We start from the raw sequence: 262,390 nt of genomic DNA on the forward strand, positions 1-262,390 counted from the left end.
CCACGTAGTTGTGCATCAATTGATTGCTTCTCATATGTGCCTTGACTAGGAATCAAACCAATGACCCTGGGCTCAAGCTGGCAACCTTGGCAACCCTTGGCTACTTTGGGCTCAAGCAGACTAACCTGGGTCTCAAATTGGAAACTTCAGCAGTTCTGGGTTGAGGCTCTACCATTACACCATCACTGGTCAGGCACATTGTGATTGTTTTCTGAGTCACACATGCAACCCATTTATTACAAACCCTCATGGACGTCCCGCCTCAAATTTGACTGATAACAATCTCATCTGTAAGGTGTTCTGGAGGTTTGCAAAGTACTTCCTTTTTTTTTTTTATTTCTTCATTTGAGAGGGGGTTGGGGAGGAGTGGGCCAGGGACAGGAAGCATCAACTCCCATATGTGCCTTGACCAGGCAAACCCAGGGTTTTGAACCAGTGACCTCAGCATTCCAGATCGATGCTTTATCCACTGTGCCAGCACAGGTCAGGTGCAAAGTACTCCTTACATAGAATATTTAATGGTAACCAATACCTAATGATCAGTTCAGCATATTCAAACAAGTTGGCAGAGCCTGACCAGATGGTGGCACAGTGGATAGAGTGTCGGACTTGGACACAGAAGACCCAGATTTGAAACCCCGAGGTAACTGGCTTGAGCACAGGCTCATCTGGTTTGAGCAAGGCTCACCAGCTTGAGCCCAGGGTCGCTGGCTTGAGCAAGGGGTCACTTGGTCTCCTGTAGCCCCCTGGCCAAGGCACATATGAGAAAGCAATCAATGAACCACTAAGGTGTTGCTTAGAATTGATGCTTCTCATCTCTCTCCCTTCCTGTCTGTCCCTACCTGTCCCTCTCTCTGTCTCTCTCTGTCACACACACACACAAAAAGAAGTTGGAAGAATTGTTAAGTAATCTGTGGTTTAAGGATATGGTCCTTTCCACTCATTGTGCTTGTGACCACATGGCCACTTTGGCACCACAAGGCCCTTCCATAGACACAGGATTACTCCTGAAACCTCTAGCACTAGGTGCTGGCCACTTGATGGTCCAGAGCCATGCTGGGTGTCCTGGGCCTGCGAAAGGCACTCTGCCATCCCATGGCTGCACTGAAGGGGAGAGAATCACTCTCTTCTTTCGGGCCACTCTACACATGTGTGTGCGCACACACACACACACACACACATGCACGCACACTCTAGTGCCATTCTCTGCATTTATTTTCTTCATAGAGCTTATCAATACCTGCAATCATATTAAGGCTTTGTGCATTGTCTCTCCCTCCATAAAGGCAGGGAATTTCATCTGTCCCTTTCCTCAGTGTATCTCCAGCACTTGGCACAGTGCCTGCTACATACCAGGTACTCAATAAATATTTGTTAAAAAAATAAAATAACCCTTTTGCAGGAGAGAACAAAATTAGCAAAATAGGAAAGACCATTCAGAAAGACTTAACCCACAATGATATGTCAGACTCCCAAAATTAATTTATTTTAAATTACTGGCTGTTCGCTAAACAGCCAGTAGTGTATACAGAACACCAGACATCTACTCTGCAATATTTAAAGATATCACACTCGTATGAAGTAGAAAAAAAAAAGTAAAAAATATTGGCAATGTACTTAACGATGCTATTTAATGTTCCATCATAGTTTTAACAAAGAAAATCAGACTAAGGTTTCTACCTGTTGGTAATTTTCCATCTTGAAACTGACCAATGCTTTAGTGTTATGATTGGTTCACCATCCAGATTACCAGAACATTTAACTCCGCCTTATTTCTCTACTCAGCAAACATTTCAACAAGTCAATACTTATTACATACCAGGCATGTGCCAAGAGTTAAGGAGATAATAAAACAAGATTCTTGATCATACACACTATTGCTGAATAACAGAGCTCACAGTTGGATAAACACTAAAAATTAGTTTTTCTTCTGGAAAGGAAGGAGACTTTAAATTGACCTCTGACGTACTTGCTGGTTATCTTCAGTGGACAGCTGAACAAGGGTAGTCTTTGGAATCCTTAGGAACCCTGGGCAAGTAAGCCAGTATACATTTGCTTGGAGTTCTGAGTGACCATCAGAATTCAGAAATATGTTAAATAATAACAGCTAAACAATCTCAGGAAAAAAATTAAGATGCTATTTTCTTAATGCAGTTTAGGTATTTAAAATTGAATCCCAACTTTGTGAATACACACACACACACACACACACACACACAGAGTTCTCACTACACTAGATAGTTATCAGCGGTTATCCAAAGGATATTAGAAAAGAGCTCTTATTTTCTTTTATATAACCTTATCTCTTCTCCAAAATTTCTACAGGGAACATGTTTAACATTTGCAATGAGAAAAAGAAAGATTACTTTTAAAATAGTACTTTGAATCTATCAATTAACTATGAAGCTATTTTTATTGCTGTGTGAGTTATTGAAATTCAATCCAACAGGTCAAGCAAGTTCATGTTAAATGTGTCTGGTTCTCATGATAATGATCACTGTGTTTAATGTAGGAAATAGAGAAGTAAAGTAAAAAGTCCATTATTGGCATCTCCTCAGGTTTCCATTTTTCTTAGGCTGGCTACTATGTATTTCCTCAATAACACTCTCCCAGGAGTTTGTTTGGGAGACAAGAAACATTATGTAAGTGTCCCAAGGACTAAAGCCTGTTATGCATTTAATGAACATGTTTCCTTGGTGTACTTTTATGCGAACAATGGGATCCCTTATATCCCATAACAGAAAACTATCTATTTGCAAATCATAATATATAAGGAGACAAATTACATTTTAGAAAATAATAAGAGCTGACAACAATCACAGGTGCCCCTGGCATCCCATGCCAGCACCCACAGTTCCCTTTCTCATAGACTTGGTCTTCTTGCCCTCCACACCCTCCAGACAGAATGGTAACCAAGGAGCATGTGCCCCGTGGTTTAGTTACATTGCTGGACATTAATATCTAGATAATACCCTACGATCTTGATAGTATTATCCGTATTTTAAGGACAGGAAACTATTTTAGGTCAGGTTAAGTAATTTTCCATAAGACACATATCTATTAACCCAGGTCTTTCTGACTCCAGAGCCCAACTAACTACACAGACCCAGTTCTGACTAAGCACTGAGCAGGGTCAGAGGAAGTTCACTTGCTTTTTCACATGTGGTTTCCAGCGTAAGAAGTCACGCCAAATCAGTCAATAGCATTCATTGCATTAAATGTAATGTATTATTAAATCTAGACAATAAAAATTAACATATGGAAGTCATATCCATCTTTTACATTGTTGTGTATCAAATATTTTTTAGTCATTATGAGGAACCTCTAGGCTTATATGTGTTTAAAAATGTATTTAGCTCACAGGTACTAGTATAAATTTTCAGAAGAAAAGTAAAAAGGAAAGCCTTTTTAGAATCAGAAGATGTCTCAAAGAAGAAGAAAGCACCCTGGCGCAGGGGAGGCAGACTGGAGGGCAGGGACTGGGAGCCGGGAACGAGATACGAACGAGAACTTCACAGACAGCTCAAGACTGGAGGAAGGTGAGTCGGGGATATGGAAGGCTTCTTTCCAATTCTTCTACACTGAGTACTTTGTTTACTTTATTAGTTTGATTTTCATTGAGAAACGTAATTTATTGTATCTTGTGTTATGTACCTCACTCAAGTAATTTATGGCTAGAGAAACTGATCAAACACCCAGACAGACAGACCCAATTCACATGAAAACACACCCGTTTTTAGGCATTTTGTATCCTGTCAAATTTGATGGGGACACACAACACTTTTGTCTAGGAAGAGGAAGATTGGGGCTCAGTGACCCAAACATTTTGCCTTTTTAATCTCAAGAGCAGCAGGATGGAGAGGAGACAGCTCAGCGGGATAGCAACCGCCCTCTACAGGCACGGAGTCTGCTAGCAGAGAGCGGACTACACATTCATTTGAAATCTTCTGGTCATCTGTGCTATTTTCTAATGAAGTAAACCATTTGCTACAGATAATTCAGATATCAGCAATGGACTTAGATCATGATTATCTCCTAGAATAAAGAAAAACCATTTTTCAAAAAATCCGGGCTCTGGCCTGACCTGTGGTGGCGCAGTGGATAAAGCATGGCCTTGGAACGTAGAAGTTGCCGGTTCAAATCCCTGGGTTTGCCTGGTCAAGGCACATACAGGAAGCAACTACTACAAGCAGATGCTTTCCACTTCTCCCCCCCCTTTCTCATTCACCCTCTATTTTTTCCTCTCTCTGTCCCTTCTCTCCAAAAATCAATAAATAAATTTTAAAAATCTAAAAAGAAAATTAATCTGGGTTCTAGGTTCAGCAGTAGAGTGTCAGCTTGGCGTGTGGATGTCCTGGATTAAATCCTCAGTCAGGGCACACAGGAGTAATGATTATCTGCCTCTCCCCCTCCCTCTCCCTTTCTCTCCCTTTTTCCCTCCTACAGCCTGTGGCTAACTGGTTCGAGCATGCCCTGGGGCTCTGATGATGTATTATTAAACCTAGATAATAAAAATGAACATACAGTATTAGTATCCATCTTTTACATTATTGTGTATCAAATATTTTGGAGATTATCAGTCTCAGGCACTGAAAATAGCTCGGTACTTGAGCATCATCTCCAGACTGGGTTCCTGGGTGGATCCCAATCAGGGTGAAAGCAGGAGTCTGCCTCACTATCTCTCCTCCCCTCAAAGAAAAAAATAATCTGGTAGAAGTTTTTATAAAACAAGACTCTAGAGTGACGTCATGGAAATGGCGCCGTGAGCAGCGCGTCCGACAGATCTTCCCAAAATCACAACAAATTTATCAACTAGAAACAGAAAAATTTATCCTCAGAGCATTCCGCAGTTCCACACAAACTGAAAGCGAAAGGACTGTTATCACTTGAATCTGAGAGACGAGGGTGTGGAGGAAGCTACCGCAGGGACGTTCATTCAAGCCGCGAGGGAGTGCACCTGTGGTGAGTCAGCCCACACTCGGGAGGCGAGCAGCCGCCGGCGCGCGCCCGGTCCGGTTGCAGAGCGAGCACCGCTAACGTTCCCAGCGGCCCGCGCACTGCGAGTGAGAGTCGCCAGCCACCGAGGCGGGGGCCCGGAGCACCCCATTCGCGCGCGTGCCCTGGGCATTCCACACGCCCAGAGCACCCTACTGGCCCGCACACCCAGGGTGCCCCATTATCCTGCGCCCAGTGCGCACCAGCCGCCAGCGGCGGGGCGAGCAGGAGAGGCACCAGGGCGGTCTTCCCTACTTGGGAGATTCTCTCCGTGGGCGGGGCACCTCACCCAGCCATTCAAGCTAACAATCAAGCGTTGGGGGAGGGGCGCGTGCAGGCAGCCTGAAATACCTTCGGGAGCACAGCTGCGACCCAATCACTGAAATTAGCTTAACCCATGAAATCTGCGCACCCACGGGTTCTAATTGATAAGATGTCTCTCAGTTCAGTGATCCAAGACAAGAGGCGTGATATTTTTTAGTGCCTCTCGCTAAAGGGGCGGGGGCAACTTCTGATTGATAGAGCCTCCATATTCAGGGATAAACGCTAACAAGAGGGTCTTGGCAGATAATAAGGTCTATACTACACTAGTCGCAAGCAGAGACTACTGCCTCTTCTTCCCAGCCAAAACAGGCTACAAAGTGTGGAAAGCCTGGGTTGAGAGGTCCAACTGAATGCTAGGCGCTGAACAGTCACCTTGACAACAATTGACTCCCACCCCCGCCTGATTACACTGGAGGCTCTGACTGCCAGAGCCTTTCCCAAAGCCTTGCGCTGAGTGGGGATAGAGGGGGGATTTCCTAGCTCTTTGAGCCTCTTACTCCCCAGGCAGAAGCAGTTGCAGCCTTATAGCTGGATCACCAGGCTGCTAATTCAGAAAGGGGGGACTAGGAGAGAGAATCCAGGAAAGCAAACTCTCTCATCGTTGGACCCTGCAAACGCCAACAAGCCTTTACTTCCAGCAAGACTAAAGCCAATTATATGACATTGCCATAGAATCCCATCAACTGCAAATCCCTACCTAAGTGTGACACAGGGGCAGAGCCTGGGGTACAGAGTCACCGACCAGGAAGAGGGAGAGAAAAGAAAAAGGAAGAAGTTAACCTCTAAAAATCAAGAAAAATCCACAGACTTTACAACTTGTTCCACTAATTTTTTTGTTGTTGTTGTTTGTTTCTTCTATCTTATTGCCTTTATTTCCTCCACCTCGGTCCTTCTATTCTCTGCCCATCTTATGCTTCCCTTTTCTTGAACTACACTACCCATAAGTGTTACATTTTATTTCTCTTCTTCATCCTCACCCTCCTTTAAGGTTATACTCCAAAACACTTAACTCTCACTCTCTCCTCTTTTGTTGTTTTTTTTTGTTTTGCTTTATTTTGTTTTTTTCTCTTCCTTTTTTTTTCTTCCTTCGTTTTTCTCTTTTTCTTATTTTTTCCTTTCTATTCGTTTTTTCTTTTCTTGTTTTACTTTCCTCCCATTTAATCCTCAATCACGAACAAATTAGTTAATTTGGGACTCAAGGCTTTTTTTGGCTTTATTTTTCTTTTTCGCTTTTGTTTTTGTTTTTTTCTTGTTTGTTTGTTTATTTTTGTGGCATTTTGGGTCCTCCCAACCCAAGGTCTCCATTGTATTTAGTCTTCGCTCCACTTAATACAACAGATTTTTACTTATTATTTTTTTTTCTTCTTTATTATTCTTTTTTTTCGTCCTTTTTTCTGGTTCCCTCTTATCCCTCTCATTATACCTCTTAGTCGACCATCACTTACAAGCAAATCATCTTATGCTTGTCTAAGATTTTCTTCCTTTTTTTTTTTTTTTTTTTTTTTTGCATTTAGTAGGTCCCTACTCCCTTTTTTTGCCCCTTGAACTCTTCACCCCAAATCAGGCCCTCCATTATAGGCACGATATTTCCCTGAGGAGGGAAGAGGAGGGAAAGAGAAGAAAGAAAAAAGGGGGAAATAATAAATTATTACTGGTTTTTTTTTTGTGGGGTGTTTTACCTTTTTGTTGTTGTTGTTTTTGTGTTTTTTTTTGTTGTTGTTTTTGGGTTTTTTTTTACTTTTTACTCTTTATTAATTCTAATTAGTGCTATCAACAAGACCACCCTCAGATGCCAATAAGAAAGAGGAAATCAAATATTATGGATACAAAAGAAAGAGAGGTAACACAAATAGATGTGGAAAAATCTATGGAGAAAAGACTTAACATATTGGAAGCCTTGGAGCTAAATGACAGAGAATTTAAAATAGAAATCTTAAAAATACTCAGAGATATACAAGAAAACACAGAAAGGCAATATAGGGAGATCAGAAAACAACTCAATGAACACAAAGAATATATTACCAAGGAAATTGAAACTATAAAAACAAATCAAACAGAAATGAAAAACTCAATTCACGAGCTGAAAAATGAGGTAACAAGCTTAGCTAACAGAACAGCCCAGATTGAAGATAGGATTAGTGAAATAGAAGACAAACAACTTGGCCTGACCTGTGGTGGCACAGTGGATAAAGCGTCGACCTGGAAATGCTGAGGTCGCCAGTTCGAAACCCTGGGCTTGCCTGGTCAAGGCACATATGGGAGTTGATGCTTCCTGCTCCTCCCCCCCTTCTCTCTCTGTCTGTCTCTCCTCTCTCTCCCTCTCTGTCTCTCTCTCCTCTCTAAAAATGAATAAATTAAACAAAAAAAAAAAAAAAAAAAGAAGACAAACAACTTGAGGCACAACAGAGAGAAGAAGAAAGAGACTCAAAAATAATAAAAAACGAGAAAGCCCTACAGGAATTGTCTGACTCCATCAGAAAGAATAACATAAGAATAATAGGTATATCAGAGGGAGAAGAGAAAGAAAATGGAATGGAGAATATACTCAAACAAATAATAGACGAGAACTTCCCAAGCCTGTGGAAAGAACTAAAGCCTCAAATTCAAGAAGCAAACAGAACACCGAGTTTTCTTAACCCCAACAAACCCACTCCAAGGCACATCATAATAAAGATGACACAAACCAATGACAAAGAAAAAATTCTCAAGGCAGCCAGGGAAAAGAAGAGTACAACATATAAAGGAAAACCTATTAGATTATCATCAGATTTCTCAGCAGAAACTCTACAAGCTAGAAGAGAGTGGACCCCAATATTTAAAGCCCTGAAAGAGAGGAACTTTCAGCCAAGAATACTATACCCATCAAAGCTATCCTTCAAGTATGAAGGAGATATAAAAACATTCACAAATACAGAAAAGATGAGAGAATTTATCAACAGAAAGCCCCCACTCCAGGAAATACTAAAGGGGGTTTTCCAACCAGATTCAAAGAACAAAGAAAACAACACCACAAGTAACAGCTCCACCAAGAACACAATAAAACCAAACTTAAACTGTGACAACAAAGGAAAAAAAGGGGGGAGAGGATGGAGATTAACAGTAGCAAAGGACGATGAAGTGCAGAAATACTCATAAGATAGGGTACTACAATGAATATGGTAGGTACCCTTTTCATTACTTAATGGTAACCACCCTTGAAAAAACCACCACAAAAACACTTGACTTAAAAAAGGTAGCAACAGAGGAAAGAAGTATGGAACACAAACAAACAAAAACAAATGATAGAAAAACAAAAGAGAAGAATCAAACTAGATACAAAACTAACAGAAAGCAATTTATAAAATGGCAGTAGGGAACCCACAAGTGTCAATAATTACACTAAATGTAAATGGATTAAACTTACCAATAAAAAGACACAGAGTAGCAGAATGGATTAAAAAAGAAAATCCAACTATATGCTGCCTACAAGAAACACATCTAAGCAACAAGGATAAAACAAATTCAAAGTGAAAGGCTGGAAAACAATAATCCAAGCAAACAACACCCAAAAAAAAGCAGGCGTAGCAATACTCATATCTAATAATGCTGACTACAAGACAGAAAAAGTACTCAGAGACAAAAATGGTCATTTCATAATGATTAAGGGGAAGTTGAATCAAGAAGACATAACAATCCTTAATATATATGCACCAAACCAAGGAGCACCAAAATATATAAGACAGCTACTTATTGACCTTAAAACAAAAACTAACAAAAATACAATCATACTTGGAGACCTCAATACACCGCTGACGGCTCTAGATCGGTCATCCAAACAGAGAATCAATAAAGATATAGTGGCCTTAAACGAAATACTAGAACACCTGGATATGATAGACATCTACAGGACACTTCATCCCAAAGCGACAGAGTATACATTTTTCTCTAGTGTACACGGAACATTCTCAAGAATTGACCATATGTTGGGCCACAAAGACAATATCAGCAAATTTAGAAAAACTGAAATTGTACCAAGCATATTTTCTGATCATAAAGCCTTGAAACTAGAATTCAACTGTAAAAAAGAGGGGGAAAAACCCACAAAAATGTGGAAACTAAACAACATACTTCTAAAAAATGAATGGGTCAAAGAAGAAATAAGCGCAGAGATCAAAAGATATATACAGACAAATGAAAATGAAAATACGACATACCAGAATCTCTGGGATGCAGCAAAAGCAGTAATAAGAGGAAAGTTCATATCACTTCAGGCCTATATGAACAAACAAAAGAGAGCCCAAGTAAACCACTTAACTTCACACCTTAAGGAACTAGAAAAAGAAGAACAAAGACAACCCAAAACCAGCCGAAGAAAGGAGATAATAAAAATCAGAGCAGAAATAAATGAAATAGAAAACAGAAAAACTATAGAAAAAATCAATAAAACAAGGAGGTGGTTCTTTGAAAAGATCAACAAAATTGACAAACCCTTGGCAAGACTCACCAAGGAAAAAAGGCACAGGACTCAAATAAATAAAATCCAAAATGAAAGAGGAGAGATCACCACAGACATCATGGATATACAAAGAGTTATTGTAGAATACTATGAAAAATTATATGCCACCAAATACAACAATCTAGAAGAAATGGATAAATTCCTAGAACAATACAACCTTCCTAGACTGAGTCATGAAGAAGCAGAAAGCCTAAACAGACCAATCAGCAGGGAGGAAATAGAAAAAACTATTAAAAACCTCCCCAAAAATAAAAGTCCAGGCCCAGATGGTTATACTAGTGAATTCTATCAAACATTCAAAGAAGACTTGGTTCCTATTCTACTCAAAGTCTTCCAAAAAATTGAAGAAGAAGCAATACTTCCAAACACATTTTATGAGGCCAACATAACCCTCATACCAAAACCTGGCAAGGATGGCACAAAGAAAGAAAACTACAGACCAATATCTCTAATGAATACAGATGCTAAAATACTAAACAAAATACTGGCAAACCGAATACAACAACATATTAAAAAAATAATACATCATGATCAAGTGGGATTCATCCCAGAATCTCAAGGATGGTTCAACATACACAAAACGGTTAACGTAATACACCATATCAACAAAACAAAGAACAAAAACCACATGATCTTATCAATAGATGCAGAAAAGGCTTTTGATAAAGTACAACACAATTTTATGTTTAAGACTCTCAACAAAATGGGTATAGAAGGAAAATATCTCAACATGATAAAGGCCATATATGATAAACCATCAGCCAACATCCTATTAAACGGCATAAAACTGAGGACTTTCTACCTTAAATCAGGAACAAGACAGGGTTGTCCACTCTCTCCACTCTTATTTAACGTGGTGCTAGAAGTTCTGGCCAGAGCAATCAGACAAGACAAAGAAATAAAAGGCATCCATATCGGAAAAGAAGAAGTAAAGGTATCACTTTTTGCTGATGATATGATCCTATACATCGAAAATCCGAAGGACTCCACAAAAAGATTATTAGAAACAATAAACCAATACAGTAAGGTCGCAGGATACAAAATTAACATACAAAAGTCCATAGCCTTTCTATATGCCAACAATGAAATTTTAGAAAACGAACTCAAAAAAATAATCCCCTTCACGATTGCAACAAAAAAAATAAAATACCTAGGAATAAACATAACAAAGAACGTAAAGGACCTATATAATGAAAATTACAAAGCATTGTTAAGGGAAATCGAAAAAGATACAATGAGATGGAAAAATATTCCTTGTTCTTGGATAGGAAGAATAAATATAATCAAAATGGCCATATTACCCAAAGCAATATACAAATTTAATGCAATTCCCATCAAAATCCCTATGAGATTTTTTAAAGAAATGGAACAAAAAATCATCAGATTTATATGGAACTATAAAAAACCCCGAATAGCCAAAACAATCCTAAGGAAAAAGAATGAAGCTGGGGGCATTACAATACCTGACTTTAAACTATATTATAGGGCCACGATAATCAAAACAGCATGGTATTGGCAGAAAAATAGACACTCAGACCAATGGAACAGAATAGAAAGCCCAGAAATAAAACCACATATATATGGTCAAATAATCTTTGATAAAGGGGCCAACAACACACAATGGAGAAAAGAAAGCCTCTTCAACAAATAGTGTTGGGAAAACTGGAAAGCCACATGCAAAAGAATGAAACTCGACTACAGCCTGTCCCCGTGTACTAAAATTAATTCAAAATGGATCAAAGACCTAAATATAAGACCTGAAACAATAAAGTACATAGAAGAAGACATAGGTACTAAAATCATGGACCTGGGTTTTAAAGAACATTTTATGAACTTGACTCCAATGGCAAGAGAAGTGAAGGCAAAGATAAATGAATGGGACTACATCAGAATTAAAAGTTTTTGCTCAGCAAGAGAAACTGATATCAAAATAAACAGACAGCCAACTAAATGGGAAATGATATTTTCAAATAACAGCTCAGATAAGGGCCTAATATCCAAAATTTACAAAGAACTCATAAAACTCAACAACAAACATACAAACAATCCAATAAAAAAATGGGAAGAGGACATGAACAGACACTTCTCCCAGGAAGAGATACAAATGGCCAACAGATATATGAAAAGATGCTCAGCTTCATTAGTTATTAGAGAAATGCAAATCAAAACTACAATGAGATACCACCTCACTCCTGTTAGATTAGCTATTATCAACAAGACGGGTAATAGCAAATGTTGGAGAGGCTGTGGAGAAAAAGGAACCCTCATTCACTGTTGGTGGGACTGTAAAGTAGTACAACCATTATGGAGGAAAGTATGGTGGTTCCTCAAAAAACTGCAAATAGAACTACCTTATGACCCAGCAATCCCTCTACTGGGTATATACCCCAAAACCTCAGAAACATTGATACGTGAAGACACATGTAGCCCCATGTTCATTGCAGCACTGTTCACAGTGGCCAAGACATGGAAACAACCAAAAAGCCCTTCAATAGAAGACTGGATAAAGAAGATGTGGCACATATACACTATGGAATACTACTCAGCCATAAGAAATGATGACATCAGATCATTTACAGCAAAATGGTGGGATCTTGATAACATTATAAGGAGTGAAATAAGTAAATCAGAAAAAAACAAGAACTACATGATTCCATACATTGGTGGAACATAAAAACGAGACTAAGAGACATGGACAAGAGTGTGGTGGTTACCAGGGGTGGGGGGAGGGAGGACATGGGAGGGAGGGAGGGAGAGAGTTAGGGGGAGGGGGAGGGGCACAGAGAACTAGATAGAGGGTGGCGGAGGACAATCTGACTTAGGGCGAGGGGTATGCAACATAATTTAATGACAAAATAACCTAGACATGTTTTCTTTGAATATATGTACCCTGATTTATTAATGTCATCCCATTACCATTAATAAAAATATATTAAAAAAAAAAAAAAACAAGACTCTAGATAAAACTTGAACAGTTTTAGTAAGCAAGCCCTTACATGGTTTACATATACTTGGGTCAGAATGGACTTAGTTACAACTAATGATAGAAAGACCACCACCAGACCAAGACAGACCTTTAGTGAAGGAACCTAGGACTTTATTGCAGTTCTCAAATTTAACCAAAACCCTTCGTGCTGCGTTTCATCAGCAGGCCACTCCAGGTAGGTCCTGGTGTTCATGATCTTCCTCAGCTTACAGAAACGCTGAGGGATGGCCCTCTTCTCAATGGGCTCCAGGAGAATGAGAATGGCAGCATCGTTGTTCTCATCAAAGAGACGGAAATGGGAGAAGTCCAGTTCGTACTTGCACCACTCGCTCTTCACAAAGTTTTCAGAAAGCACAAAGATGGTCTTGTGGCTCTTTTCGATGGAGTCGATGATATTGTCAATAATCCACTTGCCAGGAACAAAGTCCCGCTTATGAAGACACAACTTAAAGGGAGGGTCGAAGTGCTCCAGCTCCTGGACCATAAGGTTTTCCACCCAGTGGGAGTCCAGTTCACTGTAAGACACAAAGGCGTCATAACAGAGGTCCCTCTGAGGAGCTCTCTTGGGCTTCCGTTTGGCCTGGAGCCAGGCCCACATCATTTTCATGTACCACAGTCCATGGAAATGATGGCACAGAACCCCAGTGAGCAGGATCAACAGGAAAAGGACACAACACATGGCAGACACTAGCGCCACCTTGTGGCACTCGAAAACCGAGAGACGAGTGTCCTGAACCCTCTGGCCCCGCACGTGGGATGGAGAATCACAGAGGTAATTTTCTGGCCAGTCGATCAGGATCTGGGACAGTGCTTGCTGCTTCTGAGTGAAAGACAGGAATTCACAGGAACAAATGAAATTGTTCCTACCAGCTTCCAAAGTCTTCAGTTTTTGAAAAGAATCAAGCTGCTCCTTAGAGAAAGTAGTTATTGTATTTCTGCTGATTCTCATGACTAGCAACGAGGGTAAGCAGGAGGCATCTGGTAGCGTCTTCAATTTATTTCTGGAAATATAAAGTTCTTTGAGTTGTGGCATAGTCAAAGAAAAGGAATTGAGATTGTTGTTGCTAATATCTAAAATTTCCAGCGTCTGAGGAATGCATTCAGTTAAACTATCTATTCTCGTGCTGGATAAGTTCAAATATTTCATCTTTACTGGCCACTGACAGGTCTTCGATATAGGATGGAAATTATTCTTACTGATATCAAGGTTAGTCAGATTTTTCAGAGTAAGCAAAATTCTTCCAGTTTCTTCTAACGATTTCAAATGATTTTGCCTTAAAATTAAGGTGTGTAAGGAGGGCCAGGCATACTCACAGGCTGAGTTTTTCAGTAAGTTTTCAACTAGTATATTGCCAGTGAGATCCAAATATTCTAATGATTTTAAATGTTGTGAAAGTGAACAAGGAACCAGAAAAACCTTACTGTTTTCTATTGTGATTCTTTTAACTCTTCCTACAAAAGGATAAAAATTACTCAGATCATAAAATGAGTAAAACTGTGGGACCATCAACCTCCGTACTGTTAATGTCTCGACATTACTTATGTCTTCAAGTATTTGAAAATCACCAACCCCGTTGAACGTACAGTCGTCAAACGCCACGTCTAACGTTCCAGAAACATAGTCCAACAGTTTCATAACTTCACTGAAGCTTTTATCCGTGACTTCCACATTTTTAAATGTCAACTTTTTAATTGTCTTGGTTTCATTGATGAGTACTTTTGAAAAATGGAAAGTGTTCAAGTAAGTATCCCTCAGTTCCAAATATCCCAGGGAACTTACAACATCTACAAAAATCTCCGGCAGGAAAACAGGCTGCCTCATATGAAGGATCAGATGACTGATGTTCTCCATTGACTTCAAACTCTTCGGCCCATACCTCTGGAGACTTGAAGCATCAATTTCAAGTTCCTCAAGAAAAGTCAGCCCAGCAAAATCCTTATCCTGAATTTCAGTGAAGTCGTTCTTGCTTCCTACTCTCAGGATTCGCAAGTTGGTGAGATGAGAAAAAAGAGGTGTTTTCCCAAGTGTTTTATAAGGATTTCCCAGTAAGTTTAAGGATTTCAAGGAAGCCAGGGGCCTGAACCAGGAGGGTGATAAATTAGCTAAGTTATTATAAGATAAGTTCAAATGTTCAAGACTCCCCAGGGAGTCCAAGGACTCTTCCTCTATTGTGTTAATTTGGTTGGATCCCAGGCTCAGAGCTTGCAGGCTCGCACACAGCTGCAGGTCACTGTTGCTGATATAGGTGATCTTGTTGTTGGACAGGTCAAGGCTTTTCACAGTTGCCGGGATCCCTGAGGGGATGGAGTTTAAAGATCTGGAGTGGCCATCGCAGACACCAGTGTGGTCACAAGTCAGAGATGACTGATCAGGGGCCCCTTCCTTGGTCAGGCTGATTATGGCCCCCAGGACCCACACTGTCCACAAAGCATGTGGCATCATCCTGTGAGTCAACCTACAAATAAAAGAGGCTCAAATGAGTGATTGTGGTGGACAGCATATTGCAATTCCAGTTCTTGAGAAACGTTTTTGGCAAGTGTAACATGCACGTGCGCACGCGTGAGCGCACATAGGGCTACCAGAGAATAACCAAGAGGCAAATGGAATATGTGAATTAAAATGAATTCATTTATAATGAATTAATTAATTTCCTGACACACTCAGCAACACTAACAGAGATACACTATCACTGTTCAATGAGTGAAAAGCACAATACCAACTGGGAGTGCAGGGCAGGACTCAATCAACATGGGTTAAAAGAATGAGTAAGTGAATAAATGCAAGAATGAACGAGCAAGCAGCTTAAGGAAAGGGCTAAGCAGCCCTGCATGGGTAGCTCAGTTGGTTAGAGCATCACTGTGATACACCAAGGATGCAGGTTTGATCCCTGGTCAGGGCACATACAAGAATCAACCACTGAGTGCATAAATAAGTGGAACAACAAATTGATGTTTCTCTTATCTCTGTCTCCCTTCCTCTCTCTAAAATCAATTAACAGAAAAAAAAGGGGCTAAGCTTAACCAAACCAATTTACCAGCACCTGTTTTTGCACTTCTTATATTTAAGCAGGCCTCTTCCCTGCCTGATGTCCCTTAGGAGTTAGAGACCTCAGCACCAAACCAAGGCTCTTATTGGAAAGCTATTCACTGCATGCAGCTGCAGGAAAACACCAAAAGAAAAAAGTCCCATTCTTTGTCACTCCTGACTGGCACCTACTCCTAGCAGCAGGACAGATGCTGGGAATGCCAGACAGAGCAAGGTGGTTTGCTGGGCTCAGGGACAATCAGACCATCGGAACCTTCTCTTCCTGCAGAGCAGTAAGGCAGAAAGTGGCGCTGTATCTGGATGAGCTGTTTAGAGGAATGGGGGGCGCTGTTTGCACACTCCACAACTGCTAATCCTTTCGCCCATGAATTCGACCCTTTCTGCCCATGTTCTGGACCCTGGGTCCTCCTCCAGCTCTATTCGCCCCCCCCCCCCCGTTCCTTGCCTCCATACTCTTTTATCTGTGTTTGATTGCTGCCTTAAATGTACCCATTGTTTAAATTTAACCCCAAGAATAAAACTTTTAATAGGTAAAAGTAATTTCCCGCCTCCCCAGGTTCCCAAGAATATGGGAGATTATAAAGCTCTCTAGGCTACATAAACAGAGAATTAAAATTAAATAATGTTAATACATACTTGGTCTTGGAATGTAATTGATGTTGCAGCCAGATTTTAAAAAAACAAAAAACTTTTATTGATTGAGAGAGAGAGGAAGAAAAAGAGAGAAAGAGAGAGAGACATCAATTTGTTGTTTCACTTATTTATGCACTCATTAGTTGATTCTTGTATGTGCCCTGACCAGGGATTGAACCTACAACCTTAGCGTATCAGGACGACACTCTAACCAACTCAGCTATCTGGTCAGGGCCAGATTTTTTTATGGCCACACTAATGTGACTGTTTTGCATCTCCTCCTATCTTTTTTAGATAACTGAGGTTACACCATACATATTTATTCTGGATTTTCATTTCTCATCTGAAAACATAGTTTGACATCTTTCTATGTCAGTTTATAAAAGACATTTCTGATTTTTTCCAACATACCACAGCATTTTATAGTACAGATAAACTATAAGTTCATCATCATCATTAGGCAATTTCATCATTGTACAAACATCATAGAGTATACTTACACAATTCTAGATGGTATAGCCTACTACACATCCAGGCCACGTGATCTAGCCTATTGCTCCTAGACTACAAGCCTGTACAGCATGTTACTGTACAAAACAATGTAAGATTAAATCAAGCACAAGAGAAAATGATGCCATAAGATGGGGGTATGGCCATGGTCAGTTAGTGTCAACCCAGTGTGTGGAAGTCTTGGGTTTGTTTTCCAGTCAGGGCACACAGGAAAAGCAACCATCTGCTTCTCTTCCCCCTCCCCTCTGCCTCTCCCTTCGCCCCCTTCCCCCCCCCCCCACTCTTCCCCTCCTGCAGCCATGGCTTGATTGATTGAACCATGGTCGACTCTGGGTGCTTAGAGTGGCTCCTTTCAGCCTCTGGCACTAAAAATAGCTCAGTTAAGAGCATGGCCCCAGATGAGTAGAGCACTGGCCCCAGATGAGGGTTGCCAGGTGGATCACGGTAGAGGCACATGCGGGAGTCTATCTCCCCTCCTCTCATTTAAAAAAAAAAAGACGAGGCTAAACACAAGATTTATGAGGCTGCTACTGGGATAACACAGCCTACTGTTTTACTGCAAAGTTGTTTTTTTTAATAACTAGAAAGAGTACACTCTCAAATAACAATAAAAAGTATAGTATACTAAATACAACAATCAGGAACATCGTTGTTTATCATAATCATCAAGTATTATGTACTGGAAATAACTGTATGTGCTGTACTTTTATACAGTTGGCAGTGCAGGTTTGTTTACATAAGCGTCACCACAAATACACAAGGTACATGTTGCATTATGACATTACAACAGCTACGATGTCTCTAAGTGACAGGAATTTTTCAGCTCCATTATAATCTTATGGGACCACCATCGTATATGCAGTCCGTGGTTGACTGAAATGTTATGCAGCATAAGGCTTTAGTTATCATTACAATTATTAAGCTATAGGGGCTCTTTACATACTGTGGAAATGGAGGACAGACAGATGTGTTACAAATATCTCCCTCTACTCTGTGGTTTGCCTTTTCACTTTCTTAGTGGAATCTTTTGATGAACACATGTCCTTAAATTTTCTACTTTATTAAAAATCTTTCCTACATTGTCACAAGGATGTTCTTTTTATTATTTTACAAAATTTTTATTGCTTTACCTTTTGCTTTTAGGCCTACAGTCTACCTGGGATTCATATTTGAGGAAGCAGACAGAATTCTTCTCCCCACCTCCAATAAGGATATCCAGTTGACACAGCACCATTTAAAAAAGATCATTTAGGCCCTGGCCAGTTGGCTCAGCGGTAGAGTGTCGGTCTGGCGTGCGGGGGACCCGGGTTCGATTCCCGGCCAGGGCACATAGGAGAAGCGCCCATTTGCTTCTCCACTCCCCACCCCCTCCTTCCTCTCTGTCTCTCTCTTCCCCTCCCGCAGCCAAGGCTCCATTGGAGCAAAGATAGCCCGGGTGCTGGGGATGGCTCCTTGGCCTCTGCCCCAGGTGCTAGAGTGGCTCTGGTCGTGGCACAGCGACGCCCCGGAGGGGCAGAGCATCGCCCCCTGGTGGGCAGAGCATCGCCCCTGGTGGGCGTGCGGGGTGGATCCCGGTCGGGCGCATGCGGGAGTCTGTCTGACTGTCTCTCCCCGTTTCCAGCTTCAGAAAAATAAAAAAAATAAAAATAAAAATAAATAAAAAAAAGATCATTTAGGGCAGTGATAGTCAACCTGGTCCCTAGCGCCCACTAGTGGACGTTCCAGCTTTCATGGTGGGTGATGGCAGAGCAACCAAAGTATAAATAAAAAGATAGATTTAACTATAGTAAGTTGTTTTATAAAGATTTATTCTGCCAAACTTAGCAAAAATCCGACATAAAGTACTTGGTAAGTAATTATTATTATATGCTTTAACTTGCTGTAACTCTACTTTATAAATTTTATAAAGTAAAGTTACTTCCCTACTTTATAAATCACCATTACTGTGGAACCGGTAGGCGGTTAGAAAATTTTACTACTAACAGAGATACAAAAGTGGGCGGTAGGTATAAAAAGGTTGACTATCCCTGATTTAGGAGAACCAATCTACACTATTACCTTTGCCTACAGCCTCATGTCCTCAGAGGGGTGGGTCTGTTTCAGTGCTCTCCATTCTGATGCAATGTCTACCTATCTATCCTTGTACCGGTAACACACTACATTCAATGTACAACATCTCCTAATATCCAGGAGAGGACATCTTTCCTTCTTGTTTTCTCCAGGTGAGTCTTGGTTAGTCTGGGCTCTTTGCATATTCTTATAAATTGCAGAATCAGCTTATCAGCTTTGAAAACAACACCTGTTTGTTTGAATTGACAATGCCATGAATCTGCAAATCAGTTTTGGAATTGTTGACATCATTAGTGTATTAAATCTCCCAATCCCTTAGCATGATCTATCTTTTCACTTATTTAAGATTTCTTTAATTTACCACAATAATATCTTATGATTTTCTACACAGAGGTCTTTGTGAGATTTATACCTAGGCATTTGATACTTTCGAGCTTTGAAAACAGTATTATGTGTTTAAATGTGACATATACATCTATATATATAAATTTAATTAAATGTTATATATTTACCATACATTGAGTAACCTTGCTGAACTTAGTAATTCCACAGCTTGCAGATTTTTTAAACAAATTTTTATATACTCAACCATATCACCATCCAGGTGATGGTTTTATTTCTATTTTCCAGTCCTTCTACCTTTATTTCATTTTCTTAATTACTGAATGTTGAATTTATCAAATTCTTTTTTCTTCCTGTATATACTGAGATAATAACATTAATTTCCTCCTTTTCCCTGTTAACTACTGGTGATTATATTATTCAATTTTAGTGTAAAGACAATCTTACACCTTTAGAATATACCCAAATTAATCTGGATGTATTAAACTTTTTATATATTGCTGGGTTTTATTTATCAATGTTTTCTTTAGAATTTCTGCACCTACATTCAGAAATTAAATTGCCCTATAAATTTTCTTTCTTTTGGTAGAATTCACTAATGCCACCTCCTGAGCCTGCAGTTTCTGTTGTTATTGTTTGTTCTTTTATCTTGTTCTTGTGAAATACATTAAATATATTTAACAATTGTGGAATTATTCTAATTTTCTTTTTCTTTTGTCCGGCTTTGGTAAACTTTGCTTTTCAAGAAAGTCATTGAGTTTTTCTAATTTTCAAATTCATTGTCACAATGACTTATCCTCTCATTATTTTAACGTCTGCAGAATCCATAGTAAATTCCCCTATTTTATTTCTTAGATGAGTTATTTGTGCCTGCTTTTTTAAATTATCTTGCAAGAGGTTTATCATTTTATTGGCATTTTCAGAAAAATTAACTTTTCATTTTATAAATCTTTTTTCAATTTCATTAATTTCTATTCTTTTATTGTTTCCTTCCTTCTATTTCTCAAGATTTTACTCTTCTTATTCTAGTTTCTTGAGGTACATATTTGCTTATTAAATTACAGCCATTTTTCATTTCTAACATACCCACTTAAGGTCATACATTTTCATCTAAGCACTGGTTTAGCTGTATCTCTCAGGCCTCTCTCTCCTCTGTTCTTTCCATATTTTAGTCTTTTCAGGTTTCAATCTAAATATTTTCTCCTGGGTGTTTTCTATATAGTTTATTATTCTTTTTTTGTCAGTGTTTAATCTACTGTTAAATCCATCCACTGCTTTGAACTATATTGGTTATTGCAGTTTTCATCTTTATAATTTCTATTTGGTTCTTTTTTCACATCTGCTATGCTACTTTTTTATAGTTTATGATTCTCTGCCAAAACTTTCCCTTTTTGTCTTTTATCACCTTGAACACAGTAAACACACTCTGTACTTTTGTCATCCCTGAGGAGGGGGACAGCGAGCTAAAGATTCCATCTGGGGCAGCCATGGATGAAGCAGGTAAGGCTGAACTAGAGGAAAACAAATTCTCACAGATTTCAGCACAGCTTTGATTGATTTGGATGGCTCAAATAACCTGAACTCCTGAAAATCGATTAACATGATTTTTGGAATGCTAGAGCTCATAGTTACCTGAAGTTATCAGAGGAAATTTTTCTCTGGAAGATAGTATCATTGTAGGCCTCAAATGTCTCTCTATAATTTTTTGAATGGAATGTTCAGTGTACAATAAGAAAAACCACAAGGTAATAAAGAAAGAAAGATGATGATGATAAGTATGAGAAGAGCAGAAATAGAAGACAATGGAAACAAACCCATAAAGATTACTGATGTACTACTATTGTACCTACCTCTAAAATCAGTAGGATTTGGCCTGACCTGTGGTGGTGCAGTGGGATAAAGCGTTGACCTGGAACACTGAGGTTGCCGGTTCAAAACCCTGGGCTTGCCTGGTCAAGGCACATATGGGAGTTGATGCTTCCTGCTCCTCCCCCTTCTCTCTCTCTCTCTCTTTCTCTCTATCCCCTCTCTCTAAAAATCAATAAATAAAATATTTTTAAAATAATAATATAAATAAATAATTAATAAATAAATAAAATCAATAGGATTAAGATGAGATGATTATTACTGTTTGGTACTATATTTATTCCACTGTCTTTCTGGTTAATTAGTTGTGGGGGAAAAAATTCTCTTAGTATAACTGTAATGGGAAACCAAATTTACCTGATTTTTTTCCACTTTGAAATACATAGCACAGATTTTAAGAAATATAAATTAGTTTTTGGCTAAGACTTTTGGCTAAGATCTATTCTTAATTTTTCCTATCCTTTTCTCTTTAAAATGTACAATTTCTAATAACATAGGTCTTGGGCTATATTCACACAAATATCACATGGTACCTATAGCATGGCAAGTTTTCAACAATAATAATTATCAATGATGCTAAAACTACAATTAACAACTTGATACTTACTTAAGGTCAGAGTTCTCTCTCCTTTCAGTTCCTCAATACATTACAGCATGGGGCAGAGAACTCCTCAATGGAGGATACTGAGAAATAGAAGGGTGATGGCTAAAGTTAGATTGCATGAAGTCATATCTAAATGAGGGGTGGAGGTCTGGACAAAGTATAACAATCATCTGCTTGAAGAATTCACAAAGTAGGCAGGATAGAGAGAAATTATTCATCCAAGACCCAGGAAGGATGGAAGTCTGAGAAAGAAACCTGGCATTAGAGGCGAATTGTGCTGCAGACATCTGCGGATCCAGAATAGGGAGAAAGTGGAAACCACAGCAACACCACAGCCTGACACCCACGTTCTGGTGAGGGCGGAGGTGCCTGGGTGAAGCAGGAGTGGAGAAGAGACTCATGGGCCAGAGCATAGCAGACAACTGAAAGTGCACTCTCCATAAAGCCATGTGCGGGGAAAAAGGCTACACCTTATGTGAACAGGGACATAAAGAAGTCTCAACCTGGCTGGAGGCCAGCCTACAGGGAATCTCTTATAAGGAAGCAGAACCACAGGCTTGCCATATATGCTGGTGTGGACCCAAATATTAGAAGATATAACTAAAAATTTTTTAGAATTGAAGAAGAATGTAAGTCCCCAGATTACAAATGTATATTGAATCCCAAGGGGAAAAATGATAGAATAATATCTTGAAAGGGCTGAGAAAACATACCTGCCAACTTAGAGATCTATACCCATTTACTGTATTTCCCCATGTATAAGATGTCCCAATGTATAAGATGCACCTTAATTTTAGGGCCCTAAATTTGAAAAAAAAAATGTATTACATAAAGTTATTGAACTCATTTTATTCATCATAAAATTCATACAACTCCTCATTCATGCAAAAAAGGCAGGAAACACAAGTAAAAAAAATATACAACCACTGCATAAGACGTACAAAGTTTTTAGACCCCACATTTTTCAAAAAAAGGTGTGTCTTATACATGGGGAATACGGTAAATAGTCATTCAAGAACAAGAACAAATGTGAAGTAGACATTCTCAAACATTCAAAAACTAAAAGAGAAATTTTATCCAGAGACTCTCCTTGAAAGAAGTCCCCAAAACCATGGTCTTCAGCAATATGGGAAATGGACCTGGTAAGAGTAGGCTGCAAGGACAAAACTTGCATTATGCACTTAAAACATGCACTCAGAGACTCAGGTGTGGCTTTTAGTATGAGGAAAAAATAATGTAATTTTAAGTGATATTATGGGGGGAAAAACAACTCTAACCTGACCAGGACCAGGCGGTGGCACAGTGCATAGAGCTTCAAACTGGGATGCTGGGGACCCAGGTTTGAAACCCCAAGGTCACCAGCTCAAGTGTGGGATCATAGACATGACCCCATGGTCACTGGCTTGAGCCCAAGGTTGCTAGCTTGAGCATGGTGTCACTGGCTTGCCTGGAGCCCCCCACCCCAGTCAAGGCACATACGAGAAAGCAATCAATGAACAAATCAAGTGCCGCAATACGAGTTGATGCTTCTCATTTCTCTCCCTTACTGTCTGTCCCTCTCCTCTCTCTTGCTTGCTCTCTCTCGGGGGTGGGGTGGGGGACACTCTGACAAACAAGCCTACTATTTGGAAAGAATAAATACAACTCATATTTATTAAAAAGATCTTTCGAGGAGGTAACACCCAAGATGCCATATACAATAAATCCCATGCTCAATCACTAAAATAAAAACAACATATTTAACTAGCCAAGCCAAATTCTTAAAAAATATATAATGCAAAAATTAAATGATAGCTTGGAAACTTTCAAATCATGTTATCAACTTCTGACACTATAAAAGTTTAAATATGCAAATGCTCTCTCTCTGCTTAAAACAGGAAGAAACTTAAAATATTGGTGAATAAGTCAGTTTCAAATAGTCCGATGTTTGCCATTTCCCTTTATATTTTCGGTTTCTACTTCCAAGTCAGGGCACCCTACCTACCGGTTGCTTTTTGATAAAGATCTGAGTTGGTAAAGCGCAGATAAAACCTTCTGCAAGATTTGAATCATCTCCCCCCCACACACACACTCTGCCCCCTGGCCCGGGAAAAACATTACCCTGGCTTGCACCTCAGTTCCAAATTCAAACATAAAATCTCATTTACAGAAGTTGAAAAAGTTATGAGGAACTTCAAAGCATTCTTATTTTAAAAACTCGACTCTGCGTACATGCTCTAACTGATTAGATATAATCATATCTGACATATCTCAGACACTCTAAGGATGAAAGAACGTGAGAGACCATCCGAAGCAGAGGTCAGGTTCGGGTTAGGGACCGAGAGACCTGAACCATTCCCACTTCTAAGCCCCATTGACCAAAATCCAACCTTTCGCTTTTGGTTCCAGCGGTAACCTCTAAGCGGACACACCCGCAGCGGAACGCACAGATGCAGTCCCGAAAGCCTTTTACCCGTTCGGAGCAAAGGGTGCCGAGGCAGTGGGGAGGGCAGCCGGGGACCGTGGCCACCCGCAGCCCAGAGCCCGGCGGGAGCTCCCCGCGGCGACCCCCAGGGGCCTCCGAGGCTGGACGGGCGTTCGGCTCGTCCCCTTCTGCGCCCCGGACCCTGCCTTGGTGGCCCCTGATTCTCCCGTGGGCGCGCCCACCTCCCCGCGTAGGGGCGCACGCACGGGGGTCCGGGGCGCTCCCTGCCCGCGCCTGCCCGCGTCCCCCTCGGCCTGGACCTGAGCCACACGGCAGGGATCCCGATCGCCGTGAAACGGGAAGCAGTCTCACCCCCAACCCCCGCAGAGCCCACATCGGGGCCGCGGCCCGGTCCGCCCCTGTCCGGCCCCGCGCCCGCGAGACCGGCCAGACGCACCCGGGGGACGGCCTCTAGCTGCTCCGGCCCGGCCCGCCGGCCCCAGGAAGAGTGAGCGGAAAGCGTGAGCCGCTGGCGCCCCGCTCCCAGGGCGCGGACACCGGCCGTCCCGCCCAGCGCGGGCGTGCCAACCTCGGCTGCGCGCCGGGGGCGGGCCCGGGTCAACGCGCGTGGGTCCTGCCCCGACCCCCGCCTGGTTTGTGGCCCGGCTCAGAGAGGGGCGCTGGGGACTGGCTGAGGGCTGGCTGTGGGTCCTGGGGCAAGAAAAAGAACTGAGATGCCAGAAGCACCCTCGTGGGATTTCCCGAAGCACAGGGCAGATTTCGCAATTTAAGAGAAAAGAAACAGAATTTTCTTGAAGCTCCGAGCATCCAAGCCTCCCATTACCCTGAGACACACCGTCATTAAACTCTCCTTCTTCTTTTTATTCCATCCTTGGAATACGAGCCGGAAATCAGGCTCGTAAATCGTATTTCTCATTCTTTCCCGCCTTTTCCGACACCTATTCTCTGGCCAATATATATTTATATATCTCCGGGGTCCACTTCCACCCGCAAGTCTCTGCTCTCCTGTGTTAAAATAGTTCACCAATCCCTGTCGAAGTCAATACAGCAACATTTTGCCTGAGGAGCGGTAAAGACAGCCCTAGGTGTTGTTTTGCTTTGTTTTGTTTTGCATTTCTGGTCCTGTGGCAGTCCCTAGTGCTGCACATCCCATCTCTGCTGTCTCCGTAAAGGGATGTGAGGAGCCACAGATAGCGGAGATTCTGAAGGAGTCCTTCTATCCTTCCATTGTTCCATCCCATCCCTATTTCTCAGGGTAACTCCAAAAACATCCCTAGATTGGCTTTCTCCATTGCCACAGAACTCGTCTATTTCAGGCTGTGAGAAATATTTTATAAGGGAAACAAACCAGTCCCTTTTTTAAAAATTTTAATTTAACTGCCTTAATATGCATAAAGTATATTTTACCTTCATAATTACATTTGATCTTCCCAAACTGAGATCCAAGGGTGAGGAAGCATTCTTGCTCCTATTACACACACACACACACACACACACACAGGGAAATGCCATGCAAATTGTCAATGGCAGAACTGAGATTTGAAACCAAAACTTGCCCCAAATCCAAGGCCTTTCTCTTTTCCTATTCCACTTCCCTAATTCTTTTTAAAGGTTCAGACCTCAGGCAAACTTAACCAATAGGCATGAATGTGAACTTGTGAGGGAGAAGTGTGATTTTCCACAGTTTACTGAATATGTGGATATTTCTACCCCTGCCCCTCCACGCTCTCTAGTTCCTGAAAAGACATTTATATTAGTTTAAAACCTCCACCTCTCTTCCTCATGTGCTTAAGAAAACTTCCTTCCCACTTTGTCCCCTGAAACTGAAAACACCTATTCTTTCTCTATATATTTTCTCTAGTTGAACTGAATGGGTTGACTTTTGGTGTTATTGTAATTGTTATTGTTTTGTAATCCCAAAGTCAATTAGAATATTCTGGCCAAGCCAGGTGGAAATCATTTACCTACCCACAAGTTATTAGCAGCGTCATCTGTATACAGTGAAGGTTATTCTACATTCGCAGCAAAATTATAAGCATGTTCTCATGTTCTACTCAGGGACAGTCCTTATTTATACTTGTTCAATTCTTAATGTTTTCCAAGCACTTTCACATATATTTTTAAACACATGAAATAAATAGTTCTGATATTACAACACCTTTAGTACAAGCTCAGTTCATATGAAGAGCAGTGTTTCTCACTTATAAACATTTGGAAACTTGAAAAATCAACCAAAAACCCTCAGAGCAAAATAGACTGCTTCATACAAACTTCCAATTATAAGATAAACAAGTTCCGGGGATGGGCAGCTTGGTGACTCTAGTTAACAACTCTGTCTTGTATATTTAAAAGTTGCTATGACAGTAGTCTTAAAGGGTCTCATCACAAAAATTTAACAATGTACTGTGATGTTAACTTATTGGGGTAATTATTTCATAATATATACATATACCAAATCATTGTTATATACCTTAATACAATATTATATGTCAATTATATCTTAACAAAACTAGGAAAAACTCAACTGAGAGGAACTCTAGAAGGATTCACTAGAATGGCTAAAATTAAAAACTGGTAGTCCAGATGTCGGTAAAGATGTGGAACAACTGGGTTTTTCATACATTTCTGGTGGGAGTGCAAAATGCTCCACCCAAATTGGGAGAGTTTGACAATTTCTTATCAAATTAAACATGTACTACCTCTATGACCCAGCAATGCCACTCCTTGATATTTGCCTTCAAGGTATGAAAACATGGGTGCACAGAAAGGAAGGCACTTCATTCAGAGCTAGAAACAACCCAAATATCAACTGGTGAATAGATCATGTTATATCTTCACCACTGAATACTGCTGCTCCATGCCATAACGTGGATGGCTCGCAAAAACATAATGCTAAGTGAAAGAAGTCAGACACAAACAAATACATACAGTAGAATCCGTCTATATGAAATTCTATGCAAAGCAAAACTATGGCAGAAAGCAGAGACACCAGGGAACTGGGGGAGGTGGGAACTGACTGCAACAGGCAGTGACCTTGAGGGGTGATGAAAATGCTGTCTTACGATTGTGGTGGTGGTTACACCACTGTGTGTCTTTGTCATGTTGTATATTTTAGGTTGATAAATTTTATTGTATAGAAATTATCTCTATAAAACTGCCTTTAAAAAATCCTCTTCTCTCTAAGAGCAAAGGATAGCTACTTCTGGCCTCCAAAATAGAGGAGCTAGCCTTTCGCTAGCCTTTTGAGGGAAGGAAAGAGAAAACACCTATTTCTCTAACAGGTCAGCCTGCCTTACCTCTAAAACACCCTCCCTTACCTTAACAAGTTTACCTTGACTTCTCACTTGCAACCAATAAAATATTTCTTGATGGCAAAAAAAAAAAAATTAAGATTCTTAAGTAACTCAGGAAGTCCAAACTACTTGAGTTTGAAATGTATGTCATAAAATCTTCTTAGATCGTGTTTGGACGGCTGTATCGCTTCGGGAATGCTAATTTGCAGCTTGCTGTCTTTCTAATGTCACTTGCTCCATGGCATTTGGAGCCACACTCCACAAGTCCATTTGAGGACTAAACTCATCATACTATAATGATTTTAGAAATGGTGTACTGGCACAATGGTTTTAATATTTGCTCTGAGAGAGAGAGGGAGAGAGAGAAGGAGAGATAGATACTAACCAAAACTTCTCGGAGTAAAATTGTTTTACATGTCAGCCCAAGTGATTGACATTCTACATTGCTTTTAGGCCTCTTAATACATATCTCTGGGTATTTGAGGCATCAATCTTAATTCAGAATAGAATGTCCCTAAAGTCATCTTTAAAAAAGAGAGAGAATCTGTAAATACTTCAGGAATCTAAAATTTGGAAAAGTGGAAAAAGAAAGAGACTTTTCCTCAAGTTCTTTGATGAACTGTCCCCGAAGCAAAGGGCCAAAGCATGAGCATGATGTATGGAAAAGTGGTTATAGGATAGGTCTGAACACACGAGACTCTCAAGGACAGGGCAAATCACTCCCATCTGTTGCAAGAATTCTACTAGACAATAGAAAGGGAACTTCCAAATTTCCACACACCTGCTGACTGTGGCTGGATGTAAATTTCAGGAGGGCAGGGGCTTCGTTCTCCTTCTCGCAGGCATGTATTCCCGTTCCCTAAAGCATAGTCGGCACCAACCAACTACTGCTTGTTGAGGGGTGAATTTCCAAACATCCTTTCAGAATACCAGTTAGGTCTGAAGGAATAGAGTATAAACATCTGACGTGGCCATTGCAGACACACAGTGGGACAACATGGGAGAGAAGTCTGACCAGTGGCTCATTGCCCCGACTTCCTGCCCTTGCCACACAATAGCTAATGCCAGTTAAATATGAGAATGAAAAAATAATAGTGCATGATCTCCAACCAGGTAGTCAGACAAAACCAGGAGTGAGCAACTCGGTACCATTTTAATATCTGTAAGGATTTAATGGCCTCTTCAAACAGCAAGAATATGAAAAGAGGGCAGAAGTTTATCAAGTCCACATTCTTTGGAGCTCCTGAGATGGGAAGTTTATTGAAATATCTTAGGAATCAAATAACCACTAAATCCAGTCATGGGGTGTGGCTATGTAGGTAGGGGTTGCCAACATCATTGTAGATAGAAAAACTGAAGTCATAATATGACAAACCCAGGAACATGAGCTATGTGACCACTGCCTTCTTTAGGTTCATTCCCTGTTACAAAGTATAACTAGGGTTCAGTGTGTACCAGTCAGGGTCACAGACAAGAATACTGCCACCTTTCTGGCAAGTATCACTGGTCAACTATCTAAGAAGTGATTCCCTAATTATATATTATGATATAATGGTTTCCTACATGTGTGTAAGTACCTTTTAAAGCCCAGAGGTTGCTGTTCTCTTGGCAATTGTATGGACAGTCATACTTGGCTCAAAAAGTTTCTGGATGTAATCTCTGGGAAGACTTACAGTTTAGTATTTACATTAATATTTTGTGGTAAGGGGTCTGTTAATACTTGGTTTTTAAAGACTTGTCACGTTTAAAAGAATTCGGCCTAATATAGTCAAGGTCAAGCTTATAATTCCAATTTAAAATGTATAGTGTATTTATACTTATAATTTTAAGTTGAAATTTTTCTATTATTGTAGAAACATTCATTGAAACATTTGTTACATATTGAAACATTTAAGAAAGCTTAAAGTTCACCATATTTATATGTGTATTAGTTATAAAATTTCTTTAAAAACTCAGGAAAGTTTTATTATATCAAACAACTGAGACACTTTAAGAGGATATCAAACATATTACATTTATAAATGCAGCTTAAACTATTTTAAAGTGTTGTTAGCTATGTTTGTAAATAGAAGTAAATGTAAGACAAAGTCCCTTTTAAAGTGATGTTTAAATTTGGTAGCTCTATAAATAGCTAGTGGATCCTAAAAGCTTAAGAAAGAACAAAGTTTTTAACTTTGCAAATTTAGTAATTTAGATATTAAATCATATAGCCAAAGGAAATCCTGCAAGACAGAATTTTTTGAGAACATTAAAAAAATAAAATAAAATAAAAAGCCAACATTAACAAAATGAAATTTGAGTTACTTCAGAAAAAAATGTCCAAGTCCTCCCTTGCTCCCCGAGGTAACTGCTGCTCTTCCCGTTTGCTGCCTGTCACCAGCACCTCCTCCAGGCTCAGCTATATCTTCCAGTCTGCTCCTGTGTGTCCTGCCAGTGTCCCCTCCCCTCCTTCAGCAATGGCTTCTTGGAGCTTTCCAGCACAGGTAGAGATCAGACTGTGGATACTTTGTTTAACATGCAACAGTTGCAGTGCACTTAGATTTCTAGAAGCCAATTTGTGCTAGATGGCAGTTGCTATGACGGGGTGAAATCTCTTGCTCCACAGTGTTCCATCAAGAGCATCGCAGAGTCAGGTGTGCTCTCCCTGATCAGGTGTGAGAATCTGTGACTGTTGCTTTCCTAATCTCTTGAAGAAAACACAGTTGCTCTGAGGCTCTGGGCTCACATCTCGCCATTTGACCTCATGCCCTGCTATGTCTGCCACCATCTGCTGACCTCCTTGTCCCTTCCTTGTGTACTTGGCTTTCCTTTCCAACTCTCCTTTTCAAGCTTACCCTTCCCTAGCCTGTTTCCCCAGATCCTAGGCCACTCCTCACTCCCCACATTCTTCCTAAGGAATCTTAGTAAGGTCCTAAGGACCATGTGTATGCCAGTACCTTTCACACTTAAGTCTCCTGCCCAGGCATTTCTTTCGAGCTCCAGCCCTAGATTGGCAACTTCCTGCTTGAGCTGTATTTCCACTTGGGTGTCTCAGGGCATGTCCACTCAACATGTCCAACTCTTAGGTCATGATATATCTTGCCAAGGCTGGGCCTCTTCTAGTGTTTGTTTTGTTTAGTTTGTTTTTACATGTGGCACCACTATTCATCCAAATGCTAATTTCACCATAAATCCACCCAGGTCTTTTTATTCTTACTATAGCAAGGGCCTGAATTACAAACATCCGACTTAGTACAACTTGTACTCACTAACAAAGTGCTGTAAGGGCTATTGATAATCAACTGCAGTTCTACATCAGTGAAAATGATATCATAGAGTTACTCAACTTCCCATGGCAAAGAACTGAGCAATAACACCTTATGGAACTAGAGCAGCAGATGATAGCATTCAGGGAAGAAAACAGGGACCTAGATACCCCAGAACCAAAACTGTTTTCTACAAAAGAGCTAACTGATGCTTTTTATCTCATTGAAGCAGGAATGGCAAAGTTAGAGGAGCAAGATACTGACGCCGAGAGGTCCATCAGAGTATACCGCACAGTTACCGAATGTGTGGCATCACCGCACAGCCTGAGATGCCACAGGGCCATCTATGAAGAGAAAAAGGAAAGCTCTATACAAACCTCCCTTGATGGCTTCAAGACACTGACTCCAGCAGCAGAATCAAACCCTGACTCTCTAACAGCAGTCCCATCCTCTCCAACAAGTCCATCTCCTTCTGCATCATCCAAGACTGTTTATGGTTGTATTTGAAAATGTTTAAGTATTTATATGCACAGAAAGGTAAAAATAAATTCTACATTAAGACAAACATTTGTCGAAGTTGCATTTAATAGGTAAATGTACCTGTTCCAAGTTACATACAAATTCAACTTAAGAACAAACCTATAGAACCTGTCATGTTCATAACCATGGGTCTGCCTGTACCATCATCCTAGTTCAGGCTACCCTCCCCTCTTGCCTGGACTCCTAAAACAATCTCAGAATTGGTTTCACCTACTTTGCCTTCTCTGCAGCTCCTTCTTCACACTGCATCTAGAGCTGCCCTCATTTTTTAAAAGATGGCGGGGGTGTGGGGGGGAGAAAGGAGGTGGTGGCAGACCACAGGTGCAAGCTACTTACATAATTTTAAATTTCCTAGTAGCTACATTTAAAAAGGTTAGCAGCCCTGGCCAGATAGCTCCATCTGAAACAAGGTTGCAGGTTCTATCCCCAGTCAGGGCACACATGAGAAGCAACCAAAAAATGCACGATTGAGTGGAATAACAAAGAGTTCCCTTCCCCCTTCCCCCTTCCCCCTCTCTCCCTTCCTCTCTCTGTCTCTCTCAAAAAATAAAATAAAAATAAAAAAAATCAACTGGCCAGATAGCTCGGCTGGCTGGAGTGTCATCCCAGAGTGCAGAGGGTGCCAGGTTCAATTCCCCTGTCAAGGTACATACAGGAGCAGCTCGGTGTGCCTATCTCTCTCTCTCTCTCAAAAAAAAAAAAAAAAGAGTTTAACAAGAAATAGATAAAATGCATTTACATTTCATTTAACCCAAAATATTATCATTTCAATATGTAATCAATATTTTATTTCATTTACTTATTTATTTTTTATTCAGTGAGAGGAGGAGAGGCAGAGACAGACTCTCACATGCACCCTGACCAGGACCCACCCAGCAAGCCTAGTAGGGGGCAATGCTCTGTCCATCTGGGATGTTGCCCCATTGCCCAGCAACTAAGCTCTTCTTAGCACCTGAGGTGGAGGCCATAGAGCCATCCTCAGCACGTGAGGCCAACTTGCTCCAATCAAGCCATGGCTACAGGAGGAGAAAAGAGAGAAAGAGAGAAAGAGAGAGAGAGAGAGAGAGAGAGAGAGAGAGAGAGAGGTGAGAGGGGGAGAGGTAGAGAAACAAATGGGTACTTCTCCTGTGTGCCCTGACTGGGAATCGAACACAGGACATCCACGCACCAGGCCAATGCTCTACCACTGAGCCAACCATCCAGGGCTATATGTAATCAATAGTTTAAAAATTAGATATTGTACGTTCTTTTTTTCTTATTAAGCATTTGAAATCCAGTGTGTGTTTCAGCCTTTACAGCACATCTCAACTAAAACTAGCAACAGTTCAAGGATTCAGTAGCCATGTGTAGCTAGTAGCTACCTTTTTTGGACAGTAGAAATCTAGAATGACCTTTTTACAATGCAAATCAGATCATTTCATCCCACCCAAAGTTTAAAATCCTTCTGTGGTTTCCAGATTGTTTTTCATATTAGTATCTAAATACTTAATAGCCTACAAGGCCCTGCAGGATCTGTGGTGTGCTTCTGCTTAAACTTCCAGTCTCTCCTTTTTGCCCCCTCATTTCAGGTTTTCAGGCACACAGAATTTCCACCCACCACAGGTCCTTTGCTTATGCTGTTCCCCACTGTTGTCCATGCCATCCTCTACTACCATCCCCTCCATCATCACAAGCACCTTCATCACCAACATCAATTCCAGTATTATCACCACTACAGTACCTTCACCAGCACTATCACCCCTGCTGTAGACACTCTCGCTTCTCCTTCAGGTTGCTACTCATCTGCACTCCCCTTACTCACTAGCCTAGATATGTGTTCTTTTCCTTCATAGCATTAAGTCCAGTTTGTAATTATATAATCCCATTAATGTAATTAATGCATGTCTCCCTCACTAGGCCGTAAAAAGGAATTGTTTGGTTTAGCTCACTGTTGTATCCTCAATGTTTACCCAGTAACTTGTACATAGTAGATTTCAATAAAAACTTTAGAATAAAAAAATGAATAAATCAAGATGTCAGGACATAAAGAACTATAAAATGGGGCATAGAATTGAGTTTAAAGAAAGAAGCCAATGAACACTGTCAAGTTCAGTGGGTAGAATCCAAAATGGGGAAGGAGATATGGGAGGTGATTACTTCTGTTGAGACACTTCCAGTGCTAAAATCTCTGTTGTTGTTTTATGTGTTTTTGTTAATCCTGTAACAAGTCAATAAGCCAGGTTTTATCTGAGCTTTAAATTCAAGGAGGCTCAGAGGAGCTCAGGAACTTCCTGAGTAATTGGAATCTCTCTGATTTCAAAGCCTCCGTGCCATACATTTCAGTAGACCCTTATAGACAACTTCCAAAGCTTTATAATCTTGCTAGACTTGTTATTCAGTGAGAATGTGGCTAAACATTCAAATAATTTTTAAAAAGCTGAATTGTTTATAGCATGTGTGTGTATCTGTACCCATTTTGTTGCAAGCTTTTTTAACACAAATGTTGCCCAAAATGCATTGCACAATTCAAGTATGATTGCCTCATATGAAAATTTTAAGCACAAACAGCCTTGCCTGTTTTAAGTTCAAGAAGGAAGTTAATGATTGAATAATGACTCAAGTATGAAACATTCTCAAATACCAGTTGGTTTTTCTTCCTGTTTACGTGAGGTTACGTATTCCCTGTGCCTAACAAAATTCTTAGTATACAGAAAGAGCTCAATAATTGTAAGCTATTATTATCATTATCATTTTCATTCCTAGTTCAATGCAGCTTTTCATTTATTTCTTGCAAACACACTAAAATATAAATTCATCAACATATACATACTCTGCTGGCTCTACAGGTTATGCTGAATCCCTGCTATAAAGCAGCGTCTGGATTGACACAGGGCAGCCATCAACTTTGCCCTATGTGCCACGGATTCAGAGCTGAGATGACTGATTTCCAGGGCTCACCACAATCCAGCTGTGCCCATCCACCATGTCGCTGTGGGAAGAATAGAGCATGGCTCATAAGCACAAATGCTTTGCCATTAGAGCAGCTTGGTTCAAATCTTGCCTCCTCCACATGCTAGCTTTATGTCTGAGCAAATCACAAGATGCAGTTCTGATGTCTGGTACATGGGAATGATCATTTTTATCCAGAGTATAGAGCCCACAACCTGGTAACTGCTCACTGTTAGTTGTTATTTTTAAGAAAGGCTCTAGGATTTAAACTATGGGAACTTAGTTCTATTTCTATTTTTGCCATGGGACCAGCCAGGTTAATCAAACTTTTGATGGATCAGGGTGAAAATAATGAGAACATCTGTCCTGGTGAAAAGGAACATCACATAGTCACTTGCTCTATTCACAGTCACCCTTCTATTTCTTGATTCAAGCAGCCACGACCACCGCCAAGTCCCCAGAATCTCATTAAGAGTAGGGATGGCAACATCGGTAACTAGGGAACATCACCTTGCCAACCAGGAACACCCTGTGGATACAAGGTCTAGTCCTACCTTAACTGTTTACTTGTCAAACATCCAGACTGCCTTTTAGAAAGTTACAATACTATAACTCATGTTTGTCGTGAGAAGTAACATGACAAAAACTGATTCAAAACCATTTATGACAACATGAAGTTAAATGTAGAGGCAGTGTTGTTCAGTCATTATGAATAGAGATCTGGGCCCTCTTGCTCATTGGATGATCCTGATCAAGTTATCTTCTTTGTAAAATGAACGTAAGGGAGTACTGTAGTTGTGAAAATTAGGCAAGGTACCAGTGCAAAGCACAAAGAGTGCCTGACATGTGTGAATGCTGAGTATCAGCTGGTTTGTAAGTAGGGTTGAATGAATAAATGTATTTATTTTAGAAACCCAAGTGAAGAAACAAAGCTGCCTGTCAGTAGAGGTGCAAAAACTGTAGGCACACAGATGATAACAGCAGGTTGACAAAAGAATGTAGTGATAGGGTGACTGAGAAGAGGAAGGGGAATTTAAGTCAGCTGACAGAGAAACACTCAGACACAGGAAATTGCAGAGCTTGGTTGGCAAAGAATAAAAATTCAGAGAGAAAATTAAACAATGGGAATGGAGCAGATATCTGGGTAGATATTCCCCCCACACACTTTTTCCTAAAAAGCAGGAGTTTCTAATATTAAACCACTTGCCAGGAAAATAACCAGATTACATTTGCCACTTAAATAATCAGACCCCACACCTGTGCTGTTTCTGGCCCACCAAGAGCAAAACACGCAAGGGGTATAGAGATGTAGACCAAATATAAGATCCCCATCCCTTCCCATCTTTTCACTGCTGAAGAGCCAGATGTTATTAAGAAAGAATTGTTTCTTGAGGACCTGGAAAAAAACTAACTGGCCAAAAATTCTCAACAGAAATTATGCCATAGAAAATGTTCACTTGGATTAATGAGCCCCTTGGATAAAAGGTAATGTCTCTGATAGGCTCTTGGAAAACTGCAACTTTAAGCAAAATGACATATAACAAAACCAGTTTTACCACAAGCTGATTGACATAACCACGAGTTAAGTTCCTATGGCATATTTCTGGTCAGAAAAATGACCACAAATTTCTAAATAAAGACCCAAAACAGTTCTACTAAAAAACGCTGGCCCTGGCCAGTTGGCTCAGCAGTAGAGTGTCGGTCTGGCGTGCAGGAGTCCTGGGTTCGATTCCCGGCCAGGGCACACAGGAGAAGCGCCCATCTGCTTCTCCACCCCTCCCCCTCTCCTTCCTCTCTGTCTCTCTCTTCCCCTCCCGCAGCCAAGGCTCCACTGGAGCAAGGATGGCCTGGGCGCTGGGGATAGCTCTGTGGCCTCTGCCTCAGGCACTAGAATGGCTCTGGTCACAACAGAGCGACACCCCGGATGGGCAGAGCATCGCACTCTGGTGGGCAGAGCATCGCCCCCTGGTGGGCATGCTGGGTGGATCCCAGTCGGGCACCTGCGGGAGTCTGTCTGACTGCCTCCCCGTTTCCAGCTTTGGAAAAATGAAAAAAAAACAAAAACAAGAAAAAAGCAAAAAAAAAAAAAAAAAAAAAACAATGCTGAAATAAATGTGAGATAGACAATTAAGAAAGATGAATAAAAATAAGAGAATTATTTCCCAACCTGCTTATTCTAGTTCAAAGTTGCAGGTGGCTGGAGCCTCTCCTGACAGGCAGCTTAGGGCACAAGCAGGACCCATCTGGACAGGACACCGTCCACCGTCCTCCATGGGATGCCTCGCACACAGCCACACCCAGACTGGGACAATGCAGACATGCCAATTCACCTCACGTGCACATGTGCACATCTTTGGGATGTGAGTTAAAAAAAAACACAAAAAACAAAAACCGACCCCCCAGACAGAAGCCACACAGATGTGGAGAGAGCACACACGCTCCACACAGACAGGGGCCCCAGCCGGGGATCCGTTCTTTTCTCCTCAACATCATAATAAAATGACGTTGAATAAAACAGCGTTCTTCGAGCACCCACTATACACTAAGAAATGTAAATATTATTGGGCCTTTTACGTTAATATAAATATTATTTCCTTCTTACCAACTCAAAGAGTTCAGTTTCAGAAGACGAGTGTTGACGGTGTAGGACGGTGCAGGAGCAAATCCGGGGCAGAGGGCATTGCGGGGGCAGGTTCACCTGGGACAGGGAAGGAGAAGTATTTGAAAGAAGGGGTCCCCTCTGAAATAGAGAATAGAGTCCAGGCAAAAGGAGGGGGTAGAGAAAGGAGTTGGAGAGGAACCCTCTTAGTGAAAATTCTATTTGTAGAAGTGTTTCTCCTCTTTATCAAGGGAGGTCCCCAAGCCTAATCTGCAGGCCCAACAATAACTTACTTGTTACTGTCCTGGCTGAGAGCGAGACATGGGACTTGGCTTTGGGAAGGAAAGGGACATTGCTGTTTTCTCCACGATTGAGGGACAATTCTACTGAGCAAGTTTTCAAAGGGGCATTGCTGTCTTTTCTAAGAATGAGGAACAACTCTGCTGAGCAAGTTTTCCCTGGCACCCACAGAAACACGTGGAGAGGTGCCATGTTTTTCAGCCTCAGAAACTTACATAACTGGGCAGCCAGGAACGGGCGCAGGACATGCTGTCTCACTCCAGACTGTCCGATGAGTAGCCATATGAAAATTCCGCTTTTGCGTAATGTTTCAAGGAAACTGCAATTTTTAGGAAATGAAAGTGACTTGTCGCAGAGGACCTGACCTTGTGATACTGAAACTTCCCCAGGTCATCTGTCCAGGAAGCCAGTTAGCAAGGCAGGGGTTGGAAAATGAGGATGAAAAAAGAACAACAGCTATCAAGCACCTACGGTGAGCCAGACATATGTATTCTGTCAACAAATGTTATTCAGCAGTTTCTGTTGCCAGGCAGGGTGTTAGTTGCTGGGTGAACGGCACACAAGTCATGGTCCCTGTCCTCACAAAGCTCACAGTCTTTTGGGGAAGAGATAAACTGAGTGAATAATTCCAAGAGGGGTAACATTACACAAGAGGCAGAAGTCTCTTAGCATCCCTATGGCAAAGATTGTGACCCTGTTTGCAGATAGGCACCCTGAGGACCAGAGAGATTAGAAAAGCTCGTGAGAAGCACAGTCAGGCTTTGAACTGCAGACACCTAAATCCATAGCCCCCATTCTTTCTTTCTCTTTTTTCTTTTTAGAAAATTTTTACATTTAATATTATTTTGTATTAATTTCAGACGTACAGCATTGTGGCTAGAAAATCATATATCGAACAAAGTGATTCCCTGATATATTTGGTATCTACCTAGCACTATATGTAATTATTACACAATGTTATTGGCTATATTTCCCTGGCTGTCCTTTATGCCCCTGTGACTATTCTGTAACTACCATCTGTACTTCTCAATCCCTTCACTGTGTTCTTTCAGCTGAACGCCGTATCTACCATTTGCGTGTCACCAGGGTGACGGCTTGAATAATAAATTTATTCTTTTCAAAGAGTTTCAGGCCCTGGCCGGTTGGCTCAGTGGTAGAGTGTTGGCCTGGCGTGCAGAAGTCCCGGGTTCGATTCCCAGCCAGGGCACACAGGAGAGGCGCCCATCTGCTTCTCTACCCCTCCCCCTCTCCTTCCTCTCTGTCTCTCTCTTCCCCTCCCGCAGCTGAGGCTCCATTGGAGCAAAGATGGCCCGGGCGCTGGGGATGGCTCTGTGGCCTCTGCCCCAGGCACTGGAGTGGCTCTGGTCGCAACAGAGTGATGCCCCGGAGGAGCAGAGCATCGCCCCCTGGTGGGCGTGCCGGGTGGATCCTGGTTGGGCGCATGCGGGAGTCTGTCTGACTGTCCCCGTTTCTAGCTCCAGAAAAATACAAAAAAGAAAAAAAAAAGTTTCATACTTTCAAAGGATGAAGAGCAGCACCAAGACATTTCTACCGAGACTCATAGAATGAAAAGCCACAGGAAAGTGCGGCCCCACCCTTACTGGGTGGGGTGATCTTGAGTGTGTCATTCAATATTGCTGGGCCTCCATTTCCTTGGAATGTTACCTTTTTAAGGGGCTGTTAAAAGATTAAATTAGGTGGTAGAGGTCAAAAGTAGTCTGCAAACTAAAACCACTTACTCTTCTTATGCAATATTATTATCATTACGACTTGTCAGCATTGTAAGATAGTGTCTTGTTAGCCAGTCTTCACCTGGCTGACTCGTGGCTGTTGGCTCAGCCTGGGTTTAATATCACATCAAAGAGCATGGTGGTCATGTTTTTATTTTACGGTGACCAAGTGTCTCGATGTTCTAGAACTATCCTGGTTTTAGCTCTGAAAGTCTCATGTTAAGACAACTCCTCAGTCCTGGGCCATTGGGGTGTCCAGATGACTCAATATCACTCTCTTCTAGTGGATTCTGCAATGAGTCACTAGGCACTGGTGAGGCAAATACATCAGATAGACCCCAGTTTAAGTACTTGTATGTACTACGTCACTTCTAAGCTGTTTGATCTAAGGGACGTTACTCATTATTTGAAAACATAGATAATACTTACCTCAGATAATTTGTTATAAGGTGCTCACCTCAGTGGGCACCCCCCCCCCTCATTCACTGTGTTCACGTTATTGGCCTCCATTCTCTTCCTCAAACATGCCAAGCTCACTCTCCCACTTGGCTCATTCTGTTCCCTCTGTCTGGAAGGCCTGGATATTCCCAGAAGGGCTCTTTCTTGTCATTGGCTCTCTGCTTACCTGTTACTTCCTCATGAGGTCTTCCCTGGCCATTCACTTGGGAGCACCTCCCCCAATACTCCCAGGCGCTCTTTGTTTTATCCCTATTTTATTTCCTTCCCAACATTACATATGATCAGGAACTGTCTTATTTATTAATGACCGAAGTAGGCAGCCTTCTAAACGGGCGCCCAAAGATTCCCCCAACTTCCTGATATTCATGCTCTTGTGTGAGCCTCTCCCTTGAATGTGGGTAGAACCTAGGGACTGTATTCTAACAAACACAATATGGCAAAGTGATGTGATGTCACTTCTGAGATTACGTCCTAAAAGACTGTGACTTCCATCTCTTTCTCTCTCTCTCTCTCTCTCTCTCTCTCTCTCTCTCTCCTCTCTCTCTCTCTCTCTCCTTCTTTCCTTCCTTTCTCTGATGAAGTGAGCAGTCACACTGTAAGACACCCTAATGAAGAATTGTATGTGGCCAGGAAATGCGGGCAGCCAGCAGGAAACTGAATCCTGCTAACCATGTGAATAACCTAGAAGCACATTTCCCCCCATCCAGCCTTGGGATGACTTCAGTCCCAGCCAACACCTTGACTATAGCCTGATTCCTGACCCACAGAAACTGTGACATAATAAATGTTGTTTTAAGTCACTACCTTTGGAGGTAATTTGTTAGGCAGCAATCGAGAATGAATACACTGATGTTCTATTTCTGGAATATAAGCACCACGGCAGGTGGGACCATGCCTATCTTGTTCACTTTGTAGGCCCAGAGCAAAACCCAAAGCCTGGCACATAGTAGATGCTCAATGTCATTGAATGAGCAAACAGTGAGGGCACAGACTATATATAGGGCATGTAAGGGCAGATAAAATTGATATTTGTTGAATGAATGAGTGATTCAGTGATTAAATGTGAGGAGGGTTAAGAAAAGAGAGAGTGCACTGACTTATTAACTATCAAGTGCGTGACCCCCCACCGTGGGCTCACGAGATGTTGAACGAGTAAGTGACAAATGAACAAGCTCAGGCATAGGGTTAAGTTAGGGTTCGATTTGAAGTAAGAAGCTTGGTGTTGACACACGAGTGGGAAATGTGTAACAGGCACTCAGAAATAAGACTGCCATTTCCCAGAATTTTAAGTGAGAAAGGCTATTTTAGAACAGTGTGTAGACCCCATTTTTGTGAATCCACACATAGACACACACGCCTGGAAGGAAACGTAGCAAAATGGTAAGTGCTTCCTGTGGGTGGTAGGTTACGGTGATTTCTTTTCCTTTCTCACTATCTGTATATTTTTGACAACAGATGGAACAATCAAGGTATTCCCACTTAAAAACAGAGGAAGAGCCCGTGATAGATATAAAAGTCAGTCTCGTGTTAGACATTGGAGACACGGGGGCGGGGGCATCCTGGGGAGAGGGAGAAGAGAGGACAGTGGTTGCTGCCGCATAACCCAGGGTCCTTTCCCAGGAACATTTCTGGCTGGATAGGAGGAAAAGCCTGTGGTGCAGACTCTCAGGGACCTGGCCGCCTCCCACACCGCCAAGCTCCCTCTGCCTGGTCCTGACAGCCCCCTTCCTCTGAAACATTTCTCAACCAGCCTTTCCAACCCATTCCCTGCCCGCACTGGCCTGGCCTGGACTGTTCTCACACCTGCACGTCCGCGGGCATCCAGCTGCCCCAGCCCCCGCGGCTGTGTCAGTGAAAACAATGTTCCACGGCTGTTTCGAGCATCTTCCTCATCTCAGCCAGTGCACACAATCAGAACTTTCAGATTGCTTCAGCCTTCACTTCAACCCCCAACAGAAATTGGACTCTCACTTCCTGTCAGGCAGCCACCATTTTACCTCCGGGAATGACCACTACCTATTTTTCAAAGTTCTGCTTCAGAATCAGTCCAGCAATGACCCCTTTCACAGCTCTGTCGGTTTCAGGCCAACTAGTTACTCCAGCAAACTGGTTATGAACAGCTGTTCAGCAGCCTATGATGTTTAAGTTTATTTTTCTGAAATAAAGGCAGGGCAGACCACGTGTGCCGAGCTAGGGTGGGACAGAAGCCCCAGCAGCTGCTGGGTGGGGCTAGTTCCCCTGGTAGACGAAGCCTGAGCCGGGGGTGCCTTGGGAATCAGTCCTTGGGTGTGAGGAACTAACTCCCCACATGGTGGGGTCTCAAGTCAGACCTTTACGGGCACTGTAGGGCCTCTTTCCCAGAAGGAAGCCCCAGTCCTGTTGGCTGCCCTGGGTTTAGACACCAGCATCTCTCCAACTGGGGGGAAAATAAACTTTCTCCAAGACGGCGTGCATGTGGTTAAACATTAGTTGTGCTCAGCACAACTCTTTTTTCAGATGTGTGGAAGACTGACTCTATTTCCCCTTAAGTGGGACCACATGGCTAGTCTCCACAAACGGGCTAGGAGCAGAAGCGGTGGACATACCTCACTGCTGGGGTGAAGCACAGAAAAGCGGGCTGAGTCCTCCAACCACTTTCTTCTGTATGAAAGAAGACCCTGTGTGAAGATGGGAAAATCACAAGAGCCAAGTGGCCTGGACTGCTGAGTCACATCAGAGGACAGTTGGAGTGGCATCTGGGCCTGTTTGGGGATCAATTTGTTATTGCAGCATAACCTAGCCTATCCCAGCTAATACAAAACCAATTCTGAAATTTGACATATTATTCTGATTGAATGAATTTTTTAAAAACTGAAAGCAAACAAGTGGTGGGCTTCTCTTCAGTAGCACCGTGGGTCTAGAATACATGGTGGAGCTCAGGACCTGGACTGACCCAGGGCTGCTCGCTCCTTCTGTTGTAAGAATTGCTGTTAATACAGAATTTGAACTGCGTAGTCATTTTCCACCCCTGTGTGGTATAGGCTATATAATCCCAGTGTCACCGTGTTTGGTCTGTTCCTGCAACTTCGTAAAGATGCTAAATAATTTGTCCAGCCACTATGAATAGTCAGCCAGACAAAATGATACTGAAATGACACTGGGTACAGTTTTTGCTTGTTTTTATTATAGTTTCTAAAGTAAGAGTTTTTTATAAATATTACATACATTTTACATGCATAAATACTAAAGACATTGCGATTTACTGACATCTTCTTTGGACACCAGTAGGAGCACTGAAATGTTCGTATGTCTGGGTCACACCGAAATAATTTTTTCTAAATGTTCATTTGAGTTTGCATAAATATTACGGTATATGTATTTTTAACAAAGTTGTATCTTAAAGGTGACTTTTATACTACTTATCCAGTATTTTGATTCATTGCAATTAGACCGCCTTGCATTTTGTATGTTGGTTATGCAAGTTATTTAAAGACATTCTTATGTGTGTTTAATCCTAACCCAAGTAATTACTACATACCTCATTTTATAGGATTTTTATTAGGGAACGCTTAGTGAAAGTTTCACTTTGCCTTTGCCTTTAAATTATGTCCTTTTATAGCACAATGAAAATTTTATTAGGACTTTAGCATTTGTTTTTAGTGTACTTACTTTTCCCCATTGTTAAATAAAATATACTTTCCCTTAAGATTTAATTAAAGTTTTGAGGGAGGGAGAGGTGGGTGATAGTAACACATGCTTATAATGGGCAATACAAAAAGGAAAAAGAAAACCACTCCCAATCCCACCCACCAGATGGCGCACTACCCCCCCCCCCCCCATATTCAGGATGGAATCTTACTGTATATAACTTCGTACCTATTGTTTCATTGCCTAGGTCGCTCTTAAAATGATGTTTAGAGGCTTCCCAGTATTCCATCATTGGTATATACTGTAATTTGAACATAGTCCTATTGTAGAACATGTATTCATTCCCAACTCATCACTGTTCTAAACATTGTAATGAATATTCCCGCACCTCATTTGTGCTAGACAGAATAATGACCCTTGCTATTTTAGACTGCCTTGCATTTTGGGGTCCTTCTAGACTTTTGTCAGCTCGCTCCAGCTGGAATGGCTTGAGGACGTCAGTGACAGTGACTTGGTAGATCCAGCGTTCATGCTCTCTCCTTGTCTGTGTGGTCCCACAGTGTCTTACACAAGGGACCGCTCCGCTCCACCTGCTGGCTGGCTTCCCTCCGACCACGTCAGTGCTCCTTGGCCTCAGTCCTCAGCACTCCTCTCCTCCCCAGGAGGCCTCATTCACTTCTAAATACCACCAATAGGCTGAAGATGCCCTAATGCTCCAGCCCTAAGCTTCACTCGGTTTCAAATTTGTAGATGCAACTGCCTATGTGACTTTTCCATGTGGACAGAAGAGGTTTCCACACTATCCGACTCCGAACACTTGACCCCTGTCTCCAAACAGACGCTCCCTCACGTTCTTCCTCTTCAATGGCATCACTATGACCCGTTCTCAGGCCCAATCAGGGGTGCTCACCTTCCTACACCCCCTCAACCCCACCCAGCCTTTCAGCATGTTCGTCTAGAGAACAAACCAATTCTCTCCCTCATCTCTGCGGCAGCAACGGACTCTGGTTGGTGCTATTTACTCCTGCGCTCACAGGACCCGTTCTCCATTCAGCTGTCAGTGATTTCTTTGAAACTCAAATCAGATCATGTTTCTTCTCTCTTAAAATGCTTCATTGAGAATTTGATCCTGGGTCAGAACATGTACAAACATCAACCAATGAGTGCATAAAAAAGTAGAACAACAAATTGATGTTTCTCTCTCTCCCTTCCTCTTTCTCTAAAATCAAGCAATCAGTAAAGAACAACATGCTCCGATGGCTTCCTGGCTGCACTCAGTAAGGCCCATCTTCTTTTCAGTGGTTTACAAAGGCCTTATGGAGGCAGCCTCTGCCCACCTCCCCTCCCCTCACCCCACTGTGTCCTTGCTCCCAGGCCCCAGCCACACTGGCTTCTGCCCCAGGGCCTTTGACTACCTCCCCTCACCCCCATGTTTCTCTCACCATTTCTTTGCCTTCACAGCATGCAGCAGTGTCTAGAATATTCTGTGAATCTTTTGCTTGTTTCTTGCCTGTCTCTCCTTCTGGAATGTTCTGGTCCAGAACAGCAGGATGGAGGCTGTCCTGTTCTCCACTGTCAGGTCCCTGGGACAGGTCCTAGCTCCTAGAAGATCTCAGGAAATATTTCAAACAAATGAAACCTTCCTGTTTTCCTATCATGGAGTTCAGTCTTAGGGCTACAGATATTCCAGTTAAAGTGAAGTCTTGTCCTTTCTTTTGTATTTAGTGGGAGAACTTATTTTGGGTTCTCACATTTCCCTGCTGGGGAACTGAGGGGTCAGTGAAAGCAGGTAAATTAGATCAACAATCATACTGAGCAGAACGCACAAATAAAGTCTCAGGCACTCTATGGTGGAAAAGTTTTGAATTTGATGCTAAAAATGCTTTGGGGCTCTTTTTCACCAACATAAACTATTTGTGTGTGTGTGTGGTAAAACATACACTACACAAAACTAAGCATTTTAATCGTTATATATACAGTTCAGTGACATAACGATCATTCACATTGTTGGGCAACCATCATCACCACCCATCTCCAGAACTTTATTCAAATCTTCTCAATCTAAAAGTATGCACATTAAACTTTAACTCCCCTTTCTCATTCCTCCCGCAGCCCCTAGTAACTACCATTCTACTTTTGGTCTCTGTGAAGTTGACCGTATTAGGTACCTTACTTACTAAAGTAGAATCATATGGTACCTGACCAGATGGTGGCACAGTGGATAGAATGTCAAACTGGGATGCAGAGGACCCAGGATCAAAACCCCAAGGTCACCAGCCTGAGTGTAGGCTCACCAGCTTGAGCACAGGGTAGCTGGCTTGAGTTTGGGATCACAGACATGACCCCATGGTTGCTGGCTTGAAGCCCACGGTCACTGGCTTGAGCAAGGGGTCACTTGTTTTGCTGTAGCCCCACATAGTCAAGGCACATATGAGAAAGCAGTCAATGAATGACTAAGGAGCCACAATGAAGAATTGATGCTTCTCATCTCTCTCCCTTCCTGCCTGTCCCTATTTGTCCCTCTTTGTCACTGTCAAAAAAACAAAACAAAACATATGGCATTTGTTCTTTGACTGGCTTATTTCACTTAGCAGAATGCTTTCATGGTACACCCATGTTGTGGAGCATATTAGAATTCCCAATCCCCGCCTCATCTCGAGGATGAATGATACCCCACTGTATGTATTTACCATACTGTCTTTATCTGTGAATTGATCAGTGGACACTGGGTTGTTTCTACCTTCTGGCTATTGTGAATGATGCTGCTATAAACATAGTATACAATCCTTTGTTCAAGTTCCTTCTTTCAATTCTTTTGGGTATATACCTAGAACCTAAATTATTTTTACCATTATTCAATATTAGGGTCTAAGGGTCTGCTTTACCCAAGAGGATTCTAATGTGGTAATCAAAGAAGTTTCTAGAAGCTCTGGCATGCTTGGTGGACTCCTTACAGAAGCTGCTGGGATTTAGAGCCCACTGTCCTTTCTGTCCCTCCACCCCGTCCCACGGCAAAGCAAATACAACTCAAAGCAAGCAAGTCCAGCATTTCTCCTATCGAATTTCTAATAAAAACAAAATGTAAAAATAAACACTTTAATTTAAAGTAAAAAATGTTTTCAAAGCTTATATGTGCCAACAGAGAATCCCACCATGGTACAACCACTCAGGTCACTGAGCCAAGGAGGCACAAACCAGTGTGGCAAACGTGCATCCGCTACCTTATCCTCGAGGTGAGTGCTTGTATGTGGAGTAAGGCTGCTCACTCAGAGGGAAGCCAAACACTGGAATGACCCTGTGGACTCGGAGGGGAGATAATATCCTTGCCAGCACTGGACAGGCAGAATAAGGCCAGGCTCACGGCTTCATCCCCGCAGCCTCGACCACCAGGGCCAGAGCGAGCCGCCCTCCACCCTGAGCGGGGTCCTCCAGGCAGGTGACCAGCTGCTCAGCTGGACTCCCCCAGCCAGCAGGTCTCAGCCCTGGCTGCACATTATAGTCAGCGGAGAACCTGGACAGAAGATCCTGATGGCCTGAGCCACCAGTCAGTGAGGTCAGAAGTCAGGGACTGTCAAGGTCGACTTCGTTTTCTGCAAGTTCCCTGGGGGGCTCTGCTGTGTAAGGCGGGGAGGACACGGCAGCCATCTCTTCCTTAACTCTTACCCTCCTGGGAGTCTCCCTCGTTCTGATTTAAACCCACGGCATGTCTGGCACACTTCCCGAATCATAAAGTTATGACGTGGATGCTTAGTTCCTCCCACTGGTTTGTGAAGGATTAAAAAAAAAAAAAAAGATAACGCTCCCAGATTTCATTAAAAAATTTATTTTTATATAAAAGTGCCAAAATATTCATCCATGTCATAATCTATCTCAAGAACCAGTTTACACTAGTCACCAAAACACAAGCCTCTTTATTCACACTGTTTGAAAAATCCAATTCTTCTCACACATTCCCACAGTAACTCGAGTCCCTAGACAGTGGGAAATTTGCATTCCTATTGGCTGTGGTAGTCCATATGTCCAGGTTCATATAGGCACGAAATGGGTTGAACCCTGGGTAGTATTCCTTGCACATGACCGCCGGGTTTTCCATGTGAGTAGAATGTTCCGTGGGGGGGCTCACGGGGCAGCAATTTTCATACACATCGCTTTGCGGCGCCCAGATGGAACCAAAAAGTCCAGACATTGGAGACAAGCTTCGAGTGCTTGTGAGGTAGGGCTGAGGTGCACATGAGGAGAGGAGAGAAAAGATATGCTTTTAAAAGAAATGTTTTAGAGAAAGAAAAAAGAAGTCTTAGAAAGGCAATGTCAAGGTTGAATATATACCAGCAGATACCACAATGGTATCTATCCGAGTTATTTGGATGTTATTAAACTATTTTCAACCATCTGGGTTGCTTTAACTCCATTTTCTTCAAACAGAGGGTTGTGAGATCCTCATCTAACTGGATAAGGACCCCGTTCAAATGTCCTCTCTATAAAACACTGCCAAATAGATTGGAAAGGGGCAAGGTGCTGGGCTTTTAAGTGTGGAGGTGTGTTCCCAGGCAGGAAGCCCTCAGGACCCAGTCACTGACCATTGACTACCTCTGCAACTTTTACTCCACCCCTTACCCCAGATGAGAAGGTCAGCGGAGCCACACAAACTGGCCCCCGTTTAATTGTATCTACAAAGCATCACTGCTCGGTGTGGTTGGGAGTGGCTAGAACGCTGTGCGGCAAGCCCCCACCTGTCCAGGTGTTAGGTTCCTTCCGAGAGTGGGCTGCCAGGATCGAAAGGAGACAAGCCAGGCTTTGGCTGATCCAAACTCAACTCTACAGCTAGCTGAGACCAGGATTAAAGAACCACCACAAAAAAGCTGGAACTGCCCCAGGGTCACAGCACAGGTAGGGTGGCACTGACCGGAGAGCTGATGAGACCAGCGTGTCCCCAGGCGGTCGGCATGTTGGGTGGGGTGTTCCAGGTAGACTGCGAGTTGTGATCAATAAAGTCTGTCTGAATTTCAGCAGGACAGGGGAAACCATTGGGGTAATTCATGTTTTCTACAAAAAACAGAAGACAACACAGGTAAACATTTGTATGGCGTGAACTGAATTCTCACTCTCAGCAAAAAAGCTTTCAAAGCCTTCCTGTATTAACAGGCTAAAGACAGATATAAAATACTTACTCTGTGTGAGCCGAGTGTTTCACTGTTACTCTCAAGTTTAAAACTGTTTATCAGACACATCACCTGGGAAGCCCTCAGTGAGGAAGGTCTTTCTCTGGGCTTGATGTTCTACATTTGATCATTTGATGGGAACCTTCTAATACATAAAATATACTATAGTACTACTATAGAGGTGAATAGTGTCAAGATTCTTACTGGTCCTTAAAATTTTCTTTTATTACCTGTCACAGCAACCTCAAGCCACCTGTATATATATATATGCCTTATGGACTGCTAAAAGCAATACCCAACCAAGCTCTTAGCTAAAAAATACACATAGCCTCATTAGCATAGGAAGAGAGTTACTACAGCACCCCCTTGTGGTTAGCAGGGAGCAATGCATGTGTCGAAAGCTACATTAGTATATTACCCAATGCACTGCTTCTCTCTGTCTCTGCAAAGGTAGCTCTAGTATGAGAAATCACGATCATATCGTAACGTTTAATAAGAGTATTTTCCAGCTTAGCAGGGAAAGCTTGTATCTCTCATTGTTCATTATCACAGGTGCTCAAGGCCACGCCTCAGCCATTTCCCACCATTTCCCCTCCAAGCTTCTCTCCGGGGCAGAGGGGTCAGGACATGCTGAGGAACAAGAGGTTCCTCTTCCACATGCTCTTGTCTGCCCTGAAAGAACAGCCAACCCCGAAAGCCCCACCCTCCATACGGATAATCTACAGCATTAGGTCCACATAAATCCAAATGACCTAGTTCTCTTTGAAGGGCAGAACAGATTAGGGTTACTGGTAGCAGCCCCCAGACACCCAGGTGTATGGGGCTCTCTGAGGCCATGTAAAATTACACATGGCAGGTCTGCATAGCAAGACCACACAAAGGCGCTCAGCAGCCTCCTCTAAGGTCGTTCCCAAAGGCCACTCACTGTTAAAGGCACATTCTTAACAGCAACAACAAAATAAACAAATAACAACAACACCCACTCCCAAAAAAACCCTCAAGCTCATGAACAGTGAACAGATTGATGGTGTTGGGGGAATTGGGGTATAGGCAAAACAGGTGAAAGGGAGTTAGAAGTACCATCTTGCAGTTATAAAATAAATAAGCCCTGGGGATGTAACGGACAGCGCAGTGACTGTAGTCATTAATATTGTATGGCATATTAAACATTGCTAAGAGACTGAATCTTAAAAGTTCTCATCATAAGCAAAACAAAAAACTGTAACTATGTGTGGATGTTAACTAGACATTGTGATGGTCATTTCTCAACATACACAGGTATCAAATCATTGTGTGGTACACCTGAAACTAATATAATGTCGATTATATCTAATTTTTTAAGGCACATTCTTCTGCAGGTAGCGCCTTCAGGCCACTCGTTTCCTGCTTTGACTTCTGAGCATAAAAGAACGGCACTGGGATTGTTCAAATGGCTTTTACCTTCTGGAAAGGCATTGTAATCGTTCAATTCCAACGGGCAGTACACATTGGGGAACTGGCCTTCGCAGGTTGCACTCCAATCAATGAAACTGCTACAAAAAACAAGAGGTCTCCGTTTCAGAAACAGGGTAGCAACAGAGCAAGTAGAGAAAGAGGAAAGCAATTTCGGTGCCCAGCAGCCTCCTCACTGCTAACTCCTCAACATTGGAAAATAAAATATGGATTTCTACAGTCACAGAATCAAAGATTTACTTAACGCTCGTCACCAGTGACCCACTGCGGCAGGACAGACGGCTCAGACAGGGAGCACACTTCCTTTATAACCAGTTTAAGTCTAACAAGGGTCGCAGTCCAAGGCCGGGGGTCACTGGTGCTGTGGAAGAACTACTGGGCTACTTTGAAATATATTAGCTCTCATCTGAAGAACTTAACTTGGTCTGCTATTCACTTGTCCCCCTCTCACTCAGAGCCAGGCCAGCATTCAGCTGTAAAGACTATGATCTATAATACTCTGATCACTACTATAACCTGGATTCCCATGATAGAAACAAGAGAGGGAATACCACTGAAATAAGCTGAACTGCCCCTACCACCAAAAAAGAATTCACATGGATCCTATGATTAAACACAGACAGTAACATTTTCTCAAGTTGTCATAGCTCAGTGACATAGTAAAAGCCATAAGGAATGGCCATTCTATAACTATTTTTCAATACTCAAATCATTTGCTCTCTTAGAAATGTAAGTGTGTTCAAGATTAACACCATGGAGAAATGGAAATCTCTGCTCTGCTGGGAGGCAGGACTTAGGAGTGATTGCTTTTTCAATTTTGCCTCTAATATATTAATAGCTCATCCATTCACTTTAAAAAAAAGGAAAGTAATGACGTGGTCCCCAGCTGTACTATATATTGCTTTCATTTCCTTCCATGTTTCTCACAATGCCTAGTTTGTTATTTTCTAAGACGTGACAATGCGACACTAGCTGGGGAAGGAAGCCTGGCCCGGGACTCTCTGAGGAAACCTAACCGAAGGGACCCAAACCCCACCGCAAGCCCTCAGGCTTAGCACGGCAGCCATCAGCCAAGAGACCTATACCTGTTATGAACCGGGGCTGGGCCCTGCATCACACTGGGCACAGGGTTCTCCAGAGCGCAGTTGAAGCCACTTGTCACACATACAGGCTGCGTGGGCCACAGGTCTCCAGGTGGGTAAAGACCTAAGGAAGAAAGGAAAGCCCCTAGTGCCCCTTCCTCTCTCCAGAAAACACCCCCCACCTGTCAACCCCACGCGCTGACCACATCTGCTTTTCTGACTCCTTTCAGGACATTCTTTCAGACGGTAAAGCAGAAATAGAGCACATGCTTTGACCCGTACTTCAGACAGTGTGCGAATGTCTCCTGACCTGGATTAAAAGATACTTACAATGACTCAACAAGTCTATGAGGGCCCAGTTATAGATTCCAATGACACCACGGTAAGCAGGTGTCATTCCAGTGGACTGAGACAGGCAACAAGACAGAAGCAGCATGGCCAAGGGTCTAATGCTACGATGACAGACCCAGGGCAGTCAAAGGCCTCACCGAGGTGACACCTGACCCATCTGAGATGTGATGAGGTGAGAAGAGAGCCTGGGAGAGGCAGCTCCAGGCACAGCGAGCGGTGCTAACTGTGAAGTCCCTGGAGTGGGAGAGTGCCTTGTGAGCTCAGAACAGCAAGGAGAGGTGCGCTGTGGGGGGTGAGGTCAGAGACCTGACTGCAAGCCAGAGAGGGCAGAGCCTGGTGGGGCCCATGAAGGACATGGGCGCTGATGTGGATCAGATGGGCAGCCACTGGAAGGTTCTGCCAGGAGCTAAGTCTCTGTACACTGCAAACAGAGGCCCGAATCCCTTTGTTCCAGACTGTCTAATTAGGGATGTTTCCTAAGCACAAGCCTGGCAACATACACTGTCTCCCTCTGGGGCAGAGGGAGGAATGCTTACTGCCTATTATAAAAGATATGGGTTCCCTAAACTCAAGGTTCCTTCCTGTAATGCAACCCACACTCTATGCAAGCATCTAGGCCTGTTTGAGTCACCCCTGTGGCACCTGGTACCAAGGAAAATTAATGCAAACACGGCACCTGGCTTGGCCCCAACCGTATCAGTTTTACATGGGCAAAAAATGGCAGCTATTCCTCTAGGGAAACTTAACCCCCTTCTGAAGCAAAGCGACTGAATCAATAGGGACCTCAATCCCCTCAGTTCCCCTGAGCCTGGTGCACCAGTGGTTGAGGAGTTTAGCTGAAACCCAACGGTGTACACTGGGCCGTGCCACTGTCCGCCTCAATGTCCGCTACGCAGCACCAAGAATGCATGTGGCCACTCTGTTCAGGGGGTTGGGCCAAGGAGGCTCTCGTACCTCAGGCCAACTCTCCTCTGGAACTGCCCTGTGTGTTTACTGACTCTTAGGCCCTACCCACGGTCTAGACGTCTGATCCGTCACTTGGAAAGCTGCAGACTGCAGACTGGCAGATTGAAGACCCTTGGGGGCTGTGAAATGTGGAAATGAATCTTGGGTTCTAAGTGAACCTTCTGAGCCACTCAGGGAGAGGCCCCGGTGATGGCCCATCGTCTGATACGACAGACTAGCAGCACCTGCCCCTCCCGGACCACCAGCACCGCTCCCTGGGTCCTCCATCACACCAAACCCGGGGCTGGTTCCGCATCACAGATGGCAGAGGAAAGACCACACACAATATAGCTGTATGCTAATGAGAGAAAAGTGGTTGGAAGAGGGGTGGGAAAATGTGCCCAACAGCATTTTCGGGAAAGAGGGTGGCACCAACAAACAGTTCGCGATGGTGGCAGCAGATGGATGGGCCCCTGGAGCCTTCTGAAGGTCTCGCTGCTTCTCTCCTTCCCAGTAAAGCAGGAAGCAAGATCAATGACGAGGAGGCGGCGGAAGGTATTGGAAGTGCGGTCAGGAAAAGAGTGGAGGGCAAGGGGACCAGGGACATGCAGCAGCTGGGCCCCCGGGAGCCAGCGGCGGTGAATTCAGAGTGGCCGGTCAGCGTGTGTGTACTGCTCCCCAGTCTGCCTCACGGGCACGGAGCAGGCGGGGGAGCTGGAGCCCTGGGCACAACCACGGCAAGGTTCTGCAAGGTGAGTGCAGTGAGTCCCGGGACAGGAAATAAGGAAGTGACGGGAACAGTGGCTCGGGGAACTGTGACATGGCTCAGGGCATGCAGGCCCGGGAGGTGAGGGACACTAAACAGTGGGTGGGACCAATGCTTCGCAGAAGTAATTGTGAACAAGATCATTTCTCCAGTGACTTTAGGACCTAACGCAGGATTATAACAGGCGATCAAAGAGTAACTGCAGGTTGTTCACAGGAACAAGGTAAGAGGCACTTGAAACACACAGACACAAAAACATAGAGTAAGACACTAGATGACATGTAATTCTCCAACTGACAACAAAGACAGAATAACATGTTAAGGTGCAAAAGGTTTGATACAGTTTTTATTTTTCCCCATTAACTAGGTCCCTTCTCTTCTCTATTATCTGAGAGATAAAGGCAGTACCCAGCTAAACCTCTCCTAAACCTTGCCTCAACAAATTACTTTTTATAAACTTGAAAACACTTACTTTCCTGGGTTCATTATCAGATCCAACTCACAAATAATTAATTTCTGTTGATAATTAGACAGTGAGTCTAAAATGTATCCTAGGAATAGCACTGAAGCCTATACTTTCGAAGTAAACCCGCTCTGTTGCATAGAACGGCTTTTAGTTCAGTACCACTTGGTTAAGCAAAAGCAAGTATGCACGTTAAAGCTAACTGGTGCCACGGGGCGTGAAAGTCAGCAGGCTCATCTTGCTGCAACTCCTGACCTGGACTCGGTAGGAAGGAGGTACTAGAAGGAAACAGGAGACAAGGGCCAAGGGAGGTGAAGAAGAGAAGAAACAGAGAAGAAAAATGAGAGGGGGCTGGAGGGAGCCCCAACACAGAGACCGCAGGCAGGAGTGGGGATTCCTCCCCACCCACACCCCCAGCCGGCAGAGGCTGGGCTCCCAGTGCGGGGCTGAGACCAGTCATCAAGGCTGCTGGGGCCGAGCTAACGAACTTGTAGGACACGGGGAAGTGGGGAGAGGGCAGGAAAAGCAGAAGTAGGCGAAGGTGCTTGAACTTCACCCTGGGCATGCTCTCCAACCCGGCCTCAGCACTGGGAAAGGTGAGGTGCACGCAGCGGCAGCCCCGCACCGTTCTGTGGCCACAGGGCCCCTTGCCTCAGCCACAAGGACGAAGCTCAGTGTCTACGCGGGGGGGCGGGTGAGGTCAGAGGCTCCCCTGATGCCGCTGCAGAAGGCAGGTGCCTTCCCAATGCGCCAGAGCCCCGTGACACGGCTTGAAGAAGAGGCCACCATCTGGGCACCCAACCTGCTTGTCTTCTCAAGCCCCCCAGCCCCCAACACAGAACACATGGCTGGTGTCTGGAGCAAGAGAAATGAGCCTCACCTTTGTCTTCCTCAACGCCTGCTGGCCCGGCAGGAAGGCTGGGGCAGGGAGCTTCTGCATATTGTGGGAGAGTACTCACGTCTCTGCGGGGAAAGTGAGAAGAGGAAGATCACTGATTTTGTCTGTGCAAGGAAATATGAATTTGTATACCCACGTCGGATTGAGTTTTTACACAAATTCTTCCCTCAAGAAACACACAGACAACTCAGAGACAAAACGGCACACAACCAGGAAAGGATTGCGGAATATTAACTTCCCAAGATCCAGCAAAGTCTTCCTTTAATAAACTCCAACTATACAGTTTTAACTTAAGTCACCAAGGTCACCTACAGTTTCACAGGGGCCTGCCACCAGCCCAGAGCAATTCTTTTTTTTTTTTTTTTTTGACAGAAACAGAGAGTCAAAGAGAGGGACAGATAGGGACAGACAGACAGGAAAGGAGAGATGAGAAGCATCAATTCTTCGCTGTGGCACCTTAGTTGTTCATTGACTACTTTCTCACATGTGCCTTGACTGGGGAGTTACAGCAGAGCAAGAGACCCCTTGCTCAAACCAGCGACCTTGGGCTTCAAGCCAGCAACTTTGGGGCTCAACCCAGCAACCATGGGGTCATGTCTATGATCCCATGCTCAAGCCAGCGACTCCACGCTCAAGCCAGTAAGCCCATGTTCAAACCGGCGACCTCAGGGTTTCGAACCTGGGTCCTCCACGCCCCGGTCTGATGCTGGGACCGCACAACCGCCTGGTCAGGCTGGAGCAATTCTTAATCCCTAGTTTACTTTCTACCCCTAACAAAATAGTTCTTATAGAGCTTTCCCTTGTACCCTCACTGAGACTTTTACTCTTCTCACCAACTCGCCAGGTTACTGTTAATGACATCTCATCCTCTCACAATGTGGCCAATGCCTAAGAAAACGAATTCTGTGTCTCACTCGAATCCCTCCCCTCTCTCACTCAGTCAAGAATGCTTGTTTATTCTGCCTAATGCTACCGCAAAAGGACCCTACTTGGGACTGTAAACAAGCAGGATCTACCAGGTTTTTGCAAACCTTCCTAAATCGTGAATGCTTCGCTTTATTTGAACGCACTGTGAAAGCTGGAGAGTGAGCAACTTACATGGGATTGCAGATGTTATGGCAGAGGTTCAAGGAGAGGGGCGTTTCCGGAGGAAAGTCATTCTGTGAAACACTGTCTGCTGAGGAAAAACACATTATCACAAGTGTTTACAAACATTATTTAACTGCAGCATGCATTATAATGCACATGGTTAGTACCCTTAACCCCAGGAGTGATTTATTTTTCACTTTAAATTGGTATTCACACATTCAGTACTTTAGTTTTTAAAATGTCTTTTATAACTTAGCTTGTTGAAAACTTAATGACATCCAACATTTAAATTCATGAATTTTGGCTTAATAATGTTTCAGTGATGGAAAAAACGCTAGAACCCTTATCATAATGTAGTAACATTTTAAGGGAATTTTTCTGAAAAAAAAAAATGTTTTTGCTATATAAACAAACCCCTCCAGTTTATAAAAGTAACATGCTCATTGTGGGAAATCGATAAAAATAAACAAAAGTTTTAAAAAGAAAAATATGACACTTATCATTATACTACTCTTCTCAGTATTTAGGCATAGTTCTTACAACCTCTTTTATATATATACATATACGTATAAAATTGTAGTCATAACGCATGTATACTTTGACTTTGCCTTTTTGGTCTTTTACACCATTAATTATACCGGGGACATTCTCCTGATATTACAGAACTCTCAATTTTTTAAAAAAATCTTGAATTAGCATCATTAGGTAAACTTTGTCTTCAGCTGTGGATGGAGCTGTGTTTGTTGTAGGCTGTGAAAACCAAGCTTCTTCCCCTGAAACCAGCTCTGCTATCGACAGAACGCAGAGCGCCTACCTTCACCTCCATCCCTGTGTTCTCAATGGGCCCCCCGGAGGGGGAAGAACGGGGTTGTTTCTTGGGGGTTGAGAAGATCTAACCTTTTTGTGCACAATACATAGCAATAAACAGATTATAGTGAATCTCAGTGGTATTAAAATCTCACGGAGTTCATTAGGGAAAGTGACGAGTAAGGCTCTTAGGGGAGGTGGGGACCCGATAATTTTTAAAACAGCTGAGACATCTAGACTGAAATCACACGTGGATGCTTTGCCCAGGTTTTTATGGCTACTGGTGCCCTGCTCTCTCAAACAAGACCTTCTTTATAGGTCTCACCACTGGTGGGAGAGGCCACCCCGAGTGCCTGGGTCTGTTCTTGGGACTCACCAGCTGGCAGGAAGTGCTGGGGGCCCGCCGTGGGCTTCTTGTCCCCGTCGGAGCTGCTGGTGCTGCTCCAGCTGCCCCAGCTGCCCCGGCTGGCACGCACGCTCCCCGAGGAGCTGCCGCAGTCCGAGCTGGAGTCTGAGCACGATTTCTCCACACACTTCTTCCCGGGCTTCTGGAAGTAACCTTCTGCGGGAAGCAAGAGAGAAGAGCTGACCACATGTGCCACATAAACAGTTTTCAACTTGACACCATTTCCGATCAAAGGAGAGAGGTGAAATTACGAGGACAGCAAGGTTCGACTTCAGGGTCTGCTAACTGCTCATTTAATGAGAAGAAGCGAACTGAAACGGATGATGGGACTTTGAGAAACGGTGGGGATGGCTGTGTCCCCTCTGCATATGGGATAGGCAATTCAACTTGTTCAGGGCTCATTCAGTCCGTACCAGTGACAACCTTGGTCTAATAATGGTTCTGGGAATAACAAACACTTCTATCAAGAAAACCGAGGCTAGTACATTGGACTGAAGATTTGCAGATCATTTCTTCCTCTCTTTTATTAAGATAATCCGCTAAGAGCTTTAAAGTATTATTTATATGTGGGTGGGGAAAACCCCCCAAAAGACCGACAGCAATACACGTGTCAAGGGAATGAACCAACGAGGAGTCAGAAACCCAATGACTCTGCCAGCTTGCATGCACTGACACGGGCATGTGTCCCGGGGCGTGGGTGTTGGGTGGGAAGATTATACCTTCCCCCTCCCCCGTACCCCACTTGTGCTGCCAACTTTAGTAGCCCTTAAACCTCCAGCTATACTCTGCCCTACCCTGGACCTACCGTTGGGTGCCCTCTGCCTCCCACTCCCAGGGATGTGCCCAGCAGCCCTCAGATAGGTCAGTGGCCTGGCTTCGCAAGCCACCTGGCTCAGGTTTGTGAAAAGAGCTACTATTCTTATCACCTGGCTACTCCCTAGAGCAAGCAACCACTGCCCCTTCAGCAGTCTGCAGGAGGACAGCTGAGAATGACCTCTGCAGGAGGACAGCTGAGAATGGCCAGAATTCAGGTGGGTGGGAAGTAGGCAGGGTGACACCAGAGGCCTGTGCAGGCTCAAAAGAATCTCAGCTTTCCAGTCTCATCCAGACAGCTTTCCACTTGGGCTTTGGTAAGCTAAGTGGCCTGTGAAGTGACAGTCTCATCAGGATGCCATTCTCTCATGCATACTCACTCACTCGAGGAAACAAAATTTCCACCAGAAGCACCCATCATAGCAGAGTTCCATACCTGTTTCTCTTTGTGCAGCAGGTAACCTCCTCCCGACACAAGCATCTGCTTTACACGTGTCCCCAGGGGCTTCCTGTGCGCACCAGTTTCTGACATCAATGTCACGGCTCAGCTCGGACCTTTCAAAGTCACCGCACACAAGTTTTAATTCACTCTGTTCAGAAGGCCTGGAAGAGCCACAAAAACATCACATCCGCATGTTATCACATGCAGGAGACGTATTACAGGTGAAAACATGAATCATCAGGAACACCCCGAGACCACGTCCCTTTGGGCCTAACAGGAGAAGATGCTGAGTAAAGGAAAGACATCCGAAAGAAAAAGAGTTTGCCGGTTTAGAACTAGAATTAACGTGGAGATCATTCAGTCTACTTCTGCAGCAAGAAGAATGAAACTCCACCAGGTTACATAAGTCACTCAGGGTCAACTGGTAAGTGGACCAGAAGCCAGGACTCCTGACTTGTCCTTGCTTTTAGTGTAAAGCCTGATTCTCGAGATGATCCTGCTCCTTGGTGTCTGGGGGAGGGTGTGGGCATTCAGTTAGCTGTTTTCTTCGTTCATTTAGCAAACATTGACCGAGTGACGACCCTGTGCCATGTACTGTTAGAAAACCTGTGGCGTCTACAAAGGATCAAGTTCCTCTCCCGAGGAGGGCACGGTTCAACAATAACGCCTCTCCTACAAGACCGTGAGTCAGCTCTGAGGGAAGAGCTGTCAGTGCATTTCTGGAAATGGCCACATAGAAAGGCGCAGAGAGTGCTATAAGACACCACGATGACTGTTTCACACGGTGCCATTTCAGTCTTCATGTTAGGTTTGTAGAATGGCGGTTAAGAAGATCCAATATATGAGATGTAGCACATACTCTCGCTGGTTTCTGACCACTCAAGGTAACCAGTATATAGAAGCAGGGGCCAAGGAAATGGACAAGCTGACAGCCACCTACTTCTTATACATCATGTTCTCAGAACATCCTGATTCGCTACAAAGCTATTTGAAAGCTACATTTTAAGAAGTTGTTTTTTCAGTGTGTCAGAGATCTGCTTTTAAGTATGTAGCATAACATTTAATTGGTGAAATTCCACTCTAATTTCATATCTTTCTATATAGGTCCATATCAGGAAAATAGAAAACTTTAGAGTGATCCTATTAGTCAATCAAATATTTATAAAAATACATATAAAAGAATGCAAGGTATAAGTCTCCTTTCTATAGGGTACCACACTACAGCTTTCAATTCATTTGGCCTAAATAATTTTGGCCCACATCTGGATAATTAGCCATCAACAATTAGCATTCAGTAGTAACAACAAACTGACGAAGAGTTTATTTCTCAATTTTCATATTTGCTGATTTCAGTGTGAGCCAGGGACTACTGGAGCTTGAGGACCTCCAGAGCTGCCGACCCTTCTCGGCGGAGTGCGGTGAAAGTGGCTGGGGAGTGTGTACAAAGCTGAATCCCAGAGTCTGAGCTCCAGATGCAAGCTCCGGGGACCTTGGGACAGACACTGTAACCAGCACCACACACGCTTCCCATCAGTGGTCCTTGCCACAGTGTCGGAGTTCCCTTCCAATAACAAATGGAAATTCGGCACAGTGGAAACCAACCCCCTGCAAATCTACAGCCGCTAGACAACTGGACAGAAACATATTAAAATGCCCAGCTGTGGCCTGACCTGTGGTGGCGCAGTGGATAAAGCGTTGACCTGGAAATGCTGAGATCGCCGGTTCGAAACCCTGGGCCTGCCCGGTCAAGGCACCTATGGGAGTTGATGCTTCCAGCTCCTCCCCCCCTTCTGTTTCTCTCTCTCCCTCTCTCTCTCTCTCTCTCTCCTCTCTAAAAATGAATAAATAATAAATAAATAAATTAAATAAATAAATAAATAAATAAAATGCCAGCTGCGCTCATGAGAAAGAGAAATCCCCAGATGCCAGAACCCCTTGGGAGGAAAGAGGCTTTAACGCCCCAGGCTTGGGTTTTCACACACAGCAGCACATAGGAGTAGGGGAGCTTGGACTAAGCCTCCTAAAAACTGGGACCCTGGAAGGGGACACTGTCAGGGACACTCTGACAATAAAAAGCCGCTCCACCACCCAGGGAGGAAGAGACAGGAGGCTGTCTCTGCTGGAGGCTCCTGACTTGCGCAAATGTTGAATGTGGGAAATCTAATCTACGAGATCAAATTCAGCGACTGGCCCATGGAGTCAGAATGTACACACTACCAACCAGGTTGGGGGAGGAGGAGTGGGCGGGACATAGAAACCTCACGCTGAGAAACGTACATAAAATTAGATTTAGAGAGAGAGATCTGGAAACACAGAAATATGGGATTCCCAGATAAACGCCGTCCAGCTCCTTCATTTTACGGGTAAGAGAATAAAAGCCGAGGGACAGGAAGTGTCCTGAGGAGGCAGGGCTGCCGACGGAGAGTGCCAAATGGCCTGGTTCCAACTCTGGCTCTGCCCCTTACCAGCTCCAGGGTGTTCAGCAAACCACGTGATGTCTGGGCACCTCACTTCCTGCAGCTGTGAGAACTCCCTTCTGCAGGACTGAACCGAGGCGAGGTGCCCCTATGCGGGTGACGACTACCCCGTTCACAGGAAGGTCCTGGCATGGAGGAACTCTCAAGCTTTTCCTATAAAGCCCCCATATGTCTCAGCATTTTATAAAGTAAGTATCTGAGAACTCTGTTCACTTGAAGGTATTTAAAAAAAAACAAAACAGAAACACAACCAGAAATATATTACTTTTAAGAACATTTATCTCAAAATACATAAATGTTCTTAAAATTAATATGGATAAAAGGTGAACATATATACTTACATATATAAATTTTGTGAGCAGTATATATATATACACATATGTATATATACATGTTTTTAACTTAATCTATACATATACATATATGACACCGACAACAGTGTGCTGAGAGCCAGAGGGAAAGGGGGGTGACGGGTAGGTGGCGGGGAAAATGAGAACAGAGAGAGACTGTGGGGTGCTGGACGCCCGGTGTGGTGTGCAATGTTCTACTGAGTTGTACACTTGAAACCTATGTATATGGTTTTGTGAACCAATGTCAGCCCAATAAATTCAATTTAGAAAAAGAGCATTCATCTCAAAAGAGAAACATCCACACTCTCCTATTATCTGTATCCAACATAACAAAAATAAGATAAAAAGATACTAGCTAATCGTAAAATGAGAGATTAAGAAACTGACGGGAATCTTCGGGGTCTAAACATTACACACCTCAAGACCTGAGTGGCACCCCTTTTCTTGTTTTTTCTACACGTTCGATTTTTATTCCAATTTAAATTTTGTAAATTTCCTTCTTTTTTCTCCTGAAGCTTCTTCTTCCTATAAGAATCTTCTTGCTAAAAAGAAAGAAAGAAAAAAAACAACTTTTGATGAAGGCTTAAACTGACTGAATACACATGAAAAGCAAAACAAAACAAAACAAAAACCTCTATGATTTTTATAAGGATTTTGCATAGAAACATTTGGTCAAGTGAATCGGAAAAGTACGGGCGTCTATGTTTTTTTTAAGTAAACCTCTGAAGACGGCCTCTACATGAATTTCAAAACGCTCTAACACTGAAAACCGAGACAGACGTTTCTCAAACCCTAGTTTGTTTATACTTCCCTTCTTTCTCTACCTCCATCGACCTCCACAAAAAGAAAAAAAAAATATTGCTGCCTATAAAATTCTTAAGGAGCGAGAAAGGAAAAACATCTGTTAGCAATTTATGGTCAGCTTGCTGTTAACTTCAGCCGCAGTAAATCCTGCAGCCTTCACCTGTTAATTTGGTGTGTGCAATTCGGATGAATTACCACTGCAGAAAAATCACGTAAAAACTCTACAGAGAAGCAATTTGTGTATTTACATTTTTGTTGTTGTTTATAGATGAACTTTGGGAGAACGGCCAAATCCCCATAGACTGCTCCAAACTAGTTTAAGGTTTTTAAGTAAATAAAACAAGAAAATGATTGATTTTTAAAAAATGTTCTGAAAAACTTAATTTATGAAATGTGAATGAGACACATATCCAGTCGACCCTTGAACAATGCTGTGGGGGTGAGGGGTGCCAACTCCCCCGCGCAGCTGAATAGTCACACTTAACTTTTTTTTTTTAGTATTCATCATAATACATTTATTTTACCTGGATTTACAGAAAGTATGTACATATTATCTCTTGTTACAAAATTTGTCAGCACTAAGATAGCTTGGAATAATATAATAATTAACTCTGGGTCTCATGGATATTTCATGGGTAACTTAAGCATAATTGTTAAAACTTTTAACTCCCCAAAACTTAACTACTAGTAGACCAGAAGCCTTACAGATAACACCAACAGTTGATTAACACGTATTTTGTATATGTATTCTTAGAATAAAATGAGCTAGAGAAAAGGACATGTTATTAAGAGAAATCACAAGAAAAATACCATTTACAGTATTTAGTGAAAAAAAAAATCCACTCATAAGCAGACCCGTGAAGTTCAAACCCATGTTCAAGGGTCACTGTATATATTTATATATATATATATGTAAAAATTACACAAAGATCAAGGTTTTTCATTTGGGCTTTCTACTCCTTTGAATGTTAGATATGATCCATTAACAGACCCAGAGGAAGGGGGATTCCCTTGTTCTTAAAAATTTTAAAGTAGGTCATGTCTTTCCTGTCTTCTAATACTTGTTCTTTCTCTTCCTTCGACCACGCTGCCCCTTGAAGCAGCGGCATGACTGTCACGGGGGAAGGGGTGGGAGCTCACACATTGAAACCCTTGGGCTCTTAAGGGTGTTAGGTCTTTTAGGAGGAAAATGCCTTCCCAGGGGCCTCACAGAGGCAAATCCCCTAGCTAGAGTCCTCTTCCTACTGACCCTCAGGATTCACATTTCATAAAGAACAATGATTGGCTCATTGTACATTCTTTTTTTCAGGAGATTAGTCCAGAAATCAGAGTAGGAATCTGAAAGACAGACACAGAGAGAGAGAGAGAGAGAGAGAGAGAGAGAAGAGGCCTACAATGGAAGTTTGGGGAAAGCAAACCAATCAAAGCAACAGACTTGTCAAGAAACGTGTGGAAGAATAAAGAGACAATCCGGCTCTTTCCTTTCTGGTGGAGGGCGTCACGTCCTGGGAAGCAGGACTAACCAGGACACTGAAAGGGTCCGTGTGGTGTGTTGCAATTAAGATCATGGTCGCAGAGGCCTAACTGCCTGCATTTGAATCTCACTCCTGCTTTCCAGCTGTGTGGTCTGAGGCAAGGTACTTAGCTGCTCTTTGTTTCCTGTGTCTTCCTCCAAAGCCTGTTGTGAGGATTCAATTACCTACACATAGTGATAGTTTATATAAGACTTAGCTATGATCAACATAATTATTGAATTATTTGGTCTAGCTAGGGTCTCTGATCTCCTTTCAGATGGGGCAACATCATTGATCGCTGGGTAGGGAAATAATATTTCCTAAGTTTAATAAAAGCAAAGGGAGAAATCACAGCCTGCACGAGGTAGAGCCACTGTAGAAATAACAGCAAGTACAAAGAAGAGGGAAAGGGCAAACTAAGAAAAATGAATACACTATTTGGTAGACAAAGCATTAATAGATTTACATATGTTCTTACTGAAAATAAAGGAAAAAACTCCACTAACAGTTCATGGAAACATGGACAAAGGACAAAAAATGCAAATTCATGAAAGAAATAAAAAGACCAAAAAAAATGAAGTGTTCATCTAAAATATTTAATAATAAAGTTGTGTTTTTAGGAAAGGCAATTTAAACTGGCTCGTATCTCGTCTTTCCATTTTGGTTTTTAAAAACCCCAAGTGTGTTTGCGCCTACAGACACTAGGGAAGGGCTGGGGAGCAGGGGAGAGATAACGGGTCTCTCTCTAAACAGAAACGTGGAATCAGTTTAGACATTTAGTATTTCTCAATTTAAAAAAAAAGTCATTAGAAAATATTTCCCTGGTAGAATTCTGGATGAATGATATTTTACTTGTGCTTTCAGAATTTCACAAAAACATTAAACAAAGGAAAATGCTCACTTTTTTCTAGCAAGAGACATATATTCAAATGAGAAATGAAACACAAACATCCACCTATCACAGACCAAGATTTTGCAAAAAAAAAAAAAAAAAAAAAAAGGAAAGGAAAAAAAAGGTGCTGCAAGTACAGAGTTGCACCAGTGTCCTCGTGGGTCACGCATGGGCACGTGAGCCGCTGCCACCTGTCGAGAACCCTAAGCAGCTGACACACTTTCTCTCTAGAAAGCTGGAACAAGGAGGGGTCGGGAATGCAGGCAAGACTGGGAACTAAACAGTTCATCATAGTGTTATTTATGAAAATAAGGAGTTGTTAAACAACGTCCATGTCCAACTGCAGGGGACGGGTTTAGATTAAGGCATAAAGGATGGAATGTCATGTAGCCACTGAAAACAAAGCTCCCCATTCATTATTTCTACCATGAGAATATTCCGAATCACAACACTAAAACAACGCTATGTAAACACAATAAGGATCCTGAGTTTTTCAAAATTTGTAAAGAAAAGCAGAATACAGAAAAATGTGGTTCATTCTGGGTAGATCTTCTCCTCCTTTTTTACACTTCTATAATAATCACAAATTACTTTACTAAGGGAAAAAAATCTGCTTAAAAGAAAATAAACAGCCAAGGTTAGGGTCAAAATGTAGTCTGTGGCTTCCAGATCTGGGCTTCAACCTTCTTTGCCAATAAATATAAAGGAATGTTGCTATGTACTATACAGATTTATATAATTTCCTAAGCTGCAAAATTAGGCCCTAAGAATGTTCTAGAAAAACAAACACTGAGCAATGCACTTGGGAATGTGTTTATTGAGAATTACTTTCTCCAAACCACCAATGAAATGGAAAGATCACTCACACACGGGGTTTTAAATGAGAGTTCTACAACACTGGAGTGAGTCACCGAGCCAGCAAAGAAATGACAGGTGATAGCCCCCATGCTGCACAGAAAATCCACCTTGACTGACCACGCGGACAGCCTTGACCACAAAGCAGGCCCGAGCGCCCCAAATCCTCGGACTTGCCACATCCTGACTATCTGCTGGCTGCCGCCGCCAGTCAGTGCAGATGTGTGTCCTACACAGGCTCATGGACCAGAAAAGGAATGAGGAACCCAGACAATGACGGGGATCCAGCGTAAGAAATGTCTAAGCTCCAGCGAGAGAGATAAAAGACAAAAGATAAATAACTTGAATAAATTAAGAGAAGTGCCAGAATCAAGGGCACGAACGGAGAAAGCCAGTCTGGCACAGAAGCTGGGAGTTGACTTCGAGATGGGGAAGTGGGGCCCACACAGGTGGCAGAGGGAGGCCAGCAATAGCACCACGTGGCACTGTTATTCCGGGCCACCTCTTCCTTCTGACCCTCCGACTGAGGGGGTGGTGAAGTCAGCACATCCCAGCACGCCTCATTGCAGGGCAGCAGCTGAGCCTATAGGGCCATCCCTAGACCACCCGTCCCACCTAGCCCCAGGTCCATGACTGCTCCTGCTCCTGCTCCTGCTCCTGCACGCAGGCCATCTTCGCAGTCTGGCCTCGCTTTACCTGCATCTCCTGCTATACCTGCACCCTCGAGACGTCTGCAAACTGAACACCGGCCAAGGTTCAGACTCAGGCCCCGAGTCTTCTCTCGGCCCATGCCTCAGAACTCAGGGTCACCCTTCAACTCTAACCTCCACGAGGACAGCTCCCAAAACTGCAAGCTCTAGGCCTGACCCGCCACGAAAGCTCTGGTTCCGTATCTACCATACTTTCTCACAACCAAGTCCAGCCACCACCTATGTTAGTAATGAGCACAGTCATACCTGTCATGTCCTTAGAACTTCCTCTTCATTAGTACTTGGTAACTGTTGCTATGCCGAGCATTTAATGTATTCATTCATTCATTCATTCATTCATCCATTCAATCCTCACAAGCCTATGAAGTAGCCATACTATTTTATATTAATATTATTACATTATTTTTCAGGTAAGGAAACTGGGATGTGTTCATTTGTCCAATGTTACCAAGCAAATATGTCATGAGCTAGATTCAAACCCCAGAAGTCTGGCTGCAAAGCCCATGCTCTTAACCACTATGCAGCATTGCTGTGACCGACATAAAAATGAATGCATTACACCAGAATTCATTGCAGGGCAGCAGCTGAGCCTATAGGGCCATCCCTAGACCACCCGTCCCACCTAGCCCCGGGTCCATGACTGTTCAAACCTCGGAGTTATGTTTGCAAGTGGTTATGTAAAAAAAAGATGGCCCCTCTCCTGTGGGCAATCAGGTGCTAACAAGTCCCATTGTTTTTCCTTCTAGTCTCTTACCTACTCTTCCTACCTTTCACTCCTGCTCCTGCCCTCATATAGGTATTGATTACATCATGCCTCCTAGCAGAACAACAGCCTCTATCTGATTCAAATGAAAAGGATATAAAAATTCATGTCTGTCATGAAGTTTAAGCAAAAATAAAGGAGTATAAAAAGGGAAAGAAAGAAATCACCCCAAATCCTACCACTCAGAAATAACCAGTGTCTCCCGTTGATTATTTGGCAAACCTATTTTTTTACTCTCTCCACAAATCTACACCCATGTAAGGAGGGCAGGACAGATGATCGGAATCATTTGTAACACTGGAACCATGCACTGTTTTTCAGTAAAAACGAAAGGCCCAGTTTTCCTTGAATTTACATAAGAAAGTGAGGTAGAACCAAAGAAACTGCCAACTTGGAAACAGCTGTTTCTCCTCCACATGACACAGTAATTCCTTAAGGAGATTTCTTAAGGTTAAGAAAAAGTTTGTGAAAGATAGTTTCATAAGTTGTCAACCCTTTTAAACTACATGTTTCAGTTTTACACAGTTTCGACTTTTTACCAAGAAAGGCAAAATTAAAACTTATTTTCACCTACCTTCCTATCTTACCTCGCAGTTTTGCAAAATTATATTTTATTTTTGCTTGTTAATATTTTAATATTTGCGATCTATCCTGTAATTATAATTGCCAACTGTTTAGTCTTAGTTCTGGATACAAAATGAACAGAAACCTTAACAACAGTCTTTCAACATGGCTTCTTCAATCTCGGGTGGGTTTTTTTACGTCTATCTTGGTTGGCTAAATTTCGCTAACTTCAACTTTCAAGAAAGGCTCATGAATTCATTTGTGTTGAAAGATGTTTGCCTGTTGACATTGTACTTGAGTGTCACCTTCATTAGGCATAACATTCTGGTTCACATTTTCATTCTCTCAATGATATTGCTCCACTGTTTTTTGGCATGAGATTTTTTTGGAAGTCTGAGGCAAGACTAACTTTTTGTTTCTTGATTTTCCTGCCTTTGCACAATTCTTTATGCTCTAAGTTCAACACTTTAACCAGAATGTACCTATTCCATTATTATGCATCAGTTTTTTCTGGAGTGCACAGTGGTACCCTTTTGATTTATAAATCTAGTCCTTGCCTCATATTTTCTCCTATGACATCGCCAAATACCTTTCCTAATCCATTTGTTGGGCCATTTACTTAGACAACTACTAGTCTTATGCTGGACCGTTTTTGTCTGTCTTTGTCCCCACATCTGTCATCATCTTTCCTAAATGTCTCAATCTCTTAAAATTTTTCCTTCATAATCACTCTGATTATCTCAAATCCTTTCCTTCAGGTCAATAATGCAATTCTCAACCATTGCATATTTAATGTAACATCTTCATTTTTTTACTTGGGTTTATAATACCTCTTTTAACCTCATCCTAGTATGTTAATTTGCATTTACAAGCTCTTATTTTATTGAATTCAGTCTATAGTGTGAAGTTCTCTCAGAATTTCCTTTCAGTCCTTGGATGTGTTTTCTTCTAGATTGGGATCTCCATCTGTCATCTGTATGTTCTACTCCTTTCAGTCATTTTTATTACAGTATATCCACACAGTTGAAATGCCATTTTCTTTACTGTGCTTGTGCTAATACACAGATAGGTCTGTTCTGATTTAATATAGGTAAATTCTCCTAAATACCTTTCCCACCTTTATCTGGACCTGTCTGGTTTCTCCTATGAGAGACAGGGCTGAGTTCCGCTTCCTAGAGACTTTGCAGTATCCCACCCTGGCCAGAAGGTAAAGAGCTAGCCGGATAGTGTGCGAGCTCTGCTTTCTCTTCTAGAATTCTGTTCCAGGTCCCATGTACTTGTGCTAGAAAAAGGCATCCTTCTCCTGTGGATTTTGGTTTATGCTTCTAACTCAGCAAGATTATGCCCTAAAAAAGGATGTTGGGTAACAGTTTGAGTGAAGGGCTATGTGCTCTAGTTCTATGCCGTCATCTTTACCCAGGAGTTAACCTATTTTGCTTAAGAACAGCTTCTCTTGAGAGGAAAAGCTATCTGATTATTTTAGTATTCCCTGTACAATTAGAAGATAAACAAAACATTCTAAACACATCCAACTCACCAAATATCAATGTGGATCCAAATGCATAACTATCCTCTTTCAAAAGTATGAAATATGCATGGTTATTACAGATATTTGCATTCAAAGCCCCCCAGATAGGTTTATGTTTCTAATAGGCAAAAAAAGAAAAGCATACCAACCTCAACAGAAGGTAAGTCCTGTTTCTCAGAACCTATGTCTTCTTTAGATGCTTTGTGAATCTTCTTTTCTGAAGAAGACTTTGTGTCAACCTTTTTCAAAGTTTCACAATTGTCTACTTCATTCTTGACAGGCACTTGCTGGTTATTCCCTTGAATAAATAAAAATGATTCAATTTCTAGCTAATTAGTTCCATCCATACTCCCCATAGTTAAGTCCCTTTCCTCTACCAAACAATCTCATTTAATGAGATTCAGACTTAAAGATTGGTTTTGACATCCACAATGCTCTAGATATGTATTTTGTTAATAGGTGAACACGCACTTATATTAAGAGTTCTACAGTCTCTAAAAGAGGTCAAGGGGAAAAGGGAGGAACACACCACAGTTCACAGTAGCAGTACTCATTTAAGCCAAAAGGCACAAACAACCCAAATGTCAACGGACAGATGAATGGGTACACAAAATGTAGTATACACACAATGAAATACTGTTCAGCCTTAAAAAGAAAGGATCTCTTGCACAACAGTATGAATATACTTAACACTACTGAACTGTACACTCAAAAATGGTTAAAGTGGGTGGAAAAAGGAATGAAATTCTGATACATGACACAACATGGATGAATCTTGAAGACATTATTCTAAGTGAGATAAGCCAGACACAAGAAGATAAATAATATATAATTCCACCTGTTTGTGGGACCTAGAATCATCAAATTCATAGAAATAAAAAGCTGAATGGTGATTACAAGGGGCTAGGGAAGGAGTCTGGGTAGTTCCTGTTTCGTGGGGACTGAGTTTCTGCGTGGGATGATGAAGGAGGTCTGGAAATGGGTAATGGCGATGGTTGCACAACAAGATGAATGTTCTTAATGCCACTGAACTTTATAATTTACAATGGCAAATTTTATGCTACGTATATTTTACCATAAATTTTTTAAAAGTTGGGGGAGTCAAAGGAAAGAGTAAAGACTTGAGTTCTCGTCGTGACTCAGTCATTGATGAGTTCTTAAAATTTTTTCTAAAAATAACAAAGTAACTGCTCAAAGCTTTACTGTATCAAATCTAACCGGATAATATACTTGGAGTAAACTGCTAGATTTTCATTTCAAATTATTAGTATCTGTAAGTAAATGAGACTATTTTTTAACATTTCTGAAAATATTGGTATTTCAGCCATTCTGAAGGCATCCATCTAATTCAGTGAAAACTAGCATGTTAATTTCAAAGTTTTGGGTATTATTAAATTTAAAAGTTTATTACCCTTTACATTTTTATAAGCAGAAAGCAATAAAATAATTGGCTAACTATTCCTCTTTCATAGTGCTGAGGCCAGAAAGAGTTTATCTTTCACCTTAATTCTAAAGCTGTTATTTTGATCACACAATTAAAAAAAACAAAACTTATAAACATTTGAAAAGAGACACATTTCAAACATCATTTACATTACACACAAAGCTCTACTCTTATCAGATGGTCAAAAGACCATGGAACAAATGTTGGGAAAATGGAGCTGATTCCCAGTTGTTTGACAGGTTGATGCCAAAAAAACCAAGTGTGTGGAAACAGAGCCCTGGAGAATCTGTCAACAGACTTCATTTCTATCGCGAATTTTAATTCATGACTTACCACAGGCCTCTGAGAAGGAGGCCCAAGAGTAAAAGAGGAACGGGACCACACACACTTTCTGTTACTCAGAAAATACTGTTTCTCAACATCAGTGAGCATGCAGCCAGAGCCATGAATATACAGGTGGGAACACATCTTCTCACACAGGAATTACACTCAGGGGAGAAAAAAAGCCCCAATGGGAGAAGTCACAATTCTTCAGGTGCCTCCAGGGCCTCTGATAGATTCTTAAAGACACCTTAGGCCAGGGGTCTCCAAACTTTTTACACAGGGGGCCGGTTCACTGTCTCTCAGACCGTTGGAGGGCCGGACTATAAAAAAAACTATGAACAAATTCCTATGCACACTGCACATATCTTATTTTAAAGTAAAAAAACAAAACGGGAACAAATACAATATTTAAAATAAAGAACAAGTAAATTTAAATCAACAAACTGACCAATATTTCAATGGGAACTATGCTCCTCTCACTGACCACCAATGAAAGAGGTACCCTTCCAGAAGTGCGGCGGGGGCCGGATAAATGGCCTCAGGAGGCCGCATGTGGCCTGCGGGCCGTAGTTTGGGGACCCCTGCCTTAGGCCCTCTTAGGAGACAGACCCCCCCCTTTCCCCATTACCAAAGGCAACCTCATCATTGGCCTTGCTTCTAAGAACATCTGTGCCCTTTGGGAGAAATGGCTAGACTGTGGCAAACACACTAACTGAATTCAACTGAGTGAATGGAAACTGCAACTCGATCCCCCACCATCAAATTGGCTAAGCTTAGTGGGCAAGACTGTAGCTGTTTTCTTCATATTCTAGGAAGGATCTGAATATAGCGCCAGCAGCGTGCTTTTCACAAAAATAAAATACTTTTAAAAAAAAGGGACTAATGCTCAATGTTAGAAGTGAAAACTCGCCAAGTTCTTAAATACACAGTTTTCCCAATTTTGAGCATTCATTACATACACATCACAGATGGATTCCCTGTTCACCATCTGCCAATGTATTCCCATGTTTTCCTTTAGAAATTGGACAAAAGAACTTCAATATCTTCAATATTACTAAAAATTTCAAAGTCCTGCTGTCAAATTGCAAGTTTGTTCCCTAAGATTTCTCAGCCTTTCTTATTTTTAAAGCTTTCAATTCTTTAAAAAAGTGTTCAAATTTAAAACTGATGGCATGTAATTTGTTTACTTTTAAGCTGTTGGGAGATTTTCCTCGAATAGAGATGCGAACAGAAAACAGAACACGGTACATGTCGGCTAACAGAATTCCCCACAAGGAACCTCCTGTTCACACATTAACCCTGGTGAGAGCCCCAGCAAAGTGACACAGCGCCTCTGAATCCACCAGTACGAGGCCAGTGCACAACAAAGTTCCTTCGTCAACTCTTACTCAGTCTGATCAACAGTCACCCTAATAGCATGCTGCTGATCCAGTGTGCGTGTGCGCGTGCACACACACACACACACACACACACACACAGAGTTTAAAACAACTGTTTGTAGTGAGAGATGTGCTCCCATTTAAAACATTATAAACACACCAGTTATCCGCACAGGTAGGCAGGATGCTGGCCAGGTCTGCCATCTGGAATGCTATGAGCAAAGCCCATGTCTATGGAAGCCCATATTAAATTGACTCACACTTGCAGAAGCGTTATTACATTACATGGCCGTCTAGGCTCAGGTGTCAGCATTAACCATTAGGTGTTGGACAGGAGTATCTTGAAGCATGAATTCAAATCCTCTGACCCGGTCTGGCTCTGCACTGCTGGTCCACACCTGTACATTCAACTGTGATGCAATAGAAGGTCCCTCCCACCTGTCAATCCACCAGGCCACAACCTCTGCATCTCACAGGCACGTTTACCTAGACATGATGGACACAACAGACCACAGAGGAGGCACCATCGCTTCAGATTAGGATTTTAGGCTTGTAGAAAGTCAGCCTGTATCAAATATGCTCAGGCCTAAATGACACACAAAACAAAATTTCGGCTAGACTCACCCCATAATTTCACCTTTCATAAGAGTTTTGTAGTCTGGGCCTGGGTGTCTGAGGCAGAAATGGAACACTAGGCATCCCATATGACTCACCATAGATAGAACACCCTCTGACAAGCTACATAATAACTTTAATGAAAAATCTGGTGAAGTACATTATCCAGAGAGTGTACACACACACCAGGTGGAGAGGACACAGGGGACAGTGCTGGCCCTGCAACCAGGAGTCCACTTCATGCATGAGCACTAGTACCAGGGAAACAGTACAAACAGGCTGGAACAAGGTTTCACTCAGGGGACTCAGTTTTCTTTTGAACTAGAGATGTCCATTCTTGGAACATTTGGGCCCTGGCCAGTAGGCTCAGTGGTAGAGTGTCAGCTCTGCGTGTGGATGTCCTGGGTTCAATTCCCGATCAGGGCACACAGGAGAAGCGACCATCTGCTTTTCCACCCTTCCCCCTCTACCTTCTTTCTCTCTCTCTCTCTCTTCTCCTCCTGTAGTCATGGCTCAGTTGGAGCAAGCTGGCCCTGGGCGATGAGAATGGCACCATGGCCTCACCTCAGGTGCCAAAATGGCTCAGGTTGCAAAGAAGCAATGGCCCCAGATGGGGAGAGCATCGCCCCCTAGTGGGCTTGCCAGGTGGATCCTGGTTGGGCGCATGTGGGAGTCTTTCTCTGCCTCCCTACTTCTCACTTGAGAAAAATGCAAAAAAAAAAAAAAAAAAAAGCTGGCATTTTTTACTAAATGCATAAAGATCATCAGAATTAGCCAATCCATAATATTTCAGTACCTCTGCATAGCATCAAGGAGTGAAAAATAGAAAATTATTTATATGTTTCAAATAAGATCAAAGGTAATGATATTTCCAGGTTGAAAAGAGTCAAAAATAATGACTTTTAACAAGTTCATGAATGTGCATATTAAATGGACAAGATAAATAAGCACAGGCTTTTATCCCAGAGGCCAAAGGGATCAGTTCAAGCTTTGTGACAGTTTTACATGTAGGTAGTCTTCCTAGTCTTGTTTGGTTTACTTTTACATGAACTGCATCTGCTACAAGAGAGCATTTGTCTTCTTTTAACCAAGGGATACCACTACCAAAGAACCAGGGACAAGGAACAGGAGGTGGTGGCAGCTGTCAGATTGGTAAAATAGTTTGTGAGTTTTGTTCGTTCAGAAACATTTTTACGGGCTGATTAACTTTTGCAAATCGCCTGAAAAGCCAAGATAAAAACTATTTAGGGGAAAGTGTCCTTATCCTCCCAACAATAAAACATGATATCTACATCCCTCTAAGCACATGGACTAAAAGAGCAGCCATAACATTCTGAAAATTTGGTGCCTCGTCCTAAACTTTTCATCTAAGAAACCATATTTTGACACACCTTTGCTAAAACTTTGCACATGAACTAAAAATTCAGCACCCACCATAAAAACTCAAGTCACAGGTGAGAACAAATTCAATTTCAACCAGATTGGAGACAAACAGGAGAGAAAAATCCTCAAGGAGGATATAAAGATTACCATGATTTTTCCTGGAAATTTCTGGCAAGTCTGACGGGTACTGAGGTGAGTGTCTTGGCAAATGATTTTCAGGTAGTTTCTTAGAGGTCTTCAGAGGGCCAAGCTCTCGCTCCTTGAGCTCAGCTGCATTCTCTGAAATTTTAATGTCCGTTTCCTTAGGAAACATACATGTCTGTATTCCCTCCTTCATGTGACATTCCGAAGAAGTGTTATTGAGAACAATCGTGTTTTTCAGTGTATTTTCTTCTTTATTCAATAAGTTTTTTGGAAAGGTTAGATTCTTTTGCAGGTTGACATTTATGCCACTCGCATATTTGAGGTTTGTCCAGCTCTCCCCCATGACATCGGTGCACATGTCCTCCTTAGGAGTAGACAGGGAGCTGCCCAGGGCCGAAGTCTGTTTGTCCTCAGTGGTCGCGTTGGCGCTGCTGGCGATCGGCGTGCTGGGTTTGTGTTTGCTGTAATAGACAGAGCACTTGTGCTTCTTCTGAGAATGACCGTAGGTGGCTGGACTCCTCTTCGCAGCGTTCTGGATCCTGCTTTGTGGAGTGTTTACTGGAAGGCAGCTTTTCCCTCTGCCTTTATCAGAGGGGCCATAGGTGTCGAGAAAGTTCTTACAATTGTTTCTGAATTGAAGAGAAAAAAAAATCATTGAACATAAAGCCACAGTGAATAAAACTCTACCTTTCTGTTTTTAAATCCGTGAGAAAGAGGCAGCAATCAGTCTTATGAGTACTGAGTTCTACCTTGCTTCTTCTAAAGCTCTCTGACGTCAATAAACTAAGTCCTTACATGAAGTTTATCTTAGAACAACAACAACAAAAAAATGCTACAGCTGTCACACAATGACAAAGAAAATTTTACAAAACAAAATTGGAATCAAAATTTATATTAGCTTAAAATAAAAACAGAAATGAGTAATATCAAAGGCGAGAAACACCCCCGCCACACACACACCATGAGAACTCTTACTTGTGCGGATGGGAGCTGATAACATCCATGGAACTGTTGTGCTGCGAAGAGGAGCTAGCATTTTGCCTCTGTCTTGTTTTCATGAATTCCATAAGAATGTACTGTGCTTGTTGAAAGGCTATTAAAATCACACCCAACAGGGACAAACTGAGAAAGAAAGCATGGGTTCATCACGGCATGGTTCAGACGGGCATGAAAAACACTAGACTTATTATAGAAGAGCAACGAATGGTTGATAGGTGATGTCTAAAGATATGGCATTAAAATTCCGTAAGATGTACAGCACCATAATCTCTGACACTTCTTGAAGATTTAAAAAAACAACTCAAGTTTTTTTAAAATGTGCGTTATTTATAAATCTGACATTTCGATTCAATTTTTCCAGGATAAAATCACTTTACAAGGATCATTCCAGTCTTCTAATCTCAGATTTCCATTGCTACTGAGCTAATAAGAATAACATTATAGCCTGACCAGGCGGTGGCGCAGTAGATAGAGCATCGGACTGGGATGCGGAGGACCCAGGTTCAAGACCCCGAGGTCACCAGCTTGAGCACGGGCTCATCTGGTTTGAGCAAAGCTCACCAGCTTGGACCCAAGGTCGCTGGCTTGAGCAAGGGGTTACTCAGTCTGCTGTAGCCCCACGTGGGGTCAAGGCACATATGAGAAAGCAATCAATGAACAACTAAGGTGTCTCAACGAAAAACTAATGATTGATGTTTCTCATCTCTCTTCGTTCTGTCTTTCTGTCCCTGTCTATCCCTCTCTCTGACTCTCTCTCTGTCTCTGAAAAAAAAAAAAGAGAGTAACATTATATCTTCCACCATGGCTGCCAATGAACATATATGGCGCATAATTGTCTATTAGATTTCTAGGTGTTATGAATCTCTTATAGTTCCTTTACTATTATCTTAAAGCTTTCTTTACTTCGTGTATGTCAAGGTTCTCAAAATAATATTAAAGTCCACTTAATTCATAAGCTTTGATTGCATCTAGAACATACACACTTTCAGGCAACTTGCCTGGATGGCTTCTCCACTCAGCGAGGGAAGAGCAGCGAAGAAGGTGGTAGTTTACCTGACAAAGAAGACTGTAAGCCTCCAAAACGACTCTTCCCAGCTGGGTCCTGGAACCACGTCTGCACACAAAGGCAACAGGTGATGAGGGAGGGTCACATTGAGAGTGAAGTGAAACTCTAGGTCTGCTGCCGTGACGAGTGTCAGCTCACGAATGACCCAGGAAGACGTAAAGTCTGGAGTAAACCTGGTGACAAAGATTCGTCTTTATGAACTTTCATTTTCGGCATAATATATAATAATCATAATAGCAAAATTTCTAACTTGTACAGGATAAATACTTCTATGAAAAGATGTTTTACTTATAAAGGAGGCTTCCTTCCCCACCCCCACTTGACATTAAAAGCATCACAAACTTAAATGAGGTTAAAGCTCTATGCTTACACAATGCTGATATCTCGCGATGTGTTTGGGTGCAGGGAAAACTGATGACAATCTAGCACTTCGAATCCATAACCTTGACAATTATACCCATTAATTTTCAGAGATGTCACAGTTATAGGGAGTGGTCCAATATTCTCAACTTTAAAGTTCTTTGTAATAGATAAAATTTGCTTGCTGTCTTTCAGTTCTAGTAAGAATGAAAAGTGATATTTAGTATATATGAACTACAAAATTGGTTAAAATTTATTAAGTCAGGAAACCATGTGTACCTTATTAAAGTATAAAAAAAATTCAATGCAAGCTCAAAGTATGACATCTATCTAATTTCTGGAACAGTTATAGATTTTGTTATCTACTAGAATACAATAAAAATAGTTAAGATTTTTCTTAAACAAAGTACCAAAAATAATAAAAATCTCTTCTTCGTTCTTTCACTTATTAAAGGTTAAGGTTGAAAGCATATTCTTCTCAGAAGCCAAATCATTTGGATTTACCACTAGCCCCATGGACCCTTTGCCTCTGAGATCTTCACTTACGCTGAACAGGGACCATTTAAGAGGGTTGAGTGTGTGCTGCTGTGGAAAGCCATCACAGCCCTTAGAAATACAATTCAAAGACCCACTACATTAAGAGGAAGTAATTAAATCCTTGCAAATAAATGAGAGCCCATTTCCCCCCTTCTTTTCCAAGTGAGAGGAGGGGAGATAGACAAAAGTCCTGCATGCACCCTGACGAGGGTCCACCCAGCAACCCCTATCTGGGGCCAATGCTCTGCTCATCTGGGGCCATGCTTGCAACGAAGCTATTTTTAGTGCCTAAAGCTCCACAGAGCCATCCTCAGTGCCCGTGGCTAATGTGCTGAACCAATCGAGCCATGGCTGTGGGGGGGGGGGGGGGATAGGGGAGAGAGGGAGAAAGTAAGGGGGGGAAGAGAGAAAGTTGGAAGGAGAGAGAAGAGGGTGGGGGAGGGGCAGAGAAGCAGATGGTGGCTTTTCCTGTGTGCCCTGACCAGGAATTGAACCCGGGACACCCACACACTAGGCCAGTGCTCTACCACTGAGCCACCCAGCCAGGGCTGAGAGTACATTTTCTCTTTAAAAAAGGAAAAGTTATCTCAATTTTAAAATATTCCTATAAATTTATACCCCCCATAGCCTGACCAGGTGGTAGTGCAGTAGACAGAACATCAATCTGGGGTGCAGTACACCCAGGTTCAAAACCCTGAGTTTGCCAGCTTGAGCACAGGCTCACCCGGCTAGAGTGCGGGCTCATCAAGCTTAAGCACAGGATCATAAACATAACCTCATGGTGGCTGGCTTGAGCACAGGGGTCACTGGCTTGAAGCCCAAGGTCGCTGGCTTGAGCAAGGGGTCACTGGCTTGGCTTCAGGCTCCCGGTTAAGGCACATATGAGAAAGCAATCAATGAACAACTATAGCACTGCAATGAAAAACTGATTTTTCTCATCTCTCTCCTTTCCTATCTGTCCCTACCTGTCCTTCTTGCTGTCTCTCTCTGTCTCTCTCGCTTAAAAAAAAAAAAAATTAACCCATAACCTAATATTTTCTTTGTCATATAAGGACAAATATTTTATCTGGTTGGTTCTATAGTTTTTATATTACTCTTTAATTCTATCTTTCACAGTAAACTCCAAACAAATCAATGAATGGATCAATCATTGGGAAAATGAAGCAATTCTGAATGCAAAATGGCTAATAAATCTTTTCAAAGTCAGTGGCCATTTGGCATAGTTTTCTAAATTTAAAAAATCCCAGTCAGGTATTAAAACAGTGCTACAAATGATTTAATAGTTTCACCAACCAGCTTTCTCCATAGGAAACATATTGTTGCACCAAAATGCTTTCATTGTGTTCCTGAAATTAAAAATGATAATAGGACAGCAAGAATTTACCAGAAATACTTTACATCTCTTGTTTGATTTTTGTTTTAGTCCTTGAAACTAATAAAAGTAGTTAAAAATCATTTAATTTAAATACATGCATAATTTAGAACTTTCTAATGGAACATGTCAGTAAATTTGTAAATCTCATTGTCTGATACAGTAGCCAGTAGACACATATAACCACTCAAATTTTAATTAAATTTTTAAAAATTTAAAAATTTATCTTCTTAGTCACACTAGCTGTATTTTAAGTACTTAGCCACATGTGGTGAGTGGCTACTATATTAGATGACACAGATAAAGAAATTTATATTACAAAAAGTTCCATTGGGTAGCTAGCGTACCTTTAGTCTTCTCTCCATCATTTGTGGTTGTCTAGATTAGATAACTGATAACCAAATTAACAGGTTCATAATATTTATTTTACATATCTGACACTATAGCAACTATACTTTTTTCCCTCTATATCTATTATATCTAAGTTGGCTATTGTTCTCATTGAGTGGTATCATCCCACGTAGGCTCAGATGTTTGCCTGATTTAATTATTTGCATCCATACAATAGATTTACTGTAAAAAAAAATTTAAAGAATCTTCTTATAGACCCTTTTGTTCTTGGCTTTAGCACCAAGCCTGCCCTGCCTGAGTGCCACGCGTAGAAACTCACGTCGACGGCAGTCCATCAGTGTGGACTCAGGCACCTTAAACCGGAGCGAACCCCCCGCGCCGGGAAGTCTCCCGCCGACTCGCAACAACTCTCGTGCTCCGAATCCTTCCACGCCAATCATGTCGAGAACAGTCAAGTTATTCCTTTAGTGAGAGGAGATACAAATAAAAAGGCATTACAACAGAGTCACAAGATGGCATGCCCTGGAACTTAAATAGTCCTAGTGACCAAAAACATTTTTCATGTTTTGGAAAAGAAAATCAGTTTAAATAGTGTGGCATCTCCCTCCCCGTCCCAGGTAGCAGGTGCTGCGGCGCATCGAGCAGAGGAGTGAGTGATCGTGTTCACTCTCGCCCCCAACCCTGGTCCCAGAATGGAAACCCATGTATTTCTAGCAACCAGCCACCCAGCTGGTGATCGGACCTCCACAAGAAAAACACTGAAGAAATAAATTGGGAGAGGGAGGGGAGAAACATTAACACCGACAAATTGATAACAAACTGTTTACATAGTGAATCAAGGAGTTTTCACAGTAAATTGTGACCATAAGAAATTCTGCCTTAGGAATCACCCTAGAAGTGAAATCCTACTGTTCATTCTGAACCGAAGATTTAAAATATTATCCCATAGATAACATACATTTAACTCATGTTCTTATTAGTGAAACAGTAATCCAGTAATTTTTGCCTTTTCACTAACTGAAATCATGACTCCTAGGATGAAAAAGTTAAGTAGAAGTGATGTTTAAATGATGCAGACTGGACAGAAAGCCAATGTTAATGTAAATACTATAGAAGCTGAGAAAGAATTCATTTCAAATTATGTGAAATACACAGGTATCTTCACATCTTTACTAAATTATTAAATATGTTTACCTGCCATTTAAAAGCCTTTCAGTGATGTCAGATGCTTGATATTGTTTACAGAAAAATATTGTATATCAAACCAGAAACCACCAAAAACAAATCAACTACCATAAAAAGTTTAGGCTTTTCTTTTGAGTTTATAGCTACATTGCCTACAACCTTAGTTCTTCAATGGAGAATGGGTTTAAAACAAAACACATCATCACAGCATTAGAAGTCTTAGCTAAAATGCTTAAGATAACTTTTAGCCCATTTTCTTTTTAGTAGCCTTCACCTGCAGAAGAACAAACTCACATGATAGAGTACAAGAAGTCCAAAATAAGACAGTCGTTGTCAGCTGATCGGATACTAGAAAAGCTAAAAAAAAGAAACCCAAAAAACTAAAATGTCACTCATTCAAAATTAAATGTGTTAGACTTCTCACCAATGCAGAGCTTCAACACAGATCTGCATTTACGGTAAATTTTTTAAAGAAGACTCAATAAAGCCTGCCTAAAGATGACAAAAATTTAAGAATGAAAAATATTTAGCTGCTGAAATCAGTTAGCAATATAACACTTGCTTAAAAGGAAGGAAAAGTAGTAAAAAGAGCCAATGGGCTCAATTATGCACTTTTTCCATAGCCCTTTGGGGTAACAGAAAAATTGCAGAAACAAGATAGACAGCTGTGAGCATGGTGTACATCCAAGCATTGTGGAATGGAAATGTATATGGCAGTGTTTTCATTCCTTTTCTGAACTAAAGCAGGGAAGTGAATGCACACATGTGTGCTCTGTGTGTGCATTTGTGTGTGTGTTTGAGTGTATGTTCTGCCTCTGGAATGGCAGCAGATGAGATGCTGAAGGAACTGTGCTGTGGCTGTTGGATAGATGGGCACACGCTCCTTGCTGGACAAGGGAGGAAGCTGAGGCAGAGATTAAGTGTGGCAGCTGAGGTCGCCTCTCTTCTCAGCCACTGCCTCTTGCTAGCATGCAACACAGCCTCAACACTGATGGCCTGAGAGCTCAATGTCAACTCTTAGCTAATGAGACCATGTATTCTTGAGAAAAAATTCCGACAGGTGAGCCAGTGAGAAAGAACAGACTCTAGGACGGGGCCACACCTACCGGATTAGTATAAGTGAGGTAACTTTTCCATAGTCTGCTGGCGTGAAAACGACACCGGCCCTTTTCATTTCCAAAGGCTGCAAATGGAAGTGGAGGCTGCCAAACCTGGATTCTTCAGAATGCACACCCTGCAAGTTTAATAAGTGCAATTCAACAATTCCTGTAAAGCAAGCTTCCATCTTCACTGCATGCATTTTAGAGTATAAACATTTTAGAGCATAAATAGTATGAGTGCTTTTTTTTCCCCATTTCCAGATGTGACCACCCTAATCAACCTGCTGAATTAGTTTATCCTAGGAGTTTACATCAATAAACAGTTCCCAAGTCTCAGTTTAGAAGTATAGGCAGAGGCTGCAGGACAACCTACTACATGGACACTGGAAGGGGGATTTGCTTCCTGCTTGGATGGGAGTTGGGGCTAGAAGCCTTCTATGCAAAGATGCTTTGATTGGAAAACATCACTTAGAAAACAAACCCAACAGCCTGACCTGTGGTGGCGCAGTGGATAAAGCGTTGACCTGGAACACTGAGGTCACCGGTTCAAAACCCTGGGCTTGCCTGGTCAAGGCAAATATGGGAGTTGATGCTTCCTGCTCCTCCCCCCTTTCTCTCTCTCTCTCTCTCTCTTATTCTAACTCTCTCTCCTCTCTAAAATGAATAAATAAATAAAAATTAAAAAAAAAAGAAAGAAAACAAACCCAACAGCCTCTACTTGAATACTTTTGGGATCTGACCAAACCACGCACTCACTGCTGCACCCCCAAATTCTCTATAATATTAAATTGAAGTTTATATAGAAACCATCTTTATTACATTTAGTCTCACCACTCAGGAGAAAGATCTTCATTTATTTACTTCCTCCTGTATTCTAAGATTTCTTTCTCTGAATAAATCTCGTGGTCTAAATTTAATATTCAAGATTTTGCTCTTTATTTTTTTCTCCCTTTTACTGTGGTTTTCTTTTTTATCTCCTTCTCACTAAAAAACAAGTTCCTGATTTCTTAGAGCTATAATCACAGAATCTGCTTGGGAAAATTTCTTTTTTATGTTTTTAATTTTTAAATTTGTCTTATCCTTCAATTATTGCTGCCATTTCCCATGCTGAAAGATGTAGTGATGGTATTTGATTTTCATTAGAATTAGAAACTTCATGAAGGGAGAAACCCTGCTTTATACATATAATATGAATATTGAATAAAAAAGCTGCTGACTTTTAGTATTTAGACTATAATAATAACAGTACCATTTATTAAATAGTTCTTATATGCCAGGCACTGGAATATAATACACTATATAAAATCATGAATGTTCCAGAAACTTTATTGACTCTTTAAACAATGATTATGAATGAGAAAGATGAAGTTTAGGTCAGATAATTTGCCCAGGGTCACCCAGCAAGCACATGGAGGAGCCTGGATTCAGAACCCTAAATGTCCAGTTCCATGTGCTCTTAACCAAAGCAACTACATTTCCAAAAGCAAACCAATGCAATTAAAATATAGACCTCTTTCTGTACAGGACAAAGAGTTCTAATAAGGACTTCAAGTTAGAGTTTTAAGTGTCTCAAAGGCACGAATATTGACAATTTTTGTCAATGTAATCAATTTATAATGGCAATAATTTCCTTTGTGACAAAAGGTGTATATCTTGGGGGGAAATCCTCAATGAGAAATTTTAAAAATTGTTTTTTCTTAATGAGTTACACTATTTGTTCAATTCTGAACAGAATATTTCTAGGTAAAAGGAATTGGCATTATTTTTGGAATTTCACATTATGTATCATTCAATACTAGTGGGACAAATGATCTCTTAATATTTGGACTAATTCCTCGCACAGCTCCGGGAGACTGCTTAGCATAGAGCCACAGTCTCACTCACCAAAACAAGCCCATCCACCTAGACTGCTTACAAAGACAGAGGAACCTCTGCTGTTAACTGTGTTTCCTACCGTAAATAAGTCTCTATTAACTTTAAAACTCACTTTAATTATTGCTTTCATTTTATATTAGTTGGAGGTTATCTGGGGTTGTCCTCTTTCTGTTATGCAAATCAATCTACCGTATTAATATATTTCCTCATGTATAAGACCCTCCCATGTATCAGACACACCTTAAATCTGGGGCCTGAAATTTGAAAAAAAATGTATTACATAAAGTTATTGAACTCAAGTTTTATTCATCATAAAATTCATACAACTCCTCATCCACGCAAAAAAACACACCAGGAAATGCAAGTAAAAAAATCGGCAATCACTGTATAAGATGCATCCAGTTTTTAGACCCCAAATTTTTCGAAAAAGGGCATGTCTTATACATGGGGAAATAGAGTACTATCTGTGGAAGGAAGGTTAAGTGAGGAAAAAGAAGAAAATACCCAGGGCAGTGCATGTATCAGAAATATAGTTACATACATATGTGTGTTTATATGTATATGTGTGTATTTTTTTAACAGAGGCCCCACTTTTGAATGAATCTACACACACAAAATGCCTGCAAGGAAAATATCCAATGATACATAGAGAGCCACGATACTAAGAACAAGGCTGCCAAGACCCCAGTCAAACAATATCCTTGTTGCACTGACATGTCTATTCCTACTCCTAAGTATTTCTGTGAGACCGCATGAGTACCCAGAGGCTTGAGAATTTCAGAGAAATCCTTTTTTCAGAGATGAGATGACTGTCACAGAAATTGGGTGACTTGCTAAAAACATGAAGCCAATTCAGTAAGAGATTTTTTTAATGCATTTGTTTTTACCTTATCTCACCCCAAAAACAATTTGAGGGGGCCAAGGAATCTTAAGAGAATTACAAATTCTGGGGTCTCAAGTTTTATGGTTTTATGACTAGCCCTGATTCAATTGTTATTTTTTCACTCACATGAATCTAATCATCCAATTAAAATGATTTACAGGCTAACATGAACCATGGACTCCTGCTGCATTAGTTAACTGGAAAAATCTGCTATATATATTTAGTGCCTAGAATATAAAAATAAGAGAGCCACATATATTACATAAAGACACTTGAAACACAAATCAGCAAGGCCCATATGCTATGTGTCTAGTTTGTAAGTATTCTTTTTTTTCTGTTTAACGATGACATCCTACCCAGGAAGGGCAAGCTTTGGTTAGCTGGAATTCCCCAGTTGTGAAATTAATCATCTGCATATCGGTGCCAAACCTATAAAAAAAAAACAAAATGTTTAATATAGCATTCAAATTGCCAATAAAGAATAAAACGTGTGTGCACACATATATTTGCCTATGTGAGCACATGTATTTGCACACAGACACGACTGTCCCAGCCTCCCAACACGGTGCCTGGCATGCACGTCAATGCCACTGGCAGCACGGAATGGGAATATAAAGAAGCATACGGTGACAAAAGCTCAAAGTGTGAAGGAATTCCTTTTCTGCAAATGGTTCAGAGCTATGGAACCTGACAGGAAGTGACTCTCAACCAAGGATAATATCATCTCCCAGTTTAATCTCCAGTGGACATTTGGCAATGTCTAGAAATATTTTGGGTTGTCACAGCTGGGGAGGTCCTACTGGTATCTATCCACCTGGTAGAAGTCAGAGATGCTGCTCGACAGCCCTCAAAGCACAGAAGAGTCCCTCCACTCCCCATGGGGCAGAGAATCAAAACATCCATAGTACTGAAGTTGAAAAACCCTGGGGATAAGGGGAGATCCTTCTGAGCCTAAAAGAGGCAACGTTCTAAGCAAAACTGTGATTGTGCAAAAATCAGATAGAACAGATATGAACTAATAGTGTCGTCATCTTATCTTGTTTAACTGCACTAGATTAAAATATATTAACACACTAAACTCAGTTCTTACGTGATCACAGTAATCATCTAGAGATCACTGTTGGATTCAGATTCTAAAATTTAGGAGTTATTTGTGGAAAATCATGACTGTAAAGGTTCCCTGACCAAGAAAGGAATATTCTGCCGGGAAGAACCTGACACAGTAACCCTGAAAACAAACAGAACTGGTCATTCCCAACAAGGTACAGGCGCCAAGGAGCTGGTGACTGAGGTACATATTATTAACACTGTGGACATCCACATTTCGGGTCGGGTGAAAACCAGAAAGGACCTGAAACAATTCCGAGTCTGAACTACGTTTCCCAAACCACCCGTCACAAAGTCTTCACCAATTGGAGCTTTACCATTTATTCAGCAGACGCACCGCCGCTTCGGGCTTAGGATACAGGGAGAGAGGCAGCAGCTGCAAGGAGACTGGCAAAGAGGAAGGGTTCTTCACCACAAAGTACTTCACCTGGATATGGGAAAGGAAAATCAACACCCAGGACGGGCACGGCCGCACCCCAGCAGGATTCCTGCGGAACACTGCATAGCCTGCACCCACTCACAGGAAGCCTTTGCACAAGTCAAACTGAGTCTTGAAAATAAATGGCCTGCACATCTCAAGAATGTCTACGCCATGAAAGACAAAGACAGGCTGAGGAAGATGAAAGGAAATGAGAAAGCTCTGACCGTGCAATGTAGGACCGAGCATTGGATGCAAACCAAGGGGGAAGAAGTTGGTATGAAATATATCAGTGGGATAATTGGGAGATTTTGAATAGAGACTGCAGATTAGATAACATTATTATGATTAATGTTACATTTTCTAATTCTGATAAGTATACTCTGGTATATCAAATACTCCTGTTCCTAGGAAGTTTACCCTGAAGTAATCAGAGGAAAGGGGACATAATATCTGACACTCAAATGGCCCATAAAAATACACGTGTGTGTGTGTGTGTCTGTGTATGCACACGCAGAGAAAGGACTGATAAAGCAAGTGTGGCAAACATTAATAAACTGAGTCTCTGTGAAAGGCAACTGGACATTCTTGGTATTCTTGAAACTTGCTTCTATGTTAAAATTATTTCAAAATTTTAAAAAAATGTTGGCCATCTAGAATAATTATATTTATTTTATTATTTTTGTTGAATGTATTGGGGCAACACTGGTTAACAAGATTATACAGGTGTCATTTGCACAATTCTATAGTCCATCATCTGTGTGCTGCACCGTGTGTTCACCACCCGAAGTCAAGTCTGTGTCCACTACCATTTATCCCTCTATACCCTTCCCCTCGCCCAGTCTTAGAATGTCATCCCTGAGAAACCCAATGAGTGATGAAGTGTAAATTATTACTCAGATCATCATGTGAGGTACATGTTTGGCAATGAGGCTTAGGAGACGTAAATGGAAGTCTGCTGGTGTCACTCCTTTCCCTTTGCCCTGTCTGTTACTACCCTCGTCAGTGAGAGAAACACACCCAAGAAAGGAAGCCCACACGCAAAGGATGGAGAGTGAACGGGCAGAAAGAGCCCGGGTTTTGGGGTAGCATCTCTGAGCCACTTGACCAGCTTTGGACTCCTCTCCAGTGAGTTTCTCATTATGAAACTAACTGCTATTCAAGCCGGCATTAGGACCTGGCCAGTGGGCTCAGTGGTAGAGCATCGGCCTTGTGTGCAGGAGTCCCGGATTCGATTCCCGGCCAGGGCACACAGGAGAAGCGCCCATCTGCTTCTCCACCCCTCCCCCTCTCCTTCTTCTCTGTCTCTCTGTTCCCCTCCCGCAGCCGAGGCTCCACTGGAGCAAAGTTGGCCCAGGCACTGAGGACGGCTCCATGACCTCTGCCTCAGGCACTAGAATGGCTCCGACTGCAACAAAGTGACGCCCCAAATGGGCAGAGCATCGCCCCCTGGTGGGCATGCCGGGTGGATCCCGGTCGGGCGCATGCAGGAGTCTATCGGACTACCTCCCCGTTTCCAACTTCAGAAAAAAAAAAAAAAAAAAAAGCCAGCATTAGTCAATATCTTCTGTTCTGTGCACTTCAATACTTAACTGAAAAGATTTCGAACTGAACACAAACTTCATAAAATAATTTGTTCTTCAACCTTTCAGTCTGTTTAGAGTTTTATTCCTTGTTTTGCTCTTCTGATATCTCTCTACTAAGCACCGATGGCATATGTGTCATTTAAAATTAATGTGGTTCTGAAACAATAGTCTCAAGGTAGAAAGACTCTGATAATTTAAAAACCTAAGAGATGGGGTTGACACTGACAAAGAGGTTAAAGGACACAGGATCCTCACCACGCTGTTCCTAAGGGCGGTCGCGCTGAAGTTTAACACAAGGTCCGGCTCTGTGATCAAACGAGGCAGAGAGAAAACAAAGGATTCTGACTCCCTGGATTTCTTCAGGTGGGCAAACTGAGTCATTCCTAAAACATTCCTCCTGTGTAATTTATAAAGAAAGATATTATCATGAAAACCAATTTTGACATAAAAAAAGAAAAATCACTAAATATACCTCCCCCACTCCAAAGAACAAGAGGTCTTAGAAGAAATGGCTTATTCTGGGTGGGGAAGAGAAAGACAAGATGATTCTGGAACATTCTGTGTTACAACAAAGCAAGGAAGTGCTCAAAAAGTGATGGGAACATGTCAAAGGGATCCATAAGCTGGCCTGAAGGGGCTCCCATCAGCCACATCTGACACAATTTGGCATAAAAAATACTAATGATGGGCCCTGGCCGGTTTGCTCAGTGGTAGAGCATCGGCCTGGCGTGCAGAAGTCCCGGGTTCGATTTCCGGCCAGGGCACACAGGAGAAGCGCCCATCTGCTTCTCCACCCCTCCCCCTCTCCTTCCTCTCTGTCTCTCTCTTCCCCTCCCGCAGCCGAGGCTCCACTGGAGCAGAGATGGCTCGGGCGCTGGGGATGGCTCCTTGGCCTCTGCCCCAGGCGCTAGAGTGGCTCTGGTCGCGACAGAGCGACGCCCCGGAGGGGCAGAGCATCGCCCCCTGGTGGGCAGAGCGTCACCCCTGGTGGGCGTGCCAGATGGATCCCAGTCAGGCGCATGTGGGAGTCTGTCTGTCTCTCCCCATTTCCAGCTTCAGAAAAATACTAAATAAAATAAAATAAATAAATAAATACTAACGATGGTAATGGTAGTAATAACCAAAGAATCCATAGTGGTGCTCAAAAAAGGTCAAAGTGAGCCTGACCGGCGGTGGCGCAGTGGATAGAGCGTCGGACTGGGATGAGGAGGACCCAGGTTCAAGACTCCAAGGTCACCAGCTTGAGTGCGGGCTCATCTGGTTTAAGCAAAGTTCACCAGCTTGGACCCAAGGTCGCTGACTCAAGCAAGGGGTTACTTGGTCTGCTGAAGGACCACGGTCAAGGCAAATATGAGAAAGCAATCAATGAACAACTAAGGTGTCGCAATGAAAAACTGATGATTGATGCTTCTCATCTCTCTCCGTTCCTGTCTGTCTGTCCCTATCTATCCCTCTCTCTGACAAAAAAAAAGTCAAAGTGAGGAAAATAATTAGAAACATCATTATTTTACAGCCATCAATCTAACACCTGATTAGAGTAAGAATTATCAATGGATGCTAAAATCATGGGTGAAACATTTTTAGGGAACAGGAAATATATATGATATCTAATTATCATATCCATATTTATTAATTGCAAAAGAAAAAATGTATCTACAATGGAGAAAAATCTGTCACACATACAACAGAGTCAGATGACTCAAATTAGCGATGTCAATACTGGGACACATTGACATTGATGTCCCTCTTGGGGTGATGCAATGATAAAGACATAAGATCAGCCCAGTAATTAGGACTTATTCTAAAAATGTTTAACAAGAATGTAAACTTGAGGAAGCAATAAAAACAAAATCCAAAGTGTTGAAAATTCTATAAGCTACTTAGGCTAGGACTCTAAAATGTGGACATTATGAAAAATGAAGAAAGGTGGAGACATTATTCTAAAGAAGTTAAGGAAACATGACAGCCAAATGTAAAGCATGATCCTGGAACAAATCTTGGATTTTAAAAAAGGAAAAATACAGCTACAATGGCTATTTCTGGGTGAACTGTTGAAACCTGAATATAGACTGAATAAATATTATCCTAACTGGAGCAATGTTAAGTTTGTTGGGTATGTAATGGTAGTGTAGTTATATGTCTCAGGATAGTCACCTTAGGAAATAAAGTATTTCTTAGTAAAGTATTGAGGGTTGAAGTATCATGATATCTATAGCTTACTTTCAAATGACTCGGCAAAATTCAAACAAAAATACACACGCACGATACAGATGTAGAAAGAGAAATAAAGCAAATGAAGATGTGAACAACTGATGACTCCAAATACAATATTTGAGTATTCACTGCACTATCCTTTCAACTCTTCTGAGACCTGAAATTTGTCAAGGCCTGGCTGGGTTGCTCAGTTGGTTACAGCATTGGCCTGATATGCCAAGATTGTGGGTTCAATCTCTGGTCAGGGCACATACGAGAAACAACCAATGACTGCATAAATAAACAGAACAACAAATTAATGCCTCTCTTCTCTCTTTCTTAAAAAATTTAAAAAAAATAAATTTGTCAAAATAAAAAGCTAGAGAGAAATATAAATTATTAAAAATTTAGTATTACAATTTCAACAAAGTAGTATGCAATTGTGTCTCCTTAATGTTAAACAGAAGAAATGAAGGTGAAGACTTACTTGCAGGCATCACCATTTTTTAATTTCTTCCATCTTTCATACAATTTGTTTGCTAGTTCGAAATCCACGTCCCAGGTAGACCGGTCCAGAGAAAGGCTCCCTTCCCAATGAGGATTTTCTAAAAGTTAGGTCAGATATAGTATTTACCTTTCCAGGAAACATAATTCAATTAGTAAACTCTGTCAAGACTGGCTGTTCTACTTCTCAAACTGAGAGGACTGCCAAGTGAATATATGCTGCTCTCCTCAGACTGTTTTACTAAAAGCCCCTCCAACTCAATGGCAAATGATACATCAAATCAAACAAACATGTATAAAACAAAACTAAATCAAATTATGTAAAGATCGTAACAGAAAAGACACATGGCTCATGAATACAGCCTGAGACAAGTTAAAATGACTCTCAGAACATTTTTAACAGCTTTAAATCTAAAAGGCTAAAAACTGCTTCCGGGTAAATGGCCATGATGTGCAAATTCTTCCGGGTTACTCTGTGGGATGCCGATGAACAAATCCTCAAAAGACCGCAGAGACCAGGGGTTCTGCCTGGAGAAGGTGCATATTTACACTTATAAACTGGTCTCTTCCTCAGCTCACCCTCTCCGCTTACCTATTCTGTCTTGTCTGTGCTAAAGAGTCTATCAGGGTAAAAACTGGGAATCTCCCCCAAAGAAACCTCTGCACTATAATACTCTCCTTAGACTTAATATTTAAATAAATCAAAAGGCGGGAACAAACTAGAAACAGCTTCCATGGCAACAGGCTGGCCTTTGGTCTCACACAAGAACTAGCACCCCCTTAAGATGTCTATGCTCTTAACTAAAGTCTTCATATGCAAGTCCAAATTATTTTTAATAACTTCTAGTCAAACTCCCCCCCTTTTATTAAAGAATCTTCCAAATTTTCTTGGTGTCAAGGTTGCTAGGATTATCAAACAATGTTTAAAAAAATCCTTTAAAAAGGACTAGCAATAGAGGAGTATTATTTACACAAGGACTTCAGGAGGTTTTTGGAGGATTCTTGACAATTTAATGTCATTCTCTTGGGCACCATGCCCTTTAAAACGAGAATATGATGCAACGATGTTCACAGGACTAATCATTCCATCTACAAACACTAATTTTCCTCACTACTTCCCACCCAACCCCCAACTAGAGTTCTACAGAAAGCCTAAGGGCAAAATACTTACCTGCTTTTGATTTTCCCATGAAATAATGCATGCCACAATGTGCTATCACTTCAAAACCCAGACTCCCTTCCTAGATTGAAAAGTAATATATGAATAACTTAAAACACAGCACTAAACATAAAAATCCTAATGCACTCAAATGCAAAGCAGACATTGGCCTCCACCTCTGTGAACTTCATTTAACCAGAAGCTAAACCACTAGACAGTGATTTCTTGGCTTCTTTGTCCTTGAATGAGAACTCTAAACTATCTCTCAGAGGGAAGATCACCACAGTGGATTCAAATCAATAATCAATATCCACAGTGACAACATTTGGGCCTAAAAGACACCAAACTACCTTCTGAATTAAAGATGAAATTTGTGTCAGCTTAGTAGGTTTAAAAAAAACACAACTGTACTCAAATATTCAGAGACACAATATACCAATCTATGGTAAATTCTAAGATACTCAGGACATTCAAATTAATGTCCCATTTCCTACAGGCAAGAAAAGCACACACTTGCTACCTCCACACATACCTGACACCTGGTCTGCTTCCTCCCACAGTCCTCTCCTTATAAACACATCTCATGATTAAAAAAAGGAAAATTTCTAAGAAATCTTCTCTGCTCAAAATATAGACGAATGGAATTAACCTTATATTTTGTTGAGTTTTGTGAAGTCCTATCTTTAGGCTCATAGCTAAACATGAGGCATTTCTAGCTATGAAACACCAATGCTAGTGAGAAAAATCATAAAGATGGTTGCATGAATGTCTCATAGTGAAAAATTAGAACCCAGCGTTATACAGAATAGCTTGGATCAAAAAGAAGCAATAACAGCAACTAAATAAAAAGAAAGAAACATTAAGAAAAGAATGAGACATGTTTAAGATCTAAATTAACTACCGTTTACCCAGATTTTAGAAAGCATTTTCTTAATTGTGAACCCTTTCAGGCTTTAGATTTAGTCCAGTAATAAAATTCAAAGCAACTGAGAGTCACTTACCAGAGGTCTAAATAAAGCATTTAACCAGCTCATTTATTTGAAGTCATTATAAGCATTAGCTAAGAGCTCAACTGTATTTTCTATAGCAAGCACACATTCCTTGCCCCACAAATTTTGGAAATAAATGAAACTGAAGTCAATCTTCTTGTGATGCCTATTTCATTCAGGAACCTCAAATTACTTTATGAAAAATAGTTCATTAATTCTTTCCAAATAAAGATGTCCACATCTAAACAACTCAACATCTATGACTTAAAGAAAATGAGCTTAACTTAGTCAATAAACCCAAGCACTGTACATTAATAAAAAAGAAACAGTAATCACAACAGCAAATTATAATACATAGATAGTTTTGTAAACAATACCTTGGTCGGTGCAGAGTAAATCTGTAGAGGTATTGCGAAAATGGCACCTATGTTTGTAGTCAAAAATACATTGCTGAATAGATTTATGGCAATGTCTTTAACAGCAAGTTTCAAAGAAAATACATTCCAACAGCCTGGAGGTAGAAATAAAGGGCCAGTGAAATTCAGAATCTAAAAAGAAAAGAAGCAAGAGAAATTACTTTCCTAACACTATAATTAACAACTAACACTTTATAATTAAAATCATTATAAAGTATGATACAAAAGTGGATTTATACTTTGGGAAATATAATTATTTCCAGGTCAAAATTGAAATATTTTATATCAATGATAGGCTCCAAATAATGTTTAATATGCAACTGTTTATAAATTTCACAAACGTAATCTTGTCATTTTCATAGGTGGTATTTTGCAATAAACAATTTTTATCATGAGCCTGGCTTATTTTTACTAAATAGAGTCTTAGTATAAATTACATATTATAAAAATTTTAAATAATGGTAAGAGCAAATATCTCTAAAAGAATATAACCTGATCCCTTTGAGCTCCTTGAATAATAGTTTAAACAAGAGGCAGAGTTCCGAGAAGTAATTCTGAAAATGTTAAAAGAATACTTGCTTTACAATTGGTAAGTAAGCCTGACTAGGTGGTGGCACAGTGGATAGAGCAATTGGACTGGGATGTGGAGGACCCAGTTTCAAAACCCTGAGGTCGCCGGCTTGAGCAAGGGGTCACTTACTCTCCTGTAGCCCCCACCCACCCTGGTCAACGCATATATGAGAAAGCAGTCAATGAGCAACTAAAGGAGCTGCAATGAAGAATTGATGCTTCTCATCTCTCTCCATTCCTCCCTATTTGTCTCTCTCTCTGACTCCCTCTCTGTCCTTGTCACACACACACACAAAAATAAACATAAAAAATAAAATTGGTAACTAAATACTAACTTTTGTAAATATTAATTACATATTATCTGACCATAAACAAAACTGAAAATAGGCTAAAACTTTAGTAAAAATACCCTATATACCTTCAAAAGGTGCCTGGCCTCCTTGGAAACAAACACCTCGTTTAATACAACACTACGGTCAAAATGGTTGAGGTACCACATTGTCCAAACTCCCGATGTGTTCTCGTGGGTCTCTAGGTGGAACTGGGCTGCAGCAGAGTCCATTCTAAAATACCTGTAAACACAGCACGTGCATGTTATCAGCCCTGAGTGTAACACAACCTTCGGCACTCAAATGAGCCTCTAATTTCAAGAAAAATAACATCATACGACGTCAGGGAATGGATGTTACACTGGGAACGACCTTACAGATCACCTTCTTCAACCTTCTTTCCCACAGGTTGACCATCTGAAAGTCAGTGCAGAAATGACAGGGCCACAACCAAGACAGCTCACAGAGGCCGCTGGGGCAAACCCAGGATGATGTAACTGAGAAAGACAGCGGGGGGATTCCTTCTCCTGCACTGGCCCAGAACCTATTTCGTGATCTGAATCATTCAGCTTCCACTTTCCCATTCTGCAAACGACCTTTTCTCTGGTTGTCAGCAGGGTTAATGCATGGAAGGCAAGCCCAGAGAATCACACAAGTCTTCGTTCTAGTTTTAAATCATTTCTAAACAAACACAAGCAAAAAGAAAACCCTTATGATTTCAGGGAAAGTGGGATTAACCTACCCCGGAACCACGGGAGAGGAGAGGCATGCTTTTAGTGTTGGAGTGTTTTTTGTTTTCTTCACAACCTCTTGCATTCCACTGTCACATGATACAGCTGTTTTCAGGTAGAAAAAAATAAATGCGAAGTATCAGTATCTTTTTTTTTTTTTTTTTTTGCTACACCTAACCAGGAGAGGAAGGGAGGGAGGAAAGGAGGGAGGGAGGAAGGAAGGAAGGTATATATGTGTTATTTATAACCTTTTAATTACTTCCTGTTTTCTGTCTCCATTAAAATCATGCATCAGCCATAATGGTAAAACAATCCTTTCTCAAACACTATCTTTTTTCTTCACTGGTTTGCTGCTAATAATCTAACTCAGGGTGTCTGCCACTCCACCCCTTGCCACTCCCCTTTTATACACCAACCTCTCACTTCTTCTTTAGGGGAAAAACGTCAATGCTTTGTGGCTTTCTTTTTGCAAAGATCTGTATTCATGGCAAGTAAGAGGAAAGCCCTTAGGTCTGCCCGAGATGCCAGGGTGACGAATGGAGCTCAGCTGGGTGGGGTGAGGAGGAGCATGGAGAGGCAGGAACAGACAGACACACAACCTCCATGATAGGAAGGAGCTTCCCATTCAGGGGAGAAATGCATTTCATAACACCACCACTTTATCAAAACAGTAAGCTGCTAGGGCATAATATTAAATTACTAGTATTCTTAACTCTAATACTAATACCGAACTCTTTTTTTTTAAGCTGTATGTTTGATCCAAAAAACAAAAATTCTAAGATGAACAAAAAAATGTGAAAATAAAATCTACCTTTCACCCGTGACTTCCCAATTATCTTAGAGGAACAACTGCTAACAGATTTGAGCATCCTTTCAGTTGTCCTACTGCACAGGTAAGCACACAGACCCGTAAAAACCCTAATATATACACGATGCTGCATTACATGTCATTGTGTGCTTTTTAATAACTGCTGACTATACCCCTGTAGATGAGCCACAATTTATCCAGTATATCTGTAGAAAAGTTCCTAGAAGTAGAATTAAGGATAGAAGAGCACATATAGGCATTTTAAATTTTCAGACTGCCAATATTCCCTCAAAAAAAAAAAAAAGCCCCTGTATCAATGTATATTCTTGTCAGAAACACAAATGTTTTTTCCCTAATCATTACCAACACAGAATATTAACCTTTTTTAATTTTATCAATCTAAGAAATAAATTACATCTCACTTGTTGCTTTAAATTAATGTTTCTTTCACTGTAACTGACATGTTTTCATGTTTAAGACCCATTTGTATTTCTTTACAGCAATCTTCCTAACTGTAAGAAAGAGCCAGAAGATCAAACTGGGTTTGTGCTCACTCGACCCTCTGCCTATCACTCTACACAAGAATCAAAACCCACAGAAGCCTCTCTCCCTGTCAGAGGAGCAACTCCAAACACATTTCCATTCTAGCCAGCCTTCCTTCCTTCCTTCCTTCTTTCTTTGTTTCCTTTCCTTTCCTTTCCTTTCCTTTCCTTTCCTTTCCTTTCCCTTCCCTTCTCTTCCCTTCCCTTCCCTTCCCTTCCCTTCCCTTCCCTTCCCTTCCCTTCCCTCCCTTCTTCCTTCCTTCCTTTCCTTCCTTTCCTTCCTCCCTTCCTTCCTTCCTCCCTTCCTTCCTCCCTTTCAGTGAGAGGAGGGGAGATAGAGAGACAGACTCCCACATACACCCTGACCAGGATCCACCCAGCAACCCCATCTGGGGCCAATGCTCTAATCAACTGAGCTATCCTCAGTGCCTGGGGCCAACAATCAAACCACTGGCTGCAAGAGGGGAATAGAAAGAGAAGGAGGAGGGGGAGAGGGGAAACAGATAGTCGCTTCTCCTGTGTGTCCTGCCCAGGGATAGAACCCAGGACATCCACATGCTAGGCCAATGCTCTATGCACTAAGCAAACTGGCCAGGGCCCCATTCTGGTCTTTCAAATCACCCACTGAGTCACACTTTAAACTCAGAATCCTGCGTGTGTGGCAGAACATCAGTGGAGCGACAGCCATCTTCTCCAGCCTGCTCTCTTGGCATGAGGAAGGCTAAGGCTCAGAAGCAAACCCACCCTCTTAAAACTGTGCCTAACTGGACTTGTCAGTCATTTCACAGAAGGAACTGCCATCAGTAACAAAAATAAAAAAGGCAACCTCCAGGATTTTTTTAAATCTGTACCTTTGCAAGTAAAAGAGGCAATTTTCGTAAAGTTTGTTGTAGAAGAAGGCAGGAGTACCGGTTCAAACTGCAGGGACAGAGCATCTCTCTGGGAGAAATGATGGACGTCCTGTAACAACAAAATATCCACATGACCACTCTTGGCTAGGCAATTGCTTTATCTGATCTGAATCAATCCTGCTAAATAACTAAGGGGCTCAGACTGAATACAGCCACTGCTCAGCAGATGGACAGATGTGTCAATAACAATAAGAAAGGGGGCGGGGCATGCTGACCGCCTTCATCCAAATATGGGTTCAAACAAGAGAACATGGGTTTCAATTGAAGCAAAAGAGAACAGATACAAGTGTGTTTGTTTCTATTCCTAACACATCTTCATATTCTGCAATTAAATACATACTTGTAAGTTTAACACTGTGAGCATTTATAATTACCTGTATCCATATAAGGCTGTTTCCTGAATGTAATATATACATATTGACAGCCGAATCATCTGTCCAAAAGAATCAGAATGATGAAATTAAGACAAAAAGCCAATATCATTCTCACACATTACACATTTCTCTAAAAAACATAGTTTTCAATACTGCAATTGACACGGGGAGCTATTTTTGCAGAGTACTCTTTTAATGCACAAGAAAAAGTTTCCTCACAAAAAGACTGACCTAGCAACACAGGCTCTCTAAATGATATATTATTACTGCGAGAAAAAGCCTGAGTTTAGGGTCAGACCACTGCTCCTGTGAGTGCAACCTCTGATGTCTATCTAGCCATTCTGAGAATCACCGAAAACTAGGAACTCGAGGACAGAAAAGCTCACTTGTTGAATAATTATTACTACAACCAAGTTTGAGGACTGGAGAGTAAGTAATGTTTGAAATGGTGCCATTTCTTTCTCTGAATATGTATGTACCAAAACAATCTTGACAACCAATGGATAATAGCAAATTCTACATTATAAATGTCACGGGTCACATAATATGTGTCTCCAACAGAGGTTCTTAGAAACACAAATTGACGAACTAGGTTATTTCTGGTAAGTAGGACACACGTTTTCAAAAATAAAACTCACAGACTGGACACTGAAATTCATACTACTTTAACTTATCAGGCATCCAGGAACAACCAGTATCCCACCAACTATTAAAAAAATACAAAACAGCATGATTTGGTCAGTTGAGTTTCTGCATGTCAGTAAAACTGAAACTAGAGACACAAGACTTCAAATACTTTGTGAGTATATATATCTTATATATATATATCTAATATTAGATATATATATATAATATATATATATTAGAATGCTGTGCCCATTTAATTTGTTTCCAGATACTCTTATTCTCAAGGAAACAGAATAGTTCGCATTTACCTCTTAATTTACTCCAAAAATTTACCAGCAGCTGCAGATTGAGAATCAGCTACTATTACAATCTCTTAATAATGAAAGCAGAGGCTCTCTGCGTTGGATTGCAACAACACAATCTATACATAAAAGCTAGCAGGCGTCCCCAAACTGCGGCACCCTGAGGTCATTTATCCAGCCCCCTGCCGCACTTTCAGAAGGAGCACCTCTTTCACTGGTGGTCAGTGAGAGGAGCACTGTATGTGGCGGCCCTCCAACGGTCTGAGGGACAGTGAACTGGCCCCCTGTGTAAAAAGTTTGGGGACCCCTGCATAGAGTGATGATGCAGGTGAATCATAATACAGTCCCATGATAATTTTAAAAGATTCTACCTTACCTGAGGTCTCAGATTTATCTGTAGCTACATATATAATAGAAAGATGATCTAACAAATCTTGTGTGTTTTGTTCAAATTCTTTGGAGGAGTTTTCCATTGTTAAAATTATGCTCATTTGTAGCCGTAAAACATCATCGGATTCTAGATAACAACTCTGAGGTTAGAGGAATATAAAAAAAGAAAAACAAAGGATTGTCAGAAGTTTGTGATCTCAAATTTTAGGGGAGAAAAGCACTTATGGGAAGGACATGTGTACTTCTGAGAACAGAACGGGCTGTTTTACTTATTCATTTTTAATTTTTTCATTGATTTAGGGGGCAGGAAGAGAGAAAGAGAAATAAACATCAACTCGTTGTTCCACTTAGTTGTTCCATTTAGTTTAGTTGTGCACTCATTAATTGCTTCTCGTACGTGCCCTGACCAGAGATCAAACCCCTGACTTCAGTGCACTGGAATAATGCTTCATCCACTGAGCCATCTGGCCAGGCACTGGGCAATTTTATTTCTTTTTCTTTTTTTTTAGTTTAGAAATTAATTAAATGGGGTGACATTGATCAATAAAAGTACATAGGTTTCAGGTTTTATTTCTGATATTCAAGCAAAGAGGCAGGAAGAAAGGCAGGAAGAAAACACTACATTTTTCATTTTACCTTTAATCGCTGACACACTTTATTGTGTAAACTGCATTCCAGTTGCACCTGCAAGAGGCTAGTATTAGTGGTTTCTGCCTAAAAAAAGAAAAAAAGGGAAAAAAACTTAAAAGAAAGCAAAAAACTCAATCTAGCATTAATGGCAGATCATCTATCATCTATTCAGAAACTACATTTACTCATTCAACAAATATTTGAGTATCTGCTAAATGCTAAGTATTATTCTATTTACTGGAAATACAACAGTGAATAAAACAGGAAAATGTGTTCTGTCACTAAGTTTACATTCTAATGGAAATCATAAGCTCTCTCTTTGGGCAACATGAAAATTCCGACTACAGCAATAAGCAGATAAATATGTTCCAAACATATATAGGAACACTGCAGTTTGGCATCTTTTATACTTTCTGAACACTTCATTTCAACATAGGAATCTACTTTATTTTAAGTAGGTTCACTGAGTAATAGCCAATTAAACTGTTCGTATGTCTGCCTTCCATCTGCAGAACGACTTTAAAAGCTTTGACAAAACTATAAGAGATAATCAAAATTCAACTGGATATCATTTTTAAAAATTTTCAATTACAACTGACATTCAATATTATTTTATATTGCTTTCAGGTATATGTACAGTGGTTAGACAGTTGATATAATGTAAAAAGTGATCCAATAGTCTAGTATCCAACTGGCACCACACAGTTTTTACAATATTATTGACAATATTCCCTATACTGTACTTCACATCCTCATGACTATTTTGTAACTACCAATTTGTACTTCTTAATCTCTTTACCTTTTTCAGCCAGTTCTATACCTGCCCTTCCCATCTGGCAAACATTAACTGTAACTATGAGTCTGTTTCTGTTTTATTTGTTAGTTTATTTTATTCTTTAGATTCCACATATAAGTTAAATCATACGATATTTGTCTTTCTCTGTTAGACTTATTTCACTTAGCATAATATCTGCTAGGTCCATCTATGCTGTGGCAAATGGTAAGATTTAATTCTTTTTTATGGCTGAGTAATATTCCATTGTATATATGTACCACATCTTATTTAGCCCATCGTCCATTCATAGGCACTTACAATATGCTTCCATATCTTGGCTACTGTAAATAATGCTGGTTCTATGTACACTTGAAAAAAAAATGCTTATTCTGCTGCTTTGGGGTGAAATGCTCTAAAAATATCAATTAAATCCATCCAGTCTAATGTGTCATTTAAGGCTACTGTTTCTTGTTGATTTTCTGTCTGGAAGATCTATCCACTATTGACAACAGGATGCTAAAGTCCCCTATTATGACTGTATTACTGTCATATGTCATATTTTTAATGTGTGGAGGAGCTATGAATGGAAGGGACAAAAGTACATGAAAAGAATGCAGGATTTCATCAAGCACAAAGACCTTAACAGTTACATGAGATTATACTAAATTTTCTTAAAGACAGGAAATGCAGAGCCCCATCCAGGGATACCCCATTTGGGTGGGGAAGGGGGCTGCAGGCACAGAAGGCACAGAAAGTCAGGTAGCGCAGCCTGTGAGAGTTTCTCTGTTGTTGAGTTTAATGGGTCAGGCCTGGCCATCACAGAAAGGCACTCCACCTGGCAGCCACAGTCAGAGCACCAGAAAACCTCCACAGAGTAAGGAGTCATTCCCCAGATCCTTGGGTGATTCAATTGTGGCTGTCCTATTTTCTCCAGGAAGATTTAGTACTAGGTAGAATCACCCTAATTATGTTTAATTTGTTAGATTTATAAGAATTATCTAAGTACATTAAATAAAAACCATTTTTAACTACTTCAATGGTCATTCAGGCAATTAAAGTACTGGGGGAAAAATAGATTATATTTTAAAATGCAGTAAAAATATTTAAAGAGTTTAAACCAAGCTTGTAAATGGGAGAAAACATTCACCAACAGCTCTTCTTAAAAAGCAATTGCTAGTATTTGCTAGACTTAAACAGAAAAATACCGTTTGTGAACGGAATATAAAATCTTAAAGAAGAAAAAGAAGAAAGAGATTTTTGATTATCTTTCTGGGAATAAATCCCACTATCAAAGACAACAACAAAAACAAAAAACACCACTTCTCTGAAATTGCTTTCATAAAGTTACAAATCCAAAGCCAATAGAAACTTCTCTTTCTGCCTGACCCTTCTCCCCCATTTAAAACCATTAACCATTTGTCTTCTGGCTTTTCTCTCTTGTTTTTGGCTCTTCCCCTCCTGTGACCACCAGAGTTGGAATTATTTTGGACTTTGTCTTTTGCCCTCTTCACTCTCCCTAGGGGAACTCTCTGACAAGCTGAAGTTTGTTTCTCCAGCTCAGACCTCTTTCTTCACCCACACATCCAACCAATGATGGGGCATCCCCTGAACCTGCCAGAACAGCCAGAAACCTGAAAACCAGCTCTATCATCTCACTTGCCCACCTGAAACAAACCCCAAACCAACTTATACTGGTTGTACCTCCTCGACAGCCCTTGAATCCATTCACTTCTCCTTATTCCTAATACCCTAAGGATCAGGGGTCAGCAAACTGCCTGGGGGCCACATCCAGCCCACTGCCTGTGTTTGTAAATAGTTTGATTGGAACACAGCCTTGCTCAGTCCTTGTGTATTGGCCACGGTTGCTTTCCTGCTACAATGGCAGAGCTGAATACTTGCAACAGAAGTACCCCTTGCCCTCGTGGGACAGAGGGAGAAACAGAGGCAGGTAGGCTGCGGTGTCATCCCTCCTCCTAGTGTCCCTGTGTCCATCTCTGCCCTTTCCACTCCACTCTCCATATTCCATCAAGAGTGAGTTTACAGAAGAGGTTCAAGGAAGGATAAATGGTTACGGAAGGAGACTTGACAGGCGAACACACAATACAACATACAGATGATGTGTTATAGAATTGTACGCCTGAAACCTATATAATTTTATTAATCAATGTCAACCCAATAAATTCAATAAAAAAAAGAGTTTACAAATATGCAAATCAGGTCAAGCCACTATCTGCTTCAAGCCCTTCAAAGATTTCCTGTTTGACCAGAGTCCCAAATCCTTCAGGATAGCTACAAGACTCATACACCAGCCAAGGCTCCACCTCCTTGTTTATGCTTCAGGTTCCTGGATCAACTTTCTGACCTGTTTTGCCTTCAACCTTTAAATATGCTGATCCCTTGCTTTGAAGCCACATTTCTGACCCACCTGCTCCTCCACCTAGCTAAACCCAGTTCATCCTTCAGGTCCCAGCTTCAACACCACCCAGGGAGTTCCCCTGACACCTCAGCTGGGCTAAGCCATTACTTACCTTCCACCTGGCCTTCCTTAACACTCAGCATTATAATGTGATCACTTGTTCAAGGTCTGTCTTCCCTAGCAAACTGTAAGCACCTTGCCTGATGGTTTTACCACAATGCCTACCACGGGATCAGCATTCAACATACAGCTAGTGCATGGAGAAAAGTGGGCATATAGCAACATGCTTGCTTGGAAAAGGCAAGAAAAATAATAAACACTAAGTATAAAATAAAAGTATATCAAAACCTGGTAACTGGTATGTGCTTCTGATCGAAAACTTTCAAAAGTTTAATGAGAAACCCATTTCAACACACTTTCAACATACACATTTATAATTAAATTGGGTTTTTATAATCTACAACAATTTAATCATGGATCTTACCCCATCAAGGCAATTCACCTCCCTAAAACATTTCTTCAAACACTGAACTAATGTTAGAAATTCAAAATTATGATTTTTGAACCTGACTAACAATCCTATTTGCACAGTGATTTGACATAATTTAAAATCTAATGTGTTGTCACACCTGGTAAATTTCTGAATGGATGAATTTATAACATACCGTATATTTTAAGTGAGATTCTTCTATTAGTGGGAAACAAAACAGAAATAAAGCACTACATTGTTTCACATGCTGTAGAACATATTTCAGAAGCCCACAAGGGGGAGTTCCCGCACCTCCAAACTGCCCTTAAAGTGTGCTAATTTTTGTCAAAGAGAAATTTAAACCTTCATGTCTTTGTTTTTTAAAAAAACCAAATAAACAACAGAACAATTGCAATCTTGACTTTCAAAAGCAAACTATAACCAAAATGTGAGACAAGTGGGGTGACCACACAGGCAGGGGATACAGATGCCCCCTGACAGGACCCTACCGGAGCACGTGTGCTATGACAGCACACTCCTTACCCAGGGGTGTGCCTGAGCAGGTTATAAAAAGAAACACGAACCAAACCCATTTCTCTACTTTTGAAACCTCCCATACTACCTGAAGAAACGAGTTCAAAAATCTCAGAGCTAAAAGAAAAAATCATTCCTTAGTAGTTTTCACATAAAGTAGATGGTATTATCCCCTTTTGGAAGACGGCGGGAAATGTGGGTTGGAGGGGATAAATAACTTATCAAAGGGTCCTACGTTAGTGGAAAAACAAAACAATGGCACGTCTTTTAACATGAGTCAGTGTTTTTTCCAGGTAAGTCAGAATAGACCAAATCTATTCCTCCTAGGTACTTAAAAGCCTAAAAATTCTTCAACATGGAACATTTGTATTCCCTAGGTTTGTTTTGTGGTGAAGAAGTATGAGTCTAGGTCAGTGGTAGTCCACCTGGTCCCTATCGCCCACTAGTGGGCGTTCCAGCTTTCATGGTGGGTGGTAGTGGAGCAACCAAAGTATAAATAAAAAGAGATTTAACTATAGTAAGTTGTTTTATCAAGATTTATTCTGCCAAACTTAGCGAAAATCTGACATAAAGTACTTGGTAAGTAATTATTATTATATGCTTTAACTTGCTGTAACTCTGCTTTATAAATTTTATAAAGTAAAGTTACTTTATAAATCACCATTACTGTGGAACCAGTGGGCAGTTAGAAAATTTTACTACTAACAGAGATACAAAAGTGGGAGGTAGGTATAAAAAGGTTGACTACTCCTGGCCTAGGTAATTGGCTCTAACGAGAAAAAATATCACCTTCCTTTATTTGCTAAGAAATTGGTCTTTGTGGACTGGGCCAGGGGCAGAGTGTGATTTGGGGGGACTGTGTACAATTAAGTAAGGGAAAAATTATAGACAATTTATATGACTTTTATTAACAAGGGTAAACCATATCCTAGGCAAAACTTGATGAGAGCCTGTAACATATTAATCCAGACAAAGTGAACAATTTATGAGGAGCCCAGTAATGACCATACACGAAAACCTTTCTATTAAGGAATGTAACTTGTGAAATACAAAAAGAATTACTTAGGTAAGTCTTAGATTCTCTTTTCCTCAGACATTTTTCTCCACTTTCACAATTTTGAATGCTAAATTTCAGAGGTCCTTATCCTGGTAAATCCTTTATGCCAATGTGTGTATCAACAGGAACACAGTTTTCATAGAAGCCATGTGACCACCCCAGCCAGCAGCCCACCCACAGAGTACTAGGTACAATACAGTCTATACAGCAAATGATTTTGTATAAAATGCGCACGTTCTTGGGTCCCTTCCACACAACACTCACGCTCTATAACCAAACTCCTAATTTAGTATTTCCTGCGTCACAGACAGACTCAGCTGAGCTAACAGCAAGCACTGTTTGGTTGCTTTAACCTGATGCTGAACAGCAACTGCGTTTCAACCCTCACCACTACCACCACTCACCTTTCTAGTCCTCAGATATTTAACTGCTGAAACAAAATTTACCAATGTTGCCAGACCCACTCACTAAAATATTTGTAAAACCCTAGGAACTGGCTGAAATGAGTGCTTTGTTTGAAGGGAAGAGAGGGTTAAGCATGCGTATAGCATCTTTTGAGAAGAGGCAGTGTGGCCCGTGACTGTGTTCAACACAGATTCAGGATGAAACCCAGACGTAAAGACCTTGGGGACACGCCTAAGCTTTCCAAGATCCAGCTTCCTCTTCAGTAAAACAGAATTAACGACCTCACAGCCACATGCAAAACATTCAATGAGATACACATGCCGATCACAGGGCACGCACTAGGCCCTCATAAGGGAGCATTATGGCTTTTACTTGTTCATTCACCAGTAATGCATTAAATTAGCAAAATTCCACAACAAACAATTCAAATGCTTCTGGGAAGCATTTTGCCCACATCAAATTTGTTAGAGGGAAAACTCTCCTTCCCCACACCTTTGGTTTCTAAGAAGAGGCATTTTTTTTCCCTTAAACACTTAATTCTTTCTGTCTTACTTCACCATTGGTTCAGAACCCAAGAAGAGAGAGGCGTGACATTTGTTGCACACCACTTCCCACCCCCCTGAATGTGCCACTAACCCTGAAAGATAAAAAGCAATTTAGAGAACAACTTAGCACTTGGACACTGAGACATCAGGCCAGGCCATGTGGCAGTGGCCTGTACTGGGCAACACCCTGGCCTCTGCACTCGGGTGCCTGGCTTTTCACTGCGATAACCGGGCTGGCACTTTTCGGAGAGCCTCCTGGGATTTTCACCTTGGTAGGTCATGAAGCGTATGGTGGTTCCGTCCAAGGGCTAGCAGCTATTTTTATACAGTTGGATGCTGCTGGGCCTTAGCAAATGGCAAGTGGGCCCTGCAGGCCTGGCTCAGTCCCTGGATGGGGCCCAGGCCAGGCAAAGGCTCAGGCGCTAAGACGCAGGCTGCCGCAGCTTGACCTTGAGCCGCAGAGTGGCTCAGCTTTCACCTAACCAGCCATGGCCGCGGCACGGGATGAGGCTACGGAAGAAAGGCTGTTGTGGTAGAAATCAGCGTGGTGGCTCCTCAAAAAATTAAATGTAGAACTACACAAAAGTGACAGGAGGCGTTCAGACAGATACTTGTACACCCATATTTACAGCATCATATAATGGTCAAAAGGTAGAAAGCACCCCAAATCCATCGATGGGTGAATGAATAAACAACACCCGGTATATACATACAATGGTCTATTATTCAGTCTTAAAAGGGAAGGAAATTCTGACGCAGGCTACAGCACGAGTGAACCCTGAAGACATTCTGTTCAGTGAAATAAGCCAATGACCAACGCTCATATATTGTGTGATTCCACTTCTACGAGGAGACCTAGAGCAGTCAGATTCATGGAGACAGAAAAAAGGAATAATGATCACCAGGGGCTGAGAGGAGGTGGGACTGGGGAGTTGGTGTTTAAAGGGGACACAGTTTCAGTCTGGAATGAGGAAAAGGTTCTGGGATGGATGGTGGTGATGGTTGCACAACCATGTGAATGTACTTAATGCCACTGACCTGGACATTGAAAAAAGTTAAAATAGTAAATGTGTAGTGTGTATATTTTACCACAAGAATAAAAAAGGAAAAGGGAGATAGGAAAAGGGAAAAGAAAAAGAAAAAGAAACGCCCAGTCCGGACTCTTCTCAATATAGAGCTTCCAGAATACTATCCCGCTGCTTTTGTGTCCAGGTCTTGAAGAAAGGCCTGGATCCACCTCCTGGCAGGCAGTAGAGACTGGCTGCTCCGGGCTCGCTCCTTTTTTATGCACTGTCGTCACTGCCGAGTCAGAACTGTGAGAGGGGGCAGCTAAAACTCAAGAGATTCATCTGCTGATGCTAAAGTTCCTTCCCAATTTACTAGCGCTAGATTTATTAACCATCTAAATGCTGACTGCCATTTTAGGTTTTCAAGACCCAAGGTGATAGAGCCACAGAGAAGTGACAGATTTTCTAAACCTAAAAGAGCAGACCGGGTATTCTTATTAAGGGGATATGCTGTCACTCTGGGTGAGTCAGAGAAGTCAAGTGACAATTTATTACTGCTCAGACAAAGGAGACAACCAACCACTAAGGTCCGTCCTTGGAACGATGAGGTTCACTCCGGAAATCAAAGAGGTGCGACAAGGTTAGAAACAAACGTGTCGGTCTTCCTACCGGGACAAGCGGAACAAAAAGCAAAGAGAGGAAGGCAGCTGAGGGCGCAAGAGGAAGGGACACTGCCCTTTGGAAAAAAGCTGACATTTTAGGCGATAACTAGACAAGCCGAAATAGAACAGGAGACCTTGAGGGCGCAGTTCAGCAGACATGAAAAGAGAGGTGCGTCAGCCTAGGAGCTCAATGACATGAGGAAGATATATTTTTGTGCTCGTTGGCACTTTAAAATTTTTTTTCAAAAAAGAAAAGAATAAGGAAGACAAGCAAGATCTCAGCAGACTGACACTGCTCCCCCAAGAGGAACCAGGATTCATTTCTAGGAACAATGGAGAAACACTTCTAATGCCAGGTACAGAACCCAGGTAAGAGCAACTGAGAGCCCGCCCCTTCAAAGACAGAGACCAAGGGTCACCTAAGAGCTACAGGGGCTGTGAAGGGGAGATCAGAGCAGACAGTTCAGAGCATTTTAGATGAATACCCAGGCCTGAGCCCTGAGGGAATGTGTTTGATGTTCATGGAATTAGACTCCATCTCAGAGAAAGCACAGCACAGAGAAAACCCATTAAAGGGGAACCCAGCAGGACTAGACAGACTGGCCCCTCCAGCTTGATTCAGATGCTGGTTTAATGGGAGAGATCTCCTAGGTACAACGTTGCAATGCAGGGAAGAGAAGATTTATTTCAACAATAGACACTTTCAGCCGACACAGAACTGATTGATCTCACTGCTCTTGCTTTGGGAGAACTCACAAGAAAACATCTAGAGAAACAGCTAGAGGAAAAAACTAGAGATACCTAGACCAAAAAATAAAGGGCAAAGTAAAAAAAGGAATGCACCAATGCCAGCAACCAGGAGCAGCTTACTAGTGTTAGGGAAAGGAGAGCCCAACAATAGAAGCGGATTAAACAGCGAGAAACTCAACTGAGCCTCCCGAAAGGAAGAGGGACACTAAGGAGAAGCACTTCCAGGAAGCGCCGCCCGCCCGGGACTGCAGAGAAAGAGGCTCCGAACACCTGGAGGGGCAGGGAGGGACTCACAGCCAAGTCTACGCCCACTAGGCCCTGAGCTGCCAAAGTATAGGAGCAGCTCCCCTCCGGGAATCTGCTGAGAACAACGCTTCATGTGAAGTAAGGGGTGAAATACGTGGGGTGAAAAAAAAGCCTTCCCTTCATAGTAGGTTCCAGAAGCCTCAGGGAATCCGCAGTAAGAGGCAAAGGAAACTGCAGTGTGCACAGATCTCATCGTCCATCCCTAAACAGAGGTCAACACCAGTGGGCACGCCAATCAGCCAGAAACAAGGGCTCCAAGCCAAAAGGAGAAGACAGGCAGACCCAGTGACTAGCCTGCCGCTACCGCCTAGTGCAAGCCCAGGGAAGGGCAGAGCAGCGCCGGTGCTGCTTCCTGAAACAGGACAGAATGTGCACAGGTGGCTCCTCCCTAACCCCCAAAGATCCCGATTTAGCTTCTTGACAAGCAATCTCTCTCCATCAAGTTCAGACACCAAGCTCTTGGACTCAGAACAACTGGCATGAATTGAAGCTGAAACCAAGGTGATGTTCTCTGTCTGTCCTCCATCCCTCTCTTTGGCAAACAGAAGTCCTGGGAACAATTTTTGCATCGAATTAGTATCTTGGGGAGGCATGTTTTCCAAATTGGGTGGATGTCATACCTGACATACCTGTGTGTCTTGTTAAGATTCTATACTCAAGTGAGGCTCAAGACAGACTCAGGATTGAACTACTATAACTTCTGAAACGCTGAGGAAGCCACGCACATTCTAGCAAGAGCAAGCCCAGGCTGTTGCTGCTGAGGTTGCCCCAGCTACACACAGGCACGAAGACCCTCTCTGGCTAAGATATGAATGAATGAATGAATGAATGAATGAATGAATGAATGAGGGAGGAATTGGGGAGGACTTCAAATTTTTTGAATGTTAAATCAGAGCCAAAGCTAATTTGATATTAACACCATGGCCCTGAACTTTCATGTCTTGCCAAAGCACTGAATCTCTAAATTTTAAAATCCACAAAAAGGTTCATACTTCTTCTCAAAATCTTCCAAAAAATTAAAGAAGAAACAATACTTACTAACACATTTTATGAGTCCAACATAACTCTCATACCACAAACTGGCAAAGACAATACAAAAAAAAAGAAAACTACAAACCAACACTCTAATGAATACAGATGCAAAAATCCTAAACAAAATACTAGCAAACTGACTACACAACAACACATTAAAAAGTAATACATCACAATCAAATGGGATTCATTCCAGGAGCACAAGGATGGTTCAACATATGCAAATCAATTAACATAATATACCACATCAACAAAACAAAGAAAAAAAATCATATGATCCTATCAGTAGAGGCAGAGAAGGCATTTAATAAGCTACAACATCCATTTATATTTAAAACACTCAATAAAATGGGTATAGAAGGAAAACACCTCAACATAATAAAGGCCATATACTAACCATCAGCTAATATCATACTAAATGGTGAAAAATTGAAAGCTTTTCCTCTAAAATCAGGAACAAGACAAGGCTGCCCACTCTCTCCTTTCCTATTCAATATAGTGCTGAAAGTTTTAGCCAGAGCCATCAGACAAGAAATAAAAGGCATTCATATCAAAAAAGAACTAAAGGTTTCGCTTTTTGCAGATGACATGATCCTGTATAGAGAAAATCCCAAAGACTCCACAGAAAGACTATTAGAAACAATAAACCAATACAAATTATACTACAGAGCCACAATAATCAAAACAGCATGGTATTGGCAGAAAAACAGACACACAGACCAATGGACCAGAATCAAGAGCCCAGAAAAAAACTCACATATATATGGGCAAATCATCTTCAACAATGGAGCCAAAAACACACAATGGAGAAAAGAAAGCCTTTTCAATATATGGTGCTGGGAAAATTGGAAAGCCACATGCAAAAGAATGAAACTTGACTACAGTTTGTCCCCCTAACAAAAATTAATTCAAAATAGATCAAAGACCTAAATATAAGTTCCAAAACAATAAATTACATAAAAGAAAACATCGGCACTAAACTCATGGACCTTGGCCATAGAGAATAATTTATGAATTTGACCCCAAAGGCAAGGGAAGTAAAGGCAAAAATATTTCAAACCAAAAAACTTCTTCACAGCAAAAGAAACTGACAACAAAACAAACAGACTGCCAACTAAATGGGAGATATTTGAAAACAACAGCTCCGATAAGGGGTTAATATCCAAAATATATAAAGAACTCACAAAGCTCAAATTCAAACAAGCAAGCAATCCAATTAAAAAATGGGGAGAGGACATGAACAGACACTTCTCCCAAGAAGAAATACTAATGGCCAAAAGATATATGAAAAAATGGTCACCTTCACTAGCTATTTGAGAAATGGAAATCAAAACTACAACAAGATACCATCTCACATCTGTTTAATTGGCTATTATCAACAAGACAGGTAATAACAAGTGTTGGAGAGACTGTGGAGAAAAAGGAACCCTCATTCACTGCTTGTGGGAATGTAAATTAGCACAACCATTACAGAACAAAGTATGGCAGTTCCTCAAAAAATTAAGAATAGAACTACCATATGACCCAGCAATCCTTCTACTGGGTATATACCCCAAAAACTTAAAAACATTGGTACATAAAGACACATGCACCCCATGTCATCACAGCATTGTTCACAGTGGCCAAGACATGGAAACAACCAAAGTGTCCCTTGATAGAGGATTGGATAAAAAAGATGTGTACATATATACAATGGAATACTACTCAGCCATAAAAACAATATGAATGGACCCTGAGAACATTACATACTGAGTGAAGTAAGTAAATCAGAAAAAGCTAAAAACTGTATGATTTCACACATACGTAGGACACAAAAACTGAGATTCATGGACATAGATAAGAGGGTAGTGGTTACCAAGGGGAGGGGATGTGGGTGGAAGGGGTTGGGGGAAGGGTGTAAGGAGGCACAATTATAAAGTGACAGAAAATGATTTGCCTTTGGGTGATGAGCATACAACATAATCAACAGTTCAAATGATGTGGAGGTGTTTACCTGAAATATATGTACTCTTGTTGATCTTTGTCACTCTGTTAAATTTAATTTTTTAAATAAAAAGAACAAAAGAATTCACTTTCCTATTCAAACCAATACACTGTGCATGTCTCTGATGGGGCATCTTCATATTGCTGGTGTTTTGTTATCTTTTTTGATTGATTTTAGAGAGAAAGAGAAAAATCAATTTGTTGTTCCACTTACTTATGCACTCACTGGTTGATTCTTGTATGTGCTGTGACCAGGGATCAAGCCCGCAACCTTGGTGTGTAGGGACAACACTCTAATCAACTGAACTACCCAGTCAGGGAAGGCTGGTGTTTTTAGTGGAGCATTTTAACTGTTATTTGATCCCACTGCAAAAGCCCTGATAAGCTATATTGGATATCATACTTGAAAAGAATTTGGAATGGGAAACAGATGAGAACATGAATTTTCAACATTGGTTATTGTGTGACTTTAGAGTAGATTATTAATGAATTATTATAATCCATTTCCGAGCTTTCTAGGGGGAAACTCAACAGTGTACCCCAGCAGTCTGAGGGGGATCAACAAAGAAACAGGGGTGTGTACCCTGGGAGATGGGACAGGCTCTGGAAATCTGATGATCTCCTTGTCAGAGAAGGGAGGCTCACAGGCTTACAAAGGGGTGAGCCCATTGGGTCAGCAGTATAAAACTGAGAAATGTCACAAAGAAAGGATACTCTTCCCCTAAATACAGTCTTCCCTCACCATATCTCAGTCTCACTGTATTGCGGATTTTTAAATTGTATGTATCTAATTTTGTATCACAGATTTTTCACTATATTGCAGGATTTTGCGGTAGATAGGTATTTTTATATATTTACTATTTTAATAATTTTTGTGGCAAAATAAGTGTGGGAAAGGTTTATAAGAGTGCGGGGAGGGTTTATAAAGCCTTAAAATATATATAAATAATAAAATAAATATAAGGTCACTACTTCGCAGATTTTAGCCTATCACGGGGGGTTCTGGAACTTAACTCTCGTGATAGACGAGGGACCACTGTACTCCTGACCTCGTCTCAAGTCTTCCTCTCCCCTCAAGGTAGAGGGGGTTATCTGTTAGTGCGCAACAGAAATTGACCCTGTGCTGTAGGCAGGGGTGGCGAGGGGGGAGCTACTGGAGGGGCTGGTTTCTTTTCTCCTTTACTCCACACTCCAGGTAAGGGTATCTGTCCTTGATTCAAACTTCCCTTCCAGGGGCCACCCCATGGTGTACCTAGGAAATAGGGATTTAGCCACTTTGGCTCTCTTTCTTACCCCAGCTAATACAGACGCATGTAGCTTATTAGTAATATAAAGGTGGTGTTTTAGTTCTCTAACTCCTGATTCTTCTAGCAGGCATCCCCAAACTGCGGCCCCCCAAGGCCATTTATCCGCCCCCCCACCGCACTTCCGAAAGGGGTACCTCTTTCATTGGTGGTCAGTGAGAGGAGCACTGTATGTGGTGGCCCTCCAACGGTCTGAGGGACAGTGAACTGGCCCCCTGTGTAAAAAGTTTGGGGACCCCTGTTCTAAAGCTATTAGCTTAGAACTTGGCAACAGGAAGAAAGGTACTAATTATTGGGCATCTTCAACTCTTCTAACACAAGTTTCTAGAATAGTCTAATACAATCACTGTTTGAAAGACAGTGGAAAAGAGTCATGTCTTATAGCTTCATAAATAGTTAAGATTATAATTTCTTCCTTTTAAAGATCATTTATTCAATTATCAATCATTTACGTACTACATGGCAATACAGTCAGACTCTGTACTAGGTAATAAGAAAACAAACATTGATTAAAACATGATTCCTGCTCTTGAGCTTATGGTCTTAGTACACACACATGGAAACAAAAGCTTTTCCAAATTCTTCTTGCTAAAAGAGGGATCACTCAGAGTTTTTAGTAAGAAGAGGGTCGCTTCTCCTGGGAGGCGAGAGAGAGAGAGAGAGAGAGAGAGAGAGGGAAAGCAAACTGTGAGTTTAAAGAGGGACCAGAAAACTGTGTTCCAGTAGCCAGGAGACTCCACTGGCCTGTAAAATACAGAGGAGAGAAGAAAAACACTCAAACCCACACCTCTTGGCATCTTTCTAGGGGTAAGCATTCCTCCTTCCTCCGCTTACCAACCCACTATCTGCCTTCTTTCCAAGCTCCTGTTTCATTGTATCACTCCCATCTGTGGTGCTGATAAAAAGAAGATTCAGGCAATTTCCTTGCTTTTAAAAACTACACTCAGCCCTGGCTGGTTGGCTCAGTGGGAGAGGGTTGGCCCAGCATGTGGATGTCCCGGGTTCAATTCCTGGTCAGGGCACACAGGAGAAGTGACCATCTACTTCTCCACTCCTCCCCCTCCCCCTTCTCTCTTTCACTCTTTATTCTCCTCCCGTAGCCATGGCTCAATTGGTTCAAGTGGATTGGCCCCAGGTGCTGAGGATGGTTCTGTGGAGCCTCTGCCTCAGGTGCTAAAAATAGCTTGCTTACGAGCATGGCCCTAGATAGGCAGAGCATCAGCTCTGGATGGGGGCTGCTGGGTGGATCCCGGTCGTGGTACAAGCGGGAGTCTGTCTCTCTATCTCCCCTCCTCTCACTTGGGAAAAAATTAAATTAAATTAAAATTAAAAACTATATTCAGAGGTAGGTAGTAGGGCAAAATTAGGTAACGGCATATATTTTACCTAATATACAGTCATAACTTTCCAGAGTTTGACAGTCTATCATATTTTAGGTAAGAAAGAGTAAACAACTTTTATCATACAAAGACATGGTATTAAAGACATTATGACAACACACATACTTGTAGAGATTCTCAGCTATTCCACCCAGAAATTCTGTTTTATTTCATGTCACGTATTATGCAAGACCATCAGGAAAACATGGCCACCACAGAGGCCTTGAGCGGTTCCCTCTTCTCTACTTTCCAGCTCAGAACCCCAGAGCTGACTTCTGCAACTTATTGTTGGTGAGAAATCCAAGTCTTTCCATTCCTCCCCCATGAAACTGATGGAAAAAAGCATTCCTGGTTCTCCTCCCTATCCTGATTTTACAGCTTCCCTTCCAGATAGCCACATTTCACTGACAAAAATCAGCCCTCCGGAGGCTGAGGCGAGGAGCTGGAAAGCACCCTGGGGTGCCCATCCTGGGACACCCACTCCAGCGGCAGGCTCCACACAGGCCCAGGACTGTAGTCCTCGCCCAACACCTGTCCCGGGCGGGCGGGCGCTGTGCCTGACCTCACCACTCCCAAAGCAAAGGCTGTGCCAGTCTTAAAGGTTAGGAACTCCTGGTCTGAAACGTATTAGATATCACACAGAATACCCAGAAATAACCAGCCCTTTACACAATCCAGTGACATGACACCACTGTGGGGGAGGGAACCCCTCGTCATAACGCACTCAGAAAATATACTCAAAGGAGATGACAAAAAATATATATTCATCCTGGTTCTTTGCTGAGTGTGTTGTGCTCTTGGGGTATATTTCTAATTTTTCACTTATCTGATTTCCCCATTTTCTTGGAACTACATTATAATTTCTTACAATCATACTCGTTTAGACAATTAAATATGATACAATGTTGGAACACACACACCCATACACACACACCTTTACTAGTTTTCTCATGTTGTCTTATAATTCCATTTTTAACAATATCTGTTATTTTACAATGATTCCAATAACAATAATATAAGTTCTTATCACGAGCTTATCACTGTAAGGACCCTATATGCCAGATTCTGAGACAGCATCAATTTCAAATATTCTGTATTGCCCAAAGAAATCACTGAGACACTCCCCTAATCTCAGTGGCTTAGATCTAAAACAGCACGGAAGAAACCGTGAAAAAATAAAATCTCTTGCTTTTTCATGAGCCTAATACAACTGCATTTACATATTATATCCCACCATATATTTATAGTTACAGTTATATAGTCTAGCTTGTACTCTACTAATCACTTGCCAGAGATTTCTATGTAAGCATCATAATTATAACTAGGAAGAACTACTTAAGATTCTATTACGTTGATATACTCAAATTTATCAAATCTTTTTTGCTACTGTTGAGCCTATAGAAAATGCTGGCAAAAAAATCCATTTTATTTGCATTTATCTTTCCTGCAACAAGAATTACTAAGTCCAAAGGAATGAAAATCCTTAGGACGCTTACTATATATATGGGTAAAAAGTGAAAGCACAGTGAGCTGGGACTTCCCATCCTGGCTCTGTTCTCCTGCTCTGCCAAGTAACTTAAACACTAAGCCCATTCTACAATTTCTAAAATAAGAATGACAGCACCTGGCTTGGCAGTAAATCTGGTGAAGGTCAAACCGGTTGATGTGGTGAAAATGTGAAGCGAGGCAAACTTAGACGTTACAAAGGGCAGAGCTGCTATTTGGGGATGTCAACTCAGATGCCCACTGACTCGCCTAGCTATTAAAAACTCTGGGGGCCCTCAGTGTATTAAACCCTGAGTTGATGCTAAGATTACAAAAATGGAAAAGAACCGGTCCCTGTCCTAGAGAGCCTTGCGGAAGAGCAGGGGAGGGGACCACATGGGACAGTCACTGTTAAAGCAGGGATTTGAAAAGCAAGAGCCATGGGGACCAGAGCACAGACTTGCCTGGGAACCCGGAGAGGCTTCAGAGGAAGTGGTGCCCGAACTGGGTCTCGAAGGACAGAATTAGAAGGATTATTAGAGTTCGACTTGGGTAAAAGCGCGTCAAGGTGAGTCAGAATGTAAAACAGGGACGCCACATTCCAGCAACGGCGTGAGGTCTCAGGAGAAGAAGCTGGAGCCTGCTGCTGAGGCCTGGGCACGTCAGGCAAAGGCGCTGAGACTTTACCCTGCACACACAGGGGCCCACCTGGCACAGGGACCAGGGAAACAATGAACAGTTTTGTTTAAGCAGCCGTCGCCAACAGCAGAGTGACCTGGGGACCAGAGCAGAGACGCCTGGGCGGGAGGTTGATCCCGCTGCAGGCTGATGACAGGCTACAACAGGAGCCGCGGGACCTCCGTTTCCCGCTTAGACCCACTGTGAGGTCTCGTCTGCCAGGAATTCTCACTTCCTCAAGGTCAAGACCAAGGATTTTTAAAAATGACCAAATGGAAAGGTTTACAAAGAAAAATGCAGCCTCAATTCTTCATGGCTCCCTACTTTCTTCCCAAGAGCAGACACATACATGTCGCAGAGGGACCAACATGCGTGCCCCTTGTCCACTGACTCGGGCGCTGCTCTGGAGCTCCCGGCCAGCAGGGACTTAGACGACGAACCACACAAACACTCCTGATTTCAGCAGAAGAGAGTGAGCCACTTAATCCAACTCAACAGAGCAGGAAAAATGCAAAACTCAGATACAAACGGGCAACAGACACAAACAAAAAGGACCAAAGAGAACCCATACTACAAAAGAAATGAGAAAATTATTTGCTCGCATCCTAGTTTATTTCCTGAGATGGATAAATGTCTTGTTACAACAGAAACACAAACTGGGATCTTAAGCTTAAGATTCATTTCTGAGAGCAGAACCAATCACGGTCCAGATAACATTAGGGATATTAATGCTGTTCTCTCCTCTTCAGAGAAATAAGGCCCAATAAAATAAACGTATTGTGTTTGACCATTTTTCCTAAATAGCACTTTTATAAAAGAAAGACAAAATATCAAATAATGCCCTTCTCAGAGTTATTCTCTTTGACTTTGTTGAAACAGACTCATAAACAGATTGATAGTAGCCCGAGGGGAGGAGGTTTGGAGGCCAGGGGAAAAAGCTGAAGGGATTAAGCAGTACAAATTAGTAGTTACAGAATAGCCTTGGGGATGTAAATACAACATAGGGAACAGAGTCAATAATATTGTAAGAACTATGCATGGTGCCAGGTGGGTACTAGAAATATTGGGAAGAACATTTTCAAAAGTTATGGCTGTCTAACCACTATTTTGCACCCCTGAAACTAACACAAAGTAACACTGAAAGTAAACTAAAACTGAAAGTAAACATAAATAAATTAATAAAGTTAGGCTGTGATTTTGGGTCAGGCTCCATGTTAGATCCTTCACACGTGCTTAGTTAACGTTCCCACCGAGGCCAGGACTCACTCAGCCCAAGTTCCCTGGGCATCTCTGACTGCAGGCTCTGCGCTAGGTGGGGAACACAGCAGAGGGCCAACCACACAGCCCCTGCGCTCCTGGGCCTGAAATTCCACACAGTGCAGGCAAGAGTGGCTAAGTAACCACATTATAGGACAGGGGTCCCCAAACTTTTTACACAGGGGGCCAGTTCACTGTCCCTCAGACCGCTGGAGGGCCGGACTATAAAAAAACTATGAACAAATCCCTATGCACACTGCACATATCTTATTTTAAAGTAAAAAAACAAAATGGGAACGAATACAATATTTAAAATAGAGAACAAGTAAACTTAAATCAACAAACTGACCAGTATTTCAATGGGAACTATGCTCCTCTCACTGACCACCAATGAAAGAGGTGCCCCTTCCAGGTGTGCGGCGGGGGCCGGATAAATGGCCTCAGGGGGCCGCCGTAGTTTGGGGACCCCTGCTATAGGATGTGTGATTTTACTTAACCCTTTGAGTAGTACGAACATTCATGCACGTCCTCGTGCCTTCTGACCATCCAGAGTACAATTGATTTACTTTAAAAATGTGTAAGGCAGCATTTAAAAAAGGCAAAAAAATGTTCTTCTTGTTTACATAAATTGACTATCAAACAAACATGATTTTAAGTTAATAAAACTATAACTGGAACTAATTTCATTTAAAAAAAAAAAACTCACTTCCGGGGGTCAGTGCTCATGAAAAAAACTCACTACTCAAAGGGTTAATGGAAAGAGATGACCAGATTCCTGGAAGAAGCTGAGCAGCTAAAGGAAGAATGAAATAAATAAGGGTTAATTTGGAGAAAAGCGGAGGGGGTTTGAGAAAAACGCAGACACAAAGGACCTGCGGCAGGGGTGAACATGGCAGAGGAAGGCCGGTGTGACTGTAACAGAGAGCAAGCGTGGCGGCCCACGGGACTGAGGAGGCAGCGGCCAAACCGTGGACAGCCTTTACAACAACATCCTCCTGTAAGGACGGGAGCCTTTAGGGTGTAAACCCTAAGACCTAGAGGAGAGCACTGAAAGGTGTGAAGCCGGTGACTAATGAGATCCAAGTTGTATTTCTGAAGGAAAAAAAAAAAAAAACTAGAAAGGGCCAAAGTACATGCTGGCAGACGAGTTCCGGGGCCAGGGCAGTGGTCCAAGAGAAGGTGACGGCATGGATATGGAAGAGGGCAGTGGGCATCACGGCCAACAGACAGGATCTGCCAGGGAGCGTGGACAGCATGCCCTTTCTCGTCATATCAAGGTCTCACTATGAGACCTCTCTATGCACCCTTAATTCCACACATCCTTAAATTAACCCCCCATTCACTAAAGTAATCTGAACACCTGTCTCTGCCCCAACACTTGTGTCACCACGAATATGGTATCTGGCTCTCAAAGCTCCCCATCTCAGCCACCACAGAAACCTGGACCTTCTCAGCTGACCCCTTTGCTGAAGGACAGCACTGAGATAAGGCTAAAAATGTGCACAGGGAAAAAACGATGCTATAGGCATACGCGAGTTACACTTGCTAGCCCGTTCAAGCCCTTTCAAAAGCACAGGTCAGATCACATCAGTCTCCAGCTTAAAGCCTTATAATATGGCTCCACTGGTCTTAAGATTTAAACCAAACTCAAATTTGTAAAGTAAAAAATCTTTTTTCAAATCCTTGCAGGAGGGGCTACCATTCAACTTTATAAAAATGAAAAGAATATTAAAAATGCTTAATGATTATTTATGTGGTGACAGACATCAGGTTACAGGTGAACTTGCTGTCTCGCCCACTGGGAGGTAGGCTCCATGGAGACAGAAACGCAGAGGCGCAGAAAGCCTGCTGAGTGAAGAAAAGCCCAGGTACTGCTGTGACTAACACAACACCCTAAATAATGTTCTTTATTCAGTAAACAGAAAAGAAGGGTAGTCAATAATATCATGATAACTCTGTATGATGACAGTGGGTACTAGACCTATCGTGGCGGTCACACTGTCGGCATATCAACACTGAATCACGATGTTGTACACCTAAGCCTAAAATATAATACAGTAAGTCAACTACGTTTTAATCTTTTTAAAAAAAGGGTAGGTAAGCTTCATCATATATTGACTCAAGAGTTTTTTTCCATTTTCAAAGTGATACAGAGTTACAAGGAAACAGGGATAATCAAAAAGGGGAGAAATGGCCGAACCTTTACGCTATTAATGGGGTGTGAATTAAAAGAATGTGAGGGTATCATTATGTACCTTCTAAAACATCAAAAGTAATTCTTTCCACTAAGCCACACACAGGCAGGACTGGACATAGGGAGAGAACAAAACAGTAAGACATTCCTGGAGGGGTATCATTACTGGACCATGGAGGAGGCTCTATCTTCCTAAAAAGCAAGCTGGCAAGATTTAACAAGCTCTATAAAAAAGGCTCACAGACTTTAACTACAGTCTTTCTTTATAAAATATACCCCAAGGAAATAGGTAATTTAAAGGGAACTAAGAAACTTATAAAATATGTATATGGCCTAATGGTAACAATAATGAAAAACTGGAAACATTTCTAATTACCAATAATAGCATTAAACAAACTATGAAAGTCAGCACCATGAACTATACATCCATTAAAAAGAAGTATATGGATTCCACTGACACTTTATATATAAATACTATACATATACATATACATATAGATGGTAGATAGAGATAGAGATAGATATAGATATATCAGGATTTATTTTTTCAAAAAGCAGAAGTAAAATCCTCATTCTGACTATATAGAAAGAGGATATGTACTCTGCAAAAGATACATAAATTTAGAGGGCGACGAAGTTTGGTGTTGACTAGCATTCAAAGTAAATCTACTACTAAAATGACCTGTGCTTGTGAAAGCTGGATGCTCTGGACCTGCGGGAGCAGGAAATAGGCATTTGGGAGCTGCTTTGCAGACCCTTCTGCAGAGATTCTACGCGTACCAATTCCAGATACCTGCAGGAAAAACAGAGAGAGGAATTATTCTTCTGTTAGTTCTGAAACACATTTGCCATAATGCTAGAATACCTTTCCAAAGGAAATCTGTATTCATCACCTTGGCTTTCCAGACTCTATTTATCCAATTATTAGATTTACCTTTGTCTACCGGGGGAGGGGGGGGGTTAGAGGGGGGGGGACAGTAACAAAAGTTACAGCAGTTAAACAGCATGTTACTCATTGTAGCAAATCTTTTCACAAACAGTCAACTTTTCTGACATGGGACCACGAGTTTAACGGAATTCAGTAAGAATTAACCATGGAAATGGTTAGTTCTGGGCACTGACATTACTTCTTGCCATGTCCTCTTAAAGAGGTCACAGGTGCAACTTTAAATAAAGAGTCCTAACTATTTTGGTGAACAACAAGAAGATCCCTCACTTCCCTTCCCAGTGCCCAGATATGAGCAGTGAGCTCCAGGAGAGCTGGCCCCCAAGCACGCAATCCATGTTCCCTGATGAGAAATATTCCTGAGCCAAGGAGGGCAGAGGACAACGCTGCTAGAAATCCCCCCTCTAGGTCCCTCCCTCTGGACACTCCGTAAGATGAGGGCTGTGACCTTCGAAAGCCTGCTCTCTGTATACGAGAAAATTGGATGGTAGATTTCATTATTTCATTCCAACACTTTTCAAAGGTTCCTGGTGAGAGCTGCAGCTCTGTATGGCACCTGTGTGCGCCACGTGAGGCAGAGGACGGAAGGCGGGGCAGTTCTGCATCACCGACAGCCTCGTAGAGCAAGGGCACAAGCCAGGTGGCCATGTCCACACTTCTTTTTAGACTATCCAAACCCCTTTGTTAGGTCAAGAACCTCACGACGTGACAGGGGGAAAAGGTTACTTACATGATAGGAAAGGACTCCATATGAGGAGGTATTAATAAATAAAGAACTTTCGATGCTCCCTTCTTCAGTAGGTAAGAAAATAATTCTGAAGGAAGTTTTCCCCATTGCTGGAATTACCTGAAAAGAGAGGCACCTGATGAGCCACTTGGAATGGTCCCCTCTGAAAAACTGTCTTTCACAGACTTTCTTTTTGACAATTTCTGTGAATACGTGTTTGCATATTCTGCGCCCTTGATCAGTAAATCGCACGAATCCCGAGAATCCCCCAAAACAGATCAACAACCGCCATCTAAGAGAACAATTCAAAGAACACAGCTTGGACTTAGGGCAAGGTGGTCACCAAGTCCCTGGACCTGGGGCTGGAGTCACGTGCCTCACATCTTTCCTCTTCCCTCCTCGTCCATGTCACATGTCCAACCCCTTCACCTAACACAGTTCTAACTCTACTGAAATAAAGAGAACCACCAACCGATAAATGTGTTGATACTAAATAGAAGTCAGGAAAAGCATTTATCTGGAGGGACTATTGTAAACAAAATATTGGGCTCCCTCTTATTCCATTTCCTTAGTATTTTTAAAAAAGTGTATCAGGTAGACATAAGTAAGCAAAATAGGTAAATAAAACCCACGAAAATTGGGATAATCAGTAAAAGTAAGAGATGGCTGAAATTAATGTATTTCCCCATGTAGAAGACACACCATTTTTTGAAAAATTAGGGATTCGAAAACTGGGTGCATCTTAGACAATGGTTGTAGTTTTTTTACTTGCATTTCCCACATCTTTGCGCTTGTTTTTGCGCTCATTGTTGAAGACAGTGATTCGTCATCAGACACAGATGAGGACAAGCTAATGGATGGGAGTTTTGACAATGATGAGGAGTTGTATGAATTTTATGATGAATAAAACTTGAGTTCCATAATTTTATGAAATTTTTTTTTTCAAATTTCTAACCCCAAAATTAAGGTGCGTCTTATACAATGGGAGCGTCTTATACATGGGGAAATACAGCAAAACTAGTAGAAGACTATGGTCTTGATTTCTATGTAATGGTGCATATTAGCTTATTAATGAGCTACTCGCCTCTTAGTCCTACATTTAAAGGGAGTCCTACCTATCTTAGCAGGTTCCCCAGGTGAAGAGATCACAACTATAAACTTGTATTAGTTACTACATGCTGCAATGTGAACAGTCATTTCAAAGCAAATAATATTTTCTTTAATGATGACAAAGTCGTATTAAATCTACATCCATTCCTACCTAGACTCTTACTCTTAAGCTTTTTTTCTATGGAGATACCAAGAGCTACCAGAATCATGAATATGGGTAACTAAAAATAGTAATAATAATAAATGCTAAAGCAAACACACAGGAGGAAAGAGTTCGGGTAGCAGAAAAAGGGGAGACAGGGAGCAGAAAGTAAAAACCTCAGGCCAAAGAAAGCAAGAAAACCTGGCAGGCTGCCACAGCATAGTTTCCAAGAGCACATCAACACTCACCCTGCAATGAACAGGAGGCACATGAAAATGTCTAGCAGCTGTAAACACGGAATTCACCACGACCTCGCTATCCCTACTAGGGTTATAAGCATAGAGCATCTTCGCTGCAGGGTGGCCCAGGAACCTATGAGGAGGACAGGGGGAAAATAATATTGTGCAGTTATATATATAACTATCCATCCATCCATCCATATCTATACTTTAAATCAAAAAAAGCTGTTGATGTTCATTACAAAGTTAAAAGCAATAAGTATCAAATCCTGTTATTAATAAAATGTTTCATCCACAATAAAAACAAATCCTTTCTTTTACAAGACTTAGGCCAACACACAGTAGCCCCCCCACAGATTTCTGGATTAGAAGGCCTCAACCCACCTAAGTCATCACACACTTGCAAAAGCACACAGAGGGAACCAGGTACTACTTACTTGTCTGATTTGGGACGGTAAATCAAATGAAAATATGTTTAGATAAGGAACTATACTCATAGAAAAACCCAAGTCTCTTAAGGTTTGTTTCTTGAGTAATAAATTTAGAGGCTTTTGGGGTGACGGATTTCAATTGGCAAAGAGATTTATGACGTCTTATAAAAAGAAAAACTTCATTGTTGCTAAAGACCATTCTTCTAAGAAAAATGAAAACCCTGCATCACTTTCTGCCGTGCTTCTTACCCACTGAAATATCATGAGTCTTTCAGAACACTCTGATGAAGGTTTGGCTCCTCCCTCCACAAACATGCACACCCAAAAGTTTATACGTCATTTCAAAACTTCCATGAAGCTTGGAGTAAGAATCTCTGCTCTTCAGCAAATATCCTAGCTGACAAAGACCTAATGTTGACTTTCTCGCCTACAGGGTGGCTCTAACCGAGGAACTGCCAAGAGAAAAGGACCTGGCCTTCGCCTGACCTGTGGTGGCGCAGTGGATAAAGCGTCAATTTGGAACGCTGAGGTCACCGGTTCGAAACTCTGGGTTTGCCTGGTCAAGGCACATATGGGAGTTGAAGTTTCCTGCCTCTCTCTTTCTCTCTCTCTCTCCCACCCCTCCCTTCCTCTCTAAACTGAATAAATAAAAATCTTAAAAAAAAAAAAAAAAAGGAGCTGGCCCACCTACCTGGAGCTACCCGCCATGTTCCCACTAATCATTTACCTCTGGTTCCTGCTGCCCAATGTCAAGCTCACTCTAGTTAATTAGCTGCAATACAGAGAGAGCCTGCAAAAATTTCACTGACGTCATTTCTCCAACTTTAATACCTTCAATGGCAGAGACCCAAATATACAGTGTTCATTAGTAAGGCCCACCAATAAAACTATATTCTAAATTCAGCAAAAAACTCATCTATATTATGCTCCTATTTCTCTGTATTCTAATTTCTCTGACATTAGTAATGTCTGCTGTTCAAAACATGAAACAAAAGTTGTTTTCCTTATGCACAATGGGATTTCCAAAAAATATTGCACTATCACCATCAAATCCTTGGGATTTTTCTTCTAGCTCTTTCTCCTACTTTTAATCACAGGTCTTAATAGAAGGTTTCATGTCCAATGTGTATTTGAAAAAACAAGTCCTTTACAGCCAGTTACAAGTAAGATACACATCAGTGTGATTAAAAACCTTGAATTAATTTTCAGTATTCTTAAATAATACAACTAAAATGTTTTGTACCGTAAGCATAGTACCGTAAGCATAGGTCTACCTCAAAAGTACTAGGTTCCCATTTGCCTTTTCTCTCAATTATATCAAATAAAGAAGGACTTTCATGGGTTTGGGTTTTAGGTAAATAGTAAGAATCAATCAGCAAAGCTTATCCTCAAAGCTCTATTTCCCATTCACAAAACTGAAACACAAGATTTCTTGTTTCAAAAGACACAAATGTCTCCTAGAGAAATATATGAGAAAATATAACTGCAAAACTGGAATGCTACACAGCCCAGTGACCGCCACCACCAGAAATTTCGCCAGACCTGACAGAGAGAGCTGGCCGAGACCTGGTTACCGCTGTGCTATTTTTATTCTATTTTTTTATACTATTTTTAAAAGGGTTATGAGGGTAAGACTTTCCTTCGCTAGGGAAAACTGGAAGATGCTCTATTAATTTAACACTACAAAAGAATGATTGAAATCTCTAATGAATGATTAGTACATTAAATCTCAGGACCGCAGAATATCGACCTTTAAAATAAACCATAAGAAATGGGCAGAGGGCAGAGGAACAAGAGGGTCCTGATTAGGCATCCTAATGGGAGATCAAACTATGAAACAGGATGGGGCTTGCCCAAGGTCAATGTCAAATAAATAACAGCCAAAGGTGAACTAGGGCAGGGAAGAAATCAGGAAAAGAACTCTAGCTAAAGTTTTGCTCTTATGCCTATAAATTATGCCATGTGTCAGAAGTAAGGTAAAATGACTCATTTTTAAAGTGTTCTAATTTAAACTCGTTTGTTCTGAGATTTTTTAAAACGTAAGTGAAAACAATTTATTTCCATAATCATATTCCTAGATAGATGTCACTTATAAGTAAAACAGTATAGTACTATCCATCTTATTGTGTGCTGGTTTAGAAGTCAGAAGATTTATTCTGTCACTTCCAGTGAAGCGTCCTTGGGCAAACTGAATTACTCCTCTGCAACAAATGTATGAACATGTTTTAGTATGTGGTCAAATATAGCTATTGGAAAATAACATACACATCCCCAGAGCGATAATATCTATCTTTCTAGGATGGATATAAGATTCAAATGACAAGAGACATGATTGTACTCTGAGAACTATAAAAGTACTAAATAAATGTAAATAAATCATCTAAAGGTGATTTAAATCTAAATATTAGCAACTTTCTCAACTTAAAGAATTTAAATCATTTTTTGCAGCATGCTTTCAGCCATCAGGACCAGAAATTTATATACATAGCTAATTAACATACATAACTAATATATATATACATACATATATGTGCATTGATTACAGGATTTGTATGTTGTTGGTGAGTAAATATATTATACACAGCTAGCATCCTATGACCTAGAATTGTTCATCTAATCTAACTGTAATTACTACTACTTATATCTATCTTATTGTATCTACCAAATGATACTATACACTCTTTAAAGTAGGCCCTGCATTACAATTTCTTTTTATACAATAAAGGCTTTCCAAAAAAGCAAAGTACTTTCTCAGAATTTGAAATCAGTGAGGTTTTATTATAAATTTAGCTCCTAATAAAGTTTCTTGACCTAAGAATAAAAATATACAAGCTCATAAATAGAAAGGCAGGCACCTAGAGTCTTATAAGGTTAGCAATCTCCCTTCAGACATTAATCTCTTCTTCTCTTTACAGAATCTCCTTAATAAAGCTCTTTTAACTTCAAGAGACTTTAAATAAAAAATTCATTCTCCCTCACCACAGAGCGAATCTTCTAATGAGCAGAGGAAATGGAATGAAGACACCCAGATGAACGGAGGGGGCACACCAGGGGACCACAGTCCCCCCAGTGGCTGTTCTCCCAACACCACGGTTATTTCATTCACGACTTTTCTCATTAACTCATGAAAAGCTCTTAGTAAAACTGATGTGATGTGCCAGGCCGCGAAAGCAAGCAGTGCTTTTACACCTGAAACCCTTGAAACTCTTACTTCCACCCTTGGAAACTACCAATTTGAAATTCCATCTATCCAACACAGCAGAATTTATTCTACATTCAGGGAGTAAAACATTTTAGGTTTCAACCACCGTCACAGCCAACAAGAGTCCTTAAGTTCCCTCTTCTTCTGCACAGCTTCCCCCTTCTCTTTAATTTCTCCGAGTTCCCAGATTAGTCCTGCAACTGACACTCATCACATTCCTCTCGCCTCGCGGTTCTTCACACGGTGCGCTGTAATTACAGCTTACGTGCGGTCTTCCCCACTTAACTCATTTCCAGAGTCTTAACCATAATAACTAACGTCTGCACAGTGCAATTCTGAATCCTGAAGCACCGTGAGCAGTAAAAATGACTCAGTAAATGAATCTCATTAAAAGAACTCAGAAACCATCAGTATTTAAGAGTTTTTCATTATAAAATAACCTGGTTTGTTTCAGAGAAGTTTTGTAGGGAAACAAGCACTGTTTAGAGAAACAAGAACTAAATATTGACTTCCTATTGAAGTCCAGTCACTGTAAGTTATTAGAAGGTACATTTGTTTAAATCTAAAGGAAGGCCTAAAACAATTCTTATACTCCCCTTTGCACAAAAATAGTCCCTTTAACAATTCCCAGGATTAATTTCCCTTGACATTCTGAATATATTTTTAAAGGTATTTAACATCATACACATAAAAAATATGCTGAAAGCAAATAATACAAACAAAACAAATTATTCAAAATTATAAAGATAAGATACTTACTGAATTCCAAAATCTAGAACTGACGGCTGAAAATGTAAGCCCTTTCCACTAAATAATTTGTCTGAGAGGCTAAAAAAGAAAAAAGAGAGAGGTTAATTATTGTTGTAGTTTTAAAATTTGAATGCTAAGTTAACAGGAAATGCTTAGGTCAATGGCTCTTTTGAGATACAATTTTACTCCCTTAAGGATGAGTCTGAACTAGATTTTAAATGCTAAAATTGAATGATCAGAAGTTGAATATAATTCTAAAGCTGCAAAAATCTAAGATACTCTTAGATTAGGGTTAATATAACTTCCCATGTAATGTACAAGTTCTGTAAGCATTCAGGCAAAAATAGGGATGGATTTCATCTCTAACAGGCTTCATTCCTATATGAGTTCAGATAACATGACTATTCCCATAAACCCACATTCAAGAAATGGAATTCAAGAAGGAGGAAGATTTGGCCTCTAAATTTATCAGACTACTTATAACAAGGAGAGGGGCACATAGCCAAGGTTGCTTCTGAAGGCTCAGACCATCAACAGATCTGTATATTTAAGAAAAACCACCACATACTATCTATCTCACATGGCAGGTCACATTTTCAGTAGTTATTAATCATTATGATGATTGAATTTTCCTTCAGAATCAAAAATTAACACACCCAAGAGGCATAGAAATAACACACATAAAAGAAAAAAACATAAGCTATCACAATCTATAAGCATAAAGACATAAAATACAAAATATATAATATGTAATATATAAAATACAAAACGTGTGTGTGTGTGTGTGTGTGTGTGTGTGTGTATATATATGGTGTATGTGTATATATAAACAACATTTTAAAAGCCATTTAATCCAAAAGTATTTAACTGAAGAAGCTCCTAAATGCAACCTGTATGGCTGTTTTCAAAACTCAAACAAGCTTTCCCAAATACAATTTTTCCACTTGCTCCTCCCACCAAATAGACTTCTACCTAGCATGGTTCAGAGGCTAGCTCAGGCAGGAGCAGACATCTGAGTTTCCAACCTGCTGGCCAGCAGAAGCTTTGTGACCTTCAGCAAGTCCTTCTCTCATCTTCCTTGAAGGTGCAAACAATACAGAGACCAGTGAAGTCTTCCCAACCCCTCATCTCATCGGGGGAATCCTGGCCGCAGTCTTTTCTTCCTCCCTCCATTTCTCTGCCTCTAGCTAAGCTTCCCTTCCTCCAGCCTCTCTAAGACTCCTGGTCTGTTATCTTCCACGTGCATCTCCCTTAGCCTATCACCCCCGTCAGCCATATTAATACTAAAGACACACCTCAAATCTCCATCTGCTTCACTCCTGCCAACCTCTCCTCTTGTGTTGAGCTTACACAGAGACGAGGCACACTATTTACTGGGTCCCCCTCGAACCCCAAAAAGCCAGGACTAACTCCATGACTTGCTGGCAAAAAAAGGCCATTAACACAGCCAGGAGCCTCTGGAAATGCTCTGAAGAGTCACGGGAGGCAAGGAACATAAAGAGGTCCCTATAGCAGATGCACCATGGCCGGCCCACTCCAGACCGAGCTGGCCAGGGCTCAGCCTTCCAGAAGAAAAAGAAAACAGGCAACTCCACATGCCAACAATTACCTTAGAAAAGTCAAGCTACTGTGTAAGTAATAAGTAAAATCATTAATGACAGCCTCCTTCCTGCCTTGAGTCCTGAAAGTGGATTCTTCATTAGATTTCACACATAACCTCTGAACAAGGAAGATCTATAGGATTAAACTAATTTACCCAAGATCACACAGCTACGAAGAGGCAGAGCCTAGTTCTAATGCAGATCCGTCCAGGTCACAAACTGTGGAATCGGTATGGCGTTCAGGTCTATCCAAGTTCAGATGACCTACAAGGAACCGAACTTGCTTGCTAGGTGAGGGCTTGGGCTTCAGAGTCCAGACAAACCTGGATTCCAGGTCCAAGGTCATCACTTTCCAGTCCTGAGTGGGTCAGTCACTTAACTACTCTCAAATCCCTTTTCTCTATAAAGTGGAGATGACAACAGTCTCTATGCCTTGCAGTCATCCCGAATTTAAAATGAGGTAATAATGCCTTTGCTTCATGACTGGCACACAGTCAAATGCAGTAAATACTAGAACGTGTTACTAAGAGGATGGTACTCATCTAACAAGAAAAGCAATGAAAACAGATGGAGAAAACCAAGTGTGAGCTTGGAGTCAGAGCTGATTTTGGATTTAAAACTCCCAAATGGGATAATAATAATTATCTCTGAATAGAACAAACGAATAGAAAACCTGAGCTATCTCATATCATAACAGGTTTTTAAATCCTAGTCAGGAAGTTTTACATACCCAATGAAAATCAGACATTTAAGGTCCAAATCAAATCATTAGGTAAAAAGAGCCAGAATTTCTCCAACTTCAAAGAGAACTCTATTTTTACCTCACAGTGGAGAAAATAAAACAATGTCCATTTTTTTTCCTCCTAAAAGTCATAGAGCAGATTCATCTTTCCTACTGGTCAGTTTCAGCTCACTTGACCTTACAATTTGGAAACCAGACCAAGTTACAAGGAGATTTAACATCACTCTATATATTTAAAAGATACATCTCATAATAAAACCATTTCAGACAGGGGTATTGACCTGGAGAGTACTCACAAGCCTACACATACCCCCAGGTGATTTATAAAGACATAGGGAGAAAAAAGCTGCAAACCACCAAAATTTAGTCAATTACAGACATTAACAATTACCCTTCAATAGCAAAGCTAGCTAAGAAATTACACTGTGTTAAGAAATGCCAAAGTTTTTATTTCTAAATTGATGGCTTCAAAGAAATAAATCAAATTCCATGAGCTATCATAATAAAAGATAAAATTTCCTCCATTTTCCCTTTTTCTCAAAAGTTGACATTAACCATTTCACATTTGGACCATTAATAATAAGGATGATTCTTTTATGTCAAAAATCAAGTGGCCTCTTTTACTCATAGAGGTCCTCTCAGCTGGCATAAAGTACATGCACGGCTCTCATAAAACTAAATTTTAAATGTATAACACATATGTCTAATGTTCACCCTTTCCCCATCCACGAGACAATTATAAGAAAAAATCCTTTATTAAAAAAGACATATAAAAGGGGGGCCATTTTGTTTCTAGAATTGGCATAAGGATAATAACAATGACAGTAATCAAGTGCGTGGGCTCTTGTTTTTACAGACCCCACCTCATACACACTCTTAGCCTTTATCCTAAAGACGCCCACTGTAAGGCCAGGAGCCACGGCCATCACAGCCAGGCACGTGCATGTTCCCATTAGATTCAGGCAGACAGTCAAGAAACAGTGGAGCCAAAAACAGGAGGGCCATTCCTTTATTCTAGCCTCGCACCCAGCTGGTGAGTAAACACACAGAGGGCTCCAAAACCCACTCACACATTCTCTAGTTCCACAACCAAGAGAATCTTTTCTGGTTTTACCTAGAATCAAAGGCCTCCACCAACCTCAGTCACCTCTGGTTCCCCATCTGCACAACTTCTCCCTCTGCTCTCTGCACAAACTGGCTTCTCCTTCAGCACCCTACCATCTTGGCTTCCTTCTCTGCAAAAATATCTTCCTTCTTCCTCCTCCTTCTTCTCTCCTTAAAACATTTTGGCGTGAAAACCCCTCCTCCAGCAACATTAGCATAACAAAGCCCCTTCCCAAGCAGGAAGGTAATTAGCAGTTTCACCTGGCAGCACCATTCATGTGGGCAGCGCCATTTTTAACAATAAAAGGAGCAAACTTAGAAAATACAGATTTTACAAATCCATTTGCCCAGCACCCACCTTCTGCAGAGAGCCAAGCCTTCCCTCAGCAGCAGCACATATGTGGGCAAAATGGCCCATAATATTATTTTGAAAGAATATCTTTGCCTTAAATTCCCTAACATTTTTTTTTTCATCTTCTTCTCTCCTTTCATTTTTTTTTTTAAACTTGGGCCACCTTTGTTTCTCTGCATATAAAACAAACACAGTTCAAAAAACAGTGGCCAGTACAAGAGAAAAGAAATTTCACTGGAAGTGAGAAGCCTTTGGTTCGGGTCCCAGCCTTTGGTATGAGCTCCCATGTGACAAAGGCTTTGGTTTCTTCCTTGGCAAATTGAGGCAGCGGGACCAGGTGACTCCGAGATCCTTAGGAAAGTGGAGAGATGCCCAGACTCCTCATTCCCGGGAAAATTAATCTATCTGCTGATATCAGACACACCCTTTAGAAAAATTCAGTCCAGCAACTGAGATCTGAAAATGAATTAACTATAACCAACTGTCTGGCCATTTACAAATGTTATGTGACCAAAACACGTCATTTCAAATGCCAGGCTCCACCTCTCTGGAAGGAGCAACAGACGGGGCCCAGGGACCCAGCCTCCCAGCGCTTGGCAATTAGTATGGGCTGGCTGCCCCGGGGCCGGGGGCCAGCTCCAGGAAGATTCTCCCCTCATGATTAGAATCCAGGAAGCCAGATGAGGCTCATCCAAGCTGGACAAGCAAAACTCAAAGAGCAAAAGTGTTCAAGAAGAGAAAAGGAAAAACCTACCAAAACAAAAAAAAGTCAGGGAAGGAATGGGCTTCAACAAACGGCCACCGTGATTGGAAACTGCATGGAGGCGCTTTCGGCACAGCCCCCAGCACGAGGGAAGGTGCAGAGGCCGAGGGTGCACAGGCCGCCCTTGGAGGACCACCGCTGAGCAGGGGAATGCACTGGGCGGTTCAAAAGCAGGAGGCAAGTGTGAGCGATGAGCGCAGGAGAGAACAGACACAAGGGTGGCCCTGGGACAGCCCTGCAGCCCACAGACCAGGCTCCCCTGGGGAAACGGCGGGCTGCGGACAAGCCAGGCACTCGCCGTAGCACGCCATGAGATAAGTCTCGTGTCCCATGGCTCTGCGCTGGACCTCACCCCGCGAGGGAGCCCAGCAAGCTCAGAAGAGGGCGTGCAGAGGCTGCTCCATCCAGACGGGTGAAAAACAATTTCACCTTCCAGTGGAGACTTGAGGAAGGGCAGTGCCCACCTGCAAGGAGAGAGGAGCTGTCTAGCTTTCCCATACTCCTAAATGGACTGGCTTTCACCTGTCCCTAGCAGCCACACCATCGGACAGCTAGCCAGCTGCCTTTCAGATGTAAACTCTTTCAATACCTAGAGAGAACAGCACATGTTTTAAAAACAAAAAACTTTTTTAAGGTTATGGCAAGGGCTTTCGCACAGGATGAGGGTAAAAAGGGGTGTGTGAATGAAAGAAAAGGTTTTTCAACCAACTCACAAACAGGAAGGTAACAAAGCAAACCACTCAAAAATAATGCTATTGTCTAGACTGAAAGTTTTCAAGGAAAGACCTGTTATACTAATGAACAACTTACTGGGCTGTCTGTCCTTCCAGAGTCTGTGCGTGCCCATTCAGGTCCCCGTGCTGCGACCCTCCTGAAATAGGGACCTCTTCACTGGTCATTTCCTTGCATCCTGAGCAGGAAACAGATATTTCTAGGACTCTGTGGCTAGTCCCAGGGACCCTGGAGGAATCTGGTACTTTTCTGTTATGCAAATAAACCTGGAATTGATCCCTGCACAGGTATGAGAAGCCCCAGCCCAGGGCAGCCATTCCTGAAGGTCGCCCACTCTCTGGCAAAGCCGCACAGGTTCCCACCATCAGTAAGTACAGACACGGCCCGGGGCACGTCTGTGATCTAACAGTAAGCTTCAGGGCCTTCAGGAACCTCGATGCCTGAACCGAACCGCCTGGTTTATGAAATGACTTCTATACCTACACGAGTTGAAAAATTCTACATCATAATCTTAGTGCTGCAAGTTGTTTTCTGCTTTAAACAAAAAAAGAAGAATGTTTTCATTTCAAAAAATTCTCCTGTCCAGAAGTTCGAAAGAAAAAATATAAAATACACAGGCACATCGACTCAAGTTAGAACTGCTGCTCTTCCTGGTAAACTAAGTACTTGCAAAGAACCACTAAACAGTGGAGGCAAAAGCCAGTATTTTTTACCCATTCAACTCCCACAGAAGAGAAGGAAAGTCATTTGGTAGAGCATGGTTTTCCTCGTTTCTTCCACTACAGAAAGCCTTGCGCTTTGAGGTCAAAGCAGAAAGGAAACGTCCTTGGGGTGGTGGGTCGGAGGCGCTCTTTCCAACAACAGAGTATCTGGGGTTTATGCCACCTGGCATGTTGACGGCCATGCCTTCCTAAGGCTAGGGCAAAGGTCCTCCAAGCTAGTCTGATGACCTTCTGCGAATTCACACCACCCGTGGACGAGGTGCTCCTGGGCTGCAAGATTAACTCTCCCCACCCTTTTCTGGGTGGACTCCGTCCTGCCCTCTCCAAATGTGCGCCCTCTCCAAATGTGCACCATCTCCTTCCCTGCCCTGTCTTTTCCTTCCACTCCTTAAGAGACTCACGCCCCTCACTTGAGAGGACCCTCCTGGTGTGGCCTACCTGCTTCAAACCCTCTTCTTCTCTGGATCACCAAACTATCAGCAAAAGCCAAAATGTCGGCCCTGGCCGGTTGGCTCAGTGGTAGAGCGTCGGCCTAGCGTGCGGAGGACCCGGGTTCGATTCCCGGCCAGGGCACACAGGAGAAGCGCCCATTTGCTTCTCCACCCCTCTGCCGCGCTTTCCTCTCTGTCTCTCTCTTCCCCTCCCGCAGCCAAGGCTCCATTGGAGCAAAGATGGCCCGGGCGCTGGGCATGGCTCTGTGGCCTCTGCCTCAGGCGCTAGAGTGGCTCTGGTCGCAACATGGCGACGCCCAGGATGGGCAGAGCATCGCCCCCTGGTGGGCAGAGCGTTGCCCCTGGTGGGCGTGCCGGGTGGATCCCGGTCGGGCGCATGCGGGGGAGTCTGTCTGTCTCTACCTGTTTCCAGCTTCTAAAAGAGAAAGAATAAAAAAGAAAAAAAAAAAAGAAAAAAAAAAAGCCAAAATGTCAGCAAGTACATTTATTGAGCACTTACAGTCTACCAGATGCTGTACCCAGCACTCCACTCTCCCGTGTAACCCTCAGAACCCTGGGTGCTTGGTAGTATTACACCGTTTCCACACACAAGGAAATGAACACTGAGTGCTGAAACAGCTGGCCTAAGCCCACTCCGCCACTGGGGGCTGGATGGGAAGCAGAGCCCGCCCCCTGCACTGCCTGTCGTTCCAGTCCTCTCTGCATCCTGTACCCTCACGCGACCAAGGCTGCTCTGGCTGAGCTCGTCAGTGATTACAAACTGTGAACTCAAGTACTGAGCTCACTTCATCTCTCCAGGGGCTCCTCTCTCTTGGCTTCCCAGTCTTCCTCCCCTCTAGGGCGGCTTCTTCTCATCCCCGGCAACAATCTCCCCTCCCTCTGCTTCTCTCTCTCTCTCTCTCTCTCTCTGTCTCTCTCTCTCTCTCCAGTTACTGTTTCCTCACTCTTCCTCAATTCCCACACTACTGGTTCCTTTATCACCCCTAGGGTGATGCTCCCCATACAGACATTTGTCATTTTGGGGGCTGCCAGCAGCTAAGCTTCCTTAGTACACTCATAGATCTCCCACTGCCACCCCTTACCAATTGTGAAAAGGGCCCCTAACTCGCTTTCCTAGCCCTGCTTGCGGCGAGGTGCTAGCATCTGACGGAGCCCGACCCAGCGGCACCTGCCTGCGGCCCGATGCCACAGCACAGGAAGGCGGAGACCGTTGCAGGGTGACCCCCGCAGCCCTGCAGTGGGGCGGCCGGCAGAGAGGGGCAGTGTCCCCAGCAGTCCGCTTCCACAACACGCTCTGGCCGTGGTTCTAGGTGCTAAGTCCCCTTTTGGCTTGTCTGTTTTCTGAGCCTGGTTCTTAAGTCTTCCTAGAGATCCTGACAGCTGCCCAACAGCTTTTCAATAAATTCCTTTTCTGCTTTAATCAGCCAGAGTTGGTTTCTGTGGTTTGACTGATTCATTTCCCAAGCCTGTGCATCTGCGGCCTGGACTCCTCTGCTGAGCCCCTGCCTCGTGTTTCCACCTAAACCCGACACCCTCCCGCCGCCCACAGGCGCCTCTAAACGGAACCCAAAGGTGGAGTTCGGCACCCTGCCTAGTCACCCCACCGGCTCACATCGCTGTTCCCGGTCCCGGTGACTGACGGCTACCTGCCCAGCCAGGGGCCTGGGTGAGACCCCGCCCCCCCATGCCTTTCTTAACTCTCCATGCCTGCTAAGGGCTATCCTGGGATTTGACATATTTACACCCCTCAACTCTTTCCTCCTTTATAGTCTCACTAGCAGGACCTTCTATTCAAAAGGTACTACAATTGCATCGTATAAAGAATTCTGCAATATAATTATTACACTTACACATTTAATCACACCATACTCCATGTGCTTTATATAAAGGACTCCTTTAGCTAAGTGGTTAAATAACTCTGTAAAAATCAATAATTTTAAAAAGGCCAGTAATTAAGCTCCTGTTTCCTAACTTCCATTCTGACTTTTTCCTTACTTGCATTATATGGCTTCTCATCTATGGTTTAAAGATTTGACACCTTTCCCTAGACTCTATGATATGATTTTTAAATCTGCAAAATACAAAATACATTCGTGCTGCCTTTCAGCTCAAGGACAAGAATTCAGCACGAACAAGTAGTGCAGTATTAGACGTCTCCAGCAGTACAGAGTGGGCGGATGCTAGAGTCCAGCAGGAAGCCAGAGCAAACATCCGCACAGATGATGATGAGGGAATGGAGCGGAGGGATGAGGGGCTTTTCCTCCTTCTCACAGGCAGGCAGTGCAAGTCCATGCAACACTGCAGCTCTTTTTTAGGAAACCAACTTTGAGTTCCCAAAGTGTCCATATAACTTCCGAGATTAGTTCTTTGAACATGAACCAGCTATTGATTTTTTTTTTAAGCTCATCTCTAACCCTTTAAAGAAATCAGTGGCTAAACTTACTGATACTGAAAGAGCATCCGTGCTTGATCCCACCGACATTCATTTCTCCAACTCCACCAGCATTACGAGAGAATCACAGCCAAGGCAGTTTGACCCAAATCCGAAGATGAATCAGAGGCCGCCTGCCTAGCGTGGCTTCAAGTCTCATATACAGACAAGGCAGAGTACAGTCCACTGGGGAAGAGACAGCGTGGCGCAGGGCAGGAAGCACGTCTGGAAGAGGAGGTGTTTCAGTAGGGCCTAGAAGGCTGGACATCCTATCTCCAGGTGACAATGGAGGAAAGGGTTTCAGACAAGGGGAAAAACACAAGGGAAGGCATACGGACTGCGGAGAGGCTGGTAAGATAAAAGCTAAAGGACATCAGGCAATTTCTGACAGGATAAAAAAATATATATCTATTCCTATATAATTTCAACTCCCAGAATACTATTCTAAGGTAATATTTTAAATCCCAATGTGAGCCAATACATCAAAACGGCCCTCAGGCAACTGCACAGAATATTAGCAACTCTGTTGGGAAAATCTAATGATAATTTCCTAAGCTTTGTAACCTTGAAGGGCCAGCGTCACGACCATGGTGGCCACAGTGGGCAAAGGGACCACAGCCTCAGGTCACTGAGGACACAGCAATCGTCGGTTGGGCTAACGTGTGTATTCCTGTGTGTCAGAATACCAGGACAACACTATTCAACGAGTTCAAGTCTCCTCTCGTTAAAACAAGAAGTAAAAAGAAATCTACCCTCTGAAAATAATTTTTTTAAAAGGTATGTAGAAGTTCTCTTCATTGGACTGTTATGCTGTCTGCTAGACACACTAGCATATACCACACACTTGCCCACAGAGTGTGACTTACAACTGCCAAGCTCCCTGTGTGATACAAGCCCACTGTCAGAATAGCTCAAAAGCTGACTTTTCTCGTGTGAAACCTGAGGAACACTGACCATGGAGAAACCAGGCTAGAATGTGCCCAGAAAAACAAATATTCCTAACACAAGTCAGAAGGGCTGGCGTTGTTTTGTTTTGTTTTGTTTTCTGCCTAGGGATGGGGGAAAGAGGAGGTCATAACTTAGTAATGAGTTATGTCAAAAGCTATTTTCCCTTAAGAAATAATGGTCACAGCTTCATGGTCTCTTTTCCAGGGTTCTGTGATAGAGGTGTTCTTCGGCCCTTAATTCCCCCTCTCCTTCCCTAATTTTTAGCCCCTTTGCAACTGGGTATGGCCGTGGTACCAAGTCCCAGCAAATGGGATACAAGCTGAAGTATCATGTGGCAGCTTCCAGAAACCCTTTGGCCCTTTTCTTCCATCTGCTACCATGAGCATACATGTCTCCCCCCTGCACCCTGAGTGCCAGGCCCCTAGGGAAGGGAACACAGGGCTCTGAAGGGAGTGGAGTCCCTGAACACTTCCTAGAGTAAGAGGCTACACTGCTCTAGACACTTACAGGAGAGAGAAAATGCCATCTTGTTTTGTTCTTGTTATTGGAGGTGATATAACTCATTTAACAATCCCTATTTTTGAAGTTTCCCTTCAATTAATATAGTTTGATTTTTAAACTGCATTTCAAAAACTTGGAGGTGGGACACTGCCCCCAATAAAGTATATGATTGGTAAAGTATATGACTGTCCAAACCAATACACTGTATACCTAAAACCAATACAAAATAATATTGGAAGTTTAAAAAAAATGCTATCTTGTTTTAAACCACTAGAAGTTTAGAACTCAGCTGCCTCGCAACTTAATTCTAATTGAAACAGCTTCTTCTCACCCTTTCCAAACACCAGAAATTGCCAGTGGCCACTCCTCAGCAGAACTAACGCTGTGCTGTGCTGTGCCGCTGGCCGGGGGTTGCACGGGGGGCTGCACGGGAGGCTGCACAGGAGGCACACTGCTGCAGCCACTTTCCTGCGGCTCAGAACCAGGGCTTCCCAATAAATCAGAAGCTAAATGGCTAAAGCAATAAAAGTAACCCAAACATAACCCAAGCCTGATGATGATGCAGAAAAGTCTAAAAGTAAAGAAAGGACAGCTCGCTCCTGCTGCCTTTCACTGGGAAAAGCCATTGACTGCAGTGGTGGGCTATGGTGGCTTTGGTCACATACGGGTGTCAACTAAGATACGCCAGATATGAATGCCTTTGGGGTTGGACACACAGAAACTACCTGCTAGTTCAGAACCTTTCCTTCTGCCTTGTATCTGTATGCAGGGGCAAGTTTCCACGCAGGAACAGGCAAGGACCTCTGTGAGACACTTCAGGCAACCCAGACTGAGGTGACCACACCAGAAATAAAAGACGTGCTAGAAGGAACACACAGGTGGCACCCCCCCCCTTCTCCCCGCCTCCTGAGAATAAAGTCCACAAAGGGGCCCTGCTGATGAGAACCCAACACCCTTTACCCTGCAGTAAAGGCAGGGAGTAAAAAGCTCAACTTTGTAAAGACTGCTTGAAACTTCCTCAATTATTGGGATACATTATCTCCCTCTCTTGGGTGGCTAGCAGGAACCCTACAATGGAATCTGGCTACCTTTCTGATCTACTTAATGTCCTTTGTCATGGTGTCAAATGACAGAACTCTTGCAAAATCAGTAGAGGAAAAAATAAGGGAAGACTCCTGTTTCCTAGTCAGTGTTGGGAGACCGGGATAAGAAGGTTCAAATGGTGCAAATAGTTGATAAATTCCCAGGGCCAATAGGCTCACTGGGTCTCCAGTGGAGAGCAACTCACAAAGGTGAATTAGCTAGAAAGATAAGTACAGGAAGAGATCACCTAATGTTCTTGTGGTCGGGATTTCAGTTTCTGCTACCACAAAATTAAATGCAACACCCCTCGGTCCACCAGGAGAATGAAATTAAATCTGCAGGTAAAGAGCTTTGCAGAGGGTTTGCCCAGGAAGGGGAAAAGTATCAGTTCTAAGGACAGCAGAAAAGTAAAATAGTTTCCTACGGACTTCCATGGACTCTACAGAAGCAAAATCAGCTGAAAACAAGTCTAAAAGATGTCTGTTCAGAATGTCCTGTACGGTCCGTGGCGGAGGTGGGCAGACCGCCTCCAAACTTAGTTCAAGGTAGCTGACAGCTGCAGGCGGGAGGGACAGAGCAGAGGGGAAGTAGCAGGACCCTGCCTTCCGATCCAGCCCAGAGAACTTCATCGTTCTTAACTATACAGACGCCACTCACATGCAAATAGTCTGTGAAGGGTTTTCCTTTAAAATTGTCATTTTTCTTTCATCCACTTGAGGCCCTGAAGTGTGAGCGCTGAAGATGTCACTGAAGACAGAATGGCCCTGCGGCCACTCAGAGTAGGGACAGAGGCCCCCTCCTCACCCTGCCACCCTTCCTTTGTCCAGCCCTGAAGGCTGTCACTGTCCCACTGCCCGGCTGGCCCCAGGCTGGCTCCCAGGTCTCCTCCGCAGTGCAGTTCCTCTCTCACACCTTCCCCTCTCCTCTAGCACCTTCCATCCCGGCACAAAGGACAGCGTCAATCCCGCATGCAGGGAAGAGAGGGGTAGGCCAAGATCAGCTGGCCCAAACGTTGTTTTATCCATTCACTCCCTACATCAATGAACACGGACTCCGAAGAGGTAGATCATGCTGACAAAAATTGTTTTGAACATAATAATAGCAATGTGGAAAAAAAAATGCTGCCAACTAGTCAATACAAGGAAACAAAGTTGTCATGTTCAACATGATTTCAAGGAAAAATCACACAGAGGAAGATGAGAAGGCAATTTAGCCAAATATTAAGTACAGCAATATTAGGGTGGGTGGGATACGGGTAACATTTCCTTTTCCCCCAATTTTCCAAAACTGTTAAGTGGTTTGAGACCTTGAAGAATATTACAAATTTTGGAAGTTCGGTTGCTGTTGGAAAACTCAAGAGTAACAGGAAGGTACATTCTTCTTAAATACAACTTGGAGTTACTTCTTTGTATGGAGTCTAATAACACACTTCCACATTTATAAGTTACTTAAAAGCTAACAATTCTGAAACAGCTGCTTGTTCCTTTGCTGGGCACTTCCCTAACTCACTGGTTACTTCTTTGAGACTGTGGGAGGAGCCCACAGTCTTTGTGGGCTCCTCCCGTCCCCCCTCCATTGCCTCTCCACCATGCCTTCTCTTTCCCATCCACAATCACCTGTTCCCAGATCGGATCCAGTCTCCAGGCTCTGAACGTCACTTGGAAGCCCTCTCTCCAATCCCAGCACTCTGGGTGCCCACCCACAGATTCACTGGGAAATCTAAAAGACATTTTTTAAAAGGCTAAACCTACGCTCATGACTTCACCCCAACCCACTCCATCCAAAGATATCTCAGCTCAGTTGTTCAAGCCGGTAACTTTGAAATCATCCCTGTTTTCTACCTCACACCCACATCAGTCCACTGGAAACCTTGTGAGCTCTGCTGTCAAAACACAGCCAGGACCTCACCATCGTTACCAACTCCACCTTGGCCCAAGCATGATCATCCCTCTTGAGCCTTTGAGTACAGACTGCAATGGCCACAACTGGTCCCCCTACAGCCTGGGATCAACACCAGCCAGGTGGGTTTTTTTAAAGAAGCTCTGCTCTGCTCCAGACCCCATGATGACTCCCCATTTCCAAGGTCTCACTGAGCACCACACTCCCTCAATGACCTCACCACTTTCAGTTCCCTCCTTGGTATACGTCCCGCTCTAGCCACAGGTCTCCTGGCCGCCCTGCAAAAGCTCCAGCCATCAGTTCCCGCGGCCGTACACCCTTCGCACTGACCATCATGTCTCCCAGTGAGCATCACGGGGAACTCCCTCGTCTCCAAATCTTTGTGAAATCACACCCTTTTAGAAAACCTCAGCGCTCGGTTTATAATGACAGCCCCATCCACCATCCTTATCCTCTTTTTCTTTCCCCCATTTTGTTTCAACTTTCTCAATACCACATATCTCCTTCAAGCATCCATAAAATGTTTGTTTATTGCATTTAAGTTTGCTGTCTCTTTCCCATATCCTATTAGATCGCAAGTTCCACTATGGGTGGTGGGGGATGGGGTTGGTGTGTTCCATGTGCCAGTGTGTCCCAAGCATTAGCAGGCGTCCCCAAACTGCGGCCCCCTGAGGCCATTTATCCACCCCCACCCCCCGGCGCACTCCTGGAAGGGGCATCTCTTTCATTGGTGGTCAGTGAGAGGAGCACTGTATGTGGCGGCCCTCCAACAGTCTGAGGGACAGTGAACTGGCTCCCTATGTAAAAAGTTTAGGGACCCCTGCATTAGAGAACAGTCACTCGATATGATAGTTACTAAGTTAAAAAAAAAAATTTTTCAACTGGTGTCATGAATTTATAAAATCACAATTCAGGTCTCAAAATATCTTCTTAATTATCCAACATAAAGGTAACATCCCATAACATGTCTGAAACACAGGATCAAGAAAAAAAAGTTTCCCGAATTTTAATTTAAACCTTCACCAAATCTAACTTGAAAGAAGGAACAAAGGAAGGAGAGAGAGAAAGAAGAGAGGGAGAGGGAGAAAGAGAGGGAGAGAGGGGGAGAGAGAGGGAGAGAGAGAGAGGGGGAGAGAGGGAGAGTGAGAGAGAGGGAGAGAGAGAGAGAGAAGGAGAGAGGGAGAGAGAGGGAGAGAGGGAGAGAGAGGGAGAGAGAGAGGGAGAAAGGGAGAGGGAGAGAGAGAGAGAGAGGGAGGGAGGGAGAGAGAGAGGGAGAGAGAGAGGGAGAGAGATAGAGAGGAAGTGAGGGAGGGAGAGAGGGAAGGAGGAAAGAGGAAAGGGAGGAAGGATAGTTTTATAAACCAATGTCAGATAAGTTATTATTTTATTCACCTTAAAAAAAAGTCAGGTCTAGTCATGTCATTAGTATAAATTAGAGTGACTTACTAAATTATGAATGCTATAATTGTTAGTAAAATGCAGAGACAACTAAGAAATTAAAAAACAGAGAGGACTTCCCGGCCAGTTAGCTCAGTCAGAGTGTTGTCCAAAATGCCATGGTTGGGGGTCCGATCCCTGATCAGGGCACGTATGGGAAGTGACCAAAGAATGCACAACTAAGTGGAACAAATGAATGCTTCTCTCTCTCTCTTTTCCTCTCTCTCTCTCTCCTTCTCTCTCTCTCTCTTTCTCTCCCCCTTACTCTCTCTGTCTCTCTAAAATCAATGAATTAAAAAAAACAGAGAGGATATTGAACCTGTTGAGAAAAAATATGGCATTGAATCAGACACTGAAAGGCTGTGGAAGAGATTAAGCTAAGGCCATAAGGAGAGGCCCAGTGAGCTAAGCCTTGGCTGGGAGAATCTTTCGGAAGGCAGCATCCAGGGCCTGGGTCTGTTTCAAATCCATTGACTAACCCTCTGAATCAGCAACACCAGTTACTGCAACATGCCTGAGATGGCTGTTCTGGCCTCGCCGCTTGAATTCACAATCCCAGAGTGAAGACCAAACCCTGTAGCATTTACAAACACTCGTTACACAAAAATAGAGGCAAGACCTGGACCCTGACCCTCAGCCTCCCTCGTGCCGTTGCACCCCAGGTCTGAGCACAGCGGGGAACAGATGTGTGTGCGTGCGTGCATGCGCGCGCGCGCACACACACACACACACACACACACACACACACACACCTAGTCCCCCAGCAGGAAAAGGGACAAATGTGGCCAAGGTGGGGATAAAAGATCTGAGACAGGAGAGAGAATCTGTAAATTCACTTAAATTCACTTACTCCTAAAGCCAACAACCTTCTTTCTTCCAGGTTATAAGAGCTAATAAATTCCTTTTAATGCTCAAGTTAAATGATTGGAATCCATCACATAAGCTGAAAAAGTCCCAACTAATAGTTAAGATGACCCCAGTAACTCAAATGCAGCTTCATAAGTTTGGGTCCAGGAAAGCAGGTAACCTTGGGAACATTAAAACACACTGTATGACTATTTATGAAAACAAATGCTTTCTGAGAAATAGGATGATTCTACAAAAGATCTGAGACAATCAGTATCCCCACCAAAAAGGGGGAAGCTTGGGGGAGGAAGAGTATCTCTTACAAACGCAAACTACATCTTCGTTATAAAAGAACTGACAGCTTCTTTTAGGAGACAGAACTGTCCTCAAATTAGATTATGGTGATGGCTGCACAACCCTGCAGATATACTGGAGAAAAAAAAAGCAACACCACTGTACTGCACATTTTAAGTGAGTGAACTGTATGGTGTGTAAATTATATCTCTATAAGGGTGTTTAAAAAAAAGACCAAAAGCAAGCGCACCCTCCAGCCTCCAACCTGAAGGCAGGAAAAGGAAGAGGAGGCCCCTTCTGCATCTTCTCACACACGCACCCATCCAACCCCCACCAGCTCATTTCCTTCCTGCGCACACAGGCGGCTCTGATACACAGTGAAAATGCCATATGCAGATGCCTTTGATTAGGGCCGGCCACACTTCCCATCATTATGCAGCATGTCGTAAGCTGCAGTTAATTCCTGCCCATTATCCCAGTGCAAAACCATTCTGCCTCATTTCAGGCAGCCTGGCAGCTGCAGAGGAAGAAGAGCGTTGCCCTTCCAAGGAGGAGGTCCGTGGGACACATCACCCTTGCTGCTCCAAGAACTCCAATCCTCCAGGGCTAATCCATTTCAATCAAGTCAGCGGTAGGAGACGTGAGAACAATGGTGACATCCTTCTCCATCTGGGAGCATGGACCTTCAAAAGCCAGCACGAGAAGATGAAGAGGAGGGCAGACACCAAGACTAGTTTTGGAGATTTTTCTTTCTGAGGGGCATGGGCAGAGAAATGGTGAAGAAATCGAATAAGAGCAGATCAAGTGCTCACACCAAGACACGCTCGCTCCCCCTGCTGCCCCATGTTAATCTTCAGGGACATGTGAGGCCAGATCTTTAATTAAGCCGCCTGGCCTCCAGAGCTCAATGAACTCCAATACTACTAACTAGATCATTCTGAATTCACCAGTTCTCCAAATAATCCCTTGACCTCTCTTCAGACGAGGCATTCCCCTATTTTAAATAGGTTCCATTGTGGTTTTCCTTTAACTGTAAACAGAGAAAAGAAAATATACTAACAGCACCTGCCACAATGAAATACGGCATTATACTGTGAGGCACGTACTCACTCATTAAAATGCTGGATATTCCGTATTCAGTGACCCTTTCGAAATATCTGTCTTTCCTCTAGTAATAACAAAAGAGGGAAATCCTGGACAGCCTACTCTAGAAAGGCTGCCTCGTTCTGGCAGCAGGTACAGAATTAATCCCTTTAAATTCAAGAAAAGGTAAATCCCCTGCAGGGGAATCTTTTAAAATGTGTAGCTCCTAAACATTTCCTCCCTTTAAAAAAATTTTTTTTTTTTAATGTGCACCAGCTCAGGCAGTCAAGACATCTGGGGCACTGGTACCCAATTTTGCATCTTGCAGAGATAACCAGGGATAGCTTTTTAAAAATAAGATGGACCCCAGGGCTCTACTAAGTTCTTCCTGAATCAGAATCTCTGGGGATAGACCCTGGAAATTTGGACTTGGGGAACAGCTTCCCCAAGGAATTCCACTGTCCCCGCTCCCACTAGGAAAGCAGGGAACCACAGGCCCATCTATCCATCTCCGGGCTGCTTGATTCCAGGATCCTTCCAGCAAAGTCTCTGTTTAAACGCAGCTCATGTCCATTATAAAAATTCTTCAGTCTCAGGGAGAGCCCGGTTGCAGGAAACAAGATAGTTATTTTAAGCAGAAAGAGCTGTTCAGACAGGGAATTTGGTAACTGATTGTTAAAAGGGTTCAAGGAAACAGGCTCTATGCTGGGCCTCCAAGAAGGACTTCCCAACAACAGGGAACTGGCCCCAAAGGGTGCTGATGCCTCTGTCACCTCGGGAAGGTGGGGCACCTCAGGAAGTTGCCCGGGAACTACCAAGTCAAGAACATCTTGCCAGCTGTGATCCCAGAACCCGGGAGCTGCCTCTGTCACCATTCTTGGTCCTATGCCAGCGTGCACTAAGTTGAATCATGAATCATGGGAAGAATCACTCACTTTTTGCTATGCTCCAGGGGTTTAACTTACGTCAATTAAATGTGTATCTGATGCTACTGCATTGAAGGGTAGTCACCAGAACTGAGTCCAGCCTGCCAGCCTACCCTGAACAGAGGATCCCAACTCTAACACAGACGAACGCACCATTCACTTTCAAGCAGTCTTTGACACCCCAAGTCTCCCTACATTACCTCCACCAGCCACTCTTTCTCCATTTCTCCTTCCCGTGGGGACAACTGCTAATCCAGATCCCAATACTGTGCCTAATGATAGTTTCTGAATTCCTTCTTCTTTGATTCAGCTCATAATTTACCCTGTCTTTTCTTTTAGGCTCCTGATTTTTATTACCCAATAAACTGGTTGTTTATCCCCAAATCCTGTCATTCACCAAATTAATGAACTAAACAGATAGGATTAATACCAAATATATTAACACTGCTTTCACTGGAAAATTCTAATAATTACATTATCAACATCTGCCCAAATGCAACTAACATTTTTGACACTGTGTTTGTCTAACACAGCATTTGGAGGACTCGGTATTTTCTGACAAGCAGCAGAGACCTAAGAAAAACAGAACAGTAGAGACAGCAAGAATTTTAGAAGCTGCAAAAAAGAATATTTGACACCAATATGAACTATAAGCTACTCAGATATGAAACAGTGATAGCTGCCCTTTTCTTTAGAGCATGTATGAGGTCTGGTGAAAGGAACATATGGTAACATCTTATGTAACAGCCCATAGAGTCCTTTTTTGCAATTAGGTCTTACTTAATACAATACGCTGTGTGACTTCAAAACACGGGCATATGTGAAATAAGGAGAATCTCCCACAGATACCTGGACAAGGGTAGGAAGCGAAGGGAGATATTTGAAGCAAAGGAAACCATTCCCAGCACAGGGACTAGGGCTACTGGTGTGATAAAAGATACACAGGAACCCTAATCCCTGAATTTATTTTCTCCTGTGAGTAAACTTTTTTTTTTTGTATTTTTCTGAAGTGAGGAGCACGGAGGCAAAGAGACAGACTCCCACATGCACCCAACCGGGATCCACCCGGCATGCCCACCAGGGGGCAATGCTCAGCCCACCTGGGGCATTGCCTGTTACAATTGGAGCCATTCTAGCATCTAAGGCAGAGGCCATGGAGCCTGGGCTGTGGGAGGGGAAGAGAGAGACAGAGAGAAAGGAGAGGGGGAGGGGTGGAGAAGCAGATGGGCGCTTCTCCTGTGTGCCCTGGCCGGGAATCGAACCCGGGACTCCTGCACGCCAGGCCGACACTCTACTACTGAGCCAACAGGCCAGGGCCAGTCAACTATTTTTACCTCCACATTGTACATGGTATCATATTTGTGCTCACATTGAGATTTTCACCCCCCACCCCCGCCCTGAGGATTCGGCTTTCTCTTCTCATCTCTTTCTCACCCACTGCCTTCCTAAAGCAGCAGCATCTGTTTCTAAATAAGACGTCCACACAGGCATCTTACTTTACATATTCACTTTTAGTAAGTGGAAACACACACTCTGAGTTTCTCTTCCAGTTATGCTGAAGGTGGGAGAGGCGCCCACAAAAGCCGGCTAATTTGTTTTAAGTGGAAATTTTCACTTTCATTTCTTTTGTAAAAGGATTCCATCTCACCTACCACACTAAAGAAGCACGCTGTGAATAATTACCTTAAAGAAAAAGTTCAAAATAATCAATCATTTCCTTCTACTACTGCAATTACAAGCTGGTCTATATGGAACAGAACATTTCCATCTTCCAGTGTTGACAATCAAAAGTTCACAGACCCTACACTGTGTGTCATTTCCCATAAGCACCAAGATAAAAATTAACCACAAAATATCCTGTAAATCGCCAATGATCATGGAACAGAGAAAACAGAAGGGGGGGGGCCTCTGGAGCCTTCCGCACAGCAATGGAAGGGTCTTCTTCAACTCATCGGACCCTACCTCCTAATCCAGAGGGTTTAATCATTCCAGACCAGACTAAATATACAGTCGCCCTACAGTGAGGAGCAGAAACTGAAAGCCTGATCTGACCTACAACACATCAGGTAAGACCCAACTGCTAAATGGTTCTCTTGAGTTTCAGGGTCTGCCCTTTCTCTCTCTCCACACTCTCCCAGGGAGGGGCTGGCTCCCCAACCCTAACCCTCGCCCGCCCTCCAGACTATTTCTTAGTCTTGGAAACACTACAACTGAGGTATATGTCATAACTGCTTTGCTTGATACAGCAACTTTGATAGGAACACATTATGAGACAGGCATGGGAAGGGAATCTACAAGAGACAAGACCAGGGTTTTAAAGAAACTAAGAATAGAAGAGAAAATGGAAGTGAGAAAGTAATTTCCTCCGTAAATCCTAAAGTAAACCTTTTCCTCCTCTACTTGCTTTTAAACTGATCCTTGTTCTCACCTTGTTCTTCATTGTTTTGTTGTTTTTAAACCCAAAGGTTTCCCCCTAAATTTCTGCAGGTAAAGAGCTTAACTGCATTACTGTGATCAGACTTGCACATTCTATTTTAAAACTAGTTGTCTTTGGCCTGACCGGGTGGTGGCGCAGTGAATGGAGCGTCGGACTGGGATGCGGAAGGACCCAGGTTCGAGACCCCGAGGTCGCCAGCTTGAGCGCAGACTCATCTGGCTTGAGCAAAGAGCTCACCAGCTTGGACCCAAGGTCGCTGGCTCCAGCAGGGGGTTACTCGGTCTGCTGAAGGCCCACGGTCAAGGCACATGTAAGAGAGCAATCAATGAACAACTAATAAGTCGCAACGAGAAACTGATGATTGATGCTTCTCGTCTCTCTCCATTCCTGTCTGTCTGTCCCTGTCTATCTCTGCCTCTGTAAAAAAAAAAAAAAAAAAAAAAAGATTAAAAAAAAACTAGTTGTCTTTGTTCAATATTTTAAAACATACCACAGTGTGTTTTTTTTCTAGTCTCTGGAAAAGAATACAGTAAATATAAAACTTATGTTTTTCAACCCACACAAATCTATCAACACCAACTGCTAGGAGCTCAAATACAGCCTTGCTCTGCTCCGTTTTTATAGACTAGGTTCTCCCTATCAATAAATTTCCATTTTTACAACGAAATAACCCACTCTTTGAAGAGGCAAGCTGTAATCTGTTTTATATTATTAAATGCCAAAAGCTGGAAGCGAGTTGAAAATTTCACCCCCAGTTCTGAGAAGCCACACATATCCATCCTGCTCTGCATTTCAGAGAGGGGAGAACTCAGCAAGTGAACGCACGCCCACGCCCATGTCTTTTGGCATGCCAAGGAAATGCAGCCCAGCCCAAGGGAACAAACAGCTGCTCATGTTAATAATACGGCTAGCTAGCACACTGAAAACACACAGGACCAAATATCAAAGGAGCCTCTACAAATATGGCACCGGGAAGATGAAACTGAAGAGAAATGAATGTGCCTGACCAGGCGGTGGCGCAGTAGATAGAGCATCGGACAGGGACGCGGAGGACCCAGGTTCGAGACTCTGAGGTCGCCAGCTTGAGCAACTCACCAGCTTGAGCCCAAGGTTGCTGGCTCGAGCAAGGGGTCACTCAGTCTGCTGTAGCCCCACGGTCAAGGCACATATGAGAAAGCAATCAATGAGCAACTAAGGTGCCGCAACGAAGAACTGATGATTCTCATCTCTCTCTCTTCCTGCCTGTCTGTCCCTATCTGTTCCTCTCTCTGTCTCTGTCACAAAAAGAGAGAGAGAAAGAGAGAGAGAGAGAGAAATGAATGCAAGGTGGTCCTGTAAAGCCAGAAGCCAGGGCCAGGGCCACCATCACAGCAGCCCGGCCAATGCAGGTTCGCATTGGATTCAGACAGTTGGTAAAGAAACCATGGAGCCAAAAACTGGTGGGCCATAGCCTTTAATCCTAGCTTGCACCCGGCGGGCAAGTAAAAATACACACTGGGCTCCAAAAACCCAATCACACTCAGTGCTCACAAAGCCACTGACTTATCCGAGTTTCCTAGAATCAAAGGTTTCTAGCTCACCAGCCTTATTCTCCTCAGTTCCCCATCTCCTTCCTTATCCCAAATACAAACTCTACACAAACTGGCATCTCACTCAGCACTCCGCCATCTTGGCTGCTTTTCCTGGCCTCCTCCACATGGCCTCCTTCCACTGCTGGCTCTACTCTCTCTGTTCTTTCATGCTAATCTCAGGAACCAAGAGCCGAGTCCGTTCTGCCTCCCTTTTATAGTGTAGAAATCCAAACCCTTAATCCAATATACATAATAGGGAAGTCTCTAATACAAAGTCACTTCTCTGAGGCATGATAGGATTGTACCACCTCACACCAAAAAGGGTGGGACAGGCTTAATCCCAAAACCAAGCCTCAGGCTACAACAATTCTCAACACACATTAATATCACCTGGGCAATGGCCTCACGTGGGCAGCGCCTATTTTTAACAAAGTGAGCATAATACATTTTATCTGCCCAACAGGTCCACAAAGGCAGGAAAAACTAACAGACAGACAGTAAAAGGACGCCTGTCCAGTACTTGGGCAGTGTGCCGTTGAACACAGTTAACATCACTAAGTACGCATCACTATCCAAACAGTGTGGTCTTAGAAAGAGAGCCACCCAGTGAAGTTCCGTGCAGAGACAGTCGCTGCTTTACCTCCACAGCACAGTCCTGGAAACCATAACATCAACCAAAAGCCAATTGGGTTTTCCCCTGGGAATTACTTTAAAATTGAAAGGTGACATCCTGGCCAAAGGCACCAAATAAATCACAGCAATGACATTGTTGCACAAAACCTATGACACGGCTGCAAAGCCTCTAAATAATATAACGTGATAAATATCAAGCCATAGCATTGCGATTTGATGTTAGAAGTGACCTTATAGACCACAGGGTCTAAATCTCTCCTCCAGACCAGGAAGTGGACCCCCAGAGGCACACGTGCCCAAGGTCAGGGGTCTAGTTAGAAACCAACTGAGAACTAGCTCAGGCCTCCTACCAAGCAATCCATAGGCTACTAGACAAAAGTCCCTTAAAATAAACCAAAAACAAAAGAAAAAAAAAGCCTACATCATTATTACAGACAGAAGCTGCTTTCAAAATAAGAAAAGCAAATAAAAATATGATGCCCCTATCACACATCTCACCTTCAAACAATGTCAGCCATTAAAAAGTCTGTACATGTGCTTGTTATTAACAACCATTTTTCTTCGGGGCCTTTTTTAAAATTTACAAAATATTGTGGGAGAAAACTTGGACTGCCAATCGGGAAGAGCCATGGCTTTTGGCCATTCCCTCCTTCTGGTTGGACACTCGGCCTCCCTGGCCACCAGGACCTGTGTGTGTGACCCAAAGGGAGGCCCATCAGAGCCCTCGCCAGGACCTCGTGCACTGGAAGGGACTTCTCGGGGTACAAAGCTCTGAAAAGGGCAATCTAGTGCAGCCAGTGGCCAAATTCCCCACCAGACTTTCTGCAGGAGAGACGGCAAAAGTCAAACAGAAGTGAAAGCCTGGCATGGCTACCGTGACAGGTGCTGGTAGAAAAACAGTGGCTGGACAGTGGCTTAATGATGATTTCCATCCTCTTTGTTCTTTTATGAATTGCCTAATCTTGAGGCAACAAACATGAATTTTGTAATGAGAAAACCATGTCATGAAGTAAGGGCAGGGCCAATAGTCAGCTAGACTGGACTCCCTTCACTGACAGTCTCAGGCCTCTTCTGATTGGTTGGGTCCTTGGGTATCACCCTGAGCTTGACCAGTGAAACTTTTGGTATAATCCATAAGGCTGACTGCAGGAATGAGGGCAATAAGAGCTTCTTTACTGGATGTAGCTCTGATGAGGACATAAATTTTAATTTTCTTTTAAAAACTAGCTAACCGCAGATTTTTCCCCACAATCCTGTCACTAACAACATGTTAACTGTTAGTCACATGAAAATTCAACTACAAGACCTAAGGCTAATCAGAAGCATCTAACCTCTACACCACTCTCCTCGGCACACCCTTCAGAGCTGTTAGCCAATCCCCCTCTGCAAATTTTGGTCTTTGCATTTCTAAAACCTTAATTCCTCTTTCTCAAAGACTTCCTCTCCTTTCCACCTCAGGTCTTACCTTCAGGTTTGGTTTCCTGCTACACAAGTCTAGGCTGTTCCCCTTCAAATGTTTAATTCTTTTTTTATTATGTTTCTCTCCCCTCTCCGTTTCATTCCTGAGACAACTGTCCCTTTCTCTAGATGTAGGCAAACCACCTGGCTTCATGTCTTCTAGAAGGAATTTCATTCAACAGATAGAATTCCTAAGTTTTGCAAATACTTCTAGTTAAAAAAGCAACATAATTCTGGCAGTTCTGATGAACATGGTTTGCCCAGGCCTGACATAACATTTGGGATTTATATCCACAGGAAACTCTACTTCAGGTCTTATTTTAACATAACAACAAATGCTAAAAGCAAACATAAAAATAAAAACATAGGTAACCCTACAGTCACATGGTCTTTGTGGATATTTTCTTAGACCAAAGAAAACACGGTACCATACATGATGGTTAAGTGAGCAGACGAGGCCGCAAAAACCTGTGCAGCCCTGAAGTCCTGGGCTGTCCACCCCAAGCCCAGAGAGGGCCGTGGGAAAGCCCAGGAGCCCCGTGGCCCACAGAGGTCACAGGCATTTCCTCTGCCCTAATTTACCAAAGGCTAACTCGAGGAAGGGCTCGGCAAACCCAGCGTGGACAGTGGTTATGGGAGTGGGGGGATGGGGATGCCTGGGGTGGGGGAGGGGGAGGGAAGGAACAGAGGGAAAGAAGAGAATAGGGGCGAGAATCCAAAGGGGCATGGCACAGGAGACGGGAGCAACTGCCTTCCGGACAGGCTCTCCCTTCACTCAGGGACACATTTATTGAAACCATCTAGGGCTCACGCACCCAGCTAAGTGCTGCGTGCAGATACACAACTTAAAAATGACTTTGAGCCTGACCAGACGGTGGCAGAGTGTATAGAGCATTGCCCTGGGACACTGAGGCCCCGGGTTCGAAATCCCGAGGTCACCGGCTTGAACAAAAGGTCGACAGCTTAAACGCAGGGTTGCTGGCTTAAGCCTAGGATCATAGACATGATCCAATGATTGCTGGCTTGAGCCCAAAGGTTGCAGGCTTGGAGCCCAAGGTTGTTGGCTTAAACCCAAGGTCATTGGCTTGAGCAAAGGGTCACTGGCTCAGCTAGAGCCCCTCCCATCAAGGCATGTGTAAGAAAGCAATCAATGAACTAAGGTGCCGCAACAATGAGTTGATGCTTCTCATCTCTCTCCCCTCCTGTTTGTCTCTGTCTGTCCATCTCTCTCTCTCTCTCTCTCTCTCTCTCTCTCTCAAATAAAAAGAATTGAGAGTCTTGCTCTTAAAGAACTCCTCACACTGGATAGAGACAAACAAGAGACTAGAGAACTAGGCAGACAGAGCACCGAATATTCTGGCAGAAGGCATGGGGTGGCTGGGGGGGCGGCTTCCTGGAAGCTACAGCCCACCCGGCTGCGTCTCAGGGGACCAGAGAGCTGTCCTCTTGGCTCCGCATTTACCTTCACTTCCATCTTGGGTCCCTACCTTCCCCAGGTGCTCAGCACGAAGCTTCCCTCCCAACCCACCCACCCACTTTGGAAAGAAAGGGACTACCCAGCTGAGGTCGCCCAATATTAGCACATACTGAAAGCCAGGACACCTATTGACTACAAACTTATGAACTTAGAAAGTTGAAATTAAAGGGCACAAAACAGGAACTCAAAACCCACAAGCTCAAGCTTCAAAGGTGAGAATGTCCCATTTCATAAAAGGCGGTTGAGGGTTCCCACTTCACTGTTCCACATTCTCCCCCACCCCCGGCTCCTTCACCACAGACTCACACTTGACTTCTCACCATCTTCGGAATGTACATTCAACGGTTTCCCTCACATCCAAAGAGGGAACACAACAGGTTCTACCCCAAGCCTTTCTGTTTTAAGACACAGCCTCAGTAAAAGCATATCATCAGAATACCAAGAGTTCGGCTGGGTTGGAGAATGATGGAATATTTTCATTCTTCTATATATGGTTGAAAGACTTAAACAAACATATATTTCTTCTGTAATAAGATGAAGAAATAGAAAACAAAGAGCGCATGACCAGGCGGTGGCACAGAGGATAGAGTGTCGGACTGGGACGCGGAGGACCCAGCTTTGAGAACCCAAGGTCGCCGGCTTGAGCGCAGGCTCATCTGGTTTGAGCAAGGCCCACCAGCTTGAGCTCAAAGTTGCTGGCTTGAGCAAGGGGTCACTCGGCCTGCTGTAGCCCCACAGTCAAGGCACATATGAGAAAGCAATCAATGAACAACTAAGGTGCCACAACGAAGAATTGATGCTTCTCATCTCTCTCCTTTCCTGTCTGTCTGTCCCTATCTGTTCCTCTCTCTGTCTCTCTCTGTCTCTGTCACACACACACAAAAAAGAGCAACAACAAAACAAAGAACATGTGCTGCAACATGGACACGCCTTGAAGACATAATGTGAAGTGAAATATGCCGGTCCCCAAAGGACAAATACTGCGTGATTCCACTTATATAAGGGACCTCAAGTAGTCAACTTCATAGACAGAAAGTAGGAAGGTGGTTGTCAGGGGCTCAGGGATTGGGAGTGGGAGTTCTTGTTTAAAAAGCACAGTTGCAGTTTTACAAGATGAAGAATTATGGGTGAATGGTGACAAGACTCGCCCCCCCCCATGTGAATATACACAATGCTTCTGAATGGTACACTTAAAATTAATTAAAATACTAAATTTCACATTTACATAGTTTATCACAATTAAAACAAACTTTTTAAAAGAACAGTCTTCAGGAATTATTGTGTCTACACTAGAGTCATCTGTATTTAACAGCACACATTTTCCTGCAGTAGTGCAATTATGATGGACACTATATAACTCTGAACTAGAATACAAAGAGTGGACAAGTGGACTGACAAGAGTCCTGTCTGGGAGGCCAGCACCCAGAATCTTCCCTTGAGAAACAGCCACCCTGTTCCCTCCCATGGATATTAGAACCATTATCCTCAACACAGTGACCACCACCACTAACCGATCCTTACCACATATTCGCTCGAGACTCACTATCTCCCTCCACATGACTACCTTGAAGAGTGGGTGTCCACCCCACACTAGGCATGAAATAAAGCCCAAAATACCAGATGACAATGGCTCAAGTCTGTGCATCACCAACCCGTGGGCAGCGCCGCTCCCTAGTGTGGACGCTTTCCCCTACAGTCATACCCACCAAGAACTAGATTCCTGGGGTGGGTGGCAAGTCACTTCAGCCACCGGTGCCTCCAGCACGGACACACAGGACACCTGTTCTATAACTTCACAGCCCTATGTTCGGTGCTGGATCCAAAGACCTCAACGGAAAAAGCGGAAGCTGCAACCACCCCCATGAAAGGTCCCGCAGGCTTCTCTCTAACTAACTCTAAAGAAAAAATACTTCAAGCAGCAATTCTATACACTGAATAATTAATCAAGCTCCATCATGAAGCCCTGGCACCCCCGTCTGCCTCTATCACATAAGGGGATGGCTTCCCACTAACCCTGCTCAGTCCTTAGGGACAGGCGAGGAGACCACACGAGGATGGCCTTCCCTGATCTTGCCTTGGTGCTTCTCAAACTTCCCCCTCAACTCCCCTGACAAGAGCAGTCACTGCTCCAGGGATCCAGGGCCTTGCCTAGTTTCCTGCCTAAAGCATGAAAAATATTTAAAGGTTAGTGGTGTGTTTTAATTTAAGAGGGATGAAAACTGGGCACTCTACTTTGGGGTTTGTTTCGGTATGAAAGTCTTCCTTCCAAGTCTTTAGTAAAACTGGCACCAAGAAAGATGGGCCCTGTATGTGCAAAGCCTCCAGAAACCTCCCTCCCCCAAAGTGAGCCCAGATGAGGAAGCAGGTCTAGCTGTCTCATGGCCAGGCCCCAGATGAATTCCTGGCAAGATCTTCCCGGACCAAATGACAGCTGATTGTATCATTCACTTGGCATTTATGCACCAGGCTTTACCCTGGTGGTTTTGTTTTCAAGCGCACAAATGTGTAAACTCCCTGTGCTCAAGGACAGTCACACTTCCCTATTCATCCATGGCATTGATTCCTGTTTCTTACACATAACAGACACTTCCAAAAGTCCTCGTGCAAAAGAGTAACTGTGGAAGGGGGCGACGGGCCATCTTCCTACAGACTCCTGGTGAATGTCTGTCTTACAGCCTGATGGGGACACCAGCAATTTATGCTCCTGCCTATAAAGGTCATTTTGCCTGTCCCTGCCACTGAAATCGGCCAAATGGTATGTGTACCAAAATGTATGTATCTGCTTGAAAATTACATTTGCCTGTTGTTTCCTTCCGATGGAAACCCAAGAATTAAAGTTTAAAACTGCTCGTTCTCCACATCCTACAAATGTTACCTAATAGAGTCAGACAGGTAAATACGTCCACAGCGATTTAATGTTCCACAGCGATTTCAAGTCTCTGAATACTTTGTCCCAGTTTTTCTCCTTCTAAGGTGTTAGTGGCACCTGATGTGAAGAGTAAAACTTCGCTATCTCTATAGCAAGAACAAAAAGGGAAGCCCTATTCGTTGGAATTGATTACTGTAAGCCCTCACTCAGCATCGTCAATAGGCTCTGTGGCTTTAAGCGACAAGACATATAACAAAACCAGCTTTACCCCAGGCTAATGATGTAAAGAAGAGTTAAGTTCCAATGGCATATCAACACTGTAACTCTACGACCTGGAACAGCCTGGAACAGCGTTTTCCCATTACCGTTATCCCGGGGGCCAGTTGTACAGTCTTCCACTTCAAAACTAAAGATCCTAGGCCATTGAATAATTTTATATCCCAGCTTTTGTCACTTGAGCAACCTTCACTGAAAGCTTGGCCCCAAGCAAGCAGCGGCAAAAGACAATATTTACACACGACATCAGATGACTGCTGCTGAAATCCCAGAGGACTTTCCCTACCAAATCTCTAGCCAAGAACAAAAGGTACCTCATTCGGCCACCTCTCTCCAGCTCACGTTCCAGGCTGTTTGATGACATCACCAATTTAACAAGTCCTTGAACACAGACCATTTTCCCCTCAGGAAGGGAGGGAGGAAAGTGTTCCATCCAAAGACTGTAACTGATGGCAGGAAATGTAAGAAAGGTGTTCAGGAGTTTAAAACACAGCAAGCAAACCACAGATTCAAGTCTCCCGATGTCTGTATGGCCACAACAAGGACTTTCAGGTGGCTGCCCTGATAGGGATCAAACCAGAAAGAGGGGGCCTCCTCAGTAAGTAACATCCCCTGGAGTCAGATTCCAGCAAAAAGCTGAAAATCCACTCAGCTCTAGCCTTGGGCTGCTGCACACAGTGCCTGAACACCAAGTGAGGCTACTGATTGTTACAGTAAACCTGTCCCGACACATACCAGAGACTAGCTTTATTTTGTGAAAACTGTTACTCATGATTTTAATCAGTGGGGAATTTCTCAACGACTTACCCAATTTTCCCTTTCCGTGGGTCAGACTAGAGTCTCACTAGTCTCTGCCTCCAGCCTGCAACAGTGCACACACTGCATTTGTTACGTGTATTTTCTCTCTCGAGGAAGAGTGAAAGCTGAGACAAAAACCAATCTCTCCTCTACGTTTTCAAGATTTTCTATGCCATTAAACAGCTTCTCCGCTACTAGCGTCTGCTTCTCCCTTGCATAGACCTCGCTTGGCACTGGGCTGAGCCCCTCCTGATTCTATTTCTCCTTTACCCCGGCTCTTGCAAGTCCCACCTCACCCCTGGCTGCCACAACTTTTTTATTACGCCCAAAACACCGCCTTCTGAAATACTCGACAGCATCCCACAGGGCTACATCCAAAGGTGCTCAGGAAATGAGACATTTTTATGTTCAAGTGCTCAGTCCTACCATGACAAGGCACGGCATGTCCTAGGGAACCTGTGAGAACACAACACCTGCTGACCGATCTTGGCTCTGAGCACATACCTGGCCAGACTCAAATTAAAGCCCTGTGTGTTCCAGCGATGTCCCAGGTCTCGGCTCCCACTAAAAACAAGTCAGAAACGTCCCGCTCAACACAAAGTGTGTTGGGTTTTGGGGGGTTTTTTTCCCACCTTGTTGTTCAAACACACTCTTAAAGTACGTTTAGAAAATAGGGAAAACTAATCAAGTTAACATAACACCAATAAAGTAAACATACCACCTTAAAAAAATCCCATCACGCAAGTTGGGCAATTTTAAAGACATAAAAAGTAGGGTTCCAGGCCCTGGCCGGTTGGCTCAGTGGTAGAGCGTCGGCCTGGTGTGCAGAAGTCCCGGGTTCGATTCCCAGCCAGGGCACACAGGAGAGGCGCCCATCTGTTTCTCCACCCCTCCCCCTCTCCTTCCTCTCTGTCTCTCTCTTCCCCTCCCGCAGCCGAGGCTCCATTGGAGCGAAGATGGCCCAGGCGCTGGGGATGGCTCCCTGGCCTCTACCCCAGGCACTAGAGTGGCTCTGGTCGCAACAGAGCGATGCCCCGGAGGGGCAGAGCATCGCCCCCTGGTGGGCAGAGCATCACCCCTGGGGGGCGTGCCGGGTGGATCCTGGTCGGGTGCATGCGGGAGTCGGTCTGACTGTCTCTCCCCATCTCCAGCTTCAGAAAAATACAAAAAAAAGTAGGTTCCAGAATACTCCTACTCAGTGTGTAGGTTTTTAAAGACTTGAGCCACAGATGAGTTAAGACAGAGGCTCTCTGGGAACTGAGTGATTTGACTGGGTTATCACAGGAAATCAGGAATGTACCAAAATAGGTTTTCAACTTCTGGTTCACAAGATTTGGGAACACATGATTGCATAAACATACACACTGCACACAAGATTTATCTTAACTGTTAAAAATGTTCAAAGACTATTCCTTTCACTGCTACCATATTTTTCACGAGCCTAGCAGGAACCAAGCCTCCGAGGAACAAACAGGCTCCTTGCCTAAATTCTAAAAAAAAAAAAAAGCATTCAATTTCACGAGCTCCATTCAATTCAACTTTGTATTGAACGCCTAACATGTCCCAGGCAGGGGCAGATCCAGCTTTTGTGGGGCTTGAAACTTATTATGAGGGTGGGGGAAGTGGGTTTAAGGGGGAAAATACATAATATATCTTACTTGAAAAAACTTAATAGAAAACATAACCTTGTGAACACATTCCTAGGATCCCTCCCCAATCTTGGGAAGGACCTGTGCAAGCCAGAATGGGAGAGAATGTGTTGGAGTCTGCGCAGGTGGGGGTGGAGGTGGGGGAGGGAAAGCTTCCCAGATCGAGGGCGTCCAGGCAGAGACCTGGAGGAGGCACAGGTGTAAATCTCCAGGCTCAGGAAACTAGTCGACGGTGGGGAAACAAAGAAAGGACTTCACCAACTTCATTCATACATGAATGCAAATGTGATGTCAGTGAGGACCTCTTAAAATTTAAATTCAAAAGATGAGCTGGTACTCGGTGCTGTTTGTGGGGAAACCATCTTTCCTAAGACCCTGGAACAAGAATATAAACCAGATCAGCCTTTTCTGGGGGACAATCTGAGAATGTTTCTCAAAAGCTTTGCAACATGCCCACCGTTTGACCCAGCGATTCCAGTTCAGGTAACGTATTCTATGGAAATGACTGCACAAGTGTTCAAAGATGTAGGTCCGTGTGTGGCAGGCTTTTTCCTTTTAAATAAGTCCCACAGGCAAAGTATTAGACTGTAAATTATGGAACATCCATATAATGAACTACAAAGCAGTCATTAGAGGTGACGTAGTTAGATAGACATGAAAAGATGCTCACAATATAATAAATTTAAAAATCAAGTTAACATTCACTGCAGAATTATTTATAATAGCCAAGCTATAGAAACAGCCCAAGCGTTTCTCAGTTGGTAAGTGGATAAAAAAAGCCGCAGTACAGTACATTTATACAATGGAATACTACTCGGCCATAAAAAACAAATAAACCAACAAAAAACAACTCAGAGACAACAGCATGGTGTTTCCAGAGGAGAAGGGGGTGGGGGGGAGGGAGAAGAGGGTTAAAGGGGGATTAAATGGTGATGGAAGGAGACTTGACTTCGGGTAGTAAACACACAATACAATGATATACGGATGATTGATTATAGAATTGTATACCTAAAACCTATGTTAGTTTTTAACTTTTTTTTTAATGGTTGACTCTAGAGACAGAGAGGAAAGGAGAAAGACAGAGGGGAACATTCGTGCGTTGTTCCACTTAGCTGTGCATTCACTGGTTGCTTCCCATATGTGCCCCAACTGGGGATCAAACCCACAACCTTGGCATTTCAGAATGACAGTCTTAGCAACTGAGCTAACCAGCTGGGGCAAAACCTATATATTTTATTAACCAATGTTGCCCCACAAAATTCAATAAATAAATTAATTAAATAAATGTGTGCATAATTAATAAGTCAATTATATTAAAGCCTAAAAAAATCAAGTTAACACTAAATCAAAAAAATACCTGCTCCCCCGTGTTCATAGCAAAATTATTTATAATAGCCAAGACACAGAAACCACCTAAGTGTCCACCAATGGATGAATAGATAATAAAGTTTTGGTGCATATATATAATGGAATATTATTCAGTCATAAAAAATAAGAAAATCCTGCCATTTGCAAAAACATGAATTGAGCTTGCAGGCATCGTGTTAAGTAAAGAAAGTCAGAGAGGGACAGACACTGTAATCTCACTTATAAGTGGAACCTGAAACAAACAAACACACCAAACTCAAAGAAAAAGAGATCAGACTTGTGGTTACCAGAGGTAGGGGGAAGGAGGAACTGGAGGAAGGTCATCAAAAGGTACAAGCTTCCAATTACAAGATAAATAAGTACTAGAGATGTAAAGTACAATATGATGACTAGAGCTAACACTGCCGTATGATATATAGAAAAGGTGTTAAGAGAGATTCTAACAGTTCTCATCACAATAAACTTTTTTTTTCCTTTTTCTTGTCATTATATCTACATGAGATGATGGATGCTAACTAAACTTATCACAGTAATCATTCCACAATATGTAAGTCAAACCATTCCACTGTACACCTTAAACTTATATAGTGATGTATATCAATTATATCTCAAAATAGAAAAGAAAAGGAAAATCAAGTTATAAAACTATATATGTCAAATAATACCATTTAAAAATATATAGTAAAAATATTATACTCTATTAATAGGGAAAAAAAAGTCCTGGCAGAATACATTAAAACATTATAGTATACAACTCAACAATAAAGACACAATCAACTCAATTTAAAAATGGGCAAAGTATAGAATAAACATTTCTTACAGAATAGATACAATGGTCAATAAACACATAAAGAAAACACTCAACATGACTAGTTATTAGAGATATGCAAATGCAAACCACAAGAGATACCACTTCATACCCACTAGCATGGCTATACTCAAAAAGTTGGCTACTAAGTGTTCGTGAGGATGAGGAGAAATGAAAACCCTCGCTCACTGCTGGTGAGAGTGTAAAATGATGCAGACACTTTAGAAAACAGGTTAGCAGTTCCTCAAAATGTAACACAGAGCTATCACATGAACCAGCAATTCCACTCTGAAATATATTATATATACCCATCAGAATTCAAAACATTACATCCACACAAAAACCTCCATATCAATGTTCACAGCAGCATTGTTCATAATAGCCAAAACCAGAAAACATCCCAAAGGTACATAATTGATGGATGGATAGACAAAGCATGCTATGGCCCCACGACGGTATATTACTTGGTAACACACAGGACTGAGGTACTGGTGGTTGCTACAATGTGGTCAAACCTTAGAAACATTAGGCTACATGAGAGAAGCTAGTCACACAAGACCACATATTGCAGGGCTCCAGTTATAAAAAATATTCAGAATAGGCAAATCTATATAAAGAAAAAGTAGATTAGTGGTTGCCAGGGACTGAAGTGGAGGTGTGGGAGGTGACTAATGGGTGTGAGGTTTCTTTTGGGGGTGATGAAAATATTCTAAAATTAGACAGTGGTGAAGGTTACACAACTGCTAAGATACTAAAACCACCAAATTATACATCTTCAGAGTGCACTTAGGTGGGTTTATGTGAATTCTATCTCAATAAAGCTGCTCTTTTAAAAACAAATACAGCAGTCATGACACCTGATAGGATCAGAGAAGAGTCCGGTGTCACCCTGAGGTATTCCTGCCATCCACGCATCACCTGAATCGAAGGAAGTCCCAGAGGAACCCAAATTGAAGAACCTTGTACAAAATAACTGTCCCGGCTTTTCAAAATGTAAAAGACAGTCTAAGGCTGACCCGGATGAAGGAAGGCCATAGTGATGTGACAACAAAGGACAACAGGTGATCTTGGATTGGGTCCTGGACCTGAGAAATTGTTATTACAGAGGACCAGTAGGAGAGTAGATGACATCTCAATAAAGTCTGTGGGTTGGATAACAACAAAAACAAAAATTAATTAATAAAAATTAAGAACATAGCAGTTGCCTGACCAGGCGGTGGCACAGTGGATAGAGCGTCGGATTGGGATGCAGTGGACCCAGGTTCGAGACCCCGAGGTCGCCAGCTTGAGTGCGGGCTCATCTGGTTTGAGCAAAAAGCCCACCAGCTTGAACCCAAGGTTGCTGGTTCCAGCAAGGGGTTACTCGGTCTGCTGAAGGCCCACGATCAAGGCACATATGAGAAAGCAATCAATGAACAACTAAGGTGTTGCAACACGCAATGAAAAACTAATGATTGATGCTTCTCATCTCTCTCCGTTCCTGTCTGTCTGTCCCTGTCTATCCCTCTCTCTCTCTGAAAAAAAAAAAAAAAAAAAAAAAAAAAGAACATAGCAGTTATCTCTGTACCTATGGTGGCTTTGATTTTCTAAGACAAAAAATTTTAACAGGCATTAGTTATCAGCTGGGCACACTTGAGTGAGTAGTAACTTTGGCTTCCTATTATAAAATGGGGACAGTAATGGCACCCATTGTAACAGTATCCAGCGTGTAGTTTTATTATTCGATGAATTAAATATGAAAATGCGATTGCATTTGTACAGGGCTTTCAAGAGCATCTAGTATGAAGCCAGCACTCAAAAATTAGCTAATATGGTTATAACCTTTAAAATAAACAAGACCATTTCCATTTTGAAAATGGAAACACGATCTCCTCCTTACATCACTACACCCATTCTTGACTCTTTTATCATAATTTAAAAAGCAATTCTCATCTCAGCTGAGGCAAATGCCAAGTGCAAAGCAACTGAGATACAAGCGTAGTATGGCAAACAATTAATGACAGCCTCTGGTCCTGGAGGGGAGCATCTGCTGTTGTGTGGCCCTACCATGTAAACCTTCTCCACACTCTGCCATTAAACCTTCTCCACACTCTGGGATAGGTACCGTTAGTCTCGTTTTACGAAGGAGGAAGTCAGAGCTTGCACAGATTTCTTTGGCCAAGGCTGCCAAGGCAAAGGGTGGAGCCAGGACTCAAACCCAGGTTTGTGCTTCCAAAGCCCGGGCCATGCCATAGCCGAGGGAAAACTGGTACCTAAGAAAAAATCCACTTAAAATCCACAATAGTGAGAGAGGGGGGAAAAAAGTTATATGAGGCCCTGGCCGGTTGGCTCAGCGGTAGAGCGTCGGCCTGGCGTGCGGGGGACCCAGGTTCGATTCCCAGCCAGGGCACATAGGAGAAGCGCCCATTTGCTTCTCCACCCCCCCCCCTCCTTCCTTTCTGTCTCTCTCTTCCCCTCCCGCAGCCAAGGCTCCATTGGAGCAGGGATGGCCCAGGCGCTGGGGATGGCTCCTTGGCCTCTGCCCCAGGCGCTGGAGTGGCTCTGGTCGCGGCAGGGCAACGCCCCGGAGGGGCAGAGCATCGCCCCCTGGTTGGCAGAGCGTCGCCCCCTGGTGGGCAGAGCATCACCCCTGGTGGGCGTGCCGGGTGGATCCCGGTGGGACGCATGCGGGAGTCTGTCTGACTGTCTCTCCCCATTTCCAGCTTCGGAGAAATGCAAAAAAAAAAAAAAAAAGTTATATGAGACTTTACACTTTAAAAAATAAAACTGAGCCCTGGCCAGATTGTTTGGTTGGTTTAAGCATCATTCCAAAGCGTGTAGGTTGCCAGTCAATCCCTGGTCAGGGCACAAACCGAAACAGACCGATGTTCCTGTCTCTCTCTCTCTCTCTCCCTCCCCCCCTTCTTCTCTCTCTAAAATCAACTTTAAAAAATTTTAACTCTGGCCTGACCTGTGGTGGCGCAGTGGATAAAGCATCGACCTGGAAATGCTGAGGTCGCTGGTTTGAAACCCTGGGCTTGCCTGGTCAAGGCACATATGGGAGTTGATGCTTCCAGCTCCTCCCCCCTTCTCTCTCTCTGTCTCTCTCTCCTCTGTCTCTCTCCTCTCTAAAAATGAATAAATAAAATAAAATAAAAATTAAAAAAAAAATTTTAACTCAATTATAAATAGAAGTGTTTCATATTTAACAAACTTTGTTACAATCTCAACCATGCCTCAAATCTCTATAGGAACAAAGAATGAATCAAGAGTTAAGAATTTCTAGCATAATTCTTGACAAATATATACTAACATGATACGACATGGAGAAGGTCACAGAAAGATAATTTTTGCTAAAATATATAAGGGCTCTATTCATTTTCACAAGGGCATCTCTTAACATTTTGACACCTGAACCACCTTCTTTTGAAGCATCAAATATACAATATACATCATCTTTACCAATTTTCTCTTCTTCAGTTGCCAACGCAAAGACACAGACCATACAAGAAATAGATGGACTAGAAACCAATAGGTAGCAGAAGACATGTTTGAATGAAGGCCAATTTTACAAGTGCTACATATATTATTACATATATTTATGTTATAACAGCTTCTGCAATTCCTATGAAAACTGGGTACTGAACTCAGAGAGTAAGAAAACAAGAATCCATATACTGTTTCACTAATACCCAAATTGTTCATAAAATGTCAAAAGAAAACTGAATGCCTTCTGCCCTATTTCAGTCTTCAGTTTACTCATTTGATAATTAGCTCTTGGTTACACCTCTCAAAACTGTCACTCAAAAATGACAAGAGTATAGGACTCCTGTCCTGCCCAAAAGAGACCTAGAACCAAGAGCCATAAACAGCTCCTAGTCAAGTTTTAGCATTTAATAAGTACTCAAATAAACTCGGGGAAAGGCAACAACAGGAAAGGCACAAACAAACACCAATAGACTAACATGATAGTCTGCAAAGTATCTGTAAATTCAAGCAGCTTGCTGGCAAACAAAGCCTATATGAGACCACTGAATATCTGGAGTCATTGTCAGTCTTCCCTCTGCGTGCCCTGTCTCTAAGCTCCTTGACAACTAGAACAAGCAGATGAAAAACAAAAATATGCAAAAGACAAAGGCATACTTGCATGTGGCACAACAGTGAGTTCAAGCCCCGTTGACATCTACTGATCACATGACTGTCTTGTGTAACTAAACTAAGACATTAGAGAAGAAGAGATTCTTGAGCAGGAGGGAGGCAGAAGGCATGAGGATGTCAGGAACAACATCAACAAAGGCGCAGAGAAGAACATGCCTTGGAAAAGTTAAGTGACCATAAAAGAAAGAGGGTGCATTTTGGAATGCCATAGTCAAGTCTGGCGACTATCCCTTTGTTGTTGTTGTTAAAATATTATAGAGAGGCTTAAAAATGTCCAATCAGACCTGATCTGTGGTGGCGCAGTGGATAAAGCATTGACCTGGAACGCTGAGGTCACCAGTTCGAAACCCTGGGCTTGCCTGGTCAAAGCACATATGGGAGTTGACGCTTCCTGCCCCCCCCCCACCTTTTTCTTCTCTCTAAAAATGAATAAATAAAAATCTTTTTTTAAATGTCCAATCATATAATCTTTCCAGGTATTTTAACTAATAAGAAAAATACATAAACCCCGCCTTCCTCACCATCCTTGCCCCATGACAGGCCTTACCCAGGGTATTTTACATCCTTATTTGCATAATCCCAAAAAGGATTTGGAAAAGAAAAAAAAAAGATACACTCCACACATTTTTAAGTTAACATTCAAATTTTCACATTGTAATTTTAAATGGTTGCAAAAAGTATCATTTTTGGCATAGTGTACCATTAAGTTTTAAATAAAACTATTACATCACTTTAACATGTCTAAATTCCATCACCATTTCCCAACATCCATTTTAAAAAAATAAATGAATAAGCTCTTTAAGAATTGGAAATTGTACATCATTTCCCTTTCTCCTTGATCTCATCTTTCCATTCCACTCTCCCCTAAAGTGTTCCATCCTAATAACACCGAAAAGCTTAAAAGTCCGCCATATCTCTCCCACTAAAGTTTGTAAACAAATGGAGATGTATGCGCTTAGCCAAACAATTCAGTGTCAAGTGCCTTCTAAATTGAGTTAAATCCGGTGACGTCACGGAAATGGCGCCGTGAGAAGCGCGTCCGACAGCTCTCCCCTAAATCACAACAAATTTATCAACTAGAAACAGAAAAATTTATCCTCGGAGCATTCCGGAGTTCCACACAAACTGAAAGCAAAAGGACTGTTATCACTTGAATCTGAGAGACGAGGGTGTGGAGGAAGCTACCGCAGCAACGCTCATTCAAGCCGCGAGGGAGTGCGCCTGCGGTGAGTCAGCCCATATACTTGGGAACCGCGAGCCGCCGCCAGCGGCTGACGCGAGCCGCCGCCGCAGCGAACCGACACCGCAAGCGGCCGCCACTAGCCGCCGCTGCAAGCCGCCGCGAGCAGCCGCGCGCGCGCCCGGTCCGGTTGAGCACTGCTGACGTTCCCAGCGGCCCGCACACTGCGAGTGGGGGTCGCCGGCCACCGGTGCCCGGAGCGCCCCATTCGCGCGCGTGCCTTGGGCATTCCACGCGCCCAGGGCGCCCTGCTGGCCCTCACACCCAGGGGGCTCCATTATCCTGCGCCTGGTGCAGTCCAGCCGCCAGCGGCGGGGCGACGAGCGGAAGAGGCTTGGGAGATTCTCTCCGTGGGCAGGGCACCTCACCCAGCCATTCAAGCTAACAATCAAGCGTTGGGGGAGGGGCGCGCGCAGGCAGCCTAAAATACCTTCGGAAACACAGCTGCGACCCAATCACTGAAATTAGCTTAACCCATGAAATCTGCGCACCCTCGGTTCTAATTGATAAGATCTCTCTCAGTTCAGCATTCCAAGACAAGAGGCGTGATATTTTTTAGTGCCTCTCGCTAAAGGGGCGGGGGCAACTTCTGATTGATAGAGCCTCCATATTCAGGGATAAACGCTAACAAGAAGGACTTGGCAGATAATAAGGTCTATACTACACTAGTCGTAAGCAGAGACTAGTGCCTCTTCTTCCCTGCAAAAACAGGCTACAAAGTGTGGAAAGCCTGAGTTGAGAGGTCCAACTAAATGATAGGCGCTGATCAGTCACCTTGACAACAATTGACTCCCACCCCTGACTGTCAGAGCCTTTCCCAAAGCCTTGCACTGAGTGGGGATAGAGTGGGGATTTCCCAGCTCTTTGAGCCTCTTACTCCCCAGGCAGAAGCAGTTGCAGCCTTATAGCTGGATCACCAGGCTGCTAATTCAGAAAGGGGGGACTAGGAGAGAGAATCCAGGAAAGCAAACTCTCTCATCGTTGAACCTTGCAAACGCCAACAAGCCTTTACTTCCAGCAAGACTAAAGCCAATTATATGACATTGCCATAGAATCCCATCAACTGCAAATCCCTACCTAAGAGTGACACAGGGGCAGAGCCTGGGGTACAGAGTCACTGACCAGGAAGAGGGAGAGAAAAGAAAAAGGAAGAAGTTAACCTCTCAAAATCAAGAAAAACCCAGACTTTACAACTTGATCCACTAATTTTTTTTTTTTGTTGTTGTTGTTGTTGTTTGTTTCTTCTATCTTATTGCCTTTATTTCCTCCACCTCGGTCCTTCTATTCTCTGCCCATCTTATGCTTCCCCTTTCTTGAACTACACTACTCATGAGTGTTGCATTTTATTTTTCTTCTTCATCCTCACCCTCCTTTAAGGTTATACTCCAAAACACTTAACTCTCACTCTCTCCTCTTTTGTTTTTGTTTTTTTTTTTGTCTTGCTTTATTTTGTTTTTTTCTCTTCCTATTTTATTTCTTCCTTCGTTTTTCTCTTTTTCTTATTTTTTCCTTTCTATTCGTTTTTTCTTTTCTCATTTTACTTTCCTCCCATATAATCCTCAATCACGAACAAATTAGTTAATTTGGGACTCAAGGCTTTTTTTTGGCTTTATTTCTCTTTTTTGCTTTTGTTTTTTTTTTCTTGTTTGTTTATTTTTGTGGCATTTTGGGTCCTCCCAACCCAAGGTCTCCATTGTATTTAGTCTTCGCTCCACTTAATACAACAGATTTTTACTTATTATTTTTATTTTTTCTTCTTTATTATTATTTTTTGGTCCTTTTTTCTGGTTCCCTCTTATCCCTCTCATTATATCTCTTAGTTGACCATCACTTACAAGCAAATCATCTTATGCTTGTCTAAGATTTTCTTCCTTTTTTTTTTTTTTTTTTTTTTTTCATTTAGTAGGTCCCTACTCGCTTTTTTTTTTTGCCCCTTGAACTCTTCACCCCAAATCAGGCCCTCCATTATAGGCATGATATTTCCCTGAGGAGGGGAGAGGAGGGAAAGAGAAGAGAGAAAAAAAAGGGGGAAATAATAAATTATTACTGTTTTTTTTGTGGGGTGTTTTACCCTTTTTTTTTTTTTTTTTTTTTTACTTTTTACTCTTTATTAATTCTAATTAGTGCTATCAATAAGACCACCCTCAGATGCCAATAAGAAAGAGGAAATCGAATATTATGGATACAAAAGAAAGAGAGGTAACACAAATAGATGTGGAAAAATCTATGGAGAAAAGACTTAACATATTGGAAGCCTTGGAGCTAAATGACAGAAATTTTAAAATAGAAATCTTAAAAATACTCAGAGATATACAAGAAAACACTGAAAGGCAATATAGGGAGATCAGAAAACAACTCAATGAACACAAAGAATATATTACCAAGGAAATTGAAACTATAAAAACAAATCAAACAGAAATGAAAAACTCAATTCACGAGCTGAAAAACGAGGTAACAAGCTTAGCTAACAGAACAGCCCAGATTGAAGATAGGATTAGTGAAATAGAAGACAAACAACTTGAGGCACAACAGAGAGAAGAAGACAGAGACTCAAAAATAATAAAAAACGAGAAAGCCCTACAGGAATTGTCTGACTCCATCAGAAAGAATAACATAAGAATAATAGGTATATCAGAGGGAGAAGAGAGAGAAAATGGAATGGAGAATATACTCAAACAAATAATAGACGAGAACTTCCCAAGCCTGTGGAAGGAACTAAAGCCTCAAATTCAAGAAGCAAACAGAACACCAAGTTTTCTTAACCCCAACAAACCCACTCCAAGGCACATCATAATAAAGATGACACAAACCAATGACAAAGAAAAAATTCTCAAGGCAGCCAGGGAAAAGAAGAGTACAACATATAAAGGAAGGCCTATTACATTATCATCAGATTTCTCAGCAGAAACTCTACAAGCTAGAAGAGAGTGGACCCCAATATTTAAAGCCCTGAAAGAGAGGAACTTTCAGCCAAGAATACTATACCCATCAAAGCTATCCTTCAAGTATGAAGGAGATATAAAAACATTCACAAATACAGAAAAGATGAGAGAATTTATCAACAGAAAGCCCCCACTCCAGGAAATACTAAAGGGGGTTTTCCAACCAGATTCAAAGAACAAAAGAAAACAACACCACAAGTAACAGCTCCACCAAGAACACAATAAAACCAAATTTAAACTGTGACAACAAAGGAAAAAAAGGGGGGGAGAGGATGGAGATTAACAGTAGCAAAGGATGATGAAGTGCAGAAATACTTATAAGATAGGGTACTACAATGAATATGGTAGGTACCCTTTTCATTACTTAATGGTAACCACCCTTAAAAAAACCACCACAAAAACACTTGACTTAAAAAAGGTAGCAACAGAGGAAAGAAGTATGGAACACAAACAAACAAAAACAAATGATAGAAAAACAAAAGAGAAGAATCAAACTAGATACAAAACTAACAGAAAGCAATTTATAAAATGGCAGTAGGGAACCCACAAGTGTCAATAATTACACTAAATGTAAATGGATTAAACTTACCAATAAAAAGACACAGAGTAGCAGAATGGATTAAAAAAGAAAATCCAACTATATGCTGCCTACAAGAAACACATCTAAGCAACAAGGATAAAAACAAATTCAAAGTGAAAGGCTGAAAAACAATACTCCAAGCAAACAACACCCAAAAAAAAGCAGGCGTAGCAATACTCATATCTAATAATGCTGACTACAAGACAGAAAAAGTACTCAGAGACAAAAATGGTCATTTCATAATGATTAAGGGGAAGTTGAATCAAGAAGACATAACAATCCTTAATATATATGCACCAAACCAAGGAGCACCAAAATATATAAGACAGCTACTTATTGACCTTAAAACAAAAACTAACAAAAATACAATCATACTTGGAGACCTCAATACACCGCTGACGGCTCTAGATCGGTCACCCAAACAGAGAATCAATAAAGATATAGTGGCCTTAAACGAAATACTAGAACACCTGGATATGATAGACATCTACAGGACACTTCATCCCAAAGCGACAAGAGTATACATTTTTCTCTAGTGTACATGGAACATTCTCAAGAATTGACCATATGTTGGGCCACAAAGACAATATCAGCAAATTTAGAAAAATTGAAATTGTACCAAGCATATTTTCTGATCATAAAGCCTTGAAACTAGAATTCAACTGCAAAAAAGGGGGGGAAAAACCCACAAAAATGTGGAAACTAAACAACATACTTCTAAAAAATGAATGGGTCAAAGAAGAAATAAGCGCAGAAATCAAAAGATATATACAGACAAATGAAAATGAAAATACGACATATCAGAATCTCTGGGATGCAGCAAAAGCAGTAATAAGAGGAAAGTTCATATCACTTCAGGCCTATATGAACAAACAAGAGAGAGCCGAAGTGAACCACTTAACTTCACACCTTAAGGAACTAGAAAAAGAAGAACAAAGACAACCCAAAACCAGCCGAAGAAAGGAGATAATAAAAATCAGAGCAGAAATAAATGAAATAGAAAACAGAAAAACTATAGAAAAAATCAATAAAACAAGGAGCTGGTTCTTTGAAAAGATCAACAAAATTGACAAACCCTTGGCAAGACTCACCAAGGAAAAAAGACACAGGACTCAAATAAATAAAATCCAAAATGAAAGAGGAGAGATCACCACAGACATCATAGATATACAAAGAATTATTGTAGAATACTATGAAAAATTATATGCCACCTAATACAACAATCTAGAAGAAATGGATAAATTCCTAGAACAATACAACCTTCCTAGACTGAGTCATGAAGAAGCAGAAAGCCTAAACAGACCAATAAGCAGGGAGGAAATAGAAAAAACTATTAAAAATCTCCCCAAAAATAAAAGTCCAGGCCCAGACGGTTATACTAGTGAATTCTATCAAACATTCAAAGAAGACTTGGTTCCTATTCTACTCAAAGTCTTCCAAAAAATTGAAGAAGAAGCAATACTTCCAAACACATTTTATGAGGCCAACATAACCCTCATACCAAAACCTGGCAAGGATGGCACAAAGAAAGAAAACTACAGACCAATATCTCTAATGAATACAGATGCTAAAATACTAAACAAAATACTGGCAAACCGAATACAACAACATATTAAAAAAATAATACATCATGATCAAGTGGGATTCATCCCAGAATCTCAAGGATGATTCAACATACGCAAAACGGTTAACGTAATACACCATATCAACAAAACAAAGAACAAAAACCACATGATCTTATCAATAGATGCAGAAAAGGCTTTTGATAAAATACAACACAATTTTATGTTTAAGACTCTCAACAAAATGGGTATAGAAGGAAAATATCTCAACATGATAAAGGCCATATATGATAAACCATCAGCCAACATCCTATTAAACGGCATAAAACTGAGGACTTTCTACCTTAAATCAGGAACAAGACAGGGTTGTCCACTCTCTCCACTCTTATTCAACGTGGTGCTAGAAGTTCTGGCCAGAGCAATCAGACAAGACAAAGAAATAAAAGGCATCCATATCGGAAAAGAAGAAGTAAAGCTATCACTTTTTGCTGATGATATGATCCTATACATCGAAAACCCGAAGGACTCCACAAAAAGATTATTAGAAACAATAAACCAATACAGTAAGGTCGCAGGATACAAAATTAACATACAAAAGTCCATAGCCTTTCTATATGCCAACAATGAAATATTAGAAAACGAACTCAAAAAAATAATCCCCTTCACGATTGCAACAAAAAAAATAAAATACCGAGGAATAAACATAACAAAGAACGTAAAGGATCTATATAATGAAAATTACAAAGCATTGTTAAGGGAAATCGAAAAAGATACAATGAGATGAAAAAATATTCCTTGTTCTTGGATAGGAAGAATAAATATAATCAAAATGGCCATATTACCCAAAGCAATATACAAATTTAATGCAATTCCCATCAAAATCCCTATGAGATTTTTTAAAGAAATGGAACAAAAAATCATCAGATTTATATGGAACTATAAAAAACCCCGAATAGCCAAAACAATCCTAAGGAAAAAGAATGAAGCTGGGGGCATTACAATACCTGACTTTAAACTATATTATAGGGCCACGATAATCAAAACAGCATGGTATTGGCAGAAAAATAGACACTCAGACCAATGGAACAGAATAGAAAGCCCAGAAATAAAACCACATATATATGGTCAAATAATCTTTGATAAAGGGGCCAACAACACACAATGGAGAAAAGAAAGCCTCTTCAACAAATGGTGTTGGGAAAACTGGAAAGCCACATGCAAAAGAATGAAACTCGACTACAGCCTGTCCCCGTGTACTAAAATTAATTCAAAATGGATCAAAGACCTAAATATAAGACCTGAAACAATAAAGTACATAGAAGAAGACATAGGTACTAAAATCATGAACCTGGGTTTTAAAGAACATTTTATGAACTTGACTCCAATGGCAAGAGAAGTGAAGGCAAAGATAAATGAATGGGACTACATCAGAATTAAAAGTTTTTGCTCAGCAAGAGAAACTGATATCAAAATAAACAGACAGCCAACTATATGGGAACTGATATTTTCAAACAACAGCTCAGATAAGGGCCTAATATCCAAAATTTACAAAGAACTCATAAAACTCAACAACAAACAAACAAACAATCCAATAAAAAAATGGGAAGAGGACATGAACAGACACTTCTCCCAGGAAGAGATACAAATGGCCAACAGATATATGAAAAGATGCTCAGCTTCATTAGTTATTAGAGAAATGCAAATCAAAACTACAATGAGATACCACCTCACTCCTGTTAGATTAGCTATTATCAACAAGACGGGTAATAGCAAATGTTGGAGAGGCTGTGGAGAAAAAGGAACCCTCATTCACTGTTGGTGGGACTGTAAAGTAGTACAACCATTATGGAGGAAAGTATGGTGGTTCCTCAAAAAACTGCAAATAGAACTACCTTATGACCCAGCAATCCCTCTACTGGGTATATACCCCAAAACCTCAGAAACATTGATACGTGAAGACACATGTAGCCCCATGTTCATTGCAGCACTGTTCACAGTGGCCAAGACATGGAAACAACCAAAAAGCCCTTCAATAGAAGACTGGATAAAGAAGATGTGGCACATATACACTATGGAATACTACTCAGCCATAAGAAATGATGACATCAGATCATTTACAGCAAAATGGTGGGATCTTGATAACATTATAAGGAGTGAAATAAGTAAATCAGAAAAAAACAACTACATGATTCCATACATTGGTGGAACATAAAAATGAGACTAAGAGACATGGACAAGAGTGTGGTGGTTACCAAGGGTGGGGGGGGGAGGGAGGACATGGGAGGGAGGGAGGGAGAGAGTTAGGGGGAGGGGGAGGGGCACAGAGAACTAGATAGAGGGTGACGGAGGACAATCTGACTTTGGGCGAGGGGTTTGCAACATAATTTGATGACAAAATAACCTAGACATGTTTTCTTTGAATATATGTACCCTGATTTATTAATGTCATCCCATTACCATTAATAAAAATTTATTAAAAAATAAAATAAAATAAATTGAGTTAAATCCAATTATTATTGTAAGGACAAAACTGATCAAAAGAAATATCACAAATTATTCACTGTAAGTTAAATTTTATTAGTAAGGTGTATCTTAGTGACGTGGAGGGGACTCTCCATCCCATGAGTTCATCTTTTGCTGAAGATTATTAAATAAGACAAGAAACCACATGAAATCTCTTACTATGTTTAGTTCTTACAGACATAAACACCGAGAAAACGTGTTCACATAAATAGGCAGATGGCAATGGAAAGGGATTTTTCTAGCAAAGAACACTTATGTGCACCCATAGGTATAACAGTCTCAGCTGAGCACTCAGTTCAGGTTTTCTTTCCATTTTATTGAAAATAAAGAATGGGAAATTTATTTACAAAAGAATACTTTATCCAGTGATTAGAGTCACTCATTTTCTCAGCAGCCATATCGATATTTTAAGGAGTCCTCTCCTTGGCACCCTGATGATTCGGGGTAGGTGGGGAGTGTGGGGAGGTGTGAAGGGAGACCAGCAGGCCACCTGGGCCACAGGCATTTTTCTCAGGCAGGTCCACTTTAGGACTAATTACACTGAAGATCTAAGAATCTGAATTCGATTCCCTTTAAATTACAGGTGCCTGCGCAGCCCTTGAAAAGTCTTCAAAGTAACCCCCAGGCATGCCCCCTCTCGGCTCTGAAGGCCCCTGCTCTAAGACTCAGCCGCGGATAGGCCTCAAGTTCAAAGGCGGATGGGGATGAAAGGGAAACCCAGTATAAAGATTAAGAAAAAAATTATCCAAAGTCTGATTCTAATTTGGGCTGTTTCATTCAAATATTCTTTGATAAACAAGGCTCAGGTATCAAAATCTTCACATATAGATGAGTGTTTTCGTCCCTTTCACATCTCCGGACAGGCTTTTGTTTTAAAACGAAAATCTAGCCTTCCACAAAATGCACACGGTCATCCCTTCTCTGACAGATCATATTCCAGTTAACAAGATCAAAACAAGGGCAGTATACAAGCAGCTGCTGGTCTATTACAAAAGCGACCTCCAAGCAGCAGCTTCACATTTGGCAGCCCATATTCTCATTCATTACGTAGGGTGAGGCCAGTAGCATCAGTATTTTCTTTAAAAAAAAAAAAAAAAAACTCTGTAGAAGACTGTTAGAGGATGAAATCCCTTTAATCAAGAAATGACTGGAGACACCTCTGCAAAGTGACTGAGCCTAAGCATTTCACATTTTATTTGCAGATCTGAGACTAAAACGGAGGAAAGGCCAAGGCCAGAAGGAATAAAACCTTCCCTGTCACTGTAATTGGAGGCTCCTGGAGGTGGTTTTCTGTGGGTTCTTAGAAGTGGACACTGAGACAGAGTTTGGTACACAGGATGTTTATGAAGGATTAACGCCTGTGGAAGGGAGGGGACAGAAGCAAGACTGAACGGAGGGAGAATTCCAGCAAGTTGCAGCACAGGTCTGCAAAGCTTTAGCCAACACCTGAGCTCTGGAGTGCTTAGGGCCCATCAGACCTGTCCAGTCAGTCTCAGGCTGAAATGACTGGGCTTCATACCTCTGGTTTCCTCAGTCAGTGGTTTGGCTGCCTTTTCAAAGGGCACGTTTTGGAGGGGCGAAGCCAAGGCAAACCCTGAAGCGGCTGACTGCCAGAGGCTGTCTACCCACAGAATCTGCACAGCACCTCCCCACGTCCGCCACACTCGCTTTCTACTATTAATAGTAGAAGACAATGGTCAAAGCAACAGCGTAGAGAGGAAATTCCCCTCCTCACTATAGAATTCTGTTATTTACTGATTCCCTCTGACTACCCAGCCTCTCTTGCTGTTAGGGTAGAGAATGTGACTTTAACTCTGTCTGTTGGAGATCTCTTAGCAAGACTTGGATTTGGAAGTGAAATGTGACAAAACTCACAAGGCTTGTAGTATGCAGGCTGATGGCTTTGGTGGCTGCAGAGGCAGCTTCCTGATCCCAGTAGATCTGGTGTCATTCTAGCAATGGTAGCTGCCCCTTATCAGACCAGTTCCATGGTGTGATTCGGCCTAGATCAGGGGTCCCCAAACTTTTTACACAGGGGGCCAGTTCACTGTCCCTCAGACCGCTGGAGGGCCGGACTATAAAAAAAACTATGAACAAATTCCTATGCACACTGCACATATCTTATTTTAAAGTAAAAAAACAAAACGGGAACAAATACAATATTTAAAATAAAGAACAAGTAAATTTAAATCAACAAACTGACCAATATTTCAATGGGAACTATGCTCCTCTCACTGACCACTAATGAAAGAGGTGCCTTCCAGAAGTGCGGCGAGGGCCGGATAAATGGCCTCAGGGGGCCGCATGTGGCCCGTGGGCCGTAGTTTGGGGACCCCTGGCCTAGATCCTGGGAGAGGCCATAACCTAGTACCCTGATGCAATCAATGTCTTTCAAACATGCAGAATGGATTCTGTGATTGGCAACTAAGGACATGCCACATGGATAGAATGGATTGTGGAAGGAAAAAGTTTGGAGGCGCAAAGATGAGTTCAAGGACCACTTAGTCCACGTGGGAATAGATGAAGCCTAAACTAAGATGAACTCAATAGAACATAAGGATGGATTTAAGGAGAGTATGAAAGAAGGAATGAATAACTTTTAATGAGGGTTAGAATAAGGAACTGATGAGGGATGGAAGAACCAGACAACATTCAGCATTACCTCTGGGGAATGGATTTGGGTGTGACAGGAATGTTTGGGTATATGTGAATAATAGGGAGGTAGGCATACTTTTCGATTTATATCTTCCTGATGTTGTTTACTAAATGCTTAGCGTGTTTTCATGATTTTTAAAAAAGCTGAGGTTTGAGCTAGAATGATTAGAAAACCTGTGTTTGAACATATTATTTTTTTCTGTCCTGAGAAGTTACAGTAAGTCAAACGAAGGAAGACTATCAAGACTGGTGCTGTAAAGTCAGAAACTTACGTAGATGCTCAGCTGTCTCCTAAGTCCAGAACTTATGAAGCACAACTATTGAATTTCTGATGTGTACCAAGCAATGGGCTAGATTCCTTAAATGTTTTCTCATGTAATGCTTTCTTCTCACCTCTGTACTATAGATAATGTCACCACTAAATAGATTCCCAATACCAATTGATTAATGATATATATTTATATACATCATTTCCTTGAATTGACAGATGTGAATTTTCTGCTTTTTCTTCCCTTATTAAAGATTTGCTTCTTGTCTCAGCTGCAACTCTACTATAACATAAACTTGTATTTCATGACCTTTGATCATTTTCAAAGCACTTTTATAACCAGCATCTTATCACATTCTTTCAATGAAGCTAAAAGGCAGACATTAGCCTTACTTGCTTCTGGTAAAAAAAAACTCAGAAGTCAGATGACTTGTCCTAAATCACATAACTAGGAAGCTGTAGGACTCTCTGTCCTTGCTCTGGTCACAAAACTGAATTAAAGTGTTAATTTAATATATACCCAATGTGTTTCTTAACTATTAATGAAGTTTATCCAGCAATGTATCCTAACAGATTTTTCAAAGCTATAATCTAGTAGTTGCTTTAAATAGAGTATAAATAATGTCTGAATTTGAAAATGACAGTAACTCACAGACAGAATCTACTCATTTTGCTATATTTTTAAAAAATTTCCATTTGTGCCACTTAACTTTACCTGATTCTATTATTTAATATGCTTAATACTACCCTTGTTTATGTTTAAAGCTATGTTATGCTCCAAAGGGAAAAGAAGGAATAATAATCAAATCTTTGAAATGTGAAAATTCCCTCACTTTCTCGAAATGAATAAGGGAAAAAGTGAATTAAACAAGCAAGCTAGAGCAACAGAAAACATCACATGAACATGTGCTGTTAAGGTTCTTGAAAAATTTCCTAAGTGAGAAAGCACTCTCTAAATTAAGTGTGAGAAACTGAAATTACGTCTTTGTTTGTTTTAATGCAGTTATAAAGTTTACTATTAACCTTTAGGCATCTTGGAATTTTTCCAACTAAAAATAAATCTCAAGTATTTGGGTCAATAGAAATAAATATGGTCAGGAAGACTATGGGGGAAAAAGGTCATCCAGTAACTTTGCAGTAACAGGCTTTCTAGAAATTTCATATCTAGGAACAGGATCTTGGAGCCCACAGTTATTCTCCTAACAGAAGTGAATAATGTAAAAAATCAAAGATTCAGATTTCTCACTAGTGATAATGGAGAGTTACAGAACTCCCAGGGTAGAAAGATCAAATAACAAAAAGTTATGAACACCAAATGTTGTAAGCATCCTCTAATAGTCAAAGCAATCTGTACAAATTGTCTCCATACCAAAGAATAATGTATGACTAATTCCTCACGAGATAGTCTCAGTCATTTCCAGTTTTCTCCTTATCGGCTGATCTTTTCAAAAGTAATGTTAAACTGAACCTTTTCAGCAAAGCCCACTTAAAATGTGTTTCAGCCATATTTAAAGCTACTGTGGTTTTAATGCCTTGTTTAACACATAATTCCTGTCAATCAAAATATCAGTAACTATGTCAATGGACCTTTTTTGTGTGTGTGGCAGAGACAGAGAGAGAGACAGGGACAGACAGGAAGGGAGAGAGATGAGAAACATCCATTCTTCGTTGCAGCTCCTTAGTTGTTCATTGATTGCTTTCTCATCTGTGCCTTGACCATGGGCCTACAGCAGACCAAGTGACCCCTTGCTCGAGCCAGCAACCATGGGCTCAAGCTGGTGAGCCTTGCTCAAACCAGATGAGCCTGCGCTCAAGCTGGCGACCTCGAGGTCTTGAACCTGGGTCCTCTGCGTCCCAGTCCGACACTCTATCCACTGCGCCACCGCCTGGTCAGGCTGTCAATGGACTTTTGTGCTAATTCTGAAAGAGTTGAAACAAATCTTATATTCCAGAAGTTTAGAATCTAAGTGTATTGATAAGTAAAGGCTATCGAGACAAAGAGAATGCTAGCCGCCAACCCCAATAGCTTTTTTCTCCTTCCTCCTTAAAAGAAATTATGAACTAGGCAGATGGCTGCAGAACAGATTTTTTTGCCTAGCCAAGCTTGCAACTGAGAAATAATCACATAACTAAGTTCTAGAAATGAGCTGTATATTGAAATTTTTGGGATTCTTCCAGGAAGTGAGCTTAATGGGTAAGCAGGTAAGCAGTCATTTTAGACTAGAAGACAGAGGAGCCACAACCGATCCCAGAACTGTCACATCAGCTCTGGCCCGCCCTTGCTCTCTAAGTCTAGAAGTAAATAAACTTCTGTCTTGTTTACTCCACTTACATCGTGATGCCATCGGGTTTGCTGTCTCCTGAAGGTGATCCTTATCCTGACACACATCTTCACCATCGCATAGCAGTGATAGTAAGAGCAGCAGTGACACTTGCACACACACCCTGTGGGTTCTTACCACATGCCAGAAGACCCATTAGGAGCTTTACATACATTGTTTATTTTAATACTTGCAACAATCTTGTGAGCTGGGCATTCTAAGTCCCAGATCTTCAGTTAGGATCCAGTGTGGTCAATCAGAAATCCCGGAACTGTGACATCTTCTTTGTAGTCTATTCCCTGACAAACTCTGCCCCCTCACCCCCCAAAAGGCCTTTGATGCTCTTTTTATCTTAGTCATGCTGAAACTCCACAGTATGCTTGGGGACCCTTGTAATCTTTCATGGTGCAGGCTTTTCTCTATCTCCGTCAGGTACCATCTCATCCATTTTTAATCTTCCAGAATATTTTTTGGAAATTTCTTATTAACTGATAGCTCCTTTCCCAAACATTTCTTCACAGTGGGGTTTTTCTTCCTTTGAAATTTATGTCCTGTCATAATAAATGAAGTCTTGGAAGAGAGAAGAGACTAAGTCACATGGTCTCAATTTTCTGGAGTCAATTTTTACAATTGGGAAAACAGTGCTCGTGTGTGTGTGTGTGTGTGTGTGTGTGTGTGTGTGTGTGTGTTTGGACTCAATAGACTAAGGTAGGTCCAAATCAAACCTTAACCAGACCAAATGCAAACACCTACACAAAGTTTTTCTTTCTTAGAAAAGAAGGCAATTAACAATCTCAGAGTATATTGAGAAAAAGAATTTAATAGTTCCTGGTTTGAAAAAAAAAAGAAAAGAGAGTTTCTTTATTTTTCAAGTGAGAGGAGAGGAAACAGAGAGACATATTCCCACATGCGCCCTACCAGGATCCACTCAGCAAGTCCCCTGCCTGGGCAATGCTCTGTCCACCTGGGGCTATTGCTCAGCAACTGAGCTATTTTTAGCACCTGAGGTGGAAGCCCCGTGGAGCCCACCCCAGTACCCTGGGCCAACTTACTTGAACCAATCAAACCATGGCTGTGGGAGGGAAAGAGAGAGAGAGAGAGGAGAGAGAAGGGGTAGAGAGAGGCGTGGAGAAGCAGATGGTCACTTCTCCTGCGTGCCTGGACTGGGAATCAAACCCAGGACATCCACATGCCCGGCTGATGCTCTACCACTGAGCCAATGGGCCAGGGCCAAAAAAGAAAGCCTAAAGGGGCTTTTGTTCTTGTTTTTGTTTGGCCATGAAACCTATACTGTCTGAGCAGGAAGTAACTGATAGGATTGCTAATGAAATCTTAGGCTTTATTAAAATAAGCAGAGTCCCGATCCCCTCCTCCCCCCCAAAAAGAAGAAAAGAAACAGAAAGAAATTCACCATATGTGGCACCATTCAGATTTCAACTGAATCATTATATCCAGTTGTGGCTAAACTTAAGCTAAAAAAGAGTTCTGACCAAATTAACATTAAAACTAAAAAAGGGGAAAAAAAAGAACAGTTTAGCCTAGAGAAGTTGAAAAAAATTATTAGGTACAATCAACCTAGAAATGGGATCTGATAACCATCTCCAAATCTGCGAAGGACCATCTGCCCTGTGGCAGACAGTGGACTTGGCTCTGCGTAAGTTCATAAGGCAGACTGGGATCACCTGGTGGGAGGGCCCAAGACAGTGAGAGTGAGCTCACAATCAGAGACCATCTTAACAGTAAGAGAGGCTCCAGATGGGAAGTCCGTTTCAGAGGTGGTGAAACTCCATCACCTGCTATGTTCAAGCTAAATCTGAATAACCAATCAAGATGCCAAGAGATGTATTTCTTCACTGGTAGAGAGTTAGACAACTCCTGTCAAGAATGACACCCTAGTGGAGGACATAATCCAGCCTGTCCTGGCCATGGGCATGTGAGTGTTGGACAACTTCCAGACCTCCCAGAGGCAATTCTGAGCTCTAGCAACTGTGGGAAAGGGACTGCCCAGGACCAGCACTCAGGAGATATAAGGCACAGTCTTGGAGCCATGACACTGTGAGCTCAGCTCTGACTCACTCTTACATATTCGTAGAAGAAAAAAAAAAAAAAGAAAAGCTTGAGTTGTGCATGGAATATACCCAAGAAAGGTTTCAGAAACTGAGAGGCAGCCCAAGTTCTCTAAGTAAGCTTCAGAGAACAGGACAACAGAACTGACCCGGGCTTACATGCTACATGCTTCCACGCCACAAATGCACAACTGGCCACACCGGGCCGTACTGTGAGTTTTCCCTTCATTCAGGCAGGTTTCCTTCCAAGAAAGGTTGGCCAGCGATTAAAGTTGATATAACTGCAATGTTTGGAACAACTCTATCCTGCATGTGCCCTATACTTCTAAATGGTCACTTCTCCATCTCCATTTGCGGCATCCAACAACCAGTTTCCAAAGTGACTGAAACAGAAAAAGCCGAGGGCGACTAGGAAGCCCAGGCCTGCCCTGAAGGGCCAAGCGAGGAGCTCCCGGGCCTCAGGGGGCCATAGGAGCTGACTCTCTCTCCCTTCTTCTTCCACACTCTGCATAGGCAGTCAGGGAGAGAACATTTGCAGCTTGTGAAGGAAGTTTAAAGGGAACTGCCCCCTCCCTCTCTCTCCCTACCCACCTCCAGAAACACACAGCACCCTCCCTCTCTCACACTCACGGAGTACAGTTCCCCGTGTAAGTTGTACTCAAGAATGTGCAGCCTCTCTTCCAGAATCCTGCGAAGAAACATTTTTATGAACCAATTCACTAAAACACATGTTTCAGGATTTCAAATTAAACAGCGAGCAGGAAATGAGTGGGAGAGCGGGGAAAGCTGGCCCCGGCCCTTCTTGGCACTGCAGCTCCAGCTGGGCTTTTAGGCCCGCAGTGGACTTTTAGGAAAAGTTCCCAGCACCGGAGGGAGGGCGCTAGAGGGCCTCTCCCAGTCCCTTCATCCTCTTTGGGGGCAAAAGCATATCCAGAAAGGCCTGCAGGGACAGGGCTGACTGCACAGGATGCCTCAAAGCCCCTGCACCCATCAGCAATGTGCTGCATAAGGGGAGATGCTCATTTTCCATGGCCCGTCCTCTCCCACCCCTCCTCCAGCTTACATAAACCCGGAGAAGGGCAGGCAGACAGAGGAGGGGCTGCGCCTTCCCTCTGACAAAATACAGAGAGCAGAAGGCACACAACATTTCTCTTTATTTAGCTGAAAGCTTCAAAATGCTCCCTCCCTCACCCCTCACCCCCCAGCCCCAGCCTGTGCCTCAGGGTGTCAAAAGAAGCTGAATCTAGGAGATGTCCCTCTGCTAGTCACTGTCCAAGGCTTTCACACTGCCTCTCTATTTTTGAAATTTCCATGAGAAGAAAAATATAAGTACTTCGGTTTTTTGTGTTATGTCCTTGTGTGGAGGCAGATGAAAGAGCCAAGGCTGGGAAAGAGGGCAAGTCTGTGATAAAAGAGCAGGCATTAACGCGTGTCGTCACTTTCTGATGTCAAATCCATGAAATTAAGGCAGCATGCAAATGACTTTCTTTTACAGAAGAGGGCAAGACAGCCCCAAAGTACCAAGGCGTGCGGGGTACCACTGGGACCAGAAAACGCTATGCCTGCGGGGTACACTTCAAAAGCATGCCTTTGAAAATAACATAAAACATAGGGCCTAATTTAACCAGATCAACTCTCCAGGTAGATGAGTGTCAAACTGGGTGAGAGCGAGCCCCAGGTTTCTGACAGGTTTATCTCAGGGGTCCGAGGACAGTCGCGTAGAACTTCGGTGTAACGGGATGTTTTCAGCGTCCAGCAGCATGAGGCCTCACTCAGAACAGGGTCATTGAGAGTCCATCTCTCCCTCAGCTCACACAACCAGAAGTCCCGCAGTAGACGGCTCCGGAGCAGGGTGATTGGGCAGCTCAACGATGTCGCCACAGTTGTGCCACCTTCCCCCCGGCCAAGCCCTCAGCATCACGCCCTCCCTGGTGTCCCCTAGAGGCAAGAAAAACTTTTCCCAAGGTCCTCAAACAAAATTCCCTGCAAAACTGTCTGGATCACCATCCAATTCTCAATAGTTTGTGGGCAAAACTGAGGGGACGACCGTGACATGGTCGTGGTCATACCACACACCTCTGTGCAGAGGGGGCTGACTTAGACTAATTGAGATACATTTCTGGGGTTGGGGGCATGGGGTTGGTTTTCCCTGCCATGCACAGCCAACCCAACTGAATAAATGGGAAGGGGGCACAAATGCCCCTGTACCTCAGTGGGCCTCCCCATCCCCAGTATAATAAAACAGCCTCTATTTATCTTTGTATACTAGGTTTCTACAGAAAATGCTGTTTAAATTGAAAACATTTTGTTGTATTTTGTTTTCTGAAGCTGTAGTTTAGGCCAAGCTTCTGGAGTAATGCCTAGGCAAGTTCCACTGGACACCTTTCTAAAGAATTCCTAACATTAAATCCATAGCCTAATCTATCAGGATACTCTGACTGACTGGGATTCTCTCCGGACAACTACCTTGCTGGTTTTTGGCTGCTCTGCCCTGGTGTGAGGCTCACTTGGCATTCAGAGGCCCTGCTGGCACTCCAGGAATTCATCTTCAGACTTCTTTCCTGGCCCAGGGCTGACACCCACTCCCTAAGCACAGGTACAGCCACATCCTTGTTAACAATGCTGAAACAGCCTGACCACGTGGTTATGCAGTGGAGAGAGCGTGGTACTGGGACGCTGGGACGCGGAGGACCCAGGTTCAAAACCCTGAGGTTGCCGGCTTGAGCGCGGGCTCATCTGGTTTGAGCAAGGCTCATCAGTTTGAGCCCAGGGTCACTGGCTTGAGTAAGGGGTCACTCACTCTGCTGTAGCCCTCCCCTGCCCCCATCATGGCACATATAAGAATACAATCAATGAACACCTAAGGTGCCTCAACAAAGAATTGATGCTTCTCATCTCTCTCCCTTCCTGTCTGTCTGTCTCTATCTGTCCCTCCCTCTGTCTCTTGTCACACAAAAAAAAACAACAAAAACAATGCTGAAACAGTTTCTGGTAAATAGCTACTGCCCCTGCCCCAGAACCCCCTCAACACCTCCCAGGACGGCCCGGAGGAAAAGGTAAACACCCCATGCCCACTGCACCCTTGTCTCAGGGCATCACCCTAATCAGCCTGCTGGAGGCAGCTCCGTGAGAACTCGGAGCCCTCCACAATACCAGCCTCTGGTTAGCTAAATAGCTCTTCTCACCTTTCTCTTTCCCATGGCTTAGTAATCACTCCTCATTTGCAAGGAGACAGCTTTCCATCCTTCAGGGGAGACAGCCTGGAGCAAGGTCTTAGAAGTGGCTAAGAAGCACCTTAGGCAGAAGGGAATTGCCCTGACTCCGGGCCACTCAGACTGCATCAAATATTATCGTTACCTAGTTCCCAAGTCATGCCATGTCTTAGTTTCTAATGCCCCTTATGGCCTAATATGCAAAAATAAAAATAACATTTCGCTCCCAATGAAAACACTGTACATTTTCAAGTGTCCTCCTCTCAGACGGCACACATTGTGTGCTTGTCAGTGTCGTACAGGTACAGTGTCGTAACAGCTGGGAGCTGTTATCAGGACAAAACAAAGCAATATATGAGAAATCCTAGAACCTGGCACAGACCAACCTCAGTGAATGTTTGTACCGTTCTTTAAGATAAATGATTTTTATTTAGTGTGGTATAATGGACTTGCAACATTATACTAGTTTCAGGTGTGCAATATATAACAATTCAATATTTGTACAGATTATAAAATGATCTCCACTGAAAGTCTAGTTACCATCTGGTCTAATTTTTTTCTACAAAACTTTCAGTATCAGGGACACCATTTTATCTCAAATATTTTACTACAACATCATCTATATGGATGTTCTGCCCATTGATTTGGGGGTAGGACGAAGGAGAGAGAGAGAAAGAAAAGCATCATCTTGTTGTTCCACTTTGTTCTGCACCCGCTGGTCGTTTCTCATATGCGCCCTAACTGGGGTTCAGATACAGGACCTCCATGCTCCAAGACAACACTCTATCCATTGAGCAACCCAGCCAGGACAGATCGTCTTTAAATTACCAATCACAGCACATCATTTGTTCTCCCAAGGTCAAGTACGGTACAACTGGGATATTACATGCATAACCTTGAGACTCGGTAAATAATTTTTTTTAATTTTTATTTATTCATTTTAGAGAGGAGAAGGAGAGACAGAGAGAGAGAGGAGAGACAGAGAGAGAGAAGTGGGGGAGGAGCTGGAATCATCAACTCCCATATGTGCCTTGACTAGGCAAGCCCAGGGTTTCGAACCGGCGACCTCAGCATTTCCAGGTCGACGCTTTATCCACTGCACCACCACAGATCAGGCTCAGTAAATAATTTAAGCAAAGTCTTCTGCCTATTTATTAATGTAATACAGATTCAAAATAGTCTTTGAAAATCTTTCCAAATGAAGTTTCATTAATTTGGAAAATGTAATGGTTTGGAAAAGGGTGAGTGAAACTTCAAAATTTCAACAAGTTCCCTATATTTTTAATCCAGAATGAACTCAAGAGGAAAATATTTTAATGCTGAGCATTTAGTTATAAGAATAATCTACAAGCAAACCCATATGTTAATTATAAGCCATCATCATAGACATTTAGCTCAAATCCCTTAAGCTAACTAAGTATGTATTGTTTTAAACTGTTCTTTTAAATAATCTTCAGGTCAAAGTTTGCATAAGTCAATATTGCATTTTCCCAGTTTACATGAATTAACAACATATCAGTACATGTAGATAAATGATATTATCCCATCTCATCTTCTTGATCTACTCATCTTAGAATAGAGGAAAACTAAAGATAGACATGAAAGCAAGTGAGAATTTTCTAATCATTTCAACTGATATGTCTGTAAATGTGAGACGTTCAAAGTCTGGTGGCTTGATATCTGGACTCCAGTCTCAGCTCAAACACGTCTCTGTTTTAACGAACTGAAACCTTGAGAAGCGTGAGTCTCAACAGTCACAGTAAAATGGAGCTAAGGCTATTTTATTTCCTCTTGGAGGGTTCTTTGAAATATATCAGCTAATAATTAAAAAAAAACAAAAAAAAACACAATAAAACAAATGTGGGCCCTGGCCAGTTGGCTCAGTAGTACAGTGTCGGCCAGCAAGTGGATGTCCCAAGTTTGATTCCCGGTCATGGCACACAGGAGACAGGACCATCTGCTTCTCCACCCCTCCCCCTTCCCCTTCACTGTCTCTCTTCTCCTCCCGCAGCCATGGCTCCATTGGTTCAAGCAAGTTGGCTCCTGGCACTGAGGATAGCTTCAGAAGCTGAGGATGGCTCCTGGAGCCTTGGCCTCATGTGCTAAAAATAGCTCTGTTGGGTTGTCGAGCAAAGGCCCTGATGGGCACAGCACTGCCTTGTAAGGGGCTTGCAGGGCAGATCCCAGAGGGGGTGCATGCAGGAGTCTGTCTGTCTGTCTCCCCTCCTTTCACTTAAAAAAGAAAGAAAAACAACAGAAATGTTTTGAATGCTTGATAAATGTTAGTTCTCTACACCCAGAATCTCAGTTCCATGACCCGTTTGCCAAATGAGATTTGCTTTCCAACGTTATGCAGCGCAAATAAGAACACGCAGCCCTGTGCTTTAAACTAAAAAGTGTGACGTGTTAGCACCTGTGCAGAAAAACTAGTAGGCTTAAGCATCCTTAGTTTTAAAAATTAACATTTTAATTTCTAAATAATTTTTTTAGCCTACAAAAGGAACACATACTGGGTATAATGAAAACTGTAGCAAGCAGAGTCAAGTTCAGCACTTGCCCACATGGTGTTTCTGTACGAGTGTGAGTACGATGTGCCCTCTGGGAGGGCGCGGCGCAGGGCAGCAGGCCCGCCTGGCCACCGGTGTCATCCGGTCAGAGGCTTCAGTGAGCCCAGCCCCTCCCTGAAGACCAGGAAGAGACGCACCTCTTCAGGGCTTCCATTTTTTTTATAAAAATTAAAGGCTAAATATTTAATGTATTTATTATAATAAGATGTATGCTAAATAAAGCCCCTTAGTTGGGTGTCTATTTTATCATAGAAATAACACCTGCCGAGAGCTGTCCATTATACCTCAAGCTAGACATTGTAAGAAAAATAGTCCAGAAGCTCTGTAAGTTTAGAAAACTAACATACTAGATAGCCTAAATAACTTTTGGATACTAAAAGCCTTTATTTGGGGAGCCAAAAGGAAGCCTTTTTTTTTTTTTAAGTACTCTACAAAAAAGTAGCACTCAAAAAAGTACTACTGAACAAGTAACGCGGAGATTTAACTTGACCACAGAATGGACACAGAGGTCTTTTACCATGTTAAAAAATAAATGCACGCCCAGACAAATTAGAAGAAAAATGACTCAGATGACAAAAATATTTAAAGTTGTCCCTAAACAGACTTCCAGGAACAAAAATGATTCTCTTTACTTACCACCTGAACGATTACAGAGAAACAGAAAAACAGATATGGAGCACTTAGAAAACACTAACACAAAAGACTGCTGACTTAATTCATACGAGTAACACCTATACTCACCACCTCCGGACCAAAGTCCCCCAGGGGTGTGTAGACAGAGAGAAAAGGCCTGCAGCCCAGCCTCTCCAGGAGAGGTTTTTCTCTTCTCCCTTTCTTTCTGTTTCCTACTCCACATCCTTCCTGCCCAGTCCCCCTCTCCTTTATTACTACTCAGTGTGACAGGTGGCTCATCGCCGGCGCCTCTCCTCTCCAGCTTCCCCTTTCAGCCCCAATTCAAAAGCAGAAACAAAATATAAACCGTGTGTGTTTAAACGATAGGCCTTTACTCGGCAAGGGATTTGCGCAGTGGTGGGATTCAAATAATTTAACAGCCGATTCTCTGCCCTAATGGCCATGTTAAGTATAAAAAAAAAAAAGATATACCGTAAGGTAGTTTATTATTTCATGCCTTTAATACTTAAACAAGAATAAAAGAGGTATATAGAACTGGATTATGTTATAAGGAAGAGTTTTAAAATATTAATTAAAAATGTTAAATAATACCTGACAAAATAACAATAAAATTGTTTTTAAGATACTTCCATACTGCTTCCTGATTGGCATCCTCAGTTGCAATTTTTTTTCACCTATGGACAGAATGAACATCACTACGGGCGCTTACAATACACTGCTGCACAGATGAATGTTTTTAAAAGAGTAAGGAATGAAAAAAAATAAATAAATAAAAGAGTAAGGAATGTAAACTGGATTTCCACATTGGGTGGCTGCCCAGGCGCCCACCTTAGAGAGAACCCTGATTACAAGTGCCATTTTAACAACTGGCTCACTGAACTCAACAAAAGATTAGGTATCGGCGGCGTAGGCCAAACCGGTACGAACCGGCTAAATCCCACCACTGGACCAGGATACTTGGCATCTGTGTGTGTGTCCCTAAGCCCTCTTCTATAGGACAAATATATTTCTGGATTCCCATGACCAATCAAGGCCCACGATACATCTCTACATCTCTGAATTGGGTTTTGTTGTTGTCGTGCCTGTTTTATTTGGTTTTAGGCTTTCTCTCTCCTTTTTTTTTCAACCTAGAATTTCAGTTTCCCATGAGTGACACAACTTGAACGAATCCTGACTGTACCCCCACAATAGCTTTAAGAGATTTAAGTGATGCATAACCTTCCTCTCTTAATTATGGTAAATGTGGTGAATTAAGAAACCCCTGCCCGACTACCTAAACGCATCTCCACATTAAAACGGAGCCTGAATTTACAATGTAGGCTGAACGGATTAAAAGATTAAGGAATAGAGAACAAGTGTTTTCTCCACCTCACTCTCATATTTCAACCTCAAATTACCTGAGTCCTCTAATGACGAGAATAATCATGGTGAAGGCACCTAATTACCACAAATTATGCCAGCCATAACCAATTTCAAGATCACAGATCAGATTTTCCCAAAACATGAATCTGCTAATTAAGTTACATGAAAGTCAAAGTAACAGGCAATTTGCATGGGACGTTTATCCACCTGAAAGTAGACTTAGAGGTGAAGTACTCAAGTTCACAGCAGCTATTCCTGTGGTTAGCACTATTACACACCAGGATAACTGCAGTTCAAATACTGCATGTGGAAGCCGAAAGAGACTAATCTTGATTCAAGCATTTCCAGGCAACACCAAAGGATTCTCCCACCAAACCAGTGAATGGCTCACAGGATTTGCTCCAGCATGTGAGTCAACCCCCAGGTCTTCATCTGCTAAATTTAAAGTGGGAATGAAACCAGTTCAACATACTCACACGGACGGACACAGCACCCGGAGCCTGGCAGCTGTTTCAGAAGTTGCAGTTCTCTGAATTTTAATCAAGGGAATGTGGTTTGATTTCAAGTCTTTGCCTATTTGCTCAGCTTCAGTATATAATAAAATATTCTTTCATCTCCCCACTGATTTCCCACAAGAAAAGGAAAAAATCACAAAAGAAAAAAAATGATGGTCCCCAATGCTCACAATTTTGTGTAAATAAAATGAAGAATGACTGCCGCGGTTGGAGCACTTGATTGGTTAGAGCTTCGTCCCGAAGCACAGAGATTGCTGGTTCGATCACTGGTCAGGGTACATAGAGGAACAGATCGATGTTCTCTCTCTCCCCCTTTCTGTCTTGCTAAGAATCAATATACTATATAAACATTAAAAAAGTAAAAAAGTGACCTTGCATATGCTCTTACAGATAAGCAAAGAAATAATTTAGAAACAAAAGCCATTCGACCAAAAGGTTCAATACGTTGGTGAGGAAACCTGGAGGGCCTCTAGCTGCCCTTGAACTCTAGCAATCAAACGAGTGACCCCCCTAAGCACAGCTCTCAGTGAAAATCCACAGCCAGTCACTTCACAGAGCACAGGCTCAATACCAAAGTTACTCCCAGCAGCCCCGGAGTGGGGGGAGGGCAGGGAAAGGCGGCGAGGGGCCTTCATGAGGCTTACAGATGAGTCTCCACACATTATGGGCTGCACTGTGCCCCCTTAAAATGGTATTTGAAATCCTAATTCCCAGTACCTCAGCATGAGGCCTTATTTGGAAGTAGGGTCATTGCAGACAGAATTAGTTAAGATCAGGCCATACTGCTGTGGGGTGGGCCCCTAATATGACTGGTGACCTTCTGCAAAGACAGCCATGTGAAGACACGGAGACACAGGAAAAACGCCCTGTGATGACAGAGACTGGAGTGAGGAACAGAAGCTCCAAAGAGGCAGGAATGGAGTCCCCTAAGGCAGTGGTCCCCAACCCCCGGGCCGCAGATCGGTACTGGTCTGTGGGCCATTTGGTACCAGTCCGCAGAGAAAAAATAAATAACATATTATTTCCGTTTTATTTATATTTAAGTCTGAACGATGTTTTATTTTTTAAAAATAACCAGATTCCCTCTGTTACATCCGTCTAAGACTCACTCTTGATGCTTGTCTTGGTCACGTGATACATTTATCCATCCCACCCTAAAGGCCGGTCTGTGAAAATATTTTCTGACATTAAACCGGTCCGTGGCCCAAAAAAGGTTGAGGACCATTGCCCTATGGGACTCAGAGGGAACGTAGCCCTGCAGACACCTTGCCTTCAGACCTCTAGCCTCCAGAACGAAAGCAGAATAAATCTGTGTTAAGCCACCCAGTTTGTGGTACTTGGATATGGCAGGCCGAAGGAAACTAATACTCCATACTTGAACTTGGGTTTTCGTCTCTTGCCCTCCTTTGTCCTGCCGCCTCAGTGAGCAGATGCTCCCACTGCACCAAGAAAGCACCACAGGGAATCCCCTGTGATTTGGTTGGTGAGGCCTCTGTTCCCCAAAGTTTCACCAGACAGGCTCAGCTAATTCGAGGCCCCAGTCCCAATTTTACTCCTTCTCTCTGCTCCCACCCTGCCCCTGGGCTACAGGCTGCTCCTGCAAGCCTCTCAGACCAGAGGCAGGGAGTGGGGGAGGCAGGCAGGATGTGGAAGTTCCCTTCAGTGTGGGCAGCGCCCACCCAGTTTCTCAAAGAATTTTTAGAACACTTCTTTCAGTTTTACTTAAGTAACATCCTTCCTCATACCCCAAGAACCCCCTACAGGCTTGTGCGCGCGCTCGCTCTCTCTCTCTCTCTCTCTCTTTCACACACACACACACACACACACACACACACACACACAGCCACGTGCCCAGAGGGAGCTGGGCCAGGAGACAGATCTGAGTACACACACCTCCCTGTACTGAGTGGCCACTCCCATCCAGTAACTGAGACTTTTTGTTACTGGGCCAAGGTTTTCGGCCAGACTTACTTCCCTTATAATGAATGAATTATCCCTGAGAAAGTTCCTCAGTTCTCCCCTGGAAGCTGACCTGCGACGGCCCAACCCACCTGTTTACCAGGCATGCCAGGGCATGGTGGACCCTGACGGTGGACAAAAGCTCAACCTGGAACCCTACCCTTATCCCCGCAGCCATGCCAGAACTCTCTTTAGAAAGAGGGGATCCGCCGGCTGAAACTTGATAACAGGAATAGAATACCTCTGTATTCGAGGTTTGCTGAAGTCCCGGGCTGGTGAGCACTGCGGAAAACCAACCTCCATCTCCCAATTCCACCCCATTGTTTTTCCGACAAAACCATTTCAGCCTCTCGATTATGTAATCTTCAATCAAAAGTGTATTTTGAAAATGTGCTCATGAAATATGCCTTACCCTGGGACCAAGGGGTCTCAAACCGAGCAGGCATCAGCCACCTGCAGGGCTTGTTAAAACAGATTGCAGGCCCCGCCCCTGGACCTTCCTTCCGATCCAGTGGCCCTTGGGTGGGGCCTGAGAACTGGCCTAACTGGTTCCCAAGGGGTGCCGCTGATCCCGGGGCTTGGAGAAACACTGCCCTGGACCTCTCATTCCTCTTTCACTCAGCAGAGCGACCAGTTCCGCAGCAGGCACCGCTGCTGGCCCGCACCTGGTCAGCTGCCCTCTCCCATGTGGGCACAGTCCTGGTGTACTCAGTGAGATGATTGGGTCAACCCTGCCACAAAGCAAGTCCCAGGGGTCCCACCACTCCCTAGGCCAGGGCATGGTTCAAGGTGAATGTGGACCCAGTTTTGATCTGTGACAAAGGTCCCTGTGTCCTGCCTTTGCATGTTCAAGCTGTGAGGCCGTAGCCTTCCCACACCCTTGAGGGGGGCTGGGCGGCACATTGAGCCAGCAGAACAGACAGGTGGGAAGAACCTGGCTGCCCAACGCTGAGGCTCACCTGCTGAGTGAACCAACCCAGAACCGCCCTGCCTCCTGGCTTCTTGTTAGGTGACATAATGCATTTTTTATTGTTTGAGCTGGTTGAGTCAGGGCTTTCTATTACTTGAAGCCAACAATATCGAATCTCAAAGCAAAGCAAAGCAAGCTTACCAGATCGCACATCTGCAAGAGGACGAAAGGCAGCCTCTCAGCACATAGTTAAAAATTATGAGAATCAGGCCCTGGCCGGTTGGCTCAGTGGTAGAGCGTCGGCCTGGCGTGCACAAGTCCCGGGTTCGATTCCTGGCCAGGGCACACAGAAGAGGTGCCCATCTGCTTTCCACCCCTCCCCCTCTCCTTCCTCTCTGTCTCTCTCTTCCCCTCCCGCAGCCAAGGCTCCATTGGAGGAAAAAGATGGCCCGGGTGCTGGGGATGGCTCCTTGGCCTCTGCCTCAGGCGCTAGAGTGGCTCTGGTCACAACAGAGCAACACCCCGGATGGGCAGAGCATCGCCCCCTGGTGGGCGTGCCGGGTGGATCCCGGTTGGGCGCATGCGGGAGTCTGTCTAACTGCCTCCCTGTTTCCAGCTTCAGAAAAATTTTAAAAAAAAAATTATGAGAATCACAAAAATTAGGGGATCAGGGAACGTGCAGATACTCCAGTACTTTCAGCCTTTTGTATAGTGCATTTTCTCCAATGAAAGAAAAGTTGGTTTTGCATCTCATTTGCATCATCGAGCAACTTTCTTTGACTTGTCGTTTGCTTTTCTGATGTTCTTGTTTAATTTTTTTTAAAAAATCAAATGCTTTTTTTTATCACTTCATATTCATTTTGAAATATCCCCTAATTTTTGTGAGCAATATATTACCATAGCATGTGGCCCACAAGACATCCAAAATAACAGATTTAAATTTTCTAGATCCTCTCAAAAGCTATGCTGCTGCATATCAGTGGGTGAGCAGCCTTTAGAAGGGTGTTTCCCAACGTGGGGCAATTCGATAGTTAAGGGGGGCAATTTGAAAATGAACTCGACCCGACTTTAACTCTTTTGCCCTGGGCCATTTAAATGCAATGCTAGATATCGGTGCCAAATTTAACAAAAAATGCAATTCTTAAATAATTGCAGTAAATAATTATTAAGTATAATTTCGTTTGACGAGACCAAAATATCAACTGGGTGATTGGCGTCGTCAAGTAAACTTCGTCCTGGGTTCACTGCAGAGCGTGCCCTCTGCCGCGGGGAACCCCGGACGTTTTAAAAACTCGCTAAACAACGCAGTTATTCTCACCTAATTGGCCCATCGCAACTTCTGTAGTGTTTCACATCATTCAGTTGGTGTTAATTTGAAATAAGTGTCAGTCAAAACTGTTGTAAAAGCTCGTTGATTTAATAAATATACATATATATATTGTATAGATATAATTGGTAAGTATTTGATTTTATTTTTATCAATATTAAACTCTTTATTAAGTACTTCTTGCATTGGGGCTAGAAAGCACTAATATTTTATAAATATTATTGGGGCTATAATAGTGCATGCACGACAATTTTAATTTTAGAAGCATAACTTTCCAGAAAATTTTGTCAAGTGGAAAAAATATAGATACCTTTTGATTTGCGGTGGTAGTGTAGTAAATGTGTTATATACATTTAAATAAATATGAATTTTTAGTATACGTTTACTCTATGTCACATTGAATATATTTTAACACATATTTTACTATTAGTTTTTAATTGATCTTATTTTTATTTCTTATAGCCCATAGTAAAATGAGTGGTGCAAGCAAGAAAAAAACTCATCAATATTCGGAGGACTATTTAAAATTTGGGTTCATACCCGCTGTTCACGATGAGCAGATTCCTTTTTGTCTTTTATGCCAGCAATGCTTGACCAACGAATCAATGAAACGAGGTTGTCTTGAGGCGCATTTGAAGGTGAAACATAGTGTTCATATTAATTCAGATTTGAGTTACTTTAAAACTTTAAAGAAAAATTTTGAAAAAAGAACAACATTAAAAGTCTCTATTTACTGCTCATACTTCAACTAATAATCGTGTTCTTGAGGCTAGTTATCAAATTTCTTTATTCATCGCTAAAACTGGAGAAAATCACACTATAGGAGAGAATTTAATAAAACCATCAATATCAGCATTTCTTAAAATGGTTCTTGAAAAAGATGACAAAGATGTAAAAGCTATGCCACTCAGTAACAATTCTGTTAGCAGAAGAATAGACGAAATGAGTGAGGATATTGAAAAACAACTTATTGAAAAGCTGAAAACAAGAAAATTCTCCTTGCAAATGGATGAACCAACTTTGAGAGACAGTGAGGCAGTATTGATAACTTACGTAAGATATATTGATAAAGGACATTTTGCTGAAGAAATGTTGTTCTGTAAAAGATTAGAAAGCACCACTACCTCCAAAGATATATATAATAAGCTAAAAAACTACTTCGATGTCAATGATATACCAATGAAAAATATAACATCTTGTGCTGCAGATGGTGCTCCCAATATGATGGGCAAGAAAAATGGCTGCTTAAAATTGATGAAAGATGCGAATCCAGAAATGATTCTTGTGCATTGTGTTATTCATAGGGAAAATTTGGTAGCTAAAAACATCTCACCTGTTCTGAATGAAGTATTACATACAGTAATAAAGTGTGTTAATGCTATTAAAGCTAGTGCCAAATGTGAGTGTCTTTTCAAGCTATTTTGTGAAGAGCAAAATGAAGACCATGTGAGACTTTTACTTCATACTGAAGTAAGATGGCTATCTAAAGGAAACTGTTTGAAAAGATTTATGGAATTGTTTGATACTCTTAGTGATTTTTTAAGCGACAAACCTGAAATGAAGTATTTGTTACCAATAGATGGTAAAGCATTTGTGAGTTATTTAGCCAATATCTTTGAAAAACTAAATATATTAAATAAGCAACTTCAAGGAACAAATAAAACTCTTGTCAATGCAAAAGCAAAGATATTTGGTTTCATTACCAATATTGAGTTATGTCAGAAACATATTAACAACAAAAACTTTAAACAGTTTCATTGGCTCCAAAAATGTGAAGTAACTGATACCGCTTTACTTGTTATTGTCAATCATTTGAATATTCTGTCGGCTGATTTAAAAGAAAGATTTTCTGATTTAAAACAAATTGATTTCCCAACATGGATGATGCAGCCAATGTTAGTGGATTTGTCTGATATATCAAATATGCAGTATCAAGAAGAACTCGCAGAATTGCAAAATGATGAGTCAGTTAAAGCTTTATTTAATATCAAAGGAGCGATGGCATGGCTTTGTGAGGAAACAGAAATCAAATACCCAAATTCAACCAAATGTGCAAGAAAACTATTGCTACCGTTTCCATCTTCATTTTTAGCTGAATGTGGATTTAGTGCTGTAAATGATTTACTGGTAAAAAAAAGAAATCGGCTGGATATAACACAACGTGGAGACTTGAGACTAAAGCTAACCAAATTGGAACCTAATATAAAATCTCTGTGCAGCAAGCATCAAGCACAAGGACCACACTAAATTAAAATAATAAATTAATATAGAAAAATCTGTATTAAAATTATTTGGAATTTAAATTTGTTTTTCATTATATGTTTTGAAATTTTACTTACTGTGTTTTGTTAACAATGTCATAGTGATTTCTTCCTAGAACCTATCATTTATGTTTATTAAGTGAACAAATCAATTTTTTAATGTTAAAAATTATGTATGTTACATGGGGGGGGGACATAAAAATTTTAGAAAGGTTAAGGTGGGGCATGGCACAAAAAAGGTTGGGAAACACTGCTTTAGAAATAGTGTAAAACCAAAGAAACTATCTGGCACACAACAAAGGGTTAGTGAAGACCCAACTCTGGGTTTTTCTTACAAGAGCCATGCTCATCTGCAGCAGTTTGCTGGGAACCACCTAATACTAGGGCTTATTAAAGGACTCATTTGCTCCCACACATCAGTCTTAGAGTAAGTCTCTTTCGACAGAGAGCCAATGATCAGCATATGGGATTGGGAAAAGGGGTTTCCAACCAACTTCAGTTTAGGTACAAAGTAGACAGCATATCCAGAGAGAAGACACCTCGGATTATATGCCCGTCCCACCACTTGACCTTTATGAACTTGTTTCCACATCTATAAAATGGGAATGCAGACCTGGTTACCTAAGGACAATGCATGGGAAAGTACTTTGTAAACCAGAAAGTATAATATACGGGCAATTATTTAAATCTAATCTTAATGGATTAGATTTAACAGATAAAGACTAATCATGATCCTAGAAGAACTACTTCACTGAAAAATTAATTTTACATACCTCTGCCATAACTATTCACTGGAACATTGTCTGGGTGGTTATTCAAACTGGGCTTCACCTATCAATATTATCACTAAATTAGTGGCAGCTAGAAGTGCCAACATCCACAGGTGGCACAACCCTAAAGTCAACACCGGACAAGGCAGGCCTTCGATATGAGGTACCGACCAGTTGCATTTGCACAGTGGCCAACTAGGGAGGCCGCATGCAACATCTGCGCCTTCACTGAGGAAAGGCCCGGGGAACTACCTTCTAATGCGTCTGTGGGTTTCTTTGGACATTTCTTTAGCCAATCATCTTTGCTACACAAGTTTAGTTTTAGGCCAACAGCCATGTGACCTTCAGAGCCATGTTTTCTGAATGAACCTCTTGAACAAGCTGGATAAAAACAACAGGAATAGCACTAAAGCCATGTTCTCAAACCGGTGTGTCTATCTGCAGAGTACAGGAAATAATGCCATGCGGTACATACGGCCATCTGCCCGAAACACGAATTTTACTAGAAGAATTTTGGAGAAGAAAAAAATTAAAAAGAACCAAAAAAACAAACAAACACCAAGTGAGTAATTATTAAATTATGAAAAATTCTCCATGAATTTTGAATTTTTTTTAATTTCAAGGAATTTTTATGCTCATAGCATGCTTTTAAAACTACATTCCCACTACTTTGGGGGAAAACATTGGGAAAGACTACAATAAACAAACAAGACTTTTTCTTGTATCATTTCTAAATTAGTTACAAAGGCAAAAACAATGGTTTCAAAAACATCTTTATGAAGCACAATGTCTACGTAAGGCGAATAGGTACGGCCGTCACAGCCAGGCACGTGCACATGCCCATTAGATTCGGGCAGATGGTAAAGAAACTGTGGAGTCAAAAACTGGTGGGCCATTCCTTTATCTAGCCTCACAACTGGCCAGTGAGTAAACACACACACACAGGACACAAAACCTACTCACACATTCTCCGGTTCCACAACCAGGAGAATCTTTTCCAGTTTTTCCTAGAATCTAAGGCCCCCCCATCAGTCTAAGTCACCTCTGGTTCCCCATCTGCCAACATGGCTTCTTACTCTGCCAAACTGGTTTCTCTCTCCTTCTCTTCCATCTTGGCTTCTTTCTCCAACTAAAACTGGCTTCCTTCTTCCTCTTTATTCTTCTAAAACTTTGGGGGGGGGGCTCCTCTAGCACACATTAGCATAACAATGGCCCTTCCCAAGCAGGAAGGTAATTAGCAGTTTCACAGATCACATACCTGGGCAGCAGCCATTTTTAACAATAAAAGTGAGAAAACTTAAAACTACAAATTTTATAAACTCATTTGCCCAACAGTCTATGAGATATTGTCTAGAAGACCGTCACAGTCATTATCTGTGAAGTGACAACATTCCTTTTAACATTTTTTTGGGGGGGACACTACTATTCTCAAATCGTATTTCATGTGTGTAAGACAATAACAACAAACTAATAAACTGTTGGTAATTCATCTAAAACTACAGTAACAAGCTCCCAGGAGATCCCATTATCTTAATTCTGGTGTTCCTAGACAGAGGATGCTGACTTGGGGAAATCAGATTTCTCCTTAGAACGTTAAGATGCCAAGCTCTGCCACCTTCGTAAACAATAAGAAGCTAGTGTCACAACATGTCCAGACCACCTTTACAGAACTAATCAATATTGCTGCCAATACATTAGGATCCACTGACCCATCATGATGAATAAAGAGCAAACCAGAGCACGATGCTCACTACAAAAAGATGCACCGAAACGTCAGGTCATCTCCGACTTCAGAGCTTTCCTGAACACACCACTGTTCCCTACAGCAAAGCACCTCCTCTTCTCTTGCTCATGGTGGACTCTTCGCTCATCTGAAATAAGCATCTCACAAACCTTTCATGTACTTTTTAATAACCATGTTGTCATTTCCATGGGCACATCCTCCTGGGCCATTGAATCTGCCTCGCTCTTTCTTCAGGATGCACAGCCAACAAAACGGATTCCACGGAGTTCCTTTACCACTGCATGTTGTGATGAGTAGCAATCATCAGCCAGGCTACCAAGCAGCAGATGGAATGGAGTCAGCTGACAGACGTTCAGTGTTCGGTTAAACTTCTTCTCCTAGAGGTCTCCCCAGGTCTGGTGAACATCGAGGTCCTGGCGCTAGACACACCACACCTCTCCAGACTTCAATTCCACTCTTTTTGGTCCAGGAATGTCACCACAAATGAAGTGTCTTACCTATTTTTATTTTAGATTAACCCTTCAAAATGTACCTGGAATTATTAAAGTTGGTTCAAATACATTCTTCAATATGATCATCCAAATTAGCACAAGCCTCATCATCCCAGAGTCTATAAAAAGATACATCTAGGAAAAGTGAAAATCAGAATTAGAATTCTGATCCTATTATACTATTTTCCTAATTGGTTCCAAATGAGGAACAATTATAGAAATGTCAAAAGCTCTGCTAAAAAATCCACAACATAAAAAAACCCAGTAAGGTTCTGGTGGCCTAAAAACAATTTTAAAATATACCAAGAACCCTGTTTCAAAGCTTGTATTCTAAAGAGAACTAAATTATAAGACCTGGTACAAAGAAAATTCACTGTACACTGTGATGGCCATCAAGCCCACGACAGAACACATTCGCTGTGCAACCCTCTTGAGGCCTACACGACCAACAGAAGGTGGCAGGGGGCACACACCGAGAGCACTTCAACTCATACTCTTCAAAAACACACCAACGGCAAAAACCCAATTTAAAACCCACAGCCCCTCATACTATGATCAGTACTGTGGTTTCAATGGCAAATACGGTTTGTACACTTGGATATGAAGAACATCTCAAACATTACAAGAAATCAATTATTTTTACAAACTCTCTTTTTATTTTTAAGGAGTTTATTGATTTCAGAGAGAGATACACACACACATACATCAGTTTGTTGTTCCACCTATTTATGCATTCACTGGTTGATTCTTACATGTGCCCTGACCCGGAATCGAACCCACAACTTTGGCGTTATTGCGAAGATGCTCTAAGCAATTGAGCTACCTGACCAGGGCACACGGAATCGATTTTAAACATTACAAATAAATCAAATTTAAAAATAGAAGCTTGTATTTCTTCAGTTAGAAACACTTCACCTAGGAGTTAAGCACTAGGTCAGGTGCTGGCGGAGTCAGCTGACTGAGGCTCAGATGGGAACTTGGGTATCCTGACAAAGGTGGTTTCAAAACGGCTGCAGGGGGCAGTGCACAGGGCTGTGTGGGGCAGGCTCGATGGGGCAGTCAGGTGAAGGGGCTGGCTGGGACAGAAACAAGTGTTTTGGCAAAAAAGAAAAGGGGGGGTGAGAGGCTGTGAATGAAGGGAAGGGAGAAGTAGAAGGCAGGCTGCAAGAAATGAGCAGGGCCCACATTACAAAAGGCCTTCTGTGCCAGGCTCAGGCCTCTGCACTGTATCCCACCAGTAAGGAGCTTCACAAAAGGCTGTTTGTAAGAGGACTGGCAGGAAGGGATATATGGTTTACATACATTACCAAAGGAAGAATATGGAGAACAGGCTAGGGCAGCTAAAATGAAGGCAGGAGGCCACATGAAGAAGATGCGGCCATATCTGATGGATGGGGAGTATGAGGAGAGTTAGGAGCGTCCTGATTTCCGGCTTATGCAAATGAATGCCCAGGGCTAGCATTCCCCCAAAGGGATTCAGCCAGAGGAGGAGCTGTGGGGGGGAGGGCTGAGAGGAAGGAGCCCAAGAGCTCAGTTCAGGTCACACTAACTGAGCAGCACCTGAAGGCTACATGGAGGTCTCTGTGGGTACCTGAACAGGTGAGACCCCTGGGCAGAAGGTACAATCCTAGTTCAAGTTCTTCCTGTAGAATATACAAAAACTCAGGAGAGCGGGGAGGTCACGCAGGGAAATGACAGATGGGAAGGAAAGACTGTTCTCAGCGGAATCCTCAGGAAGCATGTTCAGGTTCAAAATGCAAACTCCTCTCAACAGGGCAAGAACTTGGGGCTGTGCTGAAAACACTCCTTCGCTGAAGGAGAACAAAGAAACATCCAAAGCAGTTCCAGTCCCTGTGGGAACGCTGAGATCCCCTCCACAGCCAAAAGGAAGTTTCCCTAAAGATTAAGTCATTTTTGTCTGCAATTATATCTTTCAGTGCATTGCTGAAAGGTTAACAAGATTTTCTCCATGTTCTGACATTCAAGATCTGCCTTTAACTGATGTAAACGGTTTCAGGAAAACACATTTTGCTGCTATTACTAATCAGATAAAAAAAACAGTTAAAAAAAAAAAGGAAAAGAAAGAAACAAAAAAAAAATCTTCTATAGACCCTGTACCTCGCCAATCAGTATTTATAATTTTTATATAAGCATTTTTAAAAGCTGAAATAATATACTATTCATATGTTGCCAATGCTTAAACTTTTCACATTCTAACAAATAGAGCACCGAAAGGCTTATCGGAGATATGCCCAGAGAGAGCCAGCCAGGCTTCCCAGAGAGGGTTCAATTCTAGTAAGAGCTGAAGTCAGCTTTCATTTGCTCTCATCACCAAATCCCCCACAGCAAGTCTTTCTTTCTCAGCAAAGCAATAGATCACTGCTGATATTTGAGAACACCCAGGAGGAAAATGGGGATGGAGAGGAAAGAGGGAAGCAAGTTTTTCAAATATTGCTCTCCTGGCTTTCGACCAAACACAATTACACAGCATTAGCAGAAGATGAAATCAAGATGATATAAACAAAATCTTCAATGAGGCCCATTACCCCGAAAGATTTCCCAAACTGCATCGGAGATCACAGGCTCAGCCGCTCTCGAACCCTCCGCCCCAGAAGGAGCGGAGGTCTGCTTCTGGCCCTGCCGTGGGCAGCCTGGGGAGTGAGAAACAGAGCTTCTCCCCTGCCTAGCTTCTCTCTGGTGACAGATGTCAGTGCCACCTACATTTTCCTTGGAACATACTGGGACTCTGCTCTATGGTCACAGCTATTTCTTGAGTCCCCAGGTTGCAGCAGCTCCTCTATCTGGGTCTCCCCCTCAGAAACAACACATTCATCTTGTGGAGTTCCTAAGAACTGGCTCTAATGACTTCAAGTCCATTTTGACGTCATTAAGAGTTGGCATTATAGGGTAGTAGTTAAAATAAAAAGTCAGAAAAATGTTTGAAAAATGTGTAAGGAGATAGCAGTAACTTCATAAATAAGATTAAGGATAAACGACATTACAATAGCAGGGCAAATCCGGTATTGGATTATAAACCAGAGTATAAAATAAACATCCATGAGTCTACAGCGATATAAATAAATGACCAAAGAAATGAAGGCAAACAGACAAATCTCCGATACAAAAGGAACCTAGGCCCTGGCCAGCTGGCTCAGCGGTAGAGCGTTGGCACGGCATATGGAAGTCCTGGGTTCGATTCCCAACCAGGGCACACAGGAGAAGCGCCCATCTCTTCTCCACCCTTCCCCCTCTCCTTTTTCTCTGTCTCTCTCTTCCCCTCCCGCAACCAAGGCTCCACTAGAGCAAAGTTGGCCCAGGCACTGAGGATGGCTCCATGGCTTCCGCCTCAGACACTAGAATGGCTCCGGTTTCAACTAAGCAACGCCCCAGATGGGCAGAGCATCAACCCCTTGTGGGCATGCTGGGTGGATCCCGGTCGGGCACATGTGGGAGTCTGTCTGTCTGCCTCTGCCCACCCCCTGCTTCTCACTTGGGAAAAATACAAAAAAAAAAAAAAGGAATCTAAATAAGTTATGCAGGTGGAGTTTAATGACTGGTAGCATGGTAAGAAGTGGAAAAAACAGTAATTTAACTGCAGAAAAACCTGACAAACAGAACCTCAACCAGGTGACCAAAGTCAACATGACAGTCATACTTCATGTTGATATGGCCATTTATATCTGGGGTTTTCCTCATCCAAAACCAGAACCCTGATTAACCACAAAGAAGAACACAAGACAACCCCAAACAGGGGGACATTTTACAAAATATCTGGCCAATCCTCCTCAAAACTCAGGGTTTCAAAATAAGTCTGACAAACTGTGACAACCAAGAGGAACCTCAGGGGGACATGACAACTAAGAGTATGGTGCTGTCCTACACAGGTTCCCTGCACAGAAAGGGGCCTTAGAGAAAAACTATGGAAACAATCAAGTGTGGAGTTTGGCTCATAGTAATGTATCAACGTTGGTTCCTTAGCTGTGACAAATGTCCCACAGGCATTGAGCTGGGGGGTAATAAATATTTTCATTTAAAAAAAAAATCCCAAGCCGGACCTGTAGTGGCGCAGTTGAAAAAGTGTCAACTTGGAACACTGAGGTTGCCAGTTTGAAACCCCAGTCAAGGCACATAACAGAAGCCCCTATGAGTTGATGCTTCCCACTCTCATCCCTCTCTCTCCCCCTTCCTAAAATCAATAAATAAAATCTTAAAAGAAAATTTCCAACTGCACAGTAAAGGCAAATGAACAGTACTACCCATCACAGGACATCTCACTTACAGGGATCATTCTTTAGAGAGAACTCCAGAATCTATCAATACATTCTCAGAAAATGGACACAAAGAGAATTTCTAATAGCAGCATCCAACCCATGTCACGATCATGTCTCTACACAAAAGAAACAAGTCTCAATTAAAATAAGACAAAAGAAAACAAAAGAGGCTTGGAAATCAAGTTGAAAGAAAAGGAACTAGGGATAAAATAACAGTAAAATACTGAAATATTTGATATCAGGAAGGTAAAAATACTATATAAATCAGGGTTGATCAAACCGTGAATCATGATTAAGGAGTTTTAAAATTAACCTAGTAGTGAAAACCAGCATTTTTTTGTAATGAAACAGAAAAGTTCTGGGGATGGATTGTAGTAATGGTCGCACAACATCATGAATACACTCAATACCACAGAATTGTACACTGAAATAATGGTTAAAATGATAAATGTATAAATTTTACCAACAACAAAAAAATTAAATAGAAAACAGAGTGTATCATAGGTAGTAAGGTAAGCACTATTGTATAAATAAATAAGCATGTATATACACATTCCTACATCCACATAGAGGTCTGCGGGTAAGTAAGTAACCATGATGTAAAATACATCTCTTACCCAAGTCACTGTCAAAAAGTTTGGAAGCCACTCTTCCAATTAATTCACTGACACAATTCTCCCTCACCTCACACCTCCACTCTGATAATTTGGCACTGTGTCAAAAGATCAATAAGAATTGAGTCTACTAATACTTTTTAAGTAGGAAATTGCTGAAAAGAAAAGAAACAAGTTCTAATTCATGAGAAAGGAGAAAACTGAGTTTGCAAACGAAGCGAACAAACTGCAAAGCATATATGAAAAGGCTCTCGCAGGCAGGTCACACCCACCCTAGAGATGCAGCCTAGGGCTTCCCAGCGCCCCACGCACACCATCACCTGCCTACCTGCCAGCTCCACTTGGACATGTCCTGTCAAGTCTGAGATTCCTAGGAGACAACCAACCAGACTTCCTGATTTCCCTCCCACCAAATCCTTTCCCATCCCAGTCAGCTTCTCCCCAAATGCGCAAACCAAATGCTAGAAGTCCCCCATGACTTCTCTTTTCCTCCCTCTCCACAACTGACTCAGTAAGTAATGGATCTGTTCCACCTCCCACAATTCATCTCAGAACGTTGCATAGCCCCCCCATCCCCACCACGCCCAGCCTACCCTGACACTGCATCGCATGGCATTCCTCCTCGGTCCCTCGCTCCCGTTTACCCAAACAGGACTGTGACAAACTCTGAACTCTGCCCCATATATGTAAGTTATTCCTCACTTAAAATTTTTTTAAATTTAATTTAGAAAATCAAATATAATGGGGTGACACTAATCAGTAAGAGTACACAGGTTTCAGGTAAGCATTCCCATTTAAAATTTTGTGCTACATTTAAATGGTTGCTAGGAAGTTAATACTGTAAATAATTGGCATTTTAAATAAAACTCAGTCACTTTTTTTTTCTTTTTCCAACTGAGAGGAGGGTAGATAGAGAAACAGACTCCCGCATGTGCCCGGACAGGGATCCTCCCCATCTGGGGTCGAAGCTCTGTCCATCTGGGGCCATGCTGCACTGAGCTATTGTTAGTATCTGAGGTGGATGGCGCCCAGGACCAATGTACTTAAGCCAATCAAGCCATGGCAGCGGGAGGAGGAGAAAAAAAAAAGAGGGAGAGAGAGAAGGGGAAGGGGAAGGGATGGAGAAGCTGATTGGCGCTTCTTCTGTGTGCCTTGACCTGGAATCAAACCTGGGTTATGCACATGCTGGGCTGATGCTCTACCACTGACCACCTGGTCAGGGCCACAGTCACTTTTTAATCTATCTTCAATGGAATCTAAACACCGCTGCAATAATATCCATCATCCTCTATTTTTTTTTTCTGAAGTTGGAAACGGGGAGGCAGTCAGACAGACTCCCGCATGCGCCCGACCGGGATCCACCTGGCAAGCCCACCAGGGGGCGATGGTCTGCCCATCTGGGGCGTCACTCTGCTGCGACCAGAGCCACTCCTGCGCCTGGGGCAGAGGCCAAGGAGCCATCCCCAGCGCCCAGGCCAACTTTGCTCCAATGGAGCCTCGGCTGCAGGAGGGGAAGAGAGAAACAGAGAGGAAGGAGAGGGGGAGGGGTGAAGAAGCAGATGGGTGCTTCTCCTGTGTGCCCTGGCCGGGAATCGAACCCGGGACTCCTGCATACCAGGCTGACGCTCTACCACTGAGCCAACCAGCCAGGGCCCATCATCCTCTATTTTTAAAAAATACACCAATAGACTTTCCTATACTGCTGGATATCCCCTCAAAGAATTTTAACCTAATATACCTTTATGTTCAAAGCCTTCTGCAACAAAACTATGGGCATAAATTGAAATTTTGGGGGTTCTTTTTTAATTTCCTGTGACCATAAGGTCTAAGAGTTCAAATTTTTTTTCTTCTAAATTGAGTTATTATGATTTTTACTAGTATGCAGTTGATCAAACCCACAAGTTTTACAAAATTTTTTTTTACAAATTTTGATAATTAAACATAAGTCAAATTTTATTGAAAATGTATCCTTTACTGAGATGAGTGAGTCTTTTTTCCTCCTAATTGGTTCATGTGACTATTACTTACTTCTAGAATAAGATGCGTTAATATCAATTTAATCTTATTTTCCTTATCTTTTTTTTTTATGCAAGCACTGAAAAAGCGTGTACACATAAAGAGATGCAAAGCAATGGAGTTCTGTTATAGCACTGTCCCTATATATGTACTCTAAACTCCTTCAGTGGTTTAGCCAAAAATCATAGAGATCTACTCTAAAAAATAACTTTTGATGATCTGGCAACTGCCCAATTTCATTGGGTCCTCCGTCAATTTTGTTGAAAGTCGAGATCTGAACTACCAGAGACTTACAAAGAATCTGTCATCCAATCAGACTGAATCGCTTTCTCCTAACCAATACCAGTATTTTGTCTGCCCAAGGTGAAGCACCTGGCAGCATCGGGTAAGAGGTCTGTCTGCCTTTCTTGAAGGATAACTTGCAGCCTCAGATGAATCAATTTTATGACAATATGTGGATGCTGGGATCCAGAATCTGAGTCCCTGAAAGTCATCACTGTGCCCAGGTACCACTGAGTCTTCAAGTACCTCCAAGGGACCAGATGTCCCAGTCTGACAACTGCCCGAGAGTGCCCCAGGACTAAAGCAGTCTCTTAAAAATATAGTTGATCTTTTTTTAATTTGCTAGCCCCTCCTTAAAACCCTTTAGCAACTCATGCCACAATACTACATTTTATTTTATTTAAAAATAATAATAACAACATTTAAACTCCTTACTGTGGTCTCTAAGGTCCTCCACATCTTACTATCACACAAACCAAACTGGCCTTCTCCAAGTTCTTGTACTACTGCCCATGCATCCACCTCAGGGCCTTTGCACCTGCCATCCCCTCTGCCCAAAACATTCTCCCTCTGCTTGCTGCATGGCTGTCCCCACACATCCTCCAGACCTCAGCTCAAATATCACCTCCTAAGACCGTCCTCACCTGACCACTCCATCCACCTTATTATTCTCCACCACAGCAATCTAATGCTTAATAGTTCTTTTAAAAACACAACTATTTTGCTTTGTTTACAACAATGCCTAACTCTCCCAGTACACGCAACACTAGTCTTGTTTAGTGTTTTATGTCCAACACTCAGTACAGCTGAGTGATGCTCAGTAAGTGTTTGTGAACAAGTTGGAGGGTGTAAACATGACGTGGGAAAAATGAAGTGGGTGAGATGTGTGTGTGTGTGTGTGGGGGGGGGGTAACAGCTTTCTGTACAACGTCATTGTCAGACAAAGTCATATTATTAGAGAGTCAGACATACCACATGCCAAAAAGAAAGACACATTACAGATAATAAATATTACATACATAAGCATAGACTTATATAAGACTTCACATAGCATCCAAAGTGGGCAGGAAAACGCTCCCATTTTTTTTCTTACCTCTGTTCTTGAGAATGCTCCTCCATATCCTCTTCAGAATCACCCTATTGAAAAAGAACACGATTTAACAGTTGTTTCAAAGCAACACAAAATCTCCAAATGAAAGAGTTCTACAGATCTCACAAGGGTGATGAACTTGTGAAAGTCTAAAATTGTGCCTGACACACAGCAGGCATTCAGAAAATATTTACTGAAAGAAAAAAAAAATGACACTCACAATGACACCACTAAATTGCCAAGTAATCCCCTGGCATTACTCATTGTAAGTACTTGACCTCCTTAAAATCACAACCTAAGCATAATCTCAAAATTTGTTTGACATCATCACTTCTCTCCAAGAGCATTTTTAAATGTCTAATCACATAAGATAAAATAAAATTCTCAAATGTAGAAAATGTAATGTTTCACTCAGAATTCCCTAAATGGATATCTGATATATTCTGACATCAAGGTTAAAAAAAAATTGATAAATGTTATAAATTACACTCAAAAGTTTTTCCAAAATCTTCTCCCAGACTTACCATTCCAAAATCTGACCACATGCATCGTGTGCCAGGAGGGTAAACAGAAAGGTTTCTTGAAACAGAAACAAAAGGGCAGATCTAGCTAAATACTACATTCGCCCAATGGACGCCATCTTGATGATCCTTTTCTGGAGCTCACCACTGCTCTTCAGAACACTGGCCCTTCCCGTTCCTCCAGCTTCTCTCTGACCCAGGCTCCCTAGGTAACTGCCTTAGTGCCTCTTTCTCCGCCATCCCCCGGCCCCGCCAGTCCTCCAGCCCCCAGACTCCTCTACACAAATCCCCTCCCAATGCTAACCCGCTCCTGTAACCATGGGGCCCAAATCCCTAGTTCCAGCCTCAATTTCTCAATCATACATGTAGAGACTCGATAAATGCCTTTCTTTCCACGGGAGCCAAGACTCACGTGGTTTTAGTTAACAGAGCACATGGAAGGTACTCCATCCTCTGAGTGGAAGGAGATAATCTACAGCTCCAGCCCTACCGTCAAACACCTCCAGGATGCATGAACACTGTATCCCAGAAACGATTACGACCAAAAACATCAGACCTACGAACATCAGGGGACCCTGCCAGCTGGCTTCTATTCTAACTGGCCTCCTTGTGTCAAAGACACCATGACATCCTTGACCGGTGGTCAAACCTAGGGTCATCTTACCCTGCTCTCTTCCCCTCCCCGCCAACCATAATGACCCACCCACTCACCTGAAATTCAGTTCAGACCTGTACTGTCTTCTCCATCCCTTCTGTCAGCAAACTCGCCCCACCATCAGCACCCCAGGCCGCCACAGGTGGGGCTTTCTGCTGAGACGTAACCCTTCGGTCCATCTGGTGTACTGCAAGCCCCATCTTCCGCGGCTCAATCTTACCACCCCTGTGGTACGGACCCAGCATTCAATGTCACTGTGTTACTCCCTGCTCGAGAACCTACCCTGGCTGCCCAGCTGCTACTCAGATTGAAATATTCCAAGCTCCTTAACCTGGAACTGAGCAATTGTCAATTGACCTTGACATACCCCTCAATCTCTACAACCAGGCTTCAGCAGGGGCTCTGGGCTCCAGGTTAAAACATCGTCAGCCTTTCAGTGAAATAAGCGAGTCCGAGAAGACATGTGATTTCACTCATAGACTCTAAGGAACAAAATGAACTAACAAGCAAAATAGAGACAGACTAATATATCAAAATCAGGCTGACAGCTGTCAGGGAGAGAGGGCTAGATGAGGGGGGTGGTAGAGGGATTAGGGGGAAAAAAAGAGAAAAAACTCATGGATACAAATAACAGTGTGGTGACTGCTGAGGGAAATGGGGGGAGAGGAGGGAATGCAGGTGTACATGGTGATGGACAGAGACTTGGCTTGGGGAGGTGAATACACGGTACAGTATACAGACGATGTGTTACAGAATTGTGCACCTGAAACCTGTATAATTTTGTTAACCAGTGTTACACCAACATATTCAATTAAAGGGGGGAGGGAAAGCCCTGGCCAGTTGGCTCAGTGGTAGAGCGTCGGCCTGGCGTGCGGAGGTCCCGGGTTCAATTCCCGGCCAGGGCACACAGGAGAAGCGCCCATCTGCTTCTCCACCCCTCCCCCTCTCCTTCCTCTCTGTCTCTCTCTTCCCCTCCCGCAGCCAAGGCTCCACTGGAGCAAAGATGGCCCGGGTGCTGGGGATGGCTCCTTGGCCTCTGCCCCAGGCGCTAGAGTGGCTCTGGTCGCGACAGAGCGACGCCCCGGAGGGGCAGAGCATCGCCCCCTGGTGGGCATGCAGGAGTCTGTCTGACTGTCTCTCTCCGTTTCCAGCTTCATAAAAATACAAAAAAAATAAATAAAGGGGGGAGGGGAATCAACATAATAAACACTGAACTGTCACCCACGTGAGTGAGGCCCTAGGCTGGACCCCATCCCAAGTCCAATGACGATCTCTAACAGCCCTCTCCAATACACTCTGCTCCTCCTCTCTCCTCTCACTTCCTACATTTCAGCACTTGAATGTTATCTCGGGGTATTACCCCTCTTATCTCCCCAACAACACCAGCTCTCAAAAGGTAGAGACCAAATCCTGTAACACACCCCTCCGCCAGAAGCAGGGCTGGGCTGGGCAAAATGGGTCAAGGCAGTCAAAAAGGTACAAACTTCCAGTTATAAAATATCTAAATTGTAAGGATACAAAGTACAGTATGGTGACTACAGTTAATAATACTGCGCTGTATATTTAAAAGTTGCTAAGAGAATAAATCTTCAAATTTCTCACCACAAGAAAAAAAACTTTTTGTCACTATGTACCATGACAGATGTTAATGAGATTTATTGTGGTAATTATTTTGCAACATATACAAATATCAAATCATTCTATTAACACACCTAAAGTTCATATGTTATATGCCAATTATAACTCATTAAAAATGTTTTAATGAAGATTTTAAAATATATACTAATGGATATGACAAGTTTTGAAAACTTCATTAAGCAAATGTTCCTAACTCAGAACAGAACCTGGAAATTATTTTCCTCAGACCCAGGAACTTGGTCACCACAACATTGCGTTTCTGGCAGACTGTACTAAAATTCATACAATAGTGTAGCGGCCAAAACACCTCCTGGGTTCCGGTCCCACCACTGCCACTTCCTCAAGGCCTTTGGAAAGGCTTTATACGGTGACTTGGGGCCTCGACTTTCTCATCATATTTCACGCTTTTTAGCATAGTAACATGAGATAGTACTCATAAAGTGCTTAAACAATGCCAGTTAGTATTCAAGCTATGTTAGTGAATATGTTTTTTATGTTGATAGTGGAAGTCAATTAAACCAAAAATAAATCTCTATGACAAAGTGATTTCCAAATGCTCATTAGTGATTCGCCTACTGGAGCAATGTGCCATTACATAGCACAGTACCTGAGATAATAAAGATGTCTCATCCTCAGTGCACCATTTCCTGTTTCATTGTCTATCAATTTCCGTTATCTACTGTCAGGTTTATGGGGTAAATTTAACAAGACAAGCGATTTTTAAAGGCCTTCTGATTCATCCGTGTCTCAGGGGACTCAGTGGGCCAGGCCCCCTGCTAGGTGTTTGCTGGAGAAGCAAACAAGGCCAGGAGAGCAGGGAGGTAGGCATCCCAGACCAGACTAGACCAGACCAGACCAGTGAGTGTCCGCAGCAGGTACCAGCTGCTCCTACTCAACACCCATGTCTGTGTCCCCCACCTAACCAAGGGCACTAGAAGTGAAGCTTCTCATCTCAGCAAAGTCCGAAGGGATTAAAAGGGCAAATTCTACACAACCCTTCCAGCTGCTAGAACTGATACAAAAATGGGATTATGAAACAATAATAGAAAACCAATGCTTAAGGCATTTGGCCTGCCATCTCCAGAACTAAGTAATCTATAAATAGGGGAACTGGGGAGCACAGAGACAACTGTCTCCTCTCCCCTAGCCACAACTCATGGACAGCTAACTACCAAATGCCTACTGCATACAGAACATTGTAGCCACAATGGGGTCGCCAAGCTTAGAAGCCCAAACCCTCTTCAGGGAAATCGAGTTAGGGGGCAACAAGACAAAGCAAAAAAAAAATCCAGACACTCAGGAAACTCAAAAAGGGAGAAACGACAGTGCCACTGCCAAGTTAGGAGGCAGGAAGGACCGTCCCTGTACAAAGAGCAGAGCAAGAGCATCTGTTCATTCATTCAACAGACACCTATTGGCCCTGCTCAGCCAAGAGTCAGTCTAGGGTAAGTGTCCAGTCAAGGTGGGAACGTGGAAGGTCCTCAGGGCCAGAGCAGGTCAAGTGGATGACAGGGAATCCCAGAAAGTGTTTGACCTTGAAAGTGAAGTAAGAAGGTGCACAAAGCAGGATCTTGCACACATGGATGACTGCTTGACAGCAAGCTAAAGAAAACATTTCTTTGGTTTCTCCACGATCGCCACTTTTGATACAGTGTGATGAAGTGTGGTCACATGCAGCAGAGCCAAAGGAAAGAAAAAATTCTATAAATCTAAATAAAACCACATTTTTTTTTCTTCCTTCACATCACCATGGATAGTTTTTATATTCCTACGCCAAGCTACTCTACAACATAAAAGAGCACCTAACAAAAATATATAAATAATAAAATTTACCTGTAAACTGGAGGGCACATAATAGTCCCAAGTGATCTGTCCTGATTCAGTCCCTTCAAAGTAAAAAAGCTGTCCCATGATCTCCAATGACCAAATCATTGGAGGACAGGTAGATATTGCCAAAATAACAGGTATCATATATTAAATGCCTACTAAGTTCAAGAAACTTAATTCTCTGAGGTGAGCACTGTTATTACCCCCATTTTGCAGATGAAGAAACTGAGGTCAGAGAGGTGAAAAGAGGTGGAGCAGGGAGTCAAATCCTAAAGCCTGGCCAGAGGGTCTGGCAGATTAAAACAATTCAATTGTTATATTTGGTTTGACTAGTGATGCATTACTCAAGTTCTTGATCACTTAGAGACCCATTAGGGTAAAAAATAAAATAAAATAAAGTAAGGCCCATTCAACAGAAAACACTTCCTAAATAAATAGCTGTATAAATAATTAGTGTTGGCAAATGTCAGTACTCAATTTTTTTAATGTCACATTTTCTGATGCTCCTATTTCAACCACAACTGAAAAGTCTTAGCTTCTGAAGCCATCTTTAAGTCTTCCTGAATGAAAGGCACCCAAACTACAAGTTAATTAAGCAGAAAACCCTCAAACTGAAATAACACCTATAAATGTTCTTTCTTTTTATTTTTTCTTTTTTTTTTTGTATTTTTTTGAAGTGAAAAGCAGGGAAGCCGAGAGACAGATTCCCACATGCACCCTCCGGGGATCCACCCAGCATGCCCACCAGGGGGCGATGCTCTGCCCATCTGGGGCATTGCTCAATTACAACTGGAGCCATTCTAGTGCCTGAGGTGGAAGCCATGGAGCCATCCTCAGCGCCCGGGCCACTTTGCTCCCATGGAGCCTTGACTGCGGGAGGGGAAGAGAGAGACAGAGAGAAAGGAGAGGGGGGAGGAGGGAGAAGCAGACGGGCACTTCTCCTGTGTGCCCTGGTTGGGAACTGAACCCAGGACTTCCAGACGCCAGGCCGACACTCTATCACTGAGCCAGCCGACCAAAGCCAAATGTTCTCTTTTCAATAGATTCCATGACACACATGAGGGAACCTTTTCTGAAAAAATTCAAAATATTTTGAAAAGAATTCCCTAAAAATAACTTTTTCAAAATTCTCTGCAGTTTATATATATGCAACATATATGTATACTGTATGTATACACATGCAATTTAGATAGATATGCATATGTTTATATAGTATGCAACTTAGATAGACAGCTATAGATAGATCTATATCTATCCTCACCCCCACCCAGGTATAAACAGGGTAAGAGTCTCTAAAAGATACTCATACACTGATGAAGTATTTAGAAAATTAGTTTGCCCTGGACTGATAGCTTGGTTAGCATCATCCTGGTACACAAAGGTGCCTGGTTCAATCCCCAATCAGGGCACATACATAAACAAATTGATGTTTCTTTCTCTATCCCACCCCTTCCTCTCTCTAAAATCAATTTTTAAAAATTCAAGCCTAGAAAATTAGTTTGAATACCAGTTTCACTTTCATTACAGCTTTGATTACAGCAGCTTAGCTACAAATGCTTCTATAGTGCATATTCCAGAAAGATAGCATCTACATTCTAACATTATTCACCAAAACAAACTGCATTAGACATATCAACAAAACCAGAAATTGGGAATTTCATAAAATAATGTCTAAACCGATAATAAAATCATATAAAGCCCAACATTTCCATCTCTTAGCAAAGTGACTAAATCTTCAACCAATGCTGGAGTCTGTAGCTGACTTTCCTCTAGCTTGGGCCGGCTTCCGACACCAACCAGTAAGAGGCAGGGGCTACAGCTGAGTAGAAATGCTAATCCATACAGATATACATCAAGGTTTCTCAACCTGGCAAGTCTGCTCCCCGGGGACATTTGCCCAAGTCTGGAGGCATTTTTAGCTGTCGCATCTGAGGGGGAGAGAGGAAGAAGCAAGTGCCACTGGCATCTAGTGGGTAGAGGCAGAGATGCTCTACCTCTCTGACATCCTGCAGTGCCCAGGACAGTCCCTGCCCCCACCCCAATAAAGATTTACCCAGCCCAAAAAGTCACTAATGGTGCTCCTAAAAAACTGATATATACAAATATAACTATAATCTCTAATAGTAAATAGTTCAAATGTTGAGTGTGGCTCTCTTAGTAGTATGAACAATTTCTATTTTGTTCATTTTATCTCTCTGTATGCTCTAAAACAGGGGTCCCCAAACCACGGCTGGCAGGCCGCATGCGGCCCCCTGAGGCCATTTATCCAGCCCCCACCGCACTTCGGAAGGGGCACCTCTTTCATTGGTGGTCAGTGAGAGGAGCACATTGACCATCTCACTAGCCAAAAGCAGGCCCATAGTTCCCATTGAAATACTGGTTTGTTGATTTTAATTTACTTGTTCTTTATTTTAAATATTGTATTTGTTCCTGTTTTGTTTTTTACTTTATAATAAGATATGTGCAGTGTGCATAGGGATTTGTTCATAGTTTTTTTTTATAGTCCGGCCCTCCAATGGTCTGAGGGACAGTGAACTGGCCCCGTGTAAAAAGTTTGGGGACCCCTGCTCTAAAACCTTCAACAATACACATCTGTTACTTATCATCAGGGGAAAGCTCCATTTGGGAATAAACTTTTAAAAGAAGGGCAGACTATTTGCTCCCCATCCTGCTGGGGCTTTTTGTCAAAAGACTGGTCTTTTTCAGACTGCTGGCCTTCGAGAAGGTCCAGGAATATTTTCCTCTAAAAATCGCCTCTCCGCCTTGAAGCTGTTATTCATTAGCCCTGGTTAAAATGAATACTCCAAATATTTCAAAACCAGCGCTCTAAATGTTTCACATAGGAGGGAGAAAATTGAAATGTAATACTGCACAGCTTCTCCAGTGAAATTATAGCTAGACATCCTGTTTTTCTAAACAGCCACAAGAGACAGCACAGAATTAAGCATTGCCACCAATATGGCAGTAATGAACATCTTAAAAATTACGGCACACAAGCTGAATATTCCCATATAATTCAAACCACTTCTTCCCAGAGGGAAAATGCATTTGGGGTCACTACTGTTGATGCTAAAAAACAGTCAACAATATTATATTTGAACGTGCACACCTGCAGTCAGTGGTAATGGCTCCTAAAAGTTAAATCTTAAACACAAATGCTTTGTAGTACTTTGTCTACTGGGGTAGTAAACCCTGTATGATGCCACAGATTCCAAAAAAATGTTAGTAATTATTTTTCCAAATGCAATCATTATATCGAATGGGGGGGGGGGGGGAGCACCAAACAGGAAATTCAAGTTCTTAAGAGGGTGTATTCTAACACAAATTTAAGGCACTTGGAAAAAATCCAAGATTACAATCCTTTAAAGTCACATATTCATCCCAGAGCTACTTAACGCTAATGGCAAGTACCAGTCACTAACATTTCTGAAATCAATATTCCTGCTGTCCTCAGGCACAACACACCAGCTCACTTATAGAAGAGGGCATATGTCCCTCGCCCACCCAGGACCACAGCTAGTTCAGGAACTCGCCCTTGTCCTCTTCACAGCAGCCGCTGGCCAAGGCCCTGATGAGGTGGCCTCCGCTCCCACCTCCTGAACTTGAGGCAGGCGTGACTCACGCCCTGTCACATGGCGCGGGAGGAGGCTGGGAAGGCCACCGTTGCCAGGTGTTCAGACTTGGCCCGACCGTTTATTTGCCTTGCAAAGTGGCCCGAGCGCCTGTGCGACCGGGGGGCCAGCGGCCTCCCGGCCTCTCCACATTCGCACACCCACCCCCGCCGTGTCACCAGGTCGTCCTCACCTGAGTGGGCAACAGGAGTTCCCCTTCTTCTGCCTGCCACAGCTCCACCACGTTCGGCAAGGGCTCAATCGCTGCACGAACACCAAAAAACACACCGCGTTTTTAGTGCACGGAAAGAAACGCTTCCTGTTTTCCTACCGTCCCCTATATACACCCGCCTCACCAAAACAAGTCTCCCTCTCCTCCAAGAAGTGGAGGCCACCCGAGGAGGGAGCCAAGGATACGAACACAATGGACGAGGTGTAAACCTGCAGCCCCTGTGACTGAGAGGCGAGAGCATGCAGAATCGGGGGGGTCTCGGGCCGGGGGACTGATCGGAGGAGGCTACCCCGAGACCGCTCTGCGCTCGCATCCCGCAGCATCTGGGGCGGGCATCTATGTGCAGGATGGGTCCTGGGCGGCCAGGCTCGGGAACAAAGCTGCAGGAAGCCGGGCTTCGGCGGGGCCCTAGTGCGCGCCACACAAAGCGGGGGCTGTGCCGGGGGGCGGGGGGCCGCGCACAAGGGCTCCGGGGCACGCGCGGCTAGCGGTCCGCGCCGCAGTCCCCGAGCCCCGCGACTTCCCAGCTTTCTGTTTGCACCGGGCCGGGGGGCGCGGGAGGGGACCCTGAGGTTAGAAAATGTTATCAGCCGAGAATTGCAACCGCTTTCCTTCCTCCTCCTGCCCCTTTCCCTGTGCTCCCCTCGCCCTCTAATAGATTTCAGCAGTTCCCTAAGAGAAAGAAAAGGGGGGTGGGGGGGACTGGGTGGAGAGGGAAAGCCAGCAGAGCGGCGCAAGGCTGACCTTGTCCCTGAGCCCCTCCCGGGCGACAGCAGGGCAGGAGGACCTGGAAGACGCCCAGCAGGAGATTCACGGCCGTGGCGGTGCGGCTGTAGCAGCCCGGCTGCGGGCGTCGGAGCCCCGCCATGCTGCTGCTTGCGCTGCTCTCGGTGCTCGCCGCGCTCGCCACTCGCTCGCTGGCGCCGGGGCTGCCTCGCCCCGGGCCCGCCCCCGCCGCCCGCCCGGGCCCGCCCCGCCGCCTCCGCCCCCGCCCTCGCCCTCGCCGCCGCCGCCGCCGCGGCAGCAGCTGCTGCTGCAGATCCAGCCCCGGGCGCGCCACTCGCCCTGCGCGTGTGTGCCACAGATAGGGGGGGGGGGGGGGGGATCGAACGCAGCGGGGTGCTGGGAACGTGGACAATGCAAACGCATGGGCCGCTGGCGCCCCACCCCGGCGCGGAGCACAGGGCTACGAGTGTGCCCAAATTTGCAGAGCGCAGGCACTTTCTGCGGCTGTGACTTAAAGCTTTCGGGAGGGGCTATCAGGACACTGTCGCCAAGTGCGGTTTAAACAACTTTCGAGGGGGCGGAGGGCGTCCGCTTTGTTTGGGCACAGTGGCCACAGTCGGGTTATTACCCATGGGCAGGGGGGCGGCGGTGAGCAGTGGGAGTGAGGAGTCGCCCAGCGAGAGGCCTGAGACAGGATATTAATGGAAATAATGCAGTGGTTGTCAGGAAACGCGAGTGCAGCCACATGGCTACTGCCAGTTCTGCAGCGAGGATATCCGGTGGCTGCAAAGTCTGTAATTTAGAATAAAAAGAGCTCTCCCAAGACCCGAGAGGCTGACCTCAGCGCCGCGTGGCGGTGGTGCGCCCGGCGCCCTCCGTGGAGACGGTCCAGTTTGTGACAGGTGGGGAAGCCTCTGCCTAGGGCATTTATAGCTCCAAAGATATTGCAAAAAGAAATAGTCCCCTTTGGATTCGAGTTGCAAAATTCAGCCAGCCTCTTCTGAAACACGGTAGGGATCGAGGCTGTAGTAAGTTGCCTGTTTGTAGCTTTAACAGGAAATAAAAGGAATACTTCGAAATATATTTTCTAGCCTTGTTTTTTTTGATGCTTAAAAAACTACGTCTAAGATCTGAGATTTCTTTGAAATTAATATCATGCAAGGGTTTATTCAGGAATCTATTTGCATCATCTGAAACTACTGGAGAACTTCAGAAAAAAAATTTTTTTTGCATTAATTTGCTGCTTCCAGAATAGCTTGTATGAAATTCAGAGAATATGAGCAGTGTAGAATAAAGAGAGGAAGTGACCGGGGCACACCTGTCTGCTTACATTGATCCTCTACTTAATTGCTTCTGGTGCCTTACAGTCTAGACAATGGAAAAGCAGTGGTGGAATAGCAGAACAGATGCCTGAGGACTAAATCAATTAGGAATCCTCTCTCCTAAAGACATAATACAGTACTGTAAGCCCAGTCTCACACTGGGTCTGGACAAAATTCTAAACAAGGTTAAATAGCCTAATTGCTTGGCCAGAACTTAGCATTTAAGAAGATTAGCAGAAATACAAGCCCTCCCATGTGAAGAAAAAAAAAATAAGTCATTGCATTATCCAACTTGCACACCTCCAATATTCTCTCTGTTCCTTGCCTTTTTTCCTACGTTCCCTGGTGGACTGTTTATTTCATTAGCAATCATCTCCACTGCCATCCCTATATGTCCCTTTCTTCTCTTCATGTTACAGCTCGTGCTCAACTTACGACGGACCATGATTGGTTCCGACAGATCGGTTGTAACACGATTTGGTCGGAAGTTGAGTAGGCTATATGTACAGTACTGTGAAATGATGTTATAAAAATCTTTGTCGGCCCTGGCCAGTTTGCTCAGTGGTAGAGCATCGGCCTGGCGTGCGGGGGACCGGGGTTCGATTACCAGCCAGGGCACATAGGAGAAGTGCCCATCTGTTTCTCCACCCCTCCCCCTCTCCTTCCTCTCTGTCTCTCTCTTCCCCTCCCACAGCCAAGGCTCCACTGGAGCAAAGATGGCCCGGGCGCTGGGGATGGCTTCTTGGCCTCTGCCCCAGGCGCTAGAGTGGCTCTGGTCGCGGCAGAGCGACGCCTGGGAGGGGCAGAGCATCGCCCCCTGGTGGGCAGAGCGTTGCCCCTGGTGGGCATGCCGGGTGGATCCTGGTCGGGCGCATGCGGGAGTCTGTCTGACTGTCTCTCCCCGTTTCCAGCTTCAGAAAAATAGAAAAGAAAAAAAAAATAGAAAAAAAAATCTTTGTCATATTTTGTCATAATTTTCTTTCATTATTGTTATATATCATTATTTTCTTTGTTCATTTTATGCCATTTGTATCATCTCTACACCATTTTGTTTCTTATTTTTACATTCATCAGGTTTAAGTAAAACACTGCATTACCAGTACAACTGGTTTAATATTTGCAAAACATACAAAATTACAAAATAAAGGTGCATACAAAAATACAGGTGTAAAAAATACCATAGGAGGCCTGACCTGTGGTGGCGCAGTGGATAAAGCATCGACCTGGAAATGCTGAGGTCACCGGTTCGAAACTCTGGGCTTGCCTGGTCAAGGCACATATGGGAGTTGATGCTTCCAGCTCCTTCCCCCCTTCTCTCTCTCTGTCTCTCCTCTCTCTCTCTCTCTCTGTCTCTCCCTCTCCTCTCTAAAATGAATAAATAAATAAAATAATTTTAAAAAGTTTTTAAAAAATACCATAGGAAACATTTTCCCAATTGCAAAACATATCAAAATATATAAACATGTACGAAACATTTTATTGGCCAGCACTGTCGTATGCCTAGCTGGGCAACACTTGCACTGCCAGATGTGGAGCAGTCGTGGCTAGCGATTGTGGTCCTAAAGTTGAATGGTCGTAAGTTGCATAGGTCGTAAGTAGAATACCTGTACTTCTCTAAGTCTGTATTGGCTGCTTGGGTTCTAAAGGTTGTCTCTGGTGTTAAGGGAGCCTCTATGATAAGAATACCTGCACAGCCTGATGAGGCAGTAACTGCACCTTCAAAGTTTGTTCCTAATGAATTCCTCTCATTGGCCTGGTTAATTACAATATGTATGATTAAGTCCTCTTATGACCATACTACTTAGCAAACAAACATTGATGGCCTAATAGGTTTTATTAAACTGGTTTAATAAACTCATGGTACAAAACTGCTTCCTAACTTTTAAACAGTTTTACTTTTTTACTACGAGTGTTTCCCACACCAACCAGTATCACAGAATTAATGAAAAAGACAAAGACAGAGAAATAGCTGTGGACCGTGTATAAACAGCTCCATTTTGGTCTTCTGAAGGCTTTCAGAGGCCAGCTTGATTTTTCAAGTTATGGACCTTACAAAGTGGGTAATGCTGTTTGACTGTTGTTCAAAAAGCCAGAAACATGTATTTGTAGTGCCAAGAGGTTGGCAAGGGATACAGGATTACACAGCTGTCTTCTTAGATAAATCTGACCTACTGAGCCTTCTCTGGAAGTATTTTTCATGCTGACTCATGAACAACAGGAAAGTTATGGCCCATTAAGTAGCATCCATGTTTTAAAGTAAACTTATTCTCCAAAGAAGACTCCTGTGTCATTTGTGCTATATTTCCATCATTCCTCTGAAGGTAGTCAACATTTTGTTGTCAGGGGACAGTAGAGCTAGAAAACTTTCAGCTGTTAAATAATAGCTCAGCTGCCTTATTTTACAGAAAAAAAAACTGAAGCCCAGAAAAGATGAGAAATACCAAGTTATAGTGGTAGAGTTAAGGAGAAATATATAAGAAATCATATTAACTTAAAAAAATGTAATGTAAACATGAATGAACTTTTATATGGAAATTATATGCACAAGACTAAAGCGAGGAAGAGGCGCTAAGGAGGTATCGCGCTAGAGTATATCAATTTTAAATTGATTTCATGTAAATTAAAAAAACTTTTTTTTAACTCCTAAAATGGACTGTTTACATTTATTTTAAAATAGAAAAGATGTCTGACCTGTGGTGGTACAATGGATAGAGCATTGACATGGAATGCTGAGATTGCTGGTTCAAAAACTGAGGTTGCTGGCTTGAGTGCGGGGTCGTTGACTCTACCCTGATGTCACCAGGGATGTTGATTTAAGCAAGGGACATCTGGTTCGGCTTGAGCCCAAGGTTGCAGGTCTGATCCCCAGGCAAGGCACACATGAGAATTAATAAACAACTAAGTGGAACAACAAATTGATGCTTCTCTCTCTTAAAAAAAAAAAAAATATATATATATATATATACGCACACAATATGTATGTATATATGTATACATGCACACACACACACATAAGATATTGACCATGCTTTTGACTTATTTACCATTGTTCTTTTTTTCTTAATGATTACAGATGAAAACCAAGCAAGTATATAAATGTGAGTTACATCTTAACACATTCTGCATGAAATTGACAGTGAAGTGTCAAGCCCACATCACCTATCTCTGATACAGAGAAGATTCAACACATCAGGACACAAGTGCTTGATTAAATGCAATAATGTATGGTAAGCATCCGGTGTAGGTGCTCAATAAATGCTAGTAATGAAATGATCATGTGTTCACACTGTGGGGCCATGCCAGACCTCTAATTAATATGGTAAATTTGAACTGATAATTACATAGTTGAATTTCCATATTGTCATTTTGTTATCACATAATCACCCAGACAAGCTGGAGATTAAAACGTACATGTAACAGCTGTTGGCTGGTGTATCTACCCATCTATTTTGGGCCTCACCCCAATTGTTACAACAACACTATTCATCAAACCATCCCCACCATCACACTGGGACCCAAGCCTCAGCCTTGCCTGGAAGGAAAGGCCCACAGGGGATGGTGTCTGAGCAGAGGAGAAACCTAAGGGTTCTGGTCACTTACTTTTGAGATGCAAACTGCCCCCCTGACTCAGGGGACCCTTCTTACTCTATCTTTATTCCATCTCATCTCAGGAAGCCTCAACTAGGTGCATTGGAAAAGGGTTCTCTTTTTTCCCAAACTACTCTGTTGTGTTAAACAAGTGTCCCTTTCCACTATGGGGACATCGAGCAATTTGGGGAAGCATCAGTATTGACAGTTAAAAACGATCACCTTCCTCCATTTTTTTCAAAAGTCATTAAACTATATATTTGAAAGATTAAATGTTACTGTATAGCAATTAAAATTAAGTTTAAACTACATTTTTTAATTACAGAAATAACTTTTTAAAAAGTTAAAGACAAAATTCTTAAAAGAGAGGCTAGAACGTGATATATGCAGGATAAAACCTTGAGTTCTGCTAAATGTCCAAATATGATTAAACAAATGATACATGAATAAAAAAAAAAGTCACCTTCCCAGTTTCCCTTGCAACTTAGCAAGGCTAGTCAGCCTCGTTCTGAACAAAGAGACATAAGCAGACTTCTACTGACATGGCTTCAAAGAAAGCTATTGTTTTCCAAATGAAAAGGAATTGATTCAGCTAGGATAGGTCCTCTGCTCTGTGTCCTCTTCCTGCTGGATATAGATGTGATGCCCAGAGGTTTGTAGCCATCAGACAAGCCTGAGGAAAATAGGTATCAGTTGAGGATGCTGGATTATAAGGACAGAATAAGTCTGGATTCTTGATGGAATTATGGAATTGCTAGGTCATCTGCCTTTAGATATCTTGTTTTGTAAGCAAAAGTAACTCCTTCTTAGTGCAGTCAGGTCATCTGTAATCGATAGCCAAAAATAATCCCAAATGGAAGAAAGAAACAAAAGACAACCAAAACATAAATGAAATTAAGCAACCATCCTTAACAATAACCAGCCTCAAACGTATTCACAGAGTGCTAATATAACAAGGGGGAAATGGCAAGCTAGTACTTGGTTTATTTTAAAAGGGCAAATTAACAACTGTTGTTCATAATTTTATACAAAATTAGTATAAAAGTAAAAGTAACAAAAGTAAATACTGATTAGACAGCTGCAGAGAAACTGCTTATCACTTAGCAAATTAGTTTATTCTCCAAAGGACAGTGCTATCCTTTGGGCCATCACCTCAGTCTGTTTAGTGGCACTCCTGGTATATGGGTATATGTGACATACAGCTATGGGTACCATCTATGAGATTTTCCCCCATCTTCTCTCTCTCTCTCTCTCTCTCTCTCTCTCTCTCTCTCTTTTAATCTATTGTTTTTAGAAAGAGAGGAAGGGAGACAGAGAGACAGGAACATCGATTTGTTCCTGTATATGCCCTGACTGGGGATCAAACCAGCAACCTTTGTGCTTCAGGATGATGCTCTGAGCAACTGAGCTATCCAGCCAGGGCTCCCCCCATTCTCTCAATTTGCTTGGCAACCTCTTCCTTCTGTGCCCAAACTCTAGAAGTAAGAGTACTGCAGACTCGGTCTAGCCCATGGCTTTAAATAATATCAATAAGCTGACGAGTTCCAAGTTATAATTTACCTTGACCTGAAGTTCCACACTCCTATATCCAACTACCTACTTGCCATCTCCATTTGAATGTCTGACAAGAATCTCAAACCTAACATTTCCAAAACTCTTGATTCCACCTATCCAAACCTGCACATCCCTGGTCTTCCTAACTTCCAGTCCATGGCAGTACCATCTACCCAGTTGCTCAAGCCCAAAACCAAGAAGTCATATTTAGTTCCTCTTCCCTTTACATCCTTTAAATCTATCAAGAAATTCTGTGTTGCTCACCTCCAGAGTATTCCCCATAGCTCTCCTCTCTCCATCACTACCCTGATGGAAACACCTCACCCTGAACACAGCCTCCTACAAGTTGTCTTCTCCTAGTCTCTCTGCTTCCATTCTTACTCCTTACAGTCTTGGTTGTATAATGGCCAGAATGGCGTTTTAAAAATAGATTTCAGATTATATATAAAACCCCCGATGGATTCTTATACACTTCAATCTCCTATCCTTGACCTGTATGGAATTGTGAGATCTGGCCCCTGCTCCCCTTTCCAAACTCACCTCTATCAGTCTTCCCCTTGATACCTGTTCTTCAACACAGGGTTTCTCATGTTCCTCAAGTCCACCAGGCTTGGCCCCCATCTTGGGGCCTTTGCACTCCTGTTGTTTTCTCTACCTGGAAAGCTCTTTGTCCTGATTGTCACCTCTGGCTCCTTCTTATCTTTTACACAGGATCACCACATATAGGTGTGCATAGAGTTCCAAAGGAGTAGGACTGAAATTCAGCTCTCTGATTCACTAAGCTGGACCCTGGCTCAAGGATGCCTGGAGAGAGAAGAGCCTTCTACTAAGCCACACTGTCCAGTGGCCAAACCACATGCCCCTGACATTGTGTCTTCCCAGAGGGGACACCTTTTTTTAATCCAAGTATTCTTTCTTATGTCGAAGGAGAAGGGAGAATTAACCATCACTGGCACTCACTTTACATGTGCGTCTTATGTAAAAACACAACAGGATTAGCCTCATCATTTTATTTCACGTGCCAGAAACTGAGATTGAGAGGGATAATTTGTTAGTCCGGAGTTCAGCTGAACTCTAATTCTACTGCATCATGCTGTCTCTAAAGATGAAGAAGCAAAGAACTCAGTTGGAAACTATCTTTTTTTTTTTCATGTTTTAATTCTACTCATTTTAGGATGCTCATAGGAAGGTTAGAAAGCCCAAGCTATAGTCATTAAAAATAAGTTACCAGGCCCTGGCTGGTTGGCTCAGTGGTGGAGCGTCGGCCTGGCGTGTGGGAGTCCGGGGTTTGATTCCCGGCCAGGGCACACAGGAGAGGCGCCCATCTGCTTCTCCACCCCTCCCCCTCTCCTTCCTCTCTGTCTCTCTCTTCCCCTCCCACAGCCAAGGCTCCATTGGAGCAAAGTTGGCCCCAACGCTGAGAATGGCTCTGTGGCCTCGGCCTCAGGCGCTAGAATGGCTCTGGTTGCAGCAGAGTGATGCCCCAGATGGGCAGAGCATCGCCCCCTGGTGGGCATGCCGGGTGGATCCCGGTAGGGCGCATGTGGGAGTCTGTCTGACTGCCTCTCCGTTTCCAGCTTCAGAAAAAAAAAAAAAAAAGTTACCATTGTCACATAGAGCTGCAAAATCTGCCTCACCATGTGATAAATTAAGGTCAATATGAAATCCAGTAAAGTCTGCCATTTTTCTGTGAGTCTCCACACTTTTGGACATAGAGATCTTGACCCTCTACTGACTATTGTACACACAAGCTTACAGCCCATTTGGGACAGTATTTATGTAAACCTCTAAGATAGTGACTGCATTAACTTACTTGTTTGTAGTTATTACCGTTTTCTACTTGGGGATTCAAAACACAGACTAAGGAACAGAATTTATTTTCTCTTCCATGCTGGCTTACTTGCCTGCTTTTGGAAAAGGATACAGAAGTAGACTTCAGAAGGTTGGCAAGGACTGCAATTCTGTAAATTGAGTCAATTTCTTGGTAAATGACCTTGGAAAACTGTTTTTTTAAGGTCCCACTCAAGCTATAAAACAAGACCTAGCCTTGGTCTGGGAAGCAGAAATAGTAAGTACTTTTTCAACTCCATAAAACAGTCTGATGTGATTCCATTGTAACTCAGCTTCCTATTCTAGAAATAGTAACAGATAACCCTCATACTACTGCATAGGACATGCCAAGCCCTCTTTTAAGTGCTGCAAAGTTATATTTAGTCATTTAACCCTTCTAACCACTGTGTGGGGTATAGGTACTATTTTTATCTGTATTTTACACATGGAGAAATTGAGGCACAGATAGGTAAGTGATAACTGCCCAGGGTCATAAAGCAGTAAGGCAGAGAGCTGGGATTCAAATCCAGGCTCTTGATCACCAGGGAAATACTGCCTTTCTCAAATGAATTAGAGGGTAATGCTGACCACTGATTATAATGTTGATCATTAGAAATATATTCAGCTTGAACCCAAGGTCGTTGGTTCCAGCAAGGGGTTGCTCGGTCTGCTGAAGGCCTGCGGTCAAGGCACATGTGAGAAAGCAATCAATGAACAACTAAGGTGTTGCAACGCGCAATGAAAAACTAATGATTGATGCTTCTCATCTCTCTCCGTTCCTGTCTGTCTGTCCGTCTATCCCTCTCTCTGACTCACTGTCTCTGTAAAAAATAAATAAATAAAGTTTTGAAGGAAAAAAAAAAAAGAAATATATGCGTGGCTCACTGAAATTGCAAAGACTGAATAAAAGCAATCACAGTACCAAGAATACTAATTGTTTTTAAGAGGATATCAGTACTGCATATCCAACTTCTAGTCATGGAATGTGTCATGGTTCCAGAAACAATGTCATGCCCCAAAGTAAAAATGGTCCATCTAGGTGAAATAACCTTGTTATATGAATTAAGTAATTTGAACCTGGGTTGCTGTAGGACCTCACCAAACTAATGCCCTATGTCAATTTCCATAATTAGGATCCTAATACGAGAATTTCAATAACACTTATCTGACTTACCCATCTAAACAATCTGCCATTTTGGACAATATGATTCACGAGCTTGAACAAAGCACTTTGCCTCCCCTGGACCTTTTTTCTTGCTTATAAAGTGAAACCATAAAATGATATCACCTCTTAAGGTCCTTGCCATGTCTAATGTTGAATGATTTTCTGTCCAGACATGATAGCTTGAAAGCAGGAAGCCTGAACTTTTTTTTATTCACCATCCCTAACTACTTCAGAATCCACTGAGTAAAGCAACTTTGCAGCTTCCTGAATCGGCGTGCTTTCAGATTACAATCATGTTCAGTTTGGCACTTCAAGTTCAAATAAAAAAGCACTAGGTCAGCATCAGGTAGCCAGATGTATGAAGAAGAAGCAGTCAAGAGTATGTGTTCTTTTCTTAGGTGCAGACCTGAGCTACCAGCCTGGGACCACTTGGCAAAGTGCACAATTGGTAGAATCTTGTGTCCGATCTGTGGGGCCTCGGGCACGTTACTTAACCTCTCTGTGCCATAGTTCCTTACCTGTAAAACCAAGATAATAACAGTCTACCTCTTAAGTTGTGGCAGAAAAATAAGTTAGTATGTGAAAGGCTGCAGAAGACTACCTGGCACATAGTAAATGATACATAATGGTGTTTGTTACTGTTGTTGTTTTCTGTGTTAAGAAAAACAAAATGAGAATGTGAAGAAGGTAAACCCTAAGTTTGTAATGGGCACTGCAGGAGATTAGCACAGGTGAGGGCCCATAAAATGCTTCTACCCAGTCAACTTCATGCCAGGCCAGTGTGAAACTAATGTCGCTGCCTTGTGAAAGTGCCCCCATTTTAGTTCTCCCATTTAGACATATTCAAATTCCAGGCTCCCTGGGTCCATACAGGCTTCCTTGCTTTCCCTCCACCTGCAAAATAAAACTGATCACCTGAGAAAGGCCCATCTCAGGTACAATCTGATCTGTTTCCCCTCACATTGTCTTCCTCCCCTTTCCAGGAGTAACCATAAAGGGGCTAACACACAGATGGGAGCTAAGTAACTTCCCAAAGCCACAGAGCTCAGTGGTGGAGCCAGGGTTCAACCCGGGGCAGTCTTGGCTCCAGAGTGTGCACTTGTGGGTGGGTGACCACGATGTTTGGCTGCAACACTGACTGCATTCAGAGTGTGTGTGTGTGTGTGTGTGTGTGTGTGTACAAACTATAACATCTGACTCCTTGATATGCTAAACATAGGCCTCCTGTTGACCTCCCTCAGGAAGGAAGCTGCAGGCACGTGATCAAGGGGGCACCCAGCCACCAGCTCAGTAAATTAGTTCCATGCAACTTGCAAAGGTCCCGGTACCCTGTCCATGGCAGCCAGAGAGAGCAGCAAAGCCTATTGTTCAGGAAGAGAAACCAGGCTGGAGGCAGACAGGAGGCATGAAACACAACCTGAGGCGAGGCCGCTGCCAACAATAGCAGGGAGGTAACAGCGGGACCATCCCAAACTGGAGCGTGGCCTGCAGGAGGCAAAGGGGCAGAGTCACAGACCGCGGGTGGGTGACCATTCCCAGGGGCTGCTGCTACTGCAGCCGGGAGCTCCAAGGAAAGCCTCCGGCACCCACCAGCTCTTCTGAGACATCCGGATTCCCAGCAAGTGGTAAGAGGTGCGAGATGTAGAAGAAAGAGCACTGTCTTGTACTCGGGAGTCCTAGGTGCCAGTCCTAGCTGGCCATGTGCCCGTGTCCACTTCCCCAGGGCTCTGTTTCCTCTGTGAGCTCATTTAACTGGAAGTTGTGGGTAAATGACTTGCAGAGTTTGGTACATTGGTTAGACTCTGGCCATCACCTGCGTGTGAGGAATGAAGTACATATCTAGACCAGGGCATTGGCAACAATTTTGTTAAAGAGCAATCAAGACACATACCCGTTGGTAGAAAAATTCTTCTGAGTGAGCCCCATAGACTTGAAGAAATTACCCATCTTGCTCCTCTGGGAAATTACTTTGGCTGTATGTTAAAGGGTATCTCCATCCTGAAATTTTATATTGATAGATCATTCCACCTAGAAGTGCAAATCAAGATAACGTGGCAGTATCATTTTATAGTGATTAACAGCAACAACAAAATTATAAAACCCAGCCTGACCTGTGGTGGCGCAGTGGATAAAGCGTCGACCTGGAAATGCTGAGGTCGCCGGTTCGAAACCCTGGGCTTGCCTGGTCAAGGCACATATGGGAGTTGATGCGTCCAGCTCCTCCCCACCTTCTCTCTCTGTCTCTCTCTCCTCTCTCTCCCTCTCTGTCTCTCTCTCTCTCCCTTTCTCTCTCCTCTCTAAAATGAATTAAAAAAAAATTTTTTTTTAATTATAAAACCCAGTGTTGGAAAAGATTCGAAGAAGCCTACTTTCACACTGCCAAGGACAGGATGAACCAGTGCTTTTTCTTGAGGGCAACCTGAATACAAAATAAGAGCCATAGGTCCTGGCCGGTTGGCTCAGTGGTAGAGCGGCGGCCTGGCATGTGGAAGTCCCAGGTTCAATTCCCGGTCAGGGCACACACAGGAGAAGTGCCCATCTGCTCTACCCCTCCCCCTCTTTCTTCTTTCTCTTTCTCTTTCTCTTTCTCTTCCCCTCCTACATCCATAGCTCTATTGGAGCAAGTTGTCCCAGGGTGCTGAAGATGGCTCCATGGCCTCTGTCTCAGGTGCTAAAAAGAGCTTGGTTGCTGAGCAATGGAGCGATGCCCCAGATGGGCAGAGCATCACCCCCTACTGGGCTTACCCAGGTGGATCCCAGGTAGGGTGTATGCGGAAGTCTGTCTCTCTGTCTACCCTGCTCTCACTGAATACAAAATAAAAAATGAATAAGAGCCATAAAAATGACCAGAACCTTTGACACATTAATATTCTTGGAAATTTATTTTTAGAAAATAATTTTAGTCCTGGCTGGGTAGTTCAGGTGGTTAGCGCATCATCCCAATACACCAAGGTTACAGGTGTGATCACTTGTCAGGGCACATACAAGAATCAACCAATGACTGCATAAACAAGTGGAACAACAAATCAGTGTTTCTCTCTTTCTCCCTTCCTCTCTCTCTAAAATCAATAAAAATGAAAATAAAAAGAGAAAATACTTTTAATTAAAAGATACTTAACAAGATACTTATGGCAATGTCATTTGTAATAACTCCAAACTAGATACACCCCAAATAAATCCACTAACATGGAAATGATTAAGACAACTATGATAGATCCAGTGAAAAACTACTCAGTACAATGACAAATATATGTAAAAGGGTTTTAAAATAGTATAAAGAGAAAAAGGTACACACATGGGCTGGAGCAGAGGAATTTCTAAGGCAATAAAGTTAGCAAAGAGTGGAGGAGAGTGCTTCCTTTGGGCGTAATAATGGGGTTCATGAAGGAGGAGGGGGTGTGAGTGCTGGGATCCACATAGAAGAGGTGTGTTGAACCAAGACCCAAAAAACTTGGGAAGCCATAGGCATTAACAACTAGTTTACACATGTTTCTATCAAATGGTTTTAAATTTTCAATTGCAAGGGGAAAACTTGTGCATTGCTTAACTAGACGACTGTGGAGTAGGTCATCAAAAAGAAGGTGGACGAGGAACAGAGTTGGTTATCTACATGGGAAAAGGCATCAATGATGGGACTTCTCTCTGCTTTTCAAGTGAGCAGATAACTAAAGACATCTCTGAAGCAGGAAGCTGGTACACAGGCCGGGGCCTCAAACAGAGCAGAGCTCTGCGCAGGAAATGGCTAGTCTTTCTAGTTGTCAGAGGAAGTTGGAGTAAGACAAAACTTTGGAAAATGTTGCTCAATTATTAAGACCAAATACTTCAGTTCACCTCTGAAGGAGCTCAGATGGTATCTTAGAACAAAAAGGTAAGAGGTCAGGAGGATTAGATAAAATAATGTGTGCAGAAGCACTTTGCCAATTGAGAAATGCTTTATAAATACCTGCCCTGTATACTACAGCTTCACTCTAAAAAAACAAAGGTAGCTAGTGTATTCTTTAACTATAATCCTAAATCAATAAATGGTTTTATACATTCTTAGAGGTTTAATTCTGAATGAGTGATGGTAAAATCATAATTTTTGTTCTATTGGAAGCTATAATTTTACCTTGACCATTTAACCATGTTGGCTCTTTTTAGTAGATATTTGGTGATCTATAAGCAGCCATAATTAAATTGGCCATGCTGTGAATTAGTGAAATAGTCCAAAAACACCAAATCAACCATGTTTGGCTCAATGATTTTAGTAGTCTGAATATTTTAAATCACATAACCATTCATTCATTCATTCATTCATTCATTCATCCATTCATGATTATCACAAGACAAGCACTGTATCTAAGTAGGCTAAAAGTGGTAAGATGACAGAAAGATACAGAACACTGTAGATGTTAAGAAGAGAGAAACATAAAAGGGCTCCATTATATAAATCATTCCTTCTGCTGAGCTTAATAAGCAAATTATTTACAGCTTTTCCAAGAACACCATTTGATCTTTCTTGCCTAAGTTTCAGATTTGGCTTTATGAAGCCTGCTGAATTATGCTGGCTACAAGCTTGCACTTACACGCACTTACATGTTTCCTGAATACTCCGCTCACCAGGGCCAAGAGTCAGCTTCTACCTCACGCCTCAGGGATATCAGGTTTCAGCCCCCCCCTTGTGTAAATCTTGTATACCTCTCCTCATTCCTTATATAAATGAACACTTTCCATTTGATTTTCTTCTCACAACCAATGGCTCTAGGGTTCCTTTCTTTCCCTCCTGTTGTTAAAATATCACCCGTGTCCTTAGTTCCAGCTGATGGTGAATAGCAGCACTTCTGGCTGAGAAAGGTCATCATCTTGACTGGAAACCAGTTTATCCATGTGATGAAAGTTCATCTTTAATGGCCTTCATTTACTTCATTTAGCATTTATCCCTGGGGCTGGGTTTTGTGCTGCCTATAAACACACACACACACACACACACACACACACACACACAGGTCTGGTTCTTTTTAGGCCCTTCTCCAGCTGTGAGTTTAGCGAGGCTTCCTGCTAATGGGGAGACAGACAGAATTACAGCTCCAAACATTCCCCTGTCACTGATCCAGAACATGTGTTATCATATCATTTGCTGTAAATTGACTCCAACTCCCTGCCAACAGGGCATGGGCTGCATTCCAAATATCTAAGGCCTGGGACCTCCATGGTAAAGTAGAAATATGCCACACTTCCCCTTTCATTTGGTGTAGGCGTGAATACATTTGCTAAATATTTTTGATTCTTAGAATGTGTTTTGTTCTGAAAACATAGAACAGCCTACAAAATCTCTATACCTTGGTGACAAAAGACTTATCTTGAAGGTTCCCAGTCCCCTCCATTGTGAATGTTGCTTCCAATCTCTTGTTGAAGGTTGGTTAACAGGAAATAGGGTAAGATGGAGGGGAACTCACATTTAAGATAATAAAGTGACTCTCATTCAACTGATGAGAGACATAAACAGTCTGACTATGATAGTCTCCTGGGAGTAGACGTCTAGGATTTCAAATGCTATATAAACAGTTGCAAAATCTCTGCAATCACTCTAGAAATGAATTCCTAGCACAGATGGCAATGTAAGGAACAGACATACAAATTCCGTTATGTACAGTACAGGTTGGTGGCCTGAGTTACTATTGATTTATTCCTTACATGAAACAAATGTGTGGAGTAGCAAACTGGTGTTGATTTCTGTGACTATGGACTGGGAGGGATCGTGGGAAGAAAAGAATGACCCTAGCAACCTGGCGCTGGGAACATCAGGGGATAAGCAGGAAGGGTGGTTGAATCTCTTCCTCAGTCCCCAGCTCTAAAGCATCTAAAGAGCCCCATCTTGGTTACCATGGTGACACCAGTTCATTCCAATAATATCACCTGACAAGGTCTCTGTTGTTTCTTTACTCTTGAACATTAACCTACCCATGATTCTTTGATCCAACGCTTCTCCATTAGATCCTAAGAAATCACCACACTTGCACAAACAGGAACAGGGAATTAATACTTTGTGACAGACGGGTGAATGCCGGAAGGTAAATTGCAGAGCAAGTACTCAAGTTTCATAGAAAAGGGCTCTGCATATTTTCAAATTAAATCTCATTCTATATGGAAGAATACTAGTGTAATGGTGGTGTGGCCAGGTTTCCCCCAAATGTAGCTAGTGCTAACTAATAAATAAAATTGGCCAGCTGCATAATTACCCCAAATGATTTTCAAGTTGGTTGGAGACAATGAAGGCATTATTCCACCAGCCTTCGGGAGGCCTGGCTTCCAGGACCAGCGCCCTGTCAATCAGCTGAGTGACTTCTACTCTCTTGGTCTCTAGTCCTGTAGCAGCCAAACGGAGGAGCTGGGCCAATGTTGCAGCCTCCAGGTCTCTCCAAGGTCTCGGATCTTATGATTCTTGTCCCTATTGGTCCTTTCTTCTCTGAGGTGAAAGATTTTACTATACATTTCTAGATTGACTTGCTTAATCTTGCTAACTAAAAACCTTTAAGTGATAAAGATAATGTTTGAAGAAGAAAAGTATATTATCAAAATAAAGGGATTCTAACTTTTGTATAAATTTTAAAAGGTGTACTTAGGTCTCTGTGGGAGAGGTGATATATAGGATAATAATAGGTAAGAAGACTTCAAGGCTAAGTATAATTGGTATTGTATGGTTTCCTGAAAAGCCAAATTATGAACAATGGCATTAAAACTAGATTTAAATTTTGTAACTATAAAAGGGGATTCTTCTTAAATATACAGGCATAAGTCTATGTATTAAAAATCCCTCTTGAGCCTGACCAGGCGGTGGCACAGTGGATAGAGCGTCGGACTGGGATGCAGAGGACGCGGGTTCGAGACCCCGAGGTCACCAGCTTGAGTGCGGGCTCATCTGGTTTGAGGAAAAGCCCACCAGCTTGAACCCAAGGTCGCTGGCTCCAGCAAGGGGTTACTCGGTCTGCTGAAGGCCCACGGTCAAGGCACATATGAGAAAGCAATCAATGAACAACTAAGGTGTTGCAAAGCGCAATGAAAAACTAATGATTGATGCTTCTCATCTCTCTTCGTTCCTGTCTGTCTGTCCCTGTCTATCCCTTTCTCTGACTCACTCTCTGTCTCTGTAAAAAAAAAAAAAAATAAATAAATAAAAATTTAAAAAATAATCCCTCTTGAGTAATGTTCTCCTGTGTTTATTTCCACTTGCTCTATTACAACAGATATCATGGTCAGCACTTTGCTGTCAAAGCCACCTACCTAAAGCACCTGGATGCATTGACCAAAGTCTCAGGCCAGACAACTGGAACTCGCTGGAAGGAAGGAGGTCTGCTCTAGTTGGTTGTTAGATGAAAGTCCTTAAGAACTGTTTGCAGGAAGGCTAGAGAAGTTTCTCCTGCTGAACTCCCAGGAGGGGGTGGGCAATGGTGGTACAAGTGGCAGACAGGGATGGGAGCAAATTTGAACAGGGACATCCGAGCAGGAGTCAGCCCTGCAGCTCTCTGGGGGAACAGCATTCCAGGCAGCATCCAGCCAAAGCCCTGTGGCGAGGGTGCGCCCACAAGACGCCAGTGTGGCCAGAGAAGTGCAAGAGGGAGTGTGTGGAAGATGAGACGGGCGAGCAAGGAGCAGCGTGGGTGCCAGGCAGACAGCACAGGGCCTCCTGGGCCACTGTCAGTGCTCTGCCTTGTGCTTTTACTTCGCAGAAAGCTGGGAAGTCATGAGCAGCTTCAAGCAGAGTGCATTTCCAGGGGAGCCCTCTGGCCGCAGCACTCAGAGGAGACTGCTTGAGGGCAAGGATAGAACAAACCAGTTTGGAGGCTAACGTGGTGATCTAGCCTGGAAATGACAGGCTAGGTCAGCCGGGTGTTAGCAGTAGAGGGACTAGGAGGCAGACCCCTTCCAGAGAAGCCTTGCTGAGATAGGTTAGACTTGGGATGGGGAACAAACGACAAAAGGAACCAAGAAGGACTCCAGGATCCTTGACCTGAGCGATGGGAGAAAGGGCATTGCCACCAACTGGACGCAATGAAATGGAATTGCCAGCTCAGGTGCAAATCTGTGCCTTTCCTCATTCAAAACAAATGATCAGGCCCTGGCCGGTTGGCTCAGCGGTAGAGCGTCGGCCTGGTGTGAGGGAGTCCCGGGTTCGATTCCCGGCCAGGGCACACAGGAGAAGCGCCCATCTGCTTCTCCACCCCTCTCCCCTCCTTCCTCTCTGTCTCTCTCTTCCCTTCCCGCAGCTGAGGCTCCATTGGAGCAAAGATGGTCCGGGCGCTGGGGATGGCTCCTTGGCCTCTGCCCCAGGCGCTAGAGTGGCTCTGGTCACAGCAGAGCAATGCCCCGGAGGGGCAGAGCATCGCCCCCTGGTGGGCAGAGCGTTGCCCCCTGGTGGGCGTGCCGGGTGGATCCCGGTGGGGTGCATGCGGGAGTCTGTCTGTCTTTCCCTGTTTCTAGCTTCAGAAAAATACAAAAAAAAAAAAAAAAAAAAAAGATGGCCCGGACGCTGGGGATGGCTCCATGGCCTCTGCCCCAGGTGCTAGAGTGGCTCTGGTCACAACAGAGCGACACCCCGTATGGGCAGAGCATCGCCCCCTGATGGGCGAGCTGGGTGGATCCTGGTGGGGCACATGCGGGAGTCTGTCTAACTGTCTCCCCGTTTCCAGCTTCAGAAAAATACCAAAAAAGAAAAAAAAAACCCACAAATGATCAACTTGCCGGAAGAGCCACCGTGTCACTCTAGCTACCATTCCAGTTTATACACAAGCCAGTTCTTTAGTGCTCAACTCATCCTCCCTGCCTGAAATAACCCACCTCCTTCCTTCTTTCTCTGCCCAACACTCAAGGGGTAGTTCAAGTTGTAGATCCTCCAAAAAAGCCTACCCTGATCACATCCCCGGCAAAATATGATACTTCTGCTCGTCTTGAATGTGCTGTCTGTAATGATTTTTTAAAATCAAACGCTATTATTTATGGGGGCTACTGTTGCGTTAGTTTCCTACATAACTATCTTTCCTCAAGTTCTTACACTCTTCAACTTCTTTCTCCCGTTTGAAAGAGATATAATTGTCATATAACATTATATTTTATATTATATATTAATTTCAGATATATAGCATAATGATTTGATACTTGTGTATATTGTGAAATGATCACCATAGTAAGTCTGGTTAACATCTGTCACCCTACATAGTTACATTCTTTTCCTGGGTGAAGAACATTTAAGAGCTCCTCTCTTAGCAGCTTTCCAATGTAGATTACAGTACAGTATTAGTAACCTTAGTCACCATGCTGTGCAGTATGTCCCCAGGATGTATTCTCCTTATAACTGGAAGGCTGTACCTTTTGATCACCTTAGCCCATTACACCCACTGCCCGCCCCTGCCTCTGGCAGGTACCAATCCTTTCTCTGCACATTCTTTCACATCTCATTCTTTTCACCCCTCTTTTCCACTGAGAACTCACTCCAAAACGGCACCCCAACCTGAGTTACTACTGCTGCTGTGTTCCAGGCCGCTCTGTGCCTTTAAGGCCTACCTCACTCACCCCAACTGGGGGTCCCTCCTCGGTCACCACCACAAACTGCTTCTACTGCTCAGCATCATGCAATCTTCAGATGTTTCAAGACAGTTCATAATAAAAGGGATTCTGAAAGCTCCATTGTTTTGATGTTCTGACTCAAGTCTTTTCCCCGCTGTGTGGGACTGGCTCCCGCACCTGAGGCTTCACGTACAGACACTGCAAGAACTGTTGGTAAATTGGATGAGCTGACCCCACAGAAGGGCTCGCATGACCTAGAAGAGCACGCAGTCGACCCCAGGGAGGCACACCCACATCTGGAAGTGCCGGCTCACCTCTGGCAGTGCTGGAAGCTCAGGAATTTCTGCAAAACCTAACTCAGTGTCATTTCCACTTACTGAGGTCTGTTGTTGCTTTTTAGCTATTTTTATAACGGGGAGAAAGTCATTATACTTTAAAAGGAGGGGGAAGGGGACCTCAGTTTTCCCTGGGCCTCGTTGTTTCTCTCCTCTCTCCCTGTGAACTGGTTTCTCATCCAATTAAATAACTCCAACTCCCGTATCCCAAACTATACCCTGACCCCACTTCTCTTCTGGGATTCATATTCACTGACTGCATACACAAGGGCTCGCCCCAGAAATGTGTAGGCCCCTCAAACTCCAAATATTCAGAACCGATTAATCATCTCTCCTTTCCCCCACCCCATTTCTCTTCTTATAATTCCTATCTCAGTTTATTGCAAGAATGTTCAAACCAAACAAGATCTTTGATGTCATCTTCAACTCTTTTCATTCTCTTAACAATCGTGTGACTCTGGATTTTTTCCCTTAAGTGTCTGTCTATCCCTCTACTCTCCGAACACAGGAGGACCGGCAGTTATCTGTAACCTTCTTTTACCCCAGCTCTCATCCAGGTTGCTGCGAGTGAACCCGCTAACACACAGATTTGATCAAAAATTTTCCCTGCTTTAAAATTTTGAATAGGTTCCTATTGCCCACAGAATTAAGTCCAAATTCTTTGTAGAGTGCGTAAAGCCCTCCGCGCTCCATCCTTGGCCACACTCCCAGCATGCCTCTATAACCATCCTGTGCCCCAGGTCACCCCAAGCTCTGGGAACAACTAACCGCATCCCTAAAACTCCCGCTGAATTTCCCAGTCCTGGGCTTTCGGCAGGCTGCCCTCTCTTTCTATGCCGTACCTCACCCTGCCTTTTCCTCTGCAGATGTGCATTTTCCAAGACAAGAAAATGTGATTTGATTCTTTCAGAAGTGACTACAGCAATGATCACTCTAAGCCAAGCAGTAACTGAAGCAGCTACGCTAAAATAGGCCACAGGCAACCCCTGCCCTGGAGGAGCGTTAGAGCAGTAAAGCCAGACTGATCCCCACTAGAGTTTGTAACATACCAGATGACAAGTGCCACAGGCCCAGTCACTTCAGGAGGGGCAGCCTTCTCCAGCTCTCAGGTAGAGCTGGTGACCTTCTTGTCTGTATTCCCCCAGGCAGAGTTGGCCACCCTCTCGCCTGGTTCTTCCTCGAGCAGACTTGGTCACCCCCTCTTTGATCTTACTGGTCTTTGTTTCCCTAGCACCTGGCACATGTCTCAGAACAGATGGCGATCCTCAGGAATACTGAGCTTGGAGCCTGGCTGTGTCCCCGACCAGGCTCAGCCTAAATGGCAGCGGCACCAGGAACAGCGGCAATAGACATCACCTCCTGCAGTCCTCGTGTGAGTCTCAACCAGGAATATAGGTGGGAAGCCACGTGCTGATTTCTCTCCCTCCAGCCTGATGGGGGGGAGAGAAGAACGTTGCCCAGAATCCAGAAGAGTTCCGACTCATCCTATTAGTTGGATTCACTTAGATTAACGGGACTCTCTTCTGAAACACAGATGTTCCCTGGGGGGAACAAAGCCTATCAGTCATTCAGACTTAAGAAGTACAATATATTTTTAATTTATTCATTTTAGAGAGGAGAGAGAGAGAGACAGGGCGGGGGGGGGGGGTAGCGGGTAGCGGGAAGCATCAACTCCCATATGTGCCTTGACCAATGCAGGGTTTTGAACTGGTGACCTCAGCGTTCCCCGTCGATGTTTTATCCAATGCGCCACCACAGGTCAGGTGAAGAATTACAATATTAACCAAGTAATTGGCAACAAGTATTGACTACTAAGTCCTTGGTCACTATGGTTTAAATATGCATAGGACAACATTAAGGGTATTCCAATTCCTTACTTAAAATGCATTGCTAAAAGGAATACTCTTAGGACAAAGTGTAGTTTGAAGGAAGACAGTTGGCCTGACCTGTGGTAGCACAGTGGATAGAGCGTCGACCTGGAACGCTGAGCTTTCTAGTTCAAAACCCCTGGCTTGCCTGGTCAAGGCACATGTGGGAGTTGATGCTTTCTGACCCCCCCCCCCTTCTTATCTCTTTCTCTCCCCTCTCTAAAAAAATGAATACATAAAAAAATCAAAAGAGAAGGAAGACAGTCTTGTTCTGGGTGTGGCTGTATCAGTGTAAAACGTCGGGGGCATAGGAGGACATTGAACACTGAGAACCTGCCCACACAGCGTGACAAACATGCAAAAGCACAAGAGCAGACAAGAGAATTCTCTTCCTTTCTTCTTTCTTTCTTTCTTTCTTTCTTTCTTTCTTTCTTTCTTTCTCTTTCTCTTTGTTTCCTTCTTTCCTTTTACTTAATTTTTATTTAAGGCTCTGATGGCCTACCTTCTTCACCAGCTGTTTGTAAACCAGGTGGAGCTATCCCAGCGTGGGAAAACAGTTCATTCAAACCCACACAGCCTGTCATCTTTCTTGCCTGGCCCACGTTCTCACCTCAGGGCAAAAGCTCCTCTTTCTCTCTGACTCCCCATGCCTACCCCTGCCTCCACTTTAGGGTTATTCTGCTCACTAGGAGCTAAATGCCAGCTCTCTAAAACTGTCCCCATCCCTCAGCCACTCATCCAATCAACCATCCCTCACTACAGACCCACGACTACAGGACCATGCCGGGACAGGGCACGAGCACTGGTGAGCACCACCAGAATTGTCTTGACACTAACCTTGTTCCTGTCCGGTGCCTTTCCCCCATTAACCCTTCATTAACAGTCTCACCAACACTTTCTGAACGAAAACAGTAGCTCGACCCGCTGACAGGAGTGTGACAATGGTTCGGGAAGCAGAGCGGAACATCCCCACGTTGGGACCACAGTGCCGCACTGTCTCCAGGTGAGGGGCTAAGGAGAGGAGTGTTTCTCTCAGTCTGGAGTGTTAAGCTAAGACGACCTGAGGTGGCAAAGGGACAGTAGGGCTGAGCATGAGAACATCATGGGGACAGAAAGGGTAAAACGCAGCATCTACTCCAGAGCAGTAATTCCTTCTCACACTAGGGATTCTAATACAGAAACCTATTCTGGTAAACCTTTGGTGACTCTTGGTTTTATTTTAAGTTGAGTTTACAGACACTACTACAAGATTTCAAAACTAAAGTGATATAAATAACTTTGGACAGGGTTCAGAGAAGAATCACTGTGAGAACCACCATGACTGAAGTGTGGGCAAAGTTCTCTATTAATAGACAAAGAAACTGAAGTCACTCAGCTTGAGGGAGAGAAAGTTTTAGACTTGATAGCGATCTTTACTGGATGCATGGTCACAGAAAAGCAATGGACCAGTAGGAAAAGGATATGGTCTTCGAGCCACTTCATTTTAGAATCTCTGTTTTTTAAAAGGGGTGATAGAATTAGTCATCATTAAAAAAAATTTAATGTAAAGAGAGCCCTGGCTAGGTAACTCAGTTGGTTTGTTAGAGCATTGTCCAGAATGCCAAGGTTGCTGGTTTGATCCCAGATCAAAGCACATATAACAACCAACCGATGAATACTTAAGTCAGTGGAACAACAGATTAATGTTTCTTTCTTTCTCTCTCTCTCTCTCCCCCTTACTCCCTCTCTAAAATCAATAGATTAAAATGTTAAAAATATAAATAAGATGAAGAAAAATGAAAGGTTTCTAAATACCACCCACAGTGGCTTATACAAAAAGTAGGAAGGAGCCTCTGTATTGAGAGCAGAAAGGTTTTAAAAATTACCCATAAAATGTACTTAATGCCACTGAACTGTACATCTAAAAGTGGTCAGTCTTTGTTACTTATATTTTAAACACACACACACACACACACACACACACACACACACGCGTGCGCGCACCATGAAAGAAAACTAACGCGGACATGCTTCCAACAGCTAAAGAATGTCACTCTTAGGAAAACTCATATTTCACAGCACCCCAAATAACTCACCTGTTTTTCTAAGATTCTGGTGATATCCTTAGTTTTCCTGAAAAAGCAAAGGGCTCTTAAAAGGAGAAATGGAAGCTGTTAGAAGAGCGACTTCTAACTTGAATCCAGGCGTAGAGTAAGAGGCTGCAATGGCCGATCACTGCCATCCCGACCTGCCTCTCCGTAGACTTTCAGGCAAGGCTGGGGGGCAGCATGCTCCCTGCGAGGCTGGTTGGGGGGACAGTGTTTCTCTACACCAGGCAAACATGCCCCTAAGAACTGAGTCTAGGAATACAAATTCCTTCTTCATTCTCTAATTTCCCACTTCCAGATCCTCTTCCCGCTCTTCACTCCCCAAGTTAGATCTGCCTTCCGGCTTCATTTGCAGAACAGTCCGTGGGCAACTCACTCATAAACTGAAGTTATGGGGAGCTGTGTGCGTTCCTTCAACTAACTTTGAAGAGTTGAAGAAATACTGACTTTTCCTACCCTGCTTGAAAACGGAGGTCTTCATTAGTTTCAATCATCCGGAAAATAATTTTTGATTAACGCAACTCGTGATGACTTGTAAGTAAAAGGGAAGGGAAAACATATCTTAACAATCTTTAAGACATTTAAAAGGCTTAAAAACTATAGTATCTCCCATTTCCTTTCTGCAACTTCCTTTGAGATATTTCCGTGGGAGTCACATCTGTGTCTTGGCTGGAAGTAAATGCTCGTCGTGTTTTCTTAGGCTTCTGCTCAGGGCATGACTAGATGGGCCAATGGGTGATGGATAATTCCCGGTGCTGCCTAGGCACTGTGTTTGACAACAGAAATTTCAGAGCCTAATGAGTCTTGGAAATAATTTTCAGGACCAGCTGGTCACTTCAATCAGTTGAGACTGATTGAGCCCTCCCACTGGCCATTACAGCAGACACAGTGCAGTGAATTTTTTTAAAAAAGACTTTTTGCTTTTGGGAAAATAAGGTCCACCCCACCTCATGGCAATTTTAGAGTTGATAAGGAGAATCTTGCTTCAGTAAAAGTCATAGACCTTTTAAATTATGGTTAGAGCTGAGAGGAGAAAAGTTAATTAATTTCTTCAATTCACTTTAGCTAAAGACCAGAACCCAGCTCAACACTTAGAATAAAAGTATTCAAAATTTGAGCCCAGGGGTTCCTGCAGAAGGAATTCAACTTGAAAGAGCAGAAGCATGCCTCCTCCTAATTTGCCTCCCATATATTCTACTCGGAGAACATTAGAGGGGTTGAGAGGCAAGGAGAAGGAGAGGGGAAGCAGAAATGAAAGGCATTGAGGATTAGCAAAATGTTCAGTCTCATTCACTAATGGAGAGAAACATCTGGATTTGGTTTCTTATCTGTGAGATTAAAAAGAACCCATCCCAAGCCCTGGCTGAGCAACTCAGTGGATAAAGCCTGGACACCCCCCCACACACACACACAGCAGAGGTCACGGGTTCGACCCCTGGTCAAGGCACCGATGAGAACAATCATTGAGTACACAACTAAGTGAAACAATGAGTTGACTTTCTCTGTCTCTCTCCCTTACTCCTCTCTCTTTCTCAAATCAAAAACAACAATTTTTTTTTTTAAAGAACCCATTCCAGAAACTAAGAGGACCTTGAACAATGCTACCTCAATGTCCAGCTCCAGCCTCCTCTGGTAACTTAATAAATACTAAAAAAACAAAACAAAACAAACAAAAAACTCAAAAAACGTATTCACTGCTGTGGCAGTTTTTAAAAAGTGATATGAACATATACACTTTTATTTTTAAGAAAAAGATTCTTTGTGTTATGTCTCTCACTTAAAAAGTATAGACCTATTCATCTTGAAAAAGGAAGGAAATTCTCACACATGCCATAAGATAGATGAAAATTCTACTAAATTAAATAAGCCATTCACAAAAAGACACTTAACATGAGTACCTAGAACAGTCAGTGCACAGACACAGAGAGAATGGTGTGGTTGCCAGGGGCTGGGGGAGGGGAAGGTGGGAGTTACCGTTTAATAGATACAGTCTGTTTGGAAAGATGGAAACACTCCTGGAAATGGAAGGTAGCTATGGTTGCACAACAACGTGAATGTTCTTAATGCTTTAGAACCCTACAATTAAAAATGGTTAAAATGGTAAATTTAACGTTACGTATATTTTACCACAATTTAAAACATATTTGAAAAAGTATAGGCCCTCTCTCATCTGGTGACAGTTCTCTACACTGGCTATTTCCTAGACTTTATTTATTGATTGATTTTGAGAGAAAGAGAGAGGAGCATCAACTCCTAGTTGCTTTCACCTTTGTTGTAATAGGGCTTCTCATATGTGCCTTGACCAGGGCCAAGCCAGTGTCCCCCTGCTCAAGTCAGCAACCTTGAGGTTTTCATGCCAGCGACCCTTTGGGATCCATCTGGAGAGCTTTGGGATCATGTGGACAATACCCCACTCCAGCCAGTGACCCCAACTGATGAACCCATGCTCAGAGCCAGTGACCTTTGGGCTTTGAACCTGTGACCTCAGCGTTCTGGGTCAATGCTTTATCCACTGCATCACCACCTGTCAGGCTCTAGATGTTTTTAAATGTGGTGTAATCTGTGTCTGGTTCCCAAAACATAAGGTTTAGCTCATAGAAAATACCTTTTGAATCTTAACTGGGAACTAGACAGTGAGCTTCTCAAGCACGCCTGCAGTTTACAAGCTGCCTGTGGCAGGTAGAAGTGCACGGTGTCTTACAATTAACCCTGAGTGAGAACTGATTCAATGCATGATAAAATAACATCTTGGAAGACAGTGCTTTCGCCTGATCCTCCCATCTCCTTCCCTCCCTCATGCATTCACACCACATAAAAAGTGACAGTTTGTAATTTCTTCTTCTTTTTTAAGTATTAGCATCAAAGTTGGATGGGAGTTTAATTCCTCTTCCGAATGCAAACAGGCCACATTCCACTCTGGGAACATCCCTCATTGCATTCCAACCTAGGCAATGCCTATTACAGAGCTGGCGCCTTCTCTGGCCACAAGAGCAGGGGCTAAGGTGCAAACAGATATTTCCGGCACCTCTTCCCCTTATATGGTTGTTTCTTTGGGGGAGAGGAAAGGGGGAGCACCTAGGAAATAAAGCCTGCTGGTTCCCAACTTCCTCCTTCTATTTCTGCCGTTTTCACTTCCCCTCCGATCAGAAATCCCCATGTGGTGGCCGAGCTTTCTCCTTTCCCTTCCCCGTCATTTTGCGTCCTTTCTCCCCTGACACCGCTTCTGGCTTGTCCCCGTCTTCTGGTGGCTGCTACCTTCTCTGTCTTCATATCGAGAATTCCATTTCCCTCACGGCGCTGCAGTCTATTTCTATAACCAAACTCAACTCTGCTTTCAAGAGTAGCCTTCATGTCTGCAGTCTGGGTCAGCTGTTCCCAGCACTCCTTCGGACAGCAGACATCAATCGGGTAGGGGAGACGGCCATGCCTCCTGGCTGCTCTAAGTTAGTAGCTACCCCCAGACAACTAGGGAGAAAGGAGCCTCTCTGGTGCTCTCCGGCTAGCCAGAGAGGTCATGCATAGGACAGCCTCTACCACCCACTGTTTCTTGGGAGCTACAGGACCCCATTTCACCTCAGTGATGTCCTTTGGAAAAATAGAAATAAAACAGAGTTTTAGGGTAAGCCGCCTGCCTCTGCAGCCTAAAATCTCATCAGGCCCTTTGCTATGTCAAAAAATCCAGCCCCGTACATGCTTCAAAATCACATCTCAGGTCACTGTTGAAATGACTTCAGCTTGGCATTGAGAACGCCCTCTGTGTCTTTTCATTTTAGAGAGCTGGCAAAGTTAGCCCTCATTCTTTCAGACACCACTGTTCCGGAATGTACACAATTGCCTGGACATGCTAAACTGAAGGGTATTCTGCACTTAATACCAAAGAAGAGTTTGCCTTTGTAGTGGTCATAAACCTCAGTCTCCAGGCTCATTTCTGCAAGACAGAGAGGTCCATGTGCTGCAGCCACATATTTTCCATTTCAAGCCCCCACCATACAGGATGGGCAACTTAACCTCAGTTGTTTCTGAGGCTCTCCTCTCTCCGTTTCCACGGTTGTGCCACAGCTCTGTGGTCTTACGTAGCTTCAAGGACGCTTGCATCTGGTCCTGTTCCTAGGAGTTAACTGCCACAAAGATGTCTGTCTACTCAGGTCCGGCACCTCTTGGTTGCTTCAGGGCCACATTTGGGGTAGGGGATCCTTGCCTAATGGGGTCTTGCCTTCTCCTTAGCAGCACTGCTAAGAAACATTGCTTGCGTTCCCCTCCACTCTCAGGGCCCCCAACTTGGCCTTTACTTTTTCTTCTTCCTCCCAGCTGGGAGGGATTTCTTTTGAATAGCAGGGAAATCTTCCTTCCATGAATCTGAACAAGACATTTGACTCCGCCCCACAGATCCTTCCCATACCCCTGTGCCTTGAAACCAACAGTTTACCTATAACCAGGACAGGTCACCTTTCTCAGGCTCAGGCATTTAGGGGAAAAAAGTTGGGATCTCTGCTTTCTGGGGATGCCACCTAAACAGTGAGCACGAGGCCATAGTTGAAAAGTAAGAGAAAGAAGACCTCCAGCTATAACTTTGGGTCATGTTTTCAGCAGCAGTTTTTGAACACAAATGATGAATGTGATAGTTACAGATGATTTGTAGATATCTAACTGATCAAAGAAAACCCTTATCTCTCCAAAGTAGTTGTCAAGTCCATATAAAGTTGTATTTCTTTAAAATTAGTTTCTTTGGAGAAAACTAGCAAGGCCTTTCTAAGTTTATAGATAATATCCCTTCTCTACATTAGGACCACTGAACAGGCCAAAATCTGTGGCTTGCTTACTAATTCTTGTAACTAAGGAAGTGCAGCAAAGTAATTACGAACATCGAACAGGGTATAGAAAACCTATTTTTATTTTATTTTAAAATCACAGCTGACCCTAGCCAGTAAACTCAGTGGATTAGAGTGTTGCTCTCAAAATGCCAAGGTTGTGAGTTCAATCCCTGGTCAAGGCACATATAAGGAGCAACCAATGAATGTACAACCACGTGTAACAACAAATGGATGTTTCTCTTTCTCCTTTCCTCACTCTAAAATCAGTCAATCAAAAATAATTTTTTAAAAAATTACAGTTTACATTCAGCACTATTTTTTATTAGTTTCAGGTGTATAGCATACATTATGTACTTTACACAGGGACCCCTGTGTTTCCAGTACCCAGCTGATGCCTTATATGGTTATTACAATGTTATTGACCATAATTCCTGTGCTGCACTGACATTGCCATGACTACTTTGTAACAACATTGTACTTTTTAATTCCTTCACCTTTTCCACCCAGTTCCCCAACTCTCCTCCCCTCTGGCAACCACCAGTTCTCTCTGTGTCTATGAGTCTGTTTCAATTTCCTTTGTTCATTCATTTTGTTCTTTTTTTTTTATTTTTATTTTTATTTTTATTTTTTTTAATTTTTTTTTTTTCATTTTTCTGAAGCTGGAAACAGGGAGAGACAGTCAGACAGACTCCCGCATGCGCCCGACCGGGATCCACCCGGCACGCCCACCAGGGGCGACGCTCTGCCCACCAGGGGGCGATGCTCTGCCCATCCTGAGCGTCGCCATGTTGCGACCAGAGCCACTCTAGCGCCTGAGGCAGAGGCCACAGAGCCATCCCCAGCGCCCGGGCCATCTTTGCTCCAATGGAGCCTTGGCTGCGGGAGGGGAAGAGAGAGACAGAGAGGAAAGCGCGGCAGAGGGGTGGAGAAGCAAATGGGCACTTCTCCTGTGTGCCCTGGCTGGGAATCGAACCCGGGTCCTGTTCTTTAGATTCCATACGTAAGTGAAATCATACAGTATTTGTCTTTCTCCGACTGACTTATATCACTTAGCATAGTACTTTTTAGGTGCATCCATACTGTCACAAATGCTAAGATGTCATTCCTTTTTTATGGCCAAGTAACATTCCACCATATATGTGTGTGTGTGTGTGTGTGTGTGTGTGTGTGTATATATATGGGTATATACGTACCAAACTTTTTTGTTTTAAAAAATGTTTATTTTTTAGTTAGTTTACTTTTAATATTATTTTGTACAGTTTTGGGTGTACAACATAGTGGTTAGACAATCATATACTTTACAAAGAGTTCTCAATATTTCTAGTACCCACCTGGCACTGTACATAGTTATTACAATATTATTGACTATATTTTCTATGCTGTGCTCTACATCCCTATGACTGTTTTGTAACTGCTAATTTTGTACCACAACTTTTTTATCCACTTGTCTATTAATGGGCACTTGCACTGTTTTCATATCTTGGCTATTGTAAATAATACTGCAATAAATATATTTTTTCAAATTAGTGTTTTGGTTTTCTTTGGATATATACCTAGAAGTGGCATCACTGGGTCATAAGGCAGTTCCATTTTTAGGTTTCTGAGGACTTCCATGCTGTAGAAAATATACTTTTACTCAGTATGCATCCAAGAGAATCACTGTGCTTCTATCCTAAATATCACTCCAAAGTCAAAATCATTCCAGAAGACTTTAATTATTGCAGAGGGCTGTGGCTGTGACAGCTTCTCAAATTTTATTTATTGATTTATTCCATTTCTATAGAAGTTGCTACTTCAGGAGCACTTAAAAATAATTTTGTTCTAAAGGTATTAATGTACCTTCACATATGAACTTATAGTTTCCAGAATGCTCTACATCTATTATCTTTATGATCCTCATCATCACTATATGTAGTTGTGGTTTTTTAATCGTAGTTGCAGCTGCCATTTGCCTATAGGTAAGTGCTGAGCTGACAGCTTCCTTAACGAGGGGATTTCCAGCCAGTTCTCTGGAGCAAGGCAGCAGATGCCTGCCATTGACGTGTGAGATCAACCACAACTCCCCCATTTTTTATTTTTTAGTTTATTTTTATTATTTTATTTTTCAGAGTATGTTTATTATAGCTGGGCCAGTGAAACAAGGAAGGGCTTAGGCTAGAAAAAGCAACAGCAGAGCCTGGGCGGGGCTGCCTGGGCTCACTGAGAAGTCAGAGAAAAGGGGGCCTTGGAGACAGAGTCAGGGGAAGAGCTTTGCCCCAGATGAGCTGGCGCTATCCACCGCTCCCCTGGTTGCAAGTCTCTTGGGGACCTTTAGTGTTTAGGAGATGCACACCTGAGAGGGAAGAAAGGCGTGGGCGTGCTCCCAGGAGGGAGAGCCTCCTCCATTTTTTAAATTTTTTTGTGGGAATCTGTGAATAGTATTACTTTCAGTGTCCTATGTGCTGAGAAATAAACTCAAGTGGTTCTGAAAATGTACTAAGTGTAATATAATAGATCAGTGGAAAAGGAAAAGTCATAATTTATATGTATACAATTATATAGCACAATCAAAATTTCCAATAATAAAAGTATTTCTGATTTTTTATAACTTGGAGGTATTCAGTACCACAGAGAGAAAGCAGGAGAGCAAGCAGGAGAGAGAAAGGTAGACCCTTGGAAATCTTGGCTTTCTCTGGGCATGTCCTCTCCTTAGAGACAAGAACAGATACCTGGAGGGGCAGAGGTAATGCCTCTCATGAAAATGAACAATTAAAACACACGCACACTTGCATGCACACAGCTAAAATGACTGTAAGAGCTTTTTCTTGATTTTTATTCCTCCAAAATTTAAATGGCAGATTTTCTTATTCAACTGCATTTAAAGGGCAAGTGGACACTTTGTATGTGAAATTTTATCAGAAACTAGCAGTTACCTTTACGCTGTCTTCCTTCCTCAGCCTCTACCCTCACCTCCATCCCATCCAACCAATCATCAAGTTGCTATTCAACTTGGAAAATGTTTAAAATCTACCCCTGCCCTTCTTGCCCTAATCCAAGCCTCCCACTACTTCTTATCTGTATTATTGCCATAAACATAACCCATCTCCCCAGCCCGGTACGAGTAACCTCCCAGATGGGACCTGCACCCATGGGACAAGCTGATAGGGATGGGAAGGAAATCTAGGGACTTTTATTTATCTCATTCTTTTTTTTAAAGACTTTATTTATTCATTTTAGAGAGGGGGGAGAGAGAGAGAGAGAGAGAGAGACAGAGGAGAGAGAGAGACAGAGAGGGAGAGAGAAAAAGAAATGAGGGGGAGGGGGAGGAGCAAAAAGCATCAACTCCCATATGTGCCTTGACCAGGCAAGCCCAGGGTTTTGAACCAGGGACCTCAGCATTCAATTAAAAATTAATACCTGCATTTATTTAATACCTACATTGGCATGCAGTTTTAAAATGTTTTCTTGGTAGCCTGACCAGGTGGTGGCACAGTGGATAGAGCATTGGACTGGGATGCTGAGGACCCAGGTTCGAGACCCCAAGGTCGCCGGCTTGAGCGTGGGCTCCTCTGGTTTGAGCAAAGCTCACCAGCTTGGACCCAAGGTCGCTGGCTCAAGCAAGGGGTTACTCAGTCTGCTGAAGGCCTGTGGTCAAGGCACATATGAAAAAGCAATCAATGAACAACTAAGGTGTCACAATGAAAAACTGATGATTGATGCTTCTCATCTCTCTCCATTCCTGTCTGTCTGTCCCTGTCTATCCCTCTCTCTGGCTCTTCTCTGTCTCTGTAAAAAAAAAAAATGTTTTCTTGGTAGAGGCACAATTTAAAAAGTTTTGTGGTCACTACTCTACATATTGGTCAGGTTTTAAAAAATACAGATCTGATCATGTTATATCTTTTGCCTACACCACTCAACGGCTTCCTGTTGTCCACAAAGTTCCAAATCTGTGACAGTTCTTACAAAGCCTGAGGATCTATCTACTTCCCTGGTCCCCTGCAACCTAATCCCGTTACTGGGCGTGTGGCTCTGTCTTACTGACGCCCCTTCTTCCTTCGAAGCCAGTTTCCCATGGGAAATCACAGTTCCCTCTGCTTTCACGAAGGCTTTGGTCTCATTTTCAATGTTGTTCTCTTCTCTGACATCTGCAAACAACACGTCATCCCATCCAATCCAGAAGGTCCCTTGGCTGAACTCTCTCTCAGTGCCTCACATTTCCGGTCATGGTATCTATAGTACAATACAACTGCTAACATTTATATACATATGTAGTATTTTTTTCAAAGTCTTCCACACTAGGCCATGATCTTCATGAGAACTTGGTTACCACCATAACCTTAGCACCTAATAAGTACCCAATAAATATTTGTTGAATGCAAGAGTGAATTAAAGTACCCACATTCACCCCCTCAGTTGCTTTCTAAGAGTTAGGGAACCTGGGAGGACCCTCGGATTATCACCTCATGGAATCTCGGGCCTTTCTCATCCTCTCCTGCCCTGCTCCAGAACCCCCTATCTGGAAGGCTCAGCCCCGTTAACCAGCTGCTTCTCTCTGAGGCCTGCTGAGACGCCCCTGGACAGTTACTCACCCGCCTGGACTCCCAGCACCCTCTGAAAAACTTGATCACAGCTCTTATTGATCTGTGTCTATTTCCATGTTTGTTTGTACACCAAGACTTATTATTTTCAGGACTTAGACCTTGCTATTCATCTTTGTGAGTGGTGTAAAGAAGGCATTTCATTAGTGATTGGACATCTCTGGTGTTACAAGAATTTTTTTTTTATGTAGAATAAAAAAGTTTCGGCTTACTTAATTTCATAATTCTTAAAAAGTTACAACTATCCCTTTGAACAGGGCAAACACTCTGGGTGAGGTGTCTTCATAAGTCTTACTGAGATCTATTAAATGCTTATGTTATATCCTTCTTGAGAATTGGCTTCAGCAAGGGGGTGGGAAGAGGGAACAGTCTGCTTGGTTCTGCTTTTTTCCTCTCCCTCTTAGAGAAACTATTTTAAAAGAGAGAGTGAGTAACTCAGACTGAGTATAAACCTGGAATAAACAGCAAAGAGTGCAACAGAACAGGAGTCCCCAAACTTTTTACACAGGGGGCCAGTTCACTGTCCCTCAGATCGTTGGAGGGCCGGACTATAAAAAAAAAAAACTATGAACAAATCCCTATGCACACTGCACATATCTTATTTTAAAGTAAAAAAAACAAAACAGGAACAAATACAATATTTAAAATAAAGAACAAGTAAATTTAAGTCAATAAACTGACCAGTATTTCAATGGGAACTATGGGCCTGCTTTTGGTAATGAGATGGTCAATGTGCTCCTCTCACTGACCACCAATGAAAGAGGTGCCCCTTCTGGAAGTGCGGCGGGGGGGGGTGGATAAATGGCCTCAGGGGGCCGCATGCGGCCCGCGGGCCGTAGTTTGGGGACCCCTGCAACAGAAGTTGCTTTTGTCCACAAACACACAAAGACATAAAAAAAGAAGAGAAAAAGGAAAGAGAAGACATACCCGATGCTCTTTGTGGCAATTACACACAATGGACACATAAGAGAATTTAAAAATGCTTTCTTTGGACTTGTGACAGGATGAGTTTAAAACAGGGCAGGTAACTAGTTTTTTGTTAGGACACCAACCTCATGTAGATAATTTCTATTCATACCTCTTCCTCCCTGAATAGCTTTATTCCAAACCCAGTTTAGTTGATCCATACAGCATCTACCAGATTCTACGAATAAGAGATTCTTAATCTTAGCCCCTGAGCTGTTGAACTTTTAAGCTTGGATCCTAATAAGGGTTCGGCTTGCTCACTTCAGCACCAAGAACTGCTGTGGAACAGTTACCATACATGGGCAGAGAAGCCTGCGCCGGGGAGGGGGGTCACGGAGCTCCTGCACAGCAGTTATATAACCACAAGGGGCGTGCTGCAAAAGGAAAGGCCCTTTCTGCCTTCCTTAAAAACACTACATTCTAAACATGTCTACGAGTCACCTCACAGGCACATCTGAGTTGGAGTTAGCAGCTCAAGTATAACGAGACCCAGATTATCAGTTCAGTCTGTTGGGTTTATGTGGCTGCCACTTTAAATAGCTCCAGATAGTTGGTGTCTTCAAGAAACAGAAATGTATGTGCAGTAGGCTTCAATAAATAGCAGAGTAAATGTCATTTCCTTTTCCATTGACCAGGAGTTATAAATGTTGACCTACAGACAGTCCCCAAACAAGCCACATTCCAATAGTTCATTTCTAAGTCAGTTGTTAGGCACTCAGAACATAGTTTCCCATGGAAGCAGTCCTAGAGGTAGTGGTTCAGATGTCCAGATATGGCCAAAGAAGCCCATGTCCACAGAAGTAATTTTTACTAAGACTCTAACCACTGTATCTAATAATGCTTTTCTATAAGAAAATGTGTCCCCACTTCTAAGTCGGGATTCCTGTAACTCACCTTCCCTTGTCCTGGGAAGAGCAGACAATGTCCTGAAATAGATGCTGCAGGTCGGGAGGTGGTGGGATGAAGGGGAGGGGGAGACACGGGGAAACAGACCCCAGCAGCAGCCACAGCGAGGACTCCGGGGTGACAGTGAGGGCGGGGGAGTCCCGGCCCTGGCAGGCAGAGCACCAGTGACAGTGACTTCTGTCCTTGTATTTGCATCGAGGAGTATTTTGTTCTATTTTGGCAAGAACTTCATAAATGTTCAGAATGATATAACTGCCTCCTCCTGAGCACATACCCTGAGCTAGAGCAGTGTTAATTGCTGTGTCTACATTATTTCACTTAATTCTCTGAACAAACTCAACATCTGTGAGGGCAGTTGTTTTATCCACATTTAAGAAAGAGGGCATGAGGACTTAGGGAGATTGGTAACTTGCCTAACTTCCTACAGTTAGAGGCAGCACTTGAACTCAAGCTTGTTGGACTCCAAATCCACTATTCCATATTGTTTTCCGGGGACATAGGGAACATTTACAACAGCTTATTGTTTAGTTTTCCATTTAAGTTTTAGTTAAGGCAATAATTCTCCCCATCAGCAAATGTATTGGATTGATTGATTCAAGAACTATTAGCCCTGTTTGGTTCAGTGGTAGAATGTCGACCTAGCATATGGAAATACTGGGTTTGATTTCTGGTCAGGGCACACAGAAGAGGCAACCATCTCCTTCTTCCCCTCTTCCTTCTCTTTCTCTCTCTTCTGCTCCCACAGCCATGGCTTGATTGATTTGAGTATGTTAGCCCTGGGTGCTGAGAAAAGCTCTGTGGAGCCTCTGCCTCAGGTGCTAAAAATAGGTCAGTTGCAAGCACTGACCCCAGATGGGGGTTGTTGTGTGGCTCCCAGTCAGGGTACATGCGGGAGTTTGTCTCTCTCCCCTCCTCTCACTTAAAAAAAAAAGAACTATTAGGTGCTTTCTATATAGATGATGCAAGGAGGTATGTGCTGGAAATCTAATGGGTATAGCAAGACATCCAAACACAAACATTTAGGTAACTTACAGAGCAGGAGATGACCAGTATCTATATAACCACCCTGTTATGTAGAGCAACAGCTTAAAGGAGGTCACTGTGAGCTGGCATTATCACCGAAGGCCTCATGAAGGATGCTGGACTGGAGCTGGACCTGGAAGAAATAGGTTTAGATAGAGGACATTTCTGATGAAAGGCCCAAAAGAGCAAAATGTGCATGCCAATGATTCTCTAATTACAAGACAAAACTAGCTTGATTTGTTTCATGTGACAGAGAAATGGAAAAATAACATTGAAAAAGTTGGGCCAGATGGGGTAGAGACCTCTAGAATTTGTTATAATTTAACTTTTTGAACAATACATACAGTATGTCCGTAAAGTCATGGTGCACTTTTGACCGGTCACAGGAAAGCAACAAAAGACGATAGAACTGTGAAATCTGAACCAAATAAAAGGAAAACTCTCCCAGTTTCATACCTATTCAGTGCAGTTCCATGTGGGCTCATGCACAGATTTTTTAGGGCTCCTTAGGTAACTATCTTGTATAGGCTCTACAGACTCGTCACTGACTGATGGCCTACCAGAACGGGGTTTCTCCACCAAACTGCCAGTTTCCTTCAACTGCTAATCCCACCGAGTAGTTATTCCTATGTGGTGGTGCTTTGTTATAAATGCACCGATATTCATGTTGCACTTTGGTCACGGATTCGAATTTAGCGAGCCACAGAACACACTGAACTTTCCTCTGTACCATCCACATCTCGACTGGCATGGTCGTGGGCTGCTCCACTGTCTACACGGTGTTACGTCATCATCTGTGCATGTGCACATGCTGCCACATCATCCCTCAGAAACTGGGAGGGTTTTCCTTTTATTTGGTGCAGATTTCACATTTCTATCGTCTTTTGTTGCTTTCCTGTGACTGGTCAAAAGTGCACCATGACTTTACGGACACACTGTACTTCAAAAGTAAAAGGTAGAAAAAAGAATAAAGGAAATCCCTCCCTCTCACATAGGTAACCACTGTTAGTAAGTTTCCTATGTATTCTTTCAGGTTTTCTTTTCTGTGTGTGTACATATACAAGCAGTCATAAATGTACATATTCTTATTTTTCCCCCTTTATGAAAAGACAGCACATGGCCCTGGCCAGTTGGCTCAGGGGTACAGCATTGGCAGTGTGTGGAAGTACCAGGTTCGATTCCTGTTAGGGCACACAGGAGAAGTGACCATCTGCTTCTCCATTCTTCCTCTTCCCACTTCTCTCTCTCTCTTCCCCTCGTGCAGCCATGGCTGGAATGGCTTTGCCCCAGGTGCTGAGGATGTCTCCATGGCCTTATGTCAGGTGCTGAAGTACCTTGCCAAGCAATGGAGCAGGGGCTCAGATGGGCAGAGAGCTTGCCGAGTGGATCCCACTTGGGGTGCATGCAGGAGTCTGTTACTGCCTCCCCACCTCTCACTTAATTAAAAAAAAAAGATAGCATATGGCAGTAGAAATTTTGAATAGCAATAACATTTTTCTTACAATTTAAAATAATTATGTTTACTTATTAAAATATAATGGTGCCGCGGACCAGCGCAGCTTCCAAATAACGGTGCGGAATTAAGGAAACACACTTTGTCAGAACAAAACCGATGGGACCGGGAGGACTCCTCAAACTGCCTGGCAGCATCTGAGTGCCTCACAGCCCCAGTTCGCTTTATTATATGGACCTATGCAAATCAAGGACCCTGATACAAAGTTGCACATCAAAGGCTAAGACAGGAATTCTCCCAAGGCAAAAACAGGATAATTAGTGAAATTTACAAACATCTGAAACAAACAGAGTCAGAGGAAGGGTATGTATATTGCTTCCTGCAACCCAGGAAGGAAGTGGAGTGGGTGCAAACACTTAGCATCAAAGCCAAATATGGAGATGGAGGGGGGAGAACTTAGCCTTTTGCTAAGCCTTGAATCTATAATGGCTTTTTGCCATTAACGGTCCACAACATATCCCCCTTTTCTTTTTAATTTGTGCTGCTGAGATTTGCACTCATCTGATTTTCTAATTTGGAGGCAGATGGAAAAAATACAAAACAAACACAAAATTAGTATAGCCAATGCTAACAGATACCCAAAACAAGTATACCAATACATCACAGTGATCAAAGACTTTAAGCAAAGTCTTTAAGCTAATACAACAAGAATCTATAAAAGAGTAATGTCCTTAAAGTGTTCACCAAGTCCAAGTTGGCATCAACACCATTCCAAATCTCTGCAAATGCAACCCAACCCCAGTTCAGTCCGTCAAAAACTGTCACAGGAGCAGGAGTCCAGGAAAAGTCCACTTTCAGGAGAAGTCCACATGGTACTGGAATTGCTGTCACACTTCCACACTCTGCAGCTAGCATCAAAGTCCCAATGACTGCTGCTTCCCAGCTGGCAATGACCCAGGTAGACTGGAAAAGCCATCTGCAGCACGCATGAAGACGGAGCTTCCGTTTTCCTCAAACTGGAAAGATGAACCCAGGGGTCCTATACTGGAGCTTTACAGCCATGGAGTGGTGAGGAGAACCTTGGGATACACTAAGCAGGGTGGCAGAGGTAAATTTGTAAGTTGGCAAAAAAAGGAAAAAAGGAGCTCTGAATTAGGAGTAGGTCCTAGCCTAAACTATGAGTGGGGCATTGAGGCAGGAGGAATAAAAGAAAGACTATATATTAATCAAAGCAGCAGAAAACAGGACTATCAATACCCACAACAGAGATCTTCGAGGGAAGAATAAAAAACCTGAATATTCAGGCAAGACCTAGTTAAATGACCCTTGTGTAAATGAGACCAGTCTACCAGCTACTTGGAAGAAATACCCCAGGCTCGTCCACAGTGTCGAAGATGGGGCCGACGGCCCTGGGCACTTTTTAGCCTTCAGTGGCAAATCCCAGTATTCTGGGCAAGGTTAGGTCACAGGTGGCTGGAGCAGGGCTGGAAGAGACTGAACCCTCCCTTAGAGGAGTGAGGGGGAAGCCTACCTTCCAGTGTGTCCCTTCTTCCTCACAGCAAAGGCATGTAAGCCTGGCAGGCTTTGGCTTAAATGACCATCCTTTCCACTATTGAAGCAGGGCCCTGATGAAGTTCCAGTTGGAGCATTGGAGCCTCTGAGGGCGTATGCCAAGAGCTAGTATTTTACCTGATCTCCTTTGGGCTTTTTTGGCCTCTTGGTACCTTAAAAGCCATGCTCAGAAGATCTCGCTGAGGGGCTTGAGAGTCCCTATCTGCCTATATATCTGGAGCTATTCATAAAAGAACAAAACAGTGTCATTAGCTGGAATAAAATAAAAGTAAAAAAAAAGGGTAGTAGTTTGCAGGACAAAAATTTGGGCATCTCTTGTACATCAGCATTCAAGATAAACTGTTTGAAGTAAAAAGCGTAACAGGGTAGACCTGCAGGAGCTCCAGGACATGACTCCCCCCCCCTTTCTTTTTATATTATTTACAATTGAATCACACTTTACAATATTTTGACTTCTATTGCAAGAAATTCTTGACTTTGTTAACTTTTAACAAAAATAGAGTAAAAGCACCTCCAAACAACATTCCCACACTTATCAAAACACCCCCTTAACATTAATTAACAGGCACTTTAGAGAGTACATATCAAAACTGAAAAATCCCATTGTTATCTTCATTATTCTTCTACAGCAAAAAAATCTTTACACCTTTATTATGTAAATCTATGCTGCTTCAAGCCTTTCACTTGCGGCCTGGAGCAGCCTGGCCAAACCAGCAAGTCTTTTGGATCCAAAATGAGCGTGCTCTACTTATTCCAAACAAAATTATATTTATATAGGGAAATGAAATTATTCCCATTTTGTTTTCAATACTACAGCCGGCACATCCAAAACTATTATCATCATTACTTTTCATGTAAGGACTTAATTCAGGCCTTATAAACAAAAACACTTAGACATTATACAAAGACTTCACATACAATCACACAAATCAAGAGTGAAACCCGGGGTTTTAGAGATTGAACTATGGCCTGCTTGATCTTAAGTAGGGCTACCTTAATAGGAACGTAATAAGGATATATACTAAACAGAGATCTCTCTCGAAAAATCTCAAGACGGCCGTATGAGATTTCTATTCAGCAATACCCAAATCAGGCCCCCCTTTCGCCCTCTTTTCAAGCAATGGATCAGGAAAATAAAATGATCTAAAACATTTAAAAAATTAGATAATAATTGAGAAAGGGAAGAGAGCATAGTAAGTCTTATGCAATTGCTCTTGTAAAGTGAGTCTCTCATCTAGAATCATGGTGTCTCACCAGTCGTTCAGGGATCCACCGAGGAGCTTCAGCAGACCTAGGAAAAACACACACTTATCCTCGGCCCCATAAGAGAACAGGGTCTGGCCCTTGCCAGATTCCTGTGAGTGGGTCCCTCCATCGCACTTCAGGGAAGGCTTTTCTTGCAGGGTTCCAGAGTCTCTCTGCTGCTGAATGACCCTGTACATCAGTATTCAAAAAATTTAAAGTGAAAAGAGCATGACAAAGAAGATTTGCAGGAGTTTGAGGGTATAATTCCCCTTTTTTAATTTTTTCCAATTGGTTTTTAAGTGTTTGATGTGCATGCTCTACAATGCTTTGACCCTGGGGATTGTAAGGAATTCCCGTCCTTAGGTCAAGTCCAAAAGTCTGACAAAATGTAGTAAATGCTTTTCCTACATATGCAGGAGCGTTGTCAGTTTTAATCAGTTTAGGAAGTCCAATAATAGAAAACGCATACAAGCAATGAGCTATAACATGTTTAGCAGCCTCTCCTGTTCTGGCAGAGGCTACTATAAATCCAGAATAAGTATCTACTGTAACGTGGACAAAGGATTGTTTGCCAAATGAAGGTATATGAGTAACATCCATTTGCCAAAGTTGTCCCGGTAGGAGTCCTCGAGGGTTAATTCCAAACGAAGGGACAGATTGTAATATAGGGCACCTTGGACAAGATTTAACAATCTGCCGTGCTGCTTCCCGAGAAAGTTGAAACTGTTTACGCAGGGCTGCAGCGTTCTGGTGATGGATAGTATGAGACTGAATTGCTTGATCTGTCATGGTTGCTCCAATAATTTTCTTTTGGGTAGCTTGATCAACAAGGGCATTCCCTTGCGCTAAAGCTCCAGGGAGCATGGAGTGAGCTCGAATATGTCCTATAAAACACGGAGCTGTATGTTGACGTACAAGTCTTTGAAGAAGGAGGAACTGCTGAAATAGTTCCTCATCAGCAGTTGTCCCTAAGACAGCAGTCTCTATAGTGGAAACAACCATAAGTAAATATCTGCTGTCTGTATATAAATTAAAGGAGGAGTATGGCAAATGCTGAAAAGCCATGATAATGGCATGTAATTCTACTCTTTGGGCTGATTTTAAGGTGACTGTTTCAGTATAAAGCTGTCCATTGATTATTAAGCCTGCTATTCCTGAGCTGGATCCGTCAGTAAAGATTGTAGGTGCTTCAGGAATGGGCTCATTAACAATTGTCTTAGGAAATATAAAGGTAGTAATTAATGAAAATTGAACTATTTTATCAGCTGGGTAGTGAGAATCAATTTGGCCTGTAAAATTTGCAAAAGCGATTTGCCATTTTGTGGAAGTTTCCCAGAGCCATTGTTGTTGATCCTTTGAAAAAGGAACAACAATAGTCTGTGGCTCAAAACCTATAAGCTGCAAGAGTCGCCTACGCCCCTTGATAATCAAGGAGGTAACAAGATCAAAATATGGAGATAAAACTTTCTTAGGAGCAACAGCTAAATGAATCCATTCAATAGGACCTGAAGCTTGCCACAATAGTCCTGTTGGAGTGTAACTTGAGGGACATATTAGTAGGGCAATTGATTCCTCAGGATTTATGCGTTTTAGTTGTGCTTACTGCAAGGCCTTTTCTACAAGCTTTAAAGCTTGAGGTCCCGCAGGTGTAAGTAGCCGAGGAGAAGCTGGTTCAGCTGAGCCTCTAAGAATATCAAAAAGTGGCTTCAGTTCTCCAGTAGTTAATTTCAAGGAAGGTCTAAGCCAATTAATGTCTCCTAACAGTTTCTGGAAATCGTTTAAAGTTTGCAAATGATCTGTCCTGATTTCTATTTTCTGTGGGCGAATTTGTTGTCCCTCAATAATTTGTCCTAAATAAGAAAAAGGTAAAGATTGCTGTACCTTTTCAGGAGCTATATAAAGTCCTGATTTTTTCAGAGAATATTCTAGTTGTTGCAAAATGGTCAACACAGTGTCTTTATCTAGATGAGCAATAAGAATATCATCCATATAATGAATTATGTATGCCTTAGGGCGTTGCCTTCGTACTGGAGAGATGGCTTGAGCAACATATTTTTGGCACAAGGTAGGACTATTAGCCATACCTTGAGGCAAAACTCTCCACTGGTATCGCTCCATGGGAGCCTGAAAATTAAGTGAAGGAACACTGAATGCAAAACGCTTGCAATCATGAGGGCTTAAAGGAATAGTAAAAAAGCAATCCTTCAAATCAACAACTATAAGGTGATAGTTCCATGGAATGGTAGTAGGAGAAGGAAGTCCTAGCTGGAGAGGACCCATAATTTCCATAGTCTTATTTATTGCTCTCAAATCTTGTAATAGCCTCCAGTCTCCTGATTTCTTTTTAATAACAAATATAGGCGTATTCCATGGACTATTAGATGGTTCAATGTGCCCAAGCTGTAGCTGTTCCTGTACCAATTGAGCAGCTGCCCTAAGTTTCTCCTGAGAAAGGGGCCATTGGTCTACCCATATAGGATTATCTGATTTCCAAGTAATTGGGTCTGCACAGTGCATTATTGGGGTAGCAGGAGCTACCAAGGCCCCTATGCAAAATTTTGATATCCTAATCCATGCCTTCTGGTATTGGGTGCCACTTCTATGGGGTGAGAATTCCTCGCTGTTCTTTCCCTAGACCCTTAGTGGGCAAAAATCCCTGATCAAGCATTTGAGTACTAACTAAACTATTAGGACTGACAAGCAATGCCCCCATATTTTTCAAAACATCTCTACCCCACAAATTAACTGGCAATCCAGGGAGCACATAAGGCTGAAAAAATCCAGAATGACCTTCTTTATCTTCCCATTGTAAAAAACTAGAACTTTGTTGAAGGGATTTACTCTGCCCTATACCTTGTAATTCTGTGGCTGCTGCATGAGTGGGCCAGGAAGGAGGCCAATGTAGCTTTGCAATAACAGATACATCAGCCCCAGTATCTAAAAGCCCTTTAAATTTACGCCCTTGTATTGTTAGTTCCATTTCAGGGCGTTCCTGGCCTATTTTTTGAATCCAATAGGCAGTATCAGTGGAGCCAAATCTTTGATTCTCTCGGGGTCCCTTTAGCAGGGTTTGGCCTTGTCTTAAAAGAGGTAAAAGGATTAATTGAGCAATTTTCATATCAGGGGAGATAGTGACTATATTCCTCAAAGTGTGAGCCATTACTTTAATTTCCCCTGCATAATCAGAGTCTATCACTCCAGGAAGAACAAAGAATTCCCTCATAGTTAAACTACTTTTGCCTAACAAGATTCCTACTGTGTTACTGGGAAGTGGCCCAAAAATTCCAGTGGGTATGGCTTGAGGTCCCATCTCTGGAGTCAATACAAATTGGGAGGTGGGACTGAGGTCCAGTCCTGTACTGCCTGTTGTTGCCTGGGATAGTTGGGCAATGTTTGGCCTGCTGGAATCTGAATTTGCTGAGGAAACACTGACATTGCCCCTATTGTTTGATGGGGCCGAGGAGGGCCCCATTGTCCGTTTCCCTGCCCTGCGGTAGTACATTTAGGCCTCCCCTTATTCTTCCAATGTTTCCCATGTCTACAAAGTGGGCAGAGGTCTGGAGCCTTAAGGGCTGGCTGTCCTTGAGGGAGAGGCCGAGACCAATATCCGGGTAAAGCAGGGCAGTTTTTAGCAAAATGCCCCGAACCCCCGCATTGAAAACAGTTTCCACGGGCAAAAGTACTTCCCTGACCTTCCTACCTTCGCTTGTTCTGTCCTTTATCAAAATTTTGTCCTGGAAATCTTGCCTTATTACCTGTGGTAAAGGCAAGACCTTGCATGTATGAAGGCCCAACATCGGCGCATATTCTAATATAATCCTCTATATCTCCCTTCTTGCGGTGAGGCCGAAGTGCAGCCTGACAAGCAGAATTAGCATTTTCATAGGCTAGTTGTTTTATTAAAACCTTTCCCACATTTTTATCCCCTACTATTCTTTCAACTGCTTGAATTAGCCGTGAGACAAAGTCTTGAAATCGCTCGTCTGCACCCTGCCTAATTTTACCAAATTCTTCTGGTTTGGTCCCTGGAATAGGCAGGCATTTCCATGCCTGTGTGGCTAGCTGATTAATTATATCATAAATAGTTGGTCGATACTCTAATTGAGTTGCCATATGGGCATACTGTCCTTCTCCAGTTAACATATCTACAGTAACAGCAACCTCCTCTTGCTGATTTTTCTCATCCAGCTCTATAGCCTTTTCATGAAAGTCTGACTTCCACAACAAATAATCACCCCCAGAGAGACAAGCACGAGCAATCGCCTTCCAGTCATTTGGGGGAAGAGCCTTTGCACTAATGGTATCTAATAAACCAAGTGTAAAAGGAGCAGTAGGCCCATACTGAGCACAAGCAAGTTTAAGCTCTTTCAGAGTTTTAAAAGGTACAGGTTCATGTTCTCGCACTAGTCTCCCTGTATCATCCTGTCTTTCCACAATAGGAAAACAGGCAAAGCCATCTATTGTTTCCCCTATATTTCGAGCCTGGTCTATAGATTGTTGGAGAGGAGATTTCCCAGATTTTGAGCTATAGACTATGGAATCAGCCCGATAAGGGAACGGAGGAGCAGAGGGTTGAATGTAGGAAGGAGCTGAGGGCAGCGGAGGCCCCGCGGCTAAGGCAGCTATAGCCACGGATTTTTCATCCCCCCTGTCATCCTCAGACTTCAAGTTATCCTCATATTCACATTCCTCTGTTTCCGGCTTACCCTGATACTCTTCAGACAATGATTTGTCTTCATATGGAAACATTTTTACAAAAAGGTCCCTTATTTTTTACCCTATCTGTCCCATATTCTTTTACTCCCAACTACACTTTCCCCAAAAACTTTCTTTACTCACTGTGCGCACTTCACTTTGGGGAGTTCCGTCACCTTCCTTCAGTTTTAGTTTCCTCGTACTCAAGTCGTCTGTTCGGGCGCCACTTGCCATGGACCAGCGCAGCTTCCAAATAACGGTGCGGAATTAAGGAAACACACTTTGTCAGAACAAAACCGATGGGACCGGGAGGACTCCTCAAACTGCCTGGCAGCATCTGAGTGCCTCACAGCCCCAGTTCGCTTTATTATATGGACCTATGCAAATCAAGGACCCTGATACAAAGTTGCACATCAAAGGCTAAGACAGGAATTCTCCCAAGGCAAAAACAGGATAATTAGTGAAATTTACAAACATCTGAAACAAACAGAGTCAGAGGAAGGGTATGTATATTGCTTCCTGCAACCCAGGAAGGAAGTGGAGTGGGTGCAAACACTTAGCATCAAAGCCAAATATGGAGATGGAGGGGGGAGAACTTAGCCTTTTGCTAAGCCTTGAATCTATAATGGCTTTTTGCCATTAATGGTCCACAACATAATGGTGTTTTCCAACATGAATTTGTTAAACAAATATCAAGAATTAGAGTCCAGGCCCTGGCTGGTTGACTCAGAGGTAGAGCATCGGCCAGTTTTGTGGAAGTCCTGGGTTCAATTCCTGGCCAGGGCACACAAGAGAAGTGCCCATCTGCTTCTCCATCCTTCCCCCTCTCCTTCCTCTCTGTCTCTTCCCCTCCCACAGCCAGGGCTCCATTGGAGCGGAGCTGGCCTGGGTGCTGAGGATGGCTCTATGGATGGCCTCAGCCTCAGGAGCTAGAATGGCTCGGATTGCTGCAGAGCAACGCCCCAGATGGGCAGAGCATCGCCCCCTGGTGGGCATGCCGGGTGGATCCCGGTCAGGCACTTGTGGGAGTCGGCCTCCCGCCCCCCCTTCTCACTTTGGAAAAATTCACACACACACACACACACACACACACACACACACAGAATTAGAGTCCAAAATAGAAACTGTAATTTCCAGAGATAAACTCACCCAACATCAACTTTAAATCTATGGATCTAAACCGGAAGAGTGGGTTCAGGTGACAAGGTGCACAGTCCTCTTTGGTGTCACTGTAACTCCATGTACATACCTCTTTTCGGCTTTCTTCATAGTTTAATAATTACCTGTTTGTGTGGCTGCCTCACTTACTTGATTGAAATTCTTTGAGGCAAGGACTATAGAACTCATTTGTCTTTCTAATATAATGCCCGGCAAATATAAGATTATTCAATGAATGTTCATATGATTTAATGAGTAGAGAACAAGGTTTCTTGAATAAATGTGAATGAGCTTTCCAAGGAATGACTTGAACAACCTAGCTGAACCCTAGGGCATCAGACTATCAAAGGAGGGAATGGTATTCTCTGGTAAAGGTAGTTTGATGAAATGCTTAGGGGTGTGTTAAGAAAGATCGGGCAATGAAGAGAAAGAGTGAAGACACTGGTGGAAGGGACAGAGGAAGAAAATGAAGCAAATGTCCTGCGGCCATCAGGAGGGATCGGATCATGGCAGCAGCGGAGGGGCCGGCTTAAACAGGAAGTGTGGGTATGCGAACAGTGGTAGGGGGAGGGATTGGGGAGTTGAATTATGCTTGAAAGATTCAAATTTTAAAAAGAAAAAAAATTTATTTAAACATAAAATTGAGAAAAGTGGGGCTGAGTAGAGAGGAAAGGGTGGCAAATGTTTGAAATACTTGTAGACACTGAGAGGAAAAACCGATGGAAAGTAACGGCTGCCTCCTAAACTTTCTGGAAAAAGGCCAATTAGTACTTTAAGTAAAAGCTTTGATAAGCAATGCTGAGAGTCTATTTGAGGCAAGAGATTATGAAGTTGTAATGCTTTTATGTCAAATACGATGTGAGGGGCTCTAGGCCTACAGGGATGAAAAGCAAACAGGTCCTCACAAGGAGCTTTTGTCTAGGAGAGAAAGCCATCTGACCCTTCAAAATGTACAGGGTGGGGCAGAAGTAGGTCTACGGTCTTGAGTACATGAAAGCCTTTATTCTTCTATGATTATTTATTATTGTATTATTTCCATACTGTAACAGCTTTAAGCAACTGTAAACCTACTTTTGCCCCACCCTGTATTTAGTTCCAATATTACCACTTTACTCTTAACATGGTCTTATTACAACATAGTTAACATTGCAATACAATGTGCTCTCACTGATTCTAAACATTCGGTCATATATGAGAAAAGTCACGCAACTTTTGAAATACTTTCAGTTATGGTTATGCAAAGTACTTTTGATATCTAGGTACTTTATGAATGTTGACTCCATCCCAGAAAAAAGTTATCTTTCTGGATCCATTAAGGGAACTGTTATTATTAAAAGTATATTTTTACCTGTTAAAAAAACAAACAGGCCATTTCAATACCTATAGATATAAAGTGTTTTTATTAGGGCACTTAAAGGCAAAATGTTTGTTCCAGTTGACCTAAAAATCAAACCAAAACTGCTCAGATGGAAACTTGCTAAGCAAGTTAAATTCAGTCTTGTGTGGGTCTCCAGAGCTCACATAACAGATGTAAGCAAGAAGTACGTTTACTTAAACACAGTAATAACCACAACTGGATAGAAAAAGTCACACATCTGTTCAGCTGAAATGTGTAAAAAGTTCTGAGTTACTTTTCAAAATGTTATGAGAAACACGATGCCTTCCAAGTTCAACCTTGCAAAATAACTCACCCTTTCTGCCGCAGACTCAGTCCAGATTAGTAAGGAATACTGCAAAGAACTATCTCAGAAAGCATTTGAACTTTAATTTTTGAAAGCCAAATTTTAGCCTGACAACTGAGTATTAATTATAAATTTTCATTTTCATCAATAAATTCCAGCTAAAAGGCAGTATTTTTTATAAATCTTTTTGACAATAGGTTCCCAGCTCATTTTACACAAATCTTTTAAATAAAAAATTAGAGTCCATTTCTGAAAACCCATGAAAAAAGCAATTTAAAAAGTCCTCAAAGCCATTACCCTTCCTCTACTTTTCTATAAATTCAGCTGTCATATTTCTCATATTCTTTCCAGAGAATCAGTTCTTCATAAATAGAGATTCTCTTTTTTGAGAGGAGGGGGTCATTCATCCTCAGAACGCCCCCCAAATGTGCAAACAGGTATGTTTGGAAATGTTTTTTGAAAGTATTGTCTGAGGCCCTGGCCAGTTGGCTCAGCGGTAGAGCGTCGGCCTGGCGTGCAGGGGACCCGGGTTCGATTCCCGGTCAGGGCACATAGGAGAAGCGCCCATTTGCTTCTCCACCCCCCCCCCTTCCTCTGTTTCTCTCTTCCCCTCCCGCAGCCGAGGCTCCATTGGAGCAAAGATGGCCCGGGCGCTGGGGATGACTCCTTGGCCTCTGTCCCAGGTGCTAG

At 42.6% G+C, this 262,390-nt stretch overlaps 2 protein-coding genes across 8 annotated transcripts; both read right to left on the bottom strand.

Annotated features, from left to right (window-relative positions):
* Positions 1-12,759: 12,759 nt before the first annotated feature.
* On the bottom strand, positions 12,760-24,975 carry TLR2 (toll like receptor 2). Of its 6 annotated transcripts, none has more exons than XM_066280454.1 (4): positions 24,733-24,975; positions 21,875-21,951; positions 21,252-21,432; positions 12,760-15,256 (listed from the first exon to the last, which is right to left on the bottom strand). In XM_066280454.1, exon 4 carries the CDS (start codon positions 15,241-15,243, stop codon positions 12,904-12,906), a length of 2,340 nt encoding a protein of 779 aa, XP_066136551.1. In that variant the 5' UTR covers positions 15,244-15,256; positions 21,252-21,432; positions 21,875-21,951; positions 24,733-24,975; the 3' UTR covers positions 12,760-12,903. The 6 variants fall into 6 exon arrangements, with proteins under 6 accessions (XP_066136551.1, XP_066136534.1, XP_066136526.1 ...); XM_066280437.1 differs by lacking the exon at positions 21,252-21,432 and adding an exon at positions 22,615-22,672; XM_066280429.1 differs by lacking the exon at positions 21,252-21,432 and adding an exon at positions 22,585-22,672.
* Positions 24,976-46,908: 21,933 nt separating this feature from the next.
* On the bottom strand, positions 46,909-214,511 carry TMEM131L (transmembrane 131 like). Of its 2 annotated transcripts, none has more exons than XM_066280488.1 (35): positions 214,342-214,511; positions 213,559-213,629; positions 205,117-205,160; positions 125,545-125,613; positions 121,162-121,285; positions 119,665-119,781; positions 118,671-118,781; positions 97,757-97,834; positions 97,107-97,260; positions 95,802-95,860; positions 95,368-95,476; positions 93,178-93,271; positions 92,525-92,678; positions 91,498-91,668; positions 90,144-90,213; positions 88,956-89,073; positions 86,531-86,672; positions 84,589-84,698; positions 83,521-83,593; positions 80,413-80,540; positions 78,441-78,583; positions 75,872-76,058; positions 75,489-75,674; positions 74,412-74,558; positions 73,440-74,065; positions 68,297-68,445; positions 60,935-61,059; positions 57,685-57,851; positions 56,406-56,591; positions 55,232-55,307; positions 54,116-54,198; positions 50,714-50,834; positions 49,617-49,708; positions 47,921-48,060; positions 46,909-47,236 (listed from the first exon to the last, which is right to left on the bottom strand). In XM_066280488.1, the coding sequence occupies exons 1-35, from the start codon at positions 214,463-214,465 to the stop codon at positions 46,961-46,963; spliced, it is 4,824 nt and encodes a 1,607-aa protein (XP_066136585.1). In that variant the 5' UTR covers positions 214,466-214,511; the 3' UTR covers positions 46,909-46,960. The 2 variants fall into 2 exon arrangements, with proteins under 2 accessions (XP_066136585.1, XP_066136574.1); XM_066280477.1 differs by having other exon boundaries at positions 55,232-55,310.
* Positions 214,512-262,390: the final 47,879 nt, after the last annotated feature.

This window comes from Saccopteryx bilineata, chromosome 1, assembly GCF_036850765.1.
Source record: "Saccopteryx bilineata isolate mSacBil1 chromosome 1, mSacBil1_pri_phased_curated, whole genome shotgun sequence".
NCBI classification, from domain to species: domain Eukaryota; kingdom Metazoa; phylum Chordata; class Mammalia; order Chiroptera; family Emballonuridae; genus Saccopteryx; species Saccopteryx bilineata.

Bases quoted from the DNA above. Each gene is read 5' to 3' on its own strand.
- TLR2 (XM_066280464.1), bottom strand. From the start codon at position 15,243: ATGATGCCACATGCTTTGTGGACAGTGTGGGTCCTGGGGGCCATAATC.
- TMEM131L (XM_066280477.1), bottom strand. From the start codon at position 214,465: ATGGCGGGGCTCCGACGCCCGCAGCCGGGCTGCTACAGCCGCACCGCC. The intron at 125,614-205,116 runs GTAAGAAAAAAA...TTTCTTTTTTAG, and splicing joins GAGCATTCTCAAGAACAGAG to CCTCTCAGACAAATTATTTA. The intron at 95,477-95,801 runs GTAATTATAAAT...TTGTTGTTACAG, and splicing joins ACAGCCTTATATGGATACAG to GACGTCCATCATTTCTCCCA.